The sequence below is a fragment of the Eulemur rufifrons genome, chromosome 27 (genome assembly GCF_041146395.1).
Source record: "Eulemur rufifrons isolate Redbay chromosome 27, OSU_ERuf_1, whole genome shotgun sequence".
Taxonomy (NCBI): domain Eukaryota; kingdom Metazoa; phylum Chordata; class Mammalia; order Primates; family Lemuridae; genus Eulemur; species Eulemur rufifrons.
This window is the reverse complement of record NC_091009.1, coordinates 27,819,859-28,036,405: the sequence shown is the minus strand read 5'-3', so window position 1 is coordinate 28,036,405 and position 216,547 is coordinate 27,819,859. Positions and strand designations below refer to the sequence as shown.

The following is a 216,547-nucleotide window of genomic DNA, read 5'->3' as shown; positions in this document are numbered from 1 at the left end:
TTTGAGTCCCTGCTTTTTCTTATTTTGGGTATATACCCAGTAGTGGAATTGCTAGATGATGTGGCAATTCTGTTCAATTTTTTGAGGAATCACCATACGGATTCCCATAGCGGCTGTACCATCTTACACTCCCACCAGCAATGCACAAGTGTTCCAATTTCTCCACATCCTTGCCAACACTCGTTATTTTATTTTATTTTATTTAAGAGACAAGAAAAACAAAGAGAGAGCACGCCAAGGTCTTGCTCTGTTGCCCAGGCTGGAGTGCAGTGGCGCAATCATAGCTCACTGCAACCTTGAACCTCTGAGATCAAGCAATCCTGCCACCTCAGACTCCCAAGTAGCTAGGACTACAGGCATGCACCACCGAGCCTAATTTTTAAATTTTTGCGCAGGCTGGTGTCAAACTCCTGGCCTCAAGCACCTTAGCTTTCTAAGTACTGGGGATTACAGGTGGGAGCCAACATGCCTGGCTCATTATTTTGTCTTTTTGATAATAGCCATCCTAATGAGTGTTCATATATGTTTTGAGTAAGTACATTATTATCCATATTATTGTCAGAATGCCAGTGCAGAGACTTGGGTGGTACAATGATCAACAAGTAGCCTTGTTGGAGGCTGTTTTATTAGGACAAATTGCCTTTATTTTAATAAATATCATTATTTGGTATTGTGAGATGAGGCAGAGGGATTCTTGTTACTCATTTATTAGGTAATGAATGGAACTGACCATAGTCAACATGTGCAGGCAGGTGGAAAGTTCAGAATAGGGCTTCCAGGCTTTGGCCTGATACTTCAGCTCAAGGTCAATATACAGATGGCCATTGAATGAAGACTCTTCCCCCATGCAGGGTCAGAATCATATCCTACCTCTCCACTGCAGCTCCAGCTAACATCCTCCCTCCATTTGCTCATTTATTCACTGAGTATTTCAACTAACACTGTCCCTTAGAAAGAAAATAACTTAAGACTTGAACTTCTAGTTTACTTTTTAGTGGACAAGTGCAGAACTATGCTTGCTAGAGCCAAGAGAACCTGGAATGCAGTCTCCAAGGTCAGTTCCCTCTAGCCTATCCCAAATGATCTGCCCTGTGTACCTGTCTCAGCCACAACCAGTTTGCTGGAAACTGAAGAAAGACACTAACCATATGATAGATTAGGTTTCAGAAGCACTATGTGGTAACCCTGAAGGGACAATGTATGTAATGAAACCGTGAGAAACTATGAAAACAAAAAAGGCTCAGGAGACAGAAAAGGCAGTCCTTTCTCTTCCTGGAAATGAAATCTGATGGCCTTTTTATCCCAATGCTTATTTGCCCCTGTGATTTTAGTTATATTTTGAGAAGTAGCCTTTTCCTTCTCCCCTGCGTATGTTAAAGACAGTAAGAACTGGCAGTGCTGGCATGGTGACACTGATGATTCTTCCATACCCCTAACAAAAACCCATTTCCATCAAGGGCTACACTATAGCAGCTGGGAGTTTTATAACAATGTTTCAGCACTTACTCTATGCTGGGCGCTTTCAGTACTGTCAACTCATAAAAGTCAGCCACCCAGGTCTAAAGACAGACCCTGCTTCTACTGACCACAGGAGCACAGAAGGATAGTGCTCTTTGAAGACCCTGCCTGGAAGTTAAAGAAAGCTTCTCCCAGTTGTCTTCTTTTTTTTTCTTTAAACTTCTACCTCCCACCTGCTGGGTCTTTCTGCTCCACCACTCTATAAGACAGAGAGCTATGTGTCTTTGGTTAGTCTCTCTACAATCCCAGAGACTGCATAGCCTGCTTGGAGATAGGTCCATGGTTAAAGAGGATGCTCCCTGTCTTCATTTTCTCAAGTGTATATATTTCTTTGCTCCAGAATTTCATCTTCTTCTCTACTTTGAAGAATGTTAAGAGCTAAGATTAGGTGAAATTTCTGCTACTAAAACAATAAAGATGTACAACTGGATGTCCAGTTTAAACCGAAGAAAAAAGCCAAAAGACTAACACTTGCTGTTTTGCTGGACACCAATAAAATCCATAGAAAACTTGTTCTTGTAACATTGGAGATGCAACTTCATCTATCTAAACCACTGACAAATACTGTGATGCTGAAAAGAGAGGCCCCAAGGTATAACAAAAAGAGCACTGAACTTGTAGTCAAGAATGTCTGTCTCTGAGCTCTGTGATTTACTACCTAGGTGACCTTCAGCAAATTTCAAACTCCCTGTGCCTTTGCTTCTTCATTTGTAAAATGGGGATAATTATATTGGTCCTTACCTACTTCACAAGGTTAGCATAATTACAAGAAAAAAAGGGGCTCACTTGTGAATGTAGTTTTTACATTGTGGGAGGTAGAAGGGGATCACATTGTCTTCACTAAAGGAAAAACCCAACCTCCAACAGCTGGTTTATTCCTCCAACCCAACACAACCATCCCTAAACCCTGGGAAGGGAGTTAACAAAGACTGCTTACAGCTTACAGATGGAGGAAAGGTAGCAGTGACAAGTGATGACAGTCAGATGCAGTATTATCAATGTCCAAGTTGTCTGTCTTCATTACCTGCTAACTATTCCTAGGAGAATTCATCTACTCCAACCATGACCACGGTGGGCATGATCCCACCTACTAGTGCCAGTCTCTCTGCCTCTCTGTGGGTTCCAGCCAGTATCCCTAACTGCCTGACAGACATTTCCACTTGGATGTCCACAAGCCCAAATTTATCTCTGCCCAACAAATCACCTTCCCTTCCCATATTCTATTCCTGACTCTTCCATTTCTGTCAGCAGTATCATCTTCCCCACCATCCCCCGCACCAGATTTACTGATATAATTGACAAATAAAAATTGTACAAGGTGATGTTTTGTATACATTACGAAATGATTACCACAACCAGGCTAATTAACATATAAATCACCTCACATACTTACTTTTTAATTTGGTATAGTGAGAATACCTAAGATCTACTCTCTTAGCAATTTCAACTATACATTATTCTTAACTATAGTCACCATGCTGTACTTTAGGTCTCCAGAACTTACTCATCTTATAACCAAAAGTATATATACCCTTTGACCATTATCTTCCCATTTCCACCACCACCTGACTCCTGGTAACCACCTTTCTACTTTCTTTGAGTTCAACTTTTTTGAAATTCTACATACTGTGTAAGTGAGATCACGCAGTGTTTGTCTCCCTGTGTCTGACTTATTTCACTTAGTATAATGTCTTCTAGGTTCATCCATGTTGCAAGTGGCAAGATTTCCTTTTTTTAAGACTGAATAATATTGTTGTATATACACACCACATTGTCTTGATGCATTCATCCTTTGACTTAGGTTGACTCCATGTCTTGGCCGTTGTGAATGACACTGTGACCACCGTGGGAGCGCAGATACCGCTTGAGGTGCTGATTTCATTCTTTGCTATATATGCAGAAGTGGGATTGCTGGGTCACATGGTAGTTCTATTTTTAATTTTTTTGAGGAAACTCTATACTGTTTTCCATAATGGCTGTACCAACTTACATTCCCACCAATGTATAAGGGTTTCCTTTTCTCCACATCCTCACCAACACTTGTTATCTTTTGACTTTTTGAGAATAACCATCCTAACAGGTGTGGGGTGATAGCTCATTGTGGTTTTGATTGCATTTCCCTGGTGGCTAGTGATGTTGAGTACTTTTTCATATACCTGCTGGCCATTTGTGTGTCTTCTTTGGAAAAACGTCTATTCGGGTCCTTGGCCCATTTTTTAATTGGGTTATTTGGGGTTTTATTTGCTACTGAGTTGTATGCATTCCTTATATAGTTTGGATTTTTTTTTTAAGACAGACTCTTGCTCTGTTGCCCTGGGTAGAGTGCAGTTGTGTCATCACAGCTCACAGCAACCTCAAGCTCTTGGGCTCAAGTGATCCTCCTGTCTCAGCCTCCCGAGTAGTTGGGACTACAGGCATGCACCACCATGCCCGGCTAATTCTTTTTTTCGATATATATTTTTAGCTGTCCATATGATTTCTTTCTATTTTTAGTAGAGATGGGGTCTCGCTCTTGCTCAGGCTGGTCTCGAACTCCTGAGCTCAAACGATCCGCCCACCTCGGCCTCCCAGAGTGCTAGGATTACAGGCGTGAGCCACCGCGCCCGGCCTACTTTGGATATTAATGCCTTTTTAGGTATATGGTTTGCAAATATTTTCTTCCATTCCGTAGGCTGCTGTTTAATTTGTTGACTGTTTTCTTCCTCTTAGCCACCTGAGCTCAAATCCTGTTGCTATTAACTCTACTACTGTACTATTAGTCTTCAACATGGAAATTCCTTGATTCCTCCTTCATTTCTCAAATTCATTTTTCACTTGCCATTTCCATTGTCACCACTGATGCTTGAATTACTGTAACAGCCTTTCTTCTCTTTTTCTGTAATCTGCAGTAGATACAACAGACAATACTACCTTCCTAAAGCACATCACTCATATCATTCCCACACTCAAATTTTCAATAAGTCCATACAGCTTCCACAGTAAAGTCTAAACTCCTTATACTAGCATGTAAGTTACTACCAGAGAGATTTCTTAAGCACAAATCTAACATAACTCTGCTTAAAATATCTCCATGAACTGGGGAAAATATTTGCAATACATATAACAAAAAATTAATGTCTTTAATACACAAAGAGCTTTTTAAAAATCACTAAGAAAAAGACAACAAAATAAAAACAGATATAAAATACAAATAGGTGACTCACAGAAGAAATAAAAATGACTAATACATTTAAAAATATGGTCACTTGTAACAAAAGAAAAACAAAATAATTTAACATTTTTTTCACTTCTCCGATTGATAAAGGTTGAAAACTGTCTTGTTAAGAATACAGGGAGGCCGGGCGCGGTGGCTCACGCCTGTAATCCTAGCACTCTGGGAGGCCGAGGCTGGTGGATCGCTCAAGATCAGGAGTTCGAGACCAGCCTGAGCAAGAGCGAGACCCCCGTCTCTACTAAAAATAGAAAGAAATTATATGGACAACTAAAATATATGTAGAAAAAAATTAGCCAGGCATGGTGGCACGTGCCTGTAGTCTCAGCTACTCGGGAGGCTGAGGCAGTAGGATCGCTTGAGCCCAGGAGTTTGAGGTTGCTGTGAGCCAGGCTGACGCCATGGCACTCACTCTAGCCAGGGCAACAAAGCGAGACTCTGTCTCAAAAAAAAAAAAAAAAAAAAAAAAAATACAGGGAAACTGGCCTCTCAGACCCCACTGGTAGTAGCTTATATTGGTACAAACATTTTGGAGGGAAATTTGGCACTACATGTAAGTAAATTATGTATACTCTTTGACCCATTTCTAGGTGTTCCTAAGAAAGTTTCACATAAATTTATAAATATATAAAGATGTTAGTTCCTACCACTATTTGTAATAGAGGAAAAAGGAATACTCCAAGTATCCATTAATAGATAACTGATTACATAAATTATAAAACATCCATATAGTCCTATGCAACAACTAAAAGGAATGATATAGAATTGTATGCTCATATGGGAAGGTATCCAAGATATATTAAAAAGAAAAAAGCAAATTGCAGAGAGCCTTAAATAAGCCTATTCTTGTTTTCTTTTCTTTTTTTTTTTTTTAAGGGAAGGGGTTCACAGCTGGTAGTTTATATATAGAGAAAAACCTGGAAGAATATGCAAACTCTTAATCAAGTTATCTTTCAGAGATGAAATTACAGGAGAATTCTATCTCCTTTTCAAAAATGTATTATTTGAATTAAAAAATGGATGTTTATTCTTGACTCTGCTACCAACTAGCTGTGTGACCCTGGACAAGTTCCTTAACTCTTCTATCACTCAGTTTTTCTATCTTTGGCAGACACAATGACACCCCTGCCCCCCAAATATGTCCATGCCCTAATCCCTGGAATCTGTTAATGTGTGAAGTAAGAGTAAAGTTGCTACTCAGCTGATTTTTTTTTTTTTTTTTTTGAGACAGAGTCTCACTCTTTTGCCCAGGCTAGAGTGCCGTGGTGTCAGCCTAGCTCACAGCAACCTCAAACTCCTGGGCTCAAGCGATCCTTCTGCCTCAGCCTCCTGAGTAGGAGGAAAAGGCTGGAAAAGGCAAGAAGAGATTCTTCCCTATAGTAGCCACTACAGAGGAATGCAGCCCTGCCAACAGATTGATTTTAGCCCAGCGAGACCCATTTTGGACTTGTGACCTCCTGAACTGTAAGATAATAAATTTGCGTTGTTTTAAGCTATTTAAGAAAAAGAAGTAATAATGTTTATGTATCTTTCAATAAGAAAAAAATTTTTTTTTAAACTCAACCCTTCAATAGTTCTCTACTAGAAGATGAAGTACAAACCACTTCAGGATGGCATACAGAACTCTCCTTGATTTGACCCTGCCTCCAACCCCATCTTCTCATCTCTCCCTTTGCTATGGTCTGAATGTTTGTGTCCCTCCAAAATGCTTGTGTTGAAATCTAATCCCCAACGTGTTGGTAGTAAGAGGTGGGGCCTGTGGGTGGTGACTAGGTCATGAGGGTGGACTCCTCCTGCAGGGGATTCCTGCCCTTATAAAGAGCCCTGAGGGAATTTGTTTGCTCCTTCTGCCATGTGAGGAAACAGCAAAAAAGCACCATCAATGAAGCAGTGAGCTCTTACCAGACACCAAATCCCCTGAGGCCTTGATCTTGGACTTCCCAGTCTCCAGAACTATGAGCAATAAATTTTGGCTGTTTATAAATTATCCAGGCTAAGGTATTTTGTTATAGCAGCCCAACCAAAGATAACCTTACAGTCCCTCCTCCCCAGCAACTCCAGCTATAATGAATATCCAATATCATCTGAGCAAGCTCTTTGTTCGTTGCAGGCCCCCAAGCCTTTTATTCACTTTATTCTGTCTGAAATGCGTTTCCTTCTGTGGTCCTCCAGTTGGCAAACTCTTACCCAGCTTAAGTGCCCCCTGTGTCACAGGCTTTCCCTGACCTCCTCCTCGTCCTCCATCACTGTAAGAAGTAGAGATGTGGCGCTCCCTGCGCGGAGACACAGTTCTTTCCTTGTCCATCTGTCTTCTGGAATGCCCTTCCTGGATGGGAACCTTCTCTCCCCCAGCCCTGCACACACCTAATGAAGTACCCGGCACATAGCAGGTACACCCCTATGGCTTAAATTAATAACCTAAACAATCTGCCAGTAATCTTTCCAACCTCACTGCCCACTGCTCTACGCATGAATCCTTTGGTCTACTAGTTATTTCCCAAACCTGCATAAGAATTCTAAACTTCCTTTCTTCCCAACCTGAAACCCTCTCCCACCTCTTTTTCAATTTTTATCCATCTTAAAGTCTACTTCAAGAACTCTTTCTTGATCTCCTTCTTCTTTGAACTTCTATGGCATAGGTCTTTATATCCCCTATAACTACTACTACAATACTGGATACATAAAAAGTGTGTCATAAAAAAAGTTTTAACTATGAACACAATTATGTGAAACAAATCTTTGCATTAAAAATTAATTGGAAGCAAACTTATTGAAATGTAAATAGAGATTTTGTTTGGGTTATTGGGCTCTGGGTGGTTTGGATTTTTCTTCTTCATTTTCCTTAAAGAGCAAGTGTTTTTATTTTGTTTGTTTGTTTTGAGACAGTGTCTTGCTCCATCACCCAGGCTGGAGTGCAGTGGCACGATCATAGTTCACTGCAGGCTTGAACTCCTGGACTCAAATGATCCTCATGCCTCAGCCTCCTAAAGAGCTAGGATTACAGGTGTGAGCCACCATGCCCCAAAATGAAAGGTTTTTAATCTTTCATTATAAAAATATTAGAAAATTTGTATACCTATTTAATAAATTACTCTTTGTTTCCACCATCCTGAAAACTTAAGTGGAAAAACTTCAAGAATTCGTCTACCAAAGCACACACGTACAAATAGGAGGCAGCATAGTGTAGTAAAAGGGGTCCAGTTCCTAGAGTAATACTGCTTAGGGTTAAAAAAAAGTCACAGCTTGCCACTTGCTAGCTGTCTAACCTTGATCAAAGACTTAATTTTTTGTTCCTCAGTTTCCCCCTATATTTACTTGATAGGGTTGCTGTGAAAATAAAAATCCATGTGAAGTGCTTAGGAAAGTATTAATACTTGGTTTATAGCAAACACTCAGATTAACATTAGATACTGGCAGCAACAGTTGAAAATGGAATGCCTGTTAAAATCCCTGCACTTGCAAACAAAAAAGCTGATATTTAAAATTAAATGGCAGTCACGGTACTTGGGTGCCATATCTTGGTAAGTGGAACTTGTCAATTAAACAGCTTAGGATATGTCTGCACTGCATGCTATTCAAACTGCACCTAATTTGGCCCCAAATTTAATTACCCACATGTCTCTACTCCACACATGAACATGTTCTCCAAAGCTATCTAACACAAACCAAGAATTTCAAACCCCAAAGGGCTCAGTTCTGTTTCACTAAGTGTCTGGGCTTATTTTCTAAAATAGGTTTTTCAGGCCAAATGTTTCCCAGAAACCTAAATGACAGAATGGAGATGGGGAATTAGAGACTTGCAGTTATGTCTTGGCTTTATTACAAATTCCACCGGCTGCTTTTCAGTCAGTCAAATTTTGAGACATTTGTTCCCTGAAACATAAAATGGGAAGAACTGCTTGCTTTCTTATTTCAAAGATAGTGTAAGAGGCATATACAACTCACAGATCTGAGGGAAGAGTTCTATACAAAATCAAATGCTGGCGTCCAGTGCTACTGGGCTTATATGAGAAATTATAAAATACCTATCTTACCACCTTCCTCTACCTGCTTTCTCCTCTAACATGCTATTCCCACTAACACGTAAGTAATTCCTAATCAGATGAACTGTAACTTGAATGTGAATCAAATTAGAGTGTGAAGAAACGGAATCAAAACGTGGCCTGTCACTTGGTAAGTACTGTTAGAGCATGCGATGGTTAACTTTATGTGTCAATTTGACTGGGCCACAGGGTGCCCAGATGTTTGGTCAAACATTATTCTGGGTGTTTCTATGAGGGTGTTTTTGAATGAGATTAACATTTAAATTGGCAGACTGAGTAAAACAGATTGCGCTCCCTAATGTGGGTGGGCCTCATCCAATCAGTTGAAGGCCCGAGTAGAACAAAAGACTGTCTTTCTCCAACAAAGAGAGAATTCTGCAGCCTGCCAGCCTTTGGAACTGAACTGAGACATCAGCTCTGCAGATTTTGGACTTGCCAGCCTCCATAATCGTGTGAGCCAAGTCCTTATAATAAATACATATATTTATATATCTACATATATCTCTATATATTTATTTCTATCTCTATATATCTTATATATACTTATAATATCTATATCTCCTATCGGTTCTGTTTCCCTGAAGAACCCTAATTCAGAACAGTATCATTATTATACTGAAACTCTGCAGATAAACTTGAGAGAATTCAGATCATGCCTGAAAACTAAAGAAAGGTCATATATATATTCTGAAGTCTCTGGTATTTATGGCTGAATCAAAAATACACATAGAATTCTTTCCAACATACATAATTTTCTAGTGACTTCCTACCTATTCAATCAGCCTGCAGCTTTGGGGATTATTTGGCTTTAGATGAGTCACTTCCACAGCTGAGAAATCTTCCTATACATAGTGAGTCAAGAGGGGTGGAGGGGAAAAGGGCACTGAGGTTTTTTTCCTTGGGCAATTTGGTCACTAGATTTTATAGCACTCCATGGAGATTTCTTACATCCTCTAACCACAGCCTTAGATCATGTCAAAAGCAGGCCACAGCCTATAAAAGGACAAGGACAGGCAAGAAAAGCCTCATGTTAGATGGGAGAGTGTCTTGAGGACAGAAGACAGACCACCTAAAGAAAAAAGTTAAATCTGGAGATAACAGAAAAAATGAGGAACCCTATTATACTTTAGTAATAGCTAAAGAACGTAAACTAGAGAAATCGCCTTGGAGAAATTTTGGCTCAACAGTAGTGATAAAACGGCAAATCATTACTTACTGCTAAAGGGCCCTCCTGACCTACAATCTCTTTCCCCCACTTATTTGGTCACTCAGCTATTCTGTTCAAAGACGAAAGCCAGGGCAGTCACTATCCCACAGCTTTGTTCTCAGCCCTCCCTTGGGTTTCTCTGAAAACCCTGTAGGGAATTATGTTTTCTTTTTGGCCAAAGATCAACTCAGTAGTTAGATGGGCATCTTGTCTCAAACATAGAACCATCTCTAGGGAAGGGCTACAACAATATCCACGTCCCAAACAATTTTACCAAAGGGGTAGCATCCAAATGATAAGCCCTAATTATTTTTAGTATAATCACATTTCTATTCATGTAAATATTTCATTTTCCCTATCTTAACTGCTTTGCTTTATGGATAAGGGCATGGAGAGGAATTAGTTATATTTCAATTCCTTCTTTAGTTTCAGGCCTGTAATGTTCACCCATTGGGACAGAAAATTCAGAAGGGCTCTAGCAATGCTTGAAGAGGCAGGTAAATCCTGAGTCAGCAAAAGGGAAAAGAAAGCACATTCAATTTTTTTAAGAAGTTCACATCTCCAAGCAGTATTTGGGATATTACATGAAGTACAGAATTGGTACTAGGCAGCTGGATCTAAGTAATTGGTACTAGTAAATTAACAGATATACTGAATAATATTTGCCTTCATTTATTTTAAAAGAAGGTATTTAAAAAATAAAGTCTATGTTTCTACAATTCTCTTGAACTATCAGTATAAAATAGCTCCTTAACAAACTCACATTAAAGGCCAATAACTACCATGAATACGAGACTTAGTTCCCATTTATTTTGTGATTTTGCAGGGTTTCAAACCAATAGGAAAAAATTCTCTCTTCACATAAATGAAATTTGCTACTCAACTATTATCTTCAGAATCATTGTAACCAAAACCCTGCCTGAAAATGATAATGCAGAAGAGAACTATAAGGTCTGAAAAGACTGTACAAGTTATAATAACTGGCATTAAAAAAAAATTAACTGCTGAAGGCTTGGCCTCCCTTCTCTGATATTTGGCCTCTGATCTCTTTCTCAGGACAGTGATTTTCAATGTCTGGTGGTGTGTATCAGGATTCTGGAGAGCTAACAGAGCATACAGAAGCCCAAGATCATTTAAATAGGAAAGGCCTGGGTCTCTGTATCTTTTTTTTGTTTTTGAGACAGGGTCTTGCTCTGTTGCCTGGGCTAGAGTACAGTGGCGTCATCATAGCTCACTGCAACTTCAAACTCCTGGACTCATGTGATCCTCTTGCCTCAGCCTCCTAAGTAGCTGGGACTACAGGCACACTAACACACCCAGCTAATTTTTAAATTTTTTGTAGAGATGGGGTCTTGCTATGTTGTGCAGGCTGGTCTTGAACTCCTGGCCTCAAGCAACCCTCCTACCTTGACCTCCCAGAGGGCTAGGATTACAGGCATGAGCCACCATGCCTGGCCTTGTCTCTGTATCTTTACCATGTTCTCCAGCAAGCTTCTAAACCAGGCTGATCAGAAATACCTGGGAAGCTCTGAAATACACCATCACCACATTCCCAGGCTTCATCCCTAGAAATTTTGATTTAGGAGGTTTGAGGTTGGGACCCCAAAAAATCTTAAAACATTTTTTTAAAATTTTAACAAACTTCCCAGGTAGTTTTGATCATCCAGATTTGGGAACTACTGATTTAGGACACTTATTTAAGATCTATCCAAAAAACTTCAGGTCTCTGAGTTCACTAAGGATATTTGTAACTTTGGGTGGTTATAAATTACCAGCCTAGAGAGAATTTAACAAATTAAACTGTCTAGAAGTGATTTGATACTAAAATACCTGCCCGATTTAGTACTTAAATTACCTAATGATTTTCTGTCTATCCACTCTCCTCCCCCAGGCCAAGGCCTGCACATAATATTTGCTTCCCATGGTTAAGTGCTAGCCACCCCCGGTGCTCATAAAATTGTTCTGCTGGATTCTGCTCTGTTAACCACTCCTTTTTCTTCTTGCATTCAGATTCCCAAAGCTGCAAGGAACAGACCTATTTCAGAGTACCACAGCCAACTGCTGTCACTTGCAGCATTATTCATCAAGACATCAACCCAAAAACTTGCAAACCATTCCACTGGTAGGGAGACACTAGACAACCCTAATGTGAGGATTAAGTTCTTCGTGGAAGAAAATGCTCTCATCACACAAAATAGTTTAAAAGCTTGACTATTCTTGAAGCCAAGACAAGAGAAAGTTAATTATAACTTTAGAAGTTTCGAAATAACAGTGACTTCTGGGTCACCTCCAGTAGCCCCAAACCCATTGATGTCTAGACCCCCTCCTTCTGCATCTCAGAATTAGTAGATGCTTAAATTCCAAGACAGAAAGAATCTGAAAGCAATGGCCTATAAGGAATTTTGGAAATAACATTTGATCTCATTTTCCTCTCAATCTGAAGTCATGTTATCAGTGTACATCAAATGGAAAAATAAGCTTAAAAGTAGGTGAGGATTATAATCCTTAAAAACACAGATGCGGATTTCTAATCTTTCCCACAAAATTCCAGATCACATATTGAGGGATGAGATGATCTTTCTTATACCGAAGGCACTAACTAGTTACATGAACCAGCAGCAAGTCAAAGGCAACATCCAGGAGATGCAGAAATGCACCTGGGTCCCAGCTGTTTTTTCTAAGTGAGATGGACCTCCTTACTGGACAGTTGGAAGGAGACAGTTCAAATGTAATTAATAAAACTGCCGGGTGGGCAATCAAAGGAAAGAGATGGAAAGACCTCCTAGAACTGGGATGGAAAACAAGCCAAACACTACTAGCAGCAGGCCCAGCTGGAGGAGGACTTGGTTTGTAGATTGATGTAGTCCCCTTGGGTGGACAAAGACATGATATCTTCTCTGGAATTACTCATCATCTTTTCAATGAGGACTCTAAAAAGAAATAAAAAATAAGCCTGAGAAGCTAGATGGAGGAAAGGAGAAATGGCAGACATTGTCTTAAACCACAAGGTTTAAATGCCCCTTTGTGCTCAGTTATCTCAGGAGAGAAGACAGTATCCCTGACCTTCAGGAGCTGGCATTCCAGTGGCTCAGTCTGTTCTTGTTCGCTCAGAAACAAGAAAAGAAGTTCCAGAGGGCTTCAGCGGAAGATGGATAAATCTTCATGCCTGTCCCCAGAACAGCATGAAATACTCACCTCATGGCCTCATTAATATTTTTGTTCTCCTTGACTGATGTTTCTGTCCAGCCTGTGAAACCGTTCTCTTTACTGAACCGGTCAATCTGGTCCCTGCTCACTGCCCAAGGTGACAGATCACACTGACAAAGAGAATAAATACAAGGCCACACCATAAACTTCCTGGAAATAGAAATATGGCTTAGATGCCTGTGTATTTAAAACATTTTTCTACCAATGGCTAAGAACACACCAGCATCTAAAATCTATAGTCAGCATCCTTCCTAAAGAAAGTCTCACCCTCAACATCCTTTGAAAGGAGGTAGAGATGATTCTGCTAACTTGAGAAGGGGAAACGGATGCCCCAAATCAGACAGCATTGTAGATATGCTTACTCTCTGACCACAGATGGAGGCTAGGATCTTTCTTAGGTTGGCCACATACCTTGTTGGCCAAGAGCAGGCAGGGCACGGGCTCTCCATTGGGCAGTGTGAGCTTGCTGTCCAGGTCCTGTTTCCATCTCTGGCTGTTGCTGAAGGTAGTGGCATTGGTAACATCAAACATAATAACACAGGCAGAAGCGTCCCTATAGTATAGTCGTGTCATAGAGGTGAAGCGCTCCTGTCCTGGGGAGAAAGAAGAGAGTTCCTGAGGAGGTGATCCTAAGAACCAATCTCAGCACCCTCTCTGACACCCCTTCCTCTCTCCCTTTGTTGAGGAAGAAGGCAGTGAGCACCCATGGCAGAGGGAGCCACTCACTTTCCCCCTCTAACTCGGTTTTCCATCTATCCCATAAAGGGATAATTAAGCCCAATCATCTCCAAGGTAGATTCTGCACCCAGATTGCTCAAGTCCAAATCCCTGCCCTGCCATTTAACCATCTATGTGTCTTAGGGCAAATCGAGCTCTTGGTGCTTCATATTTTCATCTGTAAAATGAAGATAAAAGCAGCAGTTTTATGATAGAATTGTTGTGAGGATTAATGAATCAGTGAATTTAAAATGCTCAGATGAGTGCTTGGCACATAATAAGGGTTCACTATTATTATTGTCTCTATTTTCTGGGGGTCTTGTTTCTCACCAAGGTCAGCTTTAAACCTAGAAAAAGCACCTTCCCCCTGCTCTGGGAGCATCTACCTATGGTCTGGACAATCCACCACCTTGCCAGCCCCGCCACCCACACAGACTGCTCCAGATCTATTCAGGACAAAACATCTACAAAAGCTCTATGTATCCTCAGAGCAGCCCAATCATGCCAGCTTCAGAAACGATAATTTCCGGGTTTGCTGCCTCACCTTTTCTCTGAGAGTTTGCTGGTTAAACCAAAATTTCTTCCCTTGTTCCTATCCAGCCTTCACAGCTTACCTGCAATATCCCACAGCTGGAGCCGCACCATCTCTGAGTCAGACCACTGGAGAACCTTCAGAGCAAAATCCACTGAAAATATATATTATACTTTAATAAAATTTCCCTTTAAAAAATCCAGGGATAAACTCAGACCAAATATGAAGTTATAACCCCAGGGATCTACAACTCCAATCCCATTTATTTATTTTCAAGCCCTCGATTGGCTGAGATGAGCCCACACTCATGTATCAAGTGTGGGACAGATAATTCATACTTGCTCTCCAAAGGGGTCTCCAGCTTTCACTCTCCTGTCAAGCAAATTTATTTGCTACTACTTGTCTCCAAGGCTGGCGGCAAGAAGATGGGAATAATTATGAAAACAACACCTATTCTCAGGTTAAACAGTTTCTGGGAGATTTAGGTGGTTTTTCTCAGGGAGGGGATGATGGAGGAGAAGGGGGAAATGAGGTAAGTGTGGTCACTTTTGTATCTTCCACATTCAATTTCACTGTTGGTTTCTAATCAAATTGTATTATGAGGAAAACACACCCTGGTGAATTCTACATTCTCCATAAAGCTGCAGGAATTAACTTGGGCAGGAATAGGATAAATGGAGAAGGTTCCAGAGGATTCCCAGAAGAAGATACTGCTTGGATGATGCTTAAGAGCTGTGCTGGATGTAAGCTAGTAAGTCTGGAGGTGCCGAGACTCCATGAGTTAAGGCTCAACTTTTTGATACGAAGAGAAATAGAATAATTTCCGAAGTTTGGAAATATATTCTTATATATCTGTGACAGAAATAAAAGCGAGGGGAAACTTAGAAGAAACACTGAAAAGAGTTTCTTCAGAGTCAATTATATTCTTTAGTAAAGGAAAACTAGAGCGATTGGTAAAAATTAACTAGCAGAACACTTTTAACCCAAAACTATGAAATAGGAGTGGGAGGGGGGCAGAGTGGTGAGGAAAGTCTTTGAAACTTTAAACTCTTAATTTTGCTAGATGTTCTTAAGGAGGATGTTTTAATTGCAATGTAAATGCTTTCTAATTTTTTTTAAATTTCCATATGAACACCAGCACACATTTTCAAATTTTCTGTCAATACGTTTTTGCCCCCTTAAAACAAGTTCTTTTAACAGAGATAAAGTTTTAAGTTACTCTCCCCTGTCACCAGCTCTTCCTAGCTAAACACCTTGTAATTAACAAAAATGCATTTCTACCTCTGAAAAAGCAGTTGAGTTCAAAGGCCCCACTTGGGAAAGAAATGAATGAACTCTAGGTGTTCCCTTCCTCCTTCCCTTCCTCAGTTTGAGGGGAAAAGGGGTGGGAAGAGAGGTACGAGAAGTGGTATCTTTCACACTCTTCTAAGAATTCCTAGGTTACATTTATTTAAGCTATCAATGGACAAAAGCCACAGCTCATTAGCCCTAATGGGCATCTGATTGCATAGCCAAGGAGCTCCTTTGGGGATTTTGTGTCCCCCTACCCACCTACATCACCATAACAAAACTAGAGTCCTTCAGACCAGTTCTGCTTCCTTGAAGCCAAGTTAAACACCTTTCTGTTCCTTTCTCAGTGGCTGGCCGTAACTCCCTGGAGAGGCCGGACAAAAGCCCCCCGGGCTCCTAACCAGACCCTACAGAGAGTCTCCGTCGCTTCTACTGATTGGATAGATCTGTCCCTGACAGCTTGGAAGGCTGCAGGAGGAGAGTTGAATTCAGAGTGCGCCGGCAATAAACAGCAATTGCTCATTCTCATCCTCCCGTCCCTATTTCTCATCTTCACACCTTTGCCCCATCTCCTTCCAGGTAGTCGCCCTGGCTGGGGAAACCTCACTGGGGAAACCCAAGAGAGGTATGCAAACCAAACAGCCAGCAACTTCTCCCTCTAGGATCCCAGACTCCTACTTCCTGACCCGAGGAAGGACCCAAAGGACACCAAATTCCCCTTCCCCATCCCGCTTGGGTCCACAGCTCGAGTCCGCATCGGAGCCCCAGTAACCCCTTCCGCCTCCCCGCGCCCCCCCCCACCCCCCGGCGAGGTCTCACCTCCCACCGTGGACTTGTAGTGTTTGCTGAAGCTGTCCTGGGAATACCGCTGCACCAGCGACGTCTTGCCCACTGCGGCGTCCCCCACCACCAGCACTTTGAACAAGTGGTCGCGGCTGCCCATGGCTAAACCTCAGTGTGTGTTTTAAGGAGGCAAGAAGTAGGGGGAGTCGCTTTTTTTAACCCTCTTCAAACTGAAGTTGGGCATTCCCAGCCACCGCCTGTTGGTGCTGCTCTGACAAGAAAGCAAAAAAGGAAACTTTGCACTCAAACCTATACATACGCGCTTCCTCCCCGCGCGGCCACAGCCTGGGTGGGGCGCAGGGCGAGAGCCCGGAGCCCCCGGCTCTTCGCACCTTCCCCCGCCCCCTCCCAGCCCGGCTGCCGAGAAACGAGACCAGGCACCAGTCCCTCACCCACCGGGACTTCCCCCGAGCGGCTCCCGTCAGCGACTGACCCCGGGCCAGCTCACTGCGCGGCTGCGGCCAGAGATAGGGCCCTCCCCTCACTGTACAAACCACATTGTGGGGAAGGACCAACGCGCACCTCGATGCCCTGGTCCCGTCCCGCCCCCGACGGCGCGGTCCGTCTCGCCTTCCTCTACAAGCGTCACGTGCAGCGTTGCTTGGAGCACTACATTTCCCAGCTTACCTCGCGGTAAAAAGAACCAGCCGAGCGCGGAGACTCCCCGCGAGGCGTCCTGGGAAGTGTAGTTTCTTCACTATTTGTGTTTTAAGACACCCTGCAGTTTCAAGGCATTCACATTCCTTCAGCTGTTCGGAATCTTATTTTAAAACAAGTCTGGGTCAGTAAAGATTTCTTAAGAGGAGATATGTTCAACATGCTCTCACCTGCCTAAATCCGTCCCCAGATAATTTTCTCCTATCTTTAAAGGTTTTATTAAGATTAAAAATTATTCCATTAATAAAAACCCAAGCCTCATCCATCATACTCAGGTGAAGTCCATTTCTTATTCCTTCAAATAGATAGACAAGTCCAGGACCTTGTGAACATGATTCATATTTTCCATATGACCCAATACCAGGCAAGTGTAGGGAATCTTGATCCAAGAGACCAATCCTTAGGAAAAAAACCTATGCCAAAAGTTACAGCATTTAATAACTAGCGATAGCAATAAAGATGGAAAACAAGAGACAGTTCCTCACTCACACTTCCACAATTCCCATTCTAGCTACACTTCTCGTCATTTGAGCTGGAGGCTAATTGAGAGTCCTCCTGGATTTCCGGCTGCTGTTGCTCATGAATATTCATAAAACTACAGTCTGGCAAATAATTTTAATTTTTCAGCTTGTAACTTTGCTGATCTCCCTGTCCTTTATGGAGGAGGACCTTGGCAGGGCATGAGCTCAATGGCAAGCAAAGAGAGCTCCATTTTCTATGCTTTTTCCCAGAACAGAAGAAGAGAACCAGCGGGGCCATGGGAAAACAGCCCAGGGCTTAACACATTCTGTGAGGAAAGAACATCAGCATGGTTCACAACATATTTAGCCCAAAACGTTTATTGGGTACAGGAGCCTAGGCTAGGATACTCATCTTTAAGGGTTCAGTTTTCTCAGTTCCTATTTGCTGTGACATAGTTGACCAATCCTTGACAGTTGTTTCCCACATGGCTTCAGTGATACTGTTCTTTCTTTTTCATCCTCCTACTTCTCTGATGATCACTTTTTTCTTTCAGGTTTCTCTCCATCCTACCTCCCTCTAAGTATTTCCTACACCTTGATTCTTGGTCCTTGAGTTGGTCATTCTATAAACTCTTTAGTGAATGGCCCTTGGACTCACATATCTCTCTGTCTTCACTTTATTTGTTCTTTATCATTAATCAAGTATGTTCGGCTTCCAAAAAGGCACCTCCACTTGGATGTCCTGCCACATCCTCCTTCTCACTATATCATCACAAAAATAGCTCATCTTCTCAGCTTCCCTATTTCTGTCACTGGCCTCGTCATTTCTTCTCTTCACATAGATGTCAGACTTCAAGCATCATTAACATTTCCTTTTACACACATCACTTTACAGCTCCTCCCCTTTAAAAAAGTCATTTGCCACAACCGATTGACTCTTTCTTCAGTAAAGCTTTCCCCCACTTATCCTCTGTTTCCCTAGCACTCTGGGAGGCCGAGGCGGGCAGACTGTTTGAGCGTGAGTTCGAGACCAGCCTGAGCAAGAGTGAGACCCGTCTCTACTAAAAATAGAAAGAAATTAGTTGGACAACTAAAAGTATATAGAAAAAATTAGCCGGGCATGGTGGTGCATGCCGGTAGTTCCAGCTACTCAGGAGGCTGAGGCAGGAGGATCGCTTGAGCCCAGGAGTTTGAGGTTGCTGTGAGCTAGGCTGATGCCATGGCACGCTAGCCTGGGCAACAGAGCGAGACTGGCAGCCTGGCAGTTGCTTCTGTTTGGAGAAGTAGAATTCTAGGTAGGCCTTGAGGCCTCCCAGGGGATTCTGGCAGCCAGCTTTGACCTGATACAGGAAAAAGATAACCTAGATGTTAAGTGAAGCAAGAAATACAGAATGTAGAAGCTTGAGTGGGCACATGATGGACTGACTATTCTGTCCTCCCCAGCATGGGAGGTATGAGGGAGAAAGATCTGGGCTGTGCTCTTAGCTTGGGAGTGGGTCCCCTCGAAGAGCACCTCGGGCCATGGGGACATCTCCTCCGACTTCCTGAACCGGTATTGATGGGCAGTTTGGTTTTTGGCCTGCCAATCAGAAGGCTATAGTTAATATTCTGCCCTTGGCACCTGGGGTGGATCAGTGAACCTCTTAATGTGTTAGTGACTCTTTCCATGGATTTCTAACTCCTAAAAACCAAATACTTCATTTCTGAATAATTTGTGAAGTAGGTAACAACTTAGGTAATATGTTGAAAGTTATGCACATGACAGTCTGTAACAGAGTCAAGGACAGATAAACACGGGGTAGACTGCAATTTGCATATCCTCTAAAGCAATATTCTATACATATTTTTTCAACATTCCTTTCTCTTAATATCTGAATGTAGTGAAAAATATTTATGTTCAAACTAAGGAATTTATACTATATAAATATAACTGAATATGACATAATATTTAAAGTTATTTGGACTTGTTTTTCATTTAACCTTTTTTTTCAGATAAAAGTAGTATCATTTAACTTCTTAAAAAAATCACCACTAGCTAGATAGTCATTCAGACTTAACTAAATGTAAATATAGTCTAAAGTCTTTCAAATTATGTTCAAAAATTCTTTTTGGTTGGCCAAATTTTCCTCACTTTTCTGCAATTTGTTTCCTTTCTAGTGGGTTTTTTTTTTCTTTTTTTTTTTTTAAGAGACAGAGTCTTGCTATGCTGCCCAGGCTGGACTTGAACTCCTGGGCTCAAGTGATCCTCCTGCTTTAGCCTCCTGAGTAGCTGGGACTACAGATGTGAGCCACCACGCCTGGCTCTAGAGTTGGGCTTGTTTTTGCTGCTGTATTTTTAATCTTCAAGCCAGACATTTTCTTGGGAGCCATATTAAAAGATTTTATATTTAGATAATGTGATAAAATACAGTACGATACAGTAAACAGCACTATAGCGGTGCATTATTCAGTTTCCAAATTTTAGCTGAAGGAGACAACTAGCTTCGGGAGACCGTCAGCTGGCTGACCTCAGGGTTGGTAGTACTGCCTGTAATTATGTTGTAAAAATATCATCAGAGATAGGCTGGCGCCTGGGAGGCATGATTTTAAATGTCCACTGGAAAATACTGTCTATTTCAGTAAACAACATTTTGCAGTAGGCGAGGTGTCTCATGAGCAGAACTGAGGTAACAGGCACCATATTTTTGATCATTTTAGCAATTTTTGTGTTCTGTAGAGAGGAGCACCCTGGCAGCGGTTTCATCTGGCTCCAGGCACGGAAGGCAGGCACTGGGCTGAGAGCCCTGGGTGGGAAGTCTGATGTTAGGCAAGACATTTAACTTCTCTGAACCTCAGTTCTTCTTCCGTAAAATGGTGATAATATCTATCTCATAGTTATGAGAGATACTATTGAAGTTGTAAATGAGGCTATTATCACGATTTAAAAGTATACTATGTAGTATAATATACTGTATAGTAAAACATCATATAAATAATCAACAAGCAATTATCTTCTATTAACCCTTCGTAGCCTTATTAACATAGTGCTGCTTTGAAGAGTTAGCACTAGAGCATAGACTGTTAATTTCTGAGGCTGGCAAATGTTCAGCACTCAGTATATGCCATTTACTTTTGCGACGCATCCTGTGGGGCTGCAGTCCCCAACCCTCAGTCTGGTCCGCTGCCTACGAGGGACCCGGCTGCAGAGCTCTGCCGCCCCCCACCCCTCGGTCTGTGGAAAAATGGTCTTCCATGAAAGCTGGGGGGCCAGGCGCACAGCAGGAGGTGAGCAGCAGGGGGAGTGAAGTTTCATCTGCATTTACAGCCGCTCCCCTGTCGCTCGCATCACCGCCTGAGCTCCGCCCCGCCCCACCCCGTCCGTGGAAAAACTGTCTTTCATGAAACCTTCCCTGGTGCCAAAAGGGTTGGGGACTGCTGCTGTGGGGGGCGTGTCCTAGGTGGGCAGTGGCTCCCAGCATAGGCTTGGGAGTCAGACAGACCTCTGACTCCCCCCTTCTTTCTGTATCTGCCATCTCAGAAAACTTACCTCGTCACAAATCTGCATGTCTCCTAAGGTTGTGCTGGAAACTCCAGTCCTGTGGAAGTGTTTGTGGTTCGCCAAAGCATCAGGTTCATTTCTTGGCTCAGCCAGTTGTTTCCTCTGCAGGACGCTCTTCCCCGCCCGCTTTCTGCCAGGCTAACTCCTATTCTTCTCAGCTTCTGCCAAGATTTCCTTGACCCGTAAGACTTGGTCAGGTGCCCTTTGCACCTGCCTGCTCCCTTAGCCGCCCTTCAGTTACCCCTACGGCCAGTGGATTGACATTGCCTAGTCATCTCCCCACTGTAGTATTGATTAGGATTTTGGGTTCAGTATGTATCGGGCACAGAGCTTAGTGCTTTATGTCATAACCATCCTATAAAATAGGTATTAGTATAGATGAGGAAACTGAAGCTCAAGAGATGGTGAATGATTTGCCCAAGGTCATACAAATACAAGCAGAAGGGCTGGGATTTGACCTAGGCCTGACACCAAACCCTTTGCAGTCAATTGTAAATTTCTAAGGGCTAACAGGGTGCGGGGTTGAACACAGTGAAGACACATAGTAAGCACTCCACATATAATAGCTATTGTTATTTTGACCCAATAAGATTATAAGCGTCTGCAGGGAAGAAACTTTTTAAAAATCCCCTAGAACAATACCCCAACTGAGGCTAAGCTATGAGTGGAGACCAGAGTATAACCTCGAGAGTAAGGACCCTGCATCTATCTGGCTCCTGGACTATGCCCCAGAGCACCACTGATTAAATAACTGATGTGGGCTTTTTTGTTTTGTTTTTTGAGATAGGGTCTCACTCTGTCGCCCTGGGTGGAGTGTTGTGGAGTCATCATAGCTTACTGCAGCCTCCAACTCCTGGGCTCAAGTGATTCTCCTGCCTCAGCCTCCCGAGTAGCTGGGACTATAGGCACATACCACTACACCTGGCTAGTTTTTCTATTTTTTGTAGAGACAGGGTCTCACTCTTGCTCAGGCTGGTCTCGAACTCCTGTCCTCAAGCGATCCTCCCACCTTGGCCTCACAAAGTGCTAGGATTACAGGTGTGAGCCACCGCACCCAACCCTGATGTGTTTTCTATTACACAATCTCTGTATTTAAGAGATGTTGCATTTCTTGTCACACTTAGGCCCCTTTCTGCTTCCGAGTGAGGAGAGGGTGGGACTCCAGAGGGGCCCATGAAGACAGTTGAAGCTGCTTTTTCATGAGACACACAGGAACCACCAACCATCTAAATAAACGTCCTCTTTATTTTACCAAATATAATTTATCAGTTAAGTTGACATTTGTCAATTCAGTTATAGTAACTATAAATAATTCTCTTAAGACACAGTTCTGTAACTTTTTAAGGATACAAGAGTAAACCAATATTGCTCCTTACAGCCAGGCCAAAAGTACGCGCAGTTGGTGCAATCTGGGGAAAAGAAATCTTCCATGAAAGTCAACTTCGTTGTCCTTCCCTGTTACCCCACAGTCCTCCTCTGCTCACACACTCAGGGCCTGGGGCACGCCTATCTTTCCAATATTTAGGCAGACGCTCCAGAGTCTTCCAGGACCGCCTGGCTGAACTCTCGAGATGAGGAAGGAGTGAAGGACTGGGGCAGGGGTGGCCGGAGGTTACAGGGACACAGCCTCAGGGGCAGAGGAGTTGGTTTGGTGCCTGTACAAGGAGAGTCTGTGTGCGAGTATGTTTTGAGGTGGAGAAGATGAAGAGGAAAGAAATCCAGAGGGAAGAGCAAAAACAAGCCCAGGCTGGTGTTAATGAGCTCTGTTGGACACAACTCCAACTAGATAACCTCTACGATTCCTTCCAATCCTAAGGTTCTGTGATTCCAGAAGGTGGCCTGGGTAGACAGGCAGGGAGAGAAGTCTCTGGAGGTCTAGAGCCAGTTCCTGGGATAAGGCATGGTGTTGGCAGAAACAGGGTCATTGCCTAAGCCTTCCCTTGGAGGTGGGCTACAGAGGGGAGGGCTTATGGGGAGGCTTCTGGGAGGCTAGAAAAAGTCTACACCCAAATGCCCAGATTTGTATGTGTGTGAGTGTGGACAGATTTCTGAGCTGTTCAGAGCAATGTGTAGGGAAGAGGCAGAGGCTCCAGTTTTCTCCCAATTTTGTGCTAGGCAGAGAAAAGTAGAAGCAACCAGTTGGCAGTCCAGCTTGCTAGTTCTAAATCCTCTTTTGGGTGCTTGGTGAGGAGTGGAGGGAAGGGAAGGTGAGGAAGGGCAGTTTAGGGAAACGAACTGCCCTAAACTGGCCGGGCGATGGGGCTGGTGGCTCTAGCTGTGGTCAGCACTGTAGAGTTGGGATCTAGGCAGGGGAAATAGGCAGAACCCGGGTTGGTGAAGTAGAGGAGAATACTTACAATGAGAAAACTCTGTCTGCCACACTGAAAGGGGCAGATGGCCTTTGTAACCTGGGGAATGAGGGGCGGTTAGAGCTGTGTTTCCCTTACCACTGGCTAGTCGGTCCCTGGCACAGTACCTAACACACAGTAGGCACTCAATAAATATTACTCAATGAATGTTTCAGATCATGCTGCAGAAGAGCTCATCTTGGGAAGGCTGTGTATTTGCTGAATGAGTGAATGAGTGATGACTGTGGGCAGAAGCCAAGAGAGAGGAAAACTGACCTTCATAGCATGATAGGATGACTGATTTTAGGAAGTGACAGAGTCCAAGGTGACCACATGATTATGTCCTCAGGAGAAACAGCAGCAATGAAACACCCCTGGTTGCCCTCAACCTCCAAATCATTCTCCAGATACCCATGATGCCCCTAATCTCAGAACCCAACCTGGTGAGCTCTGGGGAAGGTAGTGCTTAGAGACAATTAAGATGAAGGTTGGATAGAGACAATGAATCAGTCCTCTGCGTCCACGAAGAATGTGAGTTTTGGGAAACCTATGGGTGGACATGGATCAACCAGGGAGATGAGGCCACTGTTCATGTCTTACTGGATGTGATAACCAATTGAAACAGATCAGAGGGAGGGATTAGTGATGCTGATCAGGCAGTCAGGTTAAGAGGCATGGGCACAAATGAATGGTCAGTCCACCTTAGTCCCTCTGACAGCAGAAGGGCCTGGGTCCAGAGGGCAGAGAATAGGGCTGGGATGATTGAGGGGTGGGAGGGGTTGGAGCAGTTGTCTCCTGCCCAGGGCTCTGAAGTTGGTCCATGTCTACAAAAGTATGTGTGTTTGGGAGTGTTACTTATTCCTCTGTTCAACCAAGAAAAACAAAAAAACCAAAAACCAAAACCCACTCACAAAGGGTTTCTCATTAGGACCAAGACTGAGGTTGCTAAAGCCAAACCAAATGTCCCCAGACCCCAGACAAAGGCCCCCTGCCCCAATCCACCTCACCTGGAGGCACCCACCATGAAATTGCACTTGGTGATTGTCTCAAAAATCTACTTGTACTGCTTATCTCAGTCCATCTGTCCCTCCTGAATTCTTGCTATATAAACTTGGCTCAATGTATAAAAATTCCCATTGAAAATAATGAGAACTTGGTATCAAAGTGAAGTCCTAGAAAGAGGTGGGAGTGTGGAGTGCGGTAGGGACAAGGGAACAAAACAAAAACTTCAAATAGAAAGTACAGAGGGATGGGGAGAAGGCTGAGTGACCAAGCTAGTCCCCGACATCCGTGTCTCGGTCCCCGATGAGCCAGAGGATATGGAAGCTGAGTGCTAGGAGCCCAGTGCCAAGCAGGTCCCCCAGCGCAGTCAAGTATGGGATGGAGAAGTTGTCTGGGTCCAGGCCCCGGCCCCACATCCAGTGCACCATCCAGTCTGCGATGTAGAGGAGAATCAGCACCTGGAGAGACAGAAGGGCCCAGCCTGCAGCCATCCCCTCTCTCCAGGGGGAGCCAGAGGCCACACGATCAGACCTACTCCCGTTCAGTGCAGCACGAGGCTTGGAGAGCCACAGTCATTATCTTTTATCTTCATCTTTCCATCCCACAATTACCAACTTGAGCAGACAACAGGCAAAAGGGCTCTTTCGAGGGGAAGACGCTATTACTACCTGGAGTCACTCACATCAACGTTATGTTCTGCTCCCAAATTTGCCAAGCAAGGGGCTTCCTAATTTAAATCCTACTTGTTGCAGGAATTCAGCCCTCTTGACTCTAATTCTGGGTCCCTTCTTTCTTGAGTCACTCCAATTCCTGCCATGTTGGCCTCTCCCGGAGCCTGGTGTTGCAGTCACCTTTTCCCAAAGGGATTTCTTCTCTAGGCAGAGTGGGGTAAGGATAGTGTTTGAATTTGCTGCTGGCACAGCTGACTGAGTAATAGTTGATTACCCCAAGCTGGCTTTCTCCTGACTCTTTCCATTCTGCTTGTTCTGGGCTCAAAGAATGTAAGTTTATTTTAACATGAGTCCTTCGGAAATAGAATTGTGAATAAGTCAGCTAACAATGCATACCGATTCTAAATGCATTTTAGATTACCTGCTGCTGTGATTTAACTGTGCTCTTGCTTACCTTCTATTACTACAGATAATTAAGAATGATGTGGATCAGAATCTTGCTAGTGGGCCCAGGACCAGTAGACTCAACAACAGCTGGAAGCTTGTTAGAAATGCAGAATCTCAGGCCCACTCTGGGCTTGAAATCAGAATCTGCATTTTAACAAGATTCACGAGCACTTTTACGTTGGAGATGCACTTGACCTAGAACACTATGGTACAGCAGGTCCCGCATCTTCTATAATCTGCACCATGCCTGACACTTGGGCTCCCTAAATGACTGCAGCTGCGTAAGAATGAAACGGTGTCCAATGGTTAAGCTCCAGTGTAGTCATTTGGGACGTTTTACTCTTGACCGTACTTTGCAAATACTGTGATATGAAAATTTTGCCCCAAGGGGCCCAGATGCAGGAACCGGAGCCCTTAATGGATCCAGAAGCCAGAACTGACACCTATTTTAAGGCAAACTTGGTTGCTTTTCTGTCCTCTCTCCAAGGAAGCCAGAGGTTAGTTTCAGCACCCTTCACTCACCCCTTGCCCCGCACACAGCTGCCTTGCACTCCCACGGCCTTGGCCCTCCGTGAGGCCCCCCCCTGCATAACTTCACACCCTTTCTAGCAGCTGCAGAAGAATCCCAAAGAGTGTGTGGCCAGGAGGCCTTCGGGACCTGCCCCAGGAAGGGAATAGCAGCAGCTGTCCTTACATTCCAGCCACCTGAGCCGGTCCCAGGACACACGGCTGGGAGGTGGTGGCAAAGTGATCAGGAAAAAAAAACCTTTAGAGGGCATCATGTGCCACACTGTGACCTTCTGCTGATCTAGAGAAGAAACCAGAAGTGAGAGTATCCCCCAGGGTATTCATAGTAGGTAATGGAGCCAAGGTTATCCTTCCCAACCCAGGCCAAAGGACGAGTTGAAGACCTCCACCATAGACCTTCGGCATGCCCACCCCCTCCCCTCTCCCGCCATGTGCTGCTCTTGAGCCCACTCGGAAGGGAACATGGGGACTTGGCTAATTGCTGCAGGGCAACAGCATATGGCCGATTCTCAGCCCAGCCCTTGCCAAGATGTCCTAACACAACCTTTCTAAAGCTGGGGGTGGGGGGGTTGGAGGGATACGTGTTCATCAATACGAGACTGGCTAAATAAAATTATGGAACATCTATAAGAGAATAGAATGCTGCCATAAAAAATCAGGGTGCTCTTCTCGTTATGTATTCATATGCAATGACCTCTAAGGCTAGTTGTTAAGTGAAAAAAGCAGGGTGCAGACAGCGGGTACGGTGTACTACATGTGTGTAACAAAGGGAGGAAAATAAAAAAAATATATCTGTTTCCTTGTGTAAGTTCAGAGTAAGCTTAAGGGGTCCACAGGAACGGGTAACACCGATGGCCTGCGAAGGGGAACGCTGGATGGCTGGGAAGATGACGGCAGAGAAGACGACTTTTCACGGAGGTTGCGCTATGAATATGAACTTAAAATACTTTTGAACTATGTGACTGGTGTCTATTCAAAAAACAAATCTATACCAATTTAAAATGTAATAATAAGGGTAGGTGTGGCCATAGAGTGGTAGCATATGGGAGCCTTGTGGTGACAGTTTTCTGTATTTTGATTACAGCAGTGGTCACACCAATCTACCCACACTTGTGATAAAACGGCAGATTCACACACACACACACACACATGAGTGCATGTAAAGCTGATATAATCTGAATAAGTACTGTGAATTGTACCAATGCTAATTTCCTGGTTTTGATATTGTACCAGTTATGTAAGATGTTACCACCGGGGAAAATTAGGTGAAGAGTATATGGGATCCCTGCACATTTTTTTTTTTTTAACTTCTTGTGAATCTATAATTATTTCAAAATAAAAAGTTTAAAAAATGTAATAATATAAGAAGGGAGAAAGTGTCACAGTGTCACAGAATGGCAAGGCCGGATGGGATCCTACAGATAGATAGATTATCCAGTGCAGTAGTTTAGATACTTTTTCACGCTGTGGACCCCTTTATTTAAATGCAATTTCCCGAGGAAGCCCAGCATGCAAAACAGAGCCAAATGGAGCTCTGTGGCCAGGCCAGTGGGGGTGGCACCCAAGGCCCACCTGCTCGGCATCCTACACCCACCTGCCTGAAACCACCACTTCTGGTTCATTCCTCTCAATTTATAAATATCACCAAGGCTTAGAGAAGTACAATCACTGGGTCAAAGTCACACAGAATGTTAGTAACTGCTGGAACCACAGTCTGTTCTCCTGTGTTTATCTGCAGCCCTGACACACAGAAAGAGGTGGCAGAGCATCCCATCCCTGTAGGGCGTCCCAGTCCGGTGTTTATCTGCAGCCCTGACACACAGAAAGAGGTGGCAGAGCATCCCATCCCTGTAGGGCGTCCCAGCTCCTCCCCATGGCCCTGCTCCTGCCAGTCCGTACCTGGAGCAGTGCAGCTGTCATATAGAAGATGATGAAGATGAGTGTGAGGGTGGTGTGCCCGCCCTGCATGCAGCTGATGGTGTAGAGGAACACCAGGTGTCCTGGGACCACGAGGAGGAAGAGGACCCGGGCCGAGCGAGAATTCACATCTAGGACCAGGGAAGAGAGGGCGTGAGAGGAGAAGAGGAGCCTGGGCCCGGAAGGCCTTTCAAAGTGAGGAGGGACTGCACCACGCCCCGGGGCGGTCGACACCTGTTTCTATCTCTCCAGCCAGTGGTCTCTGGCCCCAAGGGGTCCCAGGAAAAGACACCCTTCATGCCTCCAGAACAGCTGGCACAGCCCAGCAGAGAAGCAGAGCTGCGGATCTGGCCCCAGCTGTTTCTTAAGTGAGGTTCATTGACTGGAGGCCCCCTCCCTCCAGGGCTGGAATGGGGCTGGGAGGCTGAGCATTACCAGGACTGAAGAAGGTGGTACAAGGACTGGGGCAGCGGCGAGGGGCTTGCTCAGAGTTCTCCCCTGGCATCCCATTCATGTGCAGGAAGGTGGAGATGCGGCTGGCCTGCACTGCCACCAGATTGCCCCCAACACCTGCAGAGACATATAAGGGCTTAGACCCAGGGGAGGAGTGCGAAGGAAAGATCTTCTCGTTCTTTGTCTTTTTATCTTAGAGGGACTGTCCTCTGTCTTCATTTAGGGTCTGTGTGGGCATCACCCATTCACCAGTCCCCAAGAAAAGAGTGAGGCACTAAGAAGGAAGAGAAGGACACCTCCACCTCCAGGGGAGTCTTCCAGGCTCCTCCATCCTCCCTTCTATGGAGCTGTGGCAGTCTCATGTGGCCCTGGCACAGCTGTGAGAGTGCTGGAAAGGACACAGGCAGATCTGCAGACTCAGAAAGCCTGACTTTTCAGCCAGCATAGCGTGTGCACCTGCCTTCCTGCACAGCCAAGGGGACAAAGCCCTGCCTTGCCTCACCCCTCTCCAGTGCTCTGGGCAGGCCCAAGCACCCAACGCTCATGTGCTGGTTCCAGTAACAGTTTCAAGGATCAGGTTTGAGCTCCAAACTCTGGAATCCAGTATCTGTCCCAGAAACTGTGCTGATTATTCTGTTTGCCCTCACACTGCAATCGGCTCTCTGCTGTTCTAAGCCTTGCTCTGAGCCCTAGGGGACTGACTTCTACAGACTGCATCACCCAGCCTCCCTGCTGGCTGCTTCCACTTGGGTTTGTTCCATGGGAGCCACCGGCAGGCAATCAGAGGGTGGCGGGGGGAGAGAGATCAGGTATTTCTTTCCTGGTGTCTCTCTGCTGTTTGGCAGTGGCTGACCATGTTGGGATGTAGCATGAGGGCCTCGCCAGACGCAGCCACCTGATCTTGAACTTCCCAGCCTTCAGAACCATGAGCTAAATAAATCTCTTTTCTTTATAAATTCCCTAATTTCAAGTTTGCTATTAAAGCAACAAATAATGGACTAAGACACTCCCCTGGACCGTTCAGGACTAAAGGCTTCCCGCTGTTGCTAATCTCTGGGTGCATCAACATCCCTTGTTCGTCCTTTTACCCTGCTCCCACCTCTATAAGCAGTCCCTTCACTAAAGTCTTGCACTATCTGAGCTGGATTCTCTTGCCTGCTTGGACCCTGACTGATACAGAAACCAACCCCCTAAGTCTTCTCTTTTTCCCCCCGGAAGCTGATGCCAAGACCTCACCATTAATCACAGGCGTGAAGACAGCCATTCCTGCAAAGTTGGGGTCTGAGACAGTCTTGTCCAAGATGAGGCCTCCCACACTACAGAGACAGAAAGACAAAATGACATAACGACCAAGGAAGGGTCTCTGCGATGAGGGGTGTAGGTTCAGCTGGCCTTGGGAAGGGAAGGAAGCACGGTGGCTCCCAGGAGTGCCTTATCTTCCAGTCCTCGCCTCCCTTGCCAGAACCAGGTGCTGCTTGTAACATTCTGACTTGGCACAGTGCCCCCAGGACAAGCTGGTGGTGCTGGGTCAGGCAGCCGCCTCCTAAGCCTACCCTCCAAGTTGGCTAGAGGCACTTCCCACAGGACTACCTGTTGGGGAGGACCTGTACTGTGCTGCTTGCTCTGCATTTACTTCCCTTTCTGGCAACAGCACTGGACTCCTCTTCAGCGAACCACCTCTCTCAAGCTCGGTCCCTGGGGCTCAGGTGACATTGCTCCAATGATGGCCAGGCTCCAGGCTCATCCAATCAGAGTATCGCATCCCCAAGGCCACAGTGATTGATTCAGGGATAGTTACGTGACCAGATAAGAACAGTGAAGCTATTCTGGGACTCTGTGGAACTGTTAGGAGAAAGATCTCTCTCTTCCGACTGGAATTGGTAGGAATAAGAAAAACACTAACCTGGACTGCAGGCCATCAGAGAGAAAAGCAGAGCTGAGAGGGGGACAGTACTGGGGCCCTGATATTATGTATGTCCCTGAATCCAGCTATTCCTTTTTGGTTTTCTAGCCAATACATTCTGCTTTGGAATGAAACCCATTCAGATAGTTTCTCTCACTTGCAACAGAAGGGAATGTCGCTATTACCCTATTGAACACATTTCTAGGGTCTGACCCACAACCTCTCTCTCCAGGGCTTAAAAGGGAGTCTGTGACAGGGTGGGGATGGGGCGGGGGTACGTACTTAGGGCCTGAGCCTACCTGCTGATGGCCATGGCAATGATGACAGGCTCCCAGCCTGAGTAGAGCACCTCCCTCGTGGCTGGGCTCTGCCGGGCCAGCACCACCCAGACAGGCAGCAGGGCCACAAAGAAGGCACACACCAGGGGGTAGATGTATCTCCAGTGATCTGAGAGAGCAGAGATCAGAAGATGAGCAGTGTGGCTCCCTGCTTCCAGCTTCCTCCTGGCTCAGCTTGTAAATGTCCCGACAGATCAATAGCAATACTATACTAAATGCCTATAAACATATTACCTCATTTGATCTTCACTGTAAGTCCAGGAGGTAGGTGTGGCCAGCCTTCTTCATTTTAAAGAAGAGGAAACCAAGGTAGAGAGCTACCCAGGTACTGAACTGATCACAGGCAGAGACCAGACTCTACGTCTCTTAATGTGATCCCAGAAATCACTATCTCCCACCCCTTTCCTCATCTTGCAAGTAGATTCCAGCCTTCAGTTCCCTTCCTTTACCCTCTCCACCTCACCCCTCCAAGGGAAGCAAGAATCCACAGGACTAAACAGGAATATATTTCCAATATGTCCCCCCTGCCCCTGCCACCTGCATGAGTTTGAGATCAGTTCTTGGCCTCACCTAAGATCAGGAGTTATTACAACCTGTGTTCAAACCAAATAGTTAAGAACACAGAAGAAATCCTTGCACATTTGCAAAACTACTACCATCTCTCCCCATCCCGCCCAGGAGTCCACCCAAGCCACACTCTTGGTGGCTCACTCAGTTCCAGGTAGAGTCCCCAGCTGATGCCCGAGAGCAGCGCCAAGGTGATGAGGTCGCCCAGGCTGGCAGCAATGGGTGTGGCCACGTTGTCTGGGTTGATCCCAATCTTGCGAGAGCCAATGATGACTCCGATCATGATCATACCTGGTGAGGAAGGGGAGGAGGGACGGGGAGGGAGAGAAGAGATAAAGGAGGTGTCGGGTGCAGTCAACACCTCTGGGGCAGCCCTCCTTACTCCTCTGCGCCCTCCCTTCCTTACCCAGTACCAGGGAGGCAATGAAGGCTGTGGCCACACTGCTGGCACAGAGCAGGAAGGCGTGCGGGATACTGAAGTGGCCATCAGGGATCCAGCCAAAGACGACGGCTGCAATGGACGCCAGGAAGCCCACCACTGTGGCCTGCACCTGAGGAGAGGAGCAGTAACTTGCAGGACCCGGAGCAGCGAGCTTCTTAGCTGAGGTTGCTGAGCACTTGGGCAGACCTCTTCCTGGCCCTCAGCAGCCCCAGGAGGCAGGCTGGACTGGACTGTCCAGTCCTTCCAGGCTGGGAGGCTGTCTTTATTTATTTAGTTTCACACCAGATACTAGTATTGGGCAGTGCACCCTGCAGGAGCCCAGGACGTGTTACTGGCCGAATGAGCGTTCCTCTTGGGCTGGGAGGGAGCAACAGGGCCGGAGACTCCAGTCCAGAGTCAAGGCCTGGGGCTCAAGAGGGAAGATTCCCTGTGTCTGGAAACTGAGTGGCCTCATGGGCAGGTGGGACAGCAGTGGCACAGGACATTTCAGCACTCCTGAGTCTGCTTGTATTGCTGGGATCTGTGGGGACTCAAAGGCCCCTGTGCCACCAGGAACTGAGAACTGACATGGGCGATGCTGGGCCCCTCCCCATGGTGGCTGTTTTCCTGGGTGACCTGGTTACCTCCTAGAGCTACCTTGGGAGAGTCCAACTCAGCAGGCTGCTGGGGATTCACTCAGGAGCCAGCTGGGGCTGACCTAAGCCTTTCAGAGATTCCTGACTAAGGGGGATGCTTAGCCCACCCTCTCCGGTGCCTGCCTTCTTACCTGGATGAGGGCCATGTTCCCCGTGATCATCCGCCAGAGCTCCTTGGGTGTGTCCATGTGTCCGATGTTGGCCTGGGAGAGGGAGGGCAAGGGGCTGCAGCTCCAGGCTGGAAAAGGCCTGTAGCTCCCTCCGTTAGGCCCCTGCCTGGATCAGTAAGCAGTACATGTGGCCCAAGACTCTGGGACCAGGACGTGAAAGTCCTGGAGAAGTGAAGTATGATCAGGGGTGCTGGGCTGAGAGGGAAGGAGCCAAAACTGAGCTCCTGCAGCTGGGTGGGAGTGCGAGGGGGCTCCCAAGGCAGCCCCCTCTTCTCTCCTCCTCTCGGGACGCCCGCTGAGCAGAAGCAGATTCCATCCTCTGCCCTGCTTATCTGGGCAGCCCTTTCCCGCATGGGTCAGCATGACTCAATCCCTAACTCTGAAGCCAGCTTGCTATCCCAGGGAAGGGAAGGTCAGCTGCTGGCGCATACACGAGGTTGTAAGAGTGTCTGGGAAGGAGTGGGTGGCATGGGCCAGGGGTAGGGTGGGCCAAGTTGGGGTGGGTTAAGCTGGCTGCCACTTCTCTCCCCCACCTTCTCCAGACTCTTGGCCATGCAGGGACATCCTTTGCCTCCTGAGTTTTACTGCCTCCCATCCAGGCTGCTGTATCTGGTTCAGTCCCTGACTCATCATGGCTGATCTAACGGGAGGTGGGAGGCGGGAGTGACGAGCAGCCCCTCCCTGTCTACCACCTTAAAGAAGAGCAAGCGGCCATGGCCAGGGCCACAGGGACAGGGACGGGAATGGAACGGGAGGGGGCTGGGAGGGCCTGGCTCTGCTCCCGCCCAGCTGCAGAGTAGGGCTGGAGATCAGAGGAGGCCCCCATCTGTGCGGCTGGAGGAACCAGCATGATGCCCGCCTGTCAAAGCTGCACAAACAGTCACGAGGCGGGTTGTGAAGCAGGGGGTGGGGCAGGAGTCCAGGGACGGCTGGGACATCCAGAAACCAAGCCTGGGAACCACTTTGGGCAGGGAACCACTTTGGGCAGGCGCAGGACACCCAGCCAGGGATCTCCCTACACCTGCCCAGTCAGGCCCCGCTTCCCACCCCAGCCCACCACGCTCCAGGCCTGGGCAGTGGAGCAGGGCCGGTAGCGACTGCCCAGTCTCCGGCTGTGTGTCCCCCTCCTCCTAGCCAGGACACTCACTGCGGTAGACAGCCTCGATGCCAGGGTCATTTCCAGGTTCCCCTTGAGCCCCAGCAGCGCAGGCACCAGGATAAAGACCTCTGTCACCTTCTGGAAGACTTCCCAGTGCTACAAGGTGAAAACAGAACCCAGGAATTTCAGTGCCCCAAAGGGCTGGCACTGAGGTTCAAGAGAGAGTCTGGGATCAGGGGCTTGAAGAGGAAATGGAGTCAGCAGGGAGTGAGCACGCCCGCCACCTTTCCTCCAAGAACCCTGGAACCAAACCGAGCCCACAGTTCTCCAAACAATGCAGCCCCCCTTCCTGCCACCTGGACCAGGGGAGACAGAGAGGGTCTCTGCCAGTCAGGAGACCCCTAGCCCGGCTCTACTTCCTCTGCCTGCTTTCCTGGAGCCGGTGGGGAGGGCGGGGGGAACCCACACAGCTGAGCTGCCCCAGGCTGCCTTATACCCCAGAACTCCTTTGCAATCCCCCCTCTCAAATCACAATCCCCGGCCCCTTTGCCTTTAGTCCAGTTGCTCTGTGGCCTCAGCCTTGGGTGGTGTTGTCTCAGCTGTGGAGCGCTGGGCTCCACGGGGCCGGGGCTGGGCTGAGATTAGAGAGTTTGTTTGGTTTCCATCTCCAAGGGCCTTGGGCCACAGCAATTCTCCTGAACAGGCTCGGAATTGAGAAGGTGGCCCCCAAACCTCAGAATGCTGGCTTCCCCTTGCACTCCCGCACCCTACACACCCTCCCCCAGTCTCAGCTAACAGAAGCAAGTGGAACCCGGTAGGAAGAGCCCAGCACTGGGAGCCAGGAGACATGGGTTCTCGTGTCCAGACAATCGGCCCTGGCTCTCCTACCAGTTTCCTCGGTCACCATCTATTAAGTACTAACTATGTGCTAGGCTAAGTGCTCTACACGGATTTCCTCATTTACCCATCTCAACAACCCAATGAGATAGGAGCTCTTTTTATTCTCATTTTGTAAGTGAGGAAACTCAGGTTCAGACAGCATCATACTAGTTAGTGCTAAGTGTTTGAAAACACGTAGGAGCTGGGATTGGCTATTTGAAAACTCCTTTAGTTGCAACTGAACCGGAGGCTCTGCAAAAAAAAAAGGCTGGGATTTAGTCTCCCTGGCCTGACGGGCAATGTGGTTTCCTTTATTTGTTTTAAGAATGAAAAGCCTCCAGGTTGGTCTGAGTGCAGTGGTGTTTACAACTAATTGATCACAACCAGTTATAGATAGCTTTGTTCCTTCTCCACTCCTACTGCTTCACTTGACCAGCCAAAAAAAAAAAAAAAAAAGCCCCCAGGTTGGGAGAGGCAGGAGGGGGCGGGTGGCCAGGCAGAGGTAAGCAGGCTGCTCTGGGTGTCTTGGGCGGGAGGCACAGTGCTGTGACGGGCACCTGCACTGCACTGAAAGCCTATGTCTCCTATAAGAGACCACAGGGAGGGGCTCACGCTATCTCCCCAACATGCCTCCTGGTGTAGACCAGCTGCAGACCTTAGACAAGATACAAGGGCCTCAAGCTCCTGACTGTAAAACGTTCAATTCAGGGGCCAGATCAAATGGTTTCTAAAGGTGATTCCAGCACTGACACTCTGTTGTTAAAGATGAGCAAGGTTGCAAATCAAAACCACCAATACCAGTGAGGTATCACCTCCTACCCATTAGGAAGGCTACTATCAAAGAAAAAAAAAAACAACCCAGAAAATAATAAGTGTTGGCAAGGACGTGGAGATGGGAAGCCTTGGGCACCACTGGTGAGATTGTAAAATGGTGTAACTGCTATGAAAAATAGTATGGCAATTCCTCAAAAAATTAAAAATAGTACTACCACGTGATCTGGCAATATCACTTCTGGATTTTGATCCAAAAGAATGGAAAGCGGGCTCTGGAAGCTGTATTTGTATGCCATGTATAGTGCTACAGAATACATGTCTATTGGATGAATAAACAAGACCTGGCAAATACAAGCAATGGAATACTACCCAGCTTTAAAAAGGAAGGAAATCCTGTCACATGCCACAACACGGATGAACATGTCCTTGAGGACATTATACTAACTAATCCGGTCACCAAGACAAACACTATGTGATTCCACTTACATGAGGTATCTGAAGTGGTCAAAGTCATAGAGATAGGAAGTAGAACGGTGGTTACGAGAGGCTGGGGGAGGGGGAAAGAGTTTAATGGGCACAGAGTTTCAGCTCAGGGAAGACGAAAAGTCCCGGAGATCTGTCACACAACAACGTGAATACACTTAGCACTACTGAACAGCACACTTACCAACAGTTAAGGCAGTAAATTTTATGTTGTATGTTTTTCTACCACAATTTAAAAAAGATGAGCGTGGCTAGAAGAGGGGGCTGGCACCAGAGGAGGCTGGACACCGGGCGCCTGTATGACAAGGGCCTCTCTTTCCCTGTCGGAGTTCTCTTTGTGTGTCCGGGGAGCAGGGCACCTAACGGGACCTGGGAGGGGCTTGTTTCACTGGGGCCAGAGCACACACTTGTCTGAGCTCCTGGCCTGGCCAGGACCTAAGACTCTCTTTAGGGGAGCTCCTCTGCGAGGACTGATGGAGGGGAGGGGACACACCCCATCTGAACCACAGGTGTGGAGCTTTCAGGGAGCCACAGAAAGAGCCAGCCCCTTCCAAACACCACTGCCACCGAAGGGATGTGAATCCCTTGTCACCCCCAGGGAGTCCCATCTGCACCGGAGGAACACAGGGACTGCTTGGACACACTGGTGCATCCTCCTGGCGCCAGTTCCCTGCAGTCCCGCCTCGTGCTGCTTTGCCTCTTGCCTCCTCCCAAACTGGACAAGCAGCTCCAGGGACGGGAAGAATTCCCCTCTTCTCCACCTGTGGGCTTTCGAAGCTCCTCTCAGAGCACAGCCTCGTATCCCATCTTTACCCCAAAACAGCCACCCCATCCTGCTTCCAGCTCCATGAAAATCCGAGTTCTGCAGGGAGGTGTACGTAATGTGTATGCACTGGTAGAGTGAAAAGGCCTGGAAGGAAATACTCCAAGCGTATGCAAGTAAATATTTCCTGAATTGTTTGGAAGAAGTATTGCTGGTCTTTATTATTACGTAAGACAAAAAATGTATAAACCTCAGCTAAATTCCTCCGGCTACCACCATGCCCCCCAATTCCTCCACCTCCCAACACATGCTCACCCTCCCCTTTTAACTACAGGAGGACCTGGAAAGTATGGGGTTTTAGAAGCAAAGGGATGAGAGACAGACAGGCAAGGAGAAGGAGCAGTCACAGTAACAGTCCCCATGCAAAAGTCTTCCAGCCCTCACAGAACACAGCCTGGAACCTCACTCTACCTGACCCCCAGCCCAGCAAAGCCCTGAGCTGGCACCTGAATCAGAGCAGCCACTTCCTACGCACATACTTTCTTCACCCACAAAACCCTCTTAAGGATGCAGCTCAGACAGGGGAGCCTCTGACACACGGGCACGCACAGGACCCTGGGGATAGATGCTGGAGGCCGGTGACGTGGACCCAGCCTAGGAATTGGGGCGGCCCTGGGGTTAGGGGTGGGTAGGACGTGGCAGGAGAAGGCAGTGAGTAGCTCTTCTTCCTTCTCTGGCCTAATTCAGGCCCATCCTGTTCATCCAGGCTGGGAGTATCTGCCCTGAAGTCAAACCCGTCAGCCAAGCCGCCAGCCAAGCTGCCACCCACGCCTTCCTGCTCTGCGGGGGGTGAAAATGGGCAACGTCCAGGAAACGCTGCCCTGCTCAGGGGTGGGGAAATAGCTACAGATTCTCACTGCTTCTCAGAAATGCAGCCTCTCTTCCCCTTCTTTCCCTATCCTTGGGGCAGGGGCTCACTGGTCCCCAATTTCTGGGGGTGAAGGATGAGACCACTTCTCCCACACTCTAATCCTGATTCAGAGCAATCGCCCTAAGTCTTGAATCTCAGTGGCCCTGCTGGGACCTCTTCCTTGTCCTTCCAACCTGCCTCTTGCATCCCTCACCTCCTCCAGCCTCATCCACCGACCCCGCCTGCCTTCTGTTCCAGGAGGGTAGCAGCGGGGAAGAAAGTCAGAGCCAGCAGGAGATGGCATCAAGACATTAAGATTTAAATTCCCAGATACAAGCTCTAGGCACGAGGCTATGGGAGGAACCTCGAAAACTGGGCTGAAGCTGTCCTTTCAGGGTGAGCACTGGGTCAGATCAGATTACAGGAACCCCAGCCTTCATCTGTCTGCGGCTTTCCCCAGAGGCATCTTCTAGGTGTCGAAGCAGGAGGGCCTCAGGGCAACACCTGGGAGTACAAGGCTGTACAAATAAAGAGAACAGCAAACGGGCACTGACAGTAAGCAAGGCGCAGAGATAGGAAAAGCAGACGGGGTGGCCAAGTGAGACCAGATCCAAGTGTCCTGCCCAGGAACGCCAGTGGCCATGGGAGCGGACCAGCCATGGGAGGAATGCTTCCTTCCCACGCCACTTCCCCAAGGCCACGCTTGCTACCCACTTTCCTAGTAGTTGTAACAGACTCCCCCATACATGGGGCAGAGAAGCCAGAGGAGGATATATTTGGGGGGGAGAGGAGGTGTCTATTTTACTCAAGATCCTTCGCAAGTGAGTAGAAAGTTAAAATCAGGACCCGAGAGTCCCACGTGTCTTAACCTAGCTGGGGATTCCAGTGGAGACCGGTGCACCACCGCCCAGCATAGCCCCAGCCCGCACAAGGGCTTGCAGAAAAAGGGAGTGAGACATCCCCTGGCAGCCCAGGGCCAAACTGGGGGGAGCGGCACAAGCATCTGCAGCGAAGAGGCTCCCATATCCCAGCCCCCTTCAGAAGCCAACACTGGGCCCAAATGCCGCAGGAACTTTTGCCACGGTGGGGGAAGATGGAGCCGGTCACGGCCCATTTGTCCTTCTAGTTTTGGCTTATATGCCAGCCCCTTATTCCACTGCCGCGGCTGCCGTGCTCGTTGAATGGAGCGGAGGACAGATAAGAGAAATGGGCCTTTCAGGGAGAGACTGGGTCTTCTGTAGCAGTGGGGAAAGATGGGGGCCCTGGACCCAGAGGACAGCTGAACCCAGCCCACAGACTTCTGCTCAGTTGTTCTGAGACACTGGGGGACACACTCCAGCCAACTCCTCCAGATGGCCCAGTGTGACAGGCACTTCCAGACTCTGTCTCACTGAAGGCCATCTTAGCTTGTGAAGGGGGAATACAGGTGTGAATCCTTAGACATTGTCCTGCTCTTCCTGCATCTGAGACCGTCAGGCACCCTCCTCCCTCCTGTGGATGTGCAGTAAGACTCTCCCTGTCCTTCTGCACTCACCTCCTCCTGCGATCTCACCACAGCCATCAGCAGGGCCTGCTCCGGCCCAGCTGCAGCAGGGAGGCTGGGGGAGGAGGCCAAGGACAAACCAGCCATTGTCATCCACACCAACTGGACCCCAGCTGTGGGCTGAGCCTAGATGCCCTAGGTGTGACAGCAAGGGCAGCGGCAAGGCTTCCCCACCTAGGCCGCTCCGTATCCCGGGCTCCTGGGTATGGGGTGGGGGTGGGGCAAGACATCAGAGGGCTTTTTCAGCTCTGGAATCTGAGTGTGTGGGATGGGTACGGGTATGTGTGTGTGCGGTGGGGGGGTGCCTTCCTACCCCAAGAACTTTTGTTCTTGGCCGGGCATGGTGGCTCATGCCTATAATTCCAGCACTCTGGGAGGCTGAGGCAGGAGGATTGCTTGAGGTTAGGAGTTCGAGACCAGCCTGAGCGAGACCCGTCTCTACTAACAATAGAAAAAATTAGCTGGGAGTGGTAGGGCACGCCTATAGGCCCAGCTACTTGGGAGGCCGAGGCAGGAAGATTGCTTGGGCCCAGGAGTTTGAGGTTGCTGTGGGCTAAGCTGATGCCATGGCACTCTAGCCCGGGCAACCAACAGAGTGAGACTCTGTCTCAAAACAAACAAACAAAAAAAAAGAACTGTTGTTCTTGCTTACATCAGAAGATAACTGCAATTATTCCAGATTCCAGTCCACCCTGCTCTCCAGGGGAAGACAAAGAGAGTAGGCTCTTCTCAGAGTCTTTAACCAACTGGTGAACCAGGGCCATAGTGAAGGCCACAGAGGTAAGTGGTACAGCCTCTGGGGTCACATGAACAGGGACAAGTTACCTAATTTCTCTAAGCCATAGGTTCCCTACCTACGAAATGGAGACAATTAGGGTTCCTATCTCATAGGCCTACAGAATGGCCTCCAAAATGCTTCCCCACTACATTATTATCTAGAAAATAAGACAACTTTCTCCCAATTCACCAGTGGATCTTGGTTTGGCAACCCTTGGTAGGTACCAAACCAGAACTCAAAAACTTTAAGAATGAACCAAGGCCACAGGAAAGGCATAGAAGAGGCAAGGAAACAGCTACCTGTCTCATTTCTCCTCCTCCCCCTCCCCCACTCACTGCCCTAGAGGGAGGGGCAGCCACTAGGGGGAGGAACCCAAAGCTCTGGGCTGGCTTCCTAACCTCCACGTAGGAACAATCTTCAAGGTAACAGCTTTGGGGGGAGGGCAGGCAGTGCAAGGCACTTTGGCGTGACACAGATATCATTCTCATTAGCAACCGAAGGTTCTCCTGAAGGGCTCAAGTCAAAGTGCTCCAGGTGGACACTATAGAAGCAACCACTGAGAACCACCAACATTTGGTCCCTTGGGACATGAGCGTAGTGAGACCTACCAGCAGGACTCTACATCACTACACGCACGGTTTGTAGGGTTGGCTTGACGTAGGGAAAGTGATGCTGAGCTTCATGTCCTTCTGGGAGATATCATGGTCAGAGAACACTGGGGGGGGGGGGGGGGGCGGGTCCAAAAGGGCAAAGGCCAGATCTCCTCCTGCCTTGGTATTTCTCTGAGTACCTAGGACAGAAGCCAGCACTCAGCAGGAATTTGATATGCACTGCTGATCAACTTAGATAAACTCAGCACCTTCAAAAAGCTCTGTGTGCCATACTGTGCTTCAAGAAATTTACTTAGACCAGCCTGAGCAAGAGTGAGACCCCGTCTCTACTAAAAATAGAAAGAAATTATATGGACAACTAAAATATATATATACAAAAAATTAGCCAGGCATGGTGGCGCATGCCTGTAGTCCCAGCTACTCGGGAGGCTGAGGCAGTAGGATCGCTTAAGCCCAGGAGTTTGAGGTTGCTGTGAGCTAGACTGATGCCACGGCACTCACTCTAGCCTGGGCAACAGAGTGAGACTCTGTCTCAAAAAAAAAAAAAAAAAAAAGAAATTTACCTAGAAACAAAACTTCATCTCTTGGACCTGGAGGCTCTGCATAAGCCCTACTCACAATGAGCTAACATAGCATGTCCCTGGCTCTTATCTTCCAGGTCCTGCTCACTCTTATCCTTCATTCTACCCAGTAGCCTCATAAAGAACCATCTTTGGCAGGGTGAGGTGGCTCACATCTGTACTTCCAGCACTTTGGGAGGCCAAGGCAGGAGGATTGCTTGAGCCCAAGAGTTGGAGACCAGCCCAAGCAACATATCGAGACCCCATTTCCACAAAAAAAAAACAAAAAAAAAAACGAATAAACAAATACAATAAAAAAATAAAGAGCCCTCTTTGCCCAGGGCAGGTTCATGAAAGACAGGTGAGGAGCAAAGAGAAGAGACAGTTCTGTCTAGACCTGGTTACATTTTGTCCCCATTTACGGCACATAATTAGCACTTTAGGTTTTGTTACGCCAACTTCCCAAATCATGCATCAAATAGCATGTGCCCACCCCTATTCTGCAAGGAGCCTGTGCCAAGGTTACAAGAAGATAAGCAACACAAAATGCCTTTAAGAGCCTTCCCAGTTAATATGAGACCCTCCGGGCAGCTGAACAAATTCCTGCCCAGCAGGGGGATGGAGGAGAGGCTTGAAACCGAGCTTTCTACTATGGGTATCCTTGAAACCCCAAGTGAAGGGAAAAAAGGCATAAAGAAGAGACCCATTTAAATGTCTCTTACTGAGCTGGGCTTGGTAGGAATACCCAGGAAGAATGGCAAGCAACAACCCTGCTCCATCTCTCCTCTTCCAAGCCTGAGTTCTGGAACCAACTCTGTTTCTGTTAAGCAACACTGCCCTTACTACCTCCCCGGGGCTACTCGGCTTCCTCAAGGTTTCTGTAGAAAGTAACCAGACCAAGAAGAAACCGAGGACATGACCCAAAGGGAAACAGTATTCTAGGAAGCAGCAGCTGCTTCTAGCAGGGAGGTGGAGAGGAAGTTCTAACAGTCGCAGTTTCCCAGGAGGCACAGGTGGCCCTGGGCTCACAGTCAAGAGCTGCCCTACTCAGGTCCTACCTGCACGATGTCCAGCACCATGCCAGCAGCCACAGTCCCAAAGCCTGCCAGGAGGAAGGGAAACAGCACTTGCAGCCCGATGGAGAAGGAGGTCTCCTTGAGCGGGGAGGGTGGTGCGGGGCCACGGTCTGTGCTGACGTCGTCACTTTCGTTGCTCTGGCTCCCGTTCTCCAGCAGGGCGTCCTCCTCCCGAACCCCCTTGGCGTTGGCCCGAGACTCAATCGCCACCTCTACCCCAGCCCCATCAGGCCCCAGGAACTCTGAGGTCCCGGCCAAGGGCTCTCGCCCGGGGCCATCGGAAGAGCAAGGAGACGCAGCAGGGCCAGTCCCGTTCAGCTGGTGGACGTCCTTCGGCTCCGACTTAGAGGACATGACAGGCAGGGAGGAGGGGAAGGGAGAACTTTCCTCTCTTTTTTTTCTGCTTTCTCTCTCCCTCTCTAACTTGGGAAAGAACTTAGTCTTGGGGTGAACCCAGGCTTGGGTGCCGCGGGACCTCTTCCCACGGCTCTCCGCTCCTACCAGGCACTGCAAAAACTGATCTACCAACAGGCAGCCCCATCAAGCACTGAAGCCGCAAGCTGGAGGGAAACAAGAAACTCCTCACCAGACTCAGCAGCCAGCCACTAGGGGTGCAGATGCCTGACTCCAACCGACCAGCTCTGTGCTTGGGGAAACGTGTCTGGCCTCTTATCTTCTTTGGTTCTCAGCAGCAGGCTCCTCAGAGCAGGGGGCATCCAGAGTAGAAGAGCCCAACCAAAGTCTGGGGTGCCCTCTGGAGAGGCCCCTCTTTCGTCAAAAGTAGCTTGAGTTCAAATCTTTCAGAACTCGGCCTCAGCCTGGGGCTGTGGCTCCCTCCTGCTCCTTTTGCTGGGCTCCTCCAGCTTCCCGCAGCTCCTCAGGCTCTGCTGGTCCCAGGGCAGTGTCTGCGGCCTTTCCCCTCTCTTCCAGAGATTTCCTCCCTTCCTGAGCAGACCTTGTACCTCCCCAAATCCCTGGTCCTTAAAGTCACGAGACTCTGCGTGGAACACCTTATGTGGGAAGAAGAAAGAAAAGAAAAAAGAGAACGTTATGATACAGCAAAGGACAGCTCATACCAGGAAAATTCTCCCCTAAGGCAGTTAGGAGTTTGTTACGTAGAGAGTTTTTTAGTTGCTTCCCTTTTTCCAGTAAAATTACTCAATCCTACACTGCTACATCTGGAGGTCCAGCAGGTTGGGACCCTCACCATCCTCCCAGCCAGCAACCTCTCACCCACAGGGATCACGACCATGGTCTGCAGCAATGAGACATGACCAGACTGGGACTGGGAAGATGCTGGGTAGGAGACCTTGGCACTGTTTTCTCAGCAACCTGAGGTGGGTAGAGATGTCCTCAGGGAGATCCCTTCTTGAATGTCCACTAAGAGCCCAGGATTATTTAAGTGTGGTCTCTCAGAGGGATCAGTTATAAATTCAGTTGCAAACTCCCTGCCACACAGCCACCCACCCCACTGTAGAAGGTAATTGTTTATCGTCACAAGACAGCCACAGCAAGACAGCCACGTAAGGCAAATAAACAGAAGAACCTGATCACTGAGTGGAGGCCCCCAGACCTCCAAACACTTAGCCTCTGAGAAAAAAAAAACAAAAACAAAACAAAACTAGGAGGACTCCCTGGGTAGAGGGGCAAGCCTGCCAGACCAAGGCCAAGAGCCAGAGGCCTACCCACTCCTGCCCTTGAGAGTCAACAGTGTTACAAAAAGCTCAGACGCTGACTCTGACTCAGATCCAGGCCTCTGTCTCTACTTCTCTGCCCCGTTCTTGGCCCTGTGAGCTTGTCAGATAGGACAAGGCAATTATCTCAGTTTGAAGGGACAGAAGATAAACTATTGGTTATCACCCACACATTTCAGTTCCCTAGGCTCCTCCTGTTCCCCAGGGTTACTGAGAGTTGGATATAGTAGAATTCTTAAAAACAAAAAACAAAAAGTAACAATAAAAAACCCTCCAAGAAACCAAAACCGAAGCGCCATATGCCAACGTGCACTTGTTCCCAGATGGATCTCTTTAGTTGTAATAGCTCCACCTTTCTTTGCCTAAGGAATCCCCAGGTTTCCTAATTCCTAATGGAAGTCCATTTCACCAGAACAGCTCTTACAAGTAAAAAATAAATTTAAGCAGAGTTTCCCCAGGTAAGAAGAACAGGTCCTTAAGTATTCCAAACACACACAATTAGCTCCAGTTTGGGAAAGGCTGGATCAAACCCCAGTCGCTGGCCCACGGGAACTGTTCCCTCTCTAGCCACTCAGTCACCCACCAGGACTCCCTTTTCCAGTCTCCTTAAACACAGCACTGTGGTTCTTTCAAAGACTCTCAGCAGAGATGCAGGAGGAAACCTCTGAGTCCTCCACCCCTGTGCCAGAAAAGTTTCTGAGTCCACTAAAATGTGACACCCCCACCTCCCTCCTGTCTTCCCGGCAGGCCGCTTAACCTGAAAGGGGGCTCACAGGAAGGGAATCCAGTCCCTCACGCACTCCCCAGACGGGCCTTAGGCCCTGGGATGAAAGAAGCAAAAAGTGAACCAGGACGCCCTATCTCCTCCTCCCAGTTGGGGACAAAAAAGATCCGTTTTAGTAACCCCAACCCAGGGAGGGGAGAAGTAGCTGGGTGGCCTCCTCGCGTCTCTCCACCGCTCAGACTCAGCAAATGCGCTGCGCGCCAGGACTCCCGCCCTCCGCCACCCACCCCCCCCAGACCCAACAGGACTGACCTGCCCCTCGCTTGGGAGGAAGGGGGGCGCCTGGCGAGTGGCAGCAGGGGCCCGTGGTCTCGGGGGCTGCAGGGTACCCCCTCTTCTCATCACTCCTCCTCAGCAGTCCTCCTTGGCCCCCGGCGTGCCCCCCCTACACCCCCAGCCAAGGCTAGCGTACAGCCGCGACACCCGACTCGCTACATTTCGCCTCTGCGTTACAGCGAGGCCGCCGCTCAGCTTCCACGAGGGGGGAGGTGGCCGGGGAGGGCAGGATATACCGCCTCGGGCCGGGCGGGGGTGACCCGGACTGGGGGGACCCGGACGGGGAACCAGGGGGCCGAGCTCACTCGCCCCCAATCGCTTCTTGCCCGCGGACTTGGGCCCGACTGGTTGGCTACTGGTGGCAAACGTGATCTGGGGCAGACTGGGTGGCACCCCCTCCTCCATCAAAAATAGATTTTCGGATAGACAACTGCGGCAGCCAATCAGGACCTAGGGAGGGGGCGGCGTCAGCCCCGGCCCGGCCCCTTTCCTTCGCTTCGTGCCCGGAGGCGGGGCGCCGGGGAAACGCAGGGCGAGGAGTGACGGGAACTGGAGCCGGCTCTGCGCCGCGCGAGCGCGGGTCCCAGCGCCCATCCGCCCGCGCTCGCTGCGCAGGGCCGCCGCCCTCGGGCCCGCTCCGCCGCGCCGGCGCTCCCGGGGCCTTTGAAGGGCGTGAGCGCGGGTGCGCGTCCACTCCGGCCTCTTGATTGCGGCCTCGGAGCCTCAGGCCTTGGAGGAGCCCGGCAAGCGTCCCTGTGTGTGTAGAGCCAGCCGGCTCTGAGTCCGCGGGCTCGAGCAGCCATCCGCGCGCCCCTTCCCCGCGCTCAGTACCCAGACGGAACCGTTCCTACCTTGTTCTTGGATACGGCGCCTATCCCGCTGGCCTGTCACCTCGCGCTTCCACCCGATGCCGCGTTCCTCTAAGCAAATGGCTCAGCCCTGACGGATCCCGCCTTAATAAAGTCCCGGCCTTGAAAGGGGTGGGGATGGCCGGGCGGGAGGGAAAAGAGGTCAGACTCACGGCTGGGGTCTCACGTGCATCACCTGAGGTTGGGGCGGAGGGGACCCTCGCTTCCTTTGACCTACAGAGCCTGGTGGCAGCGTGGGGAGAGATGTCTCTATCCCAAGCTAAACGAAATCCAACTTTCCCTGACGCACCTTATGGAATCAAAGAGAGGTGTTCCCATTGCTAGCCTTTTGCCACTTCCTCCCTGGGGTATCTCCACCTCTCTAACGCAAACTCAGTACCAGGTCTCTTCGGGATGTTTTTGTGCAGGGGGGTGTGACCTTCCCCATAAAGGAACCCCCACCCCCAGGTTTTCCTCTCTTGTCGGTTGAACCTGTGACCAGTTGTTCCTTCCTGCCCTTTTCCTCCCGGAAAGTGGCTCAGGGGGCATTCAAGCATGACTGCAGACCCCTGAAGGGTTTGGGGCAGAGATGTGCCTGGGGAGAGAAGAACACAGTGCTGGGTATGAAGTTTTCGGCACATACACACAACAGCACATTACAGCAACCTGAGTAGGTCATTTCTTTGGACAGGGATGACAAACACACGTACACAACCCATCCCCTCGCACCTCCTATTCCCTAGAACATTCTAGGAATAGTATCTAGTATCTAGTACCACTAGAATTATTCCAGCTCAGCTGCTGGGGCATTTGCATCAGGTGCCTGCGGACTCACAGGACCTAACAGAGTAAATTGAAGTATCTCAAACTCCAATTTTGACTTTAAATACTGGGTTTCTCTGTTTGGAAACAGAGGTAGCTGCTAGACTGGGAAACACTAGGCCTCATTCAGAAAGATCAGGTTTGTGAATAGGGGGCGTAGGGTTGGGCAGGGAATTAGGGCTTGATGTATCTGGAGACACTTCAGTCAGGGGCTGCAGACAACTTCTGCCCTGATCCACTCAACCAACCGTTCCTTCCCCGCTCTGACCCCATTTAATCTTGCTGCGGCTCAGCTACCTATGTACAAAATTCTGATCTCTCTCCTATTCATTCCCTTCCCACCTTCCATTATTTTACCCATCTGAAAACAGTTCTGTTCTCTTGTGGGTATTTTTTTTTTTTTACTGAAGTATACTACACATTTGGGAAGGTGCATAAAACCTTATAGGTCAACACATTATGACATAGTGAATATACCTGCGTAACCACTGTCCAGTTAAAGAATGAGATCATTATTGGCACCCCAGAAGCCCTCCTTCTATCCCCTTCTAATCACTACCCCACCTTTCTTCCCCAAGGTAACCCCTTATCTAACGCTATAGTTTTACCTACTTTTGAACTTTATATAAATGGAACCATTCAGTAGATATTACTTTGTGTCTGTTTGTTTGTGAAACTCACCTATAACATTGTGTAGAATTATGGTAGCAGTAGCTCATTCATTTTCATTGTTGTACATTATGCCATTTAATACCACAATTTATCTGCTCTTCTGTTGATGGACATTCGGGTTGCTCCCAGTTTGGGGTTATTATGAACAAGGTTGCTGTAACATTTTTGTTCATGTCCTTTAGTACACTTATGTTTATATGTCTATTGGATGTACGCCTAAGAACAGAATTACTGGGACATAGGGTAGGCATATATTTAGCTTTTGACAATGCTAGTAAACAATTTTCCAATGTGCTTATGTTAATTTACACTACTGCTAGCAGTGTCTTAGAATTCCAGTTGCTCTGCATTCTCATCAACAGTTAGTATTGTCAATCTAAAAAGATTAAAAAATTTTAGCCCTTCTGGTGGGTATAGTGGTATTGTAGTTTAAATTTGTTTCACCCCGATAACCAATGAGATTGACCATCTTTCCATACATTTATTTGCCATTGGGATATCTGTTCAAGTATTGTGTCCATTTTCTATTAGGCTTTCTATCTTATTGCTTTGTAGTTCTTTATATATTTCAGATATGAGTCCTTTGTTGATTATAAGGATTACAAATATTTCTATGAGTATGTAAGTACAGAAGTCCTTGGTTTTAGGATCTTCTGAAATGTCAGGACCACTGGGACAAGACTATAATTTCTCTATCTCTTTTGGTCGGTAGTGTATCCCCAGCTCCTAGCACATAGTAGGTACCCAATAAATATGTTAAATGAATACTGAATGAGATGGAAGAGACTCATCTGGGTAGTTTGCGCTATGTTGTACTGATCCCTAGAGTCAAACACCAAGAGGGCCTGGGGTAAGATTTCCTTCCAGCCCAGCCAGTTGTGACCTTCGGAAGGGGAAAACATCCCAGCCCTTCTCTACTGAAGGAGCAGAAATACCTACAGTCTGTGAATCGAGGAGCACAGATGTAGGGAGCAGAGGTCACAGATGAAAAGACAGGAACTAGAAGCAGGTAGCAAGCCAGCCAGATACTCCAGAAGTGGAGACTCAGTGGGGGTGTCAAGAAGAGAGTGAGGGTCTCTGAGCATCAGGTGGTCCTTTGTATGACAAGAACCTCCAAAGGTCATGTGGGCCCTCTTCTTGCCTCAAGACATGCCTACTGTCAAAGATCATTAGCTGAAAGAACTTTTCTGTACTTGGGGACATGTTTCTCTCTCCAAAGGAGGTCCCCTGAGTCTTTGGTTGCAGGGTCTTGTTCCTATTCCCCATTGGGGAACTCTTTTATACTCATATTTCATGGGCTGTAATGTTCATCCTGAATATGGAAGACCATTAAGTCATTGCCAGCCTCTTCTCCATGAAGTCTTTTTAGAGGCTGTTGCATCCTCTAGCGCCTTTCTCTTGCTGTCTTTCTCGCCAGAATGCTCTCCTTCTCCTCCTTCAGCGGTAGTGGAGACTGTCTGGTCAGGGGTCTCAGACTGATTGCCATTACTGTGGGAGACAGAGATCCCCCCTCACAACACTGTAACAGACTCACAGCATCTCTTCCCCAGGTCCTCCAGAAGGCAGTGTGGTCGTAGCTCCAAAAATTTCTATATAGGATGAGCTTGGGGCATCAGTCTATTTGGAGAGAGGCCGGATGCCTTGCCATGAAATGGCATTTGTGTAGCAAGCAGTGTTTTCACTTAGAATATGAGTTTATGGGGAAGGGGAACAGAGGGTTTCGGGAAAGGAGAGTGGTTAATCACTACCGGGGCCTTTGGAGGAGCCTATGAGGGAAGAGCCTCTATGGGGCACGGGCAGCCTTCTTCGATCTTGCTTGGCACTTGTCCTAATATATGGTTTATAGAGCCTCTATCCTGAGGTCCTCTGAGCCCCATGGCCTTCCTTCAGGAACAGCTGCTGTCTACCAATGGCTTCTCCATGGACTACCTGGATACTCATCTTCAAGTGTCATAAGATTCCAGAGCCTCGTAGATGCTGGACTCGCTAATTAGCGTGGCATAGTCACGAGACTCGCCTGACATGGCTGGAAACTTTTCTGTCTTTTGTTCTGTTGGGGGAGGGTGCCCCCTCCCATTTTTCCCCTTGCTGTAACCCCTCCCCTGCTATCTCCCTCCCAGAGGTCAACTTCTTTCCTGCTGCCCAGAGCTGAGGTGACATCCCCTTCCGGCTTCATTCAGTTCTAGGAGGATGTAGTGATGGGGGTGGGATAGGGAAGTGTGGCCACCTGTGCTCAGAGCTGTCACCATCCCTTTTGCTTCTCTATAACTGAGCTAGCTCCCCTTTCCAAAAGCCCACTGGACACCCACCTTGGGCTTCCTCTAGGCAGGATGATTCCAGGTATTTTGGAGCTGCAGTTCTGAAATTACTAATAGTTGGGAAGGAAGCCTTAATGGCAAGCAATGTAGTCTGGTGAACTATAACTGGCGATAGAGAAGTAATCTTTGAGGGGCAGAGCTGCAGAGTAGAATGTGCCAAAGCTTTGTGATCACATGGATTTGAGTCCATACTCAGCCATACATTAGGTGTGTGACCTTGGGCCATTTCTATAAGTTGGAGACATGATTCCCTTTCTCAGAGATGATGAGAGAATTTGCAATAATATAGCATCTGGAACATTCCCTGCACACAGTAGGACTGTTACGGTTTCACCAAGGAGGAAGAGCTCTCTCTGGGCCTCACGTTGAATTTTAGACTTCACAGTGTGAGGGCATGCCTGACTGGAAAGAGTTAAAGATGGAGTCTCCCACGTGGATGCAGGTGGGGACCTAATCAGGGCAGCATCCCTGCAGTGGGTCACAAGCCAAAGACGAGTAAACTTTACCTTATAAGAGCCAGGATGCCAAGAGACTGTATCTTGCAAACCAGATTATCTTGTTTCAAACTACCCTATGACTATCCTTTAGCCTAGGGTTTCCTAAACTGGCCTGGTCATAGGAATCACCGGTGCACACTTCTTTTAAAATGTGGATTTTCAGGCTTCTTTCCTGGAAATTCTGTTTCCAAAGGTCTGGTGTTGAGCCAGGAAATCCACCCTTTTACATAAGTATCCCAGGTGGCTCCCATGATCCCACCAGATGGGGGAACATTGCCCCAGTCTGGTGATCCTCAATCTTGGCTGCATATTAGAACCTCCTGGGGAGCTTTAACAAAAACATACCTTCCTCATAGGAGGAAACACTGCACGTTGGGAAAGCCGAGGAAGTCTTCAAAGACATGGAGGTGCTTTGATTGAATGTGACTGTGGGTTTGTATGTGACCTCACTGAATCCTAATAATTACTCTATGAGGTAAGTTGTAATATAACAGGTGAAAAATGGGGTCAGTGGATTGGAAAAAGGTATGTAAAGTTATTTATGTTAGTCAGTAGGGAATTGCAAATCAAAACCACAGTGGAGTATCATTTCACATCCACTAGGTTGGCCATAAAAAAGAAAGCAAAAAATAGAAAATAACAAGTGTTGGTGAGAGTGTGGAGAAATTGGAACCCTTGTATGTTTGCCAGCAGGAATGTAAAATGGTGCAGATGCTGTAGGAAACAGTTTGGTTTTCCTCAAAAATTTAAACATAGAATTACCATATCAACGAGCAATTTCACTCCTAAGTATATGCCTAAAAGAATTGGAAATTATTCTAGTTAGAGGGAACAGAGTGAAATGGCAGGCAGGCAAGGGAGAATCTGGCATTTTCAGGAACAGCAGGTTATTCAACGTGTAGTCGAAGGCATGTGGAGAAGCATAAGACGAAAGCTGAATGGTAAGCTTTCGTGATATGTGAGTTACACAGCTTAAGGCTTCTTTTTGTGAGCTAAATATTTTATGTGTGGGTTTTGTTTTTCCCGTTAGATTACAAGGTCCTTGAGCATAGAGACTTTATATTTTAAAATTTATATTAATTTTTAATGCTTTGTATTTTAAAATTTCTGTGATGTTTGCTGACCTATTCTAATTTAAATTTACACATTTGGGTCTTCTTTCTCTCTCAGCCCCTTAGATATTGAGTCTCATTCACTCTCATGGTGCTAACTTATCATGCTATGTGGATGACTCCCAAATATCTTTGTCTTAGACTTCTCTTCTGAGCTCGACTCATATGTCTCAGCACTTCCAACTTGTCATATCTAAAATGGAGCTGGTTATCTCCTAGATATCTGCTCCTTCGTCAGTCTTCTCCATCCCAGAAACGGAGTCCCCCTCCCATTTGCCCAAGTAAGCCAGCTGGGAGTCATTCTACTTCCCCATCTCCCACTACCCACCCTAAATAACTTCTTTCTTTGGATTTATTTATTTTTATTGAGGTAAAATTCACCTAACATAAAACTAACCATGTAAAGTGTACAATTCATTGGCATTTATTATATTCGTAATGTTGTGCCACTATCACCTCTGCCTAGTTCCAGGACATTTTCATCACCACAAAAGGAAATTCTGGACCCATTAATCAGTTACTCCCCACTCTCCCCTTCCCCCAGCCCCTGGCTAGTCAGCTTTCTGTCTCTATGGATTTCACTATTTTCGGTTTTTCATATAAATGGAACCATGTAATATGTGACCTTTGGTGAATGGGTTCTTTCACACACTGTTTTCAAGGTTCACCTACATCGTAGCAGGTATCAGTACTTCATTTCTTTGTATGGCTAATATTCCATTGTGTGGGTACAAGACATTTTGTTCACTCATTCATTTATTGATGGACATTTGGGTTGTTTTCACTTTTTGGTCATTGTGCCTAGTGCTGCTGTGAACATTCATGTGCAAGCTTTTGTTTGAATACTTTTTGTTTTAATTTCTTTTGGAGTGGAATTGCTGAATGATACAGCAAATCTATGTGTAACTTTTTGAGGAAACATCAAACTGCTTTCCACAGCTGCTACACACCATTTTATATCCCACCAGCAATGCACAAGGGTTCCTGTTTCTCCACATCCTCACCAACATTTGCTATTTTCCATTTTTTTAAAGTTATGGCCAACTGAGTGGATATGAGGTGGTATTCCATTGTGGTTTTGATTTGCATTTCCCAAATGACTAAGTTATATAAAGTAAGACCTTATCTCTTAGACTTGGGCATGAGAGCCCCCTGCCCTGAGCTTCATGCCTTAGAAGGCATCATACAGTATAACCACAAAGGAACTATTAATAAATCTATTAAAAACCCAGGGATGTCTCTGACACTTGGCATTCACCACTCAGGGCTGGCACAGAGCAACCAGTAACCCTGAACACACATTCCTGACACGAATACAGTACAGGCCCCAGAGAAACACTTCTCTGTATCTTGCCCTATGTCTTATTTGTTTATTTAAATTGATAAATAAAAATTATATATATTTATTGCATACACATTGCTATTTTGAAATATGTATACGTTAACAATGTGGAGTTCTTCGCAAATTTCTGTGTCATCTTTGTGCAGGGGCCATGCTAATTTTCTTTGTAAGATTCCACTTTTAGTATATGTGCTACTGAAGCAAGCACATCCCGTTTTCAGACACAAAGGTAACTGTATCTGAATGCCCTGAAGGTTTGTGGGTTGTGTCACTGTGAACTTTGGAGACAGCCATGGCTTTGGAGAGCAGGGAGGAATTGAGCTGTTAAATTGCTTAGCTAAGAGAAAAGAAAATTGACTTGTCAAGTCCTTCCTCTCAGATAGTGCGACTGTGGTAGATTCTTTTACGACATGTTATTTACCGGTATCCAAGAATCAGCGTAGTGTTTGCCACATTGGACACATGGGCCGAGGAACATTTTGTAGTATTAAACAATTTACATTAATCTTAAATTTTCATATTTGGAGGGCTAAATGTAACATGTGAAACATGATACTGATTCTTTTTGTCGACAGTTAGGGGGACACTGAACACCAGAATTACAAATAGCTTCATTTCTCTAAAAATATTTAATTAGATTAAAATTTTCAAAGAAAGTTTAATGAAATATTTAGCTCTTGAGTAGGAACTTTGTCTCCTATTTACTCCTTTCCTTTGCCATTCTCCTTGCTTATGAATATTTTGTTTTTCTTCCCACCTTAGGTAGTAAGGTGTGAGCAAGAAGCTTGAACTAAGTCCTTGATGGCAGTGTAGGGTGTACCTGTGACTATCTGCTGCAGCCTTCCAAGGTGGATTTGGGGAGTGATAGACGGATGGGGACAGAGGTGGAGGAAAGTCCCAGATTCCTTGCCCTATCCCACCCAGAGTCTTGGGGCTCATGTTGTCCTGGCCAGGCACTTTGAGCTGCTCTGTTCAGAAGTACTCAGGGGCCACTGGGCTGGAATGTCTGTGTTCTCAGAGTCAGGATTTGTAGCAGTTCCCTCTCGGGGGCCTTCTTTCCCGCCTCTGGGGGTTCAGAAAACTATCCTTTCTAAAGCTGGGAGGCTGGTGACACTGGATGGGGACAGGGTCTGCTGCTCATTTTTCTCCTGGTTACTCCATGGATCATTAGAGACCTGGTTGTCCGCAAACTTAGAGAAGAAGGGAAAAGAGCTGAATCCAGAAGCTGGGGGGTAGGGGCGGTAAGAAGTGCTGGCAGACAGAGGGAGAGGTGTGACTAGGGAGAGGTCGGCCAGGGGAACAGAGAACTAGAGAGAAGACCTAAATCCAAAATAGCCTTTGTCCTTGACATCTCCCTGGATCAGAATGAATGAGCCACACTCCACAGGTTCTTGGGGCAGGCAGCATGGTGCAACTGAACCCTGGGCTTGGGGAGTTTTGACCTGCATTTTAATTCTGGGGCTGCCTCTTAAGAACTTTGTCATCTTGGGCGAATCTCAGTCTCCTCTTAAGTACTTTTAGCACAGGCTTTGGAATCAGATAGACTCTGCCCCTAACACCTGCATGACTTCGGACAAGTTACTTAACCTCAGTGTCTCAGTTGCCTCACCTGTAAAATGGGCAATAACACCTTAGAGTTGTGGTGAGGATTAAATAAGACAATTGACGGGAAGTAGATTCCATTGGTAATTTAGGATCACAGAATAATAGTTTGGGGCCAAATGACATAGATTTGAGCCGACTGTCCCTAGCTAGATGTGTAACCTCTGTGAGAACCAATCCTTCCCCTGTAAGAAAGGGTAACAACACCTTCTTCACAGGGTTCTTGTGGGGCTCTGCTGAGAGAAGGTGCATGAAAGCACTTTGTACAGCTCTGTACAAATGTGAAGGATTATTTTTGTTCTTCAGCTCGCCCTCTAACAAAGGCTGAATAAGTACTGAATTGGCCAAAAAAGGGAGGGCAAGGGAAGGAATGTGACCCTCAGGGGGAGTAGCGAAAAAGCTTGAATAATCTCCACACTGTGTTTCTAACACTTTCCATTAAGCCCGAGCTCCAAGGAACAGCTCACATCCCTGGGAGGGAGGTGAGAAATTGGGGGTGTGAGGGGCAGGGGGGTCATGAGGAGAAGGAAAAGGAGCCCACTGCTGTCAAACCCCAGCAAGACATGGAAAGTCCTTGCCTGGTGAGGAAGAAGAGGGGAGTCTCAAGTCCCAGCTCCCTCTGTGACCCAGCCTCCCTTGTGATCCACAAAGCACAGCTCCTAGCTTTGAGCCAAGAAATGCCGCCTTCCAATGCCCCCCACCTGGCAGCTACTGAGCAGATTCAAATATGCTCAGGGTTGGCCAGAGAAAAAAGTCAGGAGCTCTGCTGTCCCCTATGGAGGACAGCTTTCGTGCCCCCTCCGCCACCATGCCCTCCACTTCCCCTTGATCAGTTGGAACGAAGACGTGATGCCAGGGCCAGGGCCCTGCTGGTCCTGGGCTCCGCTGGGAGGCCAGGTCACGAATGCCCTTCCCTTATGAGCTCAGTCCATAGGATGTGCCAGGGAAATGTTTCCACAGATTAGTGCCTCCTGGAGGGAGACAGCAGCAGCAGGTGGCAGGAACAGGGCAGGGGAGGGAACAAAGCCCAGGGAGTCCTTGAGAAGAAGCCCAAGGACAGAGGCTTTCTTTTCCAGTCTCTGGCCTCCAGAACTAGGGGGTCTGAGGTTCCTCCAAAGCCCCGGCCTAAGTTTCACCCCCCAGTGACTGCTGGTGATGGCAATTTTATCTGACCAATTGTGGTGGCAATCACGCAGTATCATGGTTTGAGTAAATCCAGCTCCAGATGTTGAGTAAATTGGAGAGCAGGGGGAGAGATGCGGGGCCAGGAGGGGAGAGATAAAGAGGCAGCTCACAAGTCCAAGAAGAGAAGGGAAGAAAGGGGAAAGGAGGTTCCAGCAAGAAGAAACATATAAGCCCTGCAGACGGCATCCCAGCAAGAGTGCCCTAAATTAAACACTCCTAGCAGGCAAAACCTGGTTGAGACTTTTCAAATCTGCATTTAAGGCAGGCCTGGAGGGTGGAGCGGTGAAATAGCCAGCATGAGACACACAAGGGACAAGAAGGCAATAAGTGCCGATGGTCAAGGGATGCAACGTTGGGAGGAAGGAAGAAGGCAGATTTCTGCTGACCTCACTTATCCCCAGCATTGTTGTCGGGTGAGCTTAGGAGTGAGCAAGGCAGGCGGGAAATGTATCACAATGTGGTTTTGACCACAGTTTCATCAACACTGGCTTTCCCCCTTGAGTTATCCCCGGCCCAGGGTTGCGCACCCCTAACCCGGCTGCTCCGTGACCTCACAGTTCATGCTCGTGAGGAACGGGCTGCGCCTCGGTGTCAGCGTTCTGGATGAACTCAAAGATGAATTTCACCTGGGTCTCGTAGCCTCGGACTGAGATTTTCTCATTGATTCCGTGGATGCTGAGGGAGAGAGAGAGGCATTTGGGGGAGGAGGGGCGAGCTAGGTGCTGCAGTGCAAGTGTTATTACAGAACACGCTCCCTACCGGCTCCCCAACCCTGAAACCACTGGCCTTTGACCCTCCAGGGGTAGGAAGTGGGCAAGGTGGGAGACGCCATTTGTAAGGTTTCATATGACATACTGGTCACCTCAAGGACCCGTGCTCTTGACAAAGAACAGTGGAGTACCTAATGAATAAATTCCCAGAGAGTTCAAAATCACCTCTTGCTCTGAAATCCATGCAATAATATGTCTCCTGAGAGAACTATCTTTCTCTTTCTCTTAGGACAGAGTACCTAGCCAGGCTTACCTCTAAGCCAGGCCCCTGCACCCTCAACTTACTTGGGGTAAGTCAGGGTAAGGAGGGCAACTGCCCAGGGTACCTATCCAGTTTTCTGCTTTACCTGGGAACTTTACTATCAGATCTCATGTCCACCAACCTGCCTCCCCATCACAAAGAAGAAAAACAAAGCAAAACAAAATGAAACAAACAACTAAACTACACATGTAACCTCAAAGATGAAAGGAAATAAAGAGTAGCTACCTGCCCCATTTAAAAAACAAAAATGTGAAAGCTATTCTTAAGCTCATATGCAAATATTTTCATTCTGTTTATAACTGACTTATGGTAGGGAAGTCAGGTCTGGATGTGATAAGCAGCAGAGAAGTAATTGGAATCATCCTCCCATGCCCCAGGATTCAAAGTTTGCTAAAGAACCCACAAGACAGTAATTCACACATAGCAGTTAAAATTGGTGACCATATCTTGGATTTCCATGGTGTTTTCTTCTGAAAAGTCAAAGCATGTGCCCACCTTTGACCTCATGTGTGTCTGCAATTCAGAGAATGCTGAAGAGTCTCCCCATTTTGTAGAGAAAATGAGGTCCAGAGGGTAAGCACTGTCCCAGAGAGGGAGAGCTGGGATTAGCACCCAAGGTATTACCCACCAGGTTTTCACCGATCACCTGATTATCTCCATCCTTGTAAAAGGGAGGCCCTTTCCCACAAATTCTGGGATGACAGGGGCAAGTTAGGTTCTACGATGTTTCCATTTTAGTTTGCCAAACCCCGGCTTTCCCCCATTCAGTGGACTGTCAGGAGCATGGGGTGGAAAAAGAGGCCAGACATTATCTCCTCTCTCCCGCCTGCTGCTCCCACCTGTTCTACTCACCTCCTGAAGTCCCCAGGCTGCAGGTAGAGGGGGTTGAACCGGTAGATGCCAGTGGTGAGGTTTGTAAAGTGTCGGCTGTCTGTGTTGCCAATACAAATACCTAGAAAGGACAGATGAAGAGGAAAGGGGCTTTACATGAGCAACCAAGCCAAGGAAGTGGTGGGAGGTGGGCTGGCTAGAAAATTAGGACAACTGGTCACCATAGAGCAATGCCTGGGCTCTCTTGGGAGCCTGTGGCTATGATTTTTTGTCCTCCAGAAAACCTTAACAAAAAACACCATTTCAGCCAAGGACATGGAATTTCCTCCCAAGGGCATTGGTGAGATATCCCTTGAATGGTCCAAAGCTAAGTGTTCTCTCTCCAAGATGACTAGGGAGGCCAATATCTTCATTTCATACCCATATCCACAGCCATTTGCTATTTAAGAAACCAGAGTCTAGAAAACACTCCTTTATCAAACCTGACCTTTATTCTGTATCATCCTGGGTCAGAAATAAATACTCTGGGGAACTTTACTACCATAATATGGAACATAATTTCCTGTTATTTTCATCCTTTGAAGGATGATTCTGTCTTCCTAGAGTCAAACCCCAGGTCTGGAAAGTCTCAGGATATTGTCTATCCAGTCTCCCACTCTCCTGAAGGTGGTAGCAGATCAGCTAGCTGGGGCTGGGACTGGTCCCCACAGGTGTGTTCTTTGGGAAAAGATACCCTGGAGCATCAATTCACGTGTGTGGGATAATTTGAGATGATAATTTGTGTTTTGTTCTATTTTCCTCTCCTGGTTTCAGATGGGTAGCCAGACCCTTCACAATGCCTTGCTTTATGGAGTTCTGCCTGTCTTTTTCCTGTAAAAGCCTAACCCTATTGATGAGATTATGGAAGGTGCCCCAGAAGCAAGAGAGTAGACCAGCGAGCTTTTGAGGGCCAAGAGAGGAGAATCTGGAACTATGAGGGCCAGGGTTTCTGGATATTTGGAGGAACCCTTGATTAAACCTGGATAAAAAGAAACTGGGCACAGGCCTTAACATTTGAGCATCTCCTCCTCACATGATAGACCAGAGAGTCTCAGAGTGGTCAACTGTCATCTTGCATCAGAATCCCCTGGGTGTATTTGTTTAAAAGGTAGACTCTAGGGTCCCATCCAGATTTGGTTAACGCAAATCTTTGGGAGTTGGTCCGGGTAATCTGCATTTTAATAAGTTCCCATGGTGATCCTCTTCCACTCTTAAGGCTACATAGCACAGATTTGGATGGAGACTGGGGAGGGGGTGCAGAGGGGTGCTGCTGAAATAGGTCTGGGCTGGGAGAGGTGAATGAGGTTAATGCAAATAGTATGGGCTGGGAGAGTCTTCTGGGCCGAGGATTCTGAGCCTTGCTGCTGAGCTGTTATGTTAGAATGGACTAGAACCAGAATCTGGGAAGATCTTGGCTCCTTCTGTGGCTCCTCCAGGGGAGGGGGAGTCTAAGGCAATCCTCCCCTCTATGCCAGAGTGGCTGGCCTAGGTTAAGCAAGGATCCAGGCTTAACTGACCTAATTTATTGTTTCTGCTCCCTTCCTGTTTATTTTCTCACTTCCACCATGAGGGGAAAATATAGTTCCAGTCCCATCAGGAGGGGAAGCGGCCAGCTGTTTCCAAGCTGAACAGCTGGGGTGGGGGTGGAGCAGTGGACATTGGAGAGGAAACATTTCCAGCCCCCACCTCCCTCTAGTCATAGCTGATGAAGTCATTACCTGGGGTGACAATATCGATTTCCGGGAAGACGGACTGTATGGTCTGGCGGAGCAGCTGGTAACCCAAGGCCCGGTCGTCAAAGGGGCTGATGGGCAGGGGCTCAAAGGCATTCAACACGTGGAACTGGACTCGGTCGTCAGCCACAATATCCTTGACAAATTCTAGGACCTCCAGGGTGGAGATAAAGGAGATTAGATTTCTTATTGATCTATCCAAGTACCATAAGAATTTAAATATCCTGACTTCTCTCCAGCAAGGCAGAGCCCTGGGGTTTACAGAGAGGACTCATCTTCTAGAGCTGAGACCTCGATTTCAGCTGACTAGCTATCCAGGATGTAACAGCTGTGTCTTCCTGGAAAGCAATCTACAGCATGGTGGATTTAGGTTAGATGTTTCGAGAAACTTGTCTTATAGCCATGAATCAGATGGGTAATTGGAAAATCAGGAAATTACGTGTCTTCCCTTTGGGTTGTGAGCCACGGGCTGGGTGAAAGTGTCAAGGAGACAGCAGAATGGGAATCTCAACCATCTGGAGGCAGGAGGATAGATGTGATGACTCGGCTTCAACCCGGGAGTCTCAGACAGGTGATGAAAGGGCCACACAACTTTCTTTCCCCTCTCTGGGTATCCCTGCTTCCTGTTTGTAACGAGTCACACTGGAGCCAGGAAGATGAGCTCAGCACAGATGAAAAGCCAGGAGTTGGGGTACTGGTATTCAAGTTTTCTCTCTTTGCCTCCTTTCCTCAGGAAGGAACTTGAGGAAACTCCTAGAAAATTCAGTCTGAAATGACTAGAGTGAATCCAGCAAAATTCCGGGCCCCAGTCAGGATGTAGACCAGACCCTGAGGATTACGTTCCATGGGGCCACGTGGGAAGGAATGGATCAGGAGGCTGGCTTCAGGTGGACCCCACAAAACCCATCCAGCCACCCAAGGAAAGCCCCAGCACTAGTCTCAACTCATTTGACCAGTAGTAGCTTTAAAACCGCCTCAGCCCTAGGAAGGGGGGTCATCCCATAGGTGGGGATCACTTGAATGGGGGGCATTATCTCAAGAGTACCCCTTTTAGGCCAGTGTGCCCTAGAAGAATGGTAGGGTCTGAGTCTAGAAGAGAGTGAGGAGTCCTAACTCTGGCTTAGAAACCATCATGTGAGTCTAACCAAATTCTCTGCTGTTGGATGGGTGAGGTCATCAGAGCTTATTTTCACTCTAGCACTTAATGCCTAAATATTCTACTACAAGAATTAATGTACAGTTTTGATGTATTCTCAGCCCATTGGGAGGTTCCTGAAGGTAGCCCCTATGAGGTGGGTTGGGACTGTGCCTGCCACCCCTCCACCCCAAATTACTTACAGTTTCCTGTCCCCAGAAATCAAAGGCAGCACACAGATTGGATTCTGTCAGTAAGAGGCTACAAGAGGCCATGTTTCCCACTAGCTGCTAGGCCAGGCCAGGGTAGGGACTGTGTCTATCTCACTTCTGTATTTCCAGTACCAAGCATATGAAAGGCATGCAATCAATGTTGGATACATAAAATTTTTAAAAGATGTGAACCAATAAAAATAATAATAGGAGATGTCTCATCAAGTAGCTTGCCCCATGGTTATACAGTTAGTATCACCGGGCTGGGCAACTGTCTGACTTCACAAGAACAACGCTTTACTGCTTCCTGAGTACACACAGGTGGAGGTGGTGTGGAGTAGACCAGAAATAAGGTGTTCTTCTGAGATGGATTCCTTAGTGGTATGAATTTTGAGCCCAAGTTTGAAGGAAGTATATGAAGCTGATGGAAACGAAGCAAGAGATAGTCTCAGCAGAGACAGGGGCATGCACAAAACTTGAGGAATGACAACAAACCCTGTGCCTTGGACAGTCACTCATAGTTGTGTGACCTTGGGTGAGCTCCTTAACCTCTCTGTGCTTCAGCTTGCTCATCCGTTGACATGTGGATGATGGGAGCACCTGCCTCCTAAGTGGTGGTGACCATTACTGGAGTTAATATACGTATCATGCTTAGGCCAGGGCCTGGCACGCAGTAAGCACTCAATAAATGTTAGCTGTGCTTGCCTGGGCAGTAATCAGAGCTACAAGGATGGGACTGGGAGGGGGACGCCTCAATGGTGAGAGAGACCTCAAAGGTCACTTTAGAGCACATTGACCTCTTGTTTTTTTGGTCTCCTACAGTCCTTACAGCATATTCCCACAACGTCATGTTATTTTTTATTTTACATGTAGAGATATTATCCTCTTAAGTGAATGGTATAGTTGTTGAAGGCAAGGACAATGGATACTTAAAAATTGGAAAAGTCTTTAGAGTTATCAAGTCCAGCTTCTGTCCTGCTGTAAGACTGCTCACTAGAAAACTCATAACAGGTTATCATCCAATCTGTTTGAATACTTTCAGTGGCAGAAAGCTCACCATCGCACGCTATGTATCAGTGGTCCCCAAAACCTTTTTGGCACCAGGGACCGGTTTCATGGAAGACAATTTTTCCATGGACCAGGACTGGGGGGTCGAGTGTCATGGGTGGAGGCGTGGTGGTGCGGAGCTCAGGCAGTGATGTGCGACCTATTTCCTAACAGGCCACAGACTGCTACCGGGCCATGGCCCTGGAGGTTAGGGACCGCAGCTACATATCATCCCATTTTTAAGCAATTTGCTTATGGGTTATGAATGTCTTTCTTATGAACCGAGACATGGCATCCTGTAACATCTAGCCCCTCTCCTTTTTCTAATGATATTGTATATATACCACAGGAGGCAATATGGTACCAGATGCATCATAAACACTTTGCGGAATCTCAGCTCTGTCAGAATTAGAGGGCATCTGTACTGTCCGCCCTTTGTGCTCTTGCTGCCCGGATGCCTTTGCCAGGTCTTCGCTCTTTCTCAGAGGGCTTCACTGACCCCTGCATTTAAAGTAGCTCAGCTGCCCCACACCCACCACCCACTCTGTGGTACAGCATCCTATTACTTCCTTTGTGGTACTTCCCACTTACAAATTCACCTAGTTCATTTATTGATTTAGTTGCTTATTGCTGTCTCTTCCCAGCAGAACATAACACCGTTAGGATGAGAATCTTGCCTGTCTTGTTCACTGCTACCGCAAGCACTTAGAAGAATGTCCAGTCACAGTAGCCACTCGACAGACTCTTGGGGAATGAATAAATGAAGGAGTCTTCTCTAACACTTTGCTTGAGCCCTTTAGGGAGGAGAAGCTCATCGCTGTCCAAGATGGCGTATTCCCAAACTCTCCTTTAACTAGAGGCTCCTGGAAACATCTCTCATTGGCCTCATTTCTTTCTACTCCTTGAGGCCCACTCAGGGCAAGCCTTCCTTTCCACATGGTAGCCTATTAAATTTCTATAGACTTGTTCCTCACAGATAGCTGCTGGAGACCTATTTACATTTGGAACATTGGGGAGACCTGTTGAAGATAGAAGTAGAGAACTCTGGGGGCTGCCTGTGTTCCCACCTGATCCAGCCCGAGGCTCTGTGCACATAGCCCTCAGGCTGGCAGGGAGTGTCCCTGAACATGGAACTGGGGCCTGAGGGAGCAGAGGACACACGGGCCCTGTGGGCTTTCTGAATGATGGAAGCTTTCCACTCCTCACTGGGGCAGGTGGGCAGGATGGGCCTATGGATTCTAGGGGTGTCACCAGATAGACTGGAAAGGAAGGCCGCTGTGGTGGGGGAATAGAGAGGAGGGAAGAGTGCCAGGACCTGGGGAGATGAAAGCCCCAGCTGGGTGGAAAACAGCCCTTGGAAAGGGCATGGGGTTGGAATGAGGCTGGGAAAAAGCTGGTGGAAAGAAGCTCAATGAGGGGAATTCAGTGATTTCCTGGCCCCAGGGAGAGGACAAAGGTTGGCACCTGATGAAAAGCAGCAGAGCCCAGGGCCCACATTGGTCCCCCCTGACCAATGCTGGATGGCTCTGGGCAGGATGTCAGCCTTCTCCTCCCTCTGCAATGAGGAGTGTGCCTCCCTCCCTGCACGAGGACAAATGGAATCCTCCATGGGGAAGAGTTTAGGAGAAAGGACCACATATGTCTAGGTGTGGCTGACCCTTGATGATCTATGCGAGAATTGCTCTTAACCCTATTATATTCTAGAATGTATTATTCATCTAAGAGTTGTTGGGTTGCCTTTGTGGATCATTTTTTTGAAGGATCAGGTTTACCTTTCGAATTCTTGTTAGCTCAGCTTGGTATTTAAAAAGCTGGCATTTCCTATAGATGTCAAACATTCTGTGTATGTTTTTCATATTTCTTTTTTAAAAATATGTCAGTTTTTTTTTGTTTTGTTTTTTTTTGAGACAGGGTCTTGCTTTGTCACCTATGCAGTGGCATCATCACAGCTCACAGCAACCTCAAACTCCTGGACTCAAGTGATCCTCCTGCCTCAGCCTCCACAGTAGCTGGGACTACAGGCATGCACCACCTCGCCTGGCTAATTTTTTTATTTTTAGTAGAGATGGGGTCTCACTCTTGCTCAGTCTGTTCTCAAACTCTTGAGTTCACATGATCCTCCTGCTTTGGCCTCCCAGAGTGCTAGGATTACAGGCGTGAGCCACTACGCCCAGCCTGTTACATAGCACCAGGTTCCTTTTCATTGAAGCACTCATTGTGGTTTGTGATTGTACATCCATTTTTATAATTTTTAAACTGATGTTCACAGCAGACCATTGCAGCACACTGATTTGAGGCTCTGGCCTCAACTTTTCCCCTCTCTCCTAACTTTACACATCCTTCTCATGGGCTTTTATTGACTCTAGAGTTTCCAATATTGTTAATAACACTCCAGCCTGCATCTATAGTTCATGTCTCTCTCCAGACCTGAGGTATTTATAATTAACTATTAATATATTATAAGCTTCTCAAACTTCTAAACTATTATATTTCTCCTTGAACTTGTTTTTCTTTCTGAATTCCCAATCTTGGTCAAAGGCATTAGCATGTGGCCAACTACCCAGGTTAAAACCTTGGAGCCATCCTGCCTTTCTCTCACCCCCATTCGTATATAACACATACTACATCCTGTTGAACCTCTCTCTCTCATCCCTCTCGGGAGTACCCTCTTCTCCACCCATGGCCATGGCTTCACCACAGACCTCCATCTGCACTGCCTGAGATGTTGCAATAGCTTCCTAATTGTCCCTTTCTACTCTAGCACTTCCTTGGCATTGCCACCAGCATTATCTCACTAAAACAAACCTGAGTATATCACAACCCTCTCTGAAGACCTCTGAAAGTTCTCTCTTGTCACAGCTTAGGGCTCAAACTCCTTAGCAGGGCATACAAGGCCTTGACGCCCAAACTACAACTCCCTCTCCCATCATTTTTGTCTCCCATTACTTCTCACCAATTTATCCTACTCTTTAGCCACAACGAGTGTCTTCTAGCAAAGTCCTATATGTTCTCTAAGGCCCAGATCACATTTTTAGTGGTCCTAAAAGATTTTTGACTCTCAGAGGTATCATCAGTTTTCTTATTTGCAGTGGTCCTACCGTAATTCGTTTATCTCTAATTGTTATAATCGCAGTCTAGTGTTATGACTAGGAGCAGACTCTGGAACTAGATTACTAGACATGTGATCTTGGGTATGCTACTTAACTGCTGTTATTCTGTGCCTGTTTTCACCACTTTAATGTGAATAATGCAGCTTCTACCTTCTGGAGTGGTTGTGAGGATTAAATGTGTGTGCATATGTGTGTGTGTGTGTATACCTTAGAATGGTTCCAAGCACATAGCAAGCCCACTATATATATGTTTACTACTACGGGTATTGCTATCATTTATTCATATTTGTCTCCCACACCCAGACTCCAGGTTCCCCCCAAACCAGAGATCACCTATCCTAGCCAAGTACCTGGTACATAGGATGCCTTTGAAAAATGTTGGTTGAGCAAATGAGAAACTGGACCAGCCCTAGGAATGGAGCTAAACCCAGGTCCTGAGGGCCACACTCCCTGATGCTGAACCAATTATCTGAAACATACAGTACGTACCTCTTGGACTGTCTGTGCAGGGTGAATCCGGAAGTTGATTATGGCTTGGGCCACTGGAGGGATGACATTCATCTAGAGAGAGAACCACAAACCCTGGCCTGAGCCAACTTCAAGTTTTCCACACCTGATCCCTGCCCAGAAAAATGCCAATTACCACCAGTAGGGGCAGAGAAAGCTGATTTAAGAACCCAGGGCTTCATTTTCTTAGTCTGTCCCTTGTCGTCTCTGAGCCAAGTGATATGTGGTTATATACAGAGCCAGAGGAGTGGTTAGGCCAGACCTTCGTGCTTCTTGGTTCTGGAGGGGTCACAGAGCTCCTCAGAGCAAGACTGCTTTCTCTGTGACTGCTCAGACATCTGTTTTGGCCCATGCTGTGCCATTAGAATCCTTCTGTGTGCACTTTCTTTCCCAGGACACCCGGAACATTTCCGCAGCTGTTAACATTATACCTACTCAGGGCAGGGCACCCAGAACCTCTGTAGGCCCCTATCATGGCACGTTTGATACCCAAGGGGGATGATGGTTTCCCACATCTAGTTGCAAAATCTGACTCTGTTCTTTGCCTGACCAGGAAGAACCCAGGACTAATTAAAGACAGGCTACAGAGGGACTGTTCCTTAGAGGTTGGAGAGAACAGACTACCCAAGTGCGAACCTTTCTTTGAACTGGTATGGTGCAAAAAAGCACTAGGTCAGGGACAGGAGATCTGGGCTATTGCAAATTAGCTGCATGATTTTGAATAATTACAACCTCTCTGTGCCTCTGTTTTCTCAACTGGCAACTGGGGCAGTAATACCCATAGCGCTCTTAGAAGGATCTAATGGAGTAACACGTGAAAATATTCTGGGGCAATAAAAACACCATTCAAATGTAAGAACACAATACTGTTATTTCGGTGACTACTACAGGCAGGTGGTGAAGATAGTGTGGTTCTAGCTGGCACACTGGACACTCCAGTCAGTTATGGCAGAAATGAATTCTGAGGCACCATTCACTTATATCCAACCTGGGCTCTAGATCACCAGAGCACCTCAAGGTCACACTGCACTCTAGGGGTCTGGTGCCCCCTGAAGTTGTGCTGCTGGTATTGGCAGTTATAGGAGCAGTCTAACTCCCTTCAAGATTTCAGAAAGGCCTGTGCTTTTGTATGGCTAAGCTTGGTCCTTTAAAGGGAGACTCCCCCTTAGTGGCTAATGCAACTGGAAGTGGACCAATTTTGCTGAAAAGTAATTCTTGGAATAAAAATTTATCAAAGTATTGAATTCACCTGAAACTTTACTTTCTATAAAAGTAAACCTAATACAGAATTTATGTTTGCTGAACTTATGTTTGCTAAGGCCACCCAATATCTACTTTTTGGGAAGTGACACTGTGTTTAAGTGTTGTATATATCACACATGTTATAGATTTTTTAAAAGGCAGGTGAGTTTCTCTTTTTCAATTTAGGGTAACACCAGGGGAAAATACATTAATCATTAAATTTGTTAGGTGGATGAATCTTTTAAAACATGGGGAAGAATAAAAAAAGAACCTTGGTGGTAGAAAGGTTAGAAAACTTTAGTCTACGTGACCAAAGTGCGAGGTAATATAAAACATGTTGAATGACAGTTTGAGCATACATAGATCACACAACTTAACTCCCCCAATACCCCTCTTCACACTAGTGTAACTGTTGTTTTTTTTTGCAAGTATAGACCTAAAGAACCTGACAGGGCCATGGACACCGTCCACTAAAATACACACATATAAAATTTGGCCAGCAATTTCAGAGGGTATGTAGACCTCAGCTAGACCCTAGGCTCACGATGTTTACCCAACGGGTGACACAGGACAGTTCAGCACTGGTTCTTCCTGTTGTTTAAATTGTAACCAGACAATGAAGAAGGAGCCAGTAGTTAAAGCCAAGGGGCAGTGAGAAAAAGGTGTATGGAAAGGAACCAGGCAATCTTACCTTGATCCCTGCATTGAACATGGTGAGTGCCATGGTGGTCCTCACCAACGCATTGGTTAAGTAATTTCTCTCCATTAACCTAAAGCAAAAGGACTAAGGTCAGACATTAGGAAGAAGTGTCCAATGGGGTGAAAGAAAGAGGAGAAAGATCACCTACTTTCCTGAAACTTGGAGATCTTTAAGACTGAGAGAGATGCCTTAGAGATGTAGTGTCTGGTGGATGAGGGATGTTAGGCACGGCCAGTTAAGCCAAGGAGGGAGGACTTCATGGGGTGGGTAGGTTTGGGGCAAGGGACGTGAAAGGAGGAAAGAGAATACTTTACCTGCTTATCAGGGGTCGAAATAGCCACAGGTTGCTCAGGAGTATATTGATAGGGAAGGGAAACTGAAAGGGAAAGAACAGGTCAGCAGGATTTCAGAGGGGTCAGCCCAACAGGGTCAAGTGTTCCTGAGGCCTGAGTCTCTCTCTGCTTTAGACCTGCCCCGGGGACCCTTAGAGGTCAGGAGTGCTGCTGAGCTCAGTTAGCTCAATCTCTGCTAGACGGCCAGGGGAGGGGAAGCAATTACTTACTACCTGGCTGGGCTTATCTGATTGGCTAGAACAGTTGCTCAGCAGCCTCAAGGATGAGCGGGAACCAGCTCCCAAAGGTACCAGGGTATATTAGATCTTAGGGTCTCAGATGAACACCACCAAGATCCCTTCGTCCCAGCTCAGCCACTGGCTGGGAATAGGTGAAAATGGGCAGAGCACTGGTCAGCACCAGGGCCCTTTTATTACCCTAAAGGTCCCTTCTCTGCCACCTTTTTGTTCCTAGCTGATCAGGAGTATGTGACACTCCTTCCCATACCTCATTTGCCAGTTGCTGCACTGTCATCTCCAACGGCCCGCTTGCAAACATGTGAGGCATTGGTGTCTGCTCCAGTCTGGAAGAGAAACAGAGTTCTCAGGACTTAGACAACCCCAGTCAAAGATCAGTGGCCTGAAGGAAAAGGAAGGAGATAGGAAGAAGTTTCCATAAGCCTGGCCAGGAGGTCTCCATTCATCTCCCTATCACCTCCACCAACTCAACATTCTAAAGAGGTCAAAACACCAGCAAGACCACCTACACTCTACCAGTAGGAGCTTTCCCTGTCTACAAAGTCCACGTTAGGGTCGCTCCTCCCCGCTACACTGCTCTCCGGTATCCTGTGTGTCCGCTCTCACACTGCAGCGGAATTGTCAGTCTCCTCTGCTAACCACGAGTTCCTTGAGGACAGAGGCTGTTTCATTCATTACTGTATGGCCTACCACCTAGGTCAAGGGGGTAGGTAACATAGGCTTTGTGCCTTGACCATGGTGGCTATTTAGTTCAATATTTGTGAAATGTTTATATCTCTTCTTCCCACTTTGCTAAGAAAACCCAGCCAGGGGTGAGCTCTGCTGTTACAGATCCAATTGTCCCTGCCCTCAGCCAACACATATTGTTTATCTTTGTCCTCCTGCCAGGGCAGGTGGAGAATTTAGACAGCTCTACAAGTCATCGCCGACATGTGATTTCTAACTGTGTGGGCTCTGGGCTACCCCAGCTGTGTGACCGAGCTTTTGCCTGCTGGCCCTTGCTTGCCACGTGGATATACTAAAACTTCCCATCTGACCCCAGCCCTCGCCTAGGTGGCTCTGTCCCTCCTGTGGCCCATGCCATGGCTTCCCAGCCCAGCTTCAGGGCAGAAAGCTAAGCCTCCTCAAACTCAAAGTGGGAAAGTGCCAGGTCTTCCATCCTGAGTCTGGCATGGGAGCAGGGCCAGGAGCAGCTTACCGGCTAACAGCGGCTGCAAGGATGCCAATGCTTGTCTCCTTTGGAGGAGCTGAAGAGTGGCCTGGAGTCATGTTTACTTGCAGCATGAGGTTAATTGCACCCTTCTCGGAGACTGAAATCCTACAGAAGAGGATCAGAGATAGTCGTCCTGACTTCATCCCGTCCTGAATTATCCCATAGGCCCATCGGTGTGGTGGTCTGGTGGGCTAGGAGGTCAGCTTTATGCTGCTTTGAAAAATATACACCAGCGGAAGAAGGAAAGGGGAAGTCCAAGACAGGTTGAAGATCAGGGTGATTAAGGCAAGAGGGGTAAACAAGGGGTTGTCTCAGCATGGCTTACATGTACCAGGCTGGGGTCATCTCAAATGGGGTGAGACCCCTTTCCAAGGTTGGGGAGGAGTGGTTTACTCACATGGCAAAAGGCTTCTTGACGTAGGAAATGACACCATCCAAGATAAAGCTACCCTCATCCACAAGAAAGGCCAGCTGGACGCCCCTTGCCTGTAGCAGAGCTGAGATCTTCCGAGCCCCATTCATCCCTGACACCTGCAGACATTGAATACAGAGCCAGAGTCCTTCTCAGTCAGAGACAGACCTCCAGGGATAGCTAATGGGAACCCACTCGGCTTACCTTGGGGCTCTAGAACCTTCCCATCTAGTCTCCTTCCTGTGGGGCAGGACCCTAGACAATCCTGCCTCATAGAATCCTGGAATGTCACAGCTAGAAGGACCCAACCCCCCTCACTACGTGAATGAAGAAACCGAGGCCCAGAGAGGGAAGTGATTTGCCCAGAGTCTAAGTGAGTGGCATCACTGAAAATAAAACACAGTCATTGTTCAGTTTTCTTTCCATCACACGAGTGTTTCTCAAGCTATAGCTGATGGATCACTTGCCTGCCTCAGACATTACCAGGGAATTTGTTTAAAATTCAGATCTATGGCACAGAGCCCACAACTCTGAATTTTTGTCAAGGTCCTTAGATAGTTCTGGCACATGGACACATGGAGAAGTTGGCAAACCACTACACCATATTATGGTGACCCTACAGCTAGGGAGCAAACTGGACTAGAGTGAAGTCCCTGCTCCCCTCCCCCCAGCAGGGGTCCCAGAGGTAGGCATAGGGTGAGGAGGCTCTACCTCCTCATCGTGGCCCACAGCAATGAAGAAAGATCTTCGGGGGATGTAGTTCCTGAGCAGCAGGAGCTCCAAGGCTTGCAGGAGTGCCTGGGATTCAGAAGCACAATGGGAGCAGAAAGGCATATCATTTAAGTAGCAGTACCAGGGTAGCAGAGACATTCATTCAGCTGCCTGCATCAGGGCTGGTGGGACCAGGATCTGACAGATTCTCTTTTAAGACAACAAATTCAAATGGTTCTGGGGATCAGATGTGGGGAAGCAAAACTCTGCATAAAATCTTTATCATCTGGAGGAAAGCATAAACTTATCAATGTCAGAGCTGAAAGGTCCTTCGGAGTCATCTACTCCAATCCCTATTTACAACTGAGAAATCAAGGCTCAGAAAAGGGAAGTGACAAACTGATGGCTGGAACCCAGGTCTTCTGGAGCTAAGGTTCTTCTACCATTACCTCCTACCTCCCAGGGGTCAGCCAAGTACTCCCATCCTCAGTTGACCTTTAGAGCCCTAAGGCAGAGGGAATAGCATTGCAGACCATCACAGAGTTCTTGTTGTCCAGTGTGCCCCGACCGTGGATGAAGCCATCGTGCTCTAGTCCAGAGAATGGGGGCACTTCCCAGCCTTCTTTAGGGGCAGGTACCACATCAAGGTGGGCCAATAGCATGTAGGGCTGCAAGCTGGTGTCTGAGCCTTGGACAGTGAACAGGTGGGAGTAGTCTCCCACAGTTTCATGCTGGATAAAGCTGGTGCTGAACACTGTAGGAAAGACTAGAGGCAAAAGGATAAAAAGCAAGGTAGAAAGCCAGGTTTAACAGTTTTCTTAGGTTTTCCTACCATTCTGTGCTCCCTGTCCTTTTTTTTTTTCCCTCCTTTGGGAGGTCTTCTGGGACACAGTGAGTCTGACTCCTGATCTGCCTGGACAATCTCTGAAATTCTTCCACATATTTTAATTCGCTGTTACTACGGAATAACATGCAAACCAAGACCCGCCATTAAGATAAAGATAAATGGTCAATATCTCAAGATCGGGCTTGGTCTGACCTATAACATGCCATCACGTGTATGTGTTTATGGGCCATGCAGACTAGGGGTGTGTTAAATTTTGAATATAGTAGGCCCCATTAGCTAAATTACTTGGAATCAAACGTGACGCTTATATAAAAAAATTCAGGGATATTTTTCTTCTACAAAAATAACATATCTACTATTTGTGTTAAATGGAGGTAAAGATTATCCTGTCTGGCTCAAGGTCATACTTCTGTGTGCAGGGGTGGATATTCCTGAGACAGAACAGGGACAGGACTCAGGCCCTGGACCCCTGACCACAAAAGTCAACATACCCTGGCCTAATTGGCTGCAGAAGGGCTAAAACAAATAGTTTCCTAACTGCCAGAATTCAGCCCATACTCATATAAGGAACCGGCTAAACTATCTGTCTTGTAATGTTTTTCAAGACCACTAAAGCAAGACACTGACACAAGCTGATAAGGTACCTGGCTAAAAAGAAATCAGACCTCTCTGGATCTAATCGCCTCAAGCCAGAACAGACCCCCTACTGACTTTACCTTGACTTTTTCCTCATTATAATCTCATTTAATGCTAAAAATCATGCAGGGGTAGAGATTTAACATGCTAATGAGACATGCAATACATGAAGAAGCATCTAAAAGAACTACGCAGGCATAGGAAAATCTCCACCTCTACATGCTTACTTGTCACCCTTTTCCTGCCTAAGTCTCTTTAAAACTCTCCCTGAACTCCCGGTGGAGAGCCAGCCTGAGAATTCTTCCCGCTATGGTGACTGCCTTTGCTAGAGCATAAGCCCCAATAAAGCCTTGTCTGGGAAAACTTGTTTAGCTTCTTGTCAATTTCCATTGCATGCAGAACCTACGAACAGGTGGTGGTAACATTCCCAGGGTCAATTACTCTAGTGGCCTTAGCTATACCAGAGAAAGAACTTTTATCTCCCTCTGGGCTTTGTTGGAAGAATCCACTTATACCTCTGTGGATACCTGAAAACAAAAAACTGAAGAAGAATATGGTTTTATCCTGTCACCCAGCTTACCTAGTTTATTGTCACTGTACATTTATTTCCCTATTTTTATCTCCTATTTAGTAAAGTCTTCCAGCCTGGCCTCAGGTTGGCTACTAGGCATTAATCTCAGATCCACTTGTCCCAGAGTGCTAGAGAGGAGGCTACTTGCTGCTCCTAGACCAGCTCCCCCCACCCAACAACTGTGGAGGGGCTGTTTTTTATTTGATTTAGGAGGGTACTCTCACTACTCTCAATGAGATCTTCATAAAGGGAAGGGGGGAGTTCTAAGAATCCTTTTTTCCTTTGACCCATACTTCCTCAGCTCTGTATGCCATGGGTGGTGGGGATGGGAGGAGAGGACATAGCTTTAAGCTGTTGACTGCCTAGAAGCCTAGAAAATGTTAGTAATGAATCTGGAGTAGGCCCGAGTAGGCAGAGTGCATCTGTGTAGCTGTGTGTAAAGAGGTAGGGGTGAGAGGAGCATGGGTCATAGTTCTGGACATATGCATAGGTGTAAGGAACCATTAGTTCTTCAAAAAGATAATCTTTTGATTACCCAATATTTATTGAGTTACACACACCTAGGGCAAACATTAGGAGAGTTTAAATTCCAGCCCAACTGCTATGTGGCTTAGTTCTTCAAAGGGCAAATCTATAGTCTCTACTTTGACCATGGAGATTAAATTGTCCCTGATTAGTCACAAAATAAACTTGTCATGTTGTAAAAGAACTGTGTCTCCATTGCTACCTGTACCAATGCTTGGCCATGATTTGTGGCTGACCTTTACGAATGTATTCTCCAAACTCAGCCAGGGCTGTAGTATTGGACTCCTCGGAGCTAAAAGACACTGTTGGAATCTGGATGGCACCTGTCAGAGTCAAATAGAGGCAAAAGATTAAAGACGATAACAACCATTTTTTTTTTACAGTCCTCTGTGCATAAAAACTTCCTTTGTGTTCATTATCTTTCTGCAGAGGGCAAAACAATCCTGTGAGGTAGGTACTGTTGTTTTTCCTAGTTCAAAGACAAGAAAAAAAGTTTAGAGAGGTTAGGTAAGCTGCCCGAGATTGCCCAGCAACAAGCAGAATTAGGATTTAAACCCAGGTCTTCTGGGTTTGTTTAGGCTAATGTGATTCTTATAGGAAAATAAAGTCCAAGGTTGGGGGGGAATAGATTTTGGACCCTAATCCTGAGGGGGAAGCTACTATAAATTTCTTCCTAAGCTTCACTCTGCCTTTGAAACTACCACCTTTACCTACCACCTATTTACCTTTGATAAATCCAAGCTTCATCAGTCTCAAGGAATCCACTGTCCTGGGTCCCTACATCAATGAGGCTTGTGTGCTTTTGTGTGTAAAGGGTGGGCTTATTCCTCATGAACTGGTTCACCCAGAGTCTCACAAATCTTTCAACTGAGGCCAACTTTTTGGGTATACATTGTCTGGGAAAGGGTGGATTTAAAAGCTCCCAAACAAGCTCTTCAGTCCTCAATTAATCTCATTCTCCCTACCCAGTTGTCTCAATTCCTGAATTGTTACTAGGCTTACCCGTTTGTCCTTAAGGCTTTAAGTTTTAAAGGGTTCCATTATCAAATGCAAACATAAATAGGAAGAGAAACACAATCCAAGAACACAGAACAAATTCACCTGGGGCAGATTGACAACCAGGGATGGCCTCTGAAAGACATTCAGTTTTGCTAAGGATCAACTTTATATCATCATAGCCCACCACATAGATGGGGAAGCTGAGGTTCAAAAAGATTCAAGTGCCTACTCAAGAGCAGACCCAAGATCTGAACTCAGGTCTTAGAATTCCCAGCTCAGAGTTCTAAGACATGTGGCTGTAAGGTCCCTACTCTAGGTTTTTATCTAGCTGTTGCTCTTTTCTGTGCAGAGACTCTGAGAGGCTGCCTAATGCCTTTTAGAGGAATATTTATACTATGCTTTGGGAAAGCCCTGATCTGTCTCCCAGGCCTATCACTCCATCACATGTACAATCTACATCCAACCACAGGGGTTAGCTTTTAGTGCCTGCTTTTGCCTGCACATGTTAACGTAGGCAGTTTCTCTTGATCCATTATTTAATGAAATGGAAAAACCTGGAGCTAAGCCTGATGGTGAAGCAGAATCTCACTACTCCACAGGATCTAGCACTCACAGAAACGTTCCTCTTTTCTCTTGGAAAATGCAGATTCAGAACTGAGTATTTGTAAGTTTTTAGCCTTGGCTAGAATTTTTGTGAATGAGTTTTGTGAATGAATTTTTAGCTTTGTTTGGAGGTCTAGGGGAGAGATGTTCTTCACTTAAGAGAGGGAATTAGGAACATCCTACACCCCAGCAATACTCCAAACACCTTCTTAGAGCCATGTAGAGCCCAGCAAGTCCTACTGGCATTAGATGTTGTCACCCAGTGCTCACTCTTTGCTGTAAGACCCTGAGGAAGATCATTTAACTGACCTAAGCCTCCATTTCCCTTACCTGTAGCTAAGACAAAGATCATTTAGTCTTTTTTTTTTTTCGTCTTTTTTCCCCCCTCAAACTTTAGTGTGCATCAGATTTTTTTCTTTGATTTTTATTTTTCTTCTTTTTATTTTTTTCCTTTTCTCAAAATGATAAGCTCTTTTTCTCCTTCTGGCTCCCACTGCAATTTGTGTTTCTCTAAGCTAAGCACTTTCATTTTTTAAAATTTTTATTATTTTTAGAGACAGGGTCTAGCTGTGTTGCCCAGGCTGGAGTGCAATGGCACGATCAAAGCTCACTATAACCTCCAACTCCTCGGCTCAAGCAATCCTTCCGCCTCAGTCTCTCAAAGTGCTGGGATTACAGACACAAGCCACGATGCCCAGCCATTTAGTCTTATTTTAAGATACCGAGAGATTTAACAGAGGTGAAAACTCTCAAAGGTTAAAAGTGCTGTACAAATAAAAGCTGCTGTAATACTCAAGGCAAGCAAGGGAGAGAGTGGACGGTGGCCACGCCAAGAGGGGTGAAGTTGGAGCTTCCAGGCCAGGCAGGAAACACTGGAGTGTCAGAAGCCAGGTGTGGCGTTAAGAGTGGCGTCCCCAACCGAGGCACAACGAGCTGCGAAGGGTGCTGGGGCCGGGCTGGGGTGTGTGGCGGAGCTCCAGCTGAAATAGCGGAGGGAGGGAGAGTCACGGTTGACCCGAGGAGGGAGGGGCCCACATCTGGGCGTAGGTAGGCGAAGGGGACCCAGGTTCACCTTTCAGCGCCTCTTTCATCACGACGCGCTCCTCTTGGCTGAACTGAGAAGGGATTCGCGACGTCCCCTGATGCTCCCTGCCCCTCAGGCCCTTCGATACGGAGACGGTGGCAAAAACTAGGAGCAGCACAGCCGCCAAGGCCAGCACCCAAACGTGCCGCTGAGCCATGCTTCTCTCGAGTCCCCGCCGCCAGTCTGCCGCTGGAACCCGCACCTGAACTCCCCGACCGCCTTCTTCAGCCAGTCAGTCTCCGCTCCAACTCCCGCGATCAGCCTCAGCCCCGCCCCATTCCCAGAGCCGGCCAATCATCGCTTGGTTGGGGCTGCCGAACAACCAATCCGACGGGACGGCCCCGCCCCAGCCCCGCAAGGCCTTTTGGGGGTGTGGTTTCTCGCGCAGTCGCAGGCGGAGGTGGAGCAGAGGTGAGCAAGGACTCCGGGGTGAAGGTCAGGTCTTGTCTGCACGTGATCTGCCCCAGGCACTCCTCAACCACTTGCTGTATGACAATGAATCAAACTAAAGGGGGGAAAAAAGCAAGATAAAATGCATGACGTTTGTCAGACCGTACTCTGCTTTTGTTTTCTTTTGAAGCTTAGGACTTGACTACATTCCCTTGATTCCTTGGGGGATCCTGGCTTGATTTCATCTGAAATTGGCACAGCACTGCCCTGTTTATAGATACTGCTTAGAAGGTTCTTTTACTTTTGTTCACGAATTTCGTTGAAAGTACTTTGAATATTAATGTTAACGCTACATTTTTGCGATTCTAGTCAAATACACTAAGACTGAAGGATTTTTACAAAGATCACCGTAAAAATATTTAAGAAAATTTTGTTGCATTAATAATTTTGATGCATTAAACTGAAATTTCATAGTTCAGAGTGGAGGATCATTCTTTTAAAAAAACTCTTATGACAGTATAAAATTAGATTTTTTTGCTTAGATTTACAATTTTTTTCTTTTTTTGATACATAATCTTTCACGTATTTGTGGGTACATGTGAGTATTTTTTACAGGCATAGAATATGTAATGATTAACTCAGGGTATTTGGGGTATCCATCACCTTGAATATTGATAATTTCTATGTGTTGGTAACATTTCAAGTCCTCTCTTCTAGCTGTTTTGAAATATACAACACATTGTAGTTGACTATAGTCACCCTAGTCTGTTACCAAAGTTAGAATTTATCTCTTATGTCTAACTGTAAGTTTATACCCATTTACCAACTTCTCCTCCACCTACCCTTCCCAGTCTCTGGTATCTATCATTCTATTCTCCATCTCCATGAGATCAATTTTTTTAGCTCCAACATATGAGTTAGTCTGACAGTGGTGCCCAACCTTTTTGGCACCAGGGACCGGTTTCATGGAAGACAATTTTTCCACAGACAGGGTGCGGGGTGGGGAGGCGGAGCTCAGGCGGTGATGCAAGCAATGGACAGTGGCTGTATATACAGATGAAGCTTCCAAGCTTTGCTTGTTGGCCCACTGCTCACCTCCTGCTATACGGCCGGGTTCTTAAGTGTTATGAAAGACAATTTTTCCAGGGGGTTGGGGGGAGGGGAGTTCAGGCAGCCCTGTGGCTGGTTCCTAACAGGCCACGGATCAGTAACCAGTCCATGGCAGGGGGAGGTGTTGGGGACCACAGAGTTAGAACATGCGGTATTTGTCTTTCTGTGCTTGGATTATTTCAGTTAACATTTCAGTCAAGGCTTTGCTGAGTATTGATGGGGTTGGCCCTTCATAGACATCCCATAAATGTGAAAGAATCAGTGAGTAGTGGGTGTGCAGAAGGGATGACGGGACTTCTACTTCCCTTATAGCCACAAAATCACAGAGTTGGCTCTGGGAACTGGTCCTGGGTGTGTGGATCCTTCAGCTGGCTCATAGAAGTTCATTCATTCCCAGGAGTGGACAACCGGAATGTGAAGAGGAGCTGGGAGACCCCTGGGGAAGTCTCGGTCCTTGCTGCATCCCCTCAGGGTGGTGCAGAGCACGGCCAGCCATCCTTGGAGGCGACTGGTTTTACCTGTCTATAAAGCCACCCAAACATGTGCATTTGTTCACATTTCAATCCACTTTATTACCAAAATGAACAAAAGGAGAATGGCATTTAAATTAAATAAGTTACACAAACATCTCAAGAGATAAGGTTCCCAGTCCTCCCTGGGAATCATATCATCACAAGTCGGTAGCACTAAGCACATTCAAAAGTATTGAAATTCTGGATTATTTCGCTAACTTTCCCCCCTCCCCTGCCTCAGTCCTGTCCAGAAGAGCAGTCTGTGAATTTGTGTTCTTTCCAAAATATTCCATTGGAGAAGTTTTCTTCCATGTCTTCCCTCTGCTCCACGTGTTTCCAATCATACCGCCACGTGGGCTCTGTGAGTCCTTGTACCCACAGACGCATTGCGGATCCCTCCTTGAGCCCAACTCCAGGCCACTACGAGTCAGCAGTCCCCTTCAGTTCTGGGACTGGCCTGGGCATTAATGGTCTCTTTGTCAAGTCCTCAGGGGATCTAGACCCTTGGTTCAAAGGGGGTTCTGATTTAGCATGTCCTGAGGCTCTGTGACCTTCACTGCCTCCTGGGCCTGAGCTGGACTTTGGAGGAGGTGGAGTAGGGGAGGGTGAGTTGTCATTGGCTGAGGCTCTTGTCCTCCTGGAATTTGGCACTTCGGGTGCTGGGCACAGTGAATCCCAGATAACATTGTTTTCTCCCTTCCAAGTTTTGAGTTCCATTGGCAGCCAGATGGCATAATGAATTCACAAAAAAGCAATGCTCACAGGCCAAGAATGTGCTGGCTCTTCGCCGGCACTCACTCCTTTAACTCTAAGAAGCCTTGCTAGCTGACCAGCTCACTCAACATGCAGACAGACGACGCTGGTCAGGCTGAAGTTAGACATTGGGACGTTTTCCCAGGCCAGGCCAGCCCAGCCTGGTAAGGTAGGGTCATTACGTTGAAGAAGCTTGGAAGGATCAGTGAGGAGGCCAGAAGATTATCCATGCACGTCCGTGGAACTTTTGCAAAACGCGTACACATGGAACCTATTTATTTTCAAGTCAGTGGTGGGGTTCCTCTAGATGCCCCCTACATATATGGAGAACTTAACCCCTATTTTCATCTTTCTAAGAAGAAGATAGCCCCAGATCCTAAGGTTGTTCGGGGGTCCCTGTAGAAGAAGACCTAGTCTGGACCAGCCCTTCTGCCCATCTGCACCCAGCTAGGGGCTGCGACCGGTCCCTGGAGGACTTCCTCCCTTGCCTGGCAGGAGGACCCCATCATGGCTCTGGGGCACAAGCTAATAAGGGAGAGTTAAAATGATTGTCTCTTTGCCAAGTAAAGAAGGACAAGGCAGATGTCCCGAGGGGAGGTATTTCCCTGATGGGGCCCAGGTCCCACCAGTCTGCCCTGGGTTGGCACTAGCACCTCCTCCCCTCCACGTCTGTGGTACAGAGAGGGATTCCCAAAAGCGTTTGAGCAGAATAACTGGTATCTATTGCTAGATTGCCAGAGGGCTCTGCCAGCTACCCATCCCCCCTTTTGGGTTCCTACCCAGCCTCAAGTGAAAGGGAGCAGCCCCTCAGGGCAGGGGGAGTGATGTTTCTGGAGGCAGAGGCAGTCTCTTGGTGGGCTGCCCCTGGGGAGGTAGCTGTGGTGGTCTTGAGGGCCCCAGCCACTGCCCAGGCTAGAGTGTGACCGGCTGGACAGTAGTGGAGGCCTCGGCAGCCTTGGGATGAGGAGGAAGGGCAGTCAATCACCAAGACAGACTCCTGGGTGTGGAGAGCTGCTGGTGACTGAGTCAGGGCAGCTGGAGGAGGCAAGCCAGAGAGTCCCAACCAAGTTCGTCCCTGTGTCGTGTGACAGCCTGACTCCATCTGACACCAAGCCTTGCAGGCCCTAGGACACCTTTTGAAGCTTGCACACCAGGTCAGCACAGTTGTATTTGTCCTTCTGTTCTTGACTCACTCTTTAAGTCAGGAAGCCAAGGCGTCCATCAGCTGCCGCGGGCAGAGCATGGGTGGGCAGGGTGGAGGCTTGCTCATTGCCGGCCAGGGCCTGAGGGTCCGGGGAAGGGTGAAGGGCAGGTTCTCCAGACTCTCACTCCTGTAAGAAGAGTAGACTCTCCCTGCTGCTGAGAAGCTCTCTCTAGAGACGCAGGGAGGGAGGTAGGGGAAGAAGAGAGGAGGGAGAGTGGAGAGAGGGGCTGGACTCCTGGTGGGTGCACTGTCCTCTACCCAGCACTCCCTGCGATCCCAGGCTCATCCTTCATGGAAGTCCCAAGGGCCAGGCACTCTGGAGGCAGCACGAGGACCCACTGGGTCCTCACAGGGCAGTCAGCGTCTCTGCGTGAAACATGCTCCCAAACATCTCCTGCAGGGGCACAGGAAGGAAGCGGTAGGGGAAGAGAGAGCATGAGACCTATTGGGGTCAGAGTGGCTGCAACCAAGAGGCGACCCTACGGACCCCTGGACAGAAAGAAGTATCATGAGTGCGTGTGAGCGTGAGCCAGTGTGTGTGTGAATAGGGAAAGGCAGGGTCAGCCTAAGACGTGAACTGGTCCAGCGGCGACAGGAGCAGGGGCTGGATCTAATGGTACGTTGCCCCTGCTGTGCTCTGGGACCTTCCACATGTCCTTCCCTCCCCTTTTTTTTTTTTTTTTTTTTTTTCATTTTCTTTGTTAGGTAAAATGAGGGTTGAGGCTAGATGAGCCCTAAAGGTCATTGTCACTTTGATAAGCTATTTTGGTCCTATCCCAGTTTTTTGGAATGTGGTGGAGATTCCAAGAGCGCACAGAAATCAGCCTGCCAAATCTCTGTGGCTCCAGTTCTATTTTCTGATGTCTCCCACCTGCCATCGGTGCTCTGAGAGATACGTTCAGAGGACCATGGAACTCAAACCCAAAAAGAATGGGAAGACACACAAAGAGAAACTAGTCATCTAGTTTCTCTTCGTTCAGGGCATTGCAGTGGTGCTAATTTTCACGGGCCCCGTGAGGATAGTAACCCCCTTGTATCTGCGTAGCTTTTAGTTTGTAAGGCCTATCCACACGCAGTAATAATTCATCTGTCGTCTATAATTCATCTGATTCTATCTGAATATATTTCCTTAGGGCAGGGTCTTTGCTTGTTCACTGCTGTGTGCCCCTCCTGGGACTGTCAGGCAAGCAGTAGGCACGCCATAGATACCTGTAGAATTAATGAAAGAACAAATGACTCCCCTGCTAATCTTGAGAGGTGGATGAGACAGGGGTTACCCCTCTTTCCCTTACTTTACACATGATAAAAAGGGGCACCCCGGGGTGTTGTGTGGCTTGCCCAAGATCACAGGGTTGATGCACTGGAGAGTTAAGAATAGACATTCGTTCTCTGGGACTGGGTCCAGTGACGTTCCCTTCCCCCATGATGCCTCTCAGGGAATGAGAAGAATTAAGATCTGTTATTAAAGGAAAGATGAGGATGGAACTTTGTTGCCTTCAAGGTGACTGCTCTGGCCGGGAGGCGAGAGAGCCCCGTGTACACCTTGCATTTGAGAGCACCTCCTTCCCTCCCCTCCTCCCCCTCCCCCTCGCAGCCCTCCGCTCACCTGCTCCAAGTCCCAGTAGCTGGGGCTGTCCTCCTCTGAATCGTACAGGGAGAGCTCAGGGTCCCCTGGAGCCTGCAGGGGGGAAGCCGGTGCAGAGTGAGCTCCAGTGACAGGAAGGACACGTGGCTGGCTCTGGGTCAGCACCATGTTTTTTAACACATAACTCATTCTCTTGCCTCTTCTCTCACTTGCCTCACAAAATGTGGCCCAGCTGTGGTCTCCCCCTTACGCCAGACAGGAGTGTATCAGAGTCCGCCTGCCTTTGAGGTGCTGTAGAGGCAGGGAGGGTTTACCCAGCCTGCAAAGACTAGGCCAGCCGGCCCGGGGGAATCGCTTCACCCCATGGGAGTCTGTTTCCTCATCTGTAAACCTAGGACAATCAGACTCACTCTGCTGGCTTTGTCCCTCTCCCTGCTGTTGATAAGGGGTGTGTGTGTCTAATTTTTCTATGTATCAATACATTCTGTAATATGTAATTATATAAAATTTTTCTGTAATATAAATTATTTATAAACATATAACTTGTGTAAGTAAACTGTAATAACTGGACATTGTTAGTGCAACATGGAACGCGCGTCCAGAATCTTCTCTCTCTGCCCTGTGGACAAGGTTCGGGAAGCAGGAAGCCTGTTGTTCCCCAGAGTTTCCTTAGCTCTCAGCGGGGAGGGCGGGAGCCAAGCCCTGCTTTCCTGGGCAGTCGTTCAGCACTTAGGACAGATGGCTTCACCTTCGTCTGTCTCTTAAGGCAACCAGCAAAGAGCAAATCGTTGCTCTGGGGCCAGAAAAGCCTTTCTTACGGCCCATGGGGGGCAGGGGAGGTTGTTTGGTTTTTTTTTTGTTTGTTTGTTTGTTTTTTTCCGAGGGCTGGGGTACAAATAGAGTCTTGGGAAGCCAAGGGCAGGGGCTGAGCTGGGAGGGGACCCTGGGACCCTGGGGGGTGAGGGGTGGCTGGAGAGACCTGGGCAGGGACCCCAATGGGGTGGGCTTTTTCTGACTCTTCAGCTTTCTGGAGTCCTAGACAGTGTTCTTTGTATCTCATTTGCATACCACTGACTGAGCTAGTAAATTAAATGTCAAGAAGCTGAGACAAAACTCTACCCCAGCCTCTTCATCCATCACCAGCCTGAAATCTGCAGGCTCTGCTAAATTAAAACAGGCAAGCTTACTCCCCTCCCTGCCCTCCCCCAAAGCCCTTTTTAGGAAGAGAGGAGGAGGAGGAGGCTGGGGAGCAATGCCAGAAGAGTGGGCATACTGTACTATGCTTTGGTTTGTGCAATCAGGAAATTAAAATTAAGAAAGGCGTTTTACAATATACAAAGTACTTTCAAGGGACATAAAAGAGATAATTATCATTTAATCCTCAAACAAAAAAGAAAAATGCTGTGAGGTAGCTAATGTTAATTGACAGTGCCCATTCTATAGATAAGGAAACTGAGATTCAGAAAAATTAAATGGCAGAATCAGGGTTGGAACTCAAAGCTTCTCCTGTGTTCTTTCTAATGCCCCTTGGTCCTGCTATTTCAGTGCCCTGGGGCCTAGGATTCCCCAGGTGCAGGGACCTTACCCTCTGGAAGGTGCGTCCCGGGGCCACTTCTCCGGCATTTGCCTGGGCAAAGAGGACCGCGTCGTGGATGCTGGGAAAGACGTGGCCGCACTCTAGACTCCCATCCTCAAAGACACCTCCATGGCTAATGTCATTGTACACCTGGGCTGGAAGGAGGAAAGATCAACCTTCAGAGAGATCGCGATTGGAGCTGGGGGTGGGGGGAGAAGGGTGAGAGCAGGGCAGTGGGGAAGAGAGAGAAGCCTGAGCTGCATGGGGGCCCTGGCATTGGCATTGCAGTTTCAGTTCAGGACGGCAGAGGGCAACTCGAGCTCGAGGATGCTGAATGTCAACCCAGGGCAGAAGGAAGCAGTTTGATAGGGAGTCAGTATTTTGTGGCGATTTGAGAGGGAAAGGCTAAACCGTCTGTGAAGAGGCTGCTGCCTGGTCTGTCCCCTGAGAGGCCATCCTCCCTCTTGTTTACCCAGATCTTTCCTGCAATTTCCAATGCGTGGCAGAGCCTTTACTCTGACTGAATCCCAGAGATGGCTTCCTGAGGGAGTGTCCAGGGAGAGTGGGAGGAATCCACCCATTCTAACTCGCGAGCACAACATAGCAGGCCGTTGCCAGGGCGGGTTCTCTCCCTGAGCGGGGTCTCTGCAGAGCGCCGTGCAGCCTTGCTGGAATGGATCTGACCCTCCGCAGGAAGCTGGGCATGTGTGCTGTGCCCTGTCACATTCTCTTGTGTGTCCGTGTGCACTTGCTATATTTCCTCATCCTTGCACTTTGCTGATGTGCAAACTCTGGGACTGTGCATTGCTCTGTGGCCATGCCCTGGAGGCTGTGTGCATGCACCCTTTGGAGATTACATGCTTATAAACTGCAGACCTGTCTGTTCCCTGGGCAGCTACCATATGTGTGTGTTCTGTGCATCCTATATAAGATTCATGTACTATCTGAGTTGGAGAGGATCCCCAAATTCATCTAGTCAACTCCCTCATTTTACATAGGTAGAAATGGGTCCCTAGACAGATAAAGTGACTTGCCAAGGATACACGGCAAATTAGTTATGGGACAGATGAGAATCCTAGCTGTCCTTTCCCAACTCCACGACCCCCCACCGCCCACTGTTATCAAGACCCCTCAGATGTTCATATGATCTGGACAGACTCTCTGGGCTTGTGTCTGAAGCTCTTGTGAGCAGGCAGTAGTTTGGGAGGGTATTTAGGTCCTCTCACTTCCACCCCTTCACCATTCAGACCCAGCAGCCTGTTCTCACCCGCCTTGCCAGGCTTTCAGCCCCTAAATGTCCTCATCTCTTACCGTGGATGTTCACCAAGAAGACCTTCACACCGATCTTCCCATAGGTGGAGCTCAGCTGGAAGTGTTGGGGTGGAGAGACAAAAGGGAAGGAATGTTCTGAGTGAGTCTCAAAAGTGATTCACAAAACGTACTTGAGAGGGGAAGCCAAACAAGTAAGCAACCCTGAGAGCCCTGCGGCCGAAGGTAAAAATAGCAGCAAAGCACACCACTTCTCTCTGGAGTGTCGGCTGAGGGCTTCTCTAAAAAGCAGGGCGGAAATGGGGCTTTGCCAACGTGGTGGGCACTTAAAGTCACCGTGGCCCCTTCTTGTGAGGCCAGATCTTTTGTTTCAGTAGCTTAGATTCCTAGTCTCCACCTCTTTCCCGACTCTGTGGCTTCAGACAGAAGCTACAGGGGAGGACCAAGGCTCAGAGAGTCTAGAGCTTCAGCCAAGGCTGGTCTGGACTCCAGATCCAGGCTAGGGAGGCAGGCTGAGGTTCCAGGTGGGGCATGGGGCCCTCCCTGCACCCCGCTGATGGTAATGTCAGCCCTATGCTGTCTGTGCCCCTGTTTCCCTGGTTTGTCTCCGTCTGAGCCAGTTCTGAGGTTTGCTGACTCCCTGCCATTGGCGGTGGCCGCTGAAAAGTTATCAGAGGGATACATGCATTCGGAGTGTCCAGTGGGCTGCCTGTTTGGCCTAGGGGTGTGGGGCCCTGATGTAATTTCTTCTCTCCTACGCTGGCCAGTGAGTGCAGTGAGGGGAAGCAGGCCACGAACCAGGGGCCAAGCTGGACTCTCGTCAGAGGACCCTGGGTGGGTTCCTGGTGGCCTGAGAGGGAACTTGGGATGGCCTCTGCTGGAGGGGGCGTGGATCAGCGGCGCTGGAAGCTCCGGAAGCCCTCTCCAGCAACTCATTGTCGTGGCCTGCCTGGGCCTGCTCTGCAGAGAGCACCCTGTCCCGGTCAGGTCTGGGGGAAGGGGGGTCCTTCAGAGCCTTTAGCCTCCATGGCGCGCTTCTTCCCTCAGCTTGCTGAAATGAAGGCCTCGAGGAAAGGGATTGCAAGAGAGCGGGGGCGGAGATGCAGGTGCAGAGAGCCTCACCTTGGCCAGGGCTTTGATGCCCATTAAGTCCACAAAGCTGACTCCACTCATGTCAAGAATGAGGGTGTGGAAGGTGACAAAGGGTGGGACACTGGCCAGCATGTCACTGGGTTCACCAGGGGTCTCAGCAGAGGCTGGTGGCTCGCACTGGGCCGCTGAGGAGGTGTCGGGGCTTAAGGAGATGTAGGACACGCTGGCACCATTAGCGGGCGTCTGGTTGTTGTTGGGGTCGGTCGGGGAGGTGTTCTCAAAGTCCTGCTGGAGCTCCTGCAGGGAGACAGTCTGGAGGGTGGGGTGGGTGGGGCAGAGTCAGGGACCCCCGAACTGCACCAGACTGCTAGGCTGAAGCAGGGCAAGGAGGGTGCACGTGGAGGTGAGTAACAGCACGGTGGTGGTGAATGCAGGCTCTGAAAACCCCCCAGGAGAGGCCTCTCCCAAAGCCCCTTCCTTGGCAGGGCCTGCAAACTTAGTGTCCTACGACCCAAAGTCAGAGGACCCTTCTGAGAGGGGCGCTGAAGCCTCAGCCCACTCTGCTCTGGGAGGAAACCCCTTTGGAGACAACTGAGCTCCTTTTTGCATTTTTCTATGCCTGCCTGATTCCCCCCTGAACTCCCACACCCACTCCAGCCTTGCCAGCTCTAGATTGGCTGGGCACCCCCAAAAATCCTCTGCTGCTCTCCATCTGGGGTTGTCCATAAGTCCATGGGCCATGTCCTATCTTAGCCAGAAAATGGGAGGGGTCGTGGGAGTTCAGCGGTTACCCTGGGAGCCGGTAGCCCCTCACCCCAGCAGAAGAATGCCAGTGGCCACCAGGCAGTGTTCACAGAGACTTTCTGTCTTTGCCTCTCAGGGTGGGAGGTGGGGTCCCAGGAGTACCACAGGCACCAGGGGAACAGGGCATGAGGGCCGTTCCTAGCCTCAGTTCACCTTGGTTTTCATGAATAGAGACTTCCTCTGTTGGGTGGGCATCGCTCTCCTCTTCTCCTGCTTCTTGAGGTATTTTTGCTTGGCTAGTAACACTTTCTGCGGGTCCATGCCCGTCTGTAGGGAGAGAGCCAACAGCAGCCTCTGTGGGGGGCCTTCTCTTGGCCACTCTCTGTCCAGCCCCTCTGGTCACCAAGGACTGAGCCTTACCTTGGCAATGACCTTTTGCCTGAAGATCTCTGAGTTGGCAAAGTAGAGAGGGGAGCAGTAAGTGACAATCTTTATCCCTTGAATTTCCTGGACCTGTGACAGGGAGACTGAGCTCAGGTTGCAGAAATGTTTTTATTGGCTTTTTAAAGAAACCGCTTCTCTTTGAGACAGGGCAGGGCAAGAGAGGGATGTCACAGGCTTGGGTTACCCACCCTATTGTAGGTCTTGGGATTCACGTAAATGTCAGTGTCTGTGACCTGGGCCAGAGCATAGCCGTTTCGACTGGATGAAGGAGGAAAAGAAAAACATAAGAGAATGCTAATAGCACGTGGGCCTGGAAGGACACTGGGGGTGGGAGTGGGGGCTGGGGCAAAGCCCGGGTAGGATGCCCTCCTGTCCTCATCCCAGGCTCGCTGTGTCTGCCTTTTTGCCCTGATGGCTGGTGGCAAGCCCTTGACTCAGCTGCCAGACCGGGGCTCAGGGGATAGAAGCGGTGGGGGCACACAGGCCAACAAGTCTAAGTGGCCCCAAAGTCACCACTTCCTTGTTCTGAGTTCTCAACAAGAGAAGACAAGGTTCTCCCAGCATTCAGCATCCTCCCTTCCCTGGCCAGGACCCCCTCCCTCTGGTACCCCGGCCTGTGCTACTCAATATTTTTATAGGAAGAACACAGCATCTGTCCTCCGACCTGGGATTCTCCTGGGGTGGGGTCCCATATGGTTGTGGGTTCTGGCAGTGCCTTTGGAAGAACATTGAGTCTCACCCTCCTGCTCTTTCCCTACTTTTTCTCTCCCCAGCCCTGCAAGACCATGTTCCTCTTGGGTTTTCAGGTTATGGAAGTCAAGCAGGCCAGCCTATAGTCCTGGCTAGGTCGGGCTCTCTTTGGGCCTGGCAACACCTCCAGTGCCTGGGAGGGAGGAGGCTGTTACTCACAACTGTGTCTGGAAGACCACAACCAGGACGGAGAAGGCGACACCCACTGCCACACCATACGGCAGGCTCAGGAAGAAGGAGGAGAGGAAGCTCACCACCCACACGCACTGTGAAAAGAGACATGTCAAAAGCTGGCCTGGGGAGAAAACTGCCTCTTTCAGGAAGTCTTCCTGGATTAGCTAAGGCCATTCTCTGCTAGCACAACCTCAGACCTACCCTTCCCTTTTTATTGCATTTTGGTTCAAAGTTTGGTTCTTTAAAAGCAATGCGAACCTTAGTTTCCTAATCCAAAAAGGAAGAATAATAACACCTACTTTATGAAAGGATTAAAGAGTTAAGAATGTAAAGGTCCTAGCCTCGTGATGGACACTCAGTGGGTGATCACTAACTGTGAGTTCCCTTTCTCTGTCTAATGCAAGCTCCATGTTGCTGTCCAGAGCCTGCAGCCTGGAACTGGGGCCTGGCTGTGTGGGTGGGGGGCAGGGCTGGGTGAAGTCTTGGCAGTTGCCTCCTGTGGAGCTTTGGGACCCCCAGATTCCTCTAAAGGAAAGAAATCTGCCTGGATTCCTGCAGTGAATTGTGGTGAAACCCCAATGGAAACACAAAGCACTGCATGAACGTAAGGGACTATTGCCACAGCAGGGAGTTGCTGGGGTGTGGTGGAAGCAGATCCCTGGGCTGGGGATTGTGACATAATTTTTCTCCCTATCCCCATCACTCCCTCACTGGGGGACCCCAGGTGGACCCCTCACCTCTCTGCTTTCAGGATTTCCTTCCCTGCACCATGCAGGGAAGCCTCCCTCGCCTGGCAGACAGCTCGGTGGGGAGGTTTGGAGCCCAAGACTTGGGGTTCCAATCCAGACGCTGCCACTTCCTACCTCTGTGGCCTCTGGCGATTTGCCAAACCATTCTGAGCCTGGTTTCACCATCTCTGAGGGAGGTTAGTAAATCCTCTCTCCGAGGTCATGGTGGGGCTTAAATGAAGGTACTGCAGTGTCGTCAGTCCACGGTCGCCTCTATTGCTGTTGTCCAGTGGGAGACGCGGTGGAGCGTGTGACTAATCACAACAGCCAGTCATGTTTGCAGAATGTTTATGGCTACACGGTGCTTTCCCATTATGATTTCGTTTAATCCCCAGAGCCCGTGCGTGACGCAGCGATGACTACCACGCCCGTTCACGGATGAGGAAATAGGATCCCACAAAAGTCTAATAACACCAAGACCCTCATCCTCTGGCTTTAGTACAATTCGGACAACATGCAGCTTACTTGTATTATCTTATTTCTTCTTCATAAAAAACACTAGGGCATAGGAAGTATACAATGCCCATTGCACAGATGAGGAAGCTGAGACTCAGAGCGGTTAAGGCACTAGCCATTGGCCACAGCGCCAGTGAATGGCTGAGTTAGGATGTGAACATAGGATCTCTCACCCCCAAGTCTGGACTCTTAACCACTCAGCCATTTAGGCAGCAGCAGACCGGAGGGTTCACCGTTAGGACAGGGCTAACCGGCAGGGCTGTGGCGTTGCACGAAGGGGCAGGGGCGTGCTGGGACCCAGAGGCTGGTCGATACTCACACAGTCCAGCTTGCTCTTCCTCCACAGGTAGTAGGGGTCAGTGAGTTGCTTGAGGGAATTCTTCAGGTTGACGGCTATCAGGGCTCCCAGCACAGACTGGAGAAGCAGAATATTGCTCTGTGTCACCTGGGGTATCCCCTTCTTTTTGCCCTCTTACACATTCCTGACCCTGGAGCCTGGCAGGACGGAGCTGGAGTTCCAGAACGCTTCCCCTGGCAGAGCCCCCCAATCTCCGCACTCAATCCTAGGTTTAGAAAGTGCTGGCATTAGAGCCATGGGGTCCATCCTGGCCCCATCTTTGCCCTTCCTCTCTTCCCCCACCCCTAAATGGCTCATGCCCAGAGCCCTCTTAGCTGGGCTACAGGAGTGCCTGGCACTCACAGGTGCTTGGAAACACTGCCTAGGGATCAGACTCTGAGGCAGAAGGCTGGAGTTTGAGACCAGCCCTGCACCTTGAGCTGTCTCACCGTGGACAGATCACTTAGACTCTCAGCCTCAGTTTTCCTCACCTATAAAATGGGGAGAATAAAACCTGCATTGTCTACCTCACAGGTTGTGATTGAGACTAAGTATGACCATGACAGTTCATTACAGTCTGCAAAGTGCTACACAACTCTTAGGGATTGCTCTCACTGGAGTCTCTTGCTGTCCTCTGCTCTCTGGCTAGGCTCTTACCTTGGGGAGAGGGTACAGATAGGTTCCCAGGACCAGCATGGTGATCATCACCACCAGAGATACGCACAGGCTTGCCACCTGTCCAAGAAAGAGTTGGGATTGGCGGGTAGGTATGACTGTTTTATTCCCGCTTTATGTCCAGTAGATGCCTTTGGTGAAGGGAGACTCAGGAGGCAAAGGAAGGCTAGATAGCACCGGCCTGGCTCCGGCTGCCTGGGCGTTTCTGGGGCAGTTGTCCTGCAACCACCTCTACCTCCCTCCCCTAGTGCAGGGCTCACCTGGGATTTCCCTCCAGCTCCATCTACAGCCAGAGTGACAGAGAGAGCACAGCAAATGACATGAATTTTAAAGAAGGAGCCAAAGAAGTTGCTGCAGCCCAGGGCGATCATCTCCTGCGGGGAGAGGGGCAGGATTAGAAGCCAGTGGTGGCCGGGTGGGGACTGAGCACAGTCAGCCGTGCAAGCTGGATCTTGGGCCTAGGGCTTGACAGTGACCCTGTCGCCAAAAGGTCATACGCTCCCAATCAAGAGGAGGTCAGCCTCTTGGGGTCAGAGACTCCCCCACCCCCCACTGGCAGGCAGCCTTCCTCACTGCAGCCCAAAGAGCCCCAAGATATCCTGTAGCCGGCCTCTGGTGGCCCATCCCACCCAGCCCTGCTGGCCATGGCCGGAGCTACCTGGTTCGAATCCACGTCATAGCCGTGCTTGTTGGCCAGGGTCCGGCCCACAGCCAGGTTGATGACATAGCCCACGATGGCCAGAGAGAAGGCGGTGCCAACCATGTCCTTCCACTGCGAAACCACAGGCAACACCGGAGTGGGGAACCTGCCGAGGAGCCAGAAAGGAGGCAGGGCCCAAGGGTGTGAGCGGCGTGGGGCATGGGGGCCGCTGTGTCCTTCACCAGCCTGCAGGGACCAGCCAGGCCCCCACGCTGTGCCAAGGTCTTTGTGTAAGTTATCCCGTCCAATCCGGATCCTCAGTATAACCCTGTAGGGTAGGTACCGTCACTCCAACTTTACAGAAGAGGAAACCGAGGCTTAGAGAACCCAGCTTGTCCAAGGTCGCAGAGCCAGTACGTTGCAGGGCCTGGTTTATTTAATTCCGGATTCTGGACTTTGTGCTCACAAGCCCCCAGGCCCCCAGTGCCGCGAGCCCTTCTTGCCCTTGCCTGTCCCCACTCTGCAGGACAAGCGCTGCCGCTCGCCTCCCAGGGCCCGGCGTGGTGCCTGGCACACAGGGGCTGCTTAATGAATTTTGCTAATGCGAATACTGCCTTTCCACGTGGACAAAGAGCCAGGGCATTAGAGCAGGGCAGAGAGCCGGCAATGGGCTGATCAGAGAGGCTGATCAGAGGGGCTTTGTTTAACAGCATTGATTGAATGAGACTCACTTTTCATAAAGCACCCAGCACCGGCTGGCTGTGTGGCCCTACTCAGTGATAGGTGATGCTAGTAATTCCCGTGTGGTCAGCGCCATGCTGTGTACACTGCACTTTCCTAGCATTTGTCTCTTCTGTCTGGAGCGGGGGCTGGCCTTCATGGACTCACCCATGTTGGATCTCTCCCACGATCTGCATGTGATACTTGTTGGGCAACTTGCAGCCCCCAGAGATAGCTGTTGCCACCACCACCTGCAAACCCCAAAGTGGAGAATGGGGATTAAGTTGGGGCCAGGGCAGGAATCTCTCCCAAGTCTCCCTTTTCTCTGGGGGCCCCAAATCCCGCTCGCCTGTCTCCTTGAGGGGAAGGATCTGAGGAGCAAGAAGAGAGGGAGAGCCACGCACAGGGGGATGGGATGGATCCACGGCTGACTTCTGGTCCCACTGGCTGCCAGGGAGGGAGTGGGGAATGGGGTGGGGCTCCCCGGGCTCTGGCTGGAGCTAGATTCCTCTTCTCACAGCATCTCCAGCCTGGCCCCCCAACACCCAGCTCCGGACAAGGTCCTTACCACGATCATCTCCGTAGGGATGGGGAAGCGGATCTTGTGCATGTAGCGAGCGTTGAGCTCCTTCACCACCACCAGGATGACACCGCTGATGAGGGCGAAGATGAGCGAGGCGATGTTGGTGTGGGGGAGGTTTTTGCAAATGTCAATGAAGGTCTGGGGGAGAGAGCATCACGCTCACAGGCTCCCACCCCTTCTTCCCATGTTACCCACCCTTGGGTGCCTGGCCCAGGGAAGGGTTGCCATCAGTGCTAACAGAGGCACACCAAAGCAGAATCCAGACCCCTGTCACGAACACCGTCTCATCTGCCACCACCCTCTCCCAAAGGGCACACTGAGAGCTCATGCTCCGATGGGAATGCTTTTTTTTTTTTTTTTTATCTAGAAGAGTTTGAGCTAAAGGAGGAGGGATAGAGAATAGACAGAAGGAAGGACTTTCTAGGCAAGGAGGGGTTGAGGCAAGGGAACGGGAAACTGATGGAGAATGCACATCTCCTTTCCTGCAGGGATTAACTACAGAGAACCTCAGCGAGCTCTCGAGGTCATGTATTTGACCTTCCTTCTCAGGTGGGAACCCCCTTGGAACCCTCCCTAAACAGTGGGTCAGCCAGCCCTTGCTTGAGAATATCTCATAACAAGAAACTCAGAGCTACTTGAAACAGTAAACCCTGCTAAGTGCTGCCCGAGCCTGCCCCAGCTGCAGGAGCGCATCCCCAGACTCACGAAGACGATGGACCCCGGGCCTGTGTAGGAGGGGACGGTCAGTCCGAAGATGTACTTGAGCACCGAGATCAGGATCTGCAGGCCGGCAGCCGTCATGAAGCCCCGGATGAAGGACTCGGAGAGGTAGATGGCCACAAAGCCAAACTGCATGAAGCCCAGGCCCATCTGCGAGGAGAAAAGGGGTGTTGGGGGAAGGCCAGGATGGGTCAGCCATTCCCACCAGCTGCCTGACACAAACCCAGGCCTGGAGTTCCAGGCAGCCCTGGGATAGCAGTAGCTCTAGGGAAATGAGCCTGTGACCTTGTCCTGCCCTTCGTGGTGCCCTGTGTGCCTGCCATCAGACCTTTAATTCCTTTAGGGCATGGGCCTCTTTGTCACGTCACCTCTCTGGCTTTGTTTCCTTATGTGTAAAATAAACCTGGTCTTTCCCCAGTGTTTCCTCTCTCAATAAATGACACCCTCATAAACCTGGTCGCCCAACTGAAAACTTGACAGTCATCCGCCCTTGCCTCCCACACCCAATCTGTCACCACGCTCTGTTAATGCTCCTGACAAAATGTTCCTAAGTCCACTCCCACCTCCTTCTCCAGGGCCACCTCATCTAGTCCCCTATTGCCCCTGCCTGGGCCTCTGCAGGGTCTCTCAACAGGTCCCCTGCCTTGCTTCTAATCCACCTCCCACCCATTGTCTCTGCAGCCCAAATGATCCTTATAAACTGCCAATCAGACCCAGAGTGGCTACTTAGGGGACAGACCCCAGACTTCATTGTCTGGCCTCTGCCCACCCTTCCAGCCTCTTCTCTGGCCCTCTACTCTCCAGACACACACCACTCCTTGCTGTTCCTGGTCAGATCACACTCTCTTAGGCCTTGAGGCTTTGGGGCGCTGTTCCCTCTGCCTAGACCATCCTTCTGTACTTTGTTCATTTGGTTGCTGGTTAACTCCTACTCATCCTTTAAGACAGGTCAAGTGTCACCTCCTCTTTGGGGTCTTCCCTGACTCTCTGTTCTGTGTTCCCACAGCTCTTTGTATGCAGTTCTACTCTGCTACTTGTCTGACGACATACGAATTTGCCTGTTGGCATGGCTGCTCCTCTGCTGTGCTGTGAGCAGCTTAGGAACTGGGCCTGTTTCTTACTTGTCTTTGTATCCCAGGGCCCAGCCCAGTTCCTGGAGCAAAACATTAAATGAATGAATGAATGAATGAGAGGTGCTCTCTGGGACTGCTTCCTGCTCTTGCATGCTGTCTTGCTGTGCTTCCTTTCACAAAACCTAGCAGACTCCTTTGCAGTGCTCTGTAGAAGCTGAATTTATGTTGTGCAACTGCTGCTGTGGCTTGGAGCAGAGGAGGCTGGGGTGATGAGGGATGTTAGAGAAACTGCGCAATCTGGAAGACTGTGCTGCCAGAGAGTGGGGTTTCTCCCGGGGTAGTGGAGAGAGGCTGTGAGCCTTTTAGACAGTCTTTGAGCTCAGGACAGTTTTATCTGGTGCAGCTGTTGTTCCTATGCATGGGCCTGCTAGCTATAGGTACGAGATACTCTGAATTTTCAAGGTCCTCTTTAGCCCAGAGATGGGGAAGAGGGAGGAGGTAGAGCCCTAAACCAGATTTAACTCAAAATGGGGGCTTTGGGGCAGGGGCAGGTGGTCTGATGCCCTCCTGGCAGGGTTGGGGGCCGCCCCCCTCACCTGGATGATGGCAGTCAGGCAGGCGAGCGTTGCTGACACGTGCAGCCTCTCCGCCTCCATGGCTGCCGTGTCCACATGGCTCTCGTTGGTGGCGTTGTTGAAGACCTGGAATTTCGACTCTGGGGCCAGCTGCAGACAGATGTTACCCACCAGGATGCTGATAACGGCAAAGGTACCTGTGGTGCCCCATCCAGCCAGCAAAAATCAGAGGTTTGGACCACACCCATGGAAACCAGAGAGGGGCCCAGAAATGCTCCCCGATCCCCCCTGGCTGATGGATCCTCACACCTCCAGGGTCGTCTCCAGCACAGTGACAACTGTTCACATCTAACCACAATCTATGCTTTTCAAGGTATTTCACCGCAGCTGTCGATATTATCTCATTGGACATATGAGGAAATAAACTTAGAAATACACGCAGAATCCGAACCAGAAACCAGCCCTTGTGACCAGGTCCTTTTCCTCCGTGTCACTTAGCACCAGACAAGTCCAGATGTCCCTGCAGTGGCCTGCTGGGACCAGCCTGGGAGTTAGACAGTGATTTCTCACATCTGTTTAGCCCTTTATAGCATGTGGTGTATCTTGTTCTGCCAAATCTTCCTCTCACTCCAGGGAGGAAGATGGAACAGGTAATTCTAACTGAGCTCACAGAGGCTCAGTGGTTTCTCCAAGGTCACCAAGGATGTGGGACTGACACTCACAGGGACCGCCCCTCCAGGACCGGCCAGCACCAACTCTAGGAGAACGCAGATGGAAAAGTACCCAACCCTCTTCGCCATGCCACCCGTCCTCCTGGTCCAGAGGGGAGAGGCCTTACCTGGCACCATCTGGTGCACCCCCCCCAGGAAGAAGTAGGTCAGGAGGGGGAAGAAGGAGGAGTAGAGGCCATTGACTGCAGGAAGGTTGGCCAGCAGAGCAAATGCCATGCCTGCAGAGGACAAAGACATGGAAGGCTCAAGAACACAGTCAGCTTGTAATGGTCACAGAGGGATGAGGTGGGGGTGGGGAGAGGAATGGGGGAGCAGCAGGCCACGCCTGGCTGAGGGGACCTCCTCACCTTGTGGGACCTGGATGGATCCCCCGCTGAGTCCACCAAGCAGGTCGGGGACAATATAGTCTTTGATCTTGTAACTGGGGAGCCAGGAGAGCACAGGCAGCAGCCCAAACAGCACGGTTTTGATCTTGGCTGAGGAACACCTGCAGGGAAAGAGGGCAGGTTTCTGGTCGGCTCTGCATGGCTTGGACACTCCGAGTTGGAGAGGGACGGTAATAACCTGTTCATTTCATTCATTCGCTCACTCAAAATCCACTCAGATTTCAGATATGACACTGAACACCCACACTTTACTGTGTGCCGGGGGTACCAAGAAGAAAAGGCAGGAACTTTCTCTTGACAGCTCGTCCATACACCTGGGCATTAGCTGGGGGTCATCTGACTGCTGGCTGCTCCCCTGGGAAGTCCACAGACTTGGCTTACAGGTGTGCATTTTATGGTGGCTCAGCCTTCTCAGGTATCAGGTCCATGCCCACGCTCAGATGGCCTTTCTCCAGGAAAGGCTCCTCTGAGTTCCTGTCTGACTGAGGCAGGCCTGGCTACACTCGCCTGGGCTCCTGCAGCTCCCTCCGTGTGCATCCTGTGTTGCAATTACTTGCTTTTTGTCTGTCTCTCCCACTAGACAGCACACCCCACCATGGCGAGAAGTCTGTCTCTCTTCTTCATCTTTGTACACCTTGAGCATTACACAGTGGTGCTTAGTAAATATTATGTGAATAAATGAATAAGTGAAAGGATGGGCTGGTATTGCAACTTAGTCTGAGTGGGGGCTTCCTGCTGCCATTTTTCTTAGAACTGCCCCCAGCACCAAAGGCCCTATTGTTCCTGCAGGGTGCACCTCTGCTGACTCACCAGCCTTTGTGTGTGATAACTCCAATAGCGGAGTTCTTTCCCCTGTTAATTCGTCTGTGGAAGAGGGAAGAATGGGGGGGGGGGGGCTGTACATTGGTCAACGCAGGGTGGGGAAAGTTGATCCCTTTTCTGTTTGTTGAACACCTTGAGGTCCTTTTATAGAAACTCAGGAGCGGTAGGAACAAGGGCCTACAAACTCAAGGGTGACAGCCAGTGGATTGATGACTGGAGGAGGGTGGGGGGATTTGCTTTTCTTCTCCCAGTGAAGGGAACTCAAATACTCAGGGCCCGTCTGGTGACTCACTGGCCTGCTCTGATTAGGCTTCTTTTCCTGCCCGGCACTAATTCCTGCTCTTTGCTGTTACTCAACAATAGCTTCCCTGACACTGGGTCCCCTGGATGTCACCCAAGACTGAAACCAACATAGACAATGCTTTGCACCTTGGAAAGTCTGGGCAGATTTTCTTTCCCAATGAACACCCCATGGAATGGAATCCTCATCAACATCTGACTCCCCAGTCTCCTCTGGGGCTCGTGGTGCCTTTCCCATCCCTGGGATGGTGGGAGGTGAGGTGGACTGGTGGTAAATTGCTTAATGCATCTCTAAAGCCTCATTCTAAGAGAGGACCAGCCCTGTAGGAGTCTATCGGGTTTGTCTGTGGCAAAGAAGACTGGACTCATGAATGGAGAGCTGGCTAGGGAAAGAAAAGCAACTCACTGGAGGGCTAGTCCATGCCCAACCTTACTTGCAAATGTGCCGTATATTTGACAAAGCCATCAGAAGCCTGAAAGAATAGCTGGGAGCAGAGACCAAGAGGGAAGTGGAGAGAGAGATCAGCTCTCTTGACACTCACTCGTTCATTAAACAGATACTTACTGGAGCACCTTCTGAGTGCCCGGCACTGGTGGAGACTCTCATGCTAGCATCATGGGAATTGTTAGTTCCCTGCATCCCTTTGTAGTTTTGATCATCCTAATCATTTATGACAACAGCAGATCCCCTCATCCCTCTAGCACAGAAGCAACCCAAACTTAAATTCTTTGGGCACAAAGACCGACAGAGCCCTGCCTGTCTGAGGAGCATAGTTGTGGGTACTGAGTACCCAAGGCCTTGCCTGTAACTGGGCAGAGATGGAGCCTCCCAAGAGAAACAGGGTTGGGCTGGGGATTTTAGTAAAAACTCAAGTGGGTGATTCCCCCAGCCTGAACCAGTTCCACCTGCATCTCCACTTCAGCCATTGCCAATGACCTCGATCCAGGTAATTGAATCAGCTGTTTCCCCAGGGGAGCAAGGAAGAGCGAGCCAGCCCACAGCCAGGCCTAAGCGAGGTCCACCAAGAGTCTGGGAAGAGGGAGGGTGAAGCTCACAGCCTCAGGCTCCCGGGGTAGCCCCTTCCCGAGAGGCATGGTGTCACCACCCACCAGCAGTTCCAGGGATCTGAGAGTGGAGAGAGCCTGGGAGCTGCTAGGACTACACGCTGGTAGGTCCCCTGCTGGAGAGCCCAGGAATTCAGGGCCTCCTTTGGGCATTCTCTGGACCGGGTAAAGGAAGGAACCTCTGGGAGGGAAAGGGCAAAGGGCTTGGGGTAATTGTGGCTTCAGGTTTTTTTTTTTTTATAAGGAGGGAACAGGGCCTGGAGTAGGGCTGTGGTGTTCCCTACCCCTCCGTGTTATAGCATGTCCACGTACAGCTCCCTAGAAAATCCAAAGAAGAGTGGACTGAGAATAGAGGAGACCCCATGAGGGGCTTGGGGGTGCCATACAACCCTTCTGAGACTGTGGACGATTCTGGCTCCTCCTCCCCATCCTCCCTGGGGGTCTCAGGGTTCAGAACCTCACTTCCCCAGGGCTTCCCTAAAGCCTGTCTTAGGGACACTGGTGCAGAAGCCGCGTCCTGGTGCAGGAAGGATTTGGTGGGGAGGAGGGGAGAGAAGCCTGGGCTCTGGGTCACATTACCTGAAGGCATTGCGAAGTTTCTCTCCCACCGGGTATGTCCGATCCTTCTTCTCAAACTCATCGTCGAAGAGGGTGAGAGAGTACGCGGCTCTGTCTACCACGTAGCGGGGCCTGGGCTGGCTCATGTCTGGAGCATTTACAAGCTTTGGGAGAAGCAGAGTAGGGGAGGATGAAGGAGCATCCCTCCCCAGTGCCAGCCTGGGCCTTGTCTCTCTGGTCCTTGCGGCAGCAGAGTTTTATTCTGTTCCCCGCCCCCAACCAGCAAGGTGCCTCCCTTCCCTCTGTCAAGTCTTTCCACCAGACTCACTTCTTTTGGTGGCCTTCCTTCCCAGGCACTGATGATGCACACGCTTGCCCTGGCTGTTTTGCTTGGCAGCCCAGCACGTGGCTGGCACTCTACACCTGTGACATCACCGTCACCCCCGCCGAACACCAGGCAATGAGGAGGTGGGAGTACAAGAGCAGGAGTCACCGCTGGCTTCAGCACGTGGATCCGACTCTCCCCCGGCCCCTCGTGCCCCCACAGGCCAGTCCCTCTCCCCACACCATAGTTGCCCCTGGCAGAAAGGCTCATACCATTCAGCCAATCAGCTTGGAGGAAACAGAGAAACCAGCCTGCCCGGAGGCAGGGGGATAGCCCTGGTGACCTCAGGAGGACCCTTCTTGAATAAGATGCCTAGAACTTCACCGACAGGTTTCCCGGGGAGACAATGGTGTGTTTGGGGAAATCAGGATGGTCCACCCGCCTGCTCACTCTCCCACGGCTTCCTGTGCCTAACCTTTCCCCCACCCTTGTGTACCGGAGTTGCTCTCCTCCTCGCTCTTTGCTCAACCTTGCTGGCATTCCAGGAGCTGAGTTGGGCAGAGCTAAGTGCTAGGGCCCCTGAGGCCCAGAGGAGCTCCCTGCGGGGACCTTTCCTCCTCCCTCCTCCAACGATAGGTCCCCCTCCTGTCCTGGGCCCCCCAGGGCTGGGAGAAGTTGCTGGAGGACCACAGAGGAAGAAGGAAGGAGAATAAAGAAACAGGGCAGGCTTAGAGGGAGGGTTTGTTTCTGGGAGGTGGGAAGTTTGGGGTGGCACTAGAAGCCATGGGAGTCCCCTCTGACACAGACTAACTGGGGAAAATACTCCCCTGCTGTACTGGAAGGTCGCGTCTGTCCTTTTCCCATACTCTCTGCCCAAAGGGGAGAAGGCTCTGGGAGCTGTCACAAGGGCTTAGAGGGAGGGTTTGTATCTGGGAGGTGGGAAGTGTGGGGTGGCTGTGGCCAGTTTGGCAAAAGATTTAGATGTACTTGGAAATGAGTAACTTCACAGGGGCCAGAGATGCCCCCAACTTCCCAGGAGAGAAACTGGGTGAGTGGGGAAGGTACCAGAGGGAAGCAGTCTGGCTGAGGCACCTTGCAGAAGATAACACTGGGGCAAGACAGAGCATCCACGAAGGGTCCAGAAACCTAGATTCTAGTCCTGGCTTTAGTAGTGAGGCAGAACAGGTGACATCGGTTCTCTGAACCTCAGATTCTTTGTCATTAAAATGGCGGTAACATACCCATCTCACAGAGTTGTCGCGAAGATCGACGAGTTACTGGATAGGAAAGCGTTATGTAAAATGTAAAGAATGATGCAAACATGAGTTTCTATTATCAATAAAATTGTGCTCAAGTTGGTGGAGCTTCGGCTGGTGCATGCCATTCACTCAGTCTCGGGACTGAAGGTCCACTGGGAACCGAGTGCCTGGCAAAACCCCACGGATGATGCCCGATGGAAGGGAAGATGGGGGAATGAACCCCCACAGCGCCTGTGCCCAGATACTTGCCTGGCACTTAGCTGAGTGAATCAATAATTGGGATTTTGGAGGTGACATGGGCAGAAATGAGTAAGAAAAACGGCATGTGAGACATTTCAGTGGGAGAAATGAAAGACGGTGACATAAGGAAAACAGCAAAAATTTTAGAGTCGGGATGACCTGGGTTCAAAGATTCAGTTTCTTCATCTATAAATGGGATAATAACAGTGCCCGACAGTTGCAGTGAGGATTAAATGAGATCATGTGTGTGAAGTGGCTGGCCTTTCATGGACACCCAGTAAATGGTAACGGCGATGATTACTATTATTAAGATGGGAGGTGCTTTCTTCCTCGTAGGAGAGACTACTCAGAGGCTTCCAGCCCTTCACCCTCCAGTGAGGCAGAGTAATCTTGCTTTTCGTCCCCACCCACTCAAGGGTCTGTCTTTCTGCGTGGTTTGTCTGGGGGGCTCTTTGGTAGCAACGAGTTGGGAGCATGACCCCACCCCCCTGTAGGAACCCAGACCTCCAGACCCCGCTACAGAGAAAGACTCATGGTTTGGGGAGTCCTTATCCCAGGCCACTGAACAGACCACTTGCAAAAAAATAGCCAAAAATTTCAAGGGGGGCTGAATCAGAAAAGGACAGCCCTTTGGAAAGCTAGGTGATGGGACCACTTGCTTCCATGCCAGCCAGCAGGCGGCAATGCCTGAAGCATCTTCCCAGGCTGCTTCCAAAGGCTGTAAGTTGCAGCAATGTGTTTGTGGGAGGGGTATTATTAGCCCTGATCCTACTGAACCGTACTATCCCAGCCCTCCCACCCCGATTTCCCTATTTCCTCCATGGTACCTTTCGCCCTGCCTCCTAGCTCACTCCTCCACTTGTCCTCATCTTCTCCCTCCCTCTCAGCCTCCAGGTTCAGTTGTTCATCAAACCCTGTCGCTATTTCCTTCCTTTCCCTATTTCTTTCTCTCCTGCCCATCTCCTCTGTGCCTGCACCCAGCCCGTCCCACACCCCCTGCTCAGAAACCTCATCTTCCCCATTTCCAGGACGATGAAGACCAAACTCCTTATTTTGGCATTTTTGCCTTTTATCCTCTGGCCTTGTTTTGGTGTGGTCAGTAGATTTGTTGGCTGGGTCCCTCCACACCACCCAGGCTGGTCTGTTCCACACCCCCAAACCAGCTTGGGTCTCTGTTCACATTCTCCTCCTTCCCTGAGGTGCCCTGACTCATTTCTGCCTTTCTAGACCTGCCCGTCCTTAAGACCTGTTTACGTTCCTCCTCCTCTCCTCTCCTCCTTCTCATCTAGGAAGCCTTTCCTGACCACCCTGGCCCTGAGGGATCTCCTTCCTGTGTACCCATCCAGCTACACCAGTGTTTCTTTGGCCATTCTGGCTGTTTCTTCCAGGGAAGGGTGGGAGGAAAGCAGCAGGGCTGGTGGGGATCCTTCAGACAGCAGCAGGTAGGTGACTCAGGGCTGTTTCTGCCCCTCTGCACAGGCTTCCCGACAGATGGGCACTAGAGGCCATGGGAGTCCCCTCTGACACAGGCTAACTGGGGGAAACACTCCCCTGCTGTACTGGAACGTCATGTCTGTCCCTTTCCCATACTCTCTGCCCAAAGGGGAGAAGGCTCTGGGAGCTGTCACAAGCCTGAGTTTGTACAAAGAGGAAAACCCAGCAGCCAGCTGGAATCAGGAAGTTTGTCTAGAAGGGAACTTGAGGACCATGCTGTTCCCATCTTCTCACTTTGTGGATGAGAAAACTGCATCTTGGAGAGAGGCCGGAGGGGAACTGAGCCGGGCCTTTGACCCCAGCTCAAGTGCCCCAGACCTCCATGGACGACGCTGCTCCCTGCTCCCTGGGGGTTTTCCCCTAAGTGGCATCCAGAGTGCCCCTAGAGGACTGCCCTGGTGGCCTCGCCACCCCAGCTAACAGGACAGGACTTCTGGGTTCTGTTTCTCCTCTCGAGGGCTCTGCTGTGGGGTCGGCCTCCCCTCCTGGCATCAGTTTTCCCAGGACAACGACAGACAGACAATCTGCAGCTCCTGGTGAGGAGGTGCTCTCGCTGCCCACCGTACTTCCTAATTCCAAGAATAGGGTTAAGGTGGGGTGGGGCTTGGGAGGGGAGGTTACTTCGTCCCCCCAGTCCTTCAGGCCTTGGAGCCGTGGAGGAAAGGGGGATGGGAGAGGGGGAAAGGGTGAGTCTGCGTGGTGGGGAGGGCCCTGTCTCTTGCAGACGGGCTTCCAGGGTCTCAGAGAGCTAAGGGGGATGCCCAGAGACGGTGCCTCGCAATGCTAGGTTAGGGGTAGGAAGGTGGAAGACGGAGCAAGAAAGGGAACCAGGTATAGCGAACATGACAATTCGATCCCCAGTTAAACAAACACACAGCCCTGCCGAGTGATGTCAGCATCATTGGAAAAAAAGTCAAGTGCCCTATTGCCATAGGTGTGTACCAACCAGTCCTGCCCCTGCCGAATGGTGTCAGTCCCTCCACCGCCTCCCATCCCCCCACCAGCTCAGGGATAAATAGTGGTGCCATGTGACAATATTGAGGAACAAAAGGGTAACCCTGCTCCTCCCCCACTGTGGGGAAAAGGAGGGGCAGTCCCCAAGAGCTGGAGGGACTTGAGGGGGGGTCTGTGGGGCTGAAAGGGAGTAGAGGGAGGGGAGAGCAGAGGGTGGGCGATGTGGAGCCTGGACAATTCCTAAGTCCTAGCAGGGGAGTGGGGTCAAATCTGGGGGGCGCGGGCAGGGGAGCCAGGGGTCCTGTGGAGCAAAGGAGCTGGGCGGGGAGCAAAGGGCAAATGGACTCTGTGGGGATGGGCACAGGCTGGAGCAGAATCCCCTGGGTTTCTCCGGGATCCCCCCTGCAAAGGGTGCATGCAAAAGAAAGCCCATGGGTGCCTCTTCCCAGTCACGTTTCTGACCCAGTCTGTGACACCGTCATAATACTGTGGGCAGAGACGGGCTTGGGCGTAGTGCCCGAGTTAACGCAAGGAAAGGCTCAGACTGCGAGCGATAAACTGACCATCTTCATTGCTGCTGTTCCTACAGAGCATTCCCTTCCTTGCTCTGCCACCCCAGGCAGGTCCCTCTGCCTTTCTTGGCTTCCCTTTTCCTGTCTGTCCCGATACCCACCGCCCCATGTCCTTACCCCACCAAATCTTCCCAGGACTGGCGAGAGGAAAAGCAGAAAATCTCTTTAGAAGAGGGCAGAGCATCTGGGGTGCAGGAAGGAGGGGAGCCTGTCTGTGGGATTTTGGCCAGGTCTGGAGGTGATCCTGTCATTGTGGCCCAGACCGACTTCCTCCCTCAGCCCTGCCCAGGGTGTGCATGGGTGTGTGTGGGGGAGTTTTGACGCACATGTGCCAGGCACGAGAGCAGCCCCGGCATGGCCAACCCACCCTGGCGTCCTTATCACTGCTCCCTGCCCAGCTGGTGGCTGCTCTGGGCAGAGGAAAGGTCACTCTGAGGTTCCCCTCTGCTCTAGGTGCCTCATGGTCTCATCTAGGGCCGGAGCAAGGGCAGCGTTTGAGTGGCCAGGGTGAAGGTGTGAGCTGGTGATGGGACAAGAGGGCTGGGGTCTCAGCTAGAGACTGTGTCCCGGGCAGGAGGAGGAGGATGTAGAGATCTGTGCAGCCCAAAGCATTTTGAAACACTCCTCTTCTTTCTACTGCCCTTGTGTTGCTGGGCACTCTCCCGCCCCTCCTCGCCCCAGCCCGATTTCCGCATCGGTAACGTGAGCAGAGGATGAGCTGTCGCTAAGGTGTCTCCCCACTGTCTGGCTGTCCAGGGACTTATCCCGAGGAGGGAGAGAGTCACTCCTACCACCCCCACATCCCCACTCTTACCTCCAAGCTGACTCTCCCCTCCCTGTCCCTGTCCCTGCCGGGGAGGGGTGGACAGTGCTGGGCTGAGGAAATAAGCTCCAGCGAAAGGGATTGAGGCTGGACTTTGAGAAGCACTTTCAAGGTCATGGGATCCCTGGAACGGACACTTGAGGTTAGACTCCTGGAAGTCTGTAGGGAGACCAGGCTACTCCCACTTGCAAGCAGGGGCCTGGACAAGGAGGCCAGTGAAGGGCCTGGCTGCTCTGGGGCAAGGAGTCACGGTCAAAGGCCAGAGAGGCACCAGGTCAAGGCCAACTCCCCCTGAGGAGGTGGCCCTGCAGCTTCCATTGAACAAGTAGTGAGTCCTTCAGCCCCCAGAGCTTGGCCAGTGTCGAGTGGGTCCCCCTTCCCTTGGGGAGCTCACTGCTGATCAAGCTCTGGCTGTTTAGTACAGCTCAGCGCGCACTCACTAAATACTGAGTGTGTGCCAGTCTCTAGAAGACTCTAGACATGAAGAGATAAAGAAGAGTCCATTTCTGTCCCCAGGACGCCATGCAAGTGAGCCTCAGAGCAGGCGGCCAGGCTCTGGGAAGTGCCCAGGAAGGCCACCCTGGTGGGGAGGTGCTCCTGGAATGTTGGTCTCCGTGACCCTCAAGCTGGGTCTTGCCAGGTTCTGCTGGGGGAGGGGAAATGGGGATTGCAGGGCTCCAGGAGAAGGCCGTCTATGTGAGGGAAGCCATTCGGGGAAAGCCCTCTCTGTCTGCCCACTTGGGGGGCTATGTCACTCCAAGGGACATGCCCTTAAAGCTGGAATTCCTCCTGGTGCTCAGACCCAGTGGGGCCAAGTGTAAGTGTGGAGTTGATGCCAGCATGATAGAAAGATTTTCTTGGCCCAGGCTAGGAACCCTCTGGGGGCCTTGCCTGAGGGCAGCTTGGGGGCCCTCGGAGCTGCAGGTTGCAGGGTTTGGAGGCTGGGAGCCATGAAGCTGGCTCCTCATGTGCTGTCCTGGCCCGTACCCTTCTGCATTGCTGCATCCGCCTGGGAGTCAGGTTCCCCGGGTCCTGCACCTGCCTGCCCACCTGCCTGATGGAGCTGGTCCCTTGCTCACTCTCACACTCCTCGATTTCCTCTCCTTCCACCTCGTGCAACCCTCAGGATTAGGGGATGAGCGGGATTCCATGCAATCCATGCTGAGTGCCCTGAGTTGCTGGAGAGGTGAATGAGCAAAGGAGGGCATCTAGGGGGCAGAAGGGGGGAGATAGCCACACAGAGTGGGCCGGTGAGCCAAGCACTGCGAGCTTTTGCTGCCAAGACTTGAAAGGAAAGCAGAGAGGTTCAGCCAGCAGCTTTGAAGGCTGATGCCCCGAGGAAGGTCCACCATTCTCCTCTCCCTGGAAGGCCTTGCAAAGAAGGTGGCTGTTTTGCCTCTGTTTTGGGGTCTGGCAGACCTCCTCCACCACAGCCTCTGTCCCCTGTGCTCTCTCAGCCAAGCTCGGCCCTGCAGCCGAGGTCCCTGTATGGGAGCGAGGACCCTGTGGGCTCCCAGAAGGGAAAGGTGGGGGCTGCTCTCACACCCAAGGGCCTGAGTACCCTTCCCGTTTGTGCTCAGGCTGGAAAGCAGCCTGCCCCGGGCGAGTCGGATCCTGTCATCCTGCCTCTCGGTGCCCCCGGTGCCCGCCCTCTGCCAGGGCTGACCCCAGCCCGCAGGGTGGGCCGGGCTGGGCTGGGTGGGGCTTACCGGTGGGTGAACAGAGCCGCCGGGCAGGGCTGCAGGTGCCTCCGGGGAGCGGGCGGCTGCAAGGTGTTCCTGAGGTGTGCGAAAGGGCTCTGCTCAAATAATCCAGGGAGGCGTTTATAAATAACTTCACCTCGGGGCCACGGGGTGAGCCCCGGCTTCTGATTGGCTTGGAGGGGAAGTGGTTTTGAACACTACACCATAGCTAAGCCCGAGGAGATAGGAAAAGGAGATAAGGGGGAAAGGTCCCAAATGAACAGCCCTTTTTTTGTTTTACCTGGGGAGCAGGGCTGTTTGATGGGAGCTTGGCACTTCCTAAATCCACCCCGAAGACAATAGGACACATTCAGCGGGGCTGCTGCTACACAGGCTCCCCCACGGCGGCCAGCAGAGCCGGGGACAAGGCAGACTCTCCTCCCAGCCTGCTGTCCTGCTGCTCATGGGGCTGGGGGTCAAGCCAAATAGCCTCTTGGACAATGGGAGCCATTGAGGCCACCAGAGGGGTGGGGTCCTGGGGCTGCTTGCTTTGAAGATTGGAGATCTGGGGGTGGGGGACCGTGGACCTCTGAACACCCCTGGGCAAGGGGACAAACAGAGAGTGGGAGGCCCTGAGAGCCTGCCCCTGGGGGAATTGGGGTTGTGGTGGAGACCTGGCTCCCAGCTCTGTCCCCAACCTTAAGTCACTTGCAAGCTCTGTGCCTTGGTCTATCTAGCAGTACAATGGGGAGAGTATTCTTGGCCCTCCTAACTTCCCAGGTGGTGTACAAAGTTCTAGAACATGGGGGTTTAGGACCCGGTAAAGGAGCTCAAGAAACTGGACTTACAGCAATTGTTCGAAAGGTGACCTGAAGACTAGCAAATCTCCGATTCACAGGCCACTGCCACTCCAGGCATTAATGTCTGGCTGGGTCACGGCACTGCTCAGGCTGCGTCCTGCCTTCTGGGCCAGAGCCGCCCGTCCATGCCCACTGAGCACTGTGGGAGAACCTCAGAAACCAGTTCTGGACAAGGGGCGGGAGGCGGGCTGGGGGAGTTTCTTGACATGTCTCCTGGGAGAGAGAGTCCCCACGTGATGCCAGATGCCCTTTCTTCGAGACATCTGCGGCTGCCCTGTCCTAGTCCTGAATTATCCTCCCATCTCCCCCAAAGAAACCAGAGGCTCCGAAATGGGCTAGAATCAGTACAGGGGGCTTTGGTAAGGCACCCCTGGAAGTTGAGTCAAGTTGAGTCTCCCTGGGAAGGTGAAATGAGCTAGCTTCAGTACATAATAGGGACTCAATAAATATTTGTTAAATGGATGAAAGAATGAATTGTCTGCAAGCCCAACCCAAGGGATAGTTTGTAGCCGCATTGCTTGTGGGGACTAGGGGAACACCCGAGGTCACTTGGAGTTGTCAGGGTGTAGCCAGACAACTGGCTGAAGAAAGCCAGAAAGCAAGCATGCTCTGCCGCCGGCCGCGGGAAGGATGTGTGTGTGGACGCTGCCTCTGGGAGCCCTTCTCCAGCCCCTGCGTGGACTTAGCTGCCACATCGCACATTTGTTCTCGTGGCTTCCTCTGCTTCATCGTAACGCTGATCACAACGAATGGTAATTATGCATTCGATTGTGAGTTTTTCTCCAAAGACTGTAAATTCCATGGGGAGGTCAGGTGGGCAGTGCCTGTCTCTGTATCCCTAGCACCTAGCCTAGTGCCTCCCACGTAGCAGAAGCTCAGTACAGATTTGTGGAATGAATGAATGATTGTACAATAGTCTTTAATCAAAACAGAGCCAGAGAGCAAGAATTCGTCCTTGTATCTCCAGCATTGTCCAGTGTCATTGGTAGCCTGACCTGTCCTAAACTTTGCCAGGAAATTCCTAGAAAGCAGATGAGTCATCAGGCTCTTCCTACAGCCAGGTGACAGCAGCCATCAAGATCAAACAACTAAGTCCCCTTGCTGAGACGCCATGCCCAGCAGGGAATCTTCTGGTTGTACATGGTCAGGGCAGAGAATGCACTGACCAGCTGACTGGAGCACCCAGGGCTGTCAGCATGTACATTTATTTCTTTTAAATGACCCACAGACATACTGGGCTACCAATTGGTCTAGTGTGAGTTTTATTAATGTGAGTTTCCTCTAAGTCTGACCTGCTTTCCGTAGTAACACTTGGATTTCACACAGGTTGTCTAGTTTAATTCTCATACTGACCATGCCATGTACGCATGGTGCTCTTATTTTTTGGGTGAGTAAACTGAGGTTGACTGAAGTGAAATAAGTTGTCCATGGTCACAAGATCTGGATGAAAGAGATAGGAATCTAACTTGGATGTTATACTTCAAATCCTCTGCTTAGTCCACTTTTATCTTTGAACCTGCAAAGCTAAGGATGAGACCCTACACAAGACTCTACCTTTTAGACACTTCCGGCCTCCCTCTCAGGTATAATTCCCAAGGTCACCTGGATGAGGATGGCTGGGGCCTCCTAGTCACGTGCTGGAGTTGGGACCTTGTTGGCTCTCTCTGTAACTCTTCTACTTTCGCAGCAAAATTCTGGGCAGGTAGGCCTTGCGTAGCAGGGGCAGGAGGGCTAGATGAGTCCAGAGGTTCCTCTGAAGTCACTAAGGAAGATGGACAGGAGCCTCAGAATCTGGGGACTGGTCCTGGTGGGAGGCCCAGGAAGGAGGGAGTCAGGCCAGGGGTCGGGGAAGCAGAGGGCAGGAGGGGGAGCAGCCCTGATGCCTGCAAAGGGCACTTGGGGGCATCTTGGATAGAATTAAACTGTGGGACAGGGTTAGGGCTGGCAGAGGGAATACAAAGATATGGAGAGACGGACAGACAGATGGCAGAAATAGAAACAGAGATGGACACAATGACTCGGAAACAAAGAGAAAGGAGCAAAGGATGCATTAATGTCCAAAGCAGCCAAGTCTTGAGTTTTGTTAAGTCGTTGTCTGTTTTTCATGATGAAACATCAACCCTGTACCTACCTCCCTCCAGAGCTGTGTAGATTCTCCTCTGGAAACAACCCATTTCATCCACACTCCTAGGGTTAGAAGCTGCATTCGTTCATTCATACATTAATTAATTAATTCATTCATTCATGTGAAACCCCTTATCTAGTGCCAGGGTCCTGTCCTGAGGATACTGAAATAAATAGGACACAATCCCTGTCCTGAAAAGATCTCACAATCTGGTGGGGAAGACAAGGAGGTGAAGAGACCATTAGAACATGGAAACACAGGGTGCCATGGGAGTACAGGGAAGGGACACCCAGCTCAGCCTTTGAGGAGAGGGAGAGGGAGGTCTGGGAAGACTTCCTACAAGAGGGGACACAGAGGACCTGCCACAGCAGCAGCCTAGACACCTGAGCTATAAACCTGGGGTGGGGGGCACTCCCAGGAGGAAGTAGGATGTGGGTTGCCCCTGGAAGCACTATTTCTAGAAGGGCTTTCTAGCTTATCCCCAAGTCCTCTCTGACGTCTGAACCCACCCACGATTCTCACTTTAAAGCCCATCCCTGTGTTCCCCTCTGAACCAGAGCTTGGTCATTTTCCTCCAAACACACACACACACACTCTTGCTCGCTCACACCAAACAGGTCTTGGGGATTTACTGGGTTACGAAAATAAAGCCAAAGTATTCACAAGGTGCACTCCGGACATTTCTCACCTTTGGGAAGGTCCAGCTAAGGAACGCCTATTTTTTCTGATGAGCAAACTGAGGCTAGACCTGCAGGAAGGAGACAAATTCTGGACCTCTGTCCATCCTTGGGCCTCTGGCCCTACCTGCACCTACTGGCTTCTTGCACATGTGCCCTGTGTGGGTGCCAAGGGTGTGGGCAGGATCGTGTTTTGGGCAGAGCAGCCCAGTGACTTAAGCAAACACCTCAACGCTGAAGACAGAAATGTCTTCGCCACCCTGCCCTATAGTGGCAGGATCTGGCCCGGCTCTGCGGCTGCCACTGTCACGCATGAGTGCACGGGAGCCAGTGGGGCTGCAGAGGACCCCAGGGAATGGCTAATGCTCACTCTGTCCCCAGCAGCCCAGCCGTGAGCATCTCAGGCTGGTCAGGAGGCAGGGGAGGCAAGGAGAGGAGGTGTTCGAGGTGTTCCGCCTCTCAGCACAGGGAGCCCGAGCTCCTGCCGTGCGCCTGGCACTGTGCTCGGCTCTGGGGCTACAAGGCCCGGTGAGAACTGGTACTTGGGAAGTGAAGACCCTGACAGGAGCAGGCAGAGCGAGGCTTTGCAGAATACACTCGATGACAGAGCTGGGGGACAGTAGGCTGGGAGGGAGCTCAGGGTGGACTCTGAAGTGTGGAGTCTGGACAGGACCTGTCTGGAGAGAGTCAGGTCAGAGTTGGCCATGATCCCTACGTATCTGAGGTCAGAGGAAAGGAAGCGTCACAGACCACAGAACAGGGAGACGAGGAAGGGACCTTAGGGTCCATCTGGTTCACCTGCATCATTTTACAGATGAGAAATCTGATGCCCCAGAGAGGGCCAAGGACCTGCCCGAGGTCACTGAGAGAGACGGTGGCCGAGCTGAGGAGCCAGCCCAGGTCGGCGCTTCCCCAGCCCCCACCCTCCCCTGCCACCCTGGCCCCGGAGCACACGCCAAGCTCCCCCTCCACAGAGGGGGCAAGAGGTCACTCGGGGACCTGTTCCCACTCCCCAGTCTCAGTACCACCCGGTCATTACCCAGACACACCACGTGCTCCCAAGGTGGGCCCGTGCCACCCGCCGCTGCAGGAGGTCTGTGCTTCCCGGCTAAGCTCGGGCTGCCTGTGCGGAGCTCGAGGCGGGTGCGGGAGGCGGGTCCGCAGTGTCAGGGCCGGGAGGCCCAGGGGGATGCGACTCACAGGTGGACGGGTCCTGCAGCTTCTGGAAAGAGGAAAGGGTTCCGCTCAGAACCAGAAATCGGTGGACTGGGGGAGGGTGTTGAAGGCAGCTCACACTGCCCCGAGAATGCTGAGAATGGGGCCGGAGGGGGTGAGTTCCAGGCTGTTAGTGTTGACTGACAGGCTTCCTGGCTGCACTTCTGACTTTGGGGACTTAAGCCAAGTACATATTAACCTGGGCATAAGCGATGCGTCTAAGAGTGGGGTGAAGGGGCCTAGACCCCCAATTCAGGGAGAGCTGAGATAGCCAGAGAGGTGTGGAATGAGTAATCTTGGGCCCAGGCCCTCGCACTATCTCCAGGATCTGGCTTGGGCAGCAAGGGAATGAGGTCAGAAGGTGGTGTTTGTGACCTCGGGAAAGTCATATGAAAATGATACCACCTTGTCTCCCCCTTCCTATTCCACGTTCTCCAAGAATGAGTCTGAAACTAGAAGGCACCTGCCACCCACCACCCGGTCCCGTCCACCTGACTGTTTGTCCCTGGGGACACTTGACCACACAGACCGCTGTTCTCTGAGTGCTACCAGCGCTCCTGCTGACCCTCGCTCTAGGTCTTCCAGGCTGGTTTTGTCTCTGCGGCAGCTCCGTGAGGCCAGGAATCGTGTCACATGCACTTGAAAAACGTCAGGCTATCATAGCAAGAATGAAGACTTTAGGGTCAAATCCTGACTCTGGGGTTTGCTAGTCATGTGACCTCAGGCAAAGTGTTAACCTCTTTGAGGCTCAGTTTGTTCATCTGTGAAAGGGGACAAGTGGCAAAAGGAAGTGCTGTTGTAAGGTAAAATCCTTTCCTTTGGGCGCAAACAGCCCACGGATGACCAGGCACTACACGGCCATTTGCTTATCTCCATGTCCCCCCCATACCCCGCTGCCTTCAGTTGTCAGCCACGCCCCCGCTAGGTGACACCCTTTCTTACCCTGCACAAGGAATGGCCCTTGCTCCCTTGTCCCAGGGAGCCAGGAGTGTTGCTGAGCCCTCACTTACAGGCCTTGCTCTCTCTGTCTCCCAGAGACGCAGCCAAGTGGTGGAGTGGGTTCCAGAAGGCTCTTCTTCCAATCTTCTCTAGCAGAGCCAAAACATCATGGCATTACCTGCACCTGAGCCCAAGCCCTGGTCCGCCCCTCTGCCTTTTCTCCTTTTAGTTGGTGCCAGGTGGAGAGGGTGTGTGTGCACGTGTGTGCGTGCAGTGTACTGAGCAAGAGCAAGAATGCTTCTCTAAAAGGAAGGGGGCTTGGGGCACATAGAACACCTTTCCTCTTGCTCCCTCCTCACCTCCACACGCCCCCTGATGACTGGTGGTCCTTCATCTAGCCCTGAACGCAGCTGAACCCCCGGCACTCTAGATCCTTGGAGCTTTCCCACTTAAGGAATGAACCAGGGCTGGATCCACGCTGAGCGTGGGCAGCCTTTGCAAGAACAGAGTCTTGCAGCTGGGGCTGCCCCCAATTCACCCTGGAGAGAAGGGAGGGTGGAGGGGAGTTTCCTCCCAGGGGCCGTGTTTGGGGGCAAGTCCAGAAACTCACCAGCACCCTTCCACAAAGTCAACCTGCTACTGCTGTGCTTTTTAAGAAATGACCTTCCAAGGTCAGGGAACTTAGCCCTGATTTTTCTCTCTCTCCTCCAGCAACCTTCCCCAGAACCGCTCACCAAGGGCTAAGGTAGAAGTGGCAACATGGTCAAGAATAGGTTTTCAGCTCTAGAGAAGGGACATGTCTACTCTGGGAAGGGGACTGGGACCAAGCCACAGCGTTACCTTGGGACGCACTCAGGCTCCTCGGTCTGCTCCGCCCTGGCCAGACTACAGCCCATTCTCCCCGTGGGAGTGAGGTGGATGTGAGCTGTGCATGGTGTTCCCTGAGCAAGTTGGTCCCAGCATGACGGTGCAGGAGGGAACCCAGGGGCCAGCCCACTGGGACCTCAGCTGGAGCCACTTCTCTGTGTCTCCTAGCACGGCAGGCAGGCCCTGGGTGGGTGTGACAAAGGCTGGCTGAGTGGTGCTGGGGTCCAAGGCTCAAGAAGCACCTTCACCCCCAGAGTGTGAGTGGGTTCTTGGTCGGCTGGGCCTAGTCCCTGGCAGCCCTCCAGGGCTGCGCTCCGGCCTGGGCAGCTCACAGAGCCTCATTGTTCTCCGGGAGCCTCTTGAGCATTTAGCTTGTCTCATTCTGCTGGTACATTTGTTGGCTGTGATTCTTACTGAAGACATCTTCGGGGGGCAGGCAGGACGCCAGGCTTGTGGGCAGGACCAGGATTGCTCTACTGAGCAGGGAGCTCAAAAGTGGCAGGGGCTTGTCAGGCTGGGATGTGACTGGTTGGGGCTTTCGGCCAAGGGCAGGAGCAAGTTTGCCTGAGAAGTTCTGACATCCTCGCCGGCCCTGGCAAGGAAGGCTGAGCGCAGGCCCCGCCACCTGAGCGTCCTGAGGTGGGCTCCGGGTCCCCCAGGAACAAGCTGTTAGATATGGGCAAGTTATTATCCTGAACTTCCCCGAGCTGTCAGTTTCCTCATCTGCAAAATGTGGGTGATAACATCACCCACCTGAGTGAGGCATGAGAAGCGCCCAGCTTGAGTTCTGACACTGCCTCGACCCCAGAGGGGCCCCGCCCACCAATACTGTGCTTTCTCTGACGCCCTCTCCCCTTCCAGCTGGGAATGTCCTCCCTTCCCTTCCCACTTCCCAAGTCCTTCAGCTCAAGCCACATCTCCGTGAAGCCTGCTGCTTGCTCTGGCTGTACCCAGACTCCCGTGGCACTCGCAGGGGGCGACCGTAGCCAGACACTTGAACCAGTGCTGTCAGGCATTTGGCTCCAATGGTTTACAAGAGGCTTCATTCCTGGAGCATGGGATTTGGGCAGTTTCCTTACTTTGTTTCCCTCACGGACCAAAACATACGAAGCACATGAACGCGAGTGCTTACCCACGACTGAACATGCCCAACTGGGTCCTGCCCCAGCGCAATTAGAAGAACCATAATTTATTGTGGTTTCAGCTCTGCTCTTAGGAGGTCCAAGGGTTCCAAAGATGTGCTTTAGTTGCAGCCACTCCCCACCAGCTGGTGAGCTCATATTATTGTGACTTACCCACATTTCGCTGGCGTGAGCCCCGTTCCTCTGACTCAGAGCCTGCGTCCTCTCCTCGGCTGCAGTTTGCCGTGGTTAGCCTGAGTCTCGGTGTCTCTGGGTAGGTTTTTCTGCCCCAAACTCATTCTTACTGTCTACTGCCCACTAGTCACGGAAAGAGGGACCCTCCTGAAAATCCTGCCCTCTGCTCTGGTGCTATGTCCTGGAGCTCCAGCCCTCGAGGGCCCAACATCTCAGGGCACACTGTGCCATGCCATTCCATGTGTCACAGAGAAGTGTGGGTGGTGGCATCTCTCCAATCTGTGCCTTGCTGGGTTGTGCCAGCCCTGATGTGCTGTGGTGCAGACGGCCAGCTGCCTACCGCCAGAGATCACACTCCACTTCCCAACCTCCCTGCAGTGAGGTGTGGCCATGCGATTGGGTCCTCACCAGTGGAACGCAGAGTGAGGCGAGCCACTTGCAGGTCCAGCCTTCAGATGTTGGGCCTCCTCTGTGACCGTTTGTCTTCCTGCAGTTGGAGCCCAGGTGACCCAGCTTCCAGCGTGCGTGAACGATGGCCTGGCAAGTGGGAAAGCAGCAGATGGAAGGAACCTGGGCCGGTGAATGACCTCATGGAGCCGAGGGCACCACCAGCCTGGACTACTCAATTTGAGACTATTGTTTCAAGGAGAGAAAAACTCCTATATGCTGTAATCCACTGTATTGAGGTTCTCTTTATGACAGGAGTTTAGTCTTTAACATTAAGTCCCTGGTGAGAACAGCTCCTTCTGCTTCTGCTTGGAGTCCTGCACCCCCTCTCTCAAAGGGCTGGTTGGAACCCCAGGGCCTCGCTGGGGAAAGAGGCCACAGACGCCCATTTCCTGAGTTCTCCTTCTCTGCTCCCAGGGACTTGATCACAGGGACTCTTGGTCTCCTATAAACAGAGGGCCAGAGGGCCTCCAGTTTACCCTCATTGGACATCCCCAGACTCTGGATCCCAGTTTAGGGTCAGCCGGGACAGCTGGCTCTGCGCACCTCTAACAGCAGGATCTTTGTAACTGACGCCCCAGTATAAGGTGAGCCTCACTGGGTGAGGGCTCAGCCCTCCTGCTTGGTTCACCTCTGCCTCCTGCTTGGGGTGAGAAAAGAAGGCAAGCTTTGGGGGTCTTTAGGATCAAGAAAGAACCCTGTGTGTTGGTATCTTCTAGGTCCCTCTTAGTGTAACCCTGGGAATAGTGAGCAGGTGATGGGTGAAGTTGTGCTATTGACTGGGTTAAGAAAATAATACTTTAATAATTCCTTGCATTTGTAGAGAACTTACAGTTTATAGAGGCATTAGCTCATCTAATCTCGACCGCAGCCCTGTGACGTGGACAGAGGCTGGTCATCATTTACATATGTGGAAACTGAGGATCAGTTACCGACACCTAGGAAGGGCCCAGGCTTGGATTAGACCTTAGGCTTCCTGACTTCTAGCTTTGTGCTCTACTTCTATACACCGCCAGGCTGAGAAGTGACGCGTTTTGACTTATGTTCAGAAAGTAGTGAATATTGAGGATGGCATTAGAGGGTGTTGTATTGACTTTGGGGGACCACTTAACCAACACAGCTCTTAGTTTCTCCTTCTGTAAACAGGAAGGACATCCCTGCCGCTCCCAGACCAAGTGGAGAGCTTGTTGCTCATTTAACACGCTCAGTCCCTGTTCCCGCCCTTACTCGAAGACTGCAAGGTAGATTGGATGGTAGGCTTAGACTTGTCCGAGGACGCTGGGGTTTGGGGAGGAAGAGGTAGCTTGCTGCCGCTCCCAGATCTGCTCACCTGGGGTGAACCACACGAGGCGGCCCTCTGGGTGGGGAAGCGTCATGTGAGAGAAGTCCTCAGCCCAGAGAGACGGGGGGATGGGAACTTGCTCTTTCACCTCCAGTGGCCCAGCCGCACCAGGTGCCTGGGTGGAGTGCGGGATCAAGGGCCAGGGGAAGAAAGGTTGGTTTGACCCCAGTGCCCCTGATTTTGCTGCCCCACCAGTTACACAAACACAGACCTATGCACCTGACATGAACACGGCCACATGTCAAGAGCCACAGGCCCCGGGCCACAGGGCCCCATCTGTTTCTATAGAAAAGTAGCACACAGGATTTAGGTTAGACACAAAAGAGAACTTCCCAGAGTGATTGTATGAGATCAGAGACTGGACAGTGTGGAATCTTCTGAAGGATGTGTGATAGTTTCTATAAATGTGAAAGAAATGCTTAACCCCTGGTGTTGGTCGGAAAGAGGAAAGAATCGGAAAGAGCTAAACTGGACTTGCCCAGAGATAGCTGGATGAGTAAGGTGTGAAATTCCTACTGGCGACAGCCTTCAAGCCCAGGCAGAAGGCAAAGCAATAAAGGAACAAAGCAAGAGGTATCTGGGAACGATATCCTGATATCCTTTTATCTCTGCGCCTGGGAGTGGAAGAGAGGGGACATACTTTGAATCCAGGGAGAGGGGCTGCCTGCCTGCCGGGCAAGCGGTTATCAGGGAAGCAGGACTCTCTGGCTCTTCGGAAAGGAAAGTGGGTGACGGGCCGTGAGATGCAGATTTCCATGTGTCCAGCGGCCGATAACATCTACAGTAGTTATCAGGTCTTCCCCGGGCAAGCGGACTCAGGCAACACGGCACGACAGGGCACGACGGGAAGCCAGGCGAGGGCTATAGCGTGGCCGCTGGCCAGTCCGCACACGCAGCCAGAACCCACCAGGGCACATGAACCAAGGCCCGCAAGAGAGGCCGAGAGGGTCCTAAGAAGGTAAAACGATTCCCTAACACTTTGATTTTTTTTATTTCCACATTTTATTATGAAAATTCTCAACCGTATAGAAGAGTTGCAAGACTTCCACAATGGACACCACAGACATTTTGTTACATGTGCTTTATCACGTGTCTGCCCAACTACCCGTCACTCAATCCCTTGTATTTTTGGACGCATTTCAGAGCAAGGTGCAGATATCAGGACCCACTTAGGCCAATATGTCAGCATTGTATCATTAACAAGAGGTCAATATTTTTCGCAGTTATTTGTTTCTATTGAGATCAATTTCACCTACAACGAAAGGCACCAATCTCAAGAGTACCGCCCTCGAGCCCTGACACAGGTCTACGCCTGTGCAGCTCGAACCCCTCTAAAGGTGCAGAACGTGGGGACTCCAGAATGTTTCCTCACGCCCAGCCCCAATAAATCCCTGCCCCACTCCCATACAACAGCTATTCTGATTATTTTTTCTGCCACAGATTTTGTTTTGGCTGTTCTATAGCTTCATTCATAATGAAGTCATACAATATGTACCCTTGTCAAGGTTTATGTCCCTCAGCAGAGTGACTCTTGGGTTCTTTGGGAAAGAGTCTGCTTTATATAAAGCCAGACTTTTTTTTTTTTTTTCTTAAACCACCAAAATATATGTCCTCAAATCTAATCTGCATTAAGTTCGGGGAAGCTGTGTCTACAAGGGCATGGGCAGTGCGCTCGTTCTGTTTGTCCTTGACCAGCTAAAGGTGACAGGGCTGGGCTGAGAGGCGTGTGTCAGGTGGGCAGGTTTTTCAGCCCCCAGACTGCTGTTTCTGCTCCTAACAGCCCTCTGGAGCGCCACCGGCCCCCCTCGCCACCCCGGCTCTTCTTCCCACTCCAGGCACTTAGGTCTCTGCCTTCTTCATGCCCTCCCCCACCTCCCGAACCAAACCAGACGGATCTGATAAGCGGCCATTTACACTAGATAACGGAGAGTCCCGGTTACACTGTAACCGGACTGCCTTCCACCGAGGTGTTGCCTCTACCAAGTAGTGACTTGTTTTTATCTCCAAATGGGACCTGCCGTCAGGCTCCCGCAGGGCAGGACAGGGAGCTGTGAACATGTCCCCACAGGAGTCCGAAGACGCAACTCAGCAATGCTCAATGGGAGCAGCATTTCCTTAAACAGATGTCACAGATTCCTGTTCGTTCCTAGACACAAGCCACAGCCAAAGCGCAGAAGGTTTCAAGCCTTGATGATATCAAAGCAATGCCCTGGCCGGCAGACCTGGACGAAGGGCAGGGCGATGCCAATTCCCATGTCCTGCCCAGAGGGGAGGTGACAGTCACCATCTAGAGCTGACCTATTAATAATAACAAATAAGGAAAGAAAGAAAGAGAGAGAGAGATAGAAAGGTTTGAATATGTTGACAGACCCAAAAGCAGTGACCAGAGATCCAAAATAAAAATTAGGAAGGGGGGAGGGGAGGTCAGAACAGTTTCAGGAGGTGCGTCGTTGTCGTTGAAGAATTGTGTGTCACCTCAAGGGTGCAGGTGGGCGAGACAGCCACCCACACTCCCCTCCCCCACTCCCCTCCCCCACCCTGCCAAATGCCTTTGTGACAGCAAGGCTCGAGGGTCTGTCTCCTGGCTTTCCCTTGGCTCGGGCTTCCCTGACCCGCCGTAGTGTGCCCTGGGTTGAGAGGCACAGCTTTTGGCAAAGGCATGTTGGGCACTGGCAGGAATTTGGGGTCTGAGGGACCCAGAAAATCACTCAGTCCATTCTGCTGATCCTGAAGGGCAACCCAAGCTGGTCCTTTCGTCAGGGCTTTGGTTGAGAGAGGGGGTGTCCCTGCTCCCCAGATGGCCTCTGCCCTTGGGGAAACTGACTTGGGGGGGCTTGCTTCTCCACCAGCTCAGGGTGGAGGAGTCCAGGTTGTTTCTAGACGGGCCCTGGCTGCATCAGGAGGCCACCACAGGTGGGCACGGGACTGCCTGTCCTCAGCTCCTCCCTCCCGTCCTCACCTGCCCAGACCTGGGCTCCCTGCCTCACCTGCTCTAACCCGGAGGTCTTTCCCCCATCCTCCAACCTCTTCATGACCACGGATCGGTGTATCCGACTTGGCTGTACTTTAGAACCACCTGGAGGATTTAAAAACAAACAAACAGATTCTTAGGCCTTGCCCCCTCATTATGTCCCCAGGGGGACCTGGTCATGAGGATTTTGTAAAAGCTCCTCGGCTGATTCACACACACAGCCAGGTAAGGGAAGCCCTGCCTGACCCTCGTCCTGCCGTCTTCCCCTCCTCGCCTCCCGGCTATGTGTCCTGTGTTTTCTGGCACAAATGAGCTTGTTTTGATTGGTCATGGATGATTTTTCACATCATCACTTTTTAAATCAAATACTCTCTGAAACGTGCCTCTGTCTCCCTGCTGTTTCTACATTGTTACCAAAGCCCATCATCTCTTTGTCAGCAGTGTCATTGTCCCCTGGAGCGGCTCCTAATCTACGGAGGCTCTGGAAGGCAGAAAAACCCTCCGAGGAGGGAGAGCGAAGCTCTACATTTTTCTAGCCAAGAGCAAAATGGTCAAATTAGGGACTGGCTCATTGTGAATTTGAGTCTCAGGCCCGAACCAAGCTCTTCCTCAGAATGACTGGATTCTCCCCATCTTTTGGGGGGGAAGATTCTCCTCGGTCCCCAAAGTGAGGAGGGGACATTGGTAATCTAGACCTGCCAGGACACCAGCCTGTCCCCAGGCACCCCATCTCCTTACTGAGCTTACCTTAAGCAGTGGAACTGATAATACCATGTAGGTCTGTGACCCCCACAGGGAAGAGTCTTCACTAAGAAACCTGCACTAAATCGCTGGGACGCAGCCCCTCCTGACCTCCCCAGGGCGTCCATTGTAAGGGGGAAAAGTGTCAGGAAAGGGAGAACAGACACACACACTCTAGGACGAGGATAAGCGTGTCTAATCCCCAAACAAAATTCCAAGCGCCAGTGAGGGAGAGGGTATTCCGAATTGGGGACATGGTTGTTGCTCCTCAAATTGCGGCCACTTCTCATGTGCCACACGGAACGGGGAAGAAACTGTAAAGGTGTGTGTTTGAATGACACACCTGAGTTTCAGCTTGCCAGTTATTTCCTCCTCCTCCAGCAAAGGACAAGTAGAGGATCTTCTACAGAAAAATGACTGAAGTCTGTAGAAAACCCATTAGAAAGGTCAATACTTTTTTTTTCTTTTTTTTGCAAATGAACTTGTTCAAAGACTTTTCAGGCATTTTGTTCTTTACCAGTCTAGCCCGGGTCTAGGCTGGGGAGTGAGAGGTAGGAAAGAGTGAGAGGCCAAGAAAGATCCCCCAGTTAGAACCCTCTGATGCTGCCGGTGGGAACCTGCTCTCAGCCTCACCCTCGCATGGCTCCACCCAAAGGAAAGGGGGAGCTTTAGCTGGGGGGCACCAGAACCCCAAGGATCTGCTTACTCTCTGGAGCTCTAGTTGGGAGACACCAGCCCGAGCTGACGGACATTCCCCCAGTCTGCCCTGCGGCTTCCCAGCAAAGGAATCACCTGATTAACGAGCACGCCAGGCCACTGCCTGGAGGCTGGTGTCAACCTGCTGCTTCTCCAGGCCCAGGGACTTGTGACAGCTCCCTGCCTTTTCTCTTCCACTCCTAGTTGCAGCCCCCTCCAAGGTTATGCTCCTAAAACCATGCTGCTTAAAGTTCCATCATACACAGAACACTCTATTAGTTATATTTTTTCTGCTGATGAGAGTAGTTCTTGCTTAGTGTAAAAATTCAAATAAAACAGCAACGTGCCAATAAAAAAGCAAAAGTCTCCATAATCTAACTTTCCTGAGATAACCAGTCTTAGCGGTTGGGTGTACACCCTTCCAGATCTCTCTCTGAGCACGTACAAACAGCTTCTATGTGCCGTGCTGTGTTTCCCCACACCTTTGCTCGTGCCGTCTACCCTGTCCTGGAATGCCCTTTCTCCTCCTGTGCCGGGCTGACATCTGCAGTCGTCTGAATTCAGCCCACTTTCTCCTTCTGTCGACCCCCAGACTGGGCCAGGTATGTTTCCCTGGTCTCGCTGAACCCCACACAGCCTTATCGTAGGGCCTACCTAGCACGATGAATGATCAATTCCTGGTTTATGTGTCTGTCTCCCCCCGAAGGGAAATCTCTTTGGGCACGGGAGTCTGAGGAGGCCCCAGAGGGCTGGGGCTTGAGCTGGGCTCTGAACGATGCCCAGGGTTTCGGTGTGCAGAGGTTGGGCGCGTGGGTGGGTGTAGAGGATTGGGTGTCTGAGGGAGAGTGACAGGGCCAGGCCGGCTGAGGCTGAGCGAGCGGTGTCTGTTCCACAGAGCGTGCATTCGATTGATGAAGCACCCGCTTTCTGGAGAGTACCAGACACCACTCAGATGGAGGACGATGGTTTAGGGCATCTTTATCTGGAAGTCACTTCCTTGACCACCACTGGTGCAAATATATAGATGTCTCCTTTCCTTGTTTCCCTAAGCTGAGCTTATGGCAGAAACATATGGAGTATTCAGAATGAGTGTTTCGTAGGAGGTGCCCAGCATGGCATGTCTCATTGCACCTCACAGGCAGGTGGGGATTACTAGCCCCACTTGATAGATGAAAACCTGGGCTCAGAAATGCCAGGAGCCTGCCCAGCGCACAGGCCTGGTTGGCAGCAGAGACGGAATTCCCAGGCCAGGCCTCCTGGCTCTACATTCTGCACCGCAGGCTGTCTGGAACTCCCTGGAGACCCCTGGGATAGGAGGGTGGGCGGCAAGTTTGCACAGAGGCTGATTGAGTCTAGGGGTGGGGACTGCGGGACTATGTCGGGACTCTCCAGACCGCATGGGGCTGAGAGGCGATGGGGGAGTGTTTGCTACTCAGCTTTAGGCTGGGGAAGCTGGATGTGTCGGGAAGCTCGGGAGCCTCGAGCTGGGCTGTTGGGCGTAGGGGCTGGAATGACTCCTAAGAGACAGGGAGGCAGAGACTGGAGGGACAAGTGGACAGCCTCACAGGCCATCGAGGGCCACTCACCCTGCCCTCCTCCCCCCTTCGCCCAGCAATCAGACTTCTTCATCAGCAAGGCAGCCGGTCTCTGCCTGTTGGTGCCCTGGGCCAAGTGAAACCTCTGTCACTGCAGAGGCTGTGGCCAGGCCAGGCTGTGTCATTTCTTCTCTTCTCTGGGACTTTCCTACCCCTCCCTCCACCAGCTTCCTGCCGCTCTGGGCCCTGGGAGTGGGGCCATGGTGGGAGAGGGTTTCACTTTCCGGGGGTGGCCAGACCCAAGGTCCTGCCCCCACCTCTCCGTCTGACTCCTGCCTGCGTGGGCAGCAAGGCCAGGGCTCTGTCTCCTTGCAGGATCTGTCCCCTCTCAGTAGGCACTTTGGTCTCCTGGGAAGATGCTCCAGGAGCAGCGTTCCTGGGCCGTCAGAATCCTCTGGGGAACCTCTTGAGAATGAGCTGGTTGGACCTCATTCCAGGTCCTCGGAATCAGAATTTTGGGGGATGGAGCCTGAGAATCTACATTCTAATGAGCTCTCCTGGGAGTTCTTAGGAACAGTAAGGCCTAGAGCCTCCGCATGAGACCATCCCACTGTCCCTGGCCGGGGAGGGGCCGGTCTCCGGGGATGGCAGGAAGGAGTCGGGTTGGTGGCCGTGAGATAAGACTGGTTGAATGAGCAGAGTGTTAGAGACACGGCAGGAAGGCAGGCCCCTGGCTGGGTGCCCTTGAAGCAGAAAATTGCTTTCTCACCTCCCCCCCCCCCCCCCCCCCCCCGCCACCCCACGCCACCCCCACCTCAGACTTCTTCACACAAGAGCCAACCAGCAACGCTGAGGTTTGGGTCCAAAGAAGAAACTTGAGGAAAGGCTTGGAGATGGGCCAAGAGCAGAGCCCAGGAAGTGATGAAAGATATTTTTAGGATCACTTATTCCAGAGGAGGCTGAGGGCACCTTATCGCCTTCCAAGAACTTAGAGAGGCTTATTTATTAGACTCTTGACCAAACAATCAGAGATTAAACCGAGGCTGAAAGGACCGAGGTGAGCTGAGAGGAGGGGACGTGTGAGGTGCTGATGCGGGCGCAGGAAGAAGCCCATGGACGCTTCCAGCCTGCTGCTTTTTGAGGACAGTTGTGCCTCAAGTGTGGTTTAGTGTCTATTTGCTCGGAACAGGGAAGAGAGCCATGAGCAAGGGACACGTGACTTCTCCCTCATGAGCTGAAGATCAGGTGGAGAGTTCTGTGTGCCTGGAAAGCCTTCTCCTTGTCCCCGTCAGATGCCCGGGTGGCATGCACAGGCATGGTTCTTGCCCAAATGGCCCCGCGTGGCTTGGATCCCCAAGGGGCATTGGGGGGTGGGGTGAGGATGTGCCAGGGACCCTGGGTGGGGGGCGTGGGGGGGTGTGGCAGGCTGGGACGCCCTCTGTGCTGTGGAGATGCGGATTCCCTGCGAGTGTACTCTCTCTTGCCAACTGCCCCCACGGCTTGTGCAGGGACATTTCTAGAACATCAGGGGCTGCCAGCTCTCAAACATGTCACCACCTTTCCACAGGAGCCTCCTTCCAGATGACTCAAAGCCCTGTCATACGGCCAAACGGAGCAGCCCAGGCTGCCACTGGACTCCACGGTCCTGCTGGGGAAGCTCCTGTCCCAGGACCGGTGCCCCTGCCCGGCTTGCCAGGCCGTGAAGCAGCTCCCTGCCCCCACCCCCAAGCTCCCATGGCTGCCAGAGCCACCTCGGCACAAGGAGTTGGGAGTAGAAACCTGGACAGCCCAGGTCCATGTCTAACTCCCACTTCCGAGTCGCTGATAACCTCTGCTAAGTTCCAGAACTATCTGGATTCTCCCTCTGTGAAATGGGAGGATGATCTCTGTGGTTCCCCAAACCAAGGCGAGGGTGAGAAAAGGGCCAGACGGGAATGATGCACTGTGTTCATTGAGCATTTGTTATGTGCTGGGAGTGGCGCTAAAGACTTGAAATAGTTTATCTCATTTAAGTTTCTCAGCAACCCTATGAGGTAGCACTGTTATTATTTCTATTTTACAGAGGAGGAAACTGAGGTGAGGAGAAATGAGTAACCTGCCCAGTAGGTGGTTGGACTGAGACCTCGGCCTGCCCGGCCAGACTCCTTACTTACAGTAACCAGGAACGGGAAGGGCAGAGAGGTAAACAACCTGCCCAAAGAGCTCTTCTGTTTCTTCTCCTGCCCCGAGCCAGGGTCTGTCATATCCCCTCCACGTGACTGCTCTCGTGGCCCCCATGTCCACGCAGCTCCTGTGCTCGGGTTGGCTCAGAGACTCACCCAGGCAGTTTCAGCCCAGTACTCTCTTCACTAAACTGAGTTGTCCACGTGGAAGGCCCCGAAAGACCCTCCGTCCTTGCCCTGGGGCCCAGCGTGACCCAATACCACTTGAGTCAGAATTCCGAGGACTCCAGGAGGAGGCACAGTGCACACCTGCTGAATTCACTCACTCACTCACTCACTCACTCGTTTATTCAATCATAGTTGTCCGCATGTTTGGGAGTTGTGTCAGATGTCGTGGGCACAATAATGAAGTGCCTTGGCAGCTCAGAGGCTGGGACTTCCGAGGGACAAGAAAAGCAGAAAGTGAGTGGGCAGTTAAAACACCAGGTGTGAGTACTGAGGAGCAACACCTAAATTGGGGAGGCAAGGATGGCTTCCTGGAGGAGGTGATGAGGTGAAGTCTTGGCTGAAACCTGAAGGGTGAATAAAACTGGTCCCTGAAAACTAGGCTGGGGAGAGGGAGGGAGGGAGGGGTGCTCCAGGCAGAGGAAACTGCGCTGTGGAGCCCTGACGGCAAAAGAGTGCCGCACACCTGCCGCCCTGTCCTCACCCTTCCTTGACCCTTCCGGCTCCCAACTACTGTGACCCTGCCCACCCCGGGCTGCCCAGCTCCCCGCTTCCCCTCCAATGGGCAGACGGGGTGTGGGCACCGTTGCATCCACTCCGCCCACTGCCCTGGCACAGAGTCACCTAGTCTGAATGTGGATCGTTTTCCTCTGGGGGTAACTGGAGAAGCAGCAGCAGGTGAGGCAGCAGGTACAGAAGCAAGGAACATCCTGGCACCAGCTCTGTCCCGGAGACCCGCGGAAAGCCTTTGTCCCAGGGGCCTGTAATGGGTTTCAGGAAAGAGCTTCAATATTTGCGGCAAACAGAGACACAAAGGACATGGAGGGCTATTGTGGGATCGCCAAAGAGGAGCTAATCCTCCGGCAAGCGGCCCAGCCAGAAGGGGTTCAAGTGCTGGGCGGGCCGCTGGGGGTGTTGTCATTTATGGGCAATTGTAGGAGATAATAGCGCAGAGGGAGACAATCTCTACACAGGTGGAGGGAAGTCGTGAGAGGCACTCCCCGGGGGGTGAAATGGGACAGCACCTGTTCTGAAAGTTCAGGGACACAGGCCACCCTCCCCGCACTCCCAGGCACCCAGAGCTCCATGCCTGGAGCCACAGCTCTCCCCGGGCAGCCTGGGACGCCTTGTCAGCTGTGCCCCAGGGTCACTTGTGTCTGGGGGTGGGGTGGGGTGGGGGTCAGCCAGGCCTCTCAGCCCTTTCTCCCCTCTTCCTCCCTCCAGCACTCTCTCCTGGCCTCTTTTTGGTCCACTGCACGTAGACAAGTCATTTCTCGGCTCCAGGGGGCCAAGGAAAGGGAAAGTGGCTGCATTTGCATATCATTAGAATAAATAGATTATATTTGCATGAGTCTATTTTCAGCTCCTCCCTCCTCCAAACCCGCTCCATCATCAATAAATATGCTACATAAATGTCCCGTCCAGTGACCAGGACAAGGGCAATCTAGAGGGGGGCGGTTGGTAAAGGAGTTTCCCTGGGGTCAGTGGACAGAAACGGAGCCAGAGGGAGACTCTGCAATCCCAGGAGGGGCAGAGATTGGAAAACGCAATTCTTCAAGCTCTGCATTAGTGCGGGGGGCTCCGTCAGGACCCCCTCACCTCCAGACACCTCCAGGCATGCAAGATTATGGGGCTGGAAATAAAGAGGAAGAAATGTGACTGATTTGTGTAAATGTGTATAACTCTATGTCACTTTCAAGGGTGGGGGTTATTCAATTTTCCAGAATTTTTGGATTCCATCTTTTTGCTTCCTAAAAGTTCCTCTTTCTTGGAGTTTTCTTTTCTTGGCTTCCTGCCAGCTTCCTAAGGTACAGATCTGCCTCCTCTCCGAGAGAGAGAAGAGGACTGAGTAGGAGCACGAGGAGGGGGTGGGGAGGAGAAGACAGGCAGTGTAGACATCTGAGTTGGAGGAGAAGAGGGACAGTGTAGACATCTGAGGTCTCTACCAGGTCCCAGCCGGGCCGTCTCCCCTCCCACCATCCCACCCATGACGCCCAAGGACCCTGAGACGTGTGGGATGTTTTCGTTAAGCCCTCCCCTTGCCAGAGTCCTGTGGGATCTTATTACCACTTGCAAATTCGTGGGAGTGGATCAGGGATGAGGCTGGGTTTGTCTGCCCTTTCCCCATAGCGCAGCCAAAGCCACACAACAGGAACACAGACAGCTGGACTCCCAGGCCACGTGTTGGCAGAGACCTGCATCTAGAAAGCAAGAGCCTTGCTCCTGGGGAGAAGGGGCTGGTCTTAAGCATCCTCCAAACCCCACAACAAAAGGGGCCCCTCTTCCCCAGGGCCATCTCTCTCCCTGGGGTAGGAAGGGGGAAGAAATCCGATCCCTCTCACAGCAGAAACCTGGAAAGCTATTTAGGTATTTCCATTTACGGCCAATTATTGCATATGAGATAAATGAGGCTTGATTCGGCCGAAGCTAAGCTGAGGGAAAACACCTGCAAAAATCGTTTGCTGGCCACATACCTTTTCTCTCCTCCCAGCCTGCGCCCATCTTCCCCACCTGCTTCTTTTTCATTCTCTCTTCTAAACCAGCTTTTTAAACAACAATTGTTATAATTATGATCAGCAAACTCTGATGCTATTTCAACAATTCATAATAGTAATATTCTTCTCAAATGGAGCTCAGATGGCATCACTGTGCTACCTGGAGACGTTTGACAGCACCTCTCCTTTCCAGTCTCTTCTCCCTGCCCTGCGTGGTGTGGCACCAGCCCTCTTTCCTCACCTCTTACCACTGTCCCCTTTCTGGTGGCTCTTCAGGCCCCTGGCTGCCTCCTGCTTGGAGGACATTCCCAGCTCATTCACGCCTCATCTCCTTTGCCTTTGTTGGCTTTTCCTCCAGGTCTTGTGAAGGCCAGCTCCTTGTCTCCCACCCTCACCCCGCCCCATGTGTCAAATCTGTGCCTATCTTACTTTTGTGGTAACTTGATTATTCTATCTTTCATACGGACAGAAACTTCATCTGCTTTCGCCATCTCTGTGCTCCAGCATCTGGCAAAGCCCCTAGAATATAGTAGGTGCTCAAGAAATATTTGTTGACTGGGTAAGTATGGATGAGTATGGGGTTGGTGACAGATGGTGGATCTTGGAGTCAGAGAGGTACAAGTTCTGATTGTGGTTCTGTCACTCACCGGTGAATAATGGCCATGGGCAGGTTACTTAGCTTTTTGTCCCCTCCTCTGGGACAGAGATAATAATAACTTCTGTACTGGAAGTTAAAGTCAGCATTGTGTCTAAGTGTCTGGTGGTGTCTGGCAGTAGTAGGGGCTCATTAAATAGTGATTATTAATAATTATACCTTTGTTTCACACTTACTTTGCGTCAGGATCTGTTCCTGCCCTCCAAGATTCAGTTCACTGAATGACACAGAGACCGGAGTGCCCGGCTGTGAAACAAGGGTGAGTGTGCTGAACAGAGCTATGAGCCAAGCACCCAGGCCCACAGAGGCAGCAACAGTGAGTACTACAATCCCTCCACCGGAATAGCGTTTTCCAATTTATGCCCCACGCACACCTGCAGAGTTCACTTGATTGCCCCCTAAACCTTTAAAGGAGGCAGGGCGTGCCTCAGTGTCTCCATTTTACAAAAGGAGAACAGAGGTTCAAAGGGATGACACCACTGGCCCAAGGTCATGCTCTGTCTGCTTGCTCTGCTTTATTCCTCTTCCACAGCTTTCACCCCGCTGGACACCTTATGTGATTACTAGAATGCAAGCTCTGTGATAGTCTGTTTTGTCCACTGCTCCATCCTCAGCCCCTACAACAGTGCCTGGCACATAGTAAGCACTCAGTAAATATATGTGGAATGAATTAATGAAGGATAGAAGAATTAGTGAATGGCAGAGCTAGGCTTCAAACCTCTCAAGCAGGTGGCAGAATAGCTAGTTAAGGGGCCCAGTTTCTGGAGCCCAGCTGCTTGGGTTTGGGCCTTGGCCTTGCCACATACTAGCTGTGCAACTTGGACAAGTTACTTAACTTCTCTGTGCTCCACTTTCCCCATCTGCCTAACGGGAATGATAATGTAACACTGAGTTCATAAAATTATCATGAGGACTAAATGAGTTAACATTCATGAAGCACTCAGAATAGTGCCTGGTACATGATAAGCCTCAGTACATATTTGGTAACTAAAAAAAAAAAAACAATCTAAGTATCTTGATGTTAAATCTAGACTTCTTTCTCTGAACCAGGCAATATAGAGCTTTGTAGCTTCCAAATCTCCAACATAGTCATGAATTTATTTTATCTTTATATCATCCTTGTGAAGTAAGCAGGAAATAATTGCTATCTCTATTTTACAGCGGAAAAAAACTGAAGCTAGAAATGATGAGTCTGGCTCGAGGTCAAACGGAGGCTTTAATTAAGTTTATCTGACTGAAATGTACTGCTCTATCCGTGATTCCACGGGTAATTCCCTCCCCCATATCTAGCCCAAAACAAAACAAACAAACAAAATATTAATATCAGAGGCTGGCAGAGATTCTCAGAAGGCCTAAAAATGAAGGCCTATTTTCAGGGTTTGGAAATCCATTTAATTCTCTCTAATCATAGGCTGTTGTAAATAAGACAAATGTTGCTGAGAGAGTTTAAGGTCAAGGAAAACTCCTAGAGGCTCAAGAGTGACAGATTCAAGCCTGCAAATGTCTGGGGAGCTCCCTGCCAGCCAATGGGCTCTCCTCCCAATGAGCAGCTGTCTTCTCGGGTAGCCGGTGGGCCCAGAACTGTGCCAGGTGCTGTGGGAGCAGAGGATCTTTCCAGTTCAGAGGGTAAAGGTAGACTCTTCCTGGGGCTAGCCTTGTCAGCTACCTACTTCCAGAGACTCTAAGCAGGTGTAAGAATTTGCATTTTTAAATTCTGTTTTAAGTGACCACAATGCTAACCAGATGATCTGAGTCTGGAATAGACCCTTTCCAATAGGATGGCCTTGTGTGCCCCACCCCCACCCCACTCCAGGCTAACCTCTATCTAAATGTTGGTTTCGTCATTCCTTGTTTTTACCACGTGTTTCTGATAAACATGTGCAAAGGCAAACCATTGAGTTTTGCTTGGTTTTGAACTTTCTATAAATGTTATACAACACATCTTCCCCTGCTTTCTGGCTTCCACGTGAGATTCACCCGGTTGATGTGTGCGGCTTCAGTTTATTCATTTCCACTGCTGTGAAATTCCATTGTTTGAATATACTGTACCACATTTTATTTATCCAATTTCCTGCAGAAGGATGTCTAGGTCATTTCCAGTTTTATTTATTTATTTTTTGCTATTACAGACAATGCTACAAAGAAAATTCTTTTTTTATTTTATTATTTTTTTGTTTTTTAATATGAAGGGGGAGTGAGGTTCAATTTCCTTTTTCTTTTTTTTTTTTTTTTGAGACAAGAGTCTTACTCTGTCACGCTGGGTAGAGTGCAGTGGCGTCATCATAGCTCACTGCAACCTCAAACTCCTGGGCTCAAGGGATCCTCCTGCCTCAGCATCCTGAGTAGCTGGGACTACAGGTGTGTACCATGACACCCGGCTATTTTTTTCTATTTTTAGTAGAGACGGGATCTCACTCTTGCTCAGGCTGGTCTGAACTCCTGAGCTCAAGTAATCCTCCCTCCTCAAGCTCCCAGAGTGCTAGGATTACAGGCATGAGCCACTGCACCCGGCCCAAAGAAAATTCTTGATCATGTCCTCTGTTGCACCTGACAAGGTTGTATATGTGACGGGGTGGAACTGCAGAGTCACAGGGCCTGTTTGGGGTGCATTTTATTCAGTACCTCTCCAAAGTAGTTGTACTAGTTTCCCTCAGAGTCTACAAGCTAGAAGAGAGTCTTTTGAGGGGCCGGTGTTGAGCTTAGGAAAGGGGGCACCAAGGTATTAACTCACTGGCAGGCCTTGAGATTAACCTTGAGAAGTATCTACCCTGAGCATAGTCATTTACATGGTAATTCACAGAGCGGTACATGCACTTGATCGTTTATCTCCAGAGCTGAGCCTGGAAATACTTGGAAAGACTTGCTGTTATTTGGCCAACATCCCAGGAGAAAACTGGCCTCCCCTCTGACACAGGAGAAGCAAGAACAAGCGAGGCAATCTCACCCCATCTGGGAGACTTGGCATCTCTGCCACAGCATGTGAAGCCTGTGTCCTTCTCTTGTCGCGGAATCCAACCTTGTCAGCCTTGGATTCAAGGCCACCGTGTGACTGACTGGCGGCAGCTAGGTCCTGGTCGGGATCCCGCCCCTCCCTGCTTGTTCTTCCTCCTTCTCTCCCCTCTTTCTTCTACCGATATTTGTTTTTCTTCTTTTTAAATTTTGATTGGGTCATATATTCAAAGAGTTGGAAATTCAAATATAAAGTTACACGAGGAAAAGCCTTGTTCCCACTACTGACTCCCACTTGCTTGGTCCCTCTTATGAAAGATAGTCATTTTTATTCATTTCTTATGTGTCCTTCTAGCGTTTTCTTTATGTATAAGCAAAAATGAATATACAGTCTTATTTAAACTTCCTGTTATAGAAAAGGGAGCACTTTATACACGTGATTCCGCAGTTGCCTTTTCACGTCATGACACATCTTGGGTGTCAATTCCACTTCACAGAACATTTGTTGATTCTTTTTAAAAACAGTTGTGTAATATTCTATTGTATTCCACCAATATTTATCACTTGCTGTGCACCAGTGTCTATGCTGGGTGCTGGGGTCCAATGATGACTCAAAACGGGCCCTGCCTTCAGGGAGACCACAGTCTAAGGGCAACAGATGGACAATTGGAATGAAGTATTGCAGGTACCATTCATTGCAAAAATGCTGAGCACCACACACTCTCCAGGCATTGCTGTGGGCACAGGGGAGGTGACGGAAAATACAGCCCATGAGAAGCCCTGTCCCACTTCCATCCCAGTGCAGCTGATGTTCTGGCGCTGGGACGAGGGAGACTGGGGGAGGTGGAGGCTCAGGGCAGGGCCTCTCACCTGGTCCGAGCAGTCTACCTGCAGGGAATGAGGTTTCCGCTGGTAACCAAGAGCTGGGGAGGAGTTAGCAAGGTGAAGGGCCAGAGAAGGACCAGTGTTCCTTCCAGCAGTCTCCAGCTAGCCAGGGCAGGGAGGTGACAGGCACAGCGGCCTGGGAAACTGAGAGAAGTCCCTTCCTCGGGAGCCCTGAGGGAGTTGAGGCCTGACCAGTAGGCAGTGGAGGGCAGTGTGTGTGGGGGGGACCCTGCGGGCCCCAAGAAGAATTTTGTCCTCATGGATGCCACAGGGATGGCCACCGTGTGGAGGGACGAGCAAGGGGGCAAGAGGGCAGGCAGGAGGCTGCGGGGAGGGCGGAGCAGAGGGTGAGGGGAGAAGGAAATGGATCTCTTGGCGTCCTGCCAGCCCAGCCCAGGTTTATTCCAGGTTTATTTGGTGATAAGATTTGGTTTTGTTTTTTTCCCCGAGCCCCAAGGGCGTGTGCCACCCGGAGCCCTGGCCTGGAGTCCCGCTGTTACCCAGCAGCAGTCTGGAGCTGCTCCTCAGGCAGGACTGCGCCGGCATAGGAGTGGCCTGGGCCAGAGGCGTCTTGTTCATCCGGGTCCTTTCTCTGAAAGGGTGGCAATGAAGGCACCGGAAGTGCTGCCACACCCCCGTCAGGGCCCAGCCTGAAGTCACAGCCCCCAGGCGCTGCCTCCGTCCACCAATCCCTGCGCCTACTGGGGAGGGTACCGAGGGCCAGTCTCAGACTCAGGAGCAGGGTGGGGCTGGGGTGGGGGTGGTCCGCAGTTCCCTGTGCCCTGGGCATGGGTCGGTTGTGATGGATGGATGCTCTGGGTTCTCAGGCTCTCCAGCCCCCCTCACCCCATTTGGAACATTCTGTCCTGGCTCCTGCAAAATGTGTGCCTTGGGCCTAGGGTTGAATCTCAGTGCGGCTCTGACTCTTGCAAACACAGAATCCTCTCCCTTCACGCTGCAGTGTGTCTGAGGCCCAGGCACACCGGGCCACACCGGGCTGGGCCTGGCCAGGGGTGCTGTCACTCTGGGGGGCACTGAAAACTCAGGTTTGCTCAGGACAGACTTCACGGACGTGTGGCCTGCCCTCAGGAGGGCCCATCTTTCATTTAAAGTTCCGCTGTCGCCATCTTGAAATTCTTAATCATTTTTGAACAAGGGACCCAGCATTTTCATTTTGCATTGAGCCCTGCAAATCATGCAGCCAGTCTTAGTTCACTTTTAGTTGTTTGCCCTTTAGTGTCTTTTGCATTTTGAGCTATGTAGGTGTGTTTTGTAAATATAAAAACTACATGCCACACAGGATAAAAACAAAGAAGTGCACATTTATTATTTATTGCGCACATTTAGAAAGGCTCCTTATGTCCCCTGCGGTGCAGGAGCTGCTGCGCACCTATGCAGGACACGTCCAGTCGCGTCTCGCCGACTCCCAGGACAGCCCATGTGACGGGCAAAACGCACCCTCCCCTGCCAGGAGGGCCTGTCACAGACAGGTGTGCTCCAGGCCCACCCTGCCCCCACGCCGACTTCCCGCTGCTGCCCAGGACAAGCCATTTCATGCTCCAGAGCTGGGCGGGGGGAGAAGAGGCCCCCAAATCCCCTTGCTGACCCCCCCACTCCCCCACCTCTGGGCGTAGCTTCAGAGTCAGGTGACACTGGCTGTCCTAAGCTAACATCCCAGCTCTGCTCGGAACTCAGGAAAGGACACCTGTGTGGACAGGAGACCTCTGTGGTGGGCAGGGACTTGGCCGTTGAAGACCCTGACAGGACATCTTGTCCACCCCCTCCGGGCTGGGCCAGAAGGGAAAGTAGGTTGTGGCCTTAACTCTGCAGGGACAGAGAAGCCATGAGCTCTCCAGGCACATCATTCTAGCATTTGCCACAGACGCTGATTTCTTGCCCAAATCACATATGTTGCAGTTTTTGCTCATTTCTTTCTAGGCTGCAGAAATTGGAATTCTCTGCCCCACAAATCTCGAAGGGCTGAACATGGCCTGAGCCGGGGAGCAAGCTTGGAGCATCCGCAGGACAGAAACGCCGGTGTCTGTGCAGCCTCCATGGGCCGCTCAGCCTGGAAGAGGAGCACTACTGTCCTCTGCTGGCCAGATCGCAGAGCGTCAGGGAGCCTTTGCCTTGTCTCTGGGACAGCAGCTTTGAGTCCTCAGGTCAAAGAATGTCCCTTCGTTGTTCCTGGAACATGGCCTCTCACCTCTGGGCCTTGGCCCTTGATGCTCCCTCTCCCTGGAATGTTCTTCCTCCAGCTCCCAGGTAGCAGCAGCCTTCTTATTCTCTAGACCCTGAGACCAAATGTCACCTCCTCAGGGAAGCCCTCCTGGACCACTTTGTCAAAATAGCACCTCATCCAAGCCCCTGTCTCTCTATCCCATGACTGTGTTTCACTTTGTGCATAGAACTTACCTGCTTTTTGAAAATATCTGCTTAAAGTCTGTGTCTGTTGCCTCTCCCCTCACCAGAGCTGGGCTTGGGAGAGCAGAGTGCTGGTCTGTTTTGTCTGTCACTGGACCTCAGCGCATCGTGCAGAGCAGATACTCAGACATGCTTGTTGAAGGAGTAAATGAATGCACATCAACAACAGCAACTGGGACGTAAACACAGCTCCTGGTCCTCAAAACCACACTCTAATGAATGCAGGGCACACATTACCCCCATTTGACAGACAAACAAACTGAGACTCAAAGATTTATGTGAGTGGCCTGAGCACCCAGCGAGGAGGAATGAGCCAGAGTCTCTGGTGGGTTTTCCTGTGCTCCCTCAGTCCTCCACCCTGGAGGGAGCAGAGGGCTGTCTCGGGCCTGACGAGCTTCTGCCCGGAGTCGAGGCAGGGCCAGCGTGAGTGTCCGGAGCCTCACTGCTTGGTCTGATCGCTCAGGGAGGCTGAGCTGCTCCACTGTCCACAGCTGCGCTTGTGGCCACGGGGGTCGGAGGTGGGACAGAGTGAAAAGGGGGGTCCACAGGAGAACCTAACCAGATCTAGAGACAGTGGCCTGTCTGCAGAAATCTGCTTTCCTGAGCAGGAGTGTGTTTGGGGAGGGCAGGTGGCAGCAAGCTGGAGCCACTGAGGGAATGGTGACTTCTCCAGGCCAGGATTTGGCTGTGACACTCTGGGCTTCATGCAGACCCCTGGGGGCCCAGCCCTGCCCTCCCTACACTCAGCCTGAGGCCCAGCGATAGGGCCAAGGGCTCTGGCCACACATCTGGCCGTTGGGCTGAGCCTGGGCAGGCGGCAGGGCTGGAAGGGTTTGTCATCCGCTCTCGAGCCAGGACGGCAGGCTCGCTCTCTCTGGGCGTCCAGAGCGGGAGCTCAGCAGCAGCTACTCCTTGACTGTTCCGGCGAGAGCTTGATGGAGTCCATGAGGTGATTCTCCAAGATGCTTCGGTACTGGGGGAGGAAAGGAGAAGTCAGCATGCGCGTCCCGAGACGGGAAGAGATAACATTCACAGCCTCCCCAGGTCCAAGTCAACCCCGAGCTCTTGCCATTTACGACATCATTTTCACTCGATTGTGTCATCATCTGGCTCCTCAGCTTTCCTGCAAACTTCCCGGCTGTGATTGCGTTTCCCGAGCAATCTTTTCTGCAGGCCCCGGCCCTCTCGGCGACACGTACACCTAACTGCGAAGTGATCCGGCACTGCCCTGACGTGCGCACCCTTTCAGTGGGGGTGTGACTGTGGGAGTCTGTCCCCGTGCCCTCAGCCTGGTCACCCCAGTGGCCCTGCCTTTGGGTGTCACATCCTGAGGACCTCATAAAGGTGCTGTAGTTCCACTGGGCAGCCACTAGCCAGACTGCTTCCTTCCTGAATGTGGCAATTTTGTCTTTCTCCAATTAACCCAAAAGGAACTGGGCCTCTCTGTGACATCTCAGGCCACTGGAGCTGGGGGCCCAACGAGCCCCAGCAGGGATGGTGTTGCTAACTTTCTAGGACCCAAATCCCACTATCCCAAATCCCCTAGAGCAGGTGGGTGTCTCTTCATTAATTATTAGGGTGTTCTTAGACATATTTTGGAATAACTAAAGACCTTAAACCTTGAATGTGGCCAAATTGGTACACTAAAGTAACTTACCTACCTTTTCTGCTTTCAGAATGTTGACTGAGCCCCTATCCTGGTCTCTCTATAGATGACTCACAAATTGCTATTTCCAGTCCAGAGCTCAGTGCAGAACTTAGATGTTTCCACCCGGTGTCTCCAGGAACCTCGAGTGCAATGTGCCCAAATGCACTTCATTACTCCTCGCTCTTACAAAGGCCCTGCCTTCTCCTCTGTTCCCTATCTTGGCTCATGGCATCACGAATCCATTGTCCCTTCATTTGTCCAACTAAGAAACCTGGGGACTAGAAAAAAATCTCCAGCCCTCGCCTGACAGCTCAAGAGATATTTAAGGAATCGAATTATTTCCACTTTATAGATGAGGAAGCTGAAGCCCAGAGGAGTCGCATGCCTGCCAAGGGGGGCGCTTGAAACAACCAGGGCAGGATTCAAGGCCAGGTCAGTCTGATGGCAGACACCGCACCTGTGACTTCCAGACCCTGATCAGCACATTTCCCCCATAAATGTGGGGGACTCACATGGGATTGCCAACCTCTTCTTTTACCGAGAAAGGATGTTAAAAAAGCAAACAAACAACAAGCAGACACGCTACTGTCTATGAACAGCACCATGTCATAAAAGCGACACAGTAGGAAGGACACACTTTGAAGAATAAAGGACACGTCTTCCCCAGAAAGGACAGCTACTATCTGCGCACCGGCATGGGCTGCGGGCTGACGGAAGCTTGCCTGTGACTAAGGCGGCACCGTGTTTGTGGAGCACTGTTTATCACATGTCACCATACGAGTTCCAACGGCGCCCCTCGGCATTCCAGGGCGATGCCGAATGGAAAGAACAGGCCCGTCTGTGCTTTAGGAGCCGACTCCACTGCGATAACAAAGCCACACTGTGTGACCAAGCACTGAGAGAGGACGCCCGGCTGCTCCCTGTAGCTGGAGATGGTGAGGGCTGGGGGCTGGCAGGGGAGGCAGGAGAAGAGCTCACGGGGGCCGGGGGGTGGGGGTCCTAAGATTTAGGCTCTGAGTGTAAGGGCGGCTAGCTGGAACCTTCTCCCTGGACAGCCTCTAGAGGTAGCCGCTGCCTCTCTCCGTCTGGGACAGCCCCCAGCTGGGCCCTGGGCACTTCTCTCCAGGGCAGCTGGCAGTGCAGGGCCACCCATGATGACCACGGAGGTTTCCACATATTCAGAATCATTGCCACGATTATCTTCTCCCTCGTCTAAGGAGCCCACCTCGATTAAATGTGGCAGAATGATAAACAAAAAAGATGAGACCCTTCCCGTGCCAATCTCTCCTGGACCCTTTTCTGAGCTTCGAACTCCACCTCACACTGGCATTAAAACTCTGCTACTGCTTCCAGGCAGCCTTCCGTGATCCTGCTCTCTCCCCACTCCCCTCCCCTGCAGCCTGGGATGTCTGTGCCCCTCCTCTGGGCCCCATTACCAGGCTCTGCCTCAACACGCAACACCAAATTGCAGCTGCTCAGGTGCCTGTCTGCCCTCCTCATGAGACAGGACCCCGAGCCCTGCACAGGGCCTGCCACTCAACATGTGCTTGTTGAACCACCACACCCCCAAGGGACCTACATCTATTCTTTTTTTTTTTTTGGAGACAGAGTCTTGCTCTGTAGCCTGGGCTAGAGTGCCGTGGCATCAGCCTAGCTCACAGCAACCTGCAACTCCTGGGCTCAAGTGATCCTCCTGCTTCAGCCTCCCAAGTAGCTGGGACTACAGATGTGTGCCACCACTCCCGGTTAATTTTTTCTGTTTTTAGTAGAGACTGGGTCTCGCTCTTGCTCAGGCTGGTCTCAAACTCCTGACCTCAAGCCATCCTCCTGCTTCGGCCTCCCAGAGTGCCAGACTTACAGGCGTGAGCCACCTCGCCCGGCCCACATCTATTCTTTTTTTGAGACAGGGTCTCTACTGGCCAGGCTGCAGTGCAGTGGTGCCATTATAGCTCACTATAACCTTGAACTCCTGGGCTCGGGTGATCCTCCTGCCATGCAGCCTCCCGAGTAGCTGGGACTACCACGCCTGGCTAATTATTCAATTTCTTTTACAGATGGGGCCTCACTATGTTGCTCAGGCTGGTCTTAAACTCCTGGCCTCAGGCAATCCTCCTGCCTTGGTCTCCCAAAGTGCTGGGATTACAAGTGTGAGCCATCGCATCCGGCCCTATTCATCTTTTTGACGGAAGGATGTCAGCAACTCCTGCAGGTTTGATATTTCACTTGGATAAATGCTTGGCACCATGGGGCTTCCCTCCTGCCAGTGAGGATTAGACTAGATCATCACTTTTCAAACCCTTACTAAATTAGACTCTTCGGGGGTGAGGTTCAAGACTGGAGTTTTTAGTTACTCCACAAAGGACTCTGACTCCACACTCTCAGGTAGGGTTATGCCTGGCATTCTGTGCTTCCAGCACTGAAGTATCCCCGAGTCCATCAGCAAAACAGTTAACCAAGACGATGAGCGGTTCTGTCCACCCACATCCCTCCCTGTACTCAAGGTGTTCTCCTCTGGAAGCTCCTGAGGTCCTCCCCACCCAGGGGCCACCACCGCTACTCACCCTCGACAGAGCCCGGCCGGCCAGCATCTCGAAGGCTTGCACCACGTTGATGTCATTCTTGGCACTGACTTCAAAGTACGGAATATCCTTCTCCTCGCACCAGCCCTGGGCTACCTCCTGGGGCACCTGAATGAAGGGAAGAAATGATCACTGTGGTTGTGTCACATCACCGCCATCACCACCATGGTCACGTCACCACCGTGGCCACCATCACCACATCTGCATCACATTAGCACCATCACCACCACCGTCACCACCGCGCCTGTTTATTGGGCAGACACCTTTCACGTGTCTGTAACTTTACGCGTGTTATCTCTTAAATCCTCAACGTAAATCTGTGAGGTGGGTATTGTTAGCTCCATTTCACAGGTGAAGAAACTGAGGCCTGGAGGGGAAAAAAACTTGCTTTAAATATATGTAGCTGAGCAGGATTTGAACACAGGCCTGGTGGAATTAGAGCCCAGTGCACTATGCTGCCTTCCTAAGGTCTAATATCTTAGGAGTGTCTTCCTGCCATTGGCTCCTTCTTCAGTCCCTTCAAAGGGAGATGGACACAGCAGACATGGGCGAGGAAGGGTAGGAAGGGAGGGCTTCCTTCCCCTGTGGCAGCTGGGCAGGCCCACACTTGGGAGGCCTGTTTCTGGGCAGAGATTTGGGTCCCTGCTGACCGTTTTTACCCAGGATAGAGTCCTGGGTGTTAGTGCGCTCGTACTATGGGCCAGGCACTGTGTTAGACACTTTATCATACATCAACTCATCTCAGCCTCTCAATGAGCCTGTGAGATGAATGTTATCAGCTCCACTTTCTAGACAAGAGCACTGAGGCTCAGGGAGGTTCAGTGACTTGTCCCTGACCACACAGCTGGGAGAAGGCAGAGCTTGGATGCAGCCCCAGCTCAGCTCCCCTGGCGTCCGCGCTGCCCTCTGCAGGGCACTGTGCAAGAGCCACGCTTTTCCCTTTCTGTTTCTCCCACTAGACTACAGGTTCCTTAAGCTCAGTCAAGACCTTTCGGCTCTCGGTCTGACACACATGAGCCACGCAGCACAGGGGAATGACCACACCTCTGCCCAGGTGCAAATGGCTGATGACAGTTTGGGGATGTTGGATCGGAAATGCTCTGGCAGGTCTTTGAGTTACTTCCAAAGACAACTGATACCACTGAGTTTGATGTCCAATTATTTCGGGTAGGAGGAAATGACAACATATCGAGCACTTGCTGTGCCTAGTATTTTATAACCATTATTTCCATTTATTTAGGGAGAAGCAAGGTCTCTCTCGTGGAGAAAGGACCGTTCTGCCATCTCCCAGAATGCAGTGCAGGCAGGGGGAGATCGGAGACTGCCCCTGTTCAAATCGTCTCTGTCACTCCTACACATTCTGGGAACATCTATCTTACTGGGATAAAAAGTATCATTGCTGTCCACTGTCTCTCTGGTCCTTGCTTCTTTGGCCTCAGAAGTGACAGGAGGGCTCGGCGGCTCTTGGCTTTCTTTCACAATGCCTCTGTTGTCTACCGGCAGTACTCTGGCTTCGTGAGGCTCACAGCCCAAGACTGAGGTGAAGGCCGGGATCAGCTAAGCAGTCTGAACTTTGGGGAGCCCAGGTGACACCCACATGCCCAGGAACAGCTGAACTTGGGCACAGCAGGGAGAATCCCCAGGCCTTAGTCTTGGCCCCTGACCTCTAAGATCCTCCTGCCTTTGGGAGAACCGATCCCAGAATTGGCCAAAATTACTCCCTCCTGTGAGGCATAGATGCCCAAGACATGGTGAATAATCAAGAAGCCTCACGGCTCAGGCAAAATCCTGAGCTATCTGAAGGAAGAGTGAAGGATGGCCAGGCCACTGAATGTTATCATCTTTACTGGTAACATGCAAATAAATAATCATTAGAAATTAACACCTTATACCTTGATAGCATCTTAGGATCGCCCGAGGGTTTTGTATCTTTTCAAGTCCCCGAGGGCAAGGCCTGGACTTACACTCCTCATAGCTCCTTTCATTCTACCCTGCCTAGGCCTGGGCTCCCACTCCCCCAGGTGCCAAGCATTTAACTGGGCATGCGGGTGGTGCTCAGCCGTTACAGTACAAATTGAATTGAAGTGAAGTGAAATGAAGTGAAGTGACCCTGCTTCTCCGGGAGGCAGGGGGGGTCTTTATATTTCGTGGTATGAGAAGCAGAAGGGCAGGATGGGTGCCCAAGTTCACCCAGAGCTACGGGGAACACGCTCGCGGCTGCAGGCCACCGACCTCAGCCGAACCTGCCCTCTTGTCATGGCCGGGTCTACCTGAGTGTCCAGTCTCTGTTTGTTTTATATGAAATGACTGAACACAGACTCTGAAATATCAGCTAGATTATGTTGCAAATTAACATTCTTTTTGCATCTCCCCCACGACTCAACCTCAGAAAGTTGGCCTGGGCAGAAAGCCACCCAGACAGTACTTTTCTCTTTTCTCTTCCAATTCCAGCTACAGTTTCATGATTTTTAAAATCATCTCATCTTTTATTTATAAACTTAAAGTTATTTATAACTTAGGCTCTAACTCCAGAAATAAGCTCCGGGTGTGGTACTTGGGGACATGAGAAGTATGAACATTCTGAAAGTGTTACTTTCATTAATTCTGCTTTTGGTTGACAAAATACCATTAACAGTTTACTTTGCTTGTTACAGTTTTGTGGGCTCATTGGGGGCCATACTTTTGACACAACTAGTCCAGTTTACATCATTTTATTTATGATGTTTTCCATCTCATATGCATCTAAAATGATCGATTATGCAAGTGTTAAAATTAGCATGTCAAGTACCAATTACTAAACCATTAAACCATTACTAAAAATAACAAAGAATATTTTTAGGAGCCATGATCCTAATTCTATGAATCAGTGGTAAGTTAGAATTTACCTACCTGAACATAGACCAAAGAATTCACATCCCAGTGAATAAATTCCTTATAGCATAGATGCTAGCAAAGCTTTCTAATAAACTAATTTTTTCACTATTACATTACATAGAAGGAGTAGGGACTTTCTTTAAAGCTAAGTCAGTACGTTCTTTAAAATCATTCTGGCAAAAAAATACATTCATGCATATATACCGCTATATGTGTGTGTGTGTGTGTGTGTGTGTGTGTGTGTATACTTGTGGGTGCCTTCATTGTGGTAAAATATACAGAACATAAAATTTACCATTTTAAGCGTGCACTTCAAGGGCATTAATTAGTTATATTCATGTGGTTGTGCAACCATCACCACTATTCATCTCTAGAACTTTCTCATCTTCCCAAATCTAGCCATATATATATGTATATATATATTAGAAACAGGGTGGGGATAAGTGGGTCTTGCTATGTGGCCCAGGCTGAACTTTAACTCCTGGACTCGCCTGATCCTCCCGAGTAGCTGGGGTGACAGGGGTGCACCACCATGCCTGGCATCTAGCAATACATTTTTAAATATTCATTTTCTTTGTATTAAGTAGGAAAGGCTGCTCTATTTCCCCAGCCCATCCCTTGGAGATGGTAAGAAAGGGGATAACGGTGGCAGCATTTCCTTTAATGACTTCTCAGGAAGTCGGTGTTCTGGTCTCCATTCCACTGACGGGAACCTGGACGGGCCGTGAGGTGCACCCGTGGGCGAGTGGATGTCAGCCTGGCGCTCCCTCAGCCGCCCTCAGCGGCACCTTCTCCATTTCCTCACACCGGCCGGGGCCTGGCAGAGCCCTGGCTAGGTCTGTGCAGAGCCTGACAATCTCGGGTCTGGGAGTGAGAGTCCCTCTGCTCTCCCCGCCCACCTCCTCCTCTCCACTTGCTGTCCTCATGTCACTATTGCTACCTCACCTCTGCCCCTCCTGCGCCACCTCCCTCCAAACCCTTTCCCCGCTTGCCTTGTTGAAAGACAAACTCCCCTCATCCTCCCTGCTCCAGGATCCTCCCTCCCCGTCCTTGCCTGGCTGAGCCCTGGCTCTTCCTGGGGTCTCCGCTGTCCTCCTGCCCTCTCCCCTGGGGCTATTTGCATGCTCTGCTCATGCAGGTCCCAGAGAGGCGGTGGCTTGCCTGGTCCTTCACCGCTCCTTTCAAACCTTTGTTCCTCTCTCTGCAAATCAAAGCTCACCCCCTGAGGCTTGGACAGCCGCTCACTCCTGGGAGGCATCACTGCCCTTCGGGCCTGCAGGTGCCCCTCATTCACTGGACTCTTGCCACCTGGGGAGGCTTCCTCCTCCCTCAGCAAACAGCTGCCCTCCCAGCCTCTGTCCAGGCAGCCTCGTCTTCCCAGGGCCGCTGTGACATGAAACCTGGCCTCCCTCCTCCCTCTCTTAGACCACCTCAGGATTCTCACCTGCAGCTGGCCCCAGGGGGGAAAGAAAGGGAGACACCTTGGCTTTGAATGACCTCAGGTTGTTATCTGAGGCTGGTGTTTGTAATTAGAGAGTTGGCACTGAGTTTCCAACCTGAAGTGACCATAGAACTGATGACTGCTAGATATCTATTATATGAGGGGCATCTACCCGAACCCAGAACACAGGACAGGCTTCCTGGGACAGACTTCTCCTTTGAAATTTCACTCTTATGTGTTCCAAAGCCTGCTGGCCATCTCTAACTAGTTGTTCTACAGGCTCCTCAAACTCAGCATGCCCACACCAAACACATGGCTTTATGAACAGGAGGCTCTCCTTTCCCAGCGGTGGCTCAGTTGGAAGCATCGTCCCTCCCTCCCTCCTTCTATCCACCAGCGCACTTAATTGTGCCAAACGATGCCTCCTTCTATTGCTTTTCTCTGTTTGAACCACTGTGAAAATGTGGTTCAAACGTGATGGCTCAGTTCCCCATTACTTTTCTCCATGTGAAACGCTAAGAAAACTTAGTTCAAACAGCGCTTTGCGGTGTCATTTGGGCTTCGTTTCACACCAGAGCACCTTGTGCAAATTAAGTCTACCTACACTCTTTCTTCGTTAGCGTTGAAAGGGCTCTCTCCGCAGCGGCCCCGTGACAGCCGGCACCTGCGCCAGTGGAGTGGACCAGCTCTCAGGTGTTTCAGCTAATGATCCAGAATATTCTTAAGCTAATAAAAAGCCATTACTTTCCTAGAAAACTTACAGATCCAAGAATTTATAACTGCAGGCCCCCCCACCTGACCCTGGGCAGAAATACTGTTGTTCCACAGATTAATTCAAATTCCACCGAGACCTGACTCCTGCCGGCCTCTGGTGCCTAAGCTCCTCCTCTCCCTGTCCCCAGACAAAACTGTCCTCAGTTTTCACTCACATCAAGCTATTTCTTCAGCCTGGAACCCACCTCTTATAGGGAGTCTGCCATATGTTCTGGGCTTGGGTAGATGCCCCTTTATTGTGGTCCCCAGATATCCAAGATACATCTCTCTCTATCGCTGCATTTACCATATTGTACCACGATTATCTTTTGCAGTGTCTATATCCCCTCCTAGACTGTGAAATTCTGGAAGTAAGGACCGTGCCTGATTCAGCTCTGTATGTGTGGGACCTCACACCATACCTGGCACACAGTGGGTACTCACATGTTTTTTGAATGAATGAATGAATGAATCAACGGTACCTTCCGGTCAGCCAGATCGATTTTGTTCCCCAGCAACACCATGGGGTAGGATTCCTCCATGGGGACAATCTTGGCCAGAACATCGCCCCGCCAGATATCCAGGGCTTCGAAGGACTCCAGGTCGGTGACATCGAAAGCCAGGACACAGCCATCCGAGCCTTTGTAGAATGTGGACACCATGGAGCGGAACCGCTCCTGACCGCCCGTGTCCCAGATCTGCAGGGGAAGAGCAGGCGCCCCGCGGGGCCGTGGTGAGTGGCTGGAGTCAGGCCCACCTGGGTTGGTTACTTCATGTCAAGGCTTCCTTTTCCGCGTAGGGAGCAGGAAGCCCTGGTACAGGTGCATGTGGTCCTTGTGGCACTTTGTCCCACCCATGCAAACTGTGACACCTTTGCAGTAACATTTAGCATCCTGAGAGTACTTTCACCTTTGAACTCTCATTTTTCCCCTGGGTCATCAGGGCAGGGCTTGTTGTTCTCATCTGACAGATGTAGAAACTTGGACTTTGGAGTGACTTGCCCAAAGCCACCTGCCAAGTTTTCCAGGGAACCTGAGACGAGGTGTGGGGCCTCCCAGCTCCTGTTACGTTAGTGTTTTTCCTTCTAGACCAGGCATCGCAATTTTTTTTTTTTCTGTGAAGAGCCAGATAGTAAATATTTTAGGCTTTGCAGGCCACACAGTCTCTGTTGCAACTGCTCAACTCTGCCATTACAGTGCAAAAGACAGCAAATAAACAAATCGGTGTGGCTGTGCCCCAGGGAAAATTATTTACAAAAAAGCAGGTGGTGGACCAGATTTGGCCCACGAGTTGAAGTTTGCCCATCTCTGCTCTAGACCATTCTAGCTCCTGGTGTACATTGCTACACGAGTGGCTGTCCAGGGAGTGTGGGGTGATTTTCAGGTGTTTGCAAAGTTGAAGTGGGAAAGGGAGGGCTGCTCACCTGTAGCTTCAAAGTTGTGTCACCCAGCATGATAATCTTGGAGAGGATGCTGGCCCCCAGCGTGGTCTGGTATTCCTCGTAAAATGTTTTATGCACATACTGGTGAAGGAGAGAGGTCTTTCCCACACTGAGGAAAAACCCCAGACTCATGTGAGCACACACTTGCAAACACACATGCACATACACTCACACCATCCTCAGAATCTTATCATGCCCCTCCTGCCACTCTCTCTCCCTGAGAGTCTGAATTTCTAACGTTTGTGGTCCATGGACCACACTTTGAGTAGCAAGGGACTGGGACATTATTTCTAGAAGTAGAAACCAATCAAAGTGAGCAGACTGGTTTGGAGAGAACTGAATATCTCATAGCCATGCTCGGTTTTCCCTGTGTGTGGTGGGAGACAGACGCTCAGTGGCTTGTCTAATTCACACAGCTGGTTCCTGCAGATTACTGAAGAGCTGCGGCCAGAAACCATCTGCTTACTCCCAGCCTCTTCTTCTCAACTAAGCTCCCTTCCTTGGGGTGGGATGCACTTCCTGGTGCCTCCCTGAATCAAAAAGGGACCCATGGCAGGTGGGAACACACCCATGAGTTCTCACTGTCCTTAACTAAGAGGCTGCTTCCCAACTCCCAGAGCTGATCTGAGCTAAGCTTACCCAATGGCTCCGACGATGATGAGTTTCAGGTCCACTTTCTTCTGAGGATTCATGGAGGGGATTCAGAGCCTGTAGGGAAAGAGAGGTCATCCACAGAGGTGATCCAGTGTCCCCTGTGCTCATTGTCACTGAGGCTGGCCTCAGCTTTCCCCTTTTCCATGGGCGGGTCACTGCTCTGGCCCAGGACTAGGTGGGGTTGTTCTCTGAGAGAGGCATAAAATTCAGGGAGCCTTATATGCCTTCCCCCCTCTACCCCTGGGGACCTCCTCGGGGCTGGCAGGATGGTGCCCCACAGAACAGGCAAACCTCTCGTCCTTCACCTCTACCGACCCTGCTCCCGGAGGCAGGCTGGAGCGCCAAGAAGGCAGGACAGGATTGAACAGAGGCCACGCAGACAGCCAAGCCTGGAGCCTGCGATGGAGGGCAGTGTGGGAAGAAGTGATGGGGGGTGGGCAGGACAAGGGGTTCATTGTCGGAACACCCAGAGTCTTTGGATGGAAGAGTGCCCCTCCCCCAGCCCAAAGAGTTGCTGCAATCGCAGAATCAAAAGGCTCTTCTCTAATGCAGCTGGTGGGAGTGTAATTGGTACATGTTTCTGGAAAGCTATTGGCAGCAAGTGTTGAGAGCCTTAAAAATGTTCCTGCCCTCCACTTCTAGGAATTCGTCCTAAAGGAATCATCCAAAATGTGGGTAAAGATTCTTTTCAAGAATGTTCTTCACAGCAGTGTTTATAAACATCCAACAATCAAGAAGTGGTTAAATCACGGCACACAATGAACTATTAAGTAGTCACTAAAATGGAGTTTTTGAGTGTTAATATATTATAATAATGAGGGAAAAAGCTCATGCCCTAGGATCCAAATGAAAAACAGAAGATACTAAACTGTGCATGCAATACCTCCCCAAATATTTAAACGAGTTCTTATTTGCACAGAAAAAGGCCTAGAAAGGAATATATAAAAAAATTAGATCCAGCAATCCCAGTAGTGGGTATATAGCCAAAGGAAATGAGATCAGTATGGTAAAGAAATATCTGCAGTCTGATGGTCATTGCAGTCTATTCATAATGGCCAGGATATAGAATCAACCTAAGTGTTCGTCAACAGATGAATGGATAGAGAAAATGTGGCACATACATGATAGATACTATTCAGCCTTAAAAAAGAAGAAATCTTACCCTTTACAACACAGATGAACCTGGAGGACTTTATGGTAAGTGAGATAAACCAGGCACAAAAAGACAAATACTGCGTGATCTCACTTATACGTGGCATCTAGAAAAGTCGAACTCACGGGTAGAGGGTGGAATGGTGGTTGCCAGGGGCTGGGGTGGGTGGTTGGGGAGATGTCGGTCAAAGGACACAAAATTTCAGTTAGACAGGAGAGGAATACGTTCAAGAGATCTATTGCCCAACGTGGTGACTAGAGTTAACAACAAAATATTGTAATCTTGAAAATTGCTAAGAGAGTATATTTTAAGTGTTCTCACATAAAACAGTAAGTATGTGAGGTAATGGATAGATATGTTAATTAGCTTGACAACATTCCACAGTGTATACATATTTCAAAACGACATGTAATGCTGGTAAATATGTACAATTTCTATTTGTCAAATAAAAATGTAAGTGATTAATTCTGAGTGGTAGGAAATTACATGATTTTAATTTTGTTCTCTATGCTTTTTAGTATGTTCCAATTTTTTTCAATAACAAACATGTCTTGTTCCCATAAGAGAAAAAAATACATATGTGTGTGTATATATATTTTTTAACAAGGTAAAGCGAAACTGTCACAGAGGTCTGTGCTTAACTGGCTCTTTGGTTTCACCCTACGTGCACACGTACATATACACTATTCCCAACTCCCGGGTCTTTTATCCTTGGAAGCACCAGGCTGCCGAGCAAACCTTATCCAATTCTGCTCAGCTGAGGTGTCTGAAGTTGGGCAGCTTGTGTTTCCCCTGGTACTTGGAAAAAGATGTAAATTGGATGTCCTGAGACCTTGGTTCTTACTTTGCTACTGTGTGACCTTGGGCCAGTTACTTCCCCTCTCTGAGTCTTGGCTTTCCAACTGGGGAATGAGTCCACTGAGCCCTTATGGTGCATCTCACACCGTAAACTAACATTTACCTGTGAATATGCAAATAAACAATACACATTGTTGTAAGGGTTAAATGAATGAACACATTATTATAACATATTATTGTGACATATTCACTGGCACAAATGAAGGACTCAAGAAATGTTAGCCATTTTATCACACACAAAAACAGCCTGTGGGGTCGACACTATTATCATCTCTGACACTGAAGAAACATGTTTAGAGAAGTTAAGCAGTTCATCCCCGAAGACATAGACCTTGGAAGTGGCGCAGCCTGAATTTGGGGCTGGGATTGGAGTCTGGGCTTTGCTCCAGAGACCACACACTTAACTGCTAGGTTCTGTGTCTGCAAAACTAGAACGAGGATCACACACCCTGCCCGGTGGTGGCCCTGTCAGAGAGCTCAGGGGCTGGATGAGTGAGGATTTGACACGGGGAGCCCAGCTGTGTGCTTATGAGGGGAGCGCTGGGGTGGGCGGGGGAGGTAGAAAGTGTATGTGATGTATGAAACAGAGCATGGATGTGCACCGTGTGTAAAGCACTCCTACAGATGACAAAAGACAACATACCAGTAGAAAAACGGGCAAAGAATATGAACAAGTAACCAACTGAAGTCTTATAAAGCAGCAGTTCCCACCCAACCTTTTTGGCACCATTAACCAGTTTCATGGAAGACAATTTTTCCACGGACGGGGGTCCGGGGGATTCGGAGCTTAGGCAGTGATGTGAGTGATGGGGAGCGGCTGTAAACACAGACCAAGCTTTGCTCGCTCACTGCCGTTCACCTCCTGCTGTGCAGCCCAGTTCCTAAATTTCATGGAAGACCATCTTTCCAGGGATGGTGGGGGGAGGTGGAGCTCAGACAGTGACACAGCCTGGTTCCTAACAGGCCACAGACTGATATTAGTCTGTGGCCCAAGAGTTGGAGACCGTAGTTATAAAGGATTAGTAAGCTTTGAAAAGATATTCAGCCTTACTAATTATCAAGGAAATAAAAATTTTCAAAATACCGCTGTTTTTCACCCATCAGAGTGGCAAACATTTAAAAAGATTGATGCTAATATTTAGGGTTAGCAAGTGTGCGGGGGAAACACTCCAGTATACTGTTGATAGAGTGTGGATTGGCACAGTCTTTGAAGGGCAATTTGACAATATCAAAACTTAATATGCACATACCGTAGGTTCTTATGCTAGGAGTTTATTAATATCCTACAGAAATACTCACGCATATGCTCAGACACATATTTGTACAAAGATGATTGCCAAAGCATTGCTGCAATCCAAATGTCCATCAGTAAGAGACTCTGTAAATCCTAATCCATTCAGACTGTGCAACACTAGGTAGTTTTAAAAAGATGAAGTAAAAATATTATAGAAAGGTAAGTATGATAATTTAGGTTGAAAAAATCACTGAACATTTTGTATAGTATGATGCTAATTGTATGAAAACAAACCTCAGCCCTACATATGTGACTACATGCTTAATATTATATATACGCTGGTCCTGTAAATACACAGAAAGTTATGGGTAGATACCTACTAAATGATTAACAAGAAGAGAGGGGAAAGTTAGATTAGAGGCTAAAAGCTAATTTTATTTTATGTGTTTTGTTTTAAAATTTGTTACACAAGCCTAAGTTGCTTTTGTAATTAAAAGTGTGAAATAAAGACTCAACATTTCTTTAAAAAGAGCTTGTGGATGGATTGCAGCCCAAAGTCATCGAGCGTGACTTCCTAATAAGATGAATCGCTTTTGTGCCTGGGCAGCAGAGGGAGGCTGCCTGGTGCCATGCAGTGCTCTTGAGTTTTGGGGTCACAGTTCTCACCCGGCTCTGCACATTTGTGACCTTGGATGAGTTACTTGGCCTTGGGCAGCCTGTTCCTGCAGGGGTAAAATGGGCATCACTCCTGGCTGTGGCTTCCTCTGCAGGTAGCACGTGTCATGTGCTTACAGCACAACAGGCTCCCCACGTTTGGAAAGATCCAGATAAATGTTCAACAGCTGGGAGTGGGGAGGAGCGTGGGGGCCAGAGACCTGATTTGCGGTGCGTGCCACTTTCTATGATGTCACTACTCCCACGATGGCTGACTCAAGCCACCAGTGTAGAGCCTGCACCGGCACCCTGCTGCAAAGGCCACTTCATCCGGTCTCTCAGCCGTGCCTGAGCCCTCTCTGACACATGCATGGAAAGACAGAACCAGACCTGCCTCGTGGAGCTGCTTCTCCCTACTGGGGGTGAATTTCTCCTGCGGGGTCACACGGGAAATGCTCAATTCCTCTGCCACCTGCCAGCCCTTCTGAGGTTAGAAGTCTTCCCTTTGGGTTTCAGGTCTTCTTCAGAGCCTTCTACTTGTCTCAGCTTTAACTCTGAGCTGTCTCTGCTCACCACGACCCTGGCCCCTCCCCTGGATGTGGCTCAGAGTGTGTTGCTTTGCAGGCTGCCCTGCCCCACTCCCAGAAGGGGAGGAATTCGCTGAGGCTGCTGTTTAAAAATAGCCTGGTCCTTGGGTCCGGGATCCCTAGCAAGAGCAAGAGAGTGACCAGGACTGGGTCAGTGGCAAGGGTGGGGGGTGCGGTCGGCTTAGGGGTAGACACAGGCTGGCTCACCTAGGCGGCATATGCAGATCTCAGATGGTGCCTGGAGTCCCTGCCCATGTCCTCTCTGCTAGGCTCTGGCAATGACCGTCATTTTAAGCCTCCTCCCTCCCACTCAGCTGACTCATGCTTCAAAGGAAGACATCCCCCTAGAGGCCAGTCTGAGTCATCCTCCACTATTAAGTAAGAGTGAAAAGCAGGTTTGGAAAAGCAGGATTGGACACTGCCTTTAGCCAGACCAGGTCCACACAGAGCAGAACCTGCGGCGACCCACTCCCCACTGGGTGTGACCAACTCTTCCCCCACTCTGGCCTGGCAGCACTTCTAAGCCCCGAGCCTTGGCCCTGCCCATGTGCCAAAGCTACAATGTAGCCGAGTCCCCATGCAGTAAGAAAAACTGAGTTGTCTGGCCTGGGGGGAAGTGGTACAAGCACTCTTGGACCTGCTCTGCTCTCACTTTCCCACTTCCCTTCCCTCCTACCCCACTGGTCCCAGCCAGGACCCAGGCACTGTCTTCTGCTGTGTTTGTGTTGGGTGAGGAGTCATTTCTGCTGACAGGGGGACCAGCGAGCAGGGGCAGATGAGAATTCGGAAGCAGAGGCAGTCGCCCCTCTCCCATCACATTATCTTACCTGGCTCCTTGCCCCACTTTTCAGCACCCCCCACCCCAGATCCCACACCTTGGAAAATGACAAATATATCCACGCTGAAAAATAATGGGACTTACCATCTTGGGAGTAAAGTTTGCCTGCGAAAAGAGGCTCTCTAGGGAGCACAAGGCTTTGCTGCTTCCTAAGAACACACACGACTCTGCCTTCCCACTCAAACCCTGGCAGGTCCAGACCTGCTCCCTCCGGGAAGTGCCCCCACACCCCTGCTTTCAGGAGGCTCAGCACTCTTGTTCTGTAAGTTCTTTGAAGATATTAGTCCTGTCTCCCCAAGGAGACTGTCCATGCCTGAGGGCGAGACTGTGCCTCACACCTCTCTGTATCCCCTCAAAGACCCTAACTAATGCTGGGATTACGGAGGCTTCCGTAAATAGCCATCCATCCAACTGTCCATCTGTTTATCCATCCATCCATCCAGCTCATGCAGCGCATGCCTACTACGCACCAGCACGATGTAAGTCTGAGGATACAGGCAAGTTACTATCTTGCTGGGGCCCTTGTGGTAGGGGATTGATCTTTAAGCCCCCTTAAATTATTTTTACTTATACATAATGTGTAGAAATTATAGAGCACTTGCAGTTTACAAAATGCCATTATAGCCCAGTGGATTCCTGAGTCAAGAATAAGTAATTAGCGGCAAGCTGGGCCTAGAACCCAGATCTTTCCCCCTCCATTCATTGGCTCCCTTAGCATTGCAGCACTGCTCCTGGAGAAGTATTTGTGATTTAGAACAAGAGGGATAATCCCCATCTCCGGGGACTACCCTTCCCCTGATGAGACCCTGTGGCCGACACAGCTCCCTCCCAGAAGGTACCCTGTCCATGTGGCAAGGGGACTCAGCCCACCTGAAGGGTCTAGTTTCTGGCAGGTCCTGCTGGCTTGAGGGAGCAGCGCTGCCCTCTTCTGACTGAGCTGGCAGCTGCGTCCTGCCTCGGTCCGGTCCCGAGCTGGGCCCCAGCTTCCCGGGCAGGCAGGGAAGTCCTTTCTTGCTGTCACTCCCCGGGAGTTTCTCCAGGGTGGGGCTCTCTGGACTGGATCTAAACCCTGCAGCTGCCAGATTCCAAGACTCATCCTTGCACCCCCTGCCTCCACTCCTCCACCCAAACTGCCAAATAGCTCCTGGGGCTGCCGGGGCAGACAGAAGGACCGAGAGAAACTTCCAAGGCACTTACAGCTGTGGCTGAGCAGCACTCGGCCTCCGAGGCCAGATGGGGGTTCTCTCTGAGTCTGGAGGTTTCTTCTTAGAGCAGCAGTCTTGGCTGGGCCACAGGAAAAAGACTTCGGGAGCAAAAAAAGAGATTGTTGAGGTCAGCCTACCTCCCTCTGGGTTTTCCTCCTCTCCGTCTCGTGCACAGACTTGGGAAAGTTGCAAAAGAGGCTGGGCTGTGTGACCTCAGCTGTGTGGGTGGAGGGGGTGGAGTGGAATGGGAAAGCGAGGTTTCTGAGCTTTGGGGCTGAGGTTTCTGGAGTTGGGGACTCTTGAGAATGCAGCCGATGGGGACTCTGGCCTGTGGGGGTGAGGGTGGGAGCTCATGGGTCAGGGCGCCTGCAGGGTAACGTGCCGAGTTTGTGGGCACCATAAAGCGTCTCTGGCTGGCTTTAGGAACTTCTGCCTGCGCTGCTGGAAGCCACCCAGTAAAGGGGCCCTTTTGTTTGATGAAGGTTTAGGTACACACGTGTAGTAGATTCACTCCGACCACCAGCCTGGTGGGAAAAGGTTCTGGTCCTCGTGCCTTTCGCTCAGCCCAGTACCCTACATACACAGACCCCTCCCCACTCCACACCACACATACACACGCACACACATGCAAAATACACCACACCAGGCTTGTAAGATGTGAGGCAAGTCCTGACATCTCCCTGGACCTCTCAGGTGAGGATGTGTGACCCAAACGGAAGTATCTGGGAGACTACAGCACTTTAAAATGCTGTTAGGATGAGAAGAAATCGGTAAAAGATCTCCGGATACATGAAAAATCAGAGTGAAAGGACACCCCCAAAAGAAAACAATAACTCCGTACCAACGGAAACCAAGCAAAATGAGAATATTGAAATGACTGATAAAGAATTTTGAACATGGGTTGTAAGGAAGCTCAATGAAATATGAGAGAAAATAGAAACGTAACACAAAGAAATCACAAAGATAATGTAGGAAATGAACGAAAAATTGACTAAAGGAATTGAATTGTTTAAAAAAATCAGGCAGATCTTCTGGAAATGAAAAATCCATTCAAGGAAATACAAAACGCAGTGGAAAGCCTTAAAAGTAGGCTAGATCAGACAGAGGAAAGAATCTCAGAGCTAGAAGACAACACATTTGAATTAAACAAATCAGTCAAAAAGAAAAAACAGAGAAATGAGAGGAATGAAAAAACTCTACAAGAAATATGGGATTCTGTATAGAGGCCTAACATAAGAACATAGGCATCCCTGAGGGTGAAGAAGAAAATACACAAAGGCTGGAAAATCTATTTGAGGGAATACTTGAGGAATCAAGTGGCAATCACCACGACATATAGTCATCAGACTGGCCAAAATTAACATAAAAGAGGAACTTCTATGAATTGTAAGGTGAAAGCATGAGGTAACTTACAAAGGAAAGCCCATCAGACCAACTGCAGATCCCAACTGAGATCTTACAAGCCAGAAGGGACTGGGGCCCCATTCTCAGTCTTCTCAAACAGAATAATGGCCAGCCTAGAATTTTTGTACCCTGTAAAACTAAGTTTCTTATAAGAGGGAGAAATAAAGACTTTCTCGGACAAGCAGATGGTGAGAGAATTTGTCAAGACCAGACCTGCCCTGCAGGAAGTCCTCAGAACTGCATTATACACAGATCAGCACAAGAGACACCCACCAGTGTAAAACCATCTCATAGCAGATAACATAGACTTCAAATCAACAATAGTAAAGAAAGACAAAGATGATCATTATATATAATGGTGAAGGGAACAACTCAACAAGAAGACATGACAATCCTAAATATTTATTCACCTAACACAGGTGAGTCCAGAGATTCAGAAAGCAAATCCTACTTGATCTTAAACAAAATGATAAACAACAGCATTGTAATAGCCGGGGACTTCAACATCCCACTGACAGGTGGGACAGGTCCTTCAAGCAGAAAATAAACAAAGAAACAATGGTCTTAAACAGAACTCTAGAAAAATGGGCCTAACAGACATTTACAGAATATTCTACCCTGAAACTACTGAATGTACATTCAGCTTGTGGAACATTCTCTAAGTTTGATCACATCCTAGGCCACAAAGCATGTCTCAACAAATTAAAAAAAAAAAACCAGACATTATGCCATGTATCTTTTCAGACCACAGTGGAATAGAATTAGAAATCAATTCCAACAGAAACACTCCATTGTACACAAAGTCATGGAGATTAAATAAGTTACTCCTAAATAAGTTTCCTCCTAAGGAGGAAATTAAAATGGAAATCAAAAGATTCTTTGAACCGAATGACAAAGAGGACACAAGTTAGCAAAATCTGTGGGATTCCGCAAAGGCAGTCCTAAGAGGAAAATTCATGGCCTTAAATGCCTCTGTCCAAAGGATCACAAATCAACAATCTAATGAATTGGGAAAGGAAGAGCAAACCAATAAATAAATAAATAATAAAATGCTGTTAGCATGAGGCTAATTTCAGGATCTCTTTGAGTTTCCTGGAGCCGTGCCTTGAATAACCGTGGTTGGTAAATGAAAGGGGAATGAAATGAGTTTAGACGTGCCCAAGTTAAGTGGATCATCAGATCTCAAGGGAGCCCTTAAAGGCGTGTAATGCCCTTGATGCATCCCTCTATGCCCACAGTCCTTCTGAGCTGGGGTTTGGCCTCCTTGGCGGCCCATTCCTCTGTTTAATAATCCTAGTGGTCAAAAAGTTCTTCCTCTTTGTCCTAAGTCTCTGATGCTGCTTTATTGCTACCGTCCATGTCTAATCTGGTCAATTAGACTACACATTCCTCAAGGGCAGAGTGAATGTCCTTGAATCTCACTCTTAGCCCTGCTCAGTGATAGGCACGAGCCTTGCTAAAGAGTTTTTGGTAGAACTAAAGTTTAAGTTCATTTTCTTGTTTCCATTCTCAAACATGCCTGGGGGGAGGACACAAAGATTTCCATGAAGTGTAATATTGGACACCATACATGGAAAAATTCTAGAGCACGTTTACCCACAATGTTCTATTTTGGTTACTTGGGAAAGTGTGCATCAATCCATGCTTAGGACAAACACTGAGTTGTGACAGCTGACGTGTTCTTAAACTGTGTCCTTTTAGAATTTTGTTCCCCATATTCTTTCACTTTTTTCTGAAAGTAGGTTTTAAAATGAACATTGTGTGTGTGTGTGAGAGAGAGAGAGAGAGAATGGAAGAAAGAGAGGGAGAGCCCATGGAGGTGGAGAGGCACATTCGAGCCTCCTTCAGAGAACATGGGAAAGTTCTCCTGGGCCTGTCACTGCTGAGGGTGCTTTGGCGTAGGGGAAGGGAACTGGCCGCGGCTAGTCCTTACAGCGTCTGAACCCAGGACTGAAACAGGTACTTTCAGGGGCCATTTGCAGAACTATCCCTACCACCTTTGAAAGCCAAGTCGCCAGCCACCCTCAGGCTCTGGTCCCACTTCCTCCATCCACATGGATCAAAAACCAACAACTTCCCTTTTCTTCCTCCGACACAGGCTGTGAGGGAGAATGACAACCAGCCTCGCCCTTGCTGCATTCCTTGAATTTCTTCCTTCCTGCCCTCCTGCAGGCTTTCACTCAGTTATCTGAGTATGGCAGACCCTTAGGGGGACACAAAAATTGATAGTTGCATTTTATCATTGGGAATAAGATTTGGAGCAAATCATGGTATAAGAAACACAGCTAAGAGGTTGTGGGGGTTTAGAGGAGGATGAGATTAAATCTAGTTAGGGGGCCTCGTGGAAAGAAGGAATTTGAACTGGAGCTTGAAGGGTGCGGAGGGTAGGAACACGTGCAGGTGTGCGGTAAGTGGGGGGCGTGGTCAGGTTCGTGGGGGGCGTGGTCAGGTTCCATATAAGGAGCAGTGACTTGGGGGTGGGAGAAGAAACGCTGAACGCCCGGGTTGGCAGGAGAGAGAGTGCACAGGAAGGGCTCTCAGTTGCAGGTGAGCGTCTTCACAGTGGTCCGCTGACTGAGATTTCACAGCTCTGTGTCTACCGCCTCTTCACTGTAACCTTAACACTCATTGGAAAGGGGCCACTTTGGGGAACGGTGGGCGTGCTCCTCTGCTGAACAGAGGAGAAGGAATTCTGGGAGCAAGGTATGCAAATGAGAAACTGCAGATGGTCAGGGTGGTGCAGGGGAAACCAGATGTCCAGGGAGGACAGGGGTCAAACTGAGGCCCTGGAGAGCCCTGGAAACCGTGTGCAGCACCAGACCGGCACATGCAACACACCAGGGGCAGCCCCTGCACTGGAGTGACCCGTCAGGAGAAGCCTGAGGCCGTGCTATCTAACGATGGGCTCCTCCATGGCTCTGGGGGTGCTCTGTCTTAGAGGAGGAGTCATGAAGCCTTTTTACTCTAGGGATTTCTGCCTTTTATGAGATTCACCTATGCTGAGTGAGGTCTGTTCCCTGATGAGCACAGGCAGATGAGCTAGTTACGTGTTTACACAGGTGCAATATGTCATTGCATCCTCACCATAACCCGGTGAAGTATAGTCGTTCCTTGGTACACGCAGATTGGTTCCAGGACCCCCACACATCTCAAAATCTGAGCATGCTCACGTCCTGCAGTCGGCCCTGCAGAGCCCACATATAGGACAAGTCAGCCCTCAATATATGCGGGTTTTACATCCCACAAATACTGTTTTCAATCCACCTTTGGTTGAAAAAAAAAAAATCCACATATGCATGGACCTGCACAGCTCAAACCCATGTTGTTCAAGGGTCAACTGTAGCTGCTATTATCATGCCCACTTGACAGATGAGCAAACTGAGGTGCAGAGTCCCACGGCCGGTTGTAGGAGTCAAGTCCAAGCCTGACTCTGGAGCCAATGTTGTTAATTGTTCTACTATGCTGCTTGGATAGCTTGTTTGGATGAGATTGCTCTGAATTAATTCTGAACGCAATAATTTGGTTAAAAAGGCAAAAATAAAAGTAAAAACAAAACAAAAAAAAGGTATGTGTGCATGATGTACGTGTGTAGCTGTGACCTACTCTGAGCACGACACCCAAAGGGGAAGGGAAGCCAGAACATTCTGAGCCAAGTGCTTCCACCAAGGTAAGCTCACAGATTCTCCCGGCAGCTCTGTGAGGTGAGGGTCTCAGAGCCTCGAAGTCATTACCAAGGTCACCAGGTTGATGAGGGGCAGAGCACAGATGTAAATCCAGGCTATCTGACCTTCAGCCTGCTGTGTTTCTTATGACCCCTGCTACCAAAATGTGACAGCCAGCGTCTGTCCCAGTTATCTTAGAATCTTAGAGTGCTTCGCTTAGCGCCTGACATAAAATAAATATTTACTGTGTTGGATTGAATTAAACCCCAAATGCACCTAATGTGCATTGAGAGAGGATTTGATAAATAAATGGACACCTTGTAGACGTTAGAGGAATATTTGCACTGACGGGGAAATCTACCGTCAGATGGGAAAAGCAGCTTGGAGAGGAAAATGTAGAGTAAGATCCCTTTTTTGTAAAAGGAGAAAGTTTTCCTTACCAATAGCCATCTCTACTTGTTGATATGTGCAAACAAAGATGTCTGTATCAAATGACATCGAAATGATAACGGTGCTTTTCTCTGAGGGGGGAGAACTATGGAGAAATCTTATGTTTTATACTAAGAAAAAAACTGAAGATATTTCCATTTTGAAAGAAGCAAAAGCTAAAGGGAGGAAGAGAAAAATGAATTGTCTCTGGTGGCATCAGAATGAGGATGAGTCTCAGACCGGAACTCTCCATGTCAGACACCGCAGGACGGGCCCCGGGGTCTTAAAGGTGGAAAGAACATTCTCTCAATCCTTCTCTCTCTCTCTCCCCTCACTCCTCCACCTCGTGCTCTCTCTCCTCATCCCCTGCGTACTATGAAATATTTTTGGTTATAACAAAATATGGGCGCACTGCAAGAAGCCAGGACTTCTGGGACAACGGCTGGTGCCGCACATGGGGCTGGAAGAGGGCAAGATGGGCTGGAAAAGTTCACGGGAGCTAACTCGAAGGTCACTCACTGGCTAAAGACGGGGTGACATGAGCATTAAAAAAACTCCAGTAAGTTGAAACAGATGACACGTGTTTAAAATCCATTGGCATTTACTCTAACACCAACTCATTCTGAAAACTGGTAAAGAAAGGGAAATAAAACCCCACGTGGTTATCGTCTTTCCCGAGCAAGTAGTTGATGAGAAAAGGTTATGTTTTACAGAATTCCAGCTGACAAATACAGAAGGAATACCAGAATTAGAAAACCCCCTGTTCTGCAACCCCTAATGCTAGTGTGCATCTCAGCCATGACCATCGGTGGCAGCTGAAACCATTAGATAAAACACTAAAGGGACCTTTGGCAAGGTGGTTAAGGCTGACGGTTCCAAACCCATTCACTGGTGTTAGCATTAGCACTGAGAGGCGCCAGGCATCAACCGCCTCTGGACGGACGCAGCAGGAAGTATGCAGCACCATCTGCGTGGCATTTTTATCACAAAACGAGACCTCTAGATCTAACTACCATTTTATGGGGAAGCTGGGCTCCGAGAACCACGTTAAATGATACCTCTGGATTTCAACCAGGAAAATTCCAGACGTGGTAAACTCTACAGATGAAAAGACTTAAGAGACATTTCACATCAATGCAATTTATGGACCTTGTTTACATCCTGATACAAACAAGCCAACTGTAAAAAAAAAAAAAGCCAGCCAAACATTTATGAAACTATGGGAGACATTTGAGTATTGACTGCATATTTAAGGATGTTTGAAGTATTTGGGGACAAAATGATGTGATACTTGGAATTTGCTTCAAAATAATCCAGGTGCAGTATGCGGAGCTGGAGAGAGGAGCAGGCAGCAGTGTAGACAAAACACGCCTGGCCACGTGTGGGTAGGTTGTCAAAGCTGGGTGGAGTTGCATAGGGATTTATTGCACTAAGACCTCTGCTTGTGCATGTTTGGGGATTTCCATAATAAAAAGTTATCAAAGCAATTACAAATATGAACATACAACTTAATTCTTCTATGATTATGGTGGTGGGGGTGTTATGTACATGTGGAGTGTGTGTGAGGCTGTGCATGTATGTGTCAGGGCGTGTTCTCATGCTCTGTTTGGTCCTGATTCAAGTTGTAACTCTGGGAACAACAGCATTCTGTGGAAAACAACTTTTTGACAGGTGTAAAGAATGCTCCAACCTAACAGGCCCAAGGGGTGTCAGGCAGGCAGGCACAGACACAAGGCCCCTACTTAGGGGATTGCTGGGGCCAGGCCCACACGGTTATTCCCGCGGTCAAAGACCGAATAAAACTGTCGAATGAAGACATCCCCCAGGATCCAGAGGGGCCCACTTGGAGGCTGGATATCAAGTCCTTCAAAGCCACTGCTGCAGAACTGCATCCCATCCACGAAGTCCTGGGGTTGAGAACAAGCATGTAAATGACATACAGGGGAAGAAGGAAGTAGTGCTGCCTGGAGGCTGTCCTGTGTGGTGGTGGTGGCCGCATTGAATGGCCTTGGACAGCTGGTGGGTTCCACCATTTTGGTTGGTGGGTTCTTCCTCCCACTTCAAAGCCCCATACCCCAGATTTCTCAATAAAGCGTTTGTTTGCACAAGTTCATTCCTGTGGGCTGGGGCAGAACTATTCATGTGTTACACACTCCCACCCCTCCCCCACCATTTTAGTATTGGGAAAACTGGAACCTTATTGTTTGCTGGCTGGAAGAACAAAAGATTTGGTGCTAGAAGACCTTGGTTTAAATTCTGGTTTCTTTAGTTTCTAGCAGAGTTTGTTTTAATTTTTTTAAGGGAGAGAAACTGCTCTATAAGTGGCTAGCCATGGCTGTTTTCTTGTTGATGTTCTGGAAGGAAATCTTTGGGTAATCCCTTTTAGATAAAAGGCAGGTAGGCATCCCTTGCTCCATGAGAAGAGTGTAACCTCCCCCAACCTTAATTTTTAGTTTGGCAAAGACCTGTGCTCTACCAGGCAGGTGTGGTCTTTCCCACAACTATTTGAACTTTGAGGCTGCTGATGAAGGTGTGGGAAAATTCGCAGAGGACCTAAGGAGCCTTCTCGAGAGGAAGGGAATAAAAAGTTGTCATCCTTGATGGACTGGGGTGGCTCTGATTGAAATTGTTGGCAGGAAAGGACCACGCAGGGCACCATGTTGGGCACGGGGAAGGGCGTGGGCATGAGCGGGGACTCGGGTGAGAGAAGGTGGGAGAGTGTGGGGTGCTGGGGAGGTTGGCTGTGCAGACTGATGACCAGGGCTCCATCTGCACGTCCCGCTGGTCCTCAGAGTGGTGTGCACAGGGCAGGAGGCGTAGGGGCCTACCATGAAGCTGTGCTTTAAAGCAAACATTTGTTTTTCTTCGGAGTGTCTGTTTCTGTTTGGTGGCTTTGGGAAGGAGTTAATGGAGATCAAGTCATGGGGGACAAGGCCAAAGCCCTCAGTCTGCACTTTCGTGCCTCTATTCTGGCACAGTCACCCCGACACTTTGGGGGCCCTTGGTAAAATCAGCACATTCAAGTGTGCTGCCAAAGAACTGCAGTATTGGAAACCCAGGCCAAGTGTGGCGTAAAGTGCTCATACGTGTCCAAAATGCACGTGAGTCCCCGTTTTACCTCTCCCTACAAACTTGAGAAATTACTGCAACAAAAGACATTTTCTTGCTTGAGGAGGAAAGTTAATCTGAATATTAGAAGAAACATTCAAATTATCCTCTACCCCTCCTTAAACAGCTCACATCTTGAACCATTGATTTATCTCTCTGAGTCTCTATATCCTCATCTGCAAAATGGGACAGTAACATCTCCAGTCTGACTTGGTGGCTGAGGGGATTTAACTTTGTCAGTTGAGAAGTCCTACGTGGCAATGTCAGAAGGCCTCCTTAAATGGCTTGCCTGAAGCTCACTGCTGATTCATGGCAGAACTTGAAACTTGAACTAGCCCAGTGGTCTTTCCACCACAGGAAGCTGTGCCCCTTCCAGAGGGACTGCCACGTCAGAGCAGGACGTGGTGGGAGGGGGCTTGGGGAGGGCGAAGCGTAAGTGCAGGCGACTGTTTGGAAAGGGGAAGCTGCAGGCACATGGGGAAGCCCTGGGACTTGCAGAATAAGGAAACAGTTCTTACCAGCATGGTGTAGGCAGTTGGGCTGAGGGTGTAGGGGACTCCATTGATGGTGAAGGTGACATCTGGCATGACGTTGAGGTTGGCACACTCCACGGCGTACTAAGACACAACACGAAGGCTCCATTTAGAGGCTCTCCATGTCCCAAGAGCAGGCCTGGCTCTCCTGTCCCCGCCTCCCCCCGCAGGCAGGCACTCACTTCTCCATCCACGGGTGCTGCCCCAATGGCCTTTTGTAGCTCCTTGATCTTGTCAGAAGGGCCAGTGATGAGGGAGGTCCCTGTGTCCACAATGGCCTGGCAGCCCTCGGGGCAGAACATCACAGAGCCTCCCACCTGGACGCTGAGGACAAAGGGTCACGGTCAGCCCACCCCTCTGATCCCAGGCAACTCCTGCTCTCTGTTGGGTTCTTTAGTACATGGAACACGTTTCCCATCACATGAGTGGTCCCCGATTTTTTGGACTGGTATCTTTAGTAAGAGATACAGTTACTTCTTGAACCAGTGCACACACACACCTACACACAGCTGAAGTGCATGCTGGTATTTTCTATTGTATTCCATTTCATTAAAAAATGTAGGTCATGATCTAAAACGCTGTCATGATCCACAAATAGGTAAATCTCTACAGTTTGAAAAACCCTCCTTAGACAGGAACCATTGAGGCTTTTTTTTACTTCTGCGTTCCTAATGCCTGGCACCTGGCAGGAACTCAATCTCAGCTGAATTGAAACTTGAATTACCCGTCTCTGAGTTCCTGCATCGTCCAGCACAGCACTAGGTAAGTGGCAGCATCTAGTCCCACTTCCCCAGTGGCTCCATGCCCAGATCCTGCACAGGGTTCAAGGCTCAGTTGCAAAGCCACCCCCTCCCTGAGACACTTGAGGCTTCTGTCTGGCCCTATCTGCTGGGCCACTTTGGTGGCACCTCTCTTGGAGCACTGACCACCTTCCACTTTACATGATAGCAAGTTGTGTGGGTCTTACCTTCTGTGTAAGCTTTGTGAGGGAAAAACCTGAGTCCAATTCACCTCTGCCTTCCCCGCGTCACTCAGCCCTGGCCTTGTGTGGTCATGTCGAAGAACAAAGGGCAGCGGCTGCGTGTTGGTGTTTACCGTCTGCCGGCCTGAAGGCCCACCGCAGGCACAGGAAGGAAGCTGTGCCCGCTGCCCTGCTTACTGGTGCCCCTTCCTGCAGCTTTGCCCAGCACTTCCAGACCCCCGCCCCACGCAGCCAGCTCCCAGCATCCTCTCCTAGCGGCCAGCAGTCTCATTCAGTTGATTCGATTGGGGCTGTGTCTGTTACGAGTTCATCCATCACACTGTGCTTTGTCGTGGAGGATACTCACTTGTCCAGTGCAATCTGCCAGTAGCCTTGCTTGGTGACCGGGACCCAGTTCAGGCTCCCAGAGAAATGGGAGTGGTCATAGCCTCCGAAAATCAGCTCGCTCCCGGCACCACCCTCTGGGTCACTACACGGAGAGAAAGGCAAGTTGTCTTTCAGGAAGGGCCACGGGAACCCCCTAGGGATGAGCCCCAGCTTGAACCCTTTGGTTCTTGGTCTGGTTGCTCATACCGAGCACCTGGCGGGCAGGAACATCTGCCTGGGCTTTGAGACCAGGACTTCTCACTGCTGCGGGCTGATTAGTCTGGGCCTTTGGGCACAAGGATAGAAACGGCTCCACTCAACAATTTGTGAATGTCCTCTTGCTTCTTGGATGGAAAGGTTACGGAGGTGGGAAATGAGGACAACAGGTCTGGTCGGTTAGAACCAAAGCCAGGGCTGTCCCTGGTGTGTGTACACTGTGTGACTTGACGCCCTCCCCCAATAAAAGACAGCTTTTCCCAAAATATCTTCCCCACTATGGTGGGGTGGTGCCTGGAGTTTCTGTGTCACTCACTCCTTTGTGTTAAGGCAAAGAAGTTAATTTGGATGTAGCATGACTTACTAGAGCTTAGATATTCACTTATTTTCATTCGTATTGATTTCTCAGATTCTGTTCTGGCACCTAGCAGGATTCCGCAGAAATAGGACATAAAACGGGTTCATTTTCAGGAGGAAAAGGATCAGAAAATTAGAAAACATCAAGGCATTGCAAGACAGGGTAGGAAAGTGAGGCGAGAACTGAGTATCTTAGGATACTAAGACAGGAGTCTTAGGAAAGTGGTTTCAGAGAGGGAGCAGGGGAAGGAACTAGCATTTGTCGCTGGCCTCTGTGCAAGGCCCTGTGCTGGGATCTTTGTCCACCTGAACTTACTTAACACCCACCTGGTGTCTATTGAGGAGACTGAGCCTCAGCGAGACGAAGCAAAGTAAGTGGCAGGATTTAAATCCGGGCCAGCCTGACAGCAAAGCCCCTGCTGTTCCCATCGCAGCCCGCTTCTCCCAGGCTGGGGGTGCAGGAAGCTCTGAGAGGGGAAGTAGAGGTGTCCAGAGGACCTGCCTTGCCTCTCTTACTCATAGTTCTGCCCAGGCATGGTCCCCAGGGCAGCGGTGCTGGAGAGGAAGCCGGCTTGACGGAGGAAAGACGGGGAGGGGACCCGGGGGAACGGGCTTATGCCCAAACGGGGGTGAGTGAGTCAAAGAAGTCAGAAATCTTCCTGTGTAAGGAGGAAGATAAGACGACCCTCCCGGGACCCCAGGCAAGAGTGCCTAGAGGCGGATGAGCCTATGAACTGTGTTAAAATATGCATGACATGATTTACTATCTCACCCATTTTTGAGGCTACAGCTCAGTAGTGTCGGGGACATTCACACTGTCTGTGCAGCCAGTCTTCAACGCTTTTTCACTTTGCAGAACCGAATCTCTAAACCTGTTAAACAGGAACTGCCCACTGACCTCCCAACCCCGGGCTCTGCCATCATCATTCTGCTTTCTGTCTGGGAATTTCACTCCCCTAGGTACCCCATATAAGTGGAATCATATAGTATTTGTCCTTTTGTGACTGGCTTATTTTACGTAGCATAATGTTCTCAAGTTTCATCTATATTGTAGTGTGTCAGAATTCCCTTCCTTTTTAAGGCTGAATAATATTCCATTGTATGAATATACCACATTTTGTTTATCCACCTAATTTACATGCAATTATTTTATTGTCAGCTTAATTCTTAATTTTTTTCTGCTTCTCTTCCCTACCCCGCCTCCCTCACCCACTGAAGGGACTGTCTTTCTTCTTTCCTTTTGTCCCCAGCGTCCAGCATCATGCTCAGCATATATTATAATAGGAGCTTGGTATTTACTGACAGCATAAATGAATAGCCAATCCCAGAGATTTCTTAAATTAAACCCACTGTGGTAGAGTTTGCAAAGTGCTTTTCACAACTACTTTATGAAGCAAATCCCATTTCCTCAATATTCAGAGAGGTTAAGTGTTTTGCCCAAGATCACACAGCTGGTAATAGGCCAACCAAGAGATCCACGCCAGGTCTTTTGGCTGCTAAGTCTAGTGCACCATGTTGTCTCCCTGTAGTCATAAGTGACCTTGCCCTGGCAGGTGTGACAGGCCTCACCTGCTCATGTAGACAGAAAACATCGGTAGATCCACCACATTCTGAGCCATCATGTTGTCAAACACTGGGGTCACCCCTCCCACGGCCAAGGAGGGGTATCCCAGGCCCAGAATTCCATCAAACTCTGCATCCACAAAGGTGTTGCCTGGCTCGGTGACACTTTCTCCAAACTGCTGGCCAGCCACGGTCAGTCCTTCCACCTGGCAGGAGAAAGCCCACAGGAGAATTGCACAGGGAATTGCTGGCAAAGGGTCTCGGGTTCCTGGATTTTCCTCTGACCAGAGCCTAATTCTTCTCCTTCTCAACTTTCCTTGAGTAAATGGGCACAAAGATTTTTGCTATATTTCTAAGAAACAGAATATTCCAACCCAGAAGCCCCTTCATGCACCCTGCCAATCTTATACCCCGACTCAAGAGTAACGTGTCTCCTGACTTCTAATAGCATGCATTGCTTTTGCCTATTTTTGAACTTTACATAAATGGAATCATCTGGTATGAACTCTTTTGTATCTAGCTTCTGTCACTCAACATGGTGCTTATTACATGCTGTTGTAATTTGTTTATTCTTTTTAGTATTCCACGATGTGAACATTTCACCATTATTTATTCTACCTTTGATGGATATTTGAGTTGTGTCCTTTATTTCACTATTACAAATAGTGCTGCTTGTACATGGCTTTTGTTGAACACATGTATGTATTTCTGTTGGATATGTAAATGCCTGGGAGGAAAATTGCTAGATCATAGGGTATATGAGTGTTCTGCTCGAGTAAACTGCCAAAGATTTTTCCAAAGTGATGGTACAAATCAATGTTTCCACTACCAATATTTTGAGAATTATAATTGCTCCATATCCTCACCAACACTAGGTATTGCCTATCTTTTCCATTTTAACCTTCTAGTGGATATGCAGAGGGTTACATTGTGGTTTTAATTTTTATTTCCTGTTAACTAATGAAATTGGACATTTGGATATCCTCTTTTATGAAGTGAGTTGTTTGCATTTTCCTTGTTGATTGGTAGGAGTTCTTTGTATATTTGGAATCAAGTCCTTTGTTGGTGTTGCAAAAATCTTCTCCCAGACTATGGGTGGACTCTTTATTTTCTTTACGGTGTCTTTTGATGAATAGAAGATATGCATTTTAATGTAGTCAAATTCATAAAATATTTCCCTTTATTATTAGTAGGTTTTGTAACTTCTTTCAGAAAATTTTGCCTATCCTGAGGACATGAAGATTTTTCCCATGTTTTCTTCAAAAAGCTTTATTGCTTACTTTTCACACTGGGATCTACAAACTATCTGAAGTTTGATAACATATAAGGTAGGAATCAAGATTCTTTTTTTTCTATATGGATATCTAAATGACCTAATACTATTTAATAAATACATCATCATTTCCTCCACATACTGCAGTATCATGTTCAACATAAGTCAGGTGACTGTGTGGGCAGTTTCTGAATTTTCCATTCTGTTCCATTTGTCTATTTTTAAAATCCTGTGCCAATACCACACACTGTCTAAAATACCATAGCTTTATAACAAGTCTTAATATTTGGCAGTGTTTGTCTTCAACAAGATTATCTTAGTGCATTACATATCCATATAAATGTTAGAATCAGCTTGTTAATTTCTAGAAAAGATTGCTGTTGCTTTGATTGGGGTAACATTGGATGTATAGATCAATTTGAAAAAATTTGATTTTTTTATAAAATTGAGTTGTTCACTCTATGAGCATTGTTTGTCTTTCAATTTATGTAGGTCTTCTTTAATTTCATTCAATAACGTTTTGCAGTTTTTGGAGTAGAGGTATTACACATTTTTTGTTAAATTTACTTCAAAGTCACTGATGTTTTGATGGTATTAAAAATAGTCATTAAAAATCTATTTTCCATTTGTTTTTCCTGCTACAGGTTGATCATCCCAAATCTGAAAATCTGAAATCTGAAATGCTCCGCAACCCAAAGCTTTTTGAGTGCCAACATGATGCTCAAAGGAAATGTTCATAGGAGTGTTTCAGATTTCAGATTTTCAGATTTGGAATGCTCAACCAATAAGTATAATGCAAATATTCCAAAATCTAAAAAAATTCCAACCTGAAATACTTCTGTTCCCAAGCATTTCGGATAAGGGATACTCAACCTATATGTAGAAATTCAAATGATTTTTTAAATGTTGACCTTATATCCAGCAACTTTGCTAAATTTACTTATTAATCCTAATATTCTTTCTTGATTCTTTTTGGATTTTATACATACAGAATCTTATTGTATGTTAATGATAGTGTTATTTTTCCCTTTTCAATCTTAATGCCTTTAATTTCTTTTTGCTTGCCTTATTGCACTGGCTAGGATCTTCAATACAATGTTGAATGGAAGTGGTGAGAGTGAGCACCCTTGTCTCATTGAATGAGAAGTCTCTCAACAATTCATCATTAAGTATAAAGTTTGCTGTGGTCTTCCTTTTAGATATTCTTTTTTTTATTTTTTATTTATTTATTTATTTATTTGAGACAGAGTCTCGCTTTGTTGCCCAGGCTAGAGTGAGTGCCATGGCGTCAGCCTAGCTCACAGCAACCTCAAACTCCTGAGCTCAAGCGATCCTCCTGTCTCAGCCTCCCGAGTAGCTGGGACTACAGGCATGCACCACCATGCCCGGCTAATTTTTTCTATATATATTTTTAGCTGTCCATATAATTTCTTTCTATTTTTAGTAGAGATGGGGTCTCGCTCTTGCTCAGGCTGGTCTCGAACTCCTGAGCTCAAACGATCCGCCCACCTCGGCCTCCCAGAGTGCTAGGATTACAGGCGTGAGCCACCGCGCCCGGCCTGTTTTTTTTTAAGTCATGAATAGATGTTGAATTTTCTCAGTAGAGATGATCATATGATTTTTCTCCTTTTATTCTCCTACATGATAAATTCCTAGAAAGAAATGACTCTTGGTTGGAATGTGTTATCCTTTTATATATCACAAGATTTTATTTGCTAGTTTTTCACTTAGAACTTCTGCATCTACATTCATGAGAGATTAGTCTGTAATTTTAATTCCTTATGATGTCATTTTCAAGTTTTGTTATTAAAGTTATGCTGGCTTCACAAAATGAGCTATAAAATATTTTTTCTTTATCAATTATCTGGAAGAGTTTGTATAAGATTTATATTAATTTTTTAAAAAAATGTATAGAAGAATTTACCAGTGAGGCTACCTGGGTCTGGAGTTTTCTCTGTAGAAAGATTTTTAATAACAGAGTCAATCTTTAAAATAGACATTGCAGTATTCATATTTTCTATTTTTTTGTTCTTGTGCCATTTTTGGTATGTGTATTTCTCAAGGCATTTGTTGATTTTTAAAAAGTTATAAAATTTGTCAATATAAAATTATTCTTGATATCTTTAGTAATGTCTTCTTTTTCATTTCTAATATGGTTAAGTTATATTTTCTTTCTTTTTTCTTAATTAGTCATGTTAGAGGTTAACCAATTTTGTTACTCTTTGCAAAGAGTCAATTCTTGGCTTTGTTAATTTTCTCTATTGTATGACTTTTCTATCTCACTGATATCCCAGTTTTCTCCTTATTATTTCTTTCCTTTTGCTTTCTTTGAGTTTGATTTGCTATTGTTTATGGTTTGTTTCTTTTCCTGTTGTTTATTTATTGCTTGAAAGTCTACAGTTTGGGAAGCAGAAAAAGAAGATAGACATCAAATGGGAGAAAAGGGCCATTTGTAACCTGCGAGGTTGAAGGTGGACTGGACCCCACATTGTTCTCTCACTGTACCCAAGCCTCCAGCCTCGACGACGGGGTGTCCTGCAGCATAAGCTGACACTTTGTCACAGAGGTAAACGTGCACCTGGCCCTGGAGCCAGAAAAACTGAAGGAGGAAACAACTGAAGCTGGCGTTGCTGTGGTTGCGACTGCTGCCCCACACCAGCCAGGTGAGCCAACAGCTAAGTGACAAGCTAAAGACTTATGCCCCTTTCCATGCCAATTGCAGTCCCTTCCCTGCTTCTCAGAGGTTACTATGATTGTCAGTTTGGGATGTAGGCATCTAAATAGTTACTTGTACTTTTACATATGTGTAATATATATAATGTGTATATGTATTATGCAATATATATAATGTGTGTATATATACGCACATAATTCCAATAAAAAATACAGTGTATTATTTTATCTGTATATTTTATATGATTGATATTTTTACATAGATGATATTTTTCTGCTTCTGGCATTTTTTCACTTAATAATATGTCCTACTGCCACCCACTTAGAAGAGATGTTGATGAAGGCTGGCCCTTACTGGCCTTGGGAATACCCCAGAACTGGACCAGCGCTCACCAGGAGTAGGTCACCTCTATTTCGCCCAAGGCCTAGGCATATATTGCTGCCTATAAACCTGCATGAAGTGCCCAGGCAGGGCCAGGACTCTTCTGGTTCTCTGTTCCCACATTTGTCTGATGCTATGGTTCTTGGACCCATAGGACCTTTGGTCAGAGGGAGTCTAAGGAGTAGCTCATGAGCTCAGCACTGATTTTGGCCTTTGTTTTGACATCTGGGATCCTGCCTGGTCTCTGTGATTGGACTCCCATTTCATACTTGGCCCCCTTATATTAGTAACTGAGCCCCCACCTTGCCCCCTGGCTTGGACTTCTTCATCCTTCAAGATGGAGGCCTGGGGACTGGTGCTTCAGCCACCAGGCTTCGTGCACTGGGCGCTGCTTTGTGCAGAAGTCACCTTCAACCTGCTCTTCTAGGGCCCAGCACGCTGAGCAGACTGACCCACTGCTGCTATCACAGGCGGGGAGTGTTGCTCCCTCTTTCTCCCAGAAACTTTCCCCCACCCCCTGTTTCCACCTATTCCTGAGGCAGATTTTAAACCTAAGATCAATGTTCTGTCTTCTAAGTTTCTGGCCAAGAAAGAAATGATGAAGAAATTGGACTCACAGAGACTTGGTCTGCTCCAATGATCCCGGACAAGCTCCCGGTTCCATACTGAATGGAGAAATGTTGCCCCTGCTGGCTGTAGGTGTCGGACTGGGAAGGGTAGAACTTGGCATGTGTCTCTGGAAAACAAGGGTGCTGCTCTTGCCTAGGCCATTGGCTCCCCCTGCATCCTGGCCCTGACGCCCCCAGCTGCAGAGCTGCAGGGTCTCTTCCCTCAGCTCTGAACACTGAGTGGGGGCCCCTAGAAAGGCCAGCCATGGCCCTCCCCGGGGAGCAGCTCCATTTCCCTCTAGCCACAGGTGTGGCCTAATTGGAAACCAAACAGTTGTCCCTGGGCAAACCCAATTGTCCACAATGATCTCATGAGCCACACCGAGATAAGTACCATTTATCAGGCGCCAGCCACAATCTCTGCCACCCAGTGTGGGTCAGAGCTTGGCTTGCAAAAGAAACTCGGGGATAAACCATTGCCACCCCAGGAAATTACTCCCAACTCTTCGCCCAATCCGTGGACATCAAGCCTTGGGGTTTCCTGAGACAGAGTGTCTCTGGAACTTGTCCTGTATCAACCAAGACATCTTTTTTTAGTTCTTATTTTTCCAATCCTGGCTGAAACCCCTGAATTATCTCTGGCCAAATGGACCCACCTGAGCCATCGCACCCCACCAGCCCCTCCTCTGGTGCCCTGGGAGATAGGCCACCAAGTCTCCTTGAAGCAAGTGGACAGTCTGCCCTAGAACCCGACCCCCCCCACCTGCCCAGGAATAGCCAATCCAATGGAACTTCTCCACATTCCTTAGGGTGTTCTGAAGGAAGTGAGTCATCATGTCAAAGATTTCTCTTTTCAGTGGCTGAGTTTCACCCTGTTAATTCTGATCACTATGGAAGTTGCTCTCTTGGATAGCAGCCAGATTTCAGTTCTCTCCTTGGCCTGGCCCTATTTCTGCTGTAAGCTGTTCCAGGGCAGACTCAGACATGGAGAGGGGAAGCTGGTGCAGCCGGGAGGGCCAGTTTCGGGAACCCCAGCCCCCCGCACCCCGGAGTACAAGGCCCTGCTGGGGCCATCCCCTGCTGGGCCTTCTGGCCCTACTTACTGCAGGCCGGGCTGGTGCAGTACACGGAGGGGACCCAGAGATTGGAGGAGCCGGTGTCGAAGATGACAGTGAAGTTCTGTGGTGGGGAGCCGATGGAGATGGTTCCAAAGTATTCCATCTACAAGGAAAGGAGAGAGGGAAGGAGGGAGTGGGTGGCGGGAGGGACAAGGGTGCTCCCCAGAGGGCCAGAGCCTGGGCTGGTACAGACTAGAGCTCACAGAGCCTAGGAAGTGGCAAGGTGGGACATAAAAGGTAAAAGGAGAAGAGGCAGGACCGGGAGGGAGGAAATCAAATCAAGCCCCCTGGCTTCTTCGTTTCATTTTACTTGCATTATCCTGATTCTTTGTCAGCAAGGCAGAGGAGGAAGCAACACCTCCGTTCTGCAGATCAGGGGGCTGGGGCTGGGAGAGGTTAAGCATCTTGCCTCAGGGCACACGGCTAGCAAGCTGCCCCTCCAGAGCAGAAGCAGGGCCTTCCCTGCGGGATGCTTGGCACCCTCCGTGCTTCCCTCTGGCAGAGAGCTCTACACCTTGGGGCATGTTGGGGCCTGCTTAGCCCAGTCCACAGGGACCCAAGGGATCAGTCCACGTGGGTCATCCAAGCGAAGAAATCTGCCACGGCCTCAAGGCTGCTGAAGTGGCCTTGGCCATGCCCTGAGGCTGAGCCTTCCTCCCTCCCCACCTCCGCAGCCCCCTCCCCGGGATGCCTCACATCCAAGTAGTTGACGAGGGGCTCCTTGGCACTCTGGTCCATTGAGCAGGACTCGGTGTACTGGATCATGTCCAAATTCTGGGATTTCCAGAACTCAGAGAGCTGGCTCCGAGCCCGCAGCTTCTTCCGGAGGGATGGATGCCTCCTGAGGGGCACCCTGAAGACAAAACCCACGTGAGGAGCAGGTGCACTTGTGCCTCCCTCGTTTCCCCTCCCCTCCTGCTGTCCCATGTCTTCAGGGGTTAACTAGAGGTGGCACAGGAGGGGACCCGCAAGGCAGCATGCTGGGGTATGACCGGAATCGGCAGCCTCTGCCACCCCCCCCAGCCTCATCTCTGCCCTGTGCACTCTTAGAATCTTAGGGTGGGCATGGCCCTCCCCCCTGGAGACAGGCTCCTTGAGATCTCTAGGAAGAAGGGAGATGTAGGGCAGTCTGCAGTTTTACATGAACCCCTTGAAGGGCTGCTTTAGAGGGACAGAAACACTCCTGGGGTCAGCGATGGGCAGTCCCCTGGGGAAGAACTTGGGAGCTTTGAGCTACGAAGCACAGCTGCCAGCTCCTGCCCTTTGGCAACATGAGAAGCTCCCGGGGGCTTGAGCCGGCACGGCACCTCCGTTTCAGGCGGAGGCAGGGGGATGCCTTGTCGGGGCTGGAGATTAAGGCCGTACACAGGCGTCCACACGGTAAACCTCTTCCAGGGGTTCAGGCAAGCCCTCGGTCTCTTCTCCTCTTCTTTTCCCCGCCAGCTTTCCTCTCCCAGGGCAGCCCTCAGCTGGGGGCCAGGGGACTGTTCCAGCTGAACACAATGCCGGAGACGTGGCCTCACCTGTGAAGTGATCCGTGGGCCTGTCCCAGGTCCAGGAGCACCAGCAACAAAAGGAGCGTTTTCATTGTGGGTCCGGCCAGCAGCTTCTTCCTCCCCTCTTCTTCCTTCTCTCCCCCAGCGCAGTGGGACTGGCTCTGCCCGACTCGCAGACCTGCCCTGCCCAGCCCCGCCTGAGGGCCAATGATAAGGCCCTGGAGTCATTAGCCTGGCCCAGAGTAAACACAGCGCGTGGGACAGGGCGTTCCCCCTCCACCCCGCCATCTCTTCCCCTGCTGCAAGGGGAGTGTGCATCTGGGGTAAGAACTTGGGGTTCCCCACACCTCTGAGCACGAGAGGGTCGACCAAGGCTCAGCTTCTCCCGGGGGCTTGGCAGCCTACCCTTGCCCAAGAAACCCCATGTTAATCGAGAGAGCGGCGTGTCCCTGGACACCAGGAGCCACCCTACTGAACTGTCACCACGAGTGGTCCGGCTGAAGACTCCGGAGGGGTGGAAGCTGAATTATCACGTGTGGCAGGATTTTAACTCAAAACAGTCATCGGTCCGTTTGCTCAGTACGTCCCGTTCCCTCCTCGTTCCCTCAGGTGCCTGAAGGCAGCTTACCCTCCGCAAAGGAGGATGTCAGAGCAGAAACCAGCACTCCCAAAGGCCCCGAAACGGGGACATTTGGCTGTTGGATTTGTGGAGTCACCTCTCCTGATCACAAGGACTTGATGAATCTGGGACTGTGTGTGTGTGGGGGGGGCACGTGTGTGTGTGTGTGTGTGCGTGTGTGTGTGTGTGTGTGTGCGTGTGTGTGTGTGTGCGTGTGTGTGTGTGTGTGCGTGTGTGTGTGTGTGGAGGAGAACACAGGCGGCCATGGAGGGTCAAGGCAGGGGCAGGGCCTGGAACAGGTGCCCATATTAGCGTGCTGGGGCTGCCGTAGCAAAGCACCACACGCTGGGTGGCTTAAACAACAAAAATTCATTTTCTCATGATTCTAGAGTCTGGAAGTCCAAGATCAAGTTGTTGGCAGGGTTGGTTCTTCTGAGGCCTCTCTCCTTGGCTTGTAGATGGCCACATTCTCTCAGTGTCTTCACATTGCTCGTCCCTCTGTGTCCAAACTTTCTCTGCTCATAATGATATCAGCCATGTTGGAGTAGGGCCTACCCTAATGACCTCATTTAATCCTAATACCTCTTTAAAGGCCCTATCTCCAAATACAGTCACATTCTGAGGTCCTAGGGGATAGGACTGCAGCATATGGATTTTGGGGGACACAGTTCATCCCTTAACAGTGCCCGGGGACCATGGGATCTTCAGTCTGCCAAGTGGGACTAAGGACAGGGGTGGGGCTCAGGCCTTAGTTATTCTAGCATGAGAAGCCCACTCACCATCAACTCATCTCTGTGAGCATCTGCCTCTTAAGCAGAGGGTGCCTTGGGTGGGGATGGAGGGGTGACAGGAAAGAAAACCCTTCCTGACCCTGACTCAAGTAATTGGACCCTCTGAGCCAGGGCAGCAGAGGCCACCACCACTGTCACACGTGCCAATGCATCCAGAGGGCACTAGCTCTGAAGTAGGAAGTGGGTGGCCTGGGTTTACATTAGCTCTGCCCTGACCAGCTAGTGTTCTGGCAAATCTCTTAACTGCTGTGGGCTCTGCCTTAGACCTCTGAAGGTCAAGAAGCAAGCAAACTTGGAGTGTGGAGCTAAGGCAAACCTTCCCTTGGGTCCAAAAATGTGAAAAAGACATCAAAAAGACTTGAGGAATAACCTAGACCTTTAATTTCTGACCCCAAGGCAACAAAGCCTCTTTAGTATTTACCCATTTGCTGGGAGACTGCCTCTTGACCTTTCGCTAGAGGGAGAGGTCTACCCCCAGAAGGGCAGCATGAGTCAGAAGTGGGTAGAAGTTGAGATAATTTTTTTTAGCACTAGGCTCTGCCATGGTTTGCCCATAATTTCCTAGCCAGCAGGTACCTCAGTTTTGTCATGTGACGAATACCCTACCTGTCACCAGAGGATTAAATATACAAAATAAGGTACGGGCAGGCTTCATTTTATTGCACTCTGCTTTATTGTGCTTGGCGGATACTGCATGTTTTTTTTTTACAAATTGAAGGTTGATGGCAACTCCGTGCCAAGCCAGTCTATTGGCGCCCTTTTCCCAACAGCATGTGCTCACTTCTTGTCTCTGCAACACATTTGGTAATTCTGACAATATTTCAAACTTTTCATTATTATTATATTTATTGTGGTGATCTGTGATCGATGATCTTCCGTGTGACTACTATCATTGTTTTCGGGCATTGTTTTGTGTGTCCGACTGCTCCACTGACCAGCCATTCACCCATCCCTCTCCTTCTCCTCTGGCCTTCCTATTGCCTGAGAAACAAGAGTTGTGGAATTAGGCTAATTAATAGCCTTATAATGGCCCCTAAGTGCTTAAGTGAAAGGAAGAGTCACATACCTCTCACTTTAAACCAAAACCCAGAAATGGTGAGCTTAGTGAGGAAGGCATGTCAAAGGCTGAGACAGGCCAAAAGCTAGGCCTCTTGTGCCAGTTAGCCAAGTTGTGAATGTAAAGGAAAAGTTCTTGAAGGATTAAAAATGCTACTTCAGTGAACACACGAATGATAAGAAAGCAAAAACAGCCTATTGCTGAAAGTTGTAGTGGTCTCGATAGAAGATCAAACCAGCCACAACATCCCCTTAAGCCAAAGCCCAATCCAGAGCAAGGCTCTAACTCTCTTCAGTTCTGTGAAGGCTGAGAGAGGTGAGGAAGATATAAATAAAAAGCTGGAAGCTATCAGAGATTGGTTCATGGGGTTAAGGAAAGAAGCCATCCCCATAACATAAAAGTGCAAGATGAAACAGCAAGAGCTCATGTAGAAGCTGCAACAAGTTATCCGGAATATCTAGTTAAGATCATTGATGAAGGTGGCCACACCAAAGAACAGATTCTTCAGTGTAGATGAAACAGCCTTCTATTGCAAGCAAATGCCTTCTAGGACTTTCATAACTAGAGAGAGAAGTCATACCTGGCTTCAAAGCTTCAAAGGACAGGCTGACTCTCTGGTTAGGGGCTAATGCAGCTGGCGACTTTAAGTTGAAGCTGATGCTCATTTATCATTCTGAAAATCCTTGGGCTCTTAAGAATTATGCTAAATCTACTCTGCCTGTGCTCAATCAGTGGAACAACAAAGCGAGTGTGGATGACAGCACATCTGTTTATGGCATGGTTTACTGAGTATTTTAAGCCCACTGTTAAGACCTAGTGCTCAGAAGAAAAGATTCCTTTCCAAATATTATTGCTCATTGACAATGCACCTGGTCACCCCAGAGCTCTGAGGGAGATGTAGAAGGAGGTTAATGTTTTCATGCCTGCTAACACAACATCCGATCTGAAGCCCACAGATCAAGGAGTAATTTTGACTTTTGGGTCTTATTGTTTAAGAAATACATTTCATAAGGGTATAGCTGCCATAGATAGTGATTCCTCTGATGGATCTGTGAAAAGTGACTCAAAGACCTTCTGGAAAGGATTCACCATTTTAGACACCATTAAGAACATTCATGATTCATGGGAGAAGGTCAAAATATCAATGTTAACAGGAGTCTGAAAAAAGCTGATTCCAACCCTCATGGATGACTTTGAGGGGTTCAAGACTTCAGTAGAAGAAGTAACTGTAGATGTGGTGGAAATAGAAAGAGAACTAGAATTAGAAGCAGAGCCTGAAGATGTGATTAAATTGCTGCAACTCATGATAAATGTGAACGGATGAGGAGTTGCTTCTTATGGATGAGCAAAGAAAGTGGTTTCTTAAAATGGAATCTACTCCTGGTGAAGATACTGTGAACATTGTTGAAGTGACAACAAAGGATTCAGACTGTTACACAAACCTAGTCGATAAAGCAGCAGCAGGGTTTGAGAGCACCCACTCTTATTTTGAAAGTAGTTCTTCTGTGGGTGAAATACTATCAAACAGCATCGCAGGCTACAGAGAAATCTTCATGAAAGGAAGAGTCGATCTATATGGCAAGTTTCATTGTTGTCTTATTTTAAGAAATTGCCACAGCCACCCCAACCTTCAGCAGCCACCACCCTGATCAGTCAGCAGCCACCAACATCGAGACAGGACCCTCCATCAGCAACAAGAGTATGACTCACTGAAGGGTCAGATGAATGCTAGCATGCTTAAGCAATAAAATATTTTTAATGAGGGTATGTACATTGTGTTTTTAGACATAATTCTATGGCACACTTAATAAACTACAGCATATTGTGAACATAGCTTTCATATGCACTGCGAAACCAAAAACTTTGGCTTGCTCTATTGCAATATTCACTTTATTGTGCTGGTCTGGAATCAAAGCCACACTATCTCTGAGGTGTGCCTGTATGTGGAAGTACTTTAACAACTATAACATGTACTAGGGACTGAAGATCGTCACTATAAAAACTGCGCTGAAAAGCTTATTATAGGTCCTCAAGGTAAATCCACTTATATAGCAGATGGGAGAACTGAGGGACAGAGGAGCAAAGTGACCGACCCAAGACCATGTGGTTCGTTTAGTGGCAGAGCTAGGGTTAGGACCCAGGCTGCCGAATTTCTAGTGCAGCCATCTTTCTGCTACAGATTTATAGCATCACTATCACTGAACTGGGTTTTTTTTTTTGAGATAGTGTCTCATGCTGTCACCCAGGCTGGAGTGCAGTGGTGTCATCATAGCTCACAGCAACCTCAAACTCCTGGGCTCGAGCGATCCTCGTGCCTCGGCCTCCTGAGTAGCTGGGACTACAGGTGCATGCCACCACGCCCGACTAATTTTTGTTTTTTTTTTTTTAGAGATGGGGTCTCGCTATTGCCCTGGTCTCAAACTCCTTGCCCTCAAGCAATCCTTCTGCCTCAGCCTCCCAAAGTGAACTGTTGAAATGAGCATGAGCATAACCCTAACCTCTGCCTCCGTTTCCATCTTCCAGACCTTCCCCACACTAAGAGTAGAGGGGTTGGCTGACCTAGGCTTGAAAAAACGCTGATTGGCCCGTGCAGCTGTGGGCTGCCTGGCCACTGAGTGGGCTGACACGGCGGGGACCGCCCGCAAGGAGCCCCAGGGTCTGGCTGGATTTTGGAAAGTTTGACAAGGGTTAGGAGCAGGAGCGTGGGACGTTTGTTAGAGCAAATGGGATCTGTTTTCTCCAGAAACACCAGCAACCAAAACTGACTGCTGATTGCTGGCTCCTCCCAGCCGGAATTGAATACTGCTGTGGACAATGAGAACACTTTGTAGGGAACAAAAGCCCCTGGGCATGTGCGTGCCAGAGTGTGTGTGTGTGTCCGGTGAGAAAAGGGACAGGGAGGAACATTTGGGGTAAGATACCACCACATTTTTGTAGGCAAAAATGAGGCATAATATAGGCAATGATCTAGTCTCTCAGCAATGGGAGAGGGTCTTTTGGGAGAGAGAGACCCTCAGGAATGTGGATTGGAGGTTTTGTCTGTTTCCAGAACATTGGAAAGCTGTTGGCGGCGACACTACCTAAATCAACCTCTCCTTTCTGGAGCTTCAGCTTCTAGAAGGTAAATTAATAATGAGAGGACAGTTGCTCAGTGCTCTGTGGAAATCAGCTTTATCAGGGGTTGAGAGCTCCCGGGACAGAGTGTGTTACTGTAAGACATGAGCTGGCTCCTGATCAGAGGGCGCAGGCCCTCCAGGATGTCCTCCAGGATGGATGCCCTCCAGGGTGCCCTCCGGGATGTCCTCCGGGATGCTCTCCAGGGTGCCCTGGCTCTGGCAACTGGAAAATGTCCCAACGTCTTTCAGTTTGAAATTAATAAATAAGGGAAGATCCACCATACTGTGTGCGTACAGCAGAAAGAGGGCTGAGATTGGATGCCTCGACCTAGTTTTGGCCCTGCCACTCACTGGCCATATGGCTGCAGATAAATCACTTCTCTCTGATTCTAGTTTCCTTGTCTATAAAATGAAGAGGTTGGGTTAGGTGATAACAACAAGGAACATGTTAGGGACATAAACTATGTGCCAGGCTCTGAGCTAAGGGACTTATAGGCATCCAGCTCATTCCAATGTCTTTCCAACCCTATCAGGTAGGTATTATTTTTAAGCCTGTTTTACACACGAGGTAACGGAGGCAACTGAGGCACAGGGGGTTTAAGGAACTTGCATACAGTGCTGTAGCCGGGACCCAAACCCAGGTTTGCCTGACTTTGGAGCATGTATTCTTAACTGTGCACTGTACTGGATGATCTCTAGGGTCTAACATTCTAGAATTTCTTCCTGGAAAAGAAAGCTGGGGTTGGGGGAAGAAGGGAGAGAGGGGATAGAGAGAAAGGAGAAGAATTTCCTGCATAGTGAAAAATTTGAGGCCTTTTTATCGTAAGAAGAGTGTGCGCAGTGCGGCGTGTGGAGGTGAGGAGCTGCGTGATGAGACACCTTCCCGTTGCATAATCTTTGCAAACATTTTCTATTCTGCCTTCAAGGAGCCTCTTAGCAAGGATCATGACTGCATTGCTGACAGGTGCAAAAATGCCCCCCTGCACTCTGCTAGCCCCCCTCACATTGAATTATGAAAAAATAAAAGTTTAAAGTGATCAAATCATTTGTTTATTGCTAAACGAGAGCACCTGGCACTGAATGCTTACTTTTCCTGTGTCTCGATCTGCTTTGGCCTGTCAAAGCCTCTCGTTTGCATGCCACATTAGATAAGAAGGATTCAAAGTCTCTAGCATCTCACCATGACAAGAATTCAATTAGTTTGGGCCGGGCGCGGTGGCTCACGCCTGTAATCCTAGCACTCTGGGAGGCCGAGGCGGGTGGATTGCTCGAGGTCAGGAGTTCAAGACCAGCCTGAGCAAGAGCGAGACCCCATCTCTACTAAAAATAGAAAGAAATTATATGGACAACTAAAAATCTATATAGAAAAAATTAGCCGGGCATGGTGGCGCATGCCTGTAGTCCCAGCTACTCGGGAGGCTGAGGCAGGAGGATTGCTTGAGCCCAGGAGTTTGAGGTTGCTGTGAGCTAGGCTGACACCATGGCACTCTAGCCCAGGCAACAGAGTGAGACTCTGTCTCAAAAAAAAAAAAAAAAAAAAAAAGAATTCAATTAGTTTGAATCATTTCCAAAACCATCAACAATTCTATTCCAGAAAAGTGCCTTTCAGGCCAGAAATTGTCACAGCACCAGTCAGCAGAGGGCGCAGGCACCAGGGAAGTTTCTCACCTGAATCCTGCCTGTGTAGGGGAGTGTGTGCGTGTGTGTGTGTGTGTGTGTGTGTGCGCGCACACCTGTGCATGTGTCTCTGTACCTGTAAGTAGGAGGAGCAGTTCATGCCTTGGGCTCTTCGGAGAGGAGCCCTGCCCAGGAACACCATCAACTTCTGCACGCGTTACTGAGCCCAGCTTTGAAAGCGGAAAAAGCAAGGTTTGAATTCCAGCTCTGCCATTTAACAGACGATTTTGTGACATCAGGGATGTGTGAAAACCTCAGATTCCTCCACTATAGAAAAGGAAGGATGATTTCCTCGCAGGAAGTTGTGAGGATTCCACGAGACCATGCTCAGCATGAGTGCTTTCTGTGTGTCACCCAGCCCAGCGCTTGACACAGAGTGAGCCCTCAGTAGGGGTACCCTGGCTAAAGCACACGTGCCAGGGCAAGCGTCTGACACTGACTGAGTTCCCACTTTATGCCACATACTGCTCTAAGTGCTTAAATGTAATAGGCAGGAGGCTCAGAGAGGTAAAGGAATTTGTCTAAGGTCACACAGCCAGTAATGATGGAACCAGGCTCAAGCTCAGGAAGTCTCTCTACAGAGTCTGTGATCTTTAACACAACTCTCAGCTGCCATGTATAGCTCACATATATGTTATCGTATATATTAGCAGACCGAAATACATACTGAAAGTTATGTGCCCTTATGTGCATTTTAATTGTTCAGGAACACTACTAAGGCTTTTACCTGTCCTCAGTTCTTACTCTGTGATCAGGGGCTCAACCATTGAAGGATAGATAATAAAACACTCTCTGACCCTTGGTTTCCTTATCTTTAAAATGAGGTTGTTAGAAAAAATTAAATAAAAGCATATGTGAAAATGCATGACATACAGTAAGTGTTCAAAAAATAATTGATTAAAATTTTATTATAAGAGAAGAGAGTACACCAAGCAAAGGATGTCGTAAATCTGGTTCCTTGCCTTTATGAGTCTCCACGGGTTTTCATTTTTAGACTTATGGTGGCAGGGGCTCCCTCTGCAGTGCTCCTTTCTCCAATGTTTTACTTCCTGCTGGACTTTGCAACAGTTTCCATCCTGGAACTTCCTCAAGAGCCCTCAGGGAAGGATTTAGGCTATGGCTAAATAAGATAAAGGCAAAATTTTAATCTCAGGGTCTTGTGTAAGGTACATTTATCTCCATTCCTAAAAACTCTTGTCTTGTTCCCAGCCTATTAAATGCCTTGAGAGCCCACAGGAGGAAAACACATGCTACAGATGCAATTAAGATAATGTCTATTCCAAGGCACAGAGACACTCATCTGATTTTCCTTTCAGGTTTAACAAGTTTGTTTTATAGGCGAGCCTCCGAATGGAGCCCCATCACTGAAGCCTTGGCAAACACCATTTATTCATTAAAAGAAAAATCTGGATGCTTAGTCTCATTGATCCTATTTGAGAGACTAGGAATCTGAGGCCCCAAGAGAGCTCGTCCTCAAAAGGGCGAGATGTAAGTACAGGAAACTCAGTCTTCTTGACCCAACTCTCACGGGGATGTGTCCACTGCTTTGGCCCAGGCAAGAGATGACGGTGGCTGGAATGCAGTGGGGGTGGTGGACAAGGAAAGAGGTGGGGGGCTGAGGTTTGTTTTGGAGACAGAACCCACAGGGAAGTTTTGTGGATTAGATAGGGATGAAGGAAAGGATGACTCCTGATTTGTCTCACGGACACACTTAGTCCTGGGCAAAATGCTGCAGGTTATTTATGCACAGAGAATTGTTTGTGATTGGAAAACTTGGAATAGGCGACAATAAGAGATAGCTACATAATTACATCTAAGCAATGGATTGCTGTGGCGCTATAATAGAACAAGGAAAAGCTCTGAAGAAAAACCTCTAGAATATATTGCTGGGTTGGAAAATGTAGAGTGGTATGTATAATTTGTATAAAATAAAAGGTGAAAATATACATAGCCCCACTCACTTATATACGCATAGAATATCTCCAAAAGGATATACCAAGAAATCAGTAGCATTAGGTACTTGGAGGAGAACTGGGTGGATGGGGGCAGGGTGAGAAGGGGGCTTGTTGCACATCATTTTGTACTTTTTTGAATTTTGAATCATGGGACTGTATTCCTTTATTAGTTTTCTATTGCTGCTATAACAAATGATCGCAAACGCAGTGGCTTAAAACAGTGCAAATTTATTATTTGACAGTTGTGTAAATTAGAAGTTTGACACAGGTCTTACTGGACTAACAAAGGGATTGGTGAGATGTGTTCCTTTCTGGAGGCCCTTTAAGGCAATCTGTTTTCTTGCCTTTTCTGGCTTCTGGAGGCTGCCCAAATTCCTTGGCTCATGGTTCCTTCCTCCATCTTCAAAGTCAGCAGCGTTGTATGTCTCTGATGCTTCTTCCAAAGCTGTTTCCCTCTGACCACAGCTGGGAAGGGTTACCCACTTTTAAAGACTCCTGTGATTAGATTCAACCTGCCCAGATAATCCAAGCGAATTTTCCCATCTCAAGGTCCTTAATTTAATTCCGTGTGCAAAGTCCCTTTTGCCATGTAAGGCAACAACCAGGAACAGATTCCAGGGGTTAGATATGGATGTCTTTGGGGGCCATTATTCTGCCTACCACAATTACCTCCTCAAAAACAATTTAAAATACAATGACAACATAGTGACTCCCAAACTTTTGGTTCGAGCCATCGGGTGGATAGTAGCCTGTTTACCGGGTGCAGGGATCCAGGGAGCAGAAACAGGTTGGGGGAAGTGGTCTGTTTGGGCACATGAGGTTTGAGGTGTCAGTAGACTTTTCAGGGGTGATAGCAGGCTGACCCTTGAGTTTCTGGGTTTGGTGCTCATCAGACTTGTTGGGACTGGAGATATAAATTTGGGAGTCATCAGCATATAGAAAGTGGTTGAAGCCATGGAACTGGCCAAGAGCACCCAGGGAGAGTTCTCCAGTGAAGAAGAGGAGAAGCCCTGGGCCGGTGCTCGGAAGCCCACAGGTAGGGGAAGGAGGAAGAAGCAAAGGAAGCCAGGAAGGGGCACCAGTGGGATTCGGGGAAATCACACTGCCTCCTCCAGGGAGCCTCCCCCTGCAGGCTGGATTAGAAGAGCCTCCAGCCTACTCCCCCGTTTTTCTCTATCACCCCGCTTTGTTCATTTTGTTTATGGGATGATCACGATCTGTAATTGCCTTGTTTTGTTGGTTTGTTTATTGCCTGTCTCTCCTCGCTGTGTTGTGAGTTCCATGAACACTGAGCTTTGCCTGTCTTGATCACGGCTGTATCCCCGGCACCTGCTCTACCGCCTGGCTCGGCGGAGGCACTCAATAAATATTTGTGGAATAAATGAGTGAGTGAATGAATGAGTGAGTGAAAACAACTTTGATTCCTTTACCCTCAATCCACAAACAAAGCAAATGGCTGTAAAATTGAAAACTTAAGGGAAAAAAAGTGCAACTCTCTTATATACTCCAGTAACCATTCCCCATACGTAGGGTTGCACAGGAGTTGTCTACTGAGTATTTTAAAAGCACCAGGAAGATACCTCTGTTCCACCTGGTGTCACCTTGCTTGAAATCCTGCCATTGTCTATTCTTTCGCCTGGAGTGAGGCATGACCTTCTTAGCACAGTGCTTAGCAGCTAGTAAGCACTCAATACATTTTTAGCTCTTCTTTTTGTTATTATTTAGTCTTTTAAAAATGCAAATATCCCTGAGAAAGATGGTCCACATGGTCATTAACCCTTTAGTGTGAATTAGTTTATCAGCAGAGATAGTTAAGGAAGAATCTTAGGGTGGGGGGGGTTGCAGAAAGGAGGAAAGAGTTTCCAAAAAATGCTAGGGAATCTAAAGCAAACCCCAATTTCTGGTTCTGCTTGAGGCTCGTGCCTTCACAGCGTGGGGACTGCTCTGCAAGCCACAGCAGCCACTGGCTTTTCATTTCAGGGTGGTGCGAGAGCTGAGCCAGGCAGTGGAGGAAATGAAGAGGCTCTCAAGGGAGGGGCAAGGAGAAGAAGACCGGGTGGTGGGGGTGCAGCAGGCAGTGAGAGCAGCTGCCTCTTCAACTCGGAGGGCTCCTCCCGCCGCTGCTGCTCGGCCAGGAGACAGGTAAACAGTCTATGTAGGGTTTCGACTTCTCTTTCAGTCCCTTTCCTGCTTGTGCGGCATTTGGGTTCACCCAGGATAAAAGGGCACCATGTGGCCCAAAGGGATTAGGGAGTAAGGGCATCCCCCTTCCTTTGAACTGCTTTCTAGGGTGCTGTAAATCCCAACCCCCCAAATCAAATACATAATCTGACAACTGCTATGTGGACGATGGAAAGGAATATTGTGGTTGGGGTATGTCTAAGGCTTACAGGCAAAGGATCACGCTACGGGTTTAGTACCTTATAAGCACTTTGGGAACCTACAGGAAAATGCATATTTTTGGGTGAATTTTCCCCAGCTGTTCTAGATCCCAAACTAGATACTGAGTCCCTCGAGGGCAGGGCCCATGCTCTAGTCTAGATTTTTTGGGCCCCCAACACCCAGAACAGCTGTTGGACATGAGGATTTGTCTATACCCACACTGTCCAGCACGTGAATTGAGATTTGCACTAAGTGTAAAATACACCCTGATTTTGAAGACTTAGTAGGAAAAAAAAAGAGCAGAATATACTAATAATTTTTATATTGAGCATAAAAATTGAGTACATTGGGTTAAATAAAATACACTATTAAGATTGTTTCATTTCTTTTTTACTTTTTAAAATGTGGCTACTAGAACATTTTAGATTGCACAAGTGGCTTGCATTATGTTTCTATTGAACATCTCTGATCTATACTTCCCCGGCCTCCCCTCTCCCACCCTCCCTGGCTGCCCCTAACCTCTAACCAGACGTAGAGACGTCCTCCTCCCTGGGCGTCTAAAGCCCTCAGAATCTTTAATTGACCAGAGCAGGATCCCTTTATGTTTGCTGAATCGCTGATTATTACACTTTAATAAATGCATTGTTCATGTCATTTAAGCCTTATCTATAATTGCACCCTTTTTTCCTAGGATAAAGAAATGCAGGCAGCGGCAAATAGGAGAGGGACTAACTTTAATTGAATGCCCAGGCTACCTACCAGCTTTACAAATTTTATCTTCTTTAAATTTAATTTTCCTAACAGCCTGGTAAAGTAGGCATTGCTTTCTCTACTTTTTTCAGATGAAGAAACGGAGGCTTAAGAGCTCTGATAACTCGTCCCAAATCATCCCCCTAGTAAGCAGCGCGGGGTCCGGGCTGGAAACCTGGGGTGCCTGACTCGAAGGGCGAGTTTCCCCCACCGGTAGCATGTGGCTTCACTTCTGCATCATTTGAGCCGAGTCCCCAGGGGTTTCCCGCTCGTTTGTATGTTCTATGATGCCTGCCCAACCGGAGGGGCTCGTTAAGGAGACCCTGGATGGTTTACTCTTTATCACAGATTTCTAGATTGTGCCAGGAATGAGCCCACCTGGGTCTCAGAGCACCCAGGTACATTCTATTGTTAAGTGATCTAAGACAAGGAGCTTCCCACCTCCGTAAAACAAAACGGACCTTTACTGTTTGCCCTTCGTGATCCTGAGCCTGCTGGTGGGGAAACCGAATTAGGCTGCCTTTGTAGCTGTTTTTGTTTGTTTGTTTTTTGAGGCAGAATCTCGCTCTGTCTCCCAGACTGGAGTACAGTAGCTATTCCCAGGCAAGATCACAGCCTCAAACTCCTGTCCTCAAGCGATCCTCCCGCCTCAGCCTCCTAAGTAACTGGGACTAGAGACAAGTGCCGCCATCTCACCCAGCTGCCCTTGTAGCTTAATCTCTAATGGTTTGCATCTGGAATTAGCAAAATGTTTTCTAAAGAAGAATTTTTATTCAAAAAAATCTTAAAACCTTATTATTTCCTCATGTTCAGGTTTCTGTTGACTGTGTTGAACACTAAATTCGGGATGAGGGAGTCCACCTTGTGTGGGTGGGCAGAAAACCTCAAGCTCATTTTCAAGGATTAGGGGGTTTTTGACGGCTGCCCACTCAGCAGGTGGTTTCCAGAGCGGTTGCATACTTGGTGCATGTCCTGGGAATTGCAATCCGGTATCGTTGCTCTAATAACTAGCAATCCTCATTACCTGTTTAGCAGATCCGAGAGGAGTGCCAAGTCCTTTCATAAGCCTGCTTAATAATCCTCCCTGAAAAGCCCGTTTTATAAGAGCAGCATCAAAGCTGGGCCGCCCTTAGGAGTCCACTCTTTAAGACTGACAGCCTCTTCCCTTTTCAAAGCTAGATGTGAAGAGCTAATAAAGTCCAGCCCGGGGGCTCCTCGCAGCTGTGCGCTGATTAGTCCACAGGCAGCTAAACCCCCTCTACCCATCCGCCCAGCTCAGGCCTCACCCACATTTCTTTATTCAATGCCTGCTGATTGCTGCTAAGAAGGCCGATGAAGATTAATTTTCCAAATGAGTTGCCATTTCTTGTTCCAAATCCCTGGAGGGTAAATTTAAGTGCCTTGCAGTCGTTAGTGCTTCTAAATGGATTTGGGGCTGAATAATGATTTTTATCTGCTCAAGTAGGCTGAGCCCGAAATTAATTCACTTCAAGTCTTTGAGCCTTCATGTTAAAAAAAAAAAAAAAAAAGAACGGGTCGGGGGAAAATACATCCTTTATCTAACTCCCTTGGAAATTGGCTTCTGGGGGTTGAAAGGTGGGGTGGGGGGAGAAGGGACGGGAAGCACTGTTAGGATTTGAAGACCTGTGTCTCACGCGTGCCTATTAGCAGCCAGGGCCCACCTGTTGTTCAAGGCCGTGACTACTCGTCAAGAAGCCTTGCCTAAGCCTGCGCAGCTGTAAAGAAAAGGAGGAAAAATGCTTTATATCAACAAAAGCCCTGCTGAGTTACTTCTGGAAAACAAACAGACAAATTCTCGAAGATCTTTCAATATGCTGACAACGGAGATTGTCAAGTCATATGTGTACGTAACCTCTAAATACATCTTTCCTGTGAAAATCCCTAAGAAAAGGCCGCTGGAGGGTAGCCTAACCTTGCAGGCAGCAGCTTTGATGGGCAGAACAAGTTAAGATGTTTTTCTGTTTGGCTAAAGCTTATTATTTATACTCTCCCCTCTCCCCAAAGACCACGAGCTTCAGAAACAGGGATGATGTCTTAAAAAACAAAGGTAAAAATGACCTTAACCTTAACAAGGTTGTAAACACGTATTATTGCCCCTAGGGAACAGTGTGGTGTTTTTAGAAACTGCTGAGCGAAATTTATGTAAACTTTTAACTGGATTGAGGGCCTTTCAAAGCAGGGAGCACACAGTAGGCACTCAATAAATGCTGAATAAACAGGAAGTGGTGAGGAGCCAGTACCTTGCTGACTTGCCATTCTTGCCGGGGGCTCTCGCCTGCTCTTGGAGCTGCCGCAGGGCTCTGCCTCTGAGGCACAGGTCACGGGAGAGAAAGCCCAGGGCCCCTTCGGAAGGGCAAAGCATCGTCCTGTTTGGGCAGGAGTGGCACTGTGGCCCTGGGCGTGCGGGTCTGGAGTGAAGATGAGGGAGGGGATGGAGAAGCAGGGATGGGAAGGGGACAGTTCCAGGGAGGGCTGGTGCTGCCGGCCGTGGGGGGAAGGAAGGCTTCAGGGGAGACAGCTGGATATGGGACACCCCTCCTCCCCCCTGCATGATCCAGCAAGTCCTTCCCAAGAGTGGCGCAAATAGAAAAGACCAAGAACAGCTGGCTGGAGTGTCTGTTGGGTGATGGAGGGGTAGGTCAGAGTCGGGGCTGAGGGACAGGAGGATCTGGGCCTAGAACCCGAGTCCCCGCCCAGGCCGCAGACTCTTACTGAGCCACCGGCGGGGTCTCACTTGCTCTCTTTCCTTCCCAACTTTCCCCCTCGCTTTACAGCGTACATGGATTGAGCATCTGCTCTGTCTGCAGCTTTGATTTTCAAAATGAGCTAAATATAAAGGGACTCCAACGAGGCTCCGGTGCTACGTGTCCCAGATGAAGAGAACATTTACTGAAATGTGTTTTAAAATAGTAGGAAAGTGGAGGGAGTCTAACCCTGGGTCATCACATATCAAAATAGATTCCTTGCAAAAAAACCCAAGTTCGTTGCAAAGCTGCTTCGCTGACCTACATTCAAAGCAGCAGGCATTACTAGAGAGAGATCAGAGCAGCGAGATAAATTGTGAGCCTTGCTAGATGCGAAAAGGAGGGATGCTCTGTAAGTAGGGGGAAAAAACCAAAAAAAACCCTAAGGGTTGTAAAAAGAAGTTGAATTGTCATAAGAATATTTTCCCCCAGGTGCTGCATTCACAGGCGGCTTCAATTCTGCCCAGGCTGCCTTTTGGTAATTCCCTTTGCCTCTCACCACTCCTTTGGAAAACCTGTCTCCACTTTCCAAAGCTTCTGTTGTCTCAGTGCTGGAGCTCTCAGGGCTCCCAACTCAACCCCTCCCTCCTGCCCTCCTAATTCCCGGTCTTTCCTTTCTCCCTGGCCCACTCCCCCTCTTTCGCTCTTTCATCGTTAACCTTGGTGAGGGCTGACAAGCCTAGGGGAGGCCAGTTCTCTCTGCAGCCTGCTCTTTTGTTTTTTAACCTCTCCTCCTCCTTTCAGCACGATGTATATTCACTATAGAAAAATTAGAAAACAGAGAAATAATAAACAAAATCACCAGAAATCTCACCACCCAGAGATGATGATTATTTGCACTTTTGGTATTTACTTTTCCATGATGTGGATGTGGAAAGATGGTCATAATGTGTTGCTAAGTGGGGAAAAATATACACTATAGGCACACAGACACACATATACAGTGTATTCATTTTAATGGAGTCTGTTTGACATTCTGTTGTGTTATCTGCCTTTTGTGGACTCAACAATATTGTGTGAACATCTTTTTCTGTTGCTAAGTTTGTTTCCATGGATACTTGAATGGTTCAGTTGTATTCCATCTCATGGATGTCCCATGGTTTACACAATTAGGTAATTAAGGTCGTTTCTCAGTTGCTGCTGTTTTAAATGACAGAGCAGTCACCCAGCTCACATCTGGACCTTTGCACATGCTTTCTTGACTGTTTCCTCAGGATTAATTCCTCTAAGCGGAGTTGCTGAGTCAAAGAACACGTATGGACATTTTCATTGCTTTTTAATCGACCAAATTTGCCTTCAGATTGTAACAATTTGCCTTCCTGCTAGAGAATGTCCACCCGCAGAACACTTAGCTGGGCTGAGCATTTTAACTATTTTTAAAAAATGGTTTCAAATTAGGCCAGACATGGTGGCTCACACCTGTAATCCCCGCACTTTGGGAGGCTAAGGCCAGAGGATTGCTTGAGGCCAGGAGTTCAAGATCAGGCTGGGCAACATAGCAAGACCCTGTCTCTAAAAAAAAAAAAAAAAAAAAAAATTAGCAGTGCGTGGCTGTGCACACCTTTAGTCCCAGCTGCTCAGGGGGCTGAGGTAAGAGGATTGCTTGAGCCCAGGATTTGGAGGCTGCGGTGAGCTATGATACACCACTGCACTCCAGCCTGGCTACAGAGTAAGACCCTGTCACACACACACACACACACACTATATATATATATATATATACACACTCTCAAAAAAGCTGACAAAAAAAAATGGTTCCAAATTGTTTTAACTTCATTTCTTTAATTGTTAGTGAGATGGAACTTTTTAAATAGATGTATGTATCTGGTCATTTGTGTATGTTTTTGTCCCAACTTTTATTGATAACCTAATTATCAGTTAGGTGCAGAGACCCTTTTCTATAGAAAGGATCACTAAAATTGATAGTCTTTCTTGTGACATTGTGAACAAGTAGTGTTTTATAAATTTTATATGTGAGAAGCTACGTTTTTCACTGGGGGAGAGTTCCAATGGTTTTAATAAAATGTGACCAGTATGTTATTACTGCAAATATATCAAGGGATGTCCTGTGAGTCATCCAGAGTTTAGAAAGCAACTTAAGGATTTTAGTTCTCCTTACACCAATGTCGCATCCACAGTGTCATACTTCTTACGTGTATGATGTTCCTCAATTTCAATCATGTATTTTTAATGGTTGCAGAAACTCACATTTATCATAGTTTTTCAAATTATATAGTTAACCAGAATACTGAAAAGGCCATGATATTCTTTTAGATTCATAAATCTTTTTTAAAAAGATATTATTGTTTCCAATATAGCATAAAATTGATTTTGATATTGACCTCTGGATCGTGGAAGGGCTGGTCACACAAGTCACAGTTAAAATGAGTCATCTCTTTCCTTTTTTTAGCTCTTTCTAGTTCAGAGAAGTTGGCATCAATGTCATGAGATTACAACGTGTTTAGCATCAATAATATATATTTCGTAAACATTGTGTAACAAACTAGGTAAAAGTTTATTTTTTTCCAAGAGTTTCTTAATCCTATCGATATTTTCAGGGACATTGGGTGCATTAAGTTTTGATTCCTGCTTATTTTAATATTTATGCTGTTGTAAATTTTAATTAAAATATGCCCAATTAGTGCTGAGAAAATATATTTAAAATTATATATTTTCAAAAGTATAGATTTGCTTGTGTTCTAGAATCTTTAGTATTATCTTTATCAGTCTCAGTGATCTCTAAAGAATGCTCCATATGCCTCTAATTGACTTTTTTGGGTAATGGTTTCAAGTTGATATTTCTGTCACATATTTGACACCAGTCTCAATTTTATGTTTGATTGCTCTGTTTTCAATACTCTCCAATGTTTTGCTGAAGTCAAACAGTTCTTGGATGATATAGGATTCAGTGATGTCAAAAAATACCCTTTTTGATATTTTGTTCACTGCTAGGCTTAAAGAATAGGCAGCCTTAGAATCTTTTAGGGACTAACGTTGAAACTCATTGTTTATCATACATTTTTTCACCATTGTTGTATCTCTTTTGCTTCCTCAGTGATTCTAGCCTAGATTCTGTGGTTTTTCACTGGTGGTCTACTAAAAATCTGCATAATCCTTCTCCAGCAATATCATTTGCTGTGGGAAAAAATTTTTAAATATTTACATAGACATAATCACATCTTGAAAATTTACAAACCTAAAAAAAAATGTTAACCATTCCCTATGGCTTACATTGGGAGATAAACCTCAGTCGTTTGTGTGATATCTAACATTTCTTACAAAATTCAAAATGATTTCAGTCAACAAATCTGCTATTTTTAATTATTTGATTTTGGTTTTCATCTTCTAAATAATGTGTAAATGTGATTTGGTGTTTATATTTGTCTTCTGTATAAATGTTCTGCTATAATGCTAAGAATCTTCTATGGTTTCTGTAAATGAAGAAAATTCTGGTTATACTGCTCATACATTTTCTTGGATAATTTTCTGAATGCCAGATTGATCTTGCCAAAATGGAATTGTGTTTATTATGTGTTCAACCACAGCACGCCAATATTTTCCTTATCATATAGAACCTGTTTTGCAGCATTCACAATTACATATTTCAAATCAGATTTGAAATTTAGCATTCCTATTGAGGATCGTTTCAGGTTCTTCATGTTTATTTTTAAAAACCTTTAAAAAGACCTGTGATTGGATGCTGGTTTCGCTGTTGGCTAACTGTGACCTTGAGCTCCAAATGGAGATAGGTGTGCCCAATCCTTCAGACTGCTGCCTGAAAGTCACAGGAGATATCCCCATTTCTGAGTATTAAACGAGATCATGGATGTGAATAAGGTTTCCATTTGGCACTTGTTAAAAATGTGCTTGCTTTTAAAAAGAATTTTATTATATTTTTAAATCGAATGAAGGATACGTGCAGGGCCAGTAAAGGACAGTAATTCCCGTGAATATGGGGTCAGTTCCTGTTAAATCACCTGCTTCACATTTTCACTGGTGCTCCGTGGTGGGAGCCCAAGAGGGTGACATTTTGACTTTCTTAGGAAGCTGAATGTTAAGGGCGTGTTTGCTGTTTGCAGATAAGCCACTGTGCGAACTGCAGACCTGGTGGTGATCTTTACAGCAACCTCAACCAGCAAATGGCCCTGTAAAAAACCTCAGGAAGACACCGGGTTTCTATTTTGAGAAATGAAATTTTGCAAAAACAACCAGAAAAACATTTAAAGTCCCAGAATCGGGGAGAGTATTTGCCTCAGAGGAAGGCAGGAGGAAGTTTGCGTGAACGTCCCCTTCCCCTCTGTTCCTGATGGTTCTGCGTGATTACAGCGCTACCTCTGGGGCCAGCCTGGAAAGGAGAGAGGGAGCGTGCACCAGCTGTCAGTCACTCACCGAGCTTTATCGAGGGTCTGCTGTGTCCCAGGCACTGGCCCCGGTGCTGGGGAGACAAGTGAAATCCGACAGGCTCGCAGTCCACGTGGGGCTCTTTAGGTCTAGTTCATAAACTGTCTTTCTCGCACTCTGTCTGCCCAGGTCCTGTTTCTCCTTCCTTCCGCATCCCACGTGACAGCCTTCCCTTAGCTCTCAGGAGCCCAGCGCTCCATCTCTTACCATGATTTCAGATGTTCATGGAAGGAAAAATGACTGCATGTTCCAATTGCCATGCCTTTGCTCCAAGCCCCCTCCCACCTGGTGTGTCCATAATCTCAGCACTGCCTGTAGGAATCCTTCCCGTGCATCCAGGGACAGCACAAATGCCACCTCCTCCATGCCGCCTTCCCTCATCACCCAAGTTAGAAACAACTTGCCCCTCCTCTCTGATCCAACAGCCCTTTCTTTGTACGTCTTTGTAGCACTGACCACATACCTGCCTTTTGCTACAGCAGCTGGGGTCAGGGTGGATATCTTCCTGCCTAGACTGCAGTGGGGGTGGGCGTGGGGCAGCCCTTTCTGAATCCATGGCCCATGTCCAGTTCTTCTCTACTGCTGCCACCTGCCTCACACTGTTGGACACATACCACGTACTAAAAAAAGTTTGGCTGGATTATATTTTTTTCTTTAATTTTAGCTATCCAGAACTAGATGGATTAAACTTTTTAGTTGCTGGCGCTCTACCATCATGGGGCCATGCACGGTTCTTATGCTCTATTTATTTCATATGTTTTAGTCCCCCTTGTTCTCCATACCCATCCCCCACTCACCCCATCCCGCTGCTGCCATGGACTCTTGTTTTATTAAAGTGTGACCTAATCTATCTTCCAGAATGTTACTCACACATTTGTGAAAGCTCCAGTGATACCTGGCACTATTGGGATTGAGTTTGCCTTTTTGCTAAGGGAGGGAAACACTTCCACTGGAATCTCAGGCAGCAGCAGCCAGCGAGGACGTGTTTAGGGCAGGTGACCCTTGGGATCCCCACGGGAAGCAGCCGGCAGCTTAGTCTGGCAAACAGCTGCTGCTGCTTCTCCAGCCCCTGCCACCTTTGAGCCTCGGTCCCCCCACGTCTACACAGCTGCCACTCTGCCAGCCAGGAGGCCCGAAGAACTCTCGCTCCCAAGAGATTACTGACCTCCTTGACACACATACTATTTGAGAACACCCATTTCTGTTCCCCCTGCATCTTTCGACTTGCACCCCGTGATGTCACTCACTCTTGGCAAAACGCCCCATCTCACCCTGTAGTGAAGAAATGCCATCAGCCCAGCGGTTCTCAAACTCTTTGGTCTCAGGAACCCTGTACACTCTGAAAAATTATTAAGGACCCCAAAGAGCTGTTGTTTATTTGTTTCATATCTATTTATATTGGCCATATCAGAAATTAAAACTAAAAAGTTTTTAAATGTTTAATTTCTTTTAAAAATAGTACTAAAATGATTATATCTTAAACATATTTTATGAAAAATAACTGTTTTCTAAAACATGAGAAATTTAGTGAGAAGAATAGCATTGTTTTACCTTTTTGCAAACCTCATTATTAATATCTAGCTGTAGCTTGATAAAAGAGAGCTGGAGTCTCAGATCTGCTTTTGGATTCAGTCTATTGCTGTATCATATGTCATGCAGACTTTGGAAAACTCTACTGTATACTTGAGAGAGACTAAGAGTGAAAAAGGCAACTAGCATCTTAATGTCATCATGTAAATGGTTTTGACCTCATCAACCCTCGGCAAAGATCTCTGGAACCCCCAGGGGATCCCTGGACCATACTTTGAGAACTAGCACCTTAGATCATAGGTTTCTTGATGACAAGGCCATTCTCCGTTCATCCTTACAGTCTGGGTTTTAAACAGACTATAGTTGAGACTCAGTAAATCTTGTTTGAAATATTTGGAAATATCTGTGCCATTGTGGGTTTATCCCACCCATAGCCACCATCTGGGCACATACTCCACTTGTTCTAGTGATACTGCTATTGCTGAAGGTGTTTGGATACTCTGTGGAGGACGGTGTTAGAGAAGTTGGCAGTTCTGTCGAATATCCTCAGTGGTCTCAAATCTTTGTTCTTCAAGGAGCATCTTTATTTTTGGAAACAGCCAGAGGGCACTCAGAGTGAAATCTTATTTATAATATGAGTAGTCACATTGGGCGACACTGCATTTTGAATTTCTTAAAAGTAATACTGACTTCTTAGAATTCAGATTGCAAATCTAATGGGCATCTGAGTGTATGAATATGTTCACACACATGCAAAATGATGTTCGTAGAAATTTAATAACGGCATCATCATTTCAAGAGTAAAAGTGGAAACAATCTAAAGGTCCACTACTGGGTGATCAGTTAAATAAACAGTGGGCATCCATAGAATAGAAGATTCTGCAGCTGAAGAAAAGAATGAGAAAGTTCTGCACATATTGATAATAAATTAACTCCAAGATATATTTTTTAAAAAGTAAAAGGCAGCACAATGTGTATAGTACATTATCATCTGTGGGGAAAAAACCTCCCTAGTGTGTGTGTATGTGTTGGCTCGTGCATGCAAAAGGTGGACAATAAACTGGGACTGCTGGCTGCCTCCAGGAAGGGCGACTAGTTGGCTGAGGTCAAGGGTGGAAGAGCAGATTTTTCAAGGACTATCCTTTCATAACTTTTGAATTCTAAACCATCGGAATGTTACTTAATGAAACAAAACTTTAAATGCCCCAAACTGAAAAGGTTATGATGTTCTCCCTCCTTACAAAATTAAAAATAAGAACAATTTCTAACACTTAGAAAGGCTATTCTCCAAAAAGAGTTCTGAATATTCCTTGAGCATTAGCACGATTTTTGGAAGAAATGTACAATGTCCAAGGGGACACGTGGAAGGAAACAACAGGAAGGGGCAAGGAGATGCACTTGTGAAAAGAACTCATCATTTTCTTAGTCACCCTCACGTCAACTCACAAATAGGGAAACTGAGTCCAAGCCGGGGAAGTGACTCATCTGTGTCCCCTGGGTTCTTGGTCCCAACGCTTGCCTTGTTAGGGGATTTCCTGACTGCTCCTGCAGTTCTCTTTGCAGGGGGCTGGCAGGGGTGGGGGGAGCAGAGGTGACAATCTTCTTTCCTTTGGTCTTCAGTGCACCTCTCCCCTGCCTCACACTCTGACCAGTGGCTGGAGCTGGAGGCGGGCCAGTGCCTGGGACAGTGACTGTGGGATCGCAGCTTCCCCCGCTCTTCCTCTTCCTCTTTCTCTCCCCCTCCCCCTCGCCACGCACACCCAGGCAGGGCTTCCTCCTCCGGGCTCCCCCAGGACACTGCTCTCGGCCTTCCACTGGCATTATCCCGTTCAACTATCACCTACTTTTATCATACAATTGGGTTGGTTCAGAGCAAATTTGGGCTACTTTAAACCAATTTTTTCTTCAAAGGATAAAGATTTGCCATCAACTAAGAGATTCAAAAGTCTGTGGTGTGGGCTCTTTCAAAATTCTGGTAGAGGTTGGGTGACCCTGGTCGGGCTGCTATGAAGGAATCTTTGGCATTCATTCAATATTGAACCTGTTCGCTGCAGGAGGCTCTGTTCTGCACATCGGGGAGGTAGCGATGAACAAAACAGAGGAGGCTTCTGTTCTGTGGAGCTCACGTTCTTGTGATGAGAGACTGACAATAATCAAGTAAACAAATAAATGATCTGGGTAATTTCAGATACTAATAGATGAGACGGAAAGGCTGGGAGCTGACTTTGGACTTGTGCTGTGGGAGTCCTATCTGAACATCCCTTCACCAAGACAGTGGTGCTATCTCCGTGCCCTCTGAGGCCCCCCTCCAGTGGGAGATTCTAACATCCTCCCGTCCAACAGGCTCCCATGGAGGAATGAAAGGCATGGAGGAGAAGAGGGGTGCCAGCTCCCTGGGTCCTGCATCTGCCAGCTGCTGCTAAAGACTGCTGAGAAACTCTGCTTCTAGCTACACGGACCACCTGTCCTTGGAACCTCAGTACCCAGAAGAAGAAACCCTGGATGGACCCCTTGGCAAAATGAATTGGACCAACTGTAGGTTCCAGGACTCGAGAGCTGGCAACGCCTCCCTGGACAATCCTACCCAATTGCTCTGCTCAGGTAAGACCAATGCAAAATGGTGGCTACTTACTGTTAAATAATAGTCTGACCGCTGAGTTCATGAACAATTCTGTGGGGTAGGTATTCGTATTATGTCCATTTCTCAGATGAGCTCAGAAAGGTCCTAAGATCACGCAGTTAGGAAGTGCGTGAGACCCAGGTCACTGGACCTTAAATCTCAGGCTCTTTCGTGACGTCATCCTCGTGCTTATTCTTCCCCCCGCCCCCACCTCCTCTGCCTTCCCAGGGTAGGTACTTCCCCGCCTGGCCCTGGCTGGACACGCTCATGCTGTCTCTCCGCCTTGCTGTAAACAGGTGGGCCCTACCCCCGCCAGCCTCCCCCAGCTGGTGACCCAAGTTCCCCTCTCATTGCTCAGGGCCATCTGTGTCATCTCACCCTCCACACGCCCCCACACACCGTGCCCTGTGACTTGGTGCCTCAGCTGGGGTGATTCACAGCCGGTGCCGCAGACACTGGGAAGATGTGGTTTCCAACCCCCTCCCTGCACTTCGCCCAGTAGGTGGACAGAGCTGTCAAAGGAAAACTCACGGAGGTCATAAGGGGGACAGGGAAAAAGGCAGAGAGGATTGGAACTGTTAAGACAGCCAACGTGATTCCATCTGGCCTTGGTGCCCCAAAAGCCTTTAATTCTTGGTGCTTGCACCCCACATGCTGTTTGTCAGCAGGGAGGATTCAATCGCCCTCGTCATCCCATATGTTCCCTCCACAAACCCCAACACCAGCCTCTGCCTTAGAGTCTCTGCGTAGCCGGCTCCCAAGACACGTGGCCAGAGAGGCGCCACCTGTCAGGAGGCTGAATCACGGGGCTCCCCTTTATGGGGGAAGAAACAGGCAGAGGCCTGAGTGCCCGGGAAGAGAGCTTCGAGTTTGGAGTCAGAAACGCGGACTCAAGTCCTGGCTCCAGCGCGTACCCCAGCCAAGTGACTTCCCCTGAGGTCCCTCCCCTGCACAACGGGAGGGTTTTAAGGCTCCTTCTAACTCTGAGACTCTGGGGACAGACGCCTGCTGGAGAGGCGCCAGGCTCAGTGTCTCCATCCCTTGAGGCGGGAGAAATTCTTTCACACTGTGAATAATCCTCCCCTTCCTTACCAGAGCATGGGCAGACACGCGTACCTGTCACCTCTTCGTAGTCGTAGCCCAACCTGCTACTGTCACCACCCCTGCCCCATACCTATCTCTTCCCCCTGTTGTCTTCCTTCTGGACGTGCTGCCACATATGCTTACCCTTGGCAGGAAGAGTAGAGCTCAGGAGTGAAGCGATCACAAGGAGGCAGCAGAATGTACTTCCAGAGAGACGTGGGTTCAAGTCCAAATGCTGCCACTTACCAGCTCCATGACCTTGATTGAGTCTGATCCCTGTGAGCTGTTTTCTTTACTGTAGAATGGAAATCATGATTGTTCCTACTTCGTGCCTATTTATGAAGATTATGTGAGATAATGGATGTGCCCGGCATATATTAAGTCCCCAACAAATGGTAGCTAATGTTACCCTGTAGGATCCTGTAGCGCTCATTTGCATATGTGTGCAAGAATTACTTTCAAATCTCCTTTACTTTTCCTCTCCCTCCCTTTCTGCAGAGAACATCACCACCCTCAAGCCAGAGACTGACACTGCAGGACTCAGCAGGTGGGTGAGAGAAGGGTTGGACCCGTGGAGGAGGAGGGCTTGAGGGTCCTCGGGAGGGGGTCCTTGGGGACTGATGTGGGTGGGGCCAAGGAAAAGGGCTCAGAATGGAGGCAGGAGATGGCCGGCCACTGGGGAGGTGGAAGCCCAGAGCTGGGAGGGCTTCCCCAGGGGTGGGGCACTTTTGTGGGTGGTCACCAAAGCTAGCCAGGGCAGCTGGGTCGTCCTCACTTCTCTCACTTGCTTCCCTCAGCCTAAGCACAGCAGCCACGGTCCTTTCTGGCTCCATTGGTGTCATGGCCCTCATCTCGCTCCTGGTGTGTCTTTTGTACATGACCCTGAAGAAATGGAGGCACGAGAGTGAGTGGAACATCCCCAGCCCTGGAACTGGGAATGAAGAAAGAGGAGAAACTGGGCAGAGATGGGGCTGTCTTTCCCAAGGGGCAGCCTCGGGGGAGGAGGGGGGTGGGCAGGCTATAGGTTCTCTTCTCTAGAGTTGCCAGGGACACCTTACATGGCAATAAGATGGATCCATCGCACAAATTCTTCACGTTGAAAGCCATATACAGCATACGCCATCTGCATATACAATATGGTTTATACACATCAACAAAAAGAAATATTGATACCAAATCATCTCATCCAAATAAAAACAAAATTATACAGTGTACTCATTTCCCCCGTCTTCCTGGGAATTTAACTTAGAGGCCTATTTGGGTTGAACATGGTGCATTTTGTATTTCAAAGCTGAGCCCTAAATCCAGCAATCAACCAAGTAAAGACGGTTACTACCCCAACTCAGACTGACGCTGAGTTTATTGATTTTTCTAGGATTATTTAAGAGACAACTGAGGCATCAGAGCAACTTTCTCCACAAATCTTCGGTAAGGAAATAGTCAAGTTACACCTAGAGGGGCTCGGGGCCTTCTTGGCCGGGATTTCTTCTTGTACGTAGACAGACCCCATACCGAGGGTGGTGGGGACAAGGAGGGGACAGGCCTGGAAGACATGTTTGTGAAAATTCAGAGAGACCCAGGCTTGCTCAGCAAGAACCCTGTGTTCTACCTGCCGTCCTGTAGGGACAGCCCAGGACCTGGTTTTGTCTCTGGAAGTTCCTGGTGCCCGGCCATCTGCCTCTAACCAGGGTTCTGTCTCTAGGCCCTTTCTTGCCATGCCGATGCCATATACTCCAACATGATCAACCTGGCCCCCTGGAAGGAGGATGACTTCGCTGTTTACGCTAACATGCCCCCTTTCCACCGCCCCAAGAGGACTCCCCCAGACCAGGTGGAATACGCCTCCATCGTGTTCCACTGACGGGAACCCGTGAGATGCTCAGACCTGTGCCCTGGCTGGACCCCGCACAGCGTTTGCTTTAGGTTTATGTATATGTGTGCGTGTGTGTTTAAAAATGCATAAAACCTATGCTGATGGAGGTGGCTGGAGTGTTTCTTCTTGTTTATGGGAATCTATGTGCAGTTCTAAGGGATAGGAGTGACATACGAGAGACAAGGGACATGCTCACCCAGACCACCCCCAGCCCCAGAGTCAGGTTCCTGAGACAGACTGGCCAAGAAAGGAGCCCTTTCTAGCTCTCATTCCTCCTCACGCACGGGCTAAGAAGGGGGATTCACACCATTCAGGGCCCAGCTTCTGGGTTTTGTCTCTCCTATTCTGCCCTGTCAAGAGTTACTCCGTAAGGGTTAAGTCATGGGTCACATGCATGGCTGTGGACATGTGCATGGCTATGGACACGTGCCTGGCTGTGGACACGTGCCTGGCTGTGGACACGTGCATGGCTGACTACCTTTCATGTCTGCCCCCTACAATTGCCGGACAACACGCCGAGTGTGTGGGAGGAGGTTTGGGGGTTGCAGAAATGCGGGAAGTGCCCTTACCCAGGGACTCTCAACCCGTATTTAAAGATAATAAAGGCCAGGTGTGGTGGCTCACGCCTGTAATCCTAGCACTCTGAGAGGCCAAGGTGGGAGGATCACTCGAGGTCAGGAGTTCGAGACCAGCCTGAGCAAGAGTGAGACCCCCGTCTCTACTAAAAATAGAAAGAAATGATCTGGACAGTTAAAAATATATAGAAAAAATTAGCTGGGCATGGTGGCACATGCCTGTAGTCCCAGCTACTTGGGAGGCTGAGGCGGGAGGATTGCTTGAGCCCAGGAGTTTGAGGTTGCTGTGAGCTAGGTTGATGCCATGGCACTCTAGCCCGGGCAACAGAGTAAGACTCTGTCTCAAAAAAAAAAAAAAAAAAGATAATAAAGCCTGACATTTGCAGAGTGTTTTATAGCTAACAAAGTACTTCATATGGGCTCATGGAATCTTGAACAATAATATGAGGTAGGCATTTTAATACATCTGTCATTAGGGTTAAGCTTTAGAGTATGGAGTGAGATCTTTAATCAAATAAAAAGTTTAATCTGCAAGAAAGGGAAAGGGTGGTAGACGTGGTCGGGGGACAAGAAGCCACTGTGCATAGAGCACTGCCCTAAAGGCACAGTGACGGGTGTGCATATGTGTCCTCTATCCAGACCTGTTGCCTGCTGGGTGCAGCCCAAGACATGGCAGGTTGAGTGTGCAAAAAGTCAATTAGCTAGAAGATACAGAAGGTAGAGAAATACTGCATAAAGCAAATGGCTTTCAAAATAATAATAATAAACTATCTGAATTGGAATTCCAATTCTGCTACTTACCACCACTCTGTGATTTGGGGCAAGTTAACATCTGTAGTCTTGAGATTCTTCATTTTAAAATAGTATCCATAATGTATTCCTTGTAAGGTTGTCCTGAGCATTAAATGAGTTAGTGCACAGTGGCTGGTATAGTGGTATAGACCGGCATACAACTGGTATAGTGGCTGGTGCTCAAAAAATAGTAAGACATTTTATCACTAGTAATATACATATTTGAAAAAATAAATTAAAACACCTATGGAGATACTAAAGAATTACTGCAAAATGACAATTCATTGCTTTCCAGGTCATAATGAAATAGACACACTCAAACACTGCTAGTGGAGTTGTAAAATGGACCTTCTGACAGCACAACGTCAATATAATGCAAGAGCCATAGAGATACCTTTCCTTTGACTTCAGTCTGCTCCTGGAACTTCACGCTAGGGAAATAATCAAGAATGACCCAAAAAGCTGGGCGTGATGGCTCACACCTGTAACCCCAGAGCTTTGGGAGGCCAAGATGGGAGGATCACTTGAAGCCCGTTCAAGACCAGCGTGGGCAACACAGAGAGACCTTGTCTTTACAAAAAAATAAAATAAAAATTAGGTGGCCTTGGTGGTGCACACCTGTAGTCCCAGCCGCTCGGGAGGCTGAGGCAGGAGGATCAGTTGAGCCCAGGAGTTGGAAGCTGCAGTGAGCTGTGATCACACCACTGCACTTCAGCCTGGGCAACAGAGTGACACCCTAGCTCAAAAATAAAAGAAAATAATAAAATAAATCCCCTAAAATTTAATATATACAAAGGTATCCATCATAGTATTATCTCCAATAGTGGAACACTGGAAACAACTGAATCATGACCCGTAGGAACGGCTCGGAATTTGGCGTTATATCAGCAAGGTGAGATATTTGGCAGCAATTACAAATACTATGAGAAATGTCTGGGTGTAGAGGGACCCTTGTTCCCAAACACCCTGCAGTGGGAGCAGGGCTGGTAGAGTGTAAAAAGAGAAAAGCAAGCAAAGTAGCAGGGATACTGCTGAAAGGGGGGCAGTTCCAGAGTACGGAAGCCTGAGAGACCTCATTAGGATCTTGGATTTCATCCTGAATGCAATGGGAAGCCACTGGAGAATTCTAAGCAGAGAGTGACGTAACCAGAATTGTGGGTGTTAAAAGCTTCTTCGTTGTAAGGTGGAAAACAATTTTAAAAACTATTTTTTTAAAGATGCAAGTATGCAGACAAGGGCATTATGCAAAAATCTATTAGGGCAATTGGATAGTGATTGGATGGAAAACTCCCTGATGCTGTTGACACACCATTCCCCGCTTCGAATTGGAGAGAGAAAATTGATTCTCCCGCAGAGAGTAGCTCCGTTCTCTGTGAGACAAACCGTATCCCACGAATGTGGGAGACATTATACACAGGAGGGGTGGCGGGCTTGGAAGGGAGGCTGTTATCTTAGGAAAGGGGGAGGGGATGGGGTGGGAGGCGAAAGTGTGTTATCGACCTCCATCAGCGGCTCCTTTTCCACCAGGTGATAAACTATCAAAAATAGCTTCCTCTTAATGTTACAGGCGTTATAACTTCATTTATCACTGTTCTGATCTCCCCTCGCATGCTACCCTTGGGGCTGGAGTCTTGTCAGCTGAAAGCAGAGAAAGGGGGGCCGGATCGTGCCGGGCTTGGCATGGAGCCTGGACCCGGGCCTTGGGAGGAGAGGGGCGTGAGTCCATTCCCAGCGGCCTCCGGGCAGGAGCAGGTGAAATGCCTTTGTGAGCAAATCATCTTTTCCCCTTTGGCAAGTGTTTGCATGTAGTAAGGAGTGGGCAAGATGCAGGTGTACACCATGCATGGGTAACAGAGCACTTTAATTCACTCATTTATCCATGCCAAAAACATTTATTGAGCACCTACTGGGTATAGGCAGAGTTTTGGCAAGTAGGGATACAGAGAATAAGGCATAAACCTCTATAGCTCTCACTTTGCTATTTAGAGCACAGTCACAGATGACACATAAGACACAAAATCAAGGAATTTTAGAGCAGAAAGGATGCTGGAAATAATCTGACCAAAACTCCTTATCATCTTACGTGAGAAAAACGCAGTTCAGAAAGGATAAACGCCTCAGATCTCCAGGCCTTTGAAGTTCAAGTCAAGTGGATTTTCTACTAAACTCTGATGCATCTTACACAGACGGAAGCATATGGCTGCAACACTGTCCTAGTGAGCGTGTGCACAAAAGTGTAGCTACTAAATAAAGGTGCCACCATCTCTGACATGTGATTTAAAAATGCCCTATCCTAGTCCCCAATCAAATGAGGATCTCTAAAAATGACACACGGAGGACTCAAAATTTGTTGTATTCCAAGATCCTCAACAACTACATGATACTGTGAGTCTTGGAGTAGCACCATGGAAGGCTCTGGTCCAAGAGTTGTCCACACAGAGGACTAGAGCAGCGTGAATATAATGCGATATTGCATCATGTTGGCTGCTGCACTATCTGCACCGGTTCGCGTAAACAGGTGATAGAAATAGCAAGTCAAGAATCTTGGCTTGATTGCCACAGCGTAACTGTAGCCAGAGGGAACGACTTAGAGCCCACAGCTGAGTTGGGAGCAGAGAGAAGCGTGTATGGATACCGGCAGGGCAAACCCGGAGGGACTGTGGAGAGCCCAGGTAGGAATCACTCCATATCGCTGCTACCAAGGTTCTTGTGTGGCCCCAAAATCTCCAGTAATGAAGGGGCTTCATGTTCTTAACATAAGCTATGCAAACGAGGGAAAACTGCAGCCACAGACATAATTCCACGGTCAGCTGTGTTACATCAACGGGTCATAAAGCACTGAAAGAGACTCAGCCCCAGGGGCGGCTTTCTGACTCACATTTAAAGATAGAAATGTTGGCCGGGCGTAGTGGCTCACACCTGTAATCCTAGCACTCTGGGAGGTCGAGGCGGGTGGATCGCTTGAGGTCAGGAGTTCAAGACTAGCCTGAGCAAGAGCGAGACCCCGTCTCTACTAAAAATAGAAAGAAATTATATGGCCAACTAAAAATCTATATAGAAAAAATTAGCCGGGCATGGTGGTACATGCCTGTAGTCCCAGCTACTCGGGAGGCTGAGGCAGTAGGATCGCTTAAGCCCAGGAGTTTGAGGTTGCTGTGAGCTAGGCTGATGCCACGGCACTCATTCTAGCCAGGGCAACAAAGCGACACTCTGTCTCAAAAAAAAAAATAAATAAATAAAGATAGAAATGTTAATAGCTATCGTTTGTTGTTTACCACAGAAAGGACACACTGTTAAAGTGCTTTGCCTTCTTATTTATATTTTTAACCTTAAACAATCTTATGAGATCTTTTTTAAAATTAGATATTTATTATTAACCCTATTTTACAGATGAAAAAACTGAGGATCAGAGAGGTTAAGTAACTTTCTCCCAAGTCACCCAGCTACGGAAGTGGGGGAGCCAGGATTGAAATAATGGTTTCAGGTAATTTGTCCCAAACAGGGCTATGACATCATAGAGGCCCTTACATTTCTGCTTTCTTTGTCTGTTTTATATCTAGGTCATTTTATCCTCCTCCCGTTCTTCTTCACTCCCATGTTTAGATCTTGGGGTTTTAGCTTGAGCTCTCCAGAGAGCCTGAAATTGACCTTCCTTCCCTTTGTGGCGTTATCTGTCAGACACACTGTGATAGCCACTTTAGGTTGGCCTCAACCAATGCTTAACGGCAAAGAAGCTGTCCTCAAAAAATTATTCTCCTCCATTGCCCTATGTCCTACTCACACTCTTAATCTATAGCCACATCACATACAGATTCAGAGACGAGCCAGGTGGAAGGGATCTTTGCTAATATATCTGGAGACCTACTTCACTTTATAGAGGAGGAACATGAATCCCTCGGTGGGGAAGTGAGTTGTTTGAACTCATGCAGCGTGTTGGTGCCAGAGCTGGGACTTGAACCCAGGCTTCATGACTCCTGCTCCAGTGCTCTTTCTGCTCTACCAGGCTGTGTGCAGATTTGTAGTATTTAAATGTGTGCACATATGGAGAGAAAGCGACTACTGATCTCCTCCATCTGCACAACTGTCTGCACTGGGGAGCACGGCAGAGCATGGTCAAAAAAGACAGGAGGTGTTATCTGTGGCTTCACCCTGCTCTACTCGACGGAGCCAGATTGCTATCTTCCGAGCAGCAGTGCCACAGCCTTGTTGGAAATGATGAAACATTTGTGATTGACCTCCAGTGACAGAGAAGGTTTGGGGTGGGGCTGGAGAGGGGTGGGGGAGATGTTCCATTAGGACGTTGCTGAAACACAGGCTGGGATCAGACCTTGCTCATGGTCCCTGGGGTAAGTACTGTCTGGGTAAGTAGGATTTTAAATTACTTTGAAGAGTGTGCGTTTGTTTGTGAATGTATATGTGTTGAAGTTTTAGAGAGGATTCTCCGTTTATGTGCTGGGATTCCAGGATGTGGAATTCAATTTGCAATCAGCTTGGAGTGAGCCTAAGATTCAGCAGTTTGCAGCCTATGGGCATTAATCTCTGGTTCCTGAGATCTGAGATCTGTCTGCTCTCGCAGCAGCAGCCATTAGGGCTCCGGCTAGAAAGTGCATAGACTTTGGATCGAGAAAAAACTGGTTTCACGTTGCTAAACTTTTGTGAGCCTTGGTTTCCTCATCTGTAAAATGGGTATCACACACAACACGTGTGAGTTGAAAACACGGAACAGGTGCCATCCCCATTTTACAGATCTGTCACCGAGGCTAGAGACGTAAAGCAACTCAACAGCTGAGAAGGCCAGAGCTGGAATCCCACCCCGGCCTGTGTGGCCACGAAGTCCCTGCACCTCGCCGTTCTCGTGCCCTCACTTGTGCGGTTGCTTTGCGGTGTACTCAGTGTTTTCCACATTATCTTATTGACGTGTGGTCAAATACATATCGAACGTTGTCGGAAGACAGACAATTCCACTAAAGCTGTCCCCTGCAGCCAGGGTTGGCGGACACCCTTAGCTGGGTGGCAGCCTCCCCTCTTTCCATCCACCCACTGCCTGTTCTTCAAATAATGCCCTCTCGGTGACTCTTCCCTGAACATTCTATCACACGGGGACCTCTTTTTCCTCTGAAATATCATGTATTACTGATACCACTTCTTCTGAAAATTCATTCTCCTGTGGCATTTCTTCTGCTATTTGACTTTATATATATATATGTGTGTGTGTGAATATATATATGAATTTATATATATATGAATTTTTAAAATTTAAGACAGGGTCTCACCCCATCACTCAGGCTGGAGTGCAGTCATAGCTCACAGCAACCTCAAACTCCTGGGCACAAGCCATCCTCCTGCCTCAGCCTCCCGAGTAGCTGGGACCACAGGTGAGAGCCACCGTGCCTTGCTAATTTTTCATATATTAAGGTCTTGATTTTCCAAGTACAAACGAGCTCTTGCCGGTGCAAATGGCTTTCTCTCCTTCTTCATGCTGTCAGAGTATTTCATACAGGACCATGCACACAGACCACTCAGTAAATATTTGATTGACTGAAATTCAGACATCTAGCTGATTATCTCCATGTTCTATCAACATGATGTGATATAATTTATGTAGATAAATTTGGTGGCCTGCTAACTGAAGGCACTCAGGAAATCTGGGCTTGTTTCAGTGTTTTAAAACATTTTTTTGACTGTAGTTAATAACAACGTGTTGTATTCTTAAAAATTGCTAAGACTGTAGATTTTAAGTGTTCATACCACAAAGTAATAAATATATGAAGGCATGCATATGTTAATTACTTGATTTAGCCATTCCACAATGTATACATATTTCAAAGCATATTGTACACAATAAATATATACAATTTTTGTCAATTAAAAAATAAATTAAAAATTTTTTGCCTAGTTTGAAGAAAAATGGATGTTAATTGCAGAAAACTTTGAAAGTGACAGAAGGTATAAAGAATGAAATCAAACGTCATCCATGATCCCAACACCCAGTTTTATTAAGGTTTAGGTATATCTTCTTTCAATCCCCCCTTACGAACAAAGTACATTTAAATAACATCCCCAGTTTATTTTCCATAAATTTATATTTGTGAATAAATTTATATTTGATATACAATATTATTGTTAAACTATTCTGGATTTGGCAAACTGAATCAAATTGATCGGGTGGGTAATTACTGAACTAATATGACAGAGAAAGAAGTTTAGTGACCCAGAGTTTTCTCTCTTTACAAATTGTCTTTCTTTTTATGTTCACTTTTCAGAGCATGATTGTGTTGTATGTAGCTAAATACAACTGCATTCTACCTTTTCACAGAACAGATTTCTTTCTCCAGATGAATTCTTCCTAAATGTAATTTTAAATGGCCATATAATATTCCAGTTATGCCTTAAGCCTAATTTATTTAGTTTTTGGTTTTTTAGACTGTTTGCCATTTTTCACTTTTATAATCAACACGGTATAGAGCTCTTTCGCAATAATCGCTTCGGATTATTTGTAAACTATCTGTTCCACACCCTTTATCCATTTACCATTTGGGGATCCTAGTGTTTTTCTTAACAATTTTCTAACAATTAAAAAAAAAGATGTAAACTCTTCAAAATTGTGCTTTGCCATACTTGTCCAATTTTTTTTGTCCGTTTGCCTTTAAAATTTATTTTAACATATGAAGTTTTCATATTTTAGAATCAAATCTATTTTTAATGTATTCCTTTATGATTTTTTTCATTGCATCTAAACTGAGAAAGTTTTCTCCCATCTGAGGAGTTAATAAATATTATTATATATATGAATATCTAATCCCATTTCCTTCTAATTTTAATGGCTCAATTTAAAAGTATTTATCTCCTTAATCCCTTTGGAATTTATTTTGTTATCTAGTCTTATTTTCTTTTTCCTTACAGGCAGCTAACCCATTGTGCTGTGTGTAACGTTTGTTAAATAATGCTCTCCTCTCCTCCACTTGCTTTGTGAACCACTTTTGTGACATATTTATCGTACACACTGGCATATTTTTTCAAGTCTACACTACTTTTAAAAAGTGGTAGTCAGAAACCTACCTTGTCACAATTCTTTTCATTTTTTTATTATTATTATATTTTATCATTAATAACAATTTAATTTTACAGAATCAAAGAGTCTAACAGTATATCTTGTTAGATACAGTATGTCCTCATAATGTATACATTATTTCTTGTACAATGATATGAAATAATATGGGAAATATTTATGATAAATTATTAAGTGAACAATGCAAGTTAAAAACAACAGTTTCATATTTTTTTTTTCACAATTCTTTTCAAACATGATTCCATTCTGCTTGAGTGTTCTTATTTTTCCCCAGGTAAATTTTAGAATAATCTTGAGTTACAAAAAATTTTCACTGCATCAGTAAGGTAATTTCAAAAGGGATCTTTTAAAGTGTTCTATCTTCTCAATCGGAAACTGCATGTCTCTCGATTAGTTTAAGTCTTTTGTATCTCTCAATTTTTATTATTTTCTTCAAAAATTTTCTGATAATTAAGATGCTTTTAGATATCTGTTGTTGCGGTTGCTAAATCTCATGTTATTTTTTCCCCATTCTATTTTTTGTCCATAGCTATTATAATAATAGGAACAGCTGGTAATTTTAGGATATTTATCCTCTCTACACGACGTTACTGAGTAGCCTCGTTAATTCCACTAGTTTTGCAAGGGATTCTTTTGGGATTTCTAGGTATAAAATCATATATTTTGCAAAGAAGATTGAGTTTGATTTCCCCTTGCCCAAAGCTACACTTTCATTTCCTTAACGTAGCAGTTAATAGCTCGGGCTCCAGCACCTGCTCTGTACTCCTGCCCGAGTGCAAAGCCCCGTGAACTCTTTCCCCAGCTTCAGCATGTTAGGTAACCTCTGTGTCTAGTTTTATCCTCTGTTAATTGGAAATAATAATAGTACCTATTTCCTGGGGTGGTTTTGAGAATTGGGTGAGTTAATATATCTAAAAGTGTCTGCCACATAGAACATACTCAATAAATATTTATATCCTTATTATTATAAGAGGGTGGAGGAACTTTCAATTTCCAGGAATTAGAACGTCTAGGACTAATTTCAAAAAAATGGTTACAGCAGACATCCTTGTGCTCAGATAACTGCTATAATATTTTACCATTTGTTAAGATAGTGATTATTGGTGCAGTTATCAATACTGCACCAATTTATTACTCTTTATTATAGTAAGAAACACTCCTCATACTTTTATTTTATGAACTGAAAAAAATTAGAAGTGAGGATTCAATTTCATCAAATGCTTTGGGCACTTTACCAAGATAATCATTTTTAAACCTGGATCTATTGATGTCATATTTGTATTATATAAAAGGCGGCTCCTGTGATGATTGGGATTTAGGCTTTTGAGTCAGCTGATCTTTGAAACACGACTCCCCCAACCAGGGAACAAGGCGAATTGCTCAGCCTCTCTAAGCCTTGGTTTCATCATCTATGAAATGGTGGTCATGGCTGTTTTTGTGGGGTGAGAGGATTAAAGTATGTGGTAGATACTCAGTGTTAGTTTCCATTATTGTGATCATCGATTTCCTGGCCATGCTGGGCTAACTTCTTGATATACCGTATGTTTATCTCTGTATTCATACGTGAGAGGGGCCTGCAGAGTTTTCCATCTTTTTCTGTGCCCTAAATTGGCCTATGCTATATAAGAATTACATGTTCCCCTAAAAGTTTGAAATAACTCATTTGTCAAACCATCTAGATACGGACTTTGAGGAGATAACTCTGATAACGCTTTTACTTTCTAAATAATAATAGCTGCATTCATGGATGCTTATTACTATGTGCCAAAAGCTATAATAACTATTCTGCATACATCTTATTTCATCCTCAGAAGTAGTTGTCATTAATATTTACCTTATTTAATCCTGACACTAGTGATTATCATCCCATCTTATATATAAGAAGACTGAGGCTTTGAGAGATTCATAACCAGGCCAAGCTCAGGCAGGGAATGAGCGCGGATTTGAACCCAAACAGCCTGACTCCAACGCTAGTGGCCAGATACCGTGCTGCTCCCCAAATTTCTTTCCTGTTATTGTGCTTTGGTTTTGGTCTGTTTAAGTTTTCTGTGCTTTGTGGAATCAGTTTTGCTAATTTATATTTTTTTTCAGGAAATCACCAATTTTATTGAGATTTCATCCAAAAAATCTTAGTCGTCCCACAATTTTTTTTCTTTTCTGTTTCTGTGGTTATATTCCCTATGTCATGAATTTGGCTTATTTATGTTTCTTCTTTTTCTTGATTATTTGAAGCTGCATATTAAATTCGGGGGAAAAGTCTAGTAATGTGGCGGAGGCTGGATGATATTATAAAATGAAAATAAAAATCTATTTCTTTTTAAATCTTCTATTTCCATCCAACTTTGCTTCCTGTTTGCCTTCCCGCACTCCAGCCTTTAAAGAACAGAATTCTGGGCCCAGGGCAGTTTTTCACCCCTGTAATCCTAGCATTTTGGCAGGCCGAGGCGGGAGGATTGCTTGAGACCAAGAATTCAAGACCAGCCTGAGCAAGAGCGAGAACCCTGTCGATACAAAAAAATAGAAAAAATTAGCCAGGCATGGTGGCATGTGCCTGTAGTCCCAGGTACTTCGGAGGCTGAGGCAGGAGGATCACTTGAGCCCAGGAGTGTGAGGTTGCAGTGAGCTATGATGACACCACTGCATTCCAGCCTGGGTGACAGGGCAATACCCTGTCTCCAAAAAAAAAAAAGAAAAAATAGAACAGAAAAGAATGCTTAGGGCTGGAAAGAGCCTTAGGGGTACTTTACCAAGCCCCCTAATTCACCAGGGCCTAGAGGAGACTTCTGCCCATCCAAGGTCTCACCATTAGCAAGCGACAGAGCCAGGGGAAGCCAGGCCCCCATCTCCCTGTCTCGTTCTCTTTCCATTATACTTTAATTAAAGTTAAAAAGAATAAATTAATAAAGACAACAAAAATAATCTTTAAAACTAATTTTAAAAGATTGATAAAGTCAATCTAACAATATTGATTGTAATTACTTTAATCCATATGATTTTCATAGAAACAATCTTCTTTTGTGATTTCATTTTAAACCATTCTTTCTAGAATAAATCAATCCTAAGAAAACATAGTGTCAGGCAGGAAAAGAGGCGTCTTTTTTTTTTTTTTCCGCCTCTGATGTTACGCTGCACCTGTTATTAATAGGAAGGGCCGTGAGAAAGCCCATTCGTCAGTAGAGGAGGGAAATTTAATAAAATGGAATCCGGCTTTGACTACCGGTCTGATGAAGTGTGGTTTTGCGGTGCCTGGCAGGGCACTACGTTAGTGTGGGTCTGGGTGTCAACATTCAGCACAGCGGAAGAAGGCAGGACAGTCCCTACTGACGATGGACCGAAGTGTCCTAAACTCTCATGTGGTCCAGGAGCTTTTCCACAACATAATTACTTTAAATTACTCATTTCCTACTTATTTGGGGGAGGGTGTGTGTGTGCGAGCAAATGAGCAGATGTTTTGCTGATTTTCTGTCTGATCAGCAATCGTCAATTAGACCCCAAGGAACAAGCTGCTCATTGTGGTTAGGGGGCCATTAACCACTTAAATAATGACATCTGTCATAATTTTCATACCTTATCCTGGCCTGGATCTTCCTTATCTCCAAACCGTACTCAAAAAAGAAAATGCTTACGTTTTCTAAAATAGACCAACCCAATTTTTAATAGCTCTACTCTCGTCACCTTCGCGGTGGTGTGTTTTAGGGTTGAATAATACCTAATTATTGAGTGCTTCCCACGTGCCTGGCATTGTATAAAGGGTCTTAACAAACAACATAAATCACTGATCCCTCACAAGAACTCTGTGAAGTAGATACTATTATTCTCCTCATTTTACAGGCACAGAAACTGAGGCACTGAGTTCAATAATTCACATCTACAAGGGGACAAAACCAGGATCCCTATTTAGCTCTGTCTGCCGTCTATGCTGTCTACTGCTTTCATTTAACACAGCTGCTGCGTGTCATCTGGCTGGGAAGATGCTCATAGTATATTAAAATGATGGAAGGAAGTGTAGGCAATGTAGTTTTGCACAAAGAGCCAAAATAAGATGTTAGTTTTTAAATAATAGGACATTTATTGAATACAGTGATTCTCAACTGGGAGCATTTGCAAATGTGTGTGGTCATCTTTGGTCATTTTGCTTGTTGCTTGACCTTGGTGGGCCTTCACGATGCTTCATGTCCTGCAGTGTGTAACACAGTTCTAGACTACAAGGACTTGTCGAGCCCCAAATGTCAGACACTAGTGAGAAACACTGATAAAGGGAAATGGTGGTAGTTTAAAATGATGCTATCAAACTCAGGGGAGGCAAACTGATACCTTCAGGGATCAGTCAGGAACCGAAGAGGACATATCCCATTTTAGGGCATAAAAATTCAAGTCTTTAAAGTACATCACCAAACAAAAATCATCTAGGTGCCAAATTTGGCCTGTGAATTCCCAAATTGGGGCCTTTTAATGGAGGTTTTTCTGATCAGAAAACATGTTTACGATAAGTGAAGAAAAAGCTACTAATCTGCATGATCCCATGTTTTTAAAAGATTGTATATGTGTACACACATATTTGCACATTCACACATTCATAGAGTACATATATTCAAGAAAATGTTGAGAACAATTTTTGGAAGGATATGGAATAAGATTTGAGATGATTCTGTAAAATGCTTTTATCATTTACATTTTTAATTCTTCTACAAATATCTATTAGTTGTGTAGTTTTTAATAAATAAATCAGGAGAGGAGCCTTAAAAAATTAAAAACTTTGAGTGTCATATTAGGACACGGCCCCAGCTTACTGGCCCCCCTTTTCAAGAGGAGAATCGTTTCGGTGATTAAGGACAAATGAGACATTCGATATTAGGTAATCAATACTAACGCGACAGAGTTCCTTTAAAAATGGAACATTGTTGATTTCGCAAACATACTGGCCTTGCTTCTAGCCCCTTTCCACAATTTTTGTGGATGCGATAAAGCTCTCTGTGTCAAGTCCAACCTTCCCTATGTGGCCGTCCCAGCAGGAGTATTGAAGGACCCCAGGTGAGAGCTTAAGGAATCAGTATCTGCGCTGAAATTTATGTTCGGAGGGTTTATCCAAGATTACACAAGAGTAGGACATTTTAAATATAGCTATGCTCCTTTTTCAATCAAGTCACCAAATCCTTCAAAGATCATTGCTTTTCTTGAAGAGTCCCCTTCTTGCTTCAGCGCAATCATGTTTGTATTTTACTTCCAGTGTGTTGGCGCTACACTTCTTATTTTGTGCACAAGTCACTTCTGACAGCTTTCTTTGTGGAATTTGCAATACTGGATTTTTTCTCTACCTCTGGGGAGGCAGGAGAGACAGGCGATTTCTTGGAGTCCTTTCTCGCCTGCTGGCTAGGTCAGTCCCCACAGTCCTCCCTCCTGCCTCCCTGCCACTTCTTCTCACGAGCTCCGTAGTGCACTGTGGCAGCTCCTCTCCAGAAAGGCTGGAGAATTCCTGCTGCCAACAAGGTGACCCTGTGGTGCTTCTTGGCACAGCAGGGTGGGTGCTGGGACGGAGGGAGGGCTGCATGACAGACAGGGAGGGGGATTCTTCCATCTAGAACGTGTCCCCCTCTCATCCCCCACCCACCATCTCACATGCTGGATCTATAGTAAAGAACTCATATCTGGATTCTGAATCCACCTTTATAAACCAAACTACTAAATAAATAGAAATCTTTGGAACGATAATGTTAGGTGCAATTTGCTCATGTAAGTGGAAAGCAAAAGGTAGATAGAGTTAAGGTCCTTTGGGATAAGTGTCTAGAAATTATGCTGAGTAAATTGGGCATGCATGGCTCCCAGAGTTCGACCTCCCTCCGAAGAACAGTCATTGCCAAGGGCTAGCTCCTTGCGTTGCTGTTTCACGGTCGGGTGTGGGGGAGACGGTGTTATTTCCCTTCCGGAGTCTCCCAGGGGGCCAGTGCCCACAGCCAAGTAGAGGGGGTGACTTCGAACCCCACACTCCCCCTTCCCATCACTCCCTTAGCTCTCCCCCAACTCTTAGTGCAAGTTTTGATCCTAGGACGCTCCAGTGTCAGAACCACAAATAAAAACAAAATTTCCAGGACTTTTCACATTGCCCTTGGCACTTGAGAACCCTGACTGGGAAAATGAGCCTTAAGGCAGTTAAAGGCTTTTTAAGGTTCACAGTCTGACAGAGAGACAAATAGCACATGTTCTCACTTATCACCGTGGCTAAGTACTGCGTACACAAGGAAGCAGAGTGCGGAATAATGAACAGTGGAGACTGGGAGGGGCGGGGGAGGCCATGGGAGGTTGTGGTGGGTACGATGTGCATTGCTCCAGTGACGGATGCACTCGAAGGCCCTGACTTCACTGCAGTGCAAAATATCATTGTAGCAAAACTGCACTTGTACTCCATGAATATATACAAACAAAAAATAAATGGAAAAAAAAAAAAAAAAAAGAAACGCAGAGTCTCGGTCCCACCCCAGACCTAAAATCAGAATCTGCATTTTCATAGGATTTATTTATATCTGCATTTAATAGGATTCCTCAGATTTTTATGCACATTAAAGTTTGACCAATTTCCTTGTCAGTGGAATAAAATTAGCTATTATCCCTCACCAAAAAAAAAAAAAAATGGTTTTCAGGTCTGCAGCAGGATGGTGGACACGACCTCGTCTCAGTGCTCAGCAAGTATTATTTCAAAGGCTTGGAAAGTATCATGACTTTGCTTACAGAAAACTCCATATTTGCCATCATGCTGATGAAATTCATAAACTGCTTTTTAAAATAAACTTATTTGTGAGGGTATGAGAGCATCCGCAGCCCAATGAAGCAGCGTGTATGTGTGTGTGTGTGTGTGTGTGCCCGGGCGTATATGCATTTAAGATGTGGACTTCTTCAGAGAATTCACAGCAGTGCATTTGCTCAAAGAGGAGCCCTTGGAGCCTGCAGCAGTGGGTGAAGGCTCTTGCTGAGCAGAGGGGCATGGTTAGAGCTGGGCTGTGGACCAAGAGCCCGAATGTAGCCATGGCCACTTGCCAATGGTGTGACCTCAGGCTCACTCCCCTCTCTGAGCCTCTGTTGCTGGTTATAAAAGGAGGGTGATTACGGCTGTCTGATAGGATTGCTGCATGAATTGGTAAGGTGTGCCCGGAGCTCAGCACTGTGGTTGTCACTGAGTGAGCACCCACTGACTATTAGGTATTGACGTTCTTATTGCCTATTTTACAGATTCAGAAACTGAAATCTGGGGAGAGGAAAGCAAATGACCCCCAAGCAGCCAAGTCTGCCTGGAGGACATTTGGGCATAGAGCCCAGGAGTCCTGACCAGCTGCCTTGCCTCCTGCAGATCTCCGGGAAAGTCCTGCTGGTGGCACCACTTGGAGACGAGGTGCCCAGGGTGGTTCCTGAAAGTGGCTGAGCCCCACTTATGAGTAAGAAGCTCACCATGCTGACAGAGTGAGTGGGCTCGAGAAGAGCCAGACAGGGCTGCAGGCAGGCTTCCTAGGGCAGCTGGCTTCCAAGCATGCAGACCACCCTCCCCAGCTGCCCCAGCTGCATTGCCCAGAGAGGCATAGGGACCTGCTCTGGGACACACAGCAATGCCAGATGTCGGCCTGTGGCTGGGGCAGGGATAGGTTTGCAATTGTATTAACATCTCTGCAATGTCTGACTTTGCCCCTTCTCCTTTCTCGACAGAGACATGAAGCTCTGGCATGGCTTAGTGATCGCGGTGGTGTCCGTCTTCCTGCAGGCTTGCCTCCTCGCAGCCACCAACTACCTGCTCAGCAGGCGCATGGGTAAGTGGCTCAGCATCCTCTCCCCTCTAGTCACCCTCAGAGACCACCTTCCTCTACCCAGACACAAGCTGCTGCAATGCTTATGAGCAACGGCTCGTTTAACCTGGGCCTGATTAATTTTCTTCATCACTGACAAACAGCTGAAAATGAAGATGTGGCTTTGAATTGCAGCAGAAGGAAATACGGCTGGACTTAGAGATTAAACTAGAGACTGGTTTGAATTCTTGAACTGATTTATAACAGCAGGTGGAGCAGCTCTGTCTTGGGAAGGCATTGCAATTGGGGAAAATAAAACAGCGCTGCTTTGGCTGTGCTAAGACAGGGGCTTGGGCAAGATGATGTTTTGAGGGTGTTTCCAGCAAAGGAAGCCCACCTTTCTCCACCCATTCATTCCTTCAACTGATATTTATTGAGCACCTAAGGCACTTTCTGGGCCCAGGCTATACAACAGAGAACAAAACAATGATTCCAGCCCTATGGAACTTTCATTCCATGGGACAAGAAATAAGAGAAAAAAGTAAAACATAGGTGTGTTAGGCTGTGGGAAGTGGAGAAGGGAAAAATGAAGGAGGTACGGACTTGGGTGGTGGCATCCCTGAGATGCTGATGTTTGAGTACAAACTTGCAGGGCGTGAGGACTGAGTCTCACCTGCAAAGTCTGGAAGGAGGCGTGCATTAGGCACACGCCAGAAGGAGCAAAGAGGCCGGGAGGCCGAAGCAGAGGAGAAGGCTGAGAGAAGGGGCTGGGATTTGGCTTTGACCCCTGCAGGGCCGTGCGCAGAGCAGTGCTGAGGTCGGCAGGGATCCATCCTCAGAGCGGTTTCCCTGCCGAGGGCGTAGCGCAGTGTTCAGCAGGCACTAGATTCAAGAGGGGACGTGCCCAACCCAGGCAGCTTCCACTTTTGACCCTTGTCCTCTCCCTGCTAGCCCACCAGAGTGAGCAGATACTGAAAGGGGCCAGGCTCCAGGCCCCCAGGCCCGGCTCTGCCCACTGTCACCCTCCTGCTGCCAAAGAGATGGAGGCTCGGACAGAGAGAAACCCCCCTGTGGCTGAACCCTGTTACCGGCGTGAGTAAGGGGATGGGGGAGAACTTGTCTGGAAGCTTATTTTGCTCTGTCTGGACACCCAGGGACCCCCCTCCTGCTCCCCAGCAATCCAAGTCCATCCCGCCGGCCCGAGCACTCCGCGCACCGGCACAGCCTTCCCAGCCCGCTTGCTTCCGAAGGGTGTTCAGTCTCTCACGTGGGGAAGACCCTGCTGGGTTCGTGTGGGTCTAAGTTCTTTTCTGGGCTTGGTCATGTGCAAACAATTGCAGGAGGGGTTGGGGACCGTCTCTGCTCCTCTCTGTAGTACTATGGGATCTTTTCTTCTGCTTGGCCAGCTAATGGTGGAGCTAAAATTTCCAACACCTCTGCCCACCTCCAGCCGTGGCTGCTGCTGTCCGACACACCGTGGCCAGAGTCCTTGGCTGGCTCCAGAAGCTGCCCCCTCCCCACTCCCCAGAGGGACCCTTCCCCGCCTCTTAGATCTGCATGGGTCTCTGGGCGTTTGAATACATACAAGTCTTGGCGACGGTTCAAGTCTACATCGCCCTCCTGCAAGTGAACCAACAGGAACACCAACCACCTCAGGGCCCAGGAGGCCCAACAGGCCACTACTCACAGTAGAAATGGCTGCCATAGCTGCAGGGCGACTCCCCAGTGCGGCTCACTCAGTGGAGATGGCACTTTCCCACTGGTTTATCTCTTGATTAGTTTGAGTTTGCTCTGTCCTTCTGATTTGATCTTTTCAGCTGCGATAAGGCCTCCGTGTCTGCAGGACCCAGACGCAGTGCTCACTGCGTTCAGTGTTCCGGCAGATGGGACAGGCACCCGGCCACTTCCCCAGAGCCTGGCCAGAGTCAGAGACGGGCTGGCAGGGGCCTCAGAGATCCCTGGTCAACCCTCTTGTTTTACAGGGGACACAAACCAGGTCACAAAAAGAGATGTGACCCACCTAGAGTTAACGACAACTTTGGACTAGAAGCTGTGCCTGTGACTTCTGAGGCCAGAGCTGTTTGTGGGAGCCACACTGTCCCAGTTGACTTCTCTTTCCAGCAGATAGCCCTTCCCACGCTCAGTCAAGCCTCGTGGATATTTTGTTAGTTTTAGGGGCAGTGGAATGAAGCAGCAGTGCCTGGACTCCTGGGCATGTTCCTGCTATTTTGGGGGGTTCTCTCTCCCACCGTGAGTTCTCTGTTCTATTTCTCCTTCTTTCTCTTTTTGGAGCTTGGTATCTCTCTTCCCCCTTCTTCTCTGCATTGCCAACTCTGCCTCTGTCTTTATCTGACAACAAGAGAATTCTCCCTTCCACTATCTCTGTCCTCTCTTAACACTCTCTGGCTTGCCTTGGAAGAAGAACCGTTTCTGTCTCTCCCCAGATGACAGCGACACATCCTCAGATAGCTCGGACAGCTCCAGTAGCTCACCTCTCACCCATCAGGTAATGGACAGGCCTAGTGATATCAGCCTTCCATATGCAGTCTGGGGTCCCTGCTGCAAAACTCTGAGAATGCAGGCTACCCCAGCTATGGAGGTGGGAGCAAGAAGGGAGAGCTTCTTGAGTCATTACGGCATCCTTAGGTGAGGGTGGCCAGGCTTCCACCCACAGTCCCAGATCAGCACAGATCATCAAGACAAAGCGAATCTGAGCAGATTATGAAAATGAAGGTGCTAAGAGGAAACCCCCTTTACCCCTATCCCAGTCACTGGGCCAAAATCTGCTCTGAGTCCTGACCTCGCTTGGATTGAGTCCCTGCATCTTATCTTCCCATTTCCTCCCCCTGCTCATCCGTAAGCCCATTCCCTGCAGACAGGTGAACAAAGCCATTGGCAGTCTTCCTTATTGCCCTGGACTGCTGTTAGACACAGCTACCTGGACCCAGGTCCTTCCCTACCAAGCCGTGGGCCAGCCTCTGCCAGTGAGCGTTCAGTGCTGGGGTCTCACCTCCTCCACACGTGGTAGGGATTTTGACCCACACATCTCTGCTCTTCTCCTAAGGCCACCAAGGATGTGAATTACACGCAAGTGGTCTTTTCGACCCCTGCAGGACTGAAAACTGAGTCTGCCCTGGACTATGAGAACATAAAGGAAGGCACAGATTATGTCAATGTCAATCCAAAAAGCCACATGCCCAATTTCTGGACTTTTGTGAATCCTGCTGCTTCTGAGCCAGTGGAATACACTCAAGTGGCCATGTGAATTCTAGATTTTTTAATGGGGTACAATTCTCTATGCATTCTTACACTTAATTTTTAGGGAAATGCTTTTTATCCCCCTTAAATAAGGGATGGGCAGAAAAAAAAAATACGGCTATGCCCCAGCAAAGACTCAGATCCGATGTCAGGAAGAACTTCCAGGTAAAGCAGTGGAGTCCATCGGTAGAGAAAGGAGTGAAGTCTCTCCCCATGGAACATTTTTTAAAAGTTTTAATCAGCTGTAATAGAGTTCTGTTTGGCAGTCTTATGATTAAATGACGTCTCTTTGAGCTCTTTAATTATTGGCAATGAACAACTTCCTTAAAAGTTTTAAATAAAATTGCAACCACCAGTTCCTCTCTTTCTCTTGCCTAACCCTGCAGTTGTCCCTTTTTTCAGTGACGTGTTTTGCTGAGTG

General features: G+C 48.5%; 7 protein-coding genes and 1 non-coding gene across 13 annotated transcripts; 1 reads left to right on the top strand and 7 right to left on the bottom strand.

The window, feature by feature from the left end:
- Nucleotides 1-10,781: 10,781 nt before the first annotated feature.
- RAB29 (RAB29, member RAS oncogene family) lies at nt 10,782-17,128 on the bottom strand. 3 transcript variants are annotated; one of them, XM_069459372.1, is made up of 6 exons: nt 17,091-17,128; nt 16,545-16,774; nt 14,518-14,589; nt 13,598-13,779; nt 13,175-13,296; nt 10,782-12,909 (listed from the first exon to the last, which is right to left on the bottom strand). In XM_069459372.1, the coding sequence occupies exons 2-6, from the start codon at nt 16,666-16,668 to the stop codon at nt 12,795-12,797; spliced, it is 615 nt and encodes a 204-aa protein (XP_069315473.1). In that variant the 5' UTR covers nt 16,669-16,774; nt 17,091-17,128; the 3' UTR covers nt 10,782-12,794. The 3 variants fall into 3 exon arrangements, with proteins under 3 accessions (XP_069315473.1, XP_069315474.1, XP_069315475.1); XM_069459373.1 differs by lacking the exon at nt 17,091-17,128 and adding an exon at nt 16,965-16,987; XM_069459374.1 differs by lacking the exon at nt 17,091-17,128 and having other exon boundaries at nt 14,518-14,572; nt 16,545-16,578.
- A 5,344-nt stretch (nt 17,129-22,472) lies between these two features.
- On the bottom strand, nt 22,473-51,070 carry SLC41A1 (solute carrier family 41 member 1). Of its 2 annotated transcripts, none has more exons than XM_069459391.1 (11): nt 45,727-51,070; nt 42,104-43,131; nt 33,793-33,900; nt 32,607-32,678; nt 31,805-31,949; nt 31,543-31,689; nt 30,793-30,940; nt 29,827-29,906; nt 28,573-28,707; nt 28,120-28,268; nt 22,473-25,032 (listed from the first exon to the last, which is right to left on the bottom strand). In XM_069459391.1, the coding sequence occupies exons 2-11, from the start codon at nt 42,473-42,475 to the stop codon at nt 24,847-24,849; spliced, it is 1,542 nt and encodes a 513-aa protein (XP_069315492.1). In that variant the 5' UTR covers nt 42,476-43,131; nt 45,727-51,070; the 3' UTR covers nt 22,473-24,846. The 2 variants fall into 2 exon arrangements, with proteins under 2 accessions (XP_069315492.1, XP_069315493.1); XM_069459392.1 differs by lacking the exon at nt 45,727-51,070 and adding an exon at nt 44,852-45,711.
- Nucleotides 51,071-51,179: 109 nt separating this feature from the next.
- On the bottom strand, nt 51,180-75,273 carry PM20D1 (peptidase M20 domain containing 1). Its single transcript, XM_069459393.1, has 13 exons — nt 75,040-75,273; nt 72,602-72,688; nt 70,320-70,552; nt 69,787-69,873; nt 69,061-69,194; nt 68,649-68,768; nt 67,701-67,776; nt 67,176-67,237; nt 66,853-66,931; nt 64,902-64,973; nt 58,894-59,062; nt 57,158-57,257; nt 51,180-55,948 (listed from the first exon to the last, which is right to left on the bottom strand). Exons 1-13 carry the CDS (start codon nt 75,206-75,208, stop codon nt 55,825-55,827), a joined length of 1,512 nt encoding a protein of 503 aa, XP_069315494.1. The 5' UTR covers nt 75,209-75,273; the 3' UTR covers nt 51,180-55,824.
- On the bottom strand, nt 52,588-52,694 carry LOC138375873 (U6 spliceosomal RNA). Its single transcript, XR_011231578.1, has one exon. It is a non-coding gene; the product is annotated as a U6 spliceosomal RNA (small nuclear RNA).
- Nucleotides 75,274-79,366: 4,093 nt separating the features above from the next.
- On the bottom strand, nt 79,367-97,229 carry SLC26A9 (solute carrier family 26 member 9). The gene is made up of 20 exons (XM_069459552.1): nt 97,105-97,229; nt 94,300-94,439; nt 94,060-94,170; nt 93,243-93,418; nt 91,559-91,723; nt 90,839-90,991; nt 90,439-90,521; nt 89,569-89,716; nt 89,171-89,284; nt 88,893-88,970; nt 88,218-88,313; nt 86,640-86,746; nt 85,919-85,988; nt 85,707-85,799; nt 85,500-85,613; nt 84,573-84,854; nt 83,493-83,547; nt 82,191-82,336; nt 80,627-80,698; nt 79,367-79,414 (listed from the first exon to the last, which is right to left on the bottom strand). The coding sequence occupies exons 1-20, from the start codon at nt 97,227-97,229 to the stop codon at nt 79,367-79,369; spliced, it is 2,376 nt and encodes a 791-aa protein (XP_069315653.1).
- A 34,433-nt stretch (nt 97,230-131,662) lies between these two features.
- On the bottom strand, nt 131,663-150,018 carry RAB7B (RAB7B, member RAS oncogene family). 2 transcript variants are annotated; one of them, XM_069459333.1, is made up of 6 exons: nt 149,870-150,018; nt 143,334-143,402; nt 142,677-142,803; nt 141,736-141,951; nt 136,168-136,293; nt 131,663-132,931 (listed from the first exon to the last, which is right to left on the bottom strand). In XM_069459333.1, the coding sequence occupies exons 2-6, from the start codon at nt 143,384-143,386 to the stop codon at nt 132,854-132,856; spliced, it is 600 nt and encodes a 199-aa protein (XP_069315434.1). In that variant the 5' UTR covers nt 143,387-143,402; nt 149,870-150,018; the 3' UTR covers nt 131,663-132,853. The 2 variants fall into 2 exon arrangements, with proteins under 2 accessions (XP_069315434.1, XP_069315432.1); XM_069459331.1 differs by lacking the exon at nt 149,870-150,018 and adding an exon at nt 148,042-148,100.
- Nucleotides 150,019-156,246: 6,228 nt separating this feature from the next.
- CTSE (cathepsin E) lies at nt 156,247-170,238 on the bottom strand. 2 transcript variants are annotated; one of them, XM_069459573.1, is made up of 9 exons: nt 170,075-170,238; nt 169,248-169,404; nt 168,537-168,654; nt 167,443-167,561; nt 162,504-162,703; nt 160,342-160,464; nt 159,196-159,337; nt 158,999-159,097; nt 156,247-157,279 (listed from the first exon to the last, which is right to left on the bottom strand). In XM_069459573.1, exons 1-9 carry the CDS (start codon nt 170,137-170,139, stop codon nt 157,115-157,117), a joined length of 1,188 nt encoding a protein of 395 aa, XP_069315674.1. In that variant the 5' UTR covers nt 170,140-170,238; the 3' UTR covers nt 156,247-157,114. The 2 variants fall into 2 exon arrangements, with proteins under 2 accessions (XP_069315674.1, XP_069315675.1); XM_069459574.1 differs by lacking the exon at nt 159,196-159,337 and having other exon boundaries at nt 157,111-157,279; nt 170,075-170,139.
- Nucleotides 170,239-212,540: 42,302 nt separating this feature from the next.
- Nucleotides 212,541-216,133, top strand: RHEX (regulator of hemoglobinization and erythroid cell expansion). Its single transcript, XM_069459329.1, has 5 exons — nt 212,541-212,551; nt 212,792-212,892; nt 213,820-213,960; nt 215,313-215,374; nt 215,933-216,133. The coding sequence occupies exons 1-5, from the start codon at nt 212,541-212,543 to the stop codon at nt 216,131-216,133; spliced, it is 516 nt and encodes a 171-aa protein (XP_069315430.1).
- Nucleotides 216,134-216,547: the final 414 nt, after the last annotated feature.

Coding starts and splice junctions, on each gene's coding strand:
- RHEX (XM_069459329.1), top strand. Junction 213,961..215,312: donor GGCTGAACCCTGTTACCGGC/GTGAGTAAGGGG, acceptor GTCTCTCCCCAG/ATGACAGCGACACATCCTCA. Junction 215,375..215,932: donor GCTCACCTCTCACCCATCAG/GTAATGGACAGG, acceptor TCTTCTCCTAAG/GCCACCAAGGATGTGAATTA.
- SLC41A1 (XM_069459391.1), bottom strand. CDS start 42,475: ATGTCCTCTAAGTCGGAGCCGAAGGACGTCCACCAGCTGAACGGGACT. Junction 30,941..31,542: donor GGGACTCTACCTGGAACTGA/GTGAGCCACCAA, acceptor CTGCTCTCTCAG/ATCACTGGAGATACATCTAC. Junction 29,907..30,792: donor ATTGCCATGGCCATCAGCAG/GTAGGCTCAGGC, acceptor CTGTCTCTGTAG/TGTGGGAGGCCTCATCTTGG.
- RAB29 (XM_069459372.1), bottom strand. CDS start 16,668: ATGGGCAGCCGCGACCACTTGTTCAAAGTGCTGGTGGTGGGGGACGCC. Junction 14,590..16,544: donor CTACAAGTCCACGGTGGGAG/GTGAGACCTCGC, acceptor ATATATTTTCAG/TGGATTTTGCTCTGAAGGTT. Junction 13,297..13,597: donor GCCTGCTCTTGGCCAACAAG/GTATGTGGCCAA, acceptor TCTCTTTGTCAG/TGTGATCTGTCACCTTGGGC.
- PM20D1 (XM_069459393.1), bottom strand. CDS start 75,208: ATGGCTCAGCGGCACGTTTGGGTGCTGGCCTTGGCGGCTGTGCTGCTC. Junction 69,874..70,319: donor ACAACAAGAACTCTGTGATG/GTCTGCAATGCT, acceptor TCTGAATCCCAG/GCACTCCTGCAAGCCTTGGA. Junction 67,238..67,700: donor TGCAGCAACTGGCAAATGAG/GTATGGGAAGGA, acceptor TTTCCCTTTCAG/TTTCCCTTCCCTATCAATAT.
- CTSE (XM_069459573.1), bottom strand. CDS start 170,139: ATGAAAACGCTCCTTTTGTTGCTGGTGCTCCTGGACCTGGGACAGGCC. Junction 169,405..170,074: donor GCCCACGGATCACTTCACAG/GTGAGGCCACGT, acceptor TTTTGTCTTCAG/GGTGCCCCTCAGGAGGCATC. Junction 160,465..162,503: donor TTTTCTGTCTACATGAGCAG/GTGAGGCCTGTC, acceptor CTCTCCGTGTAG/TGACCCAGAGGGTGGTGCCG.
- RAB7B (XM_069459333.1), bottom strand. CDS start 143,386: ATGAATCCTCAGAAGAAAGTGGACCTGAAACTCATCATCGTCGGAGCC. Junction 141,952..142,676: donor ACACAACTTTGAAGCTACAG/GTGAGCAGCCCT, acceptor CTTCCCCTGCAG/ATCTGGGACACGGGCGGTCA. Junction 132,932..136,167: donor CCGGCCGGGCTCTGTCGAGG/GTGAGTAGCGGT, acceptor TTCCTCCCCCAG/TACCGAAGCATCTTGGAGAA.
- SLC26A9 (XM_069459552.1), bottom strand. CDS start 97,229: ATGAGCCAGCCCAGGCCCCGCTACGTGGTAGACAGAGCCGCGTACTCT. Junction 91,724..93,242: donor GCCTGACTGCCATCATCCAG/GTGAGGGGGGCG, acceptor TTCTCCTCGCAG/ATGGGCCTGGGCTTCATGCA. Junction 83,548..84,572: donor GCATCAAAGCCCTGGCCAAG/GTGAGGCTCTCT, acceptor CAACACTTCCAG/CTGAGCTCCACCTATGGGAA.